We start from the raw sequence: 284,481 nt of genomic DNA on the forward strand, positions 1-284,481 counted from the left end.
AGCTGGGACTACAGGCGCCCGCCACTGCGCCTGGCTAGTTTTTTTGTATTTTTAGTAGAGACAGGGTTTCACCATGTTATTAGCAGGATGGTCTGAATCTCCTGACCACGTGATCCACCTGCCTCGGCCTCCCAAAGTGCTGGGATTACAGGCATGAGCCACCGCGCCCGGCCATTTTTTTGTATTTTTAATAGAGACAGGGTTTCACCATGTTGGCGTGGCTGGTCTTGAGCCCCTGACTCAAGTGATCTGCTCTCCTCAGCCTCCCAAAGTGCTGGGATTACAGGCGTGAGCCACTGCACCCGGCCCATCTGTTGTTTCTTTTTTTTTTTTTTTTGAGACAGAGTCTTGCTCTGTTGCCCAGGCTGGAGTGCATGATGCCATCTTGGATCACTGCAGCCTCTGCCTCCTGGGTTCAAGCGATTCTCCTGCTTCAGTGGGGTCCCGAGTAGCTGGGATTACAGGTGTGCGCCACCACCTGGCTAATTTTTGTGTTTTCAGTAGAGACGGGGTTTCACCATGTTGGCCAGGCTGGTCTCAAACTCCTGACCTCAGGTGATGCATCCGACTCGGCCTCTCAAAGTGCTGGGGTGACAGGCATGAGCCACTGTGCCCAGCCGACAGTGCTGGGGTGACAGGCGTGAGCCACCATGCCTGGCCTGTTTCTTGGCTTTTTAATAATCGCCATTCTGACTGGCATGAGATGGTATCCCACGGTGGTTTTGATTTGTATTTCTTTTTTTTTTTTTTTTTTTTTTTTTTTTTTTTTTGAGACGGAGTCTCGCTCTGTGGCCCAGCCCAGGCTGGAGTGCAGTGGCGCGATCTCGGCTCACTGCAAGCTCCGCCTCCCGGGTTCACGCCATTCTCCTGCCTCAGCCTCCCGAGTAGCTGGGACTACAGGCGCCCACAACCGCGCCCGGCTAATTTTTTTTGTAATTTTTAGTAGAGACGGGGTTTCACCGTGGTCTCGATCTCCTGACCTTGTGATCCGCCCGCCTCGGCCTCCCAAAGTGCTGGGATTACAGGCGTGAGCCACCGCGCCCGGCCGATTTGTATTTCTTTAATGATCAGTGATGTTGAACCTTTTTTCATGTTTGTTGGCTGCATGTATATCTTCTTTTGAGAAGTGTCTGTTCATGTCCTTTGCCCACTTTTTAATTTTTTTTTTGTAAATTCGCTCAAGTTCCTTGTAGATTCTGGATATTAGACCTTTGTCAGATGTATAGACTGCAAAAATTTTCTCCCATTCTGTAGGTCTCTGTTAGCTCTGATGATTATTTTGCTTTGCAAAAGTTTAATTAGATCTTTAGTTTAATTAGATCCCATTGGCCATTTTTTGCTTTTGTTGCAATTGCTTTTTGTGATTTGATCATTGCAGCACTATTCACAATAGCAAAGACAGGGAATCGACCCCAGTGTCCATCAGTGATAGAGTGGATAAAGAAAATGTGGTGCATACACACCATGGAATACTGTGCAGCCATAAAAAAGAAGCGAGATCATGTCCTTTGCAGGGACATGGGTGGAGTTGGAAGCCTTTATCCTCAACAAACTAACGCGGGAACAGGAAACTAAACAGGGCATGTTCTCACTTATAAGTGGGAGCTGAGCCATGTGAACACATGGTCACAGGGAAGGGAACAAGGCACACTGGGGCGGTTGGGGGAGGGCATTAGGAAAAATAGCTAATGCATGTCCCGCTTCATCCCCACCTGATGGGTTGATAGGTGCAGCAAACCACCATGGCACACGTAACAAGCCTGAGCGTCCTGCACGTGTACCCCAGATATTAAAAAAAAAAAAAAAAAAATCCGACATTTCCTGAAAGTTGATGGGGCATTAGTGGATCCTACCACCAAACAGGACAGCAGGTGGGGACGGGGGACAGAGGCGGGTGGAGAGAGAAGCCAGCGGGTTCCAGGGCCCCAGGGCAGTCCCTGGAAGAGATGTGGCAGCCCCTCTGCAGTTTCCACGTTGGTGGTCGTGAAGCAAATTCCAGGCCCTGCTCCCCAGCCGGCGCGTGCCGCCCTCGCCTTCAGCTCCAATCCTGCTGCGCCCCAGGCCGCCCGCGCCTGGCAGCCGCCGGGCTCTGACTAAGCCCCCGCTGGGCCCCTGGGACCAGCCTCTCCGCGGGCCTGGTCCGTGCGCGCGCGTCAGCGACACCGTCGGACCAGGGGCCGCCCCGGAGCGGGGAGCCCAGGAGGACGGCCGGGTGGCCGGGGGCAGAGGGGCCAGGGAGGATGGAGAAGGGACACCCGGGGCCTCGGCGGGCTGGGGGCGGGGAGGGCTGCGGGGCAGCAAGGAAGGGGGCGCACCTGGGTGACCCGGGTGAGCAGGAGCGGGCAGGAGCTCCGGACGCGCCGGCTCCAGGCGCTGGACTGCGGCGTGGAGCTGCGCTGGGGGCACCGCGCGGGGTTCAGCGAGGATTGCTGGGCGGGGCGCGCGCGGAGCGAAGCTGACCGGGGGCGGGGCCTAGGCCGGGGATGGCCGTGGTGGGCGGGGCCTGAGCCGTGAAGGGGCGGGTCTGGCAGGGACGGGGCCTGATCTGCGCCGTAGGGCGGAGCCTCGAGGGGCGGAGCTGGCGGTTGATCCGCGAAGGGGCGGGGCTTAGAGCTACTAAGAGGCGGGGCCCAGTGAGGGAGCACGTGGGAGCCGGGGGGCGTGGCCGGGGCGTGGCCGGGAGCGCTCAGGTGCGCGCGGGGCGCAGGTGCACGCAGGTTGCTCGCGGGCGCGCGGGGTCCGGCGGGCGTCCCGGGGTGGTCCCCGCGTGGGGCCGGGGGCGTCCGCGTGGGCGGGGCGAGGTCGGGGAGGGAAGCCGCCCGCCCTCCTCGGCGCTGGGAGCTTTTGGCTGGTTCTGCGGGAGGAGCTCCCAGGTGACCCGCGGGTCTGAAACCGCCGCTCGGGAGCTCGGGGCCTGCGCGGCGTCTACGGGGCGAGCGAGGGAGAAGTGACGCCTTTCGCCCGGATCCTTCGCCCCTTCCGAGAACCAGGTGGGTCGCGTTTGTTTTCAAGTCCGATGGTTTTCGCGGAAATTGGCGAGAAGCATCGCGGTGGATCCTGTGGGTCGCTCCTGAGCTTTCTGACTCCGGTTTTGCTGTCAGTGGGCTCTGCGCGCGCGTGAACAGTTCGAACGGGCACGTTCCTGCGGTTCAGGGCGCCGTTCGCGTCCTCACACTCTGATCCAGGTGGAACTCACGCCACAGACACCGCGTCGCAGGGCTCAGCTCGGCGCCGCCCCCCGCAGCGCTGCGGGACCTGCACCTTCCCGGGCTCCGGAACAGCCTCTGCCCCTCTCCGCGCCCTCCCGGCCCCGCAGCCCCCGCTCCGCGGCCCCGCCCGTGCTGACCTCCGCTCGGTGCAGCCCTGCGTGCTGTGGCTGTTGTGTTCCGGCGTCTTCCGCTTAGAATCGCGTCTTCAAGGTCCGTCCGCGGCGGAGCGGGGGTCAGGCCCGCGGTGCTTTTCAGGAGGGAATAATATTCCGTGGACGGAGCCCGCGCTGGGGTAGGGCCTGGGCCACCCCATCTGATTATTCCCCGCTCACTGGCGCCGGCCCCGCGGATACCTCGCAGGTGCCGAGAGAAACGAGATGAGCAGAGTCTGGACACGTGCGCGGGGCCGGGAGGAGCCTGCGCCGCCTCCTAACGCGGAAATCGGCCCCCAAGGCGGAGCCTGCCGGTGTCTCCGCGCGCGCCGCGCACCTGTCGGCGTCGTTTCTGCTCCGCCCGCGCAGCGACCACCCGCCGCACCTGCGCTGACGCAGGACCCTCCTGGAAACCGAGCAGCACCCGCCTGCGGGAGCCCGGGAGCCTCCTTCCCCGGCGCCAGTCTCAATAAACGGTGTGTGTGTGAGATGGAGCCTCGCTCTTTTGCCCAGGCTGGAGTGCAGAGGCGCGACCTCGGCTCACTGCAACCTCCGCCTCTCGGGTTCAGGCCTCAGCCTCCCTAGTGGCCGGGACTACAGGTGCCCGCCACCACACCCGGCGAATTATTTTTTATTTTTTACTTTTTATTTTTGGTAGAGACAGGGTTTCGCCATGTTGCCCAGACTGGTCTCCAACTCCTGACCTCAGGTGATCCGCCCACCTCGGCCTCCCAAAGTGCTGGGATTACAGGCGTGAGCACCGCACCGGCCTTAATAGACCTTATCTGGGAGAAGTGTGTCTGGCCTCGTGTCAGTTTCTGTTGCGTGGCAAGGTGAGAACCCGCGGCGGTGACAGCATGGAGACTGAGTTCGCTTGTCCGTTCCTCTCTGGATGGACGCGTGGGCGGTGTCCACTCTGCCCTCTGTAACGGTGCCACGAGGACATTGGGCTCATGTTTTCAGTTGTTTAGGGTATAAATCTAGGAGTCGAATGGGGAGGTCCTATGGTAATTCTGTGTTTAAACCTTTGTACCCTTTACTTTTTCTTTTAGTTTTAAATTTTAATATTTTAAATGATGGCAAAATATGCATAACATAAAACCTACCATTTAACCCATGTTTACTGAACAATTCAGTGGCATGAAACTTATGTAACCATCATGATGGTCTATTTTCAAATTGTTCTTCCCAAAAAGCAAGCATGAGGCCAGGCGTAGTGGCTCATGCCTGTAATCCCAGCACTTTGGGAGGCCCACATGGGCGGATCACGAGGTCAGGAGACTGAGACCATCCCGGCTAATATGGTGAAACCCCGCCTCTACTAAAATACAAAAAACTAGCCGGGCGAGGTGGCGGGCGCCTGTAACCCCGGCTATTTGGGAGGCTGAGGCAGGAGAATGGCGTGAACCCGGGAGGCAGAGCTTGCAGTGAGCCGAGATGGAGCCACCGCACTCCAGCCTGGGCAACGGAGCCAGACTCCATCTGAAAAAAAAAAAAAAAAAGCATTAAGCAGTAACTCCCCACTCCCCCCACGCACCCACTGCTGGTTAACCTCTCATCTCTCTGTCTCTGAACTTGCCTCCTGTAAGGACTTTGTGTAAGTGGAATATTGCAATATTTGTCCTTTGTCTAGCCTCGTGTTCTCAAGGTTCAGTCATCTATGTTGCAGCATCTTTCCATAATCCGTTCCATTTTAGGAATATTGACACTGGCCCAATTGTCCCATAGAACAGATGTTTATGGTTTCTTTTAAAGAAACATAGAAATTGGCCCTCCCTAGGCCGGGCATGGTGGCTCAAGCCTGTAATCCCAGCACTTTGGGAGGCCGAGAGGGGCAGATCACAAGGTCAGGAGATCGAGACCATCCCGGCTAACACGGTGAAATCCCCGCCTCTACTTAAAAAATACAAAAAACCGCCGGGCGCGGTGGCTCAAGCCTGTAATCCCAGCACTTTGGGAGGCCGAGGCGGGTGGATCACGAGGTCAGGAGATCGAGACTATCCTGGCTAACATGGTGAAACCCCGTCTCTACTAAAAATACAAAAAACTAGCCGGGCGTGGTGGCGGCGCCTGTAGTCCCAGCTACTCGGGAGGCTGAGGCAGGAGAATGGCGTGAACCCGTGAGGCGGAGCTTGCAGTGAGCTGAGATCCGGCCACTGCACTCCAGTTTGGGCAACAGAGCGAGACTCCGTCTCAAAAAAAAAAAAAAAAGAAATTGGCCCTCCCAGTCTTAAAACTTGAGAAAGTTACATTTGTCTTATCTGAGTTGCTTTCTCAGGAAACCAGCCATTGGGCCTCCAGATCGCACCAAGAAGCTGAAACCCACCAGACCATCTGGACAGTGAGAGGCCAGACCCCTCACCCCCTCATGCTGGCCTAGCTGGCCGCCTGCTCCCATTGACCAGCTCTTCCTTACCCTCCCTAATTCCTGTTTTCCCACACACAGATGCATTTCTTCCCTGCTATAACCCCCTAATTTTAGGCAGTGGAGGAGACAGATCTGAGGCTGAGTTCCCATCTCCCTGCAGCGGCACTGGAGTTGAGCCTTCTTTCCTGGCAGGACTCGGTCTGTTTGTAGAACAAGCAGCAGGACCCAGCCTGAACCCCGGCGTTTCAGTCACAGATCTGTGTACAAGTATCTGCTCAAGCTCTTGTTTTAATTTCTCTTTGGTGTATACCTGGAAGTGGAGTCGCTGGGTCATGGGGTGACTCTGTAACTGTCAGAGGAACCCCAAATGGGTTTCCGAGGTGGCTGCTCTTCACACTCTGGTGAGCAGTATGGGGACGCAGATTCCCCGTAGCCTTGCCGTCACTTACCTCCCATTTTCAGTGATTATGTGAGAAACACACATTCACCCGTCCAAACCTGAAGAACGGACTTGGAGACTCGAGGAACAGGCAGAGCCTGCAGTGAGCCGAGATCGCACCTCTGCACTCCAGCCTGGGTGACAGAGCGAGACTCCGTCTCAAAAAAAAAAAAAAAAAAAAAAAAAAAGAGAAAAGGACCATTTAAAATGTTTTCTCACATTTTATTGTAGCAAAATACATGTAACATAAAACGTACTGTCTAAGCGATTTTAAGTGTGCAGTTCGGTGGTACTAAATACTTACGTCATCTTGTGCAACTATCAGCCCCATCTCCTTTCTTCTTTTTTTGTTTTTTGAGATGGAGTCTCGCTCTGTCGCCCAGGCTGGAGTGCAGCGGTGCGATCTCGGCTCACTGCAACCTCCGCCTCCCGGGTTCAAGCCAGTCTCCTGCCTCAGCCTCCCGAGTAACTGGGATTACAGGTGCACCACCATGCCCAGCTAATGTTTGTATTTTTAGTAGAGATGGGGTTTCACCATGTTGGCCAGGCTGGTCTCGAACTCTTGACCTCAAGTGATCCTATTATGAACATGAGTATAGAAATAGCTTTGAGACCCTGCTTTGAGTTCTTTTAAGTTTGTATATGAAATTGCTGGATCATGTGGTAGTTCCATTTTTAACTCAGAATCACCATGGGGTTTTGGACAGCGGCTGCAACATTTTACATCCCATCCGCGGTGTCCGTCCATCCTCACAAAGGCTGGTGCTCTCTGCGCTCTCCATGCTATTCCGTGGGTCCATGTGTCTCTATATGTCTGTCTCTTTTTTTTTGAGATGGAGTCTCGCTCTGTCTCCCACGTTGGAGTGCAGTGGCACAATCTCAGCTCACTGCAACCTCCCCCTCCCGGGTTCAAGTGATTCTTCTGCCTCAGCCTCCTGAGTAGCTGGGCTTACAGGTGTGCACCACCACACCCAGCTAATTTTTGTATTTTTAGTAGAGACAGAGTTTCACCATGTTGGCCAAGATGGTCTCGGTCCCTTGACCTTGTGATCTGCCCGCCTCGGCCTCCCAAAGTGCTGGGATTACAGGTGTGAGACACTGTGCCCGGCCACCACCCGATTTTTTTTCTATTGATTTCCTGTTTTCAATTTCATGGATTTCTCTTCTAATTTTTATTTAGTGATTTATCTTTTCTTCTTCCTGCTTTCATTGGGTTAATTTGCTCTTCTTCTTGCTTCCTAAGGTGAAACTTTGGATGACTGATTTTAGATCTCGCCTCTAATATATACATTCAGTGCTATCACTTGGCCACGATACACTGCTTTTGCTGTGTCCCACAAGTTTTGATAAGTTGTGTTTTATTTTCATTTAATATATATATATTTACACACACACACATACACACACACACTTTTTTTTTTTTGAGATGGAGTTTTGCTCTTGTTGCCCAGGCTGGAGTGCAGTGGCGCTATCTTGGCTCACCACAACCTCCACTTCCCAGGTTCAAGTGATTCTCCTGCTTCAGCCTCCCAAGTAGCTGGGACTACAGGCATGCACCACCAAGCCCAGCTAGTTTTTTGTACTTTTAGTAGAGACGGGGTTTCACCATGTTGGTCAGGCTTGTTGCGAACTCCTGACCTTAGGTGATCCACCTGCCTCGGCTGGGATTACAGGCTTGAGCCACCACCCCTGGCCCATTTAAAATATTTTTAAAGTCCTCTTGAGATTTATTCTTTGACCAATGTGTAATTTAGAGGTGTGTTGTTTAATCTCTAAGTATTTTGGCATTCTCCGGCTTCTTTCTTTTCTTGATTTCTAGTGTAATTCCATTGTGGCCTGAGAATGGACATTGCGCGATTTCTATTCTTTTAAATTTGTTAAGGTTTTTACAGCCCAGAATGTGGCCTGTTTTGGTGACTGTTCCAGGTGGGCTTAAGAACAACACATATTCTGTCGTTGGATGGGGTGGTCTGCAGGTGCCATTATATCCAGCTGATGGATGGTCCTGTTGAGTTCAACATGTTCTTACTGAATTTCTGCCTGTTGGATCCACCCGTTTTTGATAGAGGAGTACAGACGCCAACTGTAATAGCGAATTCATCTGTTTCTCCCTGCAGCTCTCTCTTTCTAAACAAGTTCTTCTAACACGTCATGCAGGACAGGCCTACTGGTAACAAACTTCTTCAGTTTTTGTCTGAGAAAGTCTTTGTTTGTCCTTTAGTTTTGACAGATAATTTTGCAGGGTGTAGATCCCCGGGTCAGTGGTTATCTTTGTCTAAGCACTTTAAGTATTTCCCTCATTTCGGCCAGGCGCGGTGGCTCACGCCTGTAATCCCAGCACTTTGGGAGGATGAGGCGGGCGGATCACGAGGTCAGGAGATCGAGACCATCCTGGCTGACACGGTGAAACCCTGTCTCTACTAAAAATACAAAAAATTAGCCGGGCGTGGTGGCGGGCGCCTGTGGTCCCAGCTACTCGGGAGGCTGAGGCAGGAGAATGGCGTGAACCCGGGAGGCAGAGCTTGCAGTGAGCCGAGATCACGCCACTGCACTCCAGCCTGGGCGACAGAGCAAGACTCCGTCTCAAAACAAACAAACAAACAAACAAAAAATATATATATATATTTCCTTCATTTCTTTTCTCACTCGTTTCTGAGAACTTGGGTGTAATTCTTACACTTGTTCCTCTATAGGTCTGACGTCTTTTTCTGTAGCTTCTTTTGGGATTTTTCCTTCATTTTTGAATTTCTGTGGCTTGAGAGTGATTTGCCTCCGTGTGGCTTTTCTGGATTTATTCTGCCTGGTGTTCTTTGAGCTTCCCAGATCTGTGACTGCATATCTGTGACTTGGGGAAATTCTGTCATTATCGCCTCAGCTCTTTCTTCTCCCTCTCACTCTTCCGTTCTGGTTTCCGATGACAGAATCGCCTTCTGAATTTGTCCCACAGTTCTAGGGTGTTCTGTTCTCTTTTCCTCAGTCTTTGCTTTTCAGTTTTGGAGGTTTCTACTGAGGTATCCTCAGGCTCGGGGATTCCTTCCTCAGCCGTGTCCAGAGGTTCCTTCCTCAGCCGCGTCTGGTCTAAAGTCCTCTGAGGCATGTTTTATGTCTTTTTTTTTCTTTCCTTTTTTTTTTTTTTTTTTTTGAGACGGAGTCTCGCTCTGTCACCCAGGCTGGAGTGCAGTGGTGTGATCTCGGCTCACTGCAAGCTCCACCTCCTGGGTTCACGCCATTCTCCTGCCTCAGCCTCCCAAGTAGCTGGGATTGCAGGCGCCCGCCACCAAGCCAGGCTAATTTTTGTATTTTTAGTAGAGACAGGGTTTCTCTAGGTTGGCCAAGCTGGTGTCAAACTCCTGACCTCAGGTGATCCACCTGCCTCTGCCTCCTACAGTGCTGGGATGGCAGGCGTGAGCACTGCCTGGCCGTTTCTGTTACAGTATTTCTGGTCTTTAGCGGTTTTTGTTCTTAGGGTTTCCATCTCTGCTTGCAGAGCCCGTGTGTTCCTGCCGACCTCTGTCTACAGTAGAACCGCAGCACATCTATCATCTCCACGGTTTTAAATTCTTGGCCGGGCCAGGCGCGGGGGCTCACGCCTGTAATCCCAGCACTTTGGGAGGCTGAGGCGGGCGGATCACGAGGTCAGGAGTTTGAGACCAGCCTGACCAACATGGTGAAACCCTGTCTTTACTAAAAAATATAAAAATATGGCCGGGCGCGGTGGCTCAAGCCTGTAATCCCAGCACTTTGGGAGGCCGAGACAGCTGGATCACGAGGTCAGGAGATCGAGACCATCCTGGCTAACACGGTGAAACCCCGTCTCTACTAAAAAATACAAAAAAACTAGCCGGGCGAGGTGGCGGGCGCCTGTAGTCCCCGCTACTCGGGAGGCTGAGGCAGGAGAATGGCGTGAACCCAGGAGGCGGAGCTTGCAGTGAGCCGAGATCACGCCACTGCACTCCAGCCTGGGCGACAGAGTGAGACTCCGTCTCAAAAAAAAAAAAAAAAAAAAAAAAAAAAGCTGTTGTAAACAGGCCTTTATTTTATTTTATTTTATTTTATTTATTTATTTTTTTGAGACGGAGTCTCACGCTGTCGCCCAGGCTGGAGTGCAATGGCGCGATCTCGGCTCACTGCAAGCTCCGCCTCCCGGGTTCCCGCCATTCTCCTGCCTCAGCCTCCCGAGTAGCTGGGACTACAGGCGCCCGCCACCGCGCCCGGCTAATTTTTTTGTATTTTTAGTAGAGACGGGGTTTCACTGTGGTCTCGATCTCCTGACCTTGTGATCCGCCCGCCTCGGCCTCCCAAAGTGCTGGGATTACAGGCTTGAGCCACTGCGCCCGGCCGTAAACAGGCCTTTAATAAGGAGATGGCGAGGCTGGGTGCGGTGGCTCACGCTTGTAATCTCAGCACTTTGGGAGGCCGAGGTGGGAGGATCATTAGAGCCCAGGAGTTTGAGTTTGAGACCAGACTAGGCAACACAGCAAGACCCTGTATCTAGAAAAAATTTAAAAATTGGCTGGACTGGGTGTGATGGCTCACACCTGTAAAATACTAGCAGTTTGGCAGGCTGATTGCTTGAGCCCAGGAGTTCATGACTGGCCCGTCTTGAATAGTGAGACCCTGTCTCTACAAAAAAATAACAAAATTAGCCAGGTGTGGTGGTGTGCACCTCTAGTCCCAGCTGCTCAGGAGGCTGAGGCAGGAGGACTGCTTACACCTAGGAGTTGGAGGTACAATGAGCCATGATTGCAGCACTGTACTCCAGCCTGGGCAACAGAGCGAGTCCCTATCTCACATAATGATAAAGTGAGGAGGTCCGGGCAGGAGGAGCTGTTCTGTAGCCCTGTGATCAGGCCTCAGTCTTTGATGAGCCTTTGCCCTGAGATGTGACCATCACACGCTCTCAGCTGTCCCCTGCCACCAGCCTTAGAGGCACAGGATGGCTACAATGGACTTGGCTGTATTTCCCTCCTCGAGGTTAGTTAGGCCCTTAAGACCTCAATAGCTTAGACTCTGGTTAAACTGTTTCTCCTGAGGGCAGATGTCTGTTTTCTTTTTTCTTTTTAAGTTCTGGGATACGTGTGCAGAACGTGCAGGTTTGTTACATGTGTATACATGTGCCATGGTGGTTTGCTGCACCCATCAGTCTGTCGTCTAGGTTTTAAGCCGCACATGCATTAGGTATTTGTTCTCATGCTCGCCCTCCCCTTTCCGCACCCGCTGACAGGCCCTGGTGTGTGATGTTCCCCTCCCTGTGTCCACGTGTTCTCATCGTACGACTCCCACTGATGAGTGAGAAAATGCAGTGCTTGGTTTTCTGCTCCTGTGTTAGTTTGCTGAGAATGACGGTTTCCAGCTTCATCCATGTCCCTACAAAGGACATGAACCCATTCTTTTTCTAAAGAGAGCAGAGGCTCTGGCGTATTTATTCAGTGGCCATGGACCGAGAAGCAGGAGCTTGGCCCACAATTCAGTTCTCAACAGGTGAGCGGTCCGGGGTTAAATGTAGGGTTTCTGTACTGAAGGGGTGGACGTGAACCGCGAGGGGAAGAATGTTCATGTCTTCTGGAAATGGGCGGTGAAATTCCCGCCGTCTTCCTTTCCTTGGCTGCTTTTGTCAGTTGTCGTGGTGCTGGCTGGAGTGTCACTGAGCGTGGGATTGAGATGATCGTGAAGCCGAAGGTCGTTGGTGATCTTTTGGCCAGCTGTCCTGGCTCTAACCAGTCTCAACTGTTCTGGGTAAAAGAGGAACTTGTTATCTCAGGCATCCTGTTTCGTAAACCGAGTTGGCACAGGGTTGAAGTTCGGCAATGCAGGCATCACACCAGGTCACACACCAGCCCCCAGCACTTCCTCATCTGGTTCAGGTTTTCCAGCCCTGGGTCCTGTGGAGGCGCCAGCCCCACTCTGGTGTGTCTGTCTCCTGATCTGGGGCAGCGGTTTGCTCTGTGGCCTCTCCTCTGACACAGACCTGAGGACGGTCGATAGTTTCCAGCCTGTTTAGCCTTTTACTTGTTGGGATAGAATGGCAAGTTCCAAACTTCCTACGTGCCGGAGACCTGGGGTCCACACATTTCCTTAACACTATTGTCTTTCTCCTTTCCTGAAATTCCAAAAACAGGAATGTCAGGCCTTTTGTTGCCTTTTGTTGTTCCCCAGCTACCTGAGGGTCTAGTCTTGTCTTTTTTTTTTTTCATGACACATCATAACACTTTATTTGAAAATATAAAACTGGCAGGACAAGAGAAATAAAATTTAAAAAACAAAACAAGGCCAGGCGCGGTGGCTCACGCCTGTAATCCCAGCACTTTGGGAGGCTGAGGCAGGCGGATCACCTGAGGTCAAGAGTTCAAGACCAGCCTGGCAACATGGTGAAACCCCGTCTCTACCAAAAATACAAAAATTAGCTGGGCGTGGTGGCGGCGCCTGTAATTCCAGACACTCAGGAGGCTGAGGCAGGGGAATCACGTGAACCCAGGAGGCAGAGGTTGCAGTGAGCCGAGACTGCACCACTGCACTCCAGCCTGGGCAACAGAGCGAGTCTCCATCTCAAAAAACTAACTAAACAGAACAACAAAACAAAACCTGGCATCAGTCCTGGTCCCTGCACTAACACCAGCCTCTCCATCCTGGATCCTCTTCCAACTCTGCTTCCTGCTTCAGTGACTAAGATGTCGCCCTTCGCCCCATGCCCAGGAAACTGGAGGTGGCAGTGGGGGAAGGGAGGGAGGCTTGGAGAAGATACCCTGTCACCATCTCCATCCCCCTCTCCAGGACCACGCAGGTCACCTGGGCCCTGACCAAATGGTTCGTTGTCCACCAAGCGAAGCAGAAGGGACAGGTGCGCTCTGTGCAAAACCAAGTCGTGTGCGGGCCCAGGGTGGTGCTTAGGGCCCTTCTTCCGTACGTCACCTCATCCGTGTTGTCACCACTGTCACCTCCAAAAGCCCATTGCATCGTCAGAATACACCACGAGGTCTCGGGTCCCCCCTCGGGTCCCCCCTCACACCCCTCCCCTTCCTCGCCTTCTTTTTGTTGTTGTTGAGATGGGGTCTCGTCACCCAGGCTGGAGTGAAGTGGTGCAGTCATGACTCACTGCAGCCTCAAACTTCCTTCTCGATCAGGCTCACGAGTCGCTGGGACAACAGGCATGCAGCACTGAGACGGGAAAATTCCCTCGTACCCCTCGCAGGGGGTGTGATGGGGTGTGGCCGCCGCGCAGCCTCCTGGGGGATATGGACGGGCAGGCTGGGGGGCTCCGACCCCACGGCGGTGTCTCGGGGCGAATGCTCACAGCTCCTGAAGCCCCAGTGGGTGTGTGTTCCAGGCTGCGTTTTCAGTTTGCCGTCTGTAGGTGGTTTGTGCTCAGACCCCGCCTCGTCTTGAAGACCCACGCTTTCTGTATCCCGGGTTCTTGCCTTGGTGTACTGGGAGAATCTGATCACACGTGGGCCTGGAGAATGAGCGCAAGGTTTTATTCCGTGGAAGGAGCTCTCAGCAGATGGGGGAGCCAGAAGGGAGGTGGTTCTCCCCTGGAGTTGGGCTGCTTGGCAGCCCAGCACTCCTCCAACTGCCTGGCCAAACTCCACCAGGTCCCGCGACTGGTGGCCGCTGCTCCCTCGCCGTCCTCCTGCCAACCAGCCGCTGGTGTCTTCTTCCACTGACGTGCTCCTCTCCACCTCTGGCTGCCTGTGTCGGCCTGCTAGGGTTCTGGGTTTTTATAGGCCCAGGATGGGGCATGGCGGGCCAGGGTGGTCTTGGAAAATGCAACATTTGGGCAGAAGAGCAGGAGTGCCTGTCCTCGCCCCGCCAGGGACCTCCTTTCTCTACCCAGCACTTCCCTGCCGCGCTCTCGTGTCACCACCACGCCCTGGCTACTTACTGTATTTTCTGTAGAGACAGCGTCTTGCTGTGCTGCCCAGGCTGGTCCTGAACTCCTGGACTAGAGTGATCCTCCTGCCTCGGCCCCGCGGACTGCTGGGATCACAGGGTGCGCCACCGCGCCCGGCCTCGTGATCTCTTTCTTGAGTGATTGGTTATTTAGGAGTGTGGTACTTAATTTTCATGTTTTTGAATTTTCCAAATTCTCTCCTGTTACTGATTTCCAATTTCATTCCACTGTGGTTGGAGAACACGCTTCATATTATTGCCGTCCGTTTTAAGTCCCCAAGGTGTGATCCGTGGCCTAACGAAGGGTCTTTTTGGAGAAGAATCCTGTGCACTTGGGAGGAAAGTCTGTTTTTCCGTCACCAGGTGGAGTGGTCTGGAGGCGTCTCTTAGGCGCACTTAGTGCTATTCAGGTTTTCTGTTTCCCGGCGCGTTTTCTTCCTGTTGTTCGATTCACTGTGGGAAGTAAAGGTCCTGAGTCTGAAGCCTCCAGCCATTATTGTTGAACTGTTCAGTTATCCCCTTTTATTTATAAAAGGATAAATAGTTATCCTTTTATAATCCATTCTGCCAATCTCTGCCTTTTAATTGGAAGGTGTAATCCATTTGTGGTTAATTGCTGTTAAGGACTGCTGCCATTTTGCTGTTTTTTTTTTTGTTGTTGTTGTTGTTTTTATGTTGTATGAGTTTTCTTTGTTGCCTCTTACTGCTTTCTTGTGTTAAATATTTTCTAGTATTCCATTTATTTATTTATTTATTTATTTATTTTTTGAGACGGAGTCTCGCTCTGCCACCCAGGCTGGAGTGCAGTGGCCGGATCTCAGCTCACTGCAAGCTCCGCCTCCCGGGTTCACGCCATTCTCCTGCCTCAGCCTCCCGAGTAGCTGGGACTACAGGCGCCGCCACCTCGCCCGGCTAGTTTTTTTCGTATTTTTCAGTAGAGACGGGGTTTCACCGTGTTAGCCAGGATGGTCTCGATCTCCTGACCTCGTGATCCGCCCGTCTCAGCCTCCCAAAGTGCTGGGATTACAGGCTTGAGCCACCGCGCCCGGCCCTAGTATTCCATTTAAATTCCCTTGTTTCTTTTACTACATTTCTGAGTTTTTTTTTAAAAAAAGGATTGCTGTTGGGATTATAATGAACTAAAATCTAGTTTCAATTGACAGTAGGTGAATTTCTTTCCTTTTTTTTTTTTTTGAGATGGAGTCTTGCTGTGTTGCCCAGGCTGGAGTGCAGTGGTGCAATCTCGGCTCCCTGCAACCTCCGTCTCCCAGGTTCAAGCAATTCTCCTGCTTCAGCCTCCCAAGTCGCTGGGACTACAGGCGCTGCCACCACAACCAGCTAATTTTTGTATTTTCAGTAGAGACGGGGTTTCACCATGTTGGCCAGGCTGGTCTTGAACTCCTGACCTTGTGATCTGCCCACCTCAGCCTCCCAAAGTGCTGGAATTACAGGTGTGAGCCACCGTGCCGGCCCGATAGTAGGTGAATTTCAACAGGATACAAACCATGAACTCCAACACTGTCTTCTCCTCCTCTGTGCTGCAAAGTACATGCAAATTACATCCTCATGCATTAAAAACCCATCAACGGTTTTTTTTTTTTTTTTTAATTGAGACAGGGTGGTCTCACTCTGTCGCCCACACTGGAGTGCAGTGGTGCAGTCACAGCTCACTGCAGCCTCGAACTCCTGGTCTCAAATGAACCTCCCGCCTTCCAAATGGCTGGGACTGTAGGTGTGCGTCACCACACCTGGCCGACTGTTTTCGTAGGTGTGCGCCACCACACCTGGCCGACTGTTTTCGTAGGTGTGCGCCACCACACCTGGCCGACTGTTTTCGTAGGTGTGCGCCACCACACCGGGCCGACTGTTTTCGTAGGTGTGCGCCACCACACCTGGCCGACTGTTTTCGTAGGGGTGCGCCACCACACCGGGCCGACTGTTTTCGTAGGTGTGCGCCACCACACCTGGCCGACTGTTTTCGTAGGGGTGCGCCACCACACCGGGCCGACTGTTTTCGTAGGGGTGCGCCACCACACCTGGCCGACTGTTTTCGTAGGTGTGCGCCACCACACCTGGCCGACTGTTTTCGTAGGTGTGCGCCACCACACCTGGCCGACTGTTTTCGTAGGTGTGCGCCACCACACCTGGCCGACTGTTTTCGTAGGTGTGCGCCACCACACCTGGCCGTTTTCGTAGGTGTGCGCCACCACACCTGGCCGACTGTTTTCGTAGGTGTGCGCCACCACACCTGGCCGACTGTTTTCGTAGGTGTGCGCCACCACACCTGGGCCGACTGTTTTCGTAGGTGTGCGCCACCACACCTGGCCGACTGTTTTCGTAGGTGTGCGCCACCACACCTGGCCGACTGTTTTCGTAGGTGTGCGCCACCACACCTGGCCGACTGTTTTCGTAGGTGTGCGCCACCACACCGGGCCGACTGTTTTCGTAGGTGTGCGCCACCACACCTGGCCGACTGTTTTCGTAGGTGTGCGCCACCACACCGGGCCGACTGTTTTCGTAGGTGTGCGCCACCGCACCGGGCCGACTGTTTTCGTAGGTGTGCGCCACCGCACCGGGCCGACTGTTTTCGTAGGTGTGCGCCACCGCACCGGGCCGACTGTTTTCGTAGGTGTGCGCCACCGCACCGGGCCGACTGTTTTCGTAGGTGTGCGCCACCGCACCGGGCCGACTGTTTTCGTAGGTGTGCGCCACCGCACCTGGCCGACTGTTTTCGTAGGTGTGCGCCACCACACCTGGCCGACTGTTTTCGTAGGTGTGCGCCACCACACCTGGCCGACTGTTTTCGTAGGTGTGCGCCACCACACCTGGCCGACTGTTTTCGTAGGTGTGCGCCACCACACCTGGCCGATTGTTTTCGTAGAGGTGGGGTTTGGCCCTGTTGCCCAGGCTGGTCTCAAACCCCTGGGCTCAAGCGATCTGCCCGCCTCAGCCTCGCACAGTTTTGGGATTACAGGCATGAGCTAAGGCGTCTGGTCAAATTTCATTATCTCAATTGACCTATCTTCAAGTTTGCTGATTCTTGCTTCTACCAACTCAGAGTCAATTACTTTACTTTTCAACTAAATTTCCATTTAATTCTTTTTGAATAATTTATCTCTGTATTGTATTCTCTATTTGGTGACACAATGACAGTTCTCATACTACCATTTTAGTTCTTTTTTTTTTTTTGAGATGGAGTCTCGCTCTGTCACCCAGGCTGGAGTGCGGTGGCACGATCTCAGCTCACTGCAAGCTCCGCCTCCCGTGTTTACGCCATTCTCCTGCCTCAGCCTCCTGAGTAGCTGGGACTACAGGCGCCGCCACCTCGCTCGGCTAGTTTTTTGTATTTTTTAGTAGAGACGGGGTTTCACTGTGTTAGCCAGGATGGTCTCGATCTCCTGACCTCGTGATCCGCCCGTCTTGGCCTCCCAAAGTGCTGAGATTACAGGCTTGAGCCACCGCGCCTGGCCCATTTTAGTTCTTTAAACATAATTTCCTTTAGTGTTTTGAACATAAATTAGTAAAAGCCAACTTTAAGTCTTTATTTAAGCTGAGTGTGGTGGATCATTCCTGTAATCCCAGACTTTGGGAGGCCACGGCGGGCGGATCACGAGGTCAGGAGTTCGAGACCATCCTGGCCGATATGGTGAAACCCCACCTTGACTAAAAATGCAAAAAATAGCCGGGTGTGGTGGCGGGCACCTGAAGTCCCAGCTACTCGGGAGGCTGAGGCAGGAGAATCGTTTGAACCCGGGGGGCAGAGGTTGCAGTGAGCCGAGACTGTGCCATTGCACTCCAGCCTGGGTGACAGAGTGAGACTCCATCTCAAAAAAATAAAAAAAATAAAAAAGAAAAAAAGTCTTTAGTAAGTTCAGCCTCTGGGCTTCCCCAAGGATGGTATCTGTTGACTGCTTTGCCCCCCATGTACGGGTGATACTCTGTTTCTCTGCATATTTTGTTGAAAAGTAGACGTTTAAAGCAACATAATGAGACAACTTGCTCTTATCCTCCAGGTTTTGTCACTTTGTGGTTTGGTTGCTGCTTTGTGTGTTTAGTGACTTTTCTTAACTAATTCTCTGTTCCCTTTGCTGTGTGACCAATGAAGGCTCTGCACTGTACAGGTTTCTTACATGCCTCGATTCAGTACGTCTTTTATCCCTGGCTGGGAGGCTTTTCCGTACTCCTGCAGGTTACAGTTCTGCTGTAACTTTCACTTTCTGTTTGCACAAAGCCTCTGTCAGCCAAGAGAGAGCAGAGAATGTTCTGTCCCTTCCTGGGCACGTGTACAGACCACAAGTGCACAGGGCTTTCCGTGTCCCCAGGAAAACGTCAGTGCTGCCCGGGTCCTCACAGGGTTCTTGCTCCTCACAGCTTCCTTTTTGGGCAGGTGCCGGTTGCCCCGGTGGGTAGTGCCTCGGACAGCTGTGTGGTTAAACGTGCCACTGATTGTTCCTGACAAATGCTGTGGGAAGGGGCTTTTCTCACTGAGTGAACTGCAGGGCAGGTCGGGTTTCACAGGCCTGTGAATGCAGCTTTTCCAGGGGGCTGCCAGAGGTCAGATTGAAGCTGTTTCACCAGACTCGTGACAGGGGTGCCTGGTTTACTCAGCCTGCTGCTCTCCACCCCTCACAGGAGGGAGTGCACAGGTGAGTGGGTGCAGGAGCGGAAGCACGTGCTTTTGGGCGCTGGCAGGAGTGAACTCTGTGCAGGCCCCACAGCAGGGTCCAGGGCCGGGGTGCCTGTCACCCCCAAAGCCCCAGAGGGCACGTTACGGGGCTCCTTTAGCTCTGCCGTCCACAGCTGAAGCATTAACGGCTCAGCGGGCCCTCTGCCTTTCGCGCGAGGCTGCCAGTGAGAGGCAAAGGGCCAGGGTGACCCCCTTTTGTATCCACCTGTGGCTCCCGAGCTCTTGTTTGGCATCCAGGAAAAATGGGGTTGTGCAAACAAACTGAAGGATGGCAAATGTGGGGATTTTACGGCTGATGAAAGTGGCTGTCGACAGTAAGGGGAGCTGAAAAGGGGATGGGGCGGGAAGGTGATCTCCCCTGGAGTCCGGCCACATCTGTGTCCGTGGCTGGATTCTTCTCTGAAGTTACACCATCAAGTTGTCCCTCAACGTCCAGCTGCTTCTCCTCTCTGCCGGCGGATGCTGGGGTCTTTATAGACACAGGATGGCGGGGACAGGGTTGGATCACAGCTGGTTTAGGAACAGGCAGCATTAGGGCAGGAGAGCAGGGATGGAAGTTCTCACGGTGGGCTGTGGTCTCAGGCTTTTCGGCTTGAGGGTGGGGCTTACCAGGGACCTGCCCGTCTGCCTAGAATTTCTCTGCCTCCTGTCCCCATCAAGATGGCAACGGCTGTCTCTGGGGTTGGACTTCTGTGGGGCTCACACTGAGCCTGCCTCTCCACTAGCTGCTGGGCTGCTAGTTTTCAAAGCACCAGGGAGTCGGAGTAAGGAGAATGAAACATGGCAAGTTAAAATGACACAAAGCTCTCTGTACCAAGATTCAATAAAAAGCTGTTTTTTAGTTTTTCTTTCTGGAGACAGAGTCTTGCTCTGTTGCCCAGGCTGGAGTGCAGTGGTGCAATCTTGGCTCACTGCAACCTCCGCCTCCCGGGTTCAAGCAATTCTCCTGCCTCAGCCTCCCAAGTAGTTGGGATTACAGGCACGCGCCACCACGCCCGGATAATTTTTGTATTTGTAGTAGAGACGAGGTTTTACCATGTTGGCCAGGCTGGTCTTGAACTCCTGACCTCGTGATCCACCCACCTTGGCCTCCCAAAGTGCTGGGATTACAGGCGTGAGTCACCATGCCAAGCCTCAGCTGTTTTTCTTTAATAAACATTCATTAAATTATTGCAAGCCTTAGTTAATAATTTCCAGAGTTCTGAAAAAGTTAATGTTGACCATTTTTTTCCCTAGTGTTTTCATTGCTTTTCTGGAGGAGGGATTTTCAGAGGGACTTGCTCTGCTACCCTGGAAGTCCTGTGTCCTTTCTATCACATCAGCTCACCCTCTGCACCCTCTGCTCAGAGGTTCTGACCTGGGACATAGTCTCTACATAGCTGCTTGACATTTATCATTTATTTCCCCTTTTCTTACTTTTGGGGGTCTTGACTGCAGGGTAAATGGCTCTGGCTGCTGCTGCTTTAATTTGGTATCTTTTCTTTTTTTTGAGATGGAGTTTTGCTCTTCTGGCCCAGCCTGGAGTCCAATGGCATGATCTCGGTTTACCGCAACCTCCCTCCACCTCCCAGGTTCAAGCCATTCTCCCGCCTCTGCCTCCTGAGTAGCTGGGATCACAGGCATGTGCCACCACGCCTGGCTAGTTTTGTATTTTTAGTAGAGATGGGGTTTCTCCATGTTGGCCAGGCTGGTCTCGAACTCCTGACTTCAGGTGATCCGCCCACCTCGGCCTCCCGAAGTGCTGGGATTACAGGCCTGAGCCACCACCCCCGGCCGGTATCTTTTTTTTTTTTTTGAAGACAGAGTCTTGCTCTGTCCCCCAGGCTGGAGTGCAGGGCACCATCACAGCTCACTGCAGCCTCAACCTCCCGGGCTCAGGCGATCCTCCTGCCTCAGCCTCCCGAGTAGCTGGGACCACAGATGCCGCCACCTGTATTTTGTTGTTGAGACGGGGTCTTATATTGTCCAGGCTGGACGTGAACTCCTGGGCTCAAGCATCCTCCGGCCTTGGCTTCCTGTTGTGATTGTAGGTGTGAAATACCACACCCAGCCTGATTTTTGGTTTTAAAGACAGGGTCTTGCTGAGCTGCCCAGGCAGGAGGGCAGTGGCTGTCGACAGGCTCACTCATGGCGCGCTATGGCCTTGAGCTCCTGGACTCACGTGACCCTCCTGGGGCAGCCTCCCGAGCAGCTGGGAGTTTCCAGTTTATCTATCACGGGTAATTTCAGATGTGAGTGACATTCTGTGCCCAGTAATGGGGCCGTCGGGTTTATACCACCTCACTCCCCCAGCTCTTGTGTGCAGCTCGCACCCCGTCCCTGAGCTCTCGCCGGTACCACGGCTGCCTTCTCACTGCCTGTGGGTCCTTCTCTCTCGCTTCAGTATTTCATTCTGCTTCCCAGCAGAGGCAAGCTGGGCCCAGTTCTTTCCACTCTCCTGTGGGACTGTCTTTGCTGTCCCCCAACGGGAAGGAGCAAAGCAGCTCCCTGGTGTGGGGGGAGGTGGAGGCTGCGTGCGGCTCTCTCCTTCTCCTCCTGCCAGGCTCAGGCCCAGCTGCCACTTGGAAATGGAGACCCCCGGAGGGAGACGCTGCACGGTCGCCTGGGCAGAGCAGGCGCACTCTATGCAGGGGGCTGACGGCTCATGGGCTTTCCATGGAAACCTCTCCCCTCCTTCCAGGTTTTACAAAAGCCGCCAGCTTCTCTTTTGCAGCGGAAGAAAAAACCGTATTTCTTTCCTTTCTCTGTTGAAGCCTGAGGTCCTACCCCTTGGCAAGGTGTCAGCTTCCCTGAGGGGGACCCTGTACCGGGGAGGGCGTCGGCTTCCCTGAGGGGGACCCTGTGCCGGGGAGGGGCGCCGGCTTCCCTGGAGTGCCCAGGGTCAGACACTCACTTGCTCTGTGCTTTGGTTTTGGTGCTAACGGCGGTCCCGAGGCCTCTGGAAGAGAAGGGATCGGGAAGGCTTGAGTTTCAGGGCGTGGACCCTCTCACCAGCAAGGCAGGCAGAGCCAGCCTGCTCCAGAGCCGGGTTCCAGGCAGGAGCTGGGTAGTGCTGGGGTCCACGGATGCAGGTGAGTGGGTGGGGTTAGGCCATCTTCCTCCAGCTCCAGCCAGAGCCTCCCGAGGGTGGTCTGGTGCCCACATGGGTGGCCCCGGGCAGCAGGGTCTCCAGGCTGGCATGCAGGCTCTGGGTACTCTGACGTTTCTGTGTTGATTCACAAATCTTCTCTCTGAGGGACGGCAGGCTGTCTCTGGCCCCTGTGGCAGGAGGCTGTATGGGCACCGCGCGTGGCATCTCCGGCAGGTACGAGTCGATACTCCAGCAGACCAGGTGGGAGCCGGCAGGGAGCTGCTCGTGCCTGACGCCCCTCGTGGGCACCCGAGACGGAGGCACAGCACGGTGGCCGGGACGTCGTCACCACGGTGGGCTGGAACTGCAGCGTGCTCTGTGTGGCACAGACTGACTCAGGTTTTTCTTTTAAAGCTTAAAGGAAGTTTGTGACCAAAGTTCTGTGATGGGGGTGGGTCGGGGGTGGGGATGGGCGAAGAAAACAAAAAACCTGGCCATGATGGTGAAACCGTCTCTACTAAAAATACAAAAACTAGCCAGGCGTGGTGGCGAGCGCCTGTAATCCCAGCTACGCGGGAGGCTGAGGCAGCAGAACTGCATGAACCCAGGAGGTGGAGGCTGTAGTGAGCCGAGATCGCGCTATGGTACCCCATCCAGCCTGGGGGACAGAGCAAGACTCCATCTCAAAAACAAACAAAACCCCCCCAAAATCCCCACAGCTAATCCACAAAAACCACAGCTAATCCGAACCCAGAAAAATATACTGGAACCTTCTGGCTTCACACCCTCACCCCAAGCCCACACACGAGGTGGACCACCTGCCTTTACCCAGGCTGAGCCCTGAAGGGAACAGGAGGGAACCCACAAGAGCTTTGTGCAGATGGAAGACAGAAGAGAGGCACGACCCACGCCCACCCCCAACCCCATGCAGGGGCCCAGCCGGCGAGCGAGCTCACAGGGACCTTGGGGGGAATGAAGGCACAGCCCCCGCCAGTGGCTCTGCCTGGCAGGGTTCAGGGACCCTCCCAGGTCAGGTTCCTCTGCAGGGGACCCAGTGACCAGGACCCCTATTGATTCTGATGCACGGGTGGTCTCTGCTCTCTGTGGGGGTTGCCTCTGCAGCTGCCACTCCTTTCCCAGCGCCCAGGTACAGGGGAGACAGCTCAGAAGGAAAAGGGCGAGGCGTCTCCCTCAACTCACCCTCCCGTCACGCCGGGGACCAACAGTCTCCTGGAGCCACACTAGCTGGAGGGCCCTGGCAGGCATCCTCTGTGCCAAGACCCAGCAGAGAGCAGCACCCTCTGAGGGGAGGCCTCGCATCTCCATGCTTGCCCGGGCTGCCTTCCAGCCAGGACGGGGCTCTTGAAGCGGGGACCCTCACCAGCTGCAGCTGCCAGGGAACTGTGGGCAGTGGCACAAGCCAGCCCGCCACAAGCTGAAGCTCAGGGGCATCCGCAGCTGGCACAGGGTCTGTCCACAGCTGTACTGCTCAGATCCGTGAGGAGTGATGCTCCCGTTTCTCTCCAACTTCTCACAGGCCCTGTGGGACAGATGGCCCCGGGCCGGCCCCTTCTACTTTCCTGCACCGCCCCGCAGCAAGATAAAGCTCCCCTGAGCCTGTCCACTCGAGTGCAGGAGAAGCACCTGTACTCAGCGGTGAGGAACGGGGTCCTGTCCCCGAGGAGCTGCCTTCACCTAATTTCCCAGCATTCCCAGTCTGTGTAATGGCAGAGGAGGAGGGGAACATGTAATTTGTTTCAAAATTAAAAGCTAACAATTTGGTAGGAATTTTTTTTTTTTTTTTTTCCCCAGACAGAGCCTGCCTATGGAGTACAGTGGCACGATCTCGGCTCACTGCAGCCTCCACCTCCTGGGTTCCAATGATTCTCCTGCCTTAGCCTCTGGAGTAGCCGGGACTATAGGCGCCTGCCACCACACCCAGCTAATTTTTGTATTTTTTAGTAGAGATGGGATTTTGCCATGTTGGCCAGGCTGGTCTCAGACCCCCGCCTCGGCCTCCCACAATGCTGGGATTACAGGCATGACCCACATCTGTCCTGGGAGTAAGAAGGTCATTGAGAGGGAAGGACACTGTCTCAGTCCCACACAGCCCCTCTCCTGAGAGGGAGGCACTATACAAACAGCATTTTAATTAATTTATTTATTTCTTTACACATAACTGAAAGTGATGTTACAGTACATAAGTTATTTACAACTGTGCAGTAATGTGTTGCAAAATAAATTATCTAGAAGGCAGCAAAAGTACATTGTGAATGTATATAAAACTGTACAGCGTTTACGGATACACTTTTTATATGATTATTGGCTCTGTAGTGTTTCAAGTTATGTTCTCAGAAAGAGAAACAAAATGCCCAAGATTAAAGGAAAGAAGATACAAACCACGTGGATTTGACTCCATTAAAAATACGCCTGGGAGTCCTGGCTCTGTGTCCCTCCGCCTGGCTCCGCACCAGGTCTTATGCCCAGTCTGAGGCCGTCGCAGCTCTGTGGCAACAGGACCATAGCTGGGATGGGGCTCCTGCCCCTTTTGTGAGAGGTGGACACCTTAATTTTCTTTAGTTGATCAGAATGGAACAAAAAATTTAAAAAATGCACTCCGCTCTCCAACTCCTGAAATGCCTCTGCAGTTGCTGGAGAAAAGGGCCCGAAGGTCACCGTTTTCAGACAGAAGCTGCCGTGTGTGCGCCCGGCATGATCTCCTCGTCCCGCCGGGGCCAGTGAGGCTCTGGGGGCTTTGCCCCCGCCGCGGCAGCTGGTAGAGAAGAGCCGTGTTTCACCTCCCCGACGTCTGGACCAGTCTGGAAGGGATGGAGACGCTGTGGCCAAGTGCAGTCTCTCTCGGGGTCTCTCCCCGCCCGGGTGGACGTGGCGCTCCCTCCTCTGCCCCTGGGGCTTAGCAGCAGCCCTGGGCAGCCGTGCGGCCCTCGCCTGCGTCCTGCGGCCGTCCCGCGGTGTCACGCCGGCAACAACACAAAGTCGTCGTTGACGTCGACCATGGGCACGTAGAAGGAGGGCACCTCGTTCACGCACAGGGACTTGTGCCCGGCGGGGTCCAGCTCCTGCACCTTCAGCTGCCACTCCATCCTCTGCACAGCGTTCAGGGCCGCGGCCTCGTGCTGCTGCCGCATGAGGAGGCACGTCTGTGGGACACACAGCGGGGGGGGGGGAGGAGGAGGAGGAAGAGGAGGAGTGAAGGGAGAGCCCCAGACTCTGCCGACCTCAGCTGCCAGCAGGGCTGAGGGCGTGACAGGGCTGTGAACCTATCCTGGTATGGGCCAGGCCCCCTGGAACCCTCTGCTTGCTGTGGTGCTGCTGGCAGGGGGCACATACTCAGGACCAGCTGTACCCGCCCCTGGTGTCTAGTTATCACACGGGGCGGCAGCGCCAGCTGTGCTGGATGTCTGTTCCCAAGAGTGCTGTCTGTGGCACCCCCATCTCGGCCTGAGGCCCTGCCCTGCTCTGGGTCGGCCTGGGGCTCACCTCCAGCAGCCACTGCAGCTTATTAGAATCTAACAGCTTTGCTTTCATCATTTTACAATTATTTATGGCCAGTGATAGTCTTACTTGTATTCTAGTAGAAACTATGCCATTTAAAAGTGCACATAATGGGACTGGACTGGGATAGGACATATTTTGGGAACTAATGGAGAAATTTAAACATGGCCCAGGGAGTACTGGTATGTCACAGCAACTGTGTAGAAAATCTTTTTTTAGATAGGGTCTCAAGGCTGGGGAGCAGTGGTGCTCCCCGTCATGACTCACAGCAGCCTTGACCTCCGGATCCTCCCTCCTCAACCTCACGAGTAGTTGGGACTACAAGTGCTACCGTGCCCGGCTAATTTTTGTAGACATGGGGTTTTGCAATGTTGGCCAGCCCCAGTGTGGTAATGTCTGTCTCTAAATTTTTCTCAACATATTTATATATATGCTAAATTGCTTTTGAAGCTCAGGATGGATTCACAATCCTCAGTGGGCCGTAGAGCTTTTATTCGGCAGCTCAGACATCATTGCCAGTGTAAATCATTACATGGAATCACGTAACCCTTTGGAACATCCAAACTCCAGTGAGTCACTGAATTATTGATGGGCCTCCGAGTTTCCGGTGTATTGGACTGTTCCAGTGAATATTTTTATACATATCCCTAAGGTTTTTTTTTTTTGAGACGGAGTCTCGCTCTGTCGCCCAGACTGGAGTGCAGTGGCCGGATCTCGGCTCACTGCGAGCTCCGCCTCCCGGGTTCCCGCCCTTCTCCTGCCTCAGCCTCCCGAGTAGCTGGGACTACAGGCGCCCGCCACCTCGCCCGGCTAGTTTTTTGTATTTTTTAGTAGAGACGGGGTTTCACCATGTTAGCCAGGATGGTCTCCATCTCCTGACCTCATGATCCACCCGTCTCGGCCTCCCAAACTGCTGGGATTACAGGCTTGAGCCACCGTGCCCGGCCATCCCTAAGGTTTTTTTTTTTTTTTTTTTTTGAGACGGAGTCTCACGCTCTTGCCCAGGCTGGAGTGCAGTGGCGCGATCTCGGCTCACTGCAAGCTCCGCCTCCCGGGTTCCCGCCATTCTCCTGCCTCAGCCTCCTGAGTAGCTGGGACTACAGGCGCCCGCCACCGCGCCCGGCTAATTTTTTGTATTTTTAGTAGAGATGGGGTTTCACTGTGGTCTCGATCTCCTGACCTTGTGATCCGCCCGCCTCGGCCTCCCAAAGTGCTGGGATTACAGGCTTGAGCCACCGTGCCCGGCCATCCCTAAGGTTTTTAAATAATTTTGTCACCCAGGCTGGAGTGCGGTGGTACAATCTTGGCTCACTGCAACCTCCGTCTCCAGGGTTCAAATGATTCTCATGCCTCAGTCTCCCAGAATTACAGGCACGCACCACCACGCCTGGCTAACTTTTGTATTTTTAGTATTTAGTAGAGACAAAGTTTCACCATGTTGGCCAGGCTGGTCTCAAACGCCTGACCTCAGGTAATCTGCCCGCCTCGGCCTCCCACAGTGCTGGGATTACAGGTGTGAGCCACTGTGCCTGGCCGTATCCCTAAGTTTTAAATGACTAAAGTGAAATAGCTAGGTGAGGTGGTAAATGCATTTTGAAATTTGATAGATATGGTCAGTTTACTTAATAAAAATCTACTAATTGACGTTTCTCCCAATACTGCAGTGATACCGCCTCCCAACCCTGCAGATGACCTTTAAATGAGATCTTGCTTCATCTGTGGTCCTGATGTTAATGATTATAGTGAGTATCTTTTCATGAAGGTTGGTCATTTTATCTCCTTTGTGGAATGTATCTTTATATAAATTATTTTTCTCTGTACCATTTTCATATTAGTTTGTAAGGGTTCTATCTGCACGGATGGTGCTAACCCTATGTGGCATTTTTAATGTATGTACAAAGTCCCAATTTTTTTTTTTCTTAAAAGACAGAGTTTCACTCTTGTTGCCCAGGCTGGAGTGCAATGATGTGATCTTGGCTCACAGCAACCTCCACCTCCCTGGTTCTAGCGATTCTCCTGCCTCAGCCTCCCAAGTAGCTGGGACTACAGGCATGTGCCACCACGCCCGGCTAATTTTGTATTTTTAGTGGAGATGGGGTTTCACCGTGCTGGCCAGGCTGACCTCAGGTGATCCGCCCGCCTCGGCCTCCCAAAGCGCTGGGATTACAGGTGTGAGCCGCCCGTACCCGGCCCAAAGTCCCATTTTAATGCAGTCAAACATTTATCTTCTTACAGGAAAGTCTTCCCGGTGTCTTTATGAAGCCTTCAGTTTTCTTCTCACGGCTTTGGTGAGGAAGGGCCTAGTGGCCTGGGGAGGGTGTGGCGTGAGTGACTTCCTGCACCACCACCTTGGGGCTGGCCAGAAATGCACACTCAGTTACAGCTCAGACCTGAGTTTCTGCCTCAGCACAAGCCCCCAGGGGCCACGTCCCGCAAATACCCGTGGCTCCCACCAGGTAGGGCTGGTGGTTCTCATCTGCGCCCACAAGCTACAGCGTGACACATGGGTGCTTGGTTCAGGGACCTGGGTGGTGCTGAGCCTGATACTGCAGGTAGTCAGAGCCGCCTGCTCCCGGGCATGGCTGGCAACTGCACAGGGTGACGCTGACTTTAAAGTTCTGTCACTTGGCAAGTTTCCGCTTTCCGTTGCTTCCTGGTGGATCCTCCAGGGTGTCTGGGTGAACAGCCCTAGCGACTGGGACTGAGGGTGTGCTGCCCTTCCTGGCACCTACCCTGCCTCTGCCCACTGCCCCGGCCAGCACTTCCAGAGCAGTGGAGGGTGAATGCTGGGACCTTAGAGGGGGCTCACGGGGCGGTCCCAGGAGTTCTGACCATCAAGCCTAGGGTCCTGTTCAGCTGGCGACAGGAGCTGCTGCCTGCACCCCGGGACAGAAGGGAGGACTGAGGAGGCCACACACAGCGACAGGACCTCACCGCCCTGAAAGCATCAGCCAGGTTAAGAGAATCTGAAATTGTCACCACCCATCACAGAACTAGGCAGCAGCCTCCCGTGGCCCCAGAGGCAGCTGGAGCGCCCAGGCAGAGCTGGGCGGGAAGCGCAACACCAACCTTCATGCGGTCGTACTTGTCGTCCACGTCCTGGAGCCAGGAGATGAACTGGCGGGCGTTGAAACGGTCACGCACTGACTTGTTCTCGTCACCCTGTGGAAACCAAACACGGGGTTTCATCAGGAAACCCAGAGACCGCTATGGGAAGGCGTGCCAGCCTGAGCGATGCTACAGTGAGCTTTCTCAAGGAAAAACCAAAGGGGCAGCCTCATTCCACTGACCACACACTGACTCACGTTCAAGGCATGGCAGGTGCCACCCTGCCCATCTCTCTAAACAGCTTCTCTAAAATGCACGTGGAGGTGGCTGGGCCTTTGTCTCCTGGGCACTGGGTGGCCGCAGGCCCCGCCCGAGCTGGTCCCCAGCCCTGCCCCCATGGGACAGTCAGAGCTCAGCCCGGTGCCAACTCCTGGGAGATACTTTAAGAGACGGAGTTTCGTTCGTTGCCCAGGCTGGAGTGCAGTGGCACGATCTCGGCTCACCGCAACCTCCACCTCCCGGGTTCAAGCGATTCTCCTGCTTCAGCCTCCTCAGTAGCTGGGATTACAGGTGCCCACCACCACGCCCGGCTAATTTTATATTTTTAGTAGAGATGGGGTTTATCCTGGGAGGGACTTTCTAGGCATGTCATCGTCCCTGTGTCCTGGAGGATGGGACACGGATAAAATGTCCAGGCTCCTCCCCTTTTTCATGGGCTCAGGGTGAAGCTGACAATGCCCACAGAAACCCACACACCTGCAGGGAACTCACTTTCCACAAAGGTGCCAAGAACAGAATAACAATCACAGGGAAAGGACAGTCTCCTCCATAAACGGTGCTGGGAAAACTGGCTACGCGTCGCAGAGCAGTGAAACGAGACCCCTAGCTCTCGCCACATGCAAACATCAAACCCACATGGATTAAAGTCTGGAATCCAAGACCTCAAACTATGAAACTACTACAAGAAAACACTGGGGAAAATCTCCAGGACATTGGCCTGGGCAAACATTTCTCGAGTAATACCCCCACGCACAGGCAACCAAAGTAAAAATGGACAAATGGGATCACATCAAGTTAAAAATCTTCTGCACAGCAAAGGACACAGTCACCAAGGTGAAAAGACACCCAACAGAATGGGAGGAAATGCTTGCAAACCGCTCACCCTGACATGGATTCAGAACCAGAACATATAACGCAATTAACTCAATACGAAGAAAATCTAATAATCCCATCAAAAAATGGGTAAAAGATCTGAATAGACATTTCTCAAAAGACGACACACAAATGGCAAACAGGCGTCTGAAAAGGCGACATCAATGCTCATAAGAGAAATGCAAATGAAAACTACAATGAGGTATCACCCCAGTTAAAATGGCTTTTATCCAAAAGACAGGCAATCACAGACGCTGGCGAGGACGTGGGGAAAAGGGGACCCTCGTACCCCGTTGGTGGGAATGTAAATTAATACGGCCACTATGGAGAACAGTTTGGCGGTTCCTCAAAAAACTAAAAATAGAGCTACCATAGGATCCAGCAATCCCACTGCTGGGTACAGACCCAAAAGAAAGGAATCGGGGGCCAGGCATGGTGGCTCACGCCTGTAATCCCAGCTACTCAGGAAGCCGAGGCAGGAGAATCAAACCCGGGAGGCGGTGGCTGCAGTGAGCTGAGAATGTGCCACTGCACTCTAGCCTGGGTGACAGAGGAAGACTCAGAATCAAAAAAAGGAAAGGAATCAGTATATTGAAACGGTATCTGCACTTCCGTATTTAATGCAACTCCGTTTACTATAGCTAAGGCTTGTGTCCATCAACAGATGAATGGGTCAAGAAAACGTGGCACACACACAATGGAGTACTATTCAGCCACAAAGAAGAATGAGATCCTGTCATTTGCAACATGGATGGAACGGGAGGTCATTATGTTAAGTGAAATAAGCATAAAAAGACAAACATCACATGTTCTCACTTACTTGTGGGATCTAAAAATCAGAACAATTGAACTCATGGACACAGAGAATAGAAAGACGGTCACCAGAGGCTGGGAAGGGTTGTGGGGGGCTGGCAGGGAGGTAGAAATGGTTAATGGGTACCAAAAAAAATAAGACCTACTATTTGACAGCACAACAGGGTGACTATGGTCAACAGTTAATTGCATTGTCTATTTTAAAATAGAGTGTTAACTGGATTGTTTGTAACTCAAGGGCTAAATGCTTGAGGGGACGGACACCCCATTCGAGAAACAAAGGGGGAAGAAATGCTTCCTGGGAAGTGAGAGGCACAAGCTGGTCCTCCTCGTGTTTGCTCTGTATGGAGCTGTCCCAACTGCCTGTCCTTCACAGACTCTCAAGTGGGGTTCGAGAACACAAACTTATCAGCATCCAGCCCCCGAAGCATCATTTGGTCCAACTCATGTTTTCTTTAAAGAAAATTCGTCAGCCGGGCGAGGTGCCTCACAACTGTAACTCCCGCACTTTGGGAGGCTGAGGCAGGCGGATCATGAGGTCAAGAGATCGAGACCATCCTGGACATGGTAACACCCTGTCTCTACTAAAAACACAAAAACCAGCCGGGCGTGGTAGCGCATGCCTGTAATCCCAGCCACTCGGGAGGCTGAGGCAGGAAAATCGCTCAAACCCGAGACCCAGAGGTTGCCGTGACTGAGATCGTGCCACTGCACTCCAGCCTGGCGACAGAGCGAGACTGCATCTCACGCACACAAAAAGAAAATAAAATTTGTCACTGTGTGCATGAGGGACATTGATAAATACCTCCCCAAAGAAAGGAAGATCTTGAATGCACTAAGAGATGCTTTCAACTAAACACCTTGGAGCCTCTGGCCGTCAGTACACAGCAAAGCCGAGTGCACAGCTCAGAGTGCCCGGGCCCGGGTGGCGTCACGGGGGCCACATAGGAGGGGTCTTGGTGCACGGCCTGGACATCGAGGCGGGAATGTGTTCCAGGCACGTCCCACTGCGCAGGATATGGGGCCTGGGGCCCAGGGGGCCCATGACCTGAGCACAGTGGGCTCTGAGGAAGAGGGAGGGGCCGATGCAGGGCAGGCAATGGGAGAACCAGGGGTCCACATGGCCCACATGGAAGGTCAGTGGTGGCTGGAGGATGATTTCTGAGACAGGAGTCCCCGGCATGTGGGCCGCTTGAAGGCAGACAGGAAGAGCTACCCTGGGGAGAGCTACAAGGCCCTGGCTGCCCACATCCTATGTCCCAGTGAACAGAACAGGTCAAAGGCAGGGGAGCTGCAGGGGCGGGCGGGAACCCCACAGCAGATGGGCAGGATAGTGACTGCAGTTCTGGGACCCTGAGTCCGGCCCACCCTGGCCCAGATGAGCGGCACACCTGGGTGCGTGTGTCCCCTTAGCCACCCAGTGTCCCTGCTGTCCCTGTACAAGAGCCCCTGGGGCCTGTGCTGTGAAAGCCCTCGATGTGGCAGCCCCGGGGTGCCTGAGAGCTGCAGGTCGAGCCCAGCAGTTTAAACAGAAAATAATGCCAGCCCTGACACCCGTGAGAGGTAGGTAGGGGCAGCTGAGGAACTGCATGGACAAGTGTTGCGGAGGGACTGAGCTGCTGAGGCCCAGCCCAGTGGCCCGAGGGCCTTGCCCATGAGGGGAGCTGTCTGCTCCAGCCTTCTCAGCTCCTTTCTCAGGCTCGCCCAAGGCTAGAGGCATACAAAGGACTCTGCAGCCCCTGCAAGACGCTGAGCACCAGGGAAGTTCCTGGTCAAAGTGCAGAAGAATCTATAAAGGGGAGGGGAAAGGGGTGGGAGTGGGGTGGGGGCGCTTGAACTCGTGGGCCTGGCATGCCGAGGGGGCCTACCTGGCTCTCCAGGGGCATGTTGTAGACCTCGGAGTCCAGCAGCATTGTGCAGGCACTGAATGGCACTGCCTGGTTGGCGATGGTCCTGGCCGCCCGGCAGTGAACCCGCAGAATCTCCTGCTCACAGGACACGATCAGCTTCTCCTGGAGGAGGAGAGGAGTGGAGTGAGCTGGGACACAGTCACGCCCCAGGCCCCACTGTCTCAACACAACAGCCCCCGGGGCCTGCATCGTGAGCGCCCTGGCCATGGCGCCCCTGCCTGTGCCAGCCCACTTACCCGCTCGATGCTGTGCTGCAGACGCAGCTTTCCCCGGACTGCCTCCTGCTGCCTGAACAACTCCTTCAGGGGCTCCGCCAGGGAGGGAGGGGGTGCGATCTGCAGGCAAAAGGTGAGTGGGGGGTCGGCTGGGGCCGTGGAACTGCACGAAGAACAGTCTGGAGTTCATCGGGGTCCGGACTCAGCCTCCCCACTCCTAGGAGCCTGCCCTGGAGACCTCCTCCAGTCCCAGCAACACAGATACACCAGGAAGCTTTCTAGAAACCACCTAAGTGCTGGACACGGGGGAGCGGACACCTCCACAGCGCCCAGCACAGCACCATGTGGTGAAGAAATAAGAGTGCAGGGAGAGGTGCAGGACAGCGTCTGTGGGCCATCGTGTGCCAAGGAAGGCCTAAAACACAGGCATGAGCACCCAACTGTGCAAAGATAGAGAGAGACAGCAGGAGTGGGCTGGGGGTGGGCTGAGCTTCCTGTGTTCACAGGGAGGGCCCATGCATCCCAGATCAGCTTTTCAACCAGGGTGTGACGTGCACAGTGGAATATGAAGGCTGACAACCGAGCCTGTGGTCTTGCAGTGGCTCGGGGGAGGGAAGCGCACTGGCCCAGGTCGCCATGGGGGGGCTGCGGGGCTGTGGGCCGGAAGCGCAGGCACTGCACTCCCACCAGTGGAAGGGTTCTCTCGGGGTGGGCCAGCCGTTCTGAAACGACACGCACACCGGAAGTGAACACGGAAGTAGACAGCAGAGACCCTCAGGACGAGGCCTCCCACTCTTGGAGATACAAGGGCCACACACAAGTGGGGAGCCAGGCTGAGCCCCACGGTGCAGGGGAGACCTCGGGCCCACAGGGAGTCAGGTTTCCAAAGCAGACCCAGAAAGCACGGCCGTGTGCTCAGGTGGCCACAGCAGTTGTGCCAGGGCCACCGCTCCCCACAGGTGGACCCACACGGGAATGGTGGGGCAGAGAGGGGTGGCCAAGACCAGCTGGAACATTGAGGGGCCGGTCAGAAACAGGAGCGCATGGGGCAGATGGGCACGTAGACGCACAAGAGGGAGACAAGGAGGAGCTTCTGACAGCCAAGGCTGGGGCAACACATGGCACGAGACGAATGCTGGCGACGCTGGGCACCTGCAGGCGGAAGGGGCGGCTCCTCCTGACAGCAGAGCTCCAGTTAGCAAACACAGGACAGGGAGACAGGCCCAGTGCCACAGGAGTGACTGCTGCAGACAAGAGCTGTGGACAGCAATGCGCACAATGTGCTGAGAGAAACAGGTTTACACGGTCTCTACGTCTCTTCCAAGACACACACACACCACAGAGGGAGACACCTCGACTCACGGCGGACGGGCCTCATCAGACCTCCAGGTCACGTCACCTAGGACACCAGGAGCAAAAGGCCCCGCCTCACGCCTGTGGGCTCCTGCCTAAGAACCATCATCACAGGCCAGGCCTGGGGCCGCTGACCACACTGCTGACCGACACCGCCCAGAAGCTCTCAGCCAGGAGACAGGGCACAGGAGGGCCGCCACAGCCCGGACGCACGGCAGCGTCTCGTCACCGCCACGGCTGCTGAGGCACATTCGGAGGAGGCTGCACGTGCGGCAGGTGCGTCAACCTGTCTCTGCTGCTTTTGAACTTTTCTGCCCACAATCTACAATCAGTTCAAAATTAATGATTCAGGCCGAGCGCGGGGCTCACACCTGTACTCCCAGCACTTTGGGAGGCTGAGGCGGGCGGATCACAAGGTCAGGACTTTGAGATCAGCCTGACCAACATGGTGAAACCCCGTCTCTACACAAAAGATAAAAATTAGCCGGAAATGGTGACGGGCACCTGTAATCCCAGCTACTCAGGAGGCTGAGGCAGGAGAATTGCTTGAACCCAGGAGGCGGAGCTTTCAGTGAGCCGAGATCGTGCCACTGCACTCCAGCCTGGGCAACAGAGCAGACTTGTCTTTAAAAAAACAAATTTTGATTAAAACATTGAGCTGAGTCTCTCTAGTCCACAGACCTCACTGTTCAGCACCACATCCACCCTCTGCCTCAACAAGCCCAGCCCCCAGTTCGGGTTCTGCATGTGGGGTTTCTGCTGAGATGGGGCCTGTCGGTGGCAGGGATTCTGTGGGCCACCCGCAAGGTGGGACTGATGCGAGCTCAAACTAACGCACAGCCGGGACCGGGCACCGTCCCTTCCTCCGGCTCAGCCCCAGGGCCGGCAGCTATGGCAGGAGCTGTGCCTTGGGCCTCAGGCTGTACCTGGAGCACCTGGCACCTCTGCCTGCCTGGGTCTAAGTCTAGGGGGTACTCAAAAGACCAGGCGGGAGGTGCACAGAACATTCCCAGGATTACTCTGATTGTCAGGATTCTAGTGGCTTTTTTCCCTGTATTTTCCAAATTTTCTACAGCAGTCAGACTACTGTTATCATCAATTAAAACAAGAGGAAACAACAGCCAAAACAACAAAAAGTACAGAAGGTCAGAAGGTCTTACTGAGGAGAGATCCCGGGGCAGGTTTTTCTGAATGTCATGACCCAGCTGCCGTCTGTCTCCTGTGGACGGGCCTCCCCGGGGATGGCTGGGGCCAGGCTCCAGGAGAAGGGAACGACCGCCGGGGTGACCCAGGGTGCAGAGCCCCTTGTGCTCCCTGGGAACAGAGCTCAGAGCTCGGCAGGGTGGGGCCCGCGGGCGCTCGCTCCTGGGTTCTGCACAGTGTCCCCTGACATGTCGGGCAGTAGCACAGACCCAGCCTCACCCTCAGGGCCAGCTCAGCACACCCCGTCATCCTCATCAGAGGGGTGCCGGGTAGCTGAGCCAGGTCAGGGCCAGCATGGCAAGGGGCTCTCAGGTGGCCTGGGCCCACAGAGCCAACGCGTGCTGAGGGCCCCTGGCTGTACCTCGCGCCACCTGTGAGTTTCAGTGCCCAGGAAGCCCCAGAAGGAAATGGCTGTTGGTGACGGAGAGCCCGTTCTAGACATAACACAACACACTCAAGTGACACGGCTGCATCAACCACACAGTCCACCAGGCAGCGTGAGCGGAGTCGCGGGGTCTGGGGGGAGACTCCAGGGAAGAGCCAGAATGCCGCACGCGGGGGCTGGACGGACCCCGGGGGGCCTGAGAACAGGAGGGCAGGGGAGGCCGTGCACGGCTTAGGCCATCACCGAGGGCAGATGGGTGGATTCTGGCTCTACCACGAGGAACCCCTGTGCCTGCTGGGAAAGACCTCGGTGGTAGGAGGAGGTGGGAAGCCAGTCAGGCCCTGCGACCAGGGCAGAGGGTACACAGCGGGGGAAGCCCTCATGGGAATGTGCTCAGAGCGGGGCCCCATTTGGAGGGATCTATTTTGGGCCCAGACGCAGCGCAAGGGACGGGGGGGTGGGGGTGACTCCGAGATGTTGCAGCTGAGCCTGCAGAGGTCGGGATGATGCTTGGGGAACTGGGGTGACAGCGTCGGGTTGAACAAGGTGAGCCTGGGGGCCGAGGACCAACGTGCGCCAAGGGAGCTGCAGCTCTGCTGTCCTAGAAGCCCAAGGGAGGTGGGGGAAGGGATCCATCATGTGGGTATGGGGGCTCAGGGAACCCACATGGGTCCAAGGGAGAAGGGGGCAGGGGCTGGAGACAGAGAGGGTGGCTCTGCTGAGGCTGTCCTGGTGGATGGGGAGTGGAGAAGAGTGAGCGAGCGGCATGAAGGGGGACCCCACACCAGTGGGACTGGGGTGCACCCGGGGTGAGGGGGAGGCCAGGAGACCAAGGCCTGGCACGGACCAGCTGGAGGAAGGACCTTGGGTCTGCAGAACGGCTGGGCAGCTTCTGGCTTTTGCCTTCACAGCAGACATGGGGCTGTGTCTACTCAGGTGGGAGAAGGTCGAGAGAGGTCAAGGGCCGGGAGTGGGACAAGATGGGCTGCAGGAAGCCGTGACTAGGGGGCCCCGGACGCATCCCAGAGAGAGAACGCAGTGGCTCTCCCGGGCCCCACACTCACCACAGGGATGTGGAGCTTGCTGAGCGGCTTGCCGTCCAGGAGGTAGGAGCCCGTGTAGGTGACGTACTCTGCGTAGCACTGGGGCGCCTGCGGCGTGATGCAGCACAGGATCTTGCGTTTCTCCTCGATCTTCTTCCTGATCTGCAGGTATTCGAAGTAGGGGTTGGCCCTGTCGCTGTGGTAGGGCTCGATGGCATCCAGCTTGATGGCGTCCACAATGGCGGCCAGCGTCTGCTGGATCACCTCCCGCGTCTGCTGTGTGGATGTGTTCAGCTGCTGCTGCAGCTGCTGGGTGGAGCGCTGAAAGCGGCGTTTGCGCGGATGCTGGGCCTGGGCGTCGTCCTCCTCGGAGCCACGGGCCTTGGCCCTGGTGGCTGGGGCAGGGGTGGAGGTGCACTCCTTCTCGGAGGGGGGCGTGCCCTGCTTGCTCTGGTTGGCGAGCATCTGCGCCCGGTTCCTGGTCATGCGCTGAGGGATCTCCTCCACTCTGGGGGCCTTCGGGGCTTCGGCGGTGGGTTTTGGTTCTGGTTCTGTGGCTTCTGGCTGGATGCCGCCGGGAGGGCCTTCGGCTGGGGTGGCAGCACGGGAGGCCTCCGTGTTGTCCTGGGGGCCGGCGCTGTCCACAGCCTGGGCTTGTGCCACAGTGTCCATGGGGGGGCCATCAGGGGCACAGAGGGACGTGGCGGGGGAGCCATCAGCCTCAGCCCCCTGGTCTCTGCTCCCCAGTGGGCGCTGTTCCGGGGGGACGGGCGTCAGCTCCACGCCAGAGTCCAGATCCCCAGGGGCCCTCTCTTCCGGCACCGCCTCTGCCTCCACTGTAGCTTCCAGAGCCACGTCCAGCTTTGGCTCCTCTGAGGGCTCAGGCTCGAGCTCTGCAGGGAGCTGGGTGGAGGCCTGGTCGGGAGGCAGCGCCGGCGGCTCCTCAGCCACTAAGGCGGAAACATCCCCACCGTTTACGACCACGGGGGCCCCCGGAGGGATCTTTCCTGAAGGAGCAAGACTTTCTTCTACGGGTTCTGTTTCAACGTCTGGGACATCTTTAGTCTGCAAGGGAAGCTCCGGCAGGGAGAAGGGCCCCAGGTCCAGGTCGTCCTCGGGGCCGGCGAAGGCATCTGCCCAGGGCACCGGCTCCACCTGGCTGAGGTTAGACAGGCTGTGGCCGCTGTCCAGGAAGCTATTTTCCAGGGGCCCCAGAGCCTCCACCTGAGCCACAGTGGCTACACAGGCGGGCTCAGGGGCCACGTCCAGCGGAGCTTCCGGAAGTGACTTGCAGTTGCTGAAGAAGGACTCCAGCCCGGAGGGAGGGGCGTAAGGAGCCGCCTCGGAGGTGGCAATGGTGGCGGGGACGGCCTCCACCCCGTCTTTGACGTCCTCCAGTCCTGGCTCAGCGACGGGCAGAGTATATGGGGCAGGAGAGGCGGGAGGGGCAGGGTACGGCGCCTCTGAGGTGCTGAAGGGCCCTGGGGCGGCAGAGTGGAGGGCGTCCGCGGGGCAGAAATGTTTTGGGGACTCGGGGAACCTCTGTGGAGACTTCAGCAGCAGGTCCGAGCCCACAGGCCAGCTGACAGGGTTTTCGGAGGCGCTCCCGATCAGGCTAGAGGCAAGAGCCTGCTCAGTGGGGTGAGCCCACTCGACAGGCTCCTCGGTGATGACGGCGCTGAACGGACCCTCATCCAGCGTCTCCAGGTAGCTGGGCTCCGGAGGGATGATGGCGGCTGTGGCCTGCTGGTCCTCGGTGGCGTCCAGGTCCGGGGGAAGGGCCCCTTCCAGGGAAGGAACCAGCAGCTCAGCTCTGGGGGAAGGGGAAGGCTTTGCTTGTAAACTTGAGAAGACGCCCTCTGGAGAGGGGGTGACGGTGACAACGGCGGCCGGCGGGCAGTGCAGAGCATCGACTTTGGGCGAGGGGAGGCCATAGTCTGGGGAGTAGTACCCTGGGGACAAGCAGGCAAACTTCTCCGCGGGAACTGGGGGCAGGGGCGCCCTGTCTTCCATCGAGTGTGGCATGGGAGAGTCGTAGCTGGAGGCAGCAGGAACGCTCTGCTGCCTGAAAAGCTTGTCTCCGACGCTGAATTCCTCCTCAGGGGTCCTCCTAATGTCGACAGAGACCGAGCGGTAAAGGTTTGTGGAGAGAGGCCTTGCAGGAGCCTGGCTGGCGTTTTCCGAAAGCCCAGTGGAAGCCACGGAGAACCTGTCGAAAAAGGAAGGGGAGCAGGCGCTGGTGGGAGCGGTGGGCACAGGTGTGGAGTGCTGGGAGTCGGTGCAGTCAAACACGAGGTCCGCGTAGTCATCGGCACTGCAGGACGGGGTCCTGGGCGTGTGCATCACCTCCTCGTAGCTGGGGCAGGACAGCACCGACGTAGGGGTGGGCACGCCAGTTGGCCGGCTCTGGTCAGGCCTGGGAGACGCAGGCAGGACCTCCTTTATGTGAGGGCCTGCGAGCCAGTCTTTGGAGTCTGCACCTGATCCTGGGTGTAGCTTATTTTCGGCAGCAGGTGGAATAGGAGTCGACTCTTTGAGCTTTTTGTCTTTAAACGGAGGGTCCAGGCCCGGCGGTTTCTTAGCAGGAATGTCTAGACCCTTCTTCCGCCCGTCGTCTGCCAGCTTCGCCTTCTCCTTGAGCTTGGGGTCTCCGGACCGGTGCCTAAGCTTCTCCATCTGCTTCATCCTCTCCTTGTGCCGCTTGTGGCGCTCCTCGATCTCCAGGTCCTTCTGGGAGAGCATCCTCTCAAAACTGGTCATCATCAGGTCGCCGTCCCCCAGGAGCTTCTCCCTGGGCCTGGCGTCTTTCTTGCCTGGGTCTCTGGATGGCGTTACCTTATCGTTCCCGTTGCTCATCTTCACTGGCTCGCCCTTTTCCTTCTCTGCACTGTCCCTGAATTTCTCCTTCAGTTTGGCGTCGCCGAGCCTCGGGCCCTCGTCCCTGGACTTCTCTTTGAGTGCGCGGGGCGGGCTGTCCTTGTCCCTGGTGGCGGGCTTCTGCTCATCCCTGTGGTGCCGCAGGAGGCCGTCCACATGCCTGTCTCGGTGCCTCTCCTTCTCGTCTCTCCATTTCTCCCTGTGTTTCTCTCTCTTCTTCTTCTCTTTGAGGATGTTGATGGCACTAGATCCATAAGGCTTTAGTTCCTTTTCTATTTTCTTGGAAGGTTCTCTCTCGGAATCATTTTTATCTTTTTTTTCGGTAGAAAACAGTTCAATGGTTTTATCTAGCTCATCTTCTATGTCAGCTTTCATGTTGTAGGAAACTCCGTAAGCCTCCGCCTCCAAGTCCTTTTCGTACTGGCTGGAGTCCTTCCTGCTACCGCTCTCCTTGTAATCTTCGCCCTTCTCTTTCTTCTCGGCCTTCTCTTTCTTGGCTCTCTCTCGGTCGTGGCTCTTCTTGGACGAGGATGAGGAGTGTCTGTGCCTCTCCTTCTCTTTCAGCTTCTCAGGGAGGCAGGCGCTCTCCCTCGGCTTGTCCTCTCCGGGTGGCTCTGTGAAGGAGACCTCCAGGAAGGCAGTCAGCCCCGGCTCCTGCCCTCGGTCCGTGAAGCTGTCAGAGGAGACCTCACTGATTTTATCATTGGAGTCTTCTCTGTACTCATGGAGAGCCTCTTCTTCCAACTTTTCAAGCAGGCTTTTTTCCGTGTCGGCACTTCTCGAGGACTTCCTCTCCTTGGAATGTTCTTTGTCTGACTTCTCTTTGTGTTTGCTTTTGGCCTTGTCTTCAGCAGTGTGCTTCTTTTCAGCCTTCTCAGGGAGCTTCTGTTTACTTTTCTTGTCTTGTGTGGAGTCCACTGAGGCTCTGTCCTTCCTGTCCTTATACTTTTCTGTGGACTCTTTATCCTTCTTCTCCTTGTGCTTGTCGAAGACTTTCTCTTTTTTGTCTCTCCCCCCGTCGGCAGCTCCTCTGTCCTTTCTCTTGTCTTTGGGTTCCTTGTCCTTCTGCCTCTCGGGGTGCTGCTTGTCAGAAGCCTTCCTGTGTCTGTCGGAGGCACAGGCCTCCCGCCCCTCCTCCTTCTCCTGGAGGCCGTCCATCCTCAGTGAGTCGCTGGCCTCTCCCGTCTTGCACCCGCTCCCTATGTAGCTGTCCCTGTCGTCTTCACTCTCGTCTGTGAAGATGTCTGCGATGTACCAGCTTTTCTCTTTGCCTTTCTTGTCATCTTTTTTTTCAGAGAAGTCTTCGGAGATGATCCCAGGGAAAGCCTTCTCCTTCTTCTCTTTCCCTTGGTCGAGAGACGCTTTCCTTTCTTTGTCTTTGCCATGTGTGTCTTTATGTTTTTCCTTGGTATCTTTTTTCTCTTTAAAACATTTATCAAATTCTTTGTCCTTCTGACACTTGTCAAGGATCGATTTCTCACTTTTGTCCTTGTCACTGGACTTCTCTTTGTATTTTTCTGGTTTTGTTTTCTCCTTCCTTTCCTTATCGGGGCCATCCTTCTTCTCCTTCTCTCGTGCTGGGTGGTGCCGTTCCCATGGCTCCAGGCCCTTCCCAAAGTCACAGTCGGGCTTGTCCTTGAAGCCACTCTCACAGCCACACTCCTTCAGCTCCTCCCGGTATGCTTCCTCCGGCTTGGCCCTGCCATCCCTGCGCTCCTTGCAGCTCTCCAGCGCGTCCTTTCTGTCCCGACCCGCCTCTGCGGACTCTCTCCTCTTCTTGTCCTTTTCCGAAAGGTAGCTGGGGACACTTTTATGCTTTTCAGTCTGGTCTTTCCTCTTCTCAGAGTTTTTATCCAAATAGTCCCTGTCCTTCTTTCGGAAGAAGGGCTCTCTGTAGTCTCGCTTCTCCCGGGCCCGGGTGTCCCGCTTCCTTTCCTTGCTGTCCTCCTTCACCGTCTCCAAGATGAGCTTGGCCACAGAGTCGCTCTTCATGTCCCTGTAGTCTGTCACTGGCGAGTCCCAGCTGTCCTCCCCTTTGAAATCAAAGGATGAATCGGACAAGTCAGAAAACCACCGATCTCGTTGATCGTCAGAAAGGCTAAATTTGGTGTCTTCGTTCTCCAGAAACTGATTTTTGTTACAATATTCGTCAAAAGCAGAATCTTCCCTATAAACCTTTTCTTTTTTGAGTTTTTCTTTATCTTCTTTGAAAGTCTTCTCCTTCTCTTTGGAAATTTTGTCCTCTTTTAAATCATTCTTCTTCTCTAATTTTGAGGGCCGGTCTTTTGACTTCTTCTTCCTCTCCTCTTTGTACAGTCTCGGTTTTTCTTCTTTCGGAGACTTTTCCTTTAGCGATTTCTCCTTTTCTGCCTTACTCGGACGGTCTTTCTCTTCTCGGAAAGACCTGCTGATGTCTTTGTTCATGTCTTTGATTCTCTTCAGTGATTTTTCATCTTTAAAGAGCCATTCTTTTTCTTCTAATTTCATTTTGCTGAGTTTCTCTTCTTTTTTAAAGTGGTCACGATCATGCTTTAACACTTTCAGCTTGTTTTCAGTGGAAAGATCATTCTCTAGAAGTATAGCCTTATCCGACTTCTGCCTGGAGTCCTCGTATTCGTAAGTGAAACTTTTCAGCTTCAGCTCCTGGCTGATGGGGCACTGTCCCTTCTCCTTGTTTTTGTGTTTGTGTTTTGTTTTATGTTTTTTGACAACCTTTCCCTCCTTGTCCAGTTTGGGGACGGCGCCCTCCGTGCTGGAGAGGAAGGGGCTCTTCTTCTCCGACAGCGAGGCTCGCTTCCTGTGCTCCTGCCTCTTCCTCACTGGCTTCAGCGATTCCACACTGGAGCCCTCAGAGGAGCAGTCAGACTCGCTTGTCAGTCTCGTCCTTGTGGAGTCTGATAAAGAACTGACCTCTGACCAAGCTGGGGAAGAAATGGTTTTCCAGTTGTCCGTCCGCCAGTGCTTGCTGTGCTGGTCTGTGTGGCTGGGGTTCTGCTTCTGGGCGGCAGAGCTCCCGTGGGACGAGGTGGAGGAGGCGGACAGGGAGCTGAACAGGGAGGGGTCCTTCAGCACCAGCGGGGACCCCTTGAGGCAGCTGGAGCTCCCCAGGGAGTCCCTGTCATCCTCCCCACTCTCTGAGGACTCACTCTCCGACTCCGAGGAACAGAACTTGTCATTCCGCTTTCCAAAGCGAACCTCTCTGCCTTTTGTTTCTTTCTTTCGCTTCTTTTTAATTTTATTTTTTTCCTTCTGCTGCTTGGCATTAGAAGGCTCTCGTGTCTTACTACCAGGCAATATCGTATGTGCCGAGAGTCTCAGCTTCTCTCCTGTCCCCACGGTGACACTCGCGTCCTCCTCGTCCGACGTGTCTGACAGGATACGATGGGACGCTTTCTTTGGTGCAATCGTGTTATTTTTAGTGTAACTTTTAACCTCCATTTTGGGTATAGAGATAAAACTATTGGATTTCGTTTCTTTTCTGTAGTCCTTTTTCAACAGGTGCTTGTCGTCCACCGGAGGAACCCTGTCCTGCTCATCGTCCTCGTCAAACTCATACTCATCCTTGACGGGGGCTGTGGCCTTCTGCGGCTCTGGGTTCTTGGCCTTGTGCTTGAGGCCTTTTTCGAACTCGGAGTCCGTGTTGTTGCCATCGACGGAACTGGAAGGTGCGAAGGACGGGGCGTCTTCCTCTTCTGAGCTTTCTGCTGGAGGCAGGAAGGAGAGGTCACAGGCAGGCTCAAAACAGCTCTCCCCAGAATGGCAGAGCGGGCAGGCTCTGCGGAGGTGCCCCGTGGCAAGCTCCCACCCTGCCTCTGCAGAGACTTTGCTTGACTCATGGAAACCAGCCGCAGGCAGGAGGAAACCAGACAGGGCTGGCATCTTAGAAGCAAGACTGCAGGCTTCTCGGCAGTGACACACCTGGGCAGGGTCTCCCGCAGTCCAGAAGCTCCTGTAAAGCCCCCAGCATCCGAGGAGGAGCTCATCAGAGGGGCAACACTGCGCAAACACCACAAGGCACTCCTACCATCCCTGCACAGAGAACAAGCAGCTCAGGTGGCCGTGACTTACCCGTCGAGCTCTCCTCGCTGGAAGTGTAAGTGCCTTTGCCTAACAGGAGGTTCACCATCGTGGGGGAGTTGGCCACTTTCAGCGGCGTCTCGCCTTTCCTGTTGCTCTGCTGCGGGTTCCCTCCGTACCGCAGCAGCAGTTTCACCACCTACAAGACAGGAACACCCGCGTCAAGGACTGCTGGAGAAGCACAACTCCTCTACCGTTCCGCGTAACACGGCAGCCCCTTCCAAGAACCCTGGGATTCGACCCGAGAGCGGCCCCTCACAGTCTGAGGGTGTGGGAGCCGAGCGCACAGGGACTGCCTGGCGAGGCTCCGGGCGCGATGGGCGAGGCCGTGGCTCCTCTGTGGGAAGGGCTGCAGCCGCAGGGGCTCCCGCACCCTCCTGTGCTTTCCTTCAGAAGGGCTCTGCCTCCTTTGGATTTTTTTCCACCACTTCTCTGTTGCTGCGAGGAGATGACTTCCCGGGGATGTCCTCACGGAGGCGCTCCCCTCCCGCCAACAGCGAGCTCCTCAGCAGAGTGGTGCGGAGCGGCCGTGGAGGGCTCAGGCAGGAGGTCAGGGAGAAGAGTGTTATGGAAGGGCAGGGGGGACAGAATAGAGGAAACAAAGACCAAGTTTCTGCAAGCTGCTTTATTTTTTATTTTCATTTACATTAGAAAATAAAATAATCTCTCCCTTGCTTGATTTTACAAGGGTAAGGGCGGTCACACGGATGACAGAAACAGCCATGGTGACACTTCCACAGCTCCGTCCACAGCTCTGTCCAGCTGCTCATCACCCGCAACCTGAATTTCCTATGCCCAGAACAGCAACGCACTGAACTCACGTACAAATTAAATATAATCCCAACTTTAGTCCAGTCTGAGAGTAGAGCATTCAAAGAATCTGTAATAACGTTTACTATAGACTCTTGTCGCCCACAGAATCAATTTCCAGTTCGTGTATGACATGTTCTATTGTTTAATCAGCACAGAGTTCTTATGTGAGTTTTCTATGGTGACCACACAAAACCTCAGGCTTACAATTCTGGAGGTCAGAGGTCAAGCTGCTGGCAGGGCGGGGTCCTTCCTTTCCTCCATCATGGGGGCTGCTGGCAGAATTCAGTTTCTTGTAGGGCTGGGACGGAGGTCCCCAGTCCCAGCTGCTAGGGGCCGCCACACTCCTCGGCCCTCCTCTAAGGCCAGCAGCACAGGTGTGGCCCTCCTCGGGTTCTAACCTCTCCTGCTTCTGGGATCTCTCAGACTCAGCAGGAAAGGCTCACAGGCTTTAGGGCCCATGGGACTGCCCAGGACCTGCAAGATGGCCTAGGACGATTTCCCCATGTGAGGCACTCACAAGGTCTGGGGTCACAACACGGGCATCTTGGGGGCCATTATCCTGCCTACCTCACCGTAAATCCTTGACATTTTTCATAACAAAAAAATTTAAAAGTGGTAATTACAGAAGTATGAAGCTGCATCGGATGCCCCAGCCCCAACACCGCCCCCAGCGCCATTCCCCTCACACCGGCCCTCCCCCGCAGTACTGAGCGAATCCCAGACACTGCAGAGCCTTTTCCAGTTCATGTCTCTGGAAGGGCCCATAAAAAAGAAACAGGGTAAACCATAACGCCATTCATCATCTTACCCAAGAGTTTAACGGTCACGTTTTAACATCAAATATGGACTCAGTGTTCTAAGTTCCCTGCTCGTCTCAGAGTCTTCAATCTACCCCCCACCCCACCTGAATGAGCTGTTTCTCAAGTCTGCTCTTTAAGGCCAAGGTGCTGTGGGCTCCGGGACCTCCCGCAATGGCCAGGCGGGGCCTGCTGCAGAGGAGCACGACGGGCACGGGCAGATGTGGCCCCGTGTGACCCCCCAGCCTTGCTGTCCTGCCTGCAACCAGGGGCTCTCCACAGAGCTCTGGTGATGACGTCGGTGAGACCCGCCCCATCTCCAGGCAGCACCCCTGCTTTCCTGCAGGACGAGGCTGTCAGGCACAACCACCTCTCTCGGCTCCCACAGAGGCTGAGACCTCTCAGTGCCCACTGCTCCTGGGCCGGCCACAGTGGCCACTTTCTAAATCTTGAGTCTATGGTTCTGTGCACTGGCCACACCTCTTGGTGTTACCTCATTCCAGACGAGGGTGGGTCTGCCTTGCAGGTCTAAGAGCCCCACAGTGGTGACGGGGACCGGCAGCAACTCCTGCAGGCCTCCTTCCACTTGGTGTAATCCTTCACCTGCTCCAATCCAACCAGACCTACACGGCTGGCGGATACGAGCCTTTTCATAGATGGCAGGTGCTGCGAAACCTGTGAGAGGCCGTCCAGGTGCTGACCCAGGAGGGGAAAGCTGGGGGCAGACAGAGGGCACAGCTCGGCCTTCAGGGTGGGCAAGGCAAAAACTCGCTTTCCGGTGCCCCACACCATGAAACCGGCTAGCTACGGGGACAAAGAGCTACAGAACCACCCAGATGCCAGGACAGGCCGGATGTGTGAAGGACGGGGGATGCCAACCTTGTAGTGCCCGTTGTTGGCAGCGTCGTGCAAAGGCGTGTCGTCATCCAGGCCCTTGGTGTTCACCTCCGCACCTGCGGCCAGCAGCTGCTTCGCAACGTCATAGTAGCCCCGGTTACAGGCCTCGTGCAGCGCCGTCCAGCCTGGAAACAGACACTCAGGACATACGTGATTTAATCCTGGGAACTCCCCTCCTGTCTCTGGAGGCAGCACCCTGAGGATGGGCTAAGGGGCAGGGACAAGCCAGGTGGGGAGCTGCCCTGTTGTGAGGGCTGCAGTTTAGGAAGCAGGTGCCAGCCCAGAGAACCCCTCGCTTCTCTTTACTGTGGCACCCCTAGCACAATCCGTATCTAGCTTGTTAACCTCACAGACTAACAACCCGCAGGGCTGACCTGCAGCAATCGCCCTAAAGGGGTAGGAGACCAGTGAACACAAGTGCCATAAACAGCAGCCTCGTCCTCACCGATCTGGAGGCGTATGTGCCTTTGCAAAACAAGGAAGGGAAGCCTCCAGTGTCGGAAACAGGGAAACTGAGGCTGAGAGCGCCTCCTGAAGGCTGAAGAGCTGCTGCAGCAGGAGCTCCAGAGGCGCCCAGGCTCGGGCTGCATGACGAAGGCCGCCCCGGCTGGCAGCTTCTGCCTGGGGAGCCTGGAGCCCACCATCGGACGGTGTGGCCGCATGCGGCGGTGGAAACGGAGCTCAGCCCCATGGGAAGCACACGGCAGTGCTCTGGAGAAGTTTCTTTTAGAAAAATGCTTTAAAAAGAAAGGTGCTAAATTAGGTTTGGGTCAGACAGCTATAAACCAGGGCAGTGGGAGAAATCTAGAAGACTTCTACCCAGACGATTTCGTTCATCTGTTCTCCTTACACTGGGAACAGACAGTTCTGGGACATGTGGACCACCCATGGTTTGATGGGGCATTTATGGAAAGAAGGGACATTAAACTCTAATCATGGGCCTTTAAGCCCCCGGGCTGTGTCAGGTCTGGGGAGACTCAGTTCTGTCCGGGTCCAAGGCAAGCCCCAGGCCCCAGCCCCGTGAAGGGAGGGAGTCTAGTCCAGGGTGTGGACCCAGCCGCGCTCCCGGCTCGGGGGCACCCTCTGCTGCAGAATGCAGCCACTCGCTAGACACACCAGGGACCGGCCCCTCCAGGGGCCTGGACGTGAGGTTTATGGAACACAGCAGAGCACAATTTAAAATTCCTCAGTTCTCTAAAAATAGGCCAGGCATGGGGGCTCACAGCTGTAATCCCAGCACTTTGGGAAGCCAAGGCGTGAGGATTTCTTGAGGCCATGAGTTCAAAACAGCCTGGGCAACTTAGCAAGACCCTGTCTCTACAAAAAATAAAAAAGTTAGCCAGGCGTGGTGGCGTGCACCTGCACTTGGAAGGCTGAGTTGGGAACATCGCTTGAGCCCAGGAGTTCAACGTTTCAGTGAGCCGTGATCACACCACTGCACTCCAGCCTGAGCAACAGAGCGAGACCTTGTCTAAAAATAAAAATAACAGTAAAACCCAGCAAACAAGTTTACTTTGAAATACTTTCCAAGAAACACTGATTTCTTCTCAGCAACAGCGAACCCCACTGGAGTGAGTGTGGCTGTGAACACCCCGGGCCCTGCAGAGCAGATGCACAGCCCACCAGGGCATAGCCCATCCGACCCAATGGGAGGCTCAGGGCTCCAGTGGGGCCCTCTGGCCCCTGCCAGGCACAGGGCGCCCACCTGCGAAGTCCTTGACGTTGACGTCCGCCCCCTCGCTGATGAGCTCTTTGATGCGCCGGGCGTCCCCGCGGATGGCCGCTCGGTGCAGGCGGGTCTCTCCACGCTCGTTTCTCTTGTTCACTTTATCTTTGGTTTTTGAGGCAGAGTTGGGCGTTCCCTTCTGACACACTGTAGACTGGGAGGGGTGCTTTGGTGTTGTGTCCACTGCAGGCCAAGGAGGGGACAGGTGGGCGTTACTGTGGGTGGCCCTGCTTTCTCAAATCCTCAAGAGCCCAGGCCACCGTCACGAGGTCCCTTTGCACAGGGCTTATCCTCAGCACAGCCACCAGGCTGCAACCAGGCAGAGCCCCTTCCCTGCGCCAGGGACCACCCCCAGGCTGGGCTCACCTGGGCTGTTGGCAGACTCCTCGGCTGTCATCTGCATGAGAAGGGCCACCTGCTGGCGCTCGGAGAGGGGGTAGCCAGCTCGGATTCCAGACAGCCCCATGCCAAAGAGCAGCCCGGCCTTCCGGGTGACAGGCTCCTTCTTAATCCTCTTCCGCTCAGGGCCCTGCTTCTCTGTGAGGCGGGCGAGGGAGAGAGGGAGGAGACATTTCATGCCACGGCGTCCTCCAAACCCAGGTCCTTACCTAATGTTACGGAGCCCCCTGCGTCCACCTGACAGCTGACAGAGCAGAAAGGAAGGTCTGTGAGTGGGGAAAGCACAGCGGTGCTGGGAGCATTGGTGCCACCCACCTCACCTCTCAGCAGTGACTGTGAGACCATTTAAACACCTCGTTACCAGCCCCTCAAGTCCGCTAAGCCTGGACCTCCACCGAGCATTCACTCACTCCAGGCACCTCTCCTGGGCCTCCCCAGACCTCGTACCACACATGAATGCGGTGGGACAGCTTAGCACCGGTGACCTGGCTCACACAGGACAGGTCTCTGTTAAAACACGTGCCTGTAATTAAACTCCACCTTCCCCGTCCCTCCTCCAAACAGTGCAGATATAAAATGGCAGACACAGTTTAAAACACATCAGTAAATCAAGGCCAACTGGTCAGTACTGTACCTTTCTTCTTGCTTCTAGGAACCTCCATCTCATGCCATGGTGCTTCGAGGAGCGTACCAGCCTTGCAGCACCACAACAGGGACTGGGCTGGAGGCATCTAAAGGCATCAACACAGAGCACTAACAAGACACGGTGTGAGAGCTGGGCTGTTCCACCTCAGCCTCCTCGTAACAAGCACACCCTGCACTCGTCTGACCCGTTAGAGAACTCGGCCAGCGTCTAACACAACTCACGCGCTGTGTCTTCTAAAAGAGGCAGGAGGCAGGGGCGGGGAAGAGAAGACCCCAAGCACTAAGAGTCAGGGGCACAGAAGCTGCCTCCTCCTCTGCCTGACCAGTGCCCTCCTGTGGGTGGAAATCAGGGGCCAGACACCTCTGAATCCTCCTCCAGCTGCCCTGTGGGTTCTGGGGTTTTCTAGCTCATGGGGTGCAAACTGCAGAGGTGCAGCACAGAGGCAAGGCTCTGCCAAGGCCTGACTTGGGGAAGAAGTGCCACCAGGGAGATATGGGCCTCTGAAGCTCTCCTCTGAGGCACCTCCTTTCCCTTCCGTTCAGCATATCCAAGCAGCCTCTCTCTTCAGGACTTAACTTCTCCCTCAGCTGGTGTTTGACCCTAGAGAGGTGGGTGACGTCTGTGACAACGGGCTAACTGGGCCCCACACCTGCCCGGTCACTGGAACGCAGAAGGGTCTTAACTGGTCTCTTGGCTCAGCTCCCAGGGCGCAACTCCCTTGCTGTTCACCACCACAGTCCCCATGAATGTGCCCGTCGCTTTCCTCAGAAGACACTGCCCACCCACCCTAGCTCTTTCCAAGGTATCTGAGGCTGACTTCCTAGGAACTAGGTCTGGGGCATGCTGAGAATGCGGATTCGTATGTCCTATGGGACAAGCCTGCAGGAGGGCACACACCTGGCCACATCGACCTGCGTCACATTCACGGGCAAAACCCCAAGTACTGCAGGCTGCCATTGCCACCACCAGCGAGTCTGTGAACAGTCCTCAGTGCATAGATCTGACACAGCCCTTGAGCTCTGGCACCAGCCCCTCATATAACGCGGCAAACACAGTGGTGGGGGAGGTGGCCTTGCCACCAGCCAGTGAGCCCCAGCCCACAGCCATCACTGGCGTAGCCACACCTCAGCAGCGAGCTCGGCCGTGGGTCTCTATGCGCGCACCCCATGCTTTCCCTGCACCCTGCATGCTGCCCGGGGGCCAGCCCTCCCCAGGCCTGCTTCTCATAGCCACCTGTACACAACAGAAGCAGACCCACGGCTGCCTCCCTCTAGGAAAGAGGTGGCGAAGCTGCCGGAGAAACCCCAGCTCCCCAACAGATAGCCCTCAAGTCCTCCTCTCTCCGGGAGGGGGCTCACGCTCAGCAAGCGGCTGCTCTGCCCACAGTTGCCTGGAAAAGCAGCTGAGAACCTCTGCAGGGCCTTGAACCCCAAGACCTAGCCATGCACATTCAGAGGCCTGTTCTCTCCGTCACCCAGAGCAGGGGAGTTAATGTTTTGGAGACATGAAGCCCCCTGAGAACATGAGGAAAGCAGAACCCCTGAGATACAGACTTTGCAAAGCAGCACACAGCACAGGAGACTCCTGGGAGCATAAGGCATCTCCTTATTCCACTGGCCATCAGAAGTCAAAAGCGAGTGGGCCCCACTCTGCTGCATGTGGCCGCTAGGGGTGGACACAGGGAGCTGGGGCGGAGTTGGGGCTGCGGAGGGAGGAGCTGGGGCGGAGTTGGGGCTGCGGAGGGAGGAGCTGGGGCGGAGTTGGGGCTGCGGAGGGAGGAGCTGGGGCGGAGTTGGGGCTGCGGAGGGAGGAGCTGGGGCGGAGTTGGGGGTGCGGAGGGAGGAGCTGGGGCGGAGTTGGGGCTGCGGAGGGAGGAGCTGGGGCGGAGTTGGGGCTGCGGAGGGAGGAGCTGGGGCGGAGTTGGGGGTGCGGAGGGAGGAGCTGGGGCGGAGTTGGGGGTGCGGAGGGAGGAGCTGGGGCGGTGTTGGGGCTGCGGAGGGAGGAGCTGGGGCGGTGTTGGGGCTGCGGGGAGAGGAGCTGGGGCGGAGTTGGGGCTGCTGCGGAGGGAGGAGCTGGGGCGGAGTTGGGGCTGCGGAGGGAGGAGCTGGGGCGGAGTTGGGGCTGCGGAGGGAGGAGCTGGGGCGGAGTTGGGGGTGCGGAGGGAGGAGCTGGGGCGGTGTTGGGGCTGCGGAGGGAGGAGCTGGGGCGGTGTTGGGGCTGCGGGGAGAGGAGCTGGGGCGGAGTTGGGGCTGCGGAGGGAGGAGGTGGGGGGCGGTGTTGGGGCTGTGGAGGGAGGAGCTGGGGCAGAGTTGGGGTGTGGAGGGAGGAGCTGGGGCGGTGTTGGGGCTGCGGGGAGAGGAGCTGGGGCGGAGTTGGGGCTGCGGAGGGAGGAGCTGGGGCGGAGTTGGGGCTGCGGAGGGAGGAGCTGGGGCGGTGTTGGGGGTGCGGAGGGAGGAGCTGGGGCGGAGTTGGGGCTGCGGAGGGAGGAGCTGGGGCGGAGTTGGGGCTGCGGAGGGAGGAGCTGGGGCGGAGTTGGGGGTGCGGAGGGAGGAGCTGGGGCGGTGTTGGGGCTGCGGAGGGAGGAGCTGGGGCGGTGTTGGGGCTGCGGGGAGAGGAGCTGGGGCGGAGTTGGGGCTGCGGAGGGAGGAGCTGGGGAGGTGTTGGGGCTGCGGGGAGAGGAGCTGGGGCGGAGTTGGGGCTGCGGAGGGAGGAGGTGGGGCGGTGTTGGGGCTGTGGAGGGAGGAGCTGGGGCGGTGTTGGGGCTGCGGAGGGAGGAGCTGGGGCGGAGTTGGGGCTACGGAGGGAGGAGCTGGGGCAGAGTTGGGGTGTGGAGGGAGGAGCTGGGGCGGTGTTGGGGCTGCAGGGAGAGGAGCTGGGGCGGTGTTGGGACTCCGGAGGGAGGAGCTGGGGCGGTGTTGGGGCTGTGGTATGTTCAGATCCCAAAATGCAGATGTTACCATGCTCTTAAGTTATCAAAGGATCCTAGGAGGTGTGTGTCAGGGGAACAGGCAGAGGCAAAGGTGTTCCTTAGAAGTCAGGCTTTAGAGTGGCAGGCCAGGAGACCACGCTGCACCCCCTCTGAGGGGCAGTGAAGAGCTGCTTTCTATGGCAAACAGAACGTGTCCCGCTCCTGCAGGGCAGCCATCTCAGGTGCAGCCCACACCCTGTGTGTGCAGACTGGGCAGGACTCAGTGCCCCAGTGACTTCCTGGGTGGGCTCCAGGGCCCGAGCCTAAGGGTCAGGGCCACATCCCTCCCGCTCCTCACCAGGCCCTCCTGCTTCTGCTCTGAGCTTTGGTGAAGAAAGACTGAGTTGGCTTCCCTCACGTGGCCAGGTCAGCTTTACAGGGCTCCCAAAAATTTGCATGGAAGGTGCTGCCAACCTCCTGGTGAATTCTGGTGCCTGGAGCCACCACAGGGACCTCGCTCTGCCCTGACTCAGGAAGAGCTTGCTCCCAGGAAGCAGCAGCTTTTCTCCCAGTCCCGAAACAAGACGCTGTACTTGTCCTGACACAACAAAAGTCCAGTATGAAACCAGATCTCCCAGGATGCCAATTTCTCCACTGTGAAACAAGCACCTGCAGCTACGAGCATCCACGAGGCCCACAACACGTACCAGACACCACCCGAGCTCCAGAGCCCAGCAAACCTGCATGTCTGTCAGGTCCGAGACACTGCCCACTCCAGGGGCTTCTGGGATAGAAGGAAAGCCCCACCCACGGAGAGAGACCCCCGTGTGCCACAGCCTGCGGCTCAACAATGCCTGCTCTCCATTCCAGCCCTGCGACACCACGGTCTGAGAGCAGTTGAGCGGGTCCCTGATGTGCACACACGCCGCGGGCACCTGCACTGTCAGGCGCCACAGAAGTGGGTCCTGCAGGGGGTCATGCACTGCCTGCCTGCCCCTCCTACCCCAGGCCTGGGCTGACCTGGAGCTGTGTGCCCCTGAGAAAGGCCCCTCTGAGAGGAGAGGCTGCAAAACCTGCTCCCTGCCCCTCCACACAGTGCAGAGCACGGCGGGTGTGGGGTGTTGTCTGCAGGGAACAAAAGGCTGAGAGCATCTGGAGAACCCCGAGCAACAACCAGCAAGTTCCTGCAGCATTCTGCAAATTTCCTGTCTCCACTGTCCGAATAGAAGTCAAATACAATTTCTATGAATTCCAAATGGTATTCACCAAGTTGCAAAGTGGAAAACATGCAGGTCTAGGGACTGAGTCCCAGCTACAGGCAGATGTGGCCCCGGGTGGGGGGTGGGAGCAACTCCACAGGACTCAGAAGCCCCCTTCCACTCCTGCTCCGCAGTCGGAAAATGGCCTGCAGGCTCTGAGGGCTTTATGGGCTCAGGCAGCCTGGGGCTGAGGGCAGAAGTCCAGGGAGAGCCATGGAGGGCGCCAGGAAAGGCTGAATCTTCCCAAGTCAAGCGTGTCGGCGGTGGCACCTCTGTCCACTGACCTGAGCCTGGGCGGCCACCCACCTCATCTTTAAGAAACAAGGCCTGTAGGACCTTTCTTCAAACCACATCCACCTTGCCAGCCCTCTGAGGTTGGCAGCACCCCAGTACCCCGCTGGCCAATGGGAGATTCCACAGAACCGTCCCCTCCTCAGCACAGAGCTGAGACCTCCCCCGCCATGAGCCCTTTCCTGCTGCTGGAGCATGGCCTTGGCCTGGGGCAGCAGGGGCTACAGTGGATGACGCTTTTGGGAGCTGGAGCCCACTTCCTGCCCCTGCATCCAGCCAAGGCCTTTCTGAGGCAGCAGAGAGACTGGAGGTGAGCTTCCTGGGCAAATGGCAGCAGCACCTGGCTCTGTGCAGGTGGGATGGGGGGCTGTGACCTTCCTGGGGGTGCTCTGTGCAGGTGGGATGGGGGGGCTGTGACCTTTCTGGGGGTGCTCTGTGCAGGTGCGATGGGGGGCTGTGACCTTCCTGGGAGTGCTCTGTGCAGGTGGGATGGGGGGGCTGTGACCTTTCTGGGGGTGCTCTGTGCAGGTGCGATGGGGGGCTGTGACCTTCCTGGGAGTGCTCTGTGCAGGTGGGATGGGGGGGCTGTGACCTTTTCTGGGGGTGCTCTGTGCAGGTGCGATGCGGGGGCTGTGACCTTCCTGGGGGTGCTCTGTGCAGGTGGGATGTGGGGGCTGTGACCTTCCTGGGGGTGCTCTGTGCAGGTGGGATGGGGGGGCTGTGACCTTCCTGGGGGTGCTCTGTGCAGGTGGGATGGGGGGGCTGTGACCTTCCTGGGGGTGCTCTGTGCAGGTGGGATGGGGGGGCTGTGACCTTCCTGGGGGTGCTCTGTGCAGGTGGGATGGGGGGGCTGTGACCTTCCTGGGGGTGCTCTGTGCAGGTGGGATGGGGGGGCTGTGACCTTCCTGGGGGTGCTCTGTGCAGGTGGGATGGGGGGGCTGTGACCTTCCTGGGGGTGCTCTGTGCAGGTGGGATGGGGGGGCTGTGACCTTCCTGGGGGTGCTCTGTGCAGGTGGGATGGGGGGGCTGTGACCTTCCTGGGGGTGCTCTGTGCAGGTGGGATGGGGGGCTGTGACCTTCCTGGGGGTGCTCTGTGCAGGTGTGATGGGGCGGTTGTGACCTTTCTGGGGGTGCTCCGTGCAGGTGCGATGCGGGGGCTGTGACCTTCCTGGGGGTGCTCTGTGCAGGTGCGATGGGGGGGTTGTGACCTTCCTGGGGGTGCTCTGTGCAGGTGGGATGGGGGGGCTGTGACCTTCCTGGGAGTGCTCTGTGCAGGTGCGATGGGGGGCTGTGACTCACCTGGGAGTGCTCTGTGCAGGTGGGATGGGGGGCTGTGACTCACCTGGGAGTGCTCTGTGCAGGTGCGATGGGGGGGCTGTGACCTTTCTGGGGGTGCTCTGTGCAGGTGCGATGGGGGAGCTGTGACCTTCCTGGGGGTGCTCTGTGCAGGTGGGATGGGGGGGCTGTGACCTTCCTGGGGGTGCTCTGTGCAGGTGGGATGTGGGAGCTGTGACCTTCCTGGGGGTGCTCTGTGCAGGTGGGATGGGGGGGGCTGTGACCTTCCTGGGGGTGCTCTGTGCAGGTGGGATGTGGGAGCTGTGACTCGCCTGGGGGTGCTCTGTGCAGGTGGGATGTGGGAGCTGTGACTCGCCTGGGGGTGCTCTGTGCAGGTGCGATGGGGGGCTGTGACTCGCCTGGGAGTGTTCTGTGCAGGTGGGATGGGGGGGCTGTGACCTTTCTGGGGGTGCTCTGTGCAGGTGGGATGTGGGAGCTGTGACTCGCCTGGCGGTGCTCTGCAGGGAGTGTCTTCTCTATCTGGCTGCCTTTTTTTTTTTTTTTTAAACAAGGTCTCACTCTGTAGCCAAGGATGGAGGCAGTGGCGCAATCTCAGCTCACCACAGCCTCCACCTCCCAGGCTCAAGCGGCCCTCCCACTTCAGCCTCCAGAGTAGCTGGGACCATGGGTGGCTGTGCCACCACATCTGGCTGCTTTTAACATCCTCCCTTTGCTGTTGTGAAAACTTCATGTCAGAGTCATATTGAAATGTCATATTAAATGTGTAATTACTGTTCTTTCTCCTGCTTATAATTCATTATACTTCTTGAATTTGAGGCTTGTGTTTTTATGAACCTTGAAAAGCCACCGTCTCCCTGCCCTGCTCTCTCCTCTGCCGAGATGCCTGTTGAGCTGCATTCTCTCCTCCACAGCTCCCCGCTTCCTGCGGGCTTCCTGTCTCATTTTCATTCTGTGCTCCAGTTTAGGCAATTTCTTTTGTTAGAACTTCCAATTCACCAATACTTTCTTTTTTTTTTTTTTTTTTGAGACGGAGTCTCGCTGTGTCTCCCAGGCTGGAGTGCAGTGGCGTGATCTCGGCTCACTGCAAGCTCCGCCTCCCGGGTTCACGCCATTCTCCCGCCTCAGCCTCCCAAGTGGCTGAGACTACAGGCGCCCACCACCACACCCGGCTAGTTTTTTGTATTTTTAGTAGAGACGGGGTTTCACCATGTTAGCCAGGATAGTCTCGATCTCCTGACCTCGTGATTCACCCGCCTCAGCCTCCCAAAGTGCTGGGATTACAGGCTTGAGCCACCGCGCCCGGCCTCACCAATACTTTCTTAGGTTGTGTCTAATAAGCTACATCATCTGCCCACTGGGTTTTTTATTTCAGTGATTCTAGTTTTCATTTCCAGATATTCCATATGCTTTAGAAACATCTGCATGATACTCGATGGTTTTAAATCCTCCGATGGATACTGTGCACTTAACCATCCCAGCATGTGAGGTCCCTGGGGCTGACCCCTGCTGACTCTCTCAGGACAGCTTTCTTCCTCAACGTCTGTAATTCCAACCGGGCTCTTCGTCTGTCTGCACTCGGAGCCGCGAGGCCTGGATGAGGACGGTGTGTCTCTCCAGGGAGGGTTTGCTTTTGTGGTGGTGGGGGCCTCAGGGAGAGCGGGGCATTTCCAGCAACGATGGAAATACAGATGCCAGCCCCACCGGAGGGCAGGACTGGGTCAGAAGTCTTTGTGGTGACCTCTCAAAGCCCCTCATCAGTACCTGTCCCTCTTAGCTGGGGGAACAGTGTCTGCTGAGATAGCCCAAAGTGTCCAGGAAGTGTGGCCTCCTTGAGAGGACAAGCTTTTCGCGGGGTCTGGGCTCAGAGCCCCTTCCTCTACCTCCCTGGGAGGTCTGAGGTTGGGCTCCAACGCAGAGACCCTGAGGTAGGGCCGCAGGGATGTGGAGCTATGTGGCCTCTGCTACTCATGTGAACAAATGCCTTTTGTATCAATCATTTAGCACCTCTAATTTCTAGGCTTTTCTAGCAAGTCTTTTAGGGGACACAGGCCACGATACTGTCAACATAGGAAAATGTGCGACTCCCGCATCCCACCGTAAAACTCAAAGATGTCAAAATACATTCTTGATTCTGCTACACAAAGGGATGTTTCCATGGTGATATTTTCAAACAAGAGAAAGTTCATGGCCAATGGCAGTTACAGCTCATGGAACGGATGGGCACGGCCGGGTGCAGCTTTGTGGCATGGCTGCTGCTCACAGATTCTGTCCACTTCACTAAAACCAAACATCTGGCCTCATCTGGATGTTCATAGCCATGAAATACAGCACTTCTGGCCAAGAAGTCTAATCACAGCCCATCTACACCAGGCGGATGGTCCAGATCACCAAGTTCCCACCCAAGCACTGAGCTCAACTCACACAAACGAGGGCGCAGCAGTCCTGCCACCGACACCCCCTCGGGGCAGCAAGACAGGAGCTCCCCACAGCCTGTCCTGGGCCAACGAGAGAAGCTGGCAGGGCCCCCACTGAGTCCTGTGAGCCACCGTGTGTGGTGAGAATGGCTTCTCCTTCCAATCTCCAGGTTTCTCTGTTTCTGCCTTCTTTCTGTCAGTTACCATTATTGATCACTTAAAGAAAGACAGGGCCTACCCCGTCTGCTGCGTGACCTCAGCCCTCCTGCCTGCCGATGGGAGCTGGGGTCATCTCTTAGGCCTTTCAGCTTCAGCTTCTTCTGTAGTATATGTGAAGGGGTCATACAGAGATGAGGCTGTGCGTCCAGCCCTTGCCTGCACGACCTCCATGCCTTCCCCATCTCCAGGCCGGGGTGGGGTGGAAGGACCGGTTCCACAGGAAGCTTGCGGAGGCAAACAGGGTAACGTGGCAAGGGTGGGAAGGAGCAGGGTCTAAGCCCCATGGTGGTTTCACCAGCATTCAGCTGTCACCATGGTGAACAGGAAGCCAAGAAGGAAGGAAACAATGTCGGCAAAAGGGCTCAGATGACAACCGAACAGCTTCCCACCCTGGGCCTCCTTTGCACACACACAGCGTCGTGGGTATTTTAAAATAAACAAGATCAACGTCCAAACCTGCACTGAGGCCTGAGTTGTGTCCGTCACTCCTGCAGGGCACAGGCCTGCCTGGTCGAGTGCGTAGGCGGTGAGAGCACAGGGCGGGGGGGGGGCTCCTCTGTCAAGGGGCCACAGCTCCTCACACAGCAGAGCTTTACGGATGAAAGGGCTGAGAGGCACAGAAAGGTTGAGAAATGGGCCCAAAGTCCCACCGCAGGGAGCCACGAGGCAGCAGATGCCCCCGCGCGCCCCCGCCTCAGCTGACGGCTCCCACGGCAGCCACCACCTTTATCCTGAGTCCTGGGGTCCTGTCAAATCGCTGAGCCTGCGATGGTCTGGTGGACCCCAGCTTGTCTGTGTTGTGTTGACAACATGGGCCTGGCTATCGGCCCAAGTGCACTTCTGAGGGGAGTCAGGGAGGCCTCTGCTGCAGCTTGGGGAGTATGGAATTTTAAACAGGAAGAACCTTCCCTACGTGTGAGAAACTGCTTACATCCAGAGAGGAAAAATGGTTGGGAAGTAGTAGGACCAGAGACCAATCACGCGGAGTTCTTCATCATGTGAAAATATTTTATTTTGATGTGCTTTTTCATGAGTGCCTGAATGTGGTGGCTCTTAGGGTGACCCCAGAATCCTCACCATGGCAACAAGACCTGGCCACCACCCTCACCACGACCACCACGGCCTTTGCTGCAGCCCCACTCTGCCTCCCCGCAGGCTGCTTGCATGCCAGCACCCATGGCCACGCACCCTCTGGCAGGACCGAAGTCCTCTGTATTCAGAGGCCGACCTTGCTTTCCTGAGGCTCAGGAGGTAGCAGAGGGTCAGGCTACGGCAGGGGCCCCCGTGTAGCCAGGAAAGGAGGAAGAGTCTGCTGAGGTTTCTCGGGAAGGAGATGGTGTGGAAGTGACTGTGGCTCTGGTCCTGCCTGGTAGGAGTTCTACAGGGGAGGGGCCTGGCCTTGGGCTGGCCCTGCCCTGCGTGGGATCCGTGCCCTGCATGGGGTTCTTGGGGTCTGTGCCCTGCGTGGGGTCTTTGCCCTGCGAGGAGTGTGTGGGATCCGTGCCCTGCGTGGGGTGCTTAGGGTCTGTGCCCTGTGTGGGGTGCGTGGGGTCTGTGCCCTGTGTGGGTGCCTGCCCTGTGTGGGGTGTGTGGGGTCTGTGCCCTGCGTGGGTGCCTGCCCTGTGTAGGGTGCGTGGGGTCTGTGCCCTGTGTGGGGTGCATGGGGTCTGCTACGTGCTCGGTGAGAAACTGCATCAGGGCTGCCCGCCGTGTGTTGCTAACATCCCCACACACGTGAGTGCCTTGGGACCCTCGTCAGGACACTGAGGTGAGGCCACCGGTCCACAGCACACTGCAGTGCACACGCCCTACTTGGCAAGAGGCTCCCGGGGTGCCATGCTCTCCAGGCACCTGCCCTGCCTGCGAGCACAGCCTGGCCCCTGCTGCACTCTGCTCTCTCTGCCTGCTCGGGTCCACTGCGGCTGAGTGGATGGGAGAAGCCTCTTCCACTTCACACACGCGTCGCCTCTAGCACTGGGCAAGGTCTGGCATTCAGAGTTCCAAGATCCCACAGACCCCCGTGGCTAAGTCTGTCTTCCCTCCAGGAACGGGGAAGCAGGAGCCGTCAGGGCAGCCATCTCCTATCTGAGGCACCAGGAACAAACATGACGTCAGGAAAAGACTGAAGGTGCCAAGCACCTAACGCTGAAGGAGCCAGCATGTGCCCGCCAGCACTGCAGAGCACACACCCCAGGCACCAGAGACCAGGGTGTTAGTCACAGGTCAAAACAAAATAAGAAAATCATAATTTTTCCCCTTGTTCCAAAGAAACATCCACGTGCAGAGGGCAGGCAGCATCGGCCCACGGCGCTCCTGACGAGGGCTCCCTCGCAGCTGCCCCAGGACAAGCAGGACCCCGGCGGTCCTAGGCAGGGAGAAGCGAGACTCAGGGTCACAGACGAAGGCGCAGGAGAAACAGCAGGGCAGGAGGCTCCCCAGAACCCCAGGGAGGCCAGGCAATGAGGCTCAGCAACCTCAAAAACATGCGCTGATTGACTGATTATTTATTTATCTATTTTATTTTTTACAGACAGGGTCTCACTCTGTCGCCCAGGCTGGAGTGCAGTGGCGCAATCACGGCTCACTGTGGCCTTGACCTCCTGGCCTCGAGGGACCCTCCCGCCAAAGTGCTAGAAGGGTGTGAGCGCCTGCGCCTGGCTACTTTTAGATTTTTTAAGTGTTGGGAAAACTTACACATATGAAAAAGTAGACAAAGTAGTATAATTTGAAGCAAATCCCAGATATAATTCAATATGAATGCTTTCAGTGACAAGGGTTTTTAAACTGAGACCACCATTGAGGTGGTAGAGGACAGACTTCAAAAGCAGATACAAGAGGCCCCAGGCAACCAGGGCAGGCAGAGCAGGGCAGGCAAGATGGGATCAAAGTCCCAGGGCAAGCTGGTCTGAGAGGGCTCGGTGGGCAGAGCTGTCTTGGGGCCAGGACATGGCAGGTGCCTTCCCACTCCTTGCTGCACCCACAGCCCTTACAGAGGTCTGGTCCTGGGACAGGCTCCTGCGTGGCACTCTGAAACGTGCAAAGGTGATTGTGTCACATGCTCACGTCTGCCTGGACAGCCTCCAGGCCGCTGTGTAGGGACCACGCAGATGCACAGCCTTGGGGACTGCTTTAAACTGCGCTGATTCACGACAGACAACCACGTTGTTCTTGGCAGGCCGCCCCTAGCCCTGACTAAGCACTGCAGAGGCTGCATCTCCATGGGACTGGACCACGGGCAGGGCTGACTCCACCCCGCGTGTGGGAGGCGGGAAGCCATCCCCAAGGCAACACGGAAGTCTCTGAGGGAGGTGTGCCAGCCTCTCCCACTTGGACACAGCCAAGGTACCTGGGACGGTGGTGACCCTGCATCCCTCCCACCATGGCAAGGGGCACTGGCTGCGCCTGCTCAGCAGAGGGCGCTGCAGGGGCACTGCAGGAGGAGAGCCTGGCAGGGATGCCTCGGTGCACCCACACCTCTCCAGAGGGGCCTGACTCCTGGGGACCAGAGAAGAGTCTCTCGTCTGTCACATGTCAGTCAACCCTGCACCAATGTTTCTCTTCTCATCCCTGCTGTGGCCACCAGATGGGTACAGCCAAGGTGTGCACCTCTCCCTCCACCCCACTCATTTCTGAGCAAGAACTGCTCCTCTGGGGGCAGGAGGGGGGTGCAGCGTGTGTGAGAGTCACAGCACCCAGCAGCCTGCCTCCTGGCCCAGGGTGGGGCTGAACGCACTGGAGTTGGACTTGCTACTATTGATTTATTTAGAGAGGGAGTCTTGCTCTGTCGCCAGGCTGGAGTGCAATGGTGCAATCGTGGCTCACTGCAACCTCCACCTACTGGGTTCAAGCAATTCTCCTGCCTCATCCTCCTGAGTAGCTGGGATTACAGGCGCGTGCCATCACGCTTGGCTAATTTTTGTATTTTTAGTAGAGACGGGGGTATAGTTTCTTCATGTTGGCCAGGCTGGTCTCGAACTCCTGACCTTGTGATCCACCCACCTCGGCCTCCCAAAGTACTGGGATTACAGGCGTGAGCCACTGCACCTGGCCGTGGACTCGCTACTTTAAGAGGGTCCTGGTTAAAATGCAAGCTTCTAGGATAAGCAATGCTCCACATTCATACATCAGAACAATCTTCCTAGGAAATCTAGTTTTGCAACATTAAACAAGAAGTTATTAAAATTGGCCCCAAAAGGGTGATAAACACAGGAGGACAGATACTATATTTCTTAGGTCTTTCTGTCACAGTCCTTGCCTGGAAAATTCTATTTTCAAAATGTTCTTTACTGTTTTCCCACCTCACAGGGATTCTCACCTACCCTGTCCTCACCTGGGCCTGCCCCTCACAGAGAAAGGACGTGGTGTTCAACACACAGTTCCAGGAGCGCTCAGGGCTGTGGCAGAAAATATCCCAGGGACCCACAGATAGTGAGAACGGCCTCAGTGGGCCAGCAGGGCTGGCACCAGGCAGGCGCTAACCATCAACAGACAGACCCCGGAAGATTCTGACAACACAGCAGGGCCCTGGGGGAGAGCTTCTCTCCACGATGACGAAACGGCCACCACAAAGAGACCTGACCAGCCAGACGGGGTGGGCACCAGGTAGCCCTGGGAACACCATCTTACCAAGCGGGATCGTTCCCCTAGGAAGCAGAAGCAGATGCTTGTCTCATTAACCCTTTCAGCAACACTTCCAGAGACATCACAGAAACACCTCAAAGGTCTGAGGCCAACTCCACATGGCCACTGTACAAAGAGCGAACAACTACGCATCAATGTGACGGCCTTCTACAACCAAAACCCGCGTGGGACCAAAAAGAGCAAGCACAGGGTTTTCAGGACTGGACTGATTTTCTCTAGGCCTAAAGCCCGAGAGGACACGGCACCGCTGGGAGCTCCCGGGAGTCGCCCAGGCCCTCCCTTCTGGGGGCTGAGGTCCCTCGCAGGACCTGTCCACACATTCTGTCCACTCACTTCCCTGTGCCTCCCAATGTTCTTCCTTGGAGCTGTCCGCTGCGGGGAAGAGGAGTCCTCCCGGGCCTGTGCTGGTGTCCCTGCAGCCTTCCTGTCCCCAGATGTGCTGGCCCAGAGACAGGAGCCATGTGCCTGGCACTGCACCTGCCCCTCACTTCCCACCTGGGAAAACCAGCCCTCTCCGCTGGCCTTTCACTCGGCAGAGTCTCCACCTGGCTACTGCGAGCACATCCCTGGAGCACCCCACATAGGACAGGAGGGGCCACGGGCCTGCGGCAGCCACACAATCATCAAGGCTGAAGCTTCCTGAGCTGTGCTGACAAAAGCCGGGGCCTGGATCCTCTTTACCGGCTGTGCCTGCTGCTGTTCCTCTTCAACAATCTCCTTAGTATCATGAGCCCCCATCACCTGGACCACTTCCCCGTCTGCTCTCAAACCCGCATCCTGGCACAGCCTCTACACCTTGTGCTATGGCTGCACTCAAGGAGTCTTAGGAGGCCAGGGACAGAGCCCAGGGCCTGACACAGCACATCAGTCCGGTTCACTCCAGGCTTTGTGGCCAGCTTAGTGCTCTACTGCCTCCAACTTTCCCCAGCAGGGCTGGAGAGAAGCTGAATGACCAGGAGGACAAGGAGGCCTCTGGACACAAGAATCACCAAAGAACAAGCACGGCCAGCACAGAGGCCTGGGCTCCCCGCTGAGCAGCTCAAGACAGAATCCACTGGAAGGGGCACTGCAGGAGGCGCTGAACCCGCTAGGAGTGTGTGCACATGAACACACACGGGCTTGCACATGGGCACACACGGGCACACAGGTATGAACACGCACACATGGGCACATACAGGCACACAGACATATGCACATGGGCGCACATATACACAGGCACACACAAGCACACATACATGGGCACACACAGGAACACACACATGGGCGCACATATACACAGGCACACACATGGGCACACACAAGCACACATACATAGGCACACACATGGGCATACACAGGCGCACATACAGGCACATACACAGGCACACACGGGTACACACACACATGCACACACACGGGTACACATACAAGCACATGGGCACACACAGGCACATGTACACAGATACATGGGCATGTGCCCATGGGTACACACACACGGGTACACACACAAGCACATACACGGGTACACACACAAGCACATACATGGGCACATACGGGCACATGTACAGATACACGGGCATGTGCCCATGGGCACACACACAGGCGTGCACACACACAGGCACACACGGGCACACATACACACAGGTACACACTCTGGCATAGGCACATGCACACAGCACACGCATTCCTGCTCTGCAGCCTTAGATCCCACCTGCGCTTGGGAAGACTTCCCTGCCTCCTGCTCACTTTTAGGGCTCCCTTTGGTTTTTACTACAAGCAATGGAGCTTCTTCCTGTACCTTTGTGGCCCTGAGGGGAACCACTGTCTCCCTCCTGTGTCCAGCTGTCAGAAGACCCACAGGTCAGAAGCCCTATACCTCGCCCAGGGCTGGACACGCACCGGGTGCATCTCCACACGTGTGGGACCCGAGAGTGAAGCTCTCCAATCAGCCCCGGGGGCCTGAGCCTCGGGTGAAGAGGAGGTGGCACGTGGGGGCCTGTGCCCCGCCCCTGCTGCCCCTTGCCTAGACGGCGTGCAGGGTGCTACCGTGGGTCCCAGTGCAAAGCTGGAGGTGCGGGGACTGGGGACACCCTGCCTGGGCTGCTCCGGGCAGCCTGTGGAGGGCTGAGTGCAGGAGGGGCCGCGGGCTGGTACCTGTGTCCGAGTCCTTCTGCTCCCCATTGGCGCCCGCAGTGAAGGGCAGCTTCCGCTTGCTGGCTCGCTCCCTCACCTCCTTCCCGCCATCGCCACGCTCCAGTTTTGGGGTCTTGGTTAGAGAAACTTTATCTTTATCCTAGAAAAGAAAGGGATACATTCAATCGTGATTCCCAAATTACATTCTTAAGCTCTCAAGATTTGGTTTCATGTGCCAGGAGAAGCAAATCTCTTATCTGGGCAGCGAGCCCCCTCCCTGCGCCCAGGGTGTGGCTGTGTGATGTGTGAGGCGGGTCACGGACCGCAGGACCTTCCCCAGAAGCCTGGGGCCGGGCTGTGGCTCAGCCCTGATTCCGGCCCATTTCTCATCCTGCACACCAGAGGGACGCTCAGGAAATCACTGGTGTGTGTGTGGAGAAAGCAGAGGAGACAGACACGTGCTACCTCCCACTCCACTCCTGCCTTTCTGGGAGGTACTGAACAATGAGGAAAACAAGGGCTTTGCCTTCCCAAAAGAGTGGCGCTGCCACACACAGCCAAGTTCCCATCAGGAGCCTCCTGTGGAGTGAAGGCCAGCAGGGTCTCGGGGGGGGGCATGTCTTCAGGTGAGTGGCCGGGTGTGGCTCCCTGTAGCCTGAGTTCTGAGTTCTGTCAGAGCACGTCTTCCTCTGCCTGTTTCACACTGGCTGTGCTGTAGTTTTGCCTTTTCCATTCCTGAACATGGACTTTTCCACTGTTCCAGAGGCCACTGAGCAGCCCCTAGCCCCATCTCTGCCCTCCCTGGAGCTCCAGGAAGGAGTCCCTGTGGGGTAGCAGAGCCCCTCGCAGGCCTAAATGCAGGGCCCACCCACCAGGCAAGAAGCAGGGCAGGGACTGTGAAGCCCCAACTCCATCCAGCCCTGGCCCCAAGGTTGGCCTTGAGCAAGCACTGCCTCAATGGCATAATCCACTGGCTGGAAGACGTGCCCTGGGGATGGGGAAGGGAGCCTGTGTGACGCACACAGCACTCGGGACGTGGGGAGGCAGACGGTGCGACACACACAGCCCCTCTCCCCATCAGTAAGCCTTCTTTCTGGAACTTTCCCTAGGGAAGCTGCCGGCAAATACCGTGTGCAGTGGTCAGCGGTGCCTTCAGCACACTGGAGGCCTCAGCTGCTCCAGGGCTGAGATGCCCAACTGTCCCTGGGAGAAGCCCAAGCATCCCCAGCCACGGTCCTGCCTCCCGGGACCCAGATGCATCTTCTAGCTTGACTGATCAACACTGCATCCACCAAACCTGGCAGTTAACCAGAGACACCCCTGAGTGACCAGGAGAGCGCTTTCGAGAACATGCTGCAAGCTCACAGGGCAAATGGAGTTACAGAGAAGCTGCCAAGCAGACCAGAGCCATGGCAATGTGCCCACCTCTCCAGTGAGACACGGGGACAGGAGGAGGGTGCCAGACAGGTCTCCGGGGAGATGGGGCCTCAGGAACGCAACACCCACCCCAGCAGTGCAGGTCCTTCCGGCCCTCGGCCTGGGTGCCCAGATGCAGCTCATCTGCTGCCTGGCTGCAGCTCCACTGAGCTTTTCTATGGCCCCCTTGGAGTGCAGTCCCCACCTGGAATGTGAGAGGCATCCTCCTCGGGGCCGGGGAATGACAGGAAAGAATGGCACACACCAGGAAGAAGCCCCAATCTTAAACTCCTTCCTCCGAGAACACCCCTGGCCCAGTGTGTGGGTTCCATCAGACATCTGAAGAGAGGCCACCATAACGCTAATTTCAGAACCTGATGAGGGGTGGGTTCTACTACACATGTGAAGAGGCCACCATAACCTGCATTTCAGAACCTGATGAGGGCATTCTACACTAAGAAAATTATAAACCAACATACTTTATGAACACAGACAGGATATATATAAAAAGATAACACAAATGATAGGAACAAGAACAGATTTGAGAATGCAAGAAATTTAAAAAGCAATGTATTTCACCACACTAAGAAAATAAAGGAAGGAAAACCATGTGCTCATTTCAACAGCTCCAGAAAAGGCCTGTGATGAAATTCCACAGTTTTGTGATGTGGGAGGAAAGCCCCAAACTGATCAAGGCCTCCGGGAGCCTGGACAGAAGGAACACTGTCCTCAGGGCCACGGTCAAGGCAAGACTGCCTACAGGAACCTCCGCCAGGCACTTCACTAAAGGAAATACCCAAATAGACAATGGACACCCGAAACGGTGTTTCTCATCAGGAAAATGCAAATGACAGCCACGAGGAGATGCACACCAGCACCTCCACCAGGACAGCTGGGAGAAGACAGGCTCGGCAGACCCCAGCAAACGCGGCGAGGCTTCGAGGGAGAGCTGCGGGTGCGTTTCCCGTGACGCGTTCACAAACAAGCACAAGGCTGTTCAAAGGCTGTTTTGTTCGTAATACAAAAAATGACACAACTAAACTGCCCGTCCAAAGGCAAATGAACAATTCTAGAATACAAATGGAATACCGCCGGGGATGTGAGCCGTGAACACGGGGGGTGTGTACCATAAACATGGGGTGTGCACCATGAACACGGTGTACGCACCATGGAAAGGGGGGTGCATAGCATAAACTCCAAGGGTGAGCGCCATGAAAACGTGATGTGCACAGTAAACACCAGGGGTGCGCGCAATAAACACAGGAGGTGTGTGCAGCCTCGTGGAGCAGCCCTATGCATACAGTGGCAGATGCATCTGGCAACCAAGCTGGGAATATCTGTACCCCAAAGAGAAGCCCTCCTCTGGAATCAGACTGGGCTCAATCCCTTTCTTCACACATGGAAGCTTCTAGAAGACAGCACAGGAGGACATGTTCACCACCAGAAGAAAACACACACCACACCACCATGTGACGTCACCACATGCCCGTCCACGTGCCCGTCCACACACCTGTCAGCGTTGCTGACGTCAGGCCCACACACTGAGCGCTGGCAGGGATGCGGGTTCCCTGGTGGTTCTTGGGGCACACTGGCTCATTGACAGAAGGGCCCACAAATGCTGGGCATGACCACAGTCACAAAGGGAGAGAATGCCAAATGCCAACAGTAGCAAAATCCTGCAAGTCAGACACTGTGGAGCAACCAGTGTCTCCCACGGAAATCTCAACAGCCAAAACCTACCAGTGGAGACAGAAGTCAGGGCAGAGGTGACTTTTGGAATGGGGAACGTTACTGAAGGCCCCGAGGACTCTGGAATATTGTGTATTCTCACCTGGGTGGTGATTATCCCAGGTTTTACAGATGAAATTACCAGTTATAATAATGCATATCTATAGTTCACTTTAAAAGCTCACAAGTTTCTTTTTCACCTCCCAGCTCCTTACACCTCAACGAGCTGTGGAGGGAAAAGCACGCACGGGCAAGGCACCTGTGTGACACAAGGCTCGCCTCCAGCTGCCCAGAACGGGGAGCGTGGCACAGCCACCAGGAAGGTGGCTGCCATCAACCTGGGCTCAGAGCCTGCCGGGCAGCTGGGGTGGGACAGGCCCTGTTTCGGCCCCTCTGAGCTTTCCTCACCAGCACAAGAGGACTGTTGGCAGGAACCACCTGCACGTGCTACAGAATGTTCTCATTTTCTAAATGCAAATACCTCAAACATTAAATCCAATCCTTATCAGGCACCTCTTATAAAGCCCCACTATGCCCCAAGGACCACCAGATAGTGACAGCCGTGGCACAAGACCCTGCCGGGCCCACCAGCCCGCTGGTCACCTGGCGAGGTAGGCTCTGCACACGTCACATGCAGATTCTCCATCACACCATGACTTCCACTCATGGGAAGCACACACACAGCAAAGAGAAAGTTGGAGTGACTGAAAAATGGCCATGTCCAGTTGATACCCTTCCCCGGAGCTCAATCTTTCTTTTTTTTTTTTTTTTTTTTTTTTTGAGACGGAGTCTCACGCTGTTGCCCAGGCTGGAGTGCAGTGGCGCGATCTCGGCTCACTGCAAGCTCCGCCTCCCGGGTTCCCGCCATTCTCCTGCCTCAGCCTCCTGAGTAGCTGGGACTACAGGCGCCCGCCACCGCGCCCGGCTAATTTTTTGTATTTTTAGTAGAGACGGGGTTTCACTGTGGTCTCGATCTCCTGACCTTGTGATCCGCCTGCCTCGGCCTCCCAAAGTGCTGGGATTACAGGCTTGAGCCACCGCGCCCGGCCTTCAATCTTTCTTATAAGAACGAGAATCGTGTTGTCCACTGACTGCAGCACAGAGATGCCATCCAGCCCCTGCGGTTCCATTCCCGGCTCAGCTGCCGTGGTATCTGAACTGCCTGTGTGTGTGGGGGGTCTGCCTGTGTGTGGGGGGTCTGCCTGTGTGGGGGGGGGTCTGCCTGTGGGGGGGGGGTCTGCCTGTGTGTGGGGGGGGTCTGCCTGTGTGTGGGGGGGGTCTCTGCCTGTGGGGGGGGGGGTCTGCCTGGGGGGTGGGGGGGGGGGGTCTGCCTGTGGGGGGGGGGGGTCTGCCTGTGGGGGGGGGGGTCTGGGTGGGGGGTCTGCCTGTGTGTGGGGGGTCTGCCTGTGTGTGGGGGTCTGCCTGTGTGTGGGTGGTCTGCCTGTGTGTGGGGGTCTGCCTGTGTGTGGGGGGTCTGCCTGTGTGTGGGGGGGGTCTGCCTGTGTGTGGGGGGGTCTGCCTGTGTGTGGGGGGGTCTGCCTGTGTGTGGGGGGGTCTGCCTGTGTGTGGGGGGTCTGCCTGTGTGTGGGGGGGGGGTCTGCCTGTGTGTGGGGGGGTCGGCCTGTGTGTGGGGGGGTCGGCCTGTGTGTGGGGGGGTCGGCCTGTGTGTGGGGGGGTCTGCCTGTGTGTGGGGGGGTCGCCTGTGTGTGGGGGGGGTCGGCCTGTGTGTGGGGGGGGTCGGCCTGTGTGGGGGGGGGGGTCGGCCTGTGTGGGGGGGGGGGGTCGGCCTGTGTGGGGGGGGGTCGGCCTGTGTGTGGGGGGGGGTCTGCCTGTGTGGGGGGGGGTCTGCCTGTGTGTGGGGGGGGGTCTGCCTGTGTGTGGGGGGGGGTGGGGGGGGGGGTCTGCCTGTGTGGGGGGGGTCGGCCTGTGTGGGGGGGGTGGCCTGTGTGGGGGGGGGGGGCCTGTGTGGGGGGGGGTCGGCCTGTGTGTGGGGGGGGTCGGCCTGTGTGTGGGGGGGGTCGGCCTGTGTGTGGGGGGGTCGGCCTGTGTGTGGGGGGGGGCCTGTGTGTGGGGGGGTCGGCCTGTGTGTGGGGGGGGGTCTGCCTGTGTGTGGGGGGGGGGGGGCCTGTGTGTGGGGGGGTCTGCCTGTGTGTGGGGGGGGGGGCCTGTGTGTGGGGGGGTCGCCTGTGTGTGTGGGGGTCTGCCTGTGTGGGGGGGGTCCTGCCTGTGGGGGGGTCTGCCTGTGTGTGGGGGTCTGCCTGGTGGTGGGGTCTGCCTGTGTGTGGGGGGGCCTGTGGTGGCCTGTGGGGGGGGGGGTCTGCCTGTGGGGGGGGGGTCTGCCTGTGTGGGGGGGGGTCTGCCTGTGTGGGGGGGGGGGGGGCCTGTGTGTGGGGGGTCTGCCTGTGTGGGGGGGGGGGGCCTGTGTGTGGGGGTCTGGGGTCTGCCTGTGTGTGGGGGGGTCTGCCTGTGTGGGGGGGGTCTGCCTGTGTGTGGGGGGGGTCTGCCTGTGTGTGGGGGGGGGGGGGGGTCTGGCCTGTGTGGGGGGGGGTCGGCCTGTGTGGGGGGGGGGGGTGGGGGGGGGGTCGGCCTGTGTCGGCCTGTGGGGGGGGGGTCGGCCTGTGTGGGGGGGGGGGGGCCTGTGTGGGGGGGTCGGCCTGTGTGGGGGGGGGGCCTGTGTGGGGGGGGGGGGCCTGTGTGGGGGGGGCCTGGGGGGGTCGGGGGGGGGGGGGGGCCTGTGTGGGGGGGGGGCCTGTGTGGGGGGGGGTCGGCCTGTGGGGGGGGGGGGGCCTGTGTGTGGGGGGGTCGGCCTGTGTGTGGGGGGGTCGGCCTGTGTGGGGGGGTCGGCCTGTGTGGGGGGGGTGGCTGCCTGTGGGGGGGGGGGGGCCTGTGTGTGGGGGGTCTGCCTGTGTGTGGGGGGGTCGGCCTGTGTGTGGGGGGGTCGGCCTGTGTGTGGGGGGGGGGCCTGTGGGGTGGGGGGGTCGGCCTGTGTGTGGGGGGGGGGGCCTGTGGTGTGGGGGGGGCCTGTGTGTGGGGGGGTCGGCCTGTGTGTGGGGGGGGGGGGCCTGTGTGTGGGGGGTCGTGTGGGGGGGGTCTGTGTGTGGGGGGGGGGTCTGCCTGTGTGGGGGGGGTCTGCCTGTGTGGGGGGGGGGGGCCTGTGTGGGGGGGGGGGGTGGGGGGGGGGTCTGCCTGTGTGGGGGGGGGGCCTGTGTGGGGGGGGTCTGGTGTGGGGGGGGGGGGGGGCCTGTGGGGGGGGTCTGGGGGTGTGGGGGGGGGGGGGGCCTGTGTGGGGGGGGGTCGGCCTGTGTGGGGGGGGTCGGCCTGTGTGTGGCCTGGGGGTCGGGGGTCGGCGTGTGTGTGGGGGGGGGCCTGTGTGTGGGGGGGTCGGCCTGTGTGGGGGGGGTCGGCCTGTGTGTGGGGGGGGGCCTGTGTGTGGGGGGGGGGGGGCCTGTGTGTGGGGGGGGGGCCTGTGTGTGGGGGGGGGGGCCTGTGTGTGGGGGGGGGGGGTGTGGGGGGGGGGGGGTCGGCCTGTGTGTGGGGGGGGGGGGGGGCCTGTGTGTGGGGGGGGTCGGCCTGTGTGGGGGGGGGGGGGCCTGTGTGTGGGGGGGTCGGGTGTGTGGGGGGGGGGGGGGGCCTGTGTGTGGGGGGGGTCGGCCTGTGTGTGGGGGGGGTCGGCCTGTGTGGGGGGGGTCGGCCTGTGTGTGGGGGGGTCGGCCTGTGGGGGGGGGGGGTGTGGGGGGGGGCCTGTGTGTGGGGGGTCGGCCTGTGTGTGGGGGGTCTGCCTGTGTGTGGGGGGGGGGGGCCTGTGTGTGGGGGGGTCTGCCTGTGTGTGGGGGGGGGGCCTGTGTGTGGGGGGGGGCCTGTGTGTGGGGGGGGGTCTGCCTGTGTGTGTGGGGGGTGGGGGGGGGGTCGGCCTGTGTGTGGGGGGTCGGCCTGTGTGGGGGGGTCGGCCTGTGTGTGTGGGGTCGGCCTGTGTGTGGGGGGGGGGGCCTGTGTGTGTGGGGGGGGCCTGTGTGGGGGGGGGCCTGGGGGGGGGGGCCTGTGTGGGGGGGGTCTGCCTGTGTGGGGGGGGGTCTGCCTGTGTGTGGGGGGGGGGGGGGGCCTGTGTGGGGGGTCTGCCTGTGTGTGGGGGGGGGGGGGCCTGTGTGGGGGGGTCTGCCTGTGGGGGGGGGGGGGGGCCTGTGTGGGGGGGGGGGCCTGTGTGGGGGGGGTCTGCCTGTGGGGGGGGGGGCCTGTGTGGGGGGGGGTCTGCCTGTGTGGGGGGGGGGCCTGTGTGGGGGGGGGGGGGGCCTGTGTGGGGGGGGTCTGCCTGTGTGGGGGGGGGCCTGTGTGGGGGGGGGGGGCCTGTGTGGGGGGGGGGGCCTGTGGGGGGGGGGGGGGGCCTGTGTGTGGGGGTCGGCCTGTGTGTGGGGGGTCGGCCTGTGTGTGGGGGGTCGGCCTGTGTGGGGGGGGTCGGCCTGTGTGGGGGGGGTCGGCCTGTGTGGGGGGGGGGGCCTGTGTGGGGGGGTCGGCCTGTGTGGGGGGGGGGGCCTGTGTGGGGGGGTCTGCGTGTGTGGGGGGTCTGCGTGTGTGGGGGGGTCGGCCTGTGTGTGGGGGGGGCCTGTGGGGGGGGGGGGGGCCTGTGGGGGGGGGGGGGGCCTGTGTGGGGGGGGGGGGGGGGGGGCCTGGGGGGGGGGGGGGGGGGCCTGTGTGGGGGGGGGGCCTGTGTGGGGGGGGGGCCTGTGTGGGGGGGGGGGCCTGTGTGGGGGGGTCAGCCTGTGTGGGGGGGTCAGCCTGTGTGTGGGGTCAGCCTGTGTGGGGGGGGGGGCCTGTGTGGGGGGTCTGCCTGTGTGGGGGGTCTGCCTGTGTGGGGGGGGTCTGCCTGTGTGTGGGGTCTGCCTGTGTGTGGGGGGGGGCCTGTGTGGGGGATCTGCCTGTGTGTGGGGGGGGGGGCCTGTGTGTGTGGGGGTCGGCCTGTGTGTGGGGTCGGCCTGTGTGGGGGGTCGGCCTGTGTGGGGGGGGGTCGGCCTGTGTGGGGGGGGGGGCCTGTGTGGGGGGGTCTGCCTGTGTGTGGGATCTGCCTCTGTGTGGGGTCAGCCTGTATGGGGGGTCTGCCTGTGTGGGGGGTCTGCCTGTGTGGGGGATGTGCCTGTGTGCGGGGGTCTGCCTGTGTGGGGGGTCGGCCTGTGTGTGGGGGGTCGGCCTGTGTGTGGGATCTGCCTCTGTGTGGGGTTAGCTTGTATGGGGGGTCTGCCTGTGTGGGGGGTCTGCCTGTGGGGGGGGATCTGCCTGTGTGGGGGGTCGGCCTGTGTGGGGTGGGCCTGTGTGGGGTCTGCCTGTGTGTGGGATCTGCCTGTGTGTGGGGGGTCGGCCTGTGTGGGGTCTGCCTGTGTGGGGGGTCTGCCTGTGTGTGGGGGGTCGGCCTGTGTGTGTGGGGTCGGCCTGTGTGTGGGGTCTGCCTGTGTGGGGGGTCTGCCTGTGTGGGGGGGGGTCGGCCTGTGTGTGGGGGGTCGGCCTGTGTGTGGGGGGTCGGCCTGTGTGTGGGGGGTCGGCCTGTGTGCGGGGGGGGGGGGGCCTGTGTGGGGGGGGGGCCTGTGTGTGGGGGGGGGGGCCTGTGTGTGGGGGGTCTGCCTGTGTGGGGGGGTCTGCCTGTGTGGGGGGGTCTGCCTGTGTGGGGGGGGGCCTGTGTGGGGGGTCTGCCTGTGTGGGGGGTCTCTGCCTGTGTGGGGGGTCTGCCTGTGTGGGGGGGGTCTGCCTGTGTGTGGGGGGGTCTGCCTGTGTGTGGGGGGTCTGCCTGTGTGTGGGGGGGTCTGCCTGTGTGTGGGGGGGGGGGCCTGTGTGGGGGGGGGGGTGCCTGTGTGGGGGGGGGGGGGGCCTGTGTGTGGGGGGTCTGCCTGTGTGTGGGGGGTCTGCCTGTGTGGGGGGGTCTGCCTGTGTGGGGGGGGTCTGCCTGTGTGGGGGGGGGGTCTGCCTGTGTGGGGGGGGGGGGGGCCTGTGTGTGGGGTCTGCCTGTGTGTGGGGGGTCTGCCTGTGTGTGGGGGGTCTGCCTGTGTGGGGGGTCTGCCTGTGTGTGGGGTCTGCCTGTGTGTGTGGGGTCTGCCTGTGTGTGGGGGGGTCTGCCTGTGTGGGGGGGGGTGCCTGTGTGGGGGGGGTCTGCCTGTGTGTGGGGGGGGGGGGGCCTGTGTGGGGGGTCTGCCTGTGTGTGGGGGGGGGTCGGCCTGTGTGGGGGGTCTGCCTGTGTGTGGGGGGTCGGCCTGTGTGGGGGGTCTGCCTGTGTGTGTGGGGTCTGCCTGTGTGTGTGGGGTCTGCCTGTGTGTGGGGGTCTGCCTGTGTGGGGGGTCTGCCTGTGTGGGGGGGGGTCTGCCTGTGTGTGGGGGGGGTCGGCCTGTGTGTGTGGGGTCGGCCTGTGTGTGGGGTCTGCCTGTGTGTGGGGGGTCTGCCTGTGTGTGGGGTCTGCCTGTGTGTGGGGTCTGCCTGTGGGGGGGGTCTGCCTGTGTGGGGGGGGGGGGGGCCTGTGTGGGGGGGGGGGGGGTCGGCCTGTGTGTGTGGGGGTCGGCCTGTGTGTGGGGTCTGCCTGTGTGTGGGGTCTGCCTGTGTGTGTGGGGTCTGCCTGTGTGGGGGGTCTGCCTGTGTGGGGGGTCTGCCTGTGTGTGGGGGGTCTGCCTGTGTGGGGGGTCTGCCTGTGTGGGGGGGGGGGGGGTCTGCCTGTGTGGGGGGGGTCTGCCTGTGTGTGGGGGGTCTGCCTGTGTGGGGGGGTCTGCCTGTGTGTGGGGGGGGGGGGGGTGCCTGTGTGGGGGGGGTCTGCCTGTGTGTGGGGTCTGCCTGTGTGTGGGGTCTGCCTGTGTGGGGGGGGTCTGCCTGTGTGGGGGGGGTCTGCCTGTGTGGGGGGGGTCGGCCTGTGGGGGGGGGTCTGCCTGTGTGGGGGGGTCGGCCTGTGTGTGGGGGTCGGCCTGTGTGGGGGGTCGGCCTGTGTGTGGGGGGTCGGCCTGTGTGTGGGGGGTCTGCGTGTGTGGGGGGTCTGCCTGTGTGGGGGGTCTGCCTGTGTGGGGGGGTCTGCCTGTGTGGGGGGTCGGCCTGTGTGTGGGGGGTCGGCCTGTGTGTGGGGGGTCTGCGTGTGTGGGGGGGTCTGCGTGTGTGGGGGGGTCTGCCTGTGTGGGGGGGTCGGCCTGTGTGTGGGGGTCGGCCTGTGTGGGGGGTCGGCCTGTGTGGGGGGGGTCGGCCTGTGTGGGGGGTCGGCCTGTGTGGGGGGTCTGCCTGTGTGTGGGGGATCGGCCTGTGTGGGGGGTCAGCCTGTATGGGGGGGTCAGCCTGTGTGTGGGGTCAGCCTGTGTGTGGGGTCAGCCTGTGTGGGGGGTCTGCCTGTGTGGGGGGTCTGCCTGTGTGTGGGGTCGGCCTGTGTGGGGGGTCTGCCTGTGTGGGGGATCTGCCTGTGTGGGGGGTCAGCCTGTGTGTGGGGGGTAGGCCTGTGTGTGGGGGGGGCGGCCTGTGTGGGGGGTCGGCCTGTGTGGGGGGGGTCGGCCTGTGGTGGGGTCGGCCTGTGTGGGGGGTCGGCCTGTGTGTGGGATCTGCCTCTGTGTGGGGTCAGCCTGTATGGGGGGTCTGCCTGTGTGGGGGGTCTGCCTGTGTGGGGGATGTGCCTGTGTGCGGGGGTCTGCCTGTGTGGGGGGTCGGCCTGTGTGTGGGGGGGGTCGGCCTGTGTGTGGGATCTGCCTCTGTGTGGGGTTAGCTTGTATGGGGGGTCTGCCTGTGTGGGGGGTCTGCCTGTGGGGGGGGATCTGCCTGTGTGGGGGGTTGGCCTGTGTGGGGTGGGCCTGTGTGGGGTCTGCCTGTGTGTGGGATCTGCCTGTGTGTGGGGGGTCGGCCTGTGTGGGGTCTGCCTGTGTGGGGGGTCTGCCTGTGTGTGGGGGGTCGGCCTGTGTGTGTGGGGTCGGCCTGTGTGTGGGGTCTGCCTGTGTGGGGGGTCTGCCTGTGTGGGGGGGGGGTCGGCCTGTGTGTGGGGGGGTCGGCCTGTGTGTGGGGGGTCGGCCTGTGTGTGTGGGGTCGGCCTGTGTGTGGGGGGTCGGCCTGTGTGTGGGGGGTCGGCCTGTGTGCGGGGGTCGGCCTGTGTGGGGGATCGGCCTGTGTGTGGGGGGTCTGCCTGTGTGTGGGGGGTCGGCCTGTGTGGGGGGTCTGCCTGTGTGGGGGGTCGGCCTGTGTGGGGGGTCTGCCTGTGTGCGGGGGTCGGCCTATGTGGGGGGTCTGCCTGTGTGGGGGGTCTGCCTGTGTGGGGGGTCGGCCTGTGTGGGGGGTCGGCCTGTGGGCTCTCTTCTGTTCCACTCGCCCATGGGCCTGTCCCGCTGCCAAGAGGAAGCGATGACACCATATTGCGTCCTCCAATTCTGTTCTTTCTCAAGGCGGCTTTGGTTATTCCACGTCTTTTGAATTTCCCTATTAACTCTGGAATCATCTTATGAATTTCTACCCAAAAAAGCCCATGGGGATTTTGGCTGGCATCACACTGACACTATACATCAATGTGGAGAGAGATCTGAGGGTCTCCTGATAATGAATATTGTATCACTCTCCATTCAGGTGTTGCTTAATTTCTCTCAGGAATACTTTGCAGCTTTCGGGGTACAGGTTTTGCAGCACACCTTTGGTCAAATTTACCCCAAAACTATCTGTATTTCTGATACTGCTGCAAACATATTTTTACAACTTCAGCCCTCTATTATTTATGAGTATTTAGAAATACACTTCCGCACACTGGAACACCACGCTACGCTCACTGATTCTTGCAGCTTTTGGACAGACGTCTTGGGCTTTCCTCACTAGATGTCTCCGAGTAAAGACAGTGTTCCTCTTTCCTCTTCAGTCTGACTTTCGGGTAGTGGACCGTGCTGCCTGGAGCCTGCAGGACGATGCTGACTGTGGTGGAGAAGGCCAGTGTTTGTTCTCAATTTTAGGTGGAAAGAATTCAGTCTTTGACGTTAAATATGAAGTCAGTTGCAGGTTTTCACAGATGCTCTGTATCAGGCTGAGGAAACTCCCCTCTATTCCTAGTTTGCGGAATTTTTTTTAAAATAATGAGTGTGTTGACTTTTGTCAAATGTTTTTGCTGCATTAGTTGGTGTGATCACAGGGTTTTCTTTGTTCCGTCTAATAACAGAACAACTCAAACTGACTGATGCTGGAGGGTCAACCGTCTAATAACAGAACAACTCAAACTGACTGATACTGGAGGGTCAACCGTCTAATAACAGAACAACTCAAACTGACTGATGCTGGAGGGTCAACCGTCTAATAACAGAACAACTCAAACTGACTGATGCTGGAGGGTCAACCGTCTAATAACAGAACAACTCAAACTGACTGATGCTGGAGGGTCAACCGTCTAATAACAGAACAACTCAAACTGACTGATGCTGGAGGGTCAACCGTCTAATAACAGAACAACTCAAACTGACTGATGCTGGAGGGTCAACCGTCTAATAACAGAACAACTCAAACTGACTGATACTGGAGGGTCAACCTTGAATGCTTGGAATCAGCCCTACTTGGCTGGTCATGGTACATGATTCATTTTATTTTATAAACTGATGAATTCAATTTGCTAAAATTCTTTCTGAAATGTTTATGTCTGTGTTCGTGAGGCCGCTGGTCTGTGGTCTTCTTATCCTGCCGTGTCTTTGTCTGGCCTTGGCATCAGGGTAGTCCTGACACAGCAACTACCCATCCAGATACAAAACAGGAACCTCCATGCTCACCTCACACCACACACACAATGTAACTAGAAATGGACCATAGACCTACGTCTAAGAACTAAAACTCTAAAACGTACGGAACACAGGAAGAACTTCTGTGACCTTCATTTGCCAAAGATAGGATTTTAAGAGACAGCATGAGTTCTAGAGGAAAACATTAAATAGAGTGGACTTCTATCTTGGGAACTGGGCAAGAGTGAAGACATGGGGGCTGCTCAGAGCACCCTATGCACCACTGTCTAAGGACCCAGAGCCAAGGGGATTTCCTCGGCTTTTTCTTCTTAAAGTGGGAAGTGTTTGCTTTATTCTAATAATGAGAATCAGGAACACAGGGAAGGACTTCCACTTCTTTCTTCTTCCCCGAAGCAGACTCTCTCTCTGTCAGAGTGAGGCAGTGAGACAGGCTGGAGGGCAGTGACGTGATCTTGGCTCACTGCAGCCTCTGCCTCCCTGGTTCAAGCAGTTCTCCTGCCTCAGCCTCCTGAGTAGCTGGGATTACAGGTGTGCACCACCAAGCCCATATAATTTTGGAATTTTTAGTAGAGATGGGGTTTTGCCATGTTGGCCAGGCTAGTCTCGAACTCCCGACCTTGGGTGATCCTCGTGTCTTGGCCTCCCAAAGTGCTGGGATGACAGGTGTGAGCCACCACACCCGGCCAAGAACTCCCACTTCTTAAAGGTGATGTGAGAACCTGAGGAGCTCGGCGTTCACAGTACCAGGTGAGCCTCAGTGCAGACAGCATGTGGCAGAGCTCAGAACACAGAGAATGCAAATTTGCTGCTTCAGAGCTAAACCTCCGGTGGGAGGAGACGAGGACGGCGTGTTCCACAGAGAGGAGTAACGCAGGGGAGGGTGGGGCGGAGGCAGCGTGCAGGCGTGTGAACCGGGTGGTGGGGGAAGCCCAACTGTCAGGTGAGCAGAAATGGCAGGAGCTGGCCAGCCACAGGCCCTGTGCTCTGAGTCCTAGGACTGGGAAGAGAAGTGGACCCCAGTCCAGCAAGCCTGGCCAGTCCGGCTTTCTCTGTGATGCTGCTCTATGTCCTTTTCTGCCTTAGTGAAACGACGGACAGAAACCACCCTCTCCAGGCTCCCATGCGGGCCCACAGCGGCCTCAGGGCTGCCTGAGCCCAGCTTTACCCTCTTGTGTTCTCGCCGTCAGACACGGCCTCCTGCTGCTCCCAAAGCACGAGGGTGAGTTCTGGGCTCTGCTCTGAGTACAGACCCCAACCCAGACCTGCTCGTGAGGCCACAGCCTGAGGTGGGACGTGCCGAGGCCCGGCCATGCGCTTCCCAGCTTCTCAGCTAAGGTCACTCTGGAATACTTATCTCGGGGGACAGAGCTCACAGCTCCCCACTTGCAGTGCTGACAAAGCTACCTTTGGAAGGGGCCTCAGACCAGATGTGAGTCTGTAACTGGCATAGACTGGGGGTGTTTCTGCTGAGACTCGCTGGAGGGCCCACATGCTCAGTTCTCAACTGCAGCCTCCATGCCCGTGGGCGCCACCTCCAGCTTCTCGGCCTCAACACAGCTTGCCGGGTCTGAGCGGGGCTGCGAATGTGGGTTCCTAACAAGCTCCAGCCGCTCAGGAGACTGTGAGGCTGTCTGTACTCCGAGTGGCGTGCACAGAACTCAGTGAGACAGGGTGACTGTGCCCCGGGGCTGGGGGTGACACTGTTCTCTGTGGCCCTGGACACCTTTGGATCAGAACACACTCAACGATGCAGACACCTGATGGTTCTTCCTGAGGCAGCTTGGTGGTTCTGAGAGTCCATGGTAGGCAGTGGTGAGAAACCGCCTCCAGGAGGGGCCCTTTCTCTGACACACCTGCCACTGCGCTCACTGGTGCAGCCCAAGGGACACGCACAAGCTGTCAGGTCAGCACGGCATCAGGATGTACTGCAGAGTCATGGGCTCCGTTTCCATCTTCCATGTGTATGTCACTGAGATCACGATTCTTTTGGAAAAATCTAAAAATATATTGTTTTTGATAACATAAAACTGTATCTGGAGAAAAGGGAATTTACGGTAGAAAACTGAGCAGAAACCATTCCAGCCTGTACCAGGAGAAGGCAGGTCAGACATGTGCACCTGAGTTCTGGCCCTCTGAGGTCACTTCCTCCCTAAGGAATACAGCCTCTTCTAATAGCAGCTGCAACCAGGAGTGCGTCTTCCCAGGCGTTCTATTTCAAGCTACCGTTCAAGCTAAGAAAGCTCCACTAGGCCTGAGAGCTCCCTACTCCCTGTAATGCATTTAAAATTTGTCTGCCTGCAGGAGGAAAATGCCTGGCTTTACTGTGAGTAGCTGGAAACAAACCAACAAACGAAACAGGACAGGCTGGTAGTTCCTGCCTGTGATGCCGAAGCTGAAGGATCACTTGAGCTCAGAAGTTTGAGACCAGCCTAGGCAACATGGTGAGACCTCATCTCTACAAAAAATATAAAAATTAGCAGGGTGTGCTGGTATGCTCCTGCGGTCCCAGCTACAAGGGAGGCTGAAGTAGGAGGATTGCTTGAGCCTGGGGCGGTGGGGCAGGGTGGAGGGGTGTGGAGGGATGCAGAAGTTGCAGTGAGCTGAGACTGTACCACTGACCCTGTCAACCACCCCTCCCAACACACACACACACACACACACACACACACACTGTACCACTGACCCTGTCAACCACCCCTCCCAACACACACACACACACACACACACACACACACACACACACACACACACACACACACTGTACCACTGACCCTGTCAACCACCCCTCCCAACACACACACACACACACACACACACACACACACACACACACACACACACACACACACACACACACACACACCCGAACCCAGAACACAGCTACCTTACTGGAAAAGCCCAGAGTGAAATCCACGCATCCCTCACAGCACATGTGTGAACAGAGCTCCCATCGACAACATGAGGACCAGTTTATCAAGTCTCTCTTCTCCTTAAGCAAGAGAACAACTCGAAGCAGCTGAGAGCAGGCGTCAGGGCTGAGGCTGTCTGCAAATCACGATACCCTGCCTCGTGCGCCAACACGACCTGCTCTCTGTGGCTCTCCGGGCCTTTCTCGTCTCACGCTACCCTGCCTGGACTGCCTTCCCTGCAAGTCCACTGACGGAGGGCTCCACCACGCCCAGCCTGCTGGTGTGTCAAGCGGCTCAGAGAACCACCTCCTCAATCAGCATTTCTGAGACCTGAGCCAGGAGAGTTCCCTTCTCCCTCCACTGCTTGTTCATCTTCATCAGCCCAGGTACAGAGAAGAACAGGAGTGACAGTCGCCACCTCACCATCAACGCCAGTGCCAGGCTCTCCTTTGCTCACACGCCTTCTGCATCCTACCCAGGCCACCACCACCGCCCTGACCCTAAAGCCTGCCGGCACGGAGCTGGGGTCCTCTAGGAAGCGCGGGCCCGGTTCACTCAGCGGTCCGTTCGCACAGCCACTCCAAACTCCAGCATCAGACTCTCGAGGGCACAACCCAAACATCTCTGTTCGCAGAGCACAACCCAGGTGCAGAGGCCAAGAAATCCTTTCACAGACATTCTGAGGTCCCGGGAACCCCACCCGCATCACCCATGTGCCCACATCACCCATGTGCCCGCATCACCCATGTGCCCGCATCACCCATGTGAACATGACAGGGTTCTGATCCAAATACACAGTTCACGCCTCCACACTCTCGGGGTGAAACCACACCATCCACCACCTCTTTGGGAGACAGTGCTCACTGGAGGCATGGAGCACGCCGAAACCGAAGCTTGGTGGTAGTGGCAGGAGCTCGAGAGGACGGCAGCGAGGCCTGGGCCGTATGCACAGTATTCTGCACCCTTGCAGAGCTGGGCTGCTCCCTGTGAATGCTGAGTCCCAGGACCCAACCCCACAAGATGAGGAAGATGAGGCCAGGGCGGCAACATAAAGCTGTCCCAGCGCTCTGAGCACTTAGCCACAGAAGAGCAGGAACCACCAGGAAGCGTGACCTGCCCTTGCGCCTTTCTGTCTCACCGCTGAAGGTGCACATCGGCACCCTGACACCCACCTCCTCAGGAGCTCAGCAGGACACGCCCACCTCAACTGCCAAACCCAGACTCTCCACAGGCTTCACAGACAGGTGCGTCCCCGCGTGTGAGCTCGGCAGTGTGGTGCTGGCCAAGCACTGGCTTCAGCTCATCCTTCACTGGTGGCCGCAAGCCATGGTACCCACCCGGCCCTGCACACGGCACCAGAGCTCGGGACTGAGCAAGTGGGAGCAGACACCTGGACACTGCCCGGACATCAAGCGTCTCGGAGCTGCTGTCGTTCAGCACCTGCACATGTCCGGGTTCACAACATGCTTCACAATTCACCAAAAAGAAGTGACCTGAATCGCCACCATGTAGTTGCTGAGAGGAAGGCAGTGTTGCTGGTTATGTTCCCATGTGGAATCCCTGCTGAGCTCACACCAAACCCACAACGTGAGCAGAGAGGCCGCAGCGCAGCAGCACAGGCAGCAGCGAGAGGCCTCACAGGTAGTGACCTGGGGACCAGAAGGTGGCCCAGAGCAACCGGCAACCAGGAACACGGTGAGGGGACCCTGCCCACCAGGGACCACTGAGGGTCAGACAGGTTACAGATGAACAGCCTGCCACACAGGCCAAGCAGTCAGGAGGAGCAAGGAGGCACGAGGATCAAAGGACGACGGCGGCAGGATGGCAGGAGTTGACACGCATCCTGCACAGCACGGCCCTGCCTCACCATTCACTCCACCAGACACTCCTGTGCCTGCTGCAGAGACAGGAAGCTGACTCAGGAGACTCCTGACTTGTTGACGGTCACAAAGATAACACATGGCAAAGCCTGAACTTGACCCCGGATCTGTCCAAGTTCACATTCGCTGGGCACATCCTAGAACTCGGCGTCTTCCCCCACACTGCAGGACAGGAAGTACTTCCTAACACCTCAGAACCCAGCAGCACCTGCCAATACTGCAGGACAGGAAGTCTGCACTTCCTAACACCTCAGAACCCAGCAGCACCTGCCAGCACTGCAGGACAGGAAGCTTGTACCCCAGGAAACTGCATCACCCCCCACACTGGAAGGCAGGAAGTCTGCACCCCAGGAATCAGCATTAACCGCACACAAATAAAATGCAGGGGTTTAGATTTACATCCCACTTTCCTGTTCACGTTTGGAATAAACCACAGTTGGAAGTAACATGCCCCAGCAGTGCTTGCAGTCAGGATACCCGAATACCTGACAGGCCTTACGGACGCCAGGACAGAAATCCTGGATTTCTGGGGGTAGAACGTGCAGCCACACTGAGGTGCTGCCTGCAGACAGAGGCGCAAAGAAAGGGCCGGAGGGCGGAGAACAGGCCACGTGCGGGCAGCACCCCGTTCCCACCCCATCCCCATGTGGGTGGGTGAGCACACAGGGGTGGGGGGCACAGGGGTGGGGGGGGGGGCACAGGGGTGACGGGCAGCATTACCTTTTTCCCAGTCTGCTTCTCCACCATGTCGCTGCTGAGGGGAAGCTCTTCCTGCTGTGGTGCTTTAGGGCACCCGCCCTTGGGCATCGTCCTGCTCCTCACCCGATCTTCATTTACACGGCCGGCCCTTCATCATCAACCGTCTGCTTCAAAAGAGAAAACGCACAAGTCACTGAACGCAGAGGCAGCACCAACTCATCCACTCTCACACAGACTCAGCGACTGGTCAAGGCAGGCAGCTGTTCTGATCAGGGCTGGGGCCAGGCCCAGGCCCAGGCCCAGGAAGGGACTCCTCAGGATGCGCATCCCATGAAGGGGTCGCCAGCAACAGGAATGGCAGCTTTGAGCAGGAAGGAGAACAGAGAAGGGTCAAGCACTTCATGGTGGCAGAAAGGGACACATGGTCTAGGGTGTGGCTGTGCTCTGGGTGGCAGCCAGCAGCACCTGGATCCTGGGTCCCGCCTGGTACAGAATGCACCCAGAACGGTCAGGCGCCACAAGGCAGTCCCTTCCCCGCAGCACAGGCAAGGTCACGACACGCAGTGCAGTACCCAGCCCTCAGGTCTGGCAGGTCACGTCCACAGCCTCAGCCTCACAGTCCACTCACCACCTGGGAAGGAGCTCCTGTCCCCACCAGGCCTATGCTTTCTGCACACCCAGTTCCTAACTTGGTGGGCCAGGGGTGTCTCTGAGGGAGTCCCGGCAGCTCCGAGGTCCCAACTCCTCGCCCATGGAAGCAGACGCCCCCCTGGGCCTCAGGTTCCAGCTCCTGGGTTTCCCAGGAAATCTGAGGACACATACTGTATAAATCATGTTTTATTTGTATCTATTAATCATGTTTTATTTTAGGAAATTTTAGCATCTTAAGAAGTTTCTGGCCAGGGAGAGACTGCCCCTCTCAGGGCTGGCAAATTCGTAGACAGTCAAGGGCTCCCATGCAACCCAATCACATTCTTACCCAACTCCACACCCAGGCCAGGCCCAGCCTGAAACCCTGAAACCAGTGCAAAGCCAGGTAAAGGAAACTAGAAAGCACGCCTACAGCACAAAGCCTGCAAGAACTTTCCAAAGTAGCCACTCCCAAACTACTCGCTCTGCCCCGTCACACTCTTCCTGCAGAAAACCCAACAGGCAGTTGGGGGAGGCCTTCCCCGAGCCCCTGCTTCCGACTCCCGGCCCCCGTGGTTGAGGCGGCCCCTCTAGGACACGCAGTGCCAGCGCACTTCCTCCTTCCCAGCCTCATCCTGGTCTCTTCTGTGGCGGCACCAACTTCACCACGCCACACCTGGCACGGACCCTTTTAGAGCACGGGCCTCCTCCCGGCCTGCAGGCCTTCCAGGTTTGTTCACCATCACAGTCAGGCCTCCCAGGTGCACTCACAAGAGGAATGGGGGACACACCTACGCCCCCATGCCCAAAGCCACTGTCCTCCCGTCACGTCCTCACCACATCGTCAGTTAGAAAACATCTCATACAAACTGAACTGTGTACGCGTCTCCGCTCTTTTCGCCACATCAGCACCTCTGTGCATGACCATGCTGGGAAAAGCGGCTTCTGCAACTTGCTCCCCCTGTATTTACCCATCTCACTCAGGCAAAGTGTGGCTTTTGAAACACGACGTGCAGACCCATCTGTGAGCCGCAGCTCCACTCCGAGCCTCTGCCACCTCCACCCTGTCAGCTAAAGGTTAGGCCGTGTGCCACCTGCCCCTGGATGCAGGCTTCGGCGAGACCACAAGATGCTTCTCCTCCAACACCATCTCACGACCTGCTTTGTCTTTCCAAAATAAATGATAAAATCCCACAAAGTGCTGTCTTGGTATTTACCTGGCACAAGAACACATCTAAAGTTATTCTGGAGAGAGGGACAGGTCGGGTCAACGTATTCACTGCCTGTCGCCTCCACCCGCAGTGCAGGTGAGCAGGTGTTTCCATCTATCATCCCTGATGGCTGAGGCCAGAGATTTTTTTCTCCCTCTACCTGAGCCTATGATTTTACATTCTCTTCCAGTTTCCCACCACAAAGCTGGAACGTCTCAGCCTGGAGAACTGGCGTCTCAGCACCTGGCTCAGGGAAGGCTGTTCAAACGTATGGCTGTCTAGAAGCTCCGTGGTCATGTTTAGAAGTTTAAGGGTTATCACGAAGTAACGTTTTAAAAAATCCAGACTGCCTGTGCTCAGGATGGAAAAATGGGGTCTCCACCATGGTACAGTCCACTGTCCTGATCCCAAATGTGAGTCTGTGGCCCATGGACACGCTCAACAGCTCCGGTGTGGTCAGGAATGGACGGCGTCTGGGCCCCACACTGTGGGGGCTTATCACTTCACTCCTGAAACACCCGATTCTCTCCATGTCCCCAGCTTGGTGCTATGCCCAGGCACCTTCCCCGACGGACCAGGGATCTGCGAGTCCACTCAGGAGGTAGAGGAAGTGGGCGGCGCCCACCAGGCAGAATACTTTTCACGGCCTGCAACACCGTGAGCACTCCAGGGGCTCGGAGTGTGGTCCCAGGTGGACGCTGTGTTTTCTGGAGGTTTCTCCAGCCACCTGCATGACGACAGCTAAGACCATCCAGGTTGCTGCCCTTCCAGGACCCTCATGCCCGCCTGGCCTTGGCTACATGTTACCGATGGCAACGATGTGCTTGAGGCCCTGAAACCCCAGCCCCCACCCTCCATGAACCACCACCCTCATCACAGTCATCGGCATGGTGACAGCTGAGATGTGCTGCTGAAGCATCTGGGTGGATGTGGATGAAGCTGGTTTGGATGTAGCTGCCATCTAGCCCATCCTACACCTCCCAGGACCCGTCTGCAGGCACCAGGCGTGCAGCTCGCGGCCCACTCTAGAGTCTTTTCCAATGAGAGACCAGATGAAGACAGAGGCTCCAGTTGCTTTTGTTCTCTTCCAAAACTGGCCATCCCAGTCCTCCCAGAAGTTGCCCTGGTGATGCCTCTGGCACCTCTGGCCCCCACACTGCCCTGTGTTCCCTCCACCGGGCTCAGGGCTGGTCAGCCTCGCCCCTTGCCAAGAAATGGCAGAGCCAGTCGAGGGCCGAGGCACCGTACTCAGCCGTGCCAGTGACTTCTCCCAGGGGCTGCACGGCACTCAGGAGTCAGGACAACAGGCTCTGCTGACTCGTGGGCGTTGTCTGAGGGTGGGGGCTGTGGCGACGCCCCCGGGCCTCCCTGGCAGAGCTGTCACATAAAGCAGTCCGAGAAGCTGAGAGTCCCCTCTTTAGACAGTTCCGCTGCTGCCCGGGCCTGGCCCCTGTGCCTTCTCATCACGATGCCGCACAGCTGACCACACAGCAGGTCTCCCTCCCGGGAGAGATTCTTCCCTGGAAGGTGACTTGGCTGTCCCTGCCTAGACTCATTCTAAGTGCAGCCCAAATCTCCCTCATTTCCAAGTTATCAGGCAAAGTCTATTTTAAACTCATGACCCTTGAGTCAGCAGGAGACTGAAACACGCCTCGGGGCACTGGGGCTGACTCACGCCCTGTGGCGAGCAGCATGGGGGGCCGGGCCCACTCCCTCGCAGGAAGGGAAACGCAGAGCCAGCACCCAGCCCTGACCAGCCCCAGTCCACGCATTCCTTGTTACTTCACCTCTTGACAGCAACAGTCCCGGCTTCGTGGACTGCCAGGGTCACCGAGAGTCCAGGGTGGCAGGAGTCCCCCACACAAGCCACCGGCACACTCCCTGAGGCAGAAGCCACAGCACCAACGCTGTGGGCTCAGGGAACTTGCCGATTACCTGGCAGCCCCGCGTCTGTGCCAAAATAAAGACACAACTCAGCCCGGCGGAGTGGACGGTGTCTGCGGCCAGCTCTGGGACCCAGGGGCAGCGATGCTGGGCACAGCCGTCCTTGCCCTGTCCTCTCCAAGCTGCGGGAGGCCCTGCGGCCCAGAGGGGCTCCGCCTCCCCTGCAGTGGGGCTCGAAAGACAATCCTTCCACAGACATGACAGGAACAACGATGCCCTGCTCCTCCCTGAAGGTGGCTTCGAGAGCACTCAGGGGTGAGAGATGCTGTCAAGACCGGCCCAGGGAAAGCACAGGGCAGGTTTCCCAGCACCCACCACGCGCCAGCAAGCACAGAGTCTTCGCCTAAACCATCCAGGCACCGCGCCCTCCCCCTCCGCACCCACAGGAACCCGACTGCCATTCCCTCCACTCCACAGGAGACGCAGCGAGCACCAAAGGGCCTTCCTCCGGGACCAAGCCTGACACAGAAGGGGCTGCTCCAGGACCAAGCCTGACACAGAAGGGGTTACACTGACTACTGCAAGGTCAGTTTAGCAAAACCCCAGGAATTTCAGCCTATCTGGTCTCTTCAGCTGACAAGTGAAGAGCAGCCACTTGTGGGGAACGCGGAGCTGCCTCTCCCAGGCTTCTAAGATTGGAGCTGGGCCAGGACGACCCTGAGACACCTGTGCGGCGAGCAGGACTCCTGCAGGGCCGGGGGAGGAGGCTGTGGGGCGGGGTGGGGAGCGGGGAGCTATGGAGCTCCTACCCAGGAGCACTCCTTGCCAGAGGCCTTGGCATCACCAGGGAGTCCGTGGACCATGGAGATTCACAGGTCCTCGCAGGCCTTCTGAACCCAAACCTGCACTTTAATCATGTTCTGTTCTGCACACTAACATCTGAGAAGGACTGCACCAGAAAAAACTTGTAATGACACAATTCATTCTGAAAACTCACAGAAAAAAAAAGACTTCTTTGGGTTTGCACTTCCCCTTCAATAAAGGGATGGAATGTGGGTAGAGCTGCCCTTGCACAACCGGGCTCTGGGTCTGCGCTGCGTGGGTTCACTTACACCAGATTTTCTTCCACCCCTGCCTCTCCTGAGACCGCAAGACCCATCTCTACTCTTCCTCTTCAGCCTCCTCAATGTGAAAACGAGGATGACGAAAGCCATTCGCGCGCTGCTGCTGCGCGAGGCTTAAGTCTATTTTCTCCTCGTGATCTTAGTCTTTTTGCGTCTCTAGCTTGCTTTACCCTAACGGTAAGAGTAGAACACACGTAACATACAAAATGTGCGTGACTGGCTTTATGTGGTCAGGAAGGCTCTGGTCAACAGAAGGCTGTGAGTTGAGTTTGGGGAAAGTTAAAAGTTATACACAAGTTTTCAACTGCACGGGAGGCTGGCGCCCTCAACCCCTGTGTTGTTCAAGGGTTCGCTGTAATTTGTATTAAAACACCAAGCCCCCTTCCACCTGGGTAAGTCTCTCTCCCTGAACAGATGTGACATTACCCTCCAAAGACTCCCAGAGAGAAAGAGAACACTACAAATTCAGATTTGTCTTCCACAGTATATTGATAGAACAGGGCTTACGTACGTCCTGGGCAAATGCTCCTCTCCTTATGTAAGTGAACAGCTCCACCAACCACTAGCTTGTGTAATGAATGACCAAACGTTTCCATATCAAATGGTGCCCAAAGCCCCTGAGAAGGGATGTGATTCAGCTCCTCCCCTCGCGCAGGCGCGTGGCCTCAGAGGCCCAGGAGGAGGAAGACGGGGAAGTCAGCAGCCAGGTGAAAAAGGCGAGGGAAGCCCTTCAAAGGAAGCTCTCCAAGAACCTTCAATCCCAGCTCCCATTCCAAAGACAGGAACACACTCGTGATTGACAGGATCAAACACCAAAGGCCTGTTTGCCTTGAGGGGGATACTGGGGAGGGTGGGAAAAGGGGAGGGAGGAATAGCCGGAAGCAGCCGTCCTATGTGGCACCAGGGGCTTGCTCCCACCTTGGCCCTGGGCACAACCCCGCATGGTGATCAGGCCTGGCCCGCCTGCAGCACACGGCCATGCTCCAGATACCTTATCTTTATCTGAAGAGTTCTTTTGTTTGTTTGTTTGAGACAAGGTCTGGCTGTGTTGCCCAGCCTGGAGTACAACGGTGTGATCACAGCTCACTGCAGCCTCCTCCTCCTGGGCACAAGCTATCCTCCCACTTGAGTCTCCCAAGTAGCTGGGAGTACAGGCCCGTAGCACCATGCCTGGCTAATTTTTGTATTTTCTGTGCAGCTGGCTTTCGCCATGATTCCCAGGCTGGTGTCTGAAGGATGCTTTACAGCAACCCCTGCCTTTTCCAGCTGAGCCCTGCGGGCTGTCATGCACTCTATGGAAAGGGCGGAGCGCGTTCTCCAGGGGCTGCATCAGGAGCGGTGCCCTGTGCACACCTCAGAGGGAGAGAAGACGCCAACCGACTGAGCAGAGAAAAGAACAAAATGAGAAAAGGAAAAAGAGCTGCATACCTTGCAGGCCTACTGTGTGCAAAGCCCTTGAGTGACGTACCCCATGACCCACAGCACTGTGGCCACCCCGGGTGTGGAAGAGAAGCACCACTGGCCTCTCACCTCTCACCATCTCAGTGGGCAAGGGGAGAGCAGCCGAGGGCAGGGGCTGAGCCGAGGGCAGGGGGCAGAGCCGAGGGCAGGGGGCAGAGCCGAGGGCAGGGGGCAGAGCCGAGGGCGGGGGCAGAGCCGAGGGCAGGGGGCAGAGCCGAGGGCGGGGGCAGAGCCGAGGACGGGGGGCAGAGCCGAGGGCAGGGAGGCTGAGCCCAGGGCAGGGGGGCTGAGCCGAGGGCAGGGGTCAGAGCCGAGGGCAGGGCGTCAGAGCCGAGGGCAGAGGGGCAGAGCCGAGGGCAGAGGGGCAGAGCCCAGGGCAGGGGCAGAACTGTGGGCAGGGGCTGAGCCAAGGGACAGAGGCCCTCCCAGGCACCGCCTGACAGTCTACATCAGCGTCTCTGTCTCTGTCCAGCCTCCACACACCCCTGCACGTTCTGAAGAGCCCTCCCCAAGAGTCCAACTCTCTCCTTCCTCCTCAGGGCCACACCAACTCTCCTCCTCCTCCTGCTTCTCCTCCTCAGGGCCACATCAACTGTGGGGTTCCAGCTATCACTTTGGGGAAAGGGCTCCTAACATGGGTGTCCTCCCTCTCACCCCATAAGCCACACTGGCCAAGGCCAGGCGGGTACCACAAACCAAGGGGTAGAATCTCTTTGCTATGGTCTGAATGTTTGTGTCAGCCCCCCCCAAACCCCAAAACTCACAGGTTCAAACCAAATCCCCAGTGTGCCCGGCTAATTTTTATATTTTTGGTAGAGATGGGTTTCACCATGTTGGCCAGGATGGTCTCCGTCTCTTGACCTCATGATCTGCACACCTCGGCCTCCCGAAGTGCTCCCCACCCTCTGTGCTCCAAGGCACACAGGCTTTCTACTGCAGCCCCGTTTTCCACTTACATTTTCTGTTATCACAGGGTGGGCAGAAGCACCAAGAGGGCGTTCATCATCTCTGGCCTCTGCTTTGGCCCCTCACACACATGCTTGGTCACTAGGCTGTGGAACATAACAGAGGCCCCTTGCTCCAGAAACACGGACCACCCGACAGGAGCGTGGACACAGGAGGTGGGGCGACGTGGTGCCTCACAGAAGAGAGAAAAAGCCAGGAGCGCAGCAAGTGGGCGCAAAGTTCTCAGCTTTGTTAAGTCATCAAGAAAACGCAAACTAAAACCAACGTAAGTGTAAGGGTTACTACTGAGTGTCAACTTGACTGGACTAAAGGATGTGAAGTACTGTTCCTGGGAGCGTCTTGAGGGAGCTGCCAAAGGAGATTCACATTTGACAGGGAGAGGCGGACCCTCCCCTCCATCTGGGTGGGCACCATCTCATCAGCTGCCAGCACGGCTAGAGTAAAGCAGGCAGAGGAACATGGAAGGACCGGATTGGCTGAGTCTTCCAGCCTCCATCTTTCTCCCATGCTGGATACTTCCTGCCCTCAAACATCAGACTCCAGGTGCTTCAGCTTTTGGGCTCTGGGGCCTACACCAGTGGTTTCCCAGGGGCTCTCAGGTCTTCAGCCACAGACTGAAGGCTGTGGCTGTTGCTTCCCTACTTTTGAGGTTTTGGGACTCAGACTAGCTTCCAGGCTCCTCAGCTTGCAGATGGCCTATTGTGGGACTTCACCTCGTGATCGGTGATTCAATACTCCCAATAAACTCCCCTCCATGTATACATCTATCCTATTAGTGCTGTCCCTCTAGAGAACCCTGACTCATACATTCAAGTACTGGTGAAGAGGTGGAGCAAAACAAACTGGTCCATTCTCATCAGGGCCAACTCACGCATCTGGAAATCTCTACTCACAATGAACACAAGTGTGCCCTATAGCCCAGCAATGCCATTCTGGACACACACGCCCAAAAGAAAGGCAGGCGCACACACACGAGAGACACGTGCAAAATGCTTCACAGCAGTGGGGTTTGCAGCGTGTCACTACGATGCGAGGATGGAACACTACACAGCAGAGGAAGCGAAAACATCACAACGTAAGTCAGTCTCACAAATAATGTTGAAGAACCCTGTCTCTACGAAAAATTTAAAAATTAGCTGGGTGCTGTGGTGCACGCTGGCAGTCTCAGCTACCAGGAAGGCTGAGGCAGGAGGATCACTTGAGCCCAGGAGGTCGAGGCTGCTGTGAGCCAAGATCATGCCACTGTACTCTAGCCTGGGCATCGGAGCCAGACCCTCTCCCCTCTCCCCTATCCCTCTCCCCTCTCCCCATCCCTCTCCTCTCTCTCTCTCTCTCTCTCTCACACACACACACACACACACACACAAATGATGTTGGGGACAAAATACATGATACATTTACATAAATTTCTGAACATAGCAACTACAGTACTTAGGAATTCATACTTAGTAGACAAGACATCATCGAAGCATGGAAAATGGCTGCTTGGTGGATGGAACTGGAAGTGAGGGTGAAACAGGGGTTCTAAGTGAAGGCTGCAGAGGCATTTGCTTTGTCGTCTGCTGAGTTGTACATTTTTACTGTGCGGACGTTTGGGTGTTGTGCTGCATTTCAGCTGAAGCAGTGTTTCAGAAGGTGACAGACATAAAGGCCACACTATGTCCTTGCAAGGCCTCAGAGTTGTCACTGACCTTTTGCTGCAGGACCTGTTCTCAGGGGTCCTGGCCTCCTAGAGGAAGGAGGGCCCCATCGCCCTGCTAGGCCCTACTGGGACCCTCAGGGGCACGAGCATGATGAGGGGGCAGCTTGAGGCTTCCTGCCACGTCGGGCAGGCCTAGTCATGCCTGACACATGCTGCAGGGCACCCACTGCAGAATGCAACAGGGAGCCTGGAGCCTACCAAGGAGACACACACAGCTCTGTGAAGATGGAGGGGAAGAGGAGCAAGGAAAATGCTCCTTTTACACAGAAGGCACCAAGATACAAACTAAACGTGATGAAAACAAAGAAATGTAGGCGTGTGTGTTAAAGGTACAATTGCACAGCTAAAAAGAATCATGGCCATAAGGCAGGGACGGCAGATGGAGGGTGACTCAGCAGATATCCTCTCAGGCTTGCGAGTGTGGAAATAAACACACGGAAGTGACCAGCAGAGAGAAACACGCAGGGAAGAGGAAGGTTAGAAAGGTCAGGGGTGTCACGCCCCGCTGCTGGGAACGCAGAGGAGGATGGCCAGCAGAAGGGGACGCAGCCACCCCACCGCCGACCCTGCAGCACGAGGTGCACCCCACCCAGCAACCAGCTCCCAAATTACACCAAAAGGGCCAGGCATGGTGGCTCATCCCTGCGGTTCCAGCTACTTAGGAGGCCAAGGCAGGGGGTTCATTTGGGCCCACGAGTTTGAGACTCGGGCAATGTAGGGAAACCTCATCTTTACAAAAATATTAAAAAAATTAGCCATTCGAGGTGGCACACACCTGTAATCCCAGCTCCTTGGGAGCCTGAGGCGGGAAGACCCCTTGTGCCCAGGAGGTCGAGGCTGCAGTGAGCTGAGATCGCACCACTGCACTCCAACCTGGGTGACAGAGCGAAACCCTGTGTGAAAAAAACCCAAACCCCAAACCAAAAAAACACAACCAGGGCATGAAAAGGTACTTGGCCCAGAGCAGTGCCCTGCAGCATCTCCTAAGAAAGGGGCTGAACACAGTGCCACTCACCAGGGGCTGCTGGTGGCATCCGGGCACATCTGCCCGTGGGGTTCACAGGACGAACAAGGTTCCGCAGACACAGGGCCAGGTGGAGACGCAGAGAAAAGCGGGTGCAGCAAGAAGTCTACTTGGAAATGCAGAGGAATACCTACGCTTCTGTTAACAGTAAAATACGTAAGGCTAGCTCGACCAGCAATCAGTGTCACCCACCATGCCAGCAAGCTAAAGAAGAAACATCATCACAACTGGTGCAGAAAATCACTTGATAAAATTCAGAACTCATGATAAAAATTCCTAGCAAACAGGAGTGTGGAGAAACATCCAACACGGGCCGGGCGCGGTGGCTCACGCCTGTAATCCCAGCACTTTGGGAGGCCGAGACAGGCGGATCATGAGGTCAGGAGATCAAGACCATCCTGGCTAACACGGTGAAACCCCGTCTCTACTAAAAAATACAAAAAATTAGCCGGGCGAGGTGGCGGGCGCCTGTAGTCCCAGCTACTCGGGAGGCTGAGGCAGGAGAATGGCGTGAACCCGGGAGGCGGAGCTTGCAGTGAGCTGAGATCCGGCCACTGCACTCCAGCCTGGGCTACAGAGCGAAACTCCGTCTCAAAAAAAAAAAAAAAAAAAAAAAAAAAAAAAGAAGAAACATCCAACACGATAAAGGCCATCTACCAAGAGCTCAAGGCGGACATGATCAAGAGTGACGTGCTGAGGGCTGCAGACGGAATAACATACAGGGTGGAAAGGAAGAAATGGAATAAAACTGTCTCTCTCTGAAGACGGCGTAAGTGTCCATGTCGAAAATCACAAGGAATCTATCAAAAATTCCAAGAAACTTTATTTAATAGAGTTCAGCAAGGACACAGAATCAAGATCAACACACAAACACCCATCTTATTTCTGCAATAATCATGAAAACAAGAAATAAAGACATGGTACCATCCTATTTCTGCATGCTAGCAACGATCATATGAAAACAAGAAATAAAGACAGTACCATTCTATTTCTGCATGCTAGCAATAATCATATGAAAACAAGAAATAAAGACACAGCACCATTTACGGGTGCTCCAAATAAAAATAAAATGCTTAGGTTCAAATGGAACAAAACTAGAAAAACCTATACAGATTTTAGGAAAAAACAGGAGAAAATCTTTAGGACCTAGGGCCAAGAGTTGTTAGACATGGCACCAAAAGCACAATCCATAAAAGAAAAGAACTGATAAACTACCTCGACAAAATTAAAAACTTTTGCTCTTCGAAAGATCGAGTTTAAAAAGTGAAAAGACCAACTGCAGACAGGGGAAAATATCTGCAAATCACAAGTCAAATACTAGGCTTGTATGTAGAAGAAATAAATATCAAACAACAAACACGAATTAGAAAATAAGAGAAAAGACACAGACATTCAGAGGAGGACAAGCCACGAAGACGCTCGACATCCTAAGCTGTTAGGGAAATGCACCTTAGAACCGCAGTGAGATATTACTGCACACCTGTCCGAATGGCTAAAATACAAACTACTCGAGGATGCCGGAGAGGATGCAGAAACGCTGGAACCCTCTCGCTTGCTGTGGGAAGGGGAAGTGGCGCTGCTGCTCTGGAGAACAGCAAGTCCGCCTTCCGAACCTAAGTGTGCGCTTGCTACCCCCTCAACAACTGCACCCCAGGACATTTACCTGAGAAAACGGAACCTCATGTACACACGAAGACCTGTGGACAATGTTCATAGAACTTTTATTGACAACAGCCAACAGGGAAAACCCTTCAACAGTGTCCTCCAAACTGGGTTTCGTTCACACCACGGCGTCCCCTCAGCAGCAGAAGCGAGGGCTATGGATACACCCAGGAGCACAGGCCCCTGCTGACTGAGTACACAAAGCCCATCGCGCAGGTCACTCCCTGTGGACTCCACTCCCACAGCTTCCTCCAGGAACCAGGGGACAACAGGTGAGGACTCCATGAGGAGGGCTCATGTCTGCCGTGGCTGTCAAGGAGGCTCTAGGACCCGGCATCCAGGACAAGACAGGAGGATCTGGATCAAGTGTGCAGGGCAGTCACCCTGTCTTCCAGGGTCATGTTCCCAGCCACTGGGGGAAGGTGGGGAAGGGCACAAGGGATGCTGCTATTTTCGCAACTTCCTGTGAGTCTATAACGATTTCACAGAAAAAAGGAAAAAAGGCGGGAAAAAACACAAACAAGGGGTATAAGGAAACTCCCATGGGTGATGGAAATACTCTATACTTTTATGTGGTGGTGTTTCCCCACCAGTATACATTTCCCAAAACCCGCTGAACTGTACATTTAAAATGGGTGAAGTTTACAATTGTAATTCAATAAAGCTGTTAAAAAATTAACTAGTAACAGAAAAGAAATTTAATTCCCATAGAAAGACAGAAGGAATAAAGTAAAAAACAGGAGGTGAAAGCTCCCTTCAGAAGGAATAAAGTAGAAAACAGCATGAGGCAGGAGGTAAAATCTCCCTTTCATTTCCTTCATGAACCTTGTTTTGTGTATTTGGGCTTTGGAATCATGCATTTTACATCATTTTAAACCCTAAAAATAAAATGAGGCTGGGTGCAGTGAATCCCAGCAGTCTGGGAGGCTGAGGCAGGCAGATCACTTGAGGTCAGGAGTTCGAAACCAGCCTGGCCAACATGGTGAAATCCCATCTCTACTAAAAATACAAAAAATTAGCCGGGCTTGGTGCTGCGTGCCTGTAATCCCAGCTACTCAGGAGGCTGAGGCACTGGGAGGCAGAGGCTGCAGTAAGCCGAGATCACACCACTGCACTCCAGTCTGGGTGACAGACAAGAGTGAGACCTTGTCTCAAAAATAAAATAATAAGCCGGGCGCGGTGGCTCACGCCTGTAATCCCAGCACTTTGGGAGGCCGAGGTGGGCGGATCACAAGGTCAGGAGATCGAGACCACGGTGAAACCCCGTCTCTACTAAAAATACAAAAAATTTGCCGGGCGCGGTTGTGGGCGCCTGTAGTCCCAGCTACTCGGGAGGCTGAGGCAGGAGAATGGCGTGAACCTGGAGGCGGAGCTTGCAGTGAGCCGAGATCGCGCCACTGCACTCCAGCCTGGGCGACAGAGCGAGACTCCGTCTCAAAAAAAAAATAAATAAATAAAATAATAAAATAAAATAAAATGTAAAAACATAAAAGCTTAAGTATTCACATTAAATATAAACATTTTAATAATGTTTAAAATGATTTAAATATATTTCACTGACATTAAACATTTTAAGAATTTAAAGCATTCAATATAAAAATACAAAAAGCCATCTCTAAAACTTCAAAAAGGAAGAGGAAGCAATACACTGAGCCGTGTGTCCGGTCAGGGGCAGGACACAGAAAGCATTTGTCAACAATGACATGTAGCCAACACCACAGCAGATGCATTCCTGACACCACAGCTTCTGGGTGGGCGGAAGGCTGGGGGACCCGGCTCCGGATGGGAGTCAGGTGCTAGTGGAGACGGAGGGGCTGCTTCCCAGGCCGCCGCGCGCACACCACACACCGGGAGGGCTGCTGCTGGCTCTGGCAGAAGGTCCAAAGGCCTTGGTGCACAGACACGGCTGCAGATGCGTGGACATGTCCGTGGGGCTGCGTGAGGGTCCTCATGACACGGCAGCGGGCTTCCGCAGTGCAGTGACTGATGGGGTGGCACGGAGGAAGCCGCGGCACCTCTCGTATCAGAAGTTCCACGGCTTCACTTCCACCTCATCCTGTTCGTCCTGGGTGAGTTACAATGTCCAGCCCACACTCGAGAGCAGAGAATGGCGCTCCACTTCTGAAGGGAGGAAGACCAAAGATTCTGTGGACATTCTTTAAACTGTTCCACCAGTGGCTTCTGATTAAAACCTGGTAATTTGACTGTACAGTTCTAGTTAGTGCCATATGCCCTAAGGACAAAAATTAAAATTTTGAAAAATATTATAAGCAAAAAAACCTTCCTTTTTTTTTGAGACGGAGTCTCACTCTGTCGCCCAGATTGGAGTGCAGTGGTGCCACTCACTGCAATGTCTGCCTGCCGGGTTCAAGCGATTCTCCTGTCTCAGCCTCCAGAGTAGCTGGGATTATAGGCGCGTGTCACCACGTCCGGCTAATTTTTGTATTTTTAGTAGAGATGGGGTTTCACCATGTTGGCCAGGCTGGTCTCGAACTCCTGACCTCAGGTGATCTGCCTGCCTTGGCTTCCCAAAGTGCTAGGATTACAGGCGTGAGCCACTGTGCCCAGCCTGATGAAATACATTCTTAATATTGACTTCATTTGTTTCTTTTTACTCTATAATGAGGCTAATAGAAAATGTAAAATTAGATGCACAATTCACATCACATACCTCATGGACAGAACAACTCTATGGGACAAAGACCCCGATCTCTGACAAACAGCGAAAAATCCCAGAAAAAAGGACAAAGGGAGAATTTACAGATTAAAGACTTAAAAGACATCAAAGAATCTTAGTGTGTAGACCCTGTTTGGAAACCAGTTCTGCAAATGGCACATTTAGGACACAGCCTTTTGGTACCGCTGGGTGTGTGGTGCCGCTGAGGAAGTTCAAGGCACCCACCGATTCAGCGAGACAGAGATTTTATAGGTATATATTTAGATACTGCTGGAGCGTAATAAAACAATCAAACTCTGGGTTCAAGGGATCCTCCTGCCTCAGCCTCCCAAAATATTGGGGCTATAGGCGTAAGCCACCACGCCTAGCCTTACTGTAAGATATGGCGATGGTTTTGAATGTTTTCGACGGACGTGATGGTGTGGTCTCGGGTTTGGTTCTGGTAACGGGCTGGGATGGCTCCTGCATGTGGGCCCCACATGCTGGGAACCGTCATCACCACTGTGTTCACCACACTCTCTCTCAAGACGGGCATACAAAACATCCCATAAAAATTTAAAAACTCAGTAGGGTGCGGTGACTCATGCCTGTAATCCCAGAACTCTGGGAGGTTGAGGTGGAAGGGATCATTTGAGCCCAGGAGTTTGAGACCAGACTGGGTAACACGGCAAGATCCCATCTCTAGATACATATAAAAAAAGATAATAATCTTAAAAGACAAAATGCCAGAAGCTGCAGAATGTGTCAAAGAAATGACTTCCTTATGTCTTAAAGAATCCTCATAATAAAGGACCATTTTACAAGCAGACTATAAACACTGCAACAGACAAAAAACTCAAAACCCAACTCATGAGAAACACCTGGTGAGTGCTCTTCAGTTCCGTGAAGTCCTGGGATGGCCCAAACATCTCCGGCGGGCTGCACCTATTCAGAAGGAAACACCGAGCCCCCCACGTCCCGGAGGGCAGAGATGCCTTTCAGCTCCACACATCCTTCCACACTGGCACCACCTGCACCTGCAGCTGGGGAGGAACGAGCAGCCTGGGGGAAAAACGACACCCGCAGGCCAAGACAAATGCAAGAAAACTGAGCCTCATTCGCTGACTGATTCTCACCAACTTCCTCTACCAAATGAGGAGAACACATTCTCTTAAAGGATTTTGTGGGGATTAAATGAAAAAGTACTTGGTAAACAGTAAAGCACTATCTAAATCCAGGTTATCATCACTGTAATGGCTTCAGAAAAAAGCAGAGGACAAACACAAGGAGAGAGGCGCTGATAGACCAGGCAGGACTCTCCCTGGAGCCTGGTCTGCACTGCCCTCTTTGAGCAAAGTGCCTCGCTGCCCTGATCTCCCTAGTTTCACCCTCCACACCTCTAAGGAGGTTATCCTGGTACAACTGAGAAGGAAAGCAATTCACTTAGAAACATCCACTTCTTTCCTTTATGCTCATATTTTTTTATTACTCCTCAGGGCTGCTTTGTTTTTTAATGCAAGGGTCCACAGTTGAGAGCGTAATCACAAACTCAAGAAACAAGAGCTGCAACAGAACAGAGGGGCTGCCCCAGGCTTCTCAGCCACTTTCCCATCCCGCGCACACAGGGGATTTGACATGTGGTGCCCCAGAGCGACAGGGAACCCCCAGGGAACAAGGGTCCCCTGTGGGGCATGCAGAGGCACCTGCCCCTGGTCTGAGGTCACTGGATTCAGTGCCCAAGCTCAGCAATGCTCTGGGAACTCTAGCACAAGGATGCAACACTGCATCCCAACTTTTGGGTCATGCCTAAGGTCAATTCCAGAATCATTTTAGCATGTTATACAGCCATTGAAAATAAAAAATATTTTATTTTTTAAAGCAGCTTTAGGTTCACAGTAAAATTGAGCAGAAAGTACAGAGGGTTCCCCTGCACCCCGGGGCTCAGCATCCCCACGAGAGCGGCCGTTTGTTACAGCCGCGACCCCCCGGACACAGCGTCATCACCCACAGGCCACACGACCTCAGGGTCCACCTGATGCTGTGCAGTCTATGGTTGGATGAACGTATCCTGACGTGGACCCACCGTTGTGGTATCATACAGAGCAGTTTCACTGCCCCAGGTCCCTCGTGCTGCTGCTCCACATCCCTCCGTCCCTCCCTCTCCCCAGCCCCTGGCATTGCTGATCTTTGTGCTGTCTGCACAGTTCTGCCCTTTCCTGGATGTCAGAGTCGGACCCCTACAGCGTGTAGTCCTTAGAGACAGGCTGCTTTCACTCAGGCCTGTCTTCTCAGGCCTGGCAACTCATTTGTTTCTATGGCCTTGTAATATTCCGTTGTCTGGATGGACCTTGGTTGACTGATCCATTCACCCGCTACAGGACATCTTGGCTGCTTCCAAGTTTTGGCAATTATGAATAAAGCCATTTTGCGGAAGGGAAACAACACAGAACAGAAGATATCAGGGGCACTGCACACACCATTGTGGAAAGAGCCAGCAGTATTCTGTGAGCACGTTCTCGTATGTGAGCGTGTGCTGTGAACAGAGAGCTATGTTCCCGTATGTGAGCGTGTGCTGTGAACAGAGAGCTATGTTCCCGTATGTGAGTGTGTGTTGTGAACAGAGAGCTAAACCACTTTTCTCGCCACTAGCAGCAGTCAGGACAATTCAAGTGCTGGCCTAACTCGTTAAGAGCCCTCAACTGGTGGTCAGATATATCTAAGTTTCTCGATCTATAAAATACAGAAATAAGGCCAGGTGCAGTGGCTCACGCCTGTAAAACAAGCACTTTGGGAGGCTGAGGTGGGTGGATCACTTGAGCCCAGGAATTCAAGACCAGCCTGGATGAAACCCTGTCTCTTAAAAAAAAAAAAAAAAAGCCAGGCTTGCAGCCTGGGCAACAGAGTGAGACATTGTCTTTAAAAAACAAAAAAACAAACAAACAAAAAAAAACAAAAAAAGAAAGAAAAGAAAAGAAGAAAAAGAAAAGAGAAAAGAGAAAAGAAAAAACACCGTTTCCAGGCTGCGGGCGCTGGACAATGTCTGACGCCCGGCCCAGCCTCATCAACGGCCTGCACGATCCCTGCTGACGGGGAGTGTACTCCGCACGCTGCCAACACGGCCAAGTTTCTGAAGCTGGTGACACGTGAGGGAACCCAAGACTGAATGGAAACAACCTCCTCTCAGGTTCTCAGTGGGGCCGCCTCTTTTTTTTTTTTTTTGAGACGGAGTCTGGCTCTGTTGCCCAGGCTGGAGTGAGCGGCGCCATCTCAGCTCACTGCAAGCTCTGTCCCCCTGGGTTCATGCCATTCTCCTGCCTCAGCCTCCCAAGTAGCTGGGACTACAGGCGCCGCCACCACGCCCGGCTAATTTTTTTTGTATTTTTAGTAGAGACAGGGTTTCACCATGTTAGCCAGGATGGTCTCGATCTCCTGACCTCGTGATCTGCCCGCCTCAGCCTCCCAAAGTGCTGGGATGACAGGCGTGAGCCACCGCACCCGGCCCAGGTCCACCTCTTCTTGCCCCTCCGAGCCTGCCATTCTCTGAGGAGTCCTCTCTTCCTCCACTGCTTTGCTTCCTCTCACAAAGGGGAAATGTCCCACCACTTCCAACCACAGGCTGGCAAAGTGACGAGAAAACACCCCACCCATGTGGGCAGCCGGCACGCAGCATGCCGTGGGGCCGTGAGAAGCAGCCAGGCGGGTAGGCCAGACCCTGACCCAGAAAAAGCAGAGCCCAGCACAGGCTCAGCCACGCTCCATGAGGGGCCACAGCCCAGGAGCAACATCCCAGGCACGCCCCAGGGACGAGCAGCACAGGCCGCCAACTACGTCATCCCATACTCACTTGTGCAAAACACCCTCGAACTGCACAAAGCCCAAATGTCCAGAGCAGAAGAGCAAATGAGTCCAGGCGGCCCCCGACACACGGGGCCCAGGTGTCCAGACAGCACACTGGATTCAAAGAGCAGACACGAGTGTGTTTGCCGCGGGCTTCTGCATGCATGAGGGCCCCGTGGTGCTAGGGGCCAGGCAGACACTCAAGAAGTGGGGTGGAGGGAGGTCCAGGAGTCCTGTCCTTTCACTGGGAGATCCCACAGGCACACGTGACATGAGCTCTATCATATGTGCACCTAAGATGTGTGCCATTTCCTGCACGGACGTTGTACCTCAAAGAACAATAAAAAATGACTAAAATTGATTGCTGACCACTTCCCCAGATAACTAACCAGGACACACCCTGATGCCCCGTGTCCGGCCTGTGGGGGCACTGTGGAAAGCACAGGAAGTGAGCTCAGTGCGTGCCTTCCCCGTCGTCCTGGCTCAGAGATGCGGGGCCGGACCTGGGTGACAGCCTTACACCACCCGGAAGAGGCCAGTGCACCCCGAGGCAGGGGATGCCGCACAGAGGGCTCCGGTTCCTTCCAGCACAGGAACAAATCCACACCAGGGCATCCGTGCGTCCCACAGTCCCGGAAGCACGGGAGCAGCTCGAGGCCTCTGCATTCAGGGGTCTCTGCCGTCCTGGGCTGCAGGTGAGTGGGCTCCCCCCGCACGCAGTGCGCAGTGGGTGAGGACAGGTACTCTCGCTATGAACGCCGCACCACTCCGATAAAAGCCTGTGCGTGCCGCCTCAGGACCCTGTAGCAGAACGGAGAGTGGTGTCGTGTTGGCAGGGAACCTTTGGTTTGCAAAGCCCCGTCACACACACAAGCTGATGTAAGATGACAAGTCTGTCTCTGCACCTCAGCTGAGCCCCCAGGACATAGCACACGGGCGCCCAGGGCCTGCAAACAGCAAGGACCAACAAGGACCAAGGCATCACTGACCGTGAGAGGCCCCAGTGTGTGACCATGAGAGGCCCCAGTGTGGGTTCTCACAAGCTTGTTTTACGGTTTGACCCCGAGAGTACCTGTGAGTTTCCCCTACAGCCGGTGCTTCTAAAGGGCTAGGAGAAACGCAGGGCAGGATCCCCGTAGGCCGGTAGCTGGCTGGCCAGACCCTGCCTGTGCTGAGGCATCTGCCACAAACACGACCATGCAACATGCTTCAATATGCCCTGTGACTCTCTGAGATAGGTCTTTTATTAGAGTTTCTAAATTAAGAAGTGATGGCCAACATCACAGGAAACCTTAGATACTATTCCTGCCAGTTGGTTTGAAAAAGCTTTAACTGTTAATTTGCTGATCCAGTTTTCAGCCACACAGTTTTCTGCCATGTAATCCACAGAACCCAGGCCTCCGGCCACTTGTCCGGGATACCTCTGGAGCTCAGAGCCACTGTCTTTGTGGGCTACTCAAGACTTGAGGGGTTGATGCAAGAGCCACATCAACAGAGCCAGACCGAGTGCCTGGCTGGGAGCAGGTACTGGGGAGCAGCCACAAAATGCACACACAAACACGACTGCCCACACCTCCAAGATCATCATCAGACCTAGAGGGGGGTGTGCGTCCACAGACAGCACACTGGATTCCAAGACCCAGAAGGAAGGAGTGTGTTTGCTGTGTGCTTCTGTGGTGCTAGGGGCCAGGTAAACTCTGAAGGAGGGGCCAGAGGGGGTCCAGGAGGAGTCCTGTAGCAGGACATTGCCCAGATTTCCCACAATTTCCTCTCAAGTTAAGATCACAACCACCGTTTCTTCTGCACTGGTGGGAACCCAGCACTTTAATGAGACACGAGGTTACAGCGACACTTGGTTAGGAAGGAAAGCCACATGCGGGTGCCACTCCTCCGGGCTGGGTTACAACAGGGAGCACAGGCACTAGTAGATCCGGCCCGTCCTAAAAGCATGGCCTACAAGGAGTCCCCACTCTCTACCTATCTGCTTCTAATGTTCTGACTACATGAAAGATGATAAAAGGATTTCAATACAAGTGTAACATTTTCAATATAAAGGAATGTCTTTCCATTAGAAAACAACTACAGGCCTGCCGCGGTGGCCCACGCCTGTAATCCCAGCACTCTGGGAGGACGGGCACGGTGGCCCAGGGCTGTGATCCCAGCACTCTGGGAGGCTCAGACAGTTGAGCTCAGACAGTTGAGGCTCAGACAGCTTGAGCTCAGGAGTTGGAGGCTAGCCTGGGCAAGATGGTGAAACCCTGTCTCTATAAACAAACAAACAAACAACAACAACAACAAAAATTAGCCAGGTGTGGTGGTGCACACCTGTAGTCCCAGCTATTTGGGAGGCTGAGGTGGGAGGATTGCTTGAATCTGGCAGGCAGAGGCTGCAGAAAGTTGAGATCGCACCATTCTACTCCAGCCTGGGCAACAGAGTGAGACCCTGTCTCAAAAACAAACAAACATAAAAACAAAAAAATAAAAACCAAGTGCAAAGTAAATGCTAAGCATACAGATTAATGGATGAAGCCCCATGTGCCCAAATGCTCCCAAGGAAACGCCAGAAAGGAGAGGACTTCAGGAGGCTGAGTCCTCAGTGCCACGTGACCAAGCACAGCTGAGCACTGGGTCTTACTGGATTTGTCATCAGACACTCACAGTTTTCATCACTGTTAACCCTACTGCACAATATACAAACATGGTCTAAGCAATTTTATTTTACTGTATTTTATTTTTTGAGACGGAGTCTTGCCCTGTCGCCCCAGGCTGGAGTGCAGTGGTGCGATCTCGGCTCACTGCAAACTCTGCCTCCCAGGTTCACGCCATTCTCCTGCCTCAGCCTCCCGAGTAGCTGGGACTACAGGCGCCCGCCAACACACCCGGCTAAGTTTTTACCTTTTTAGTAGAGACGGGGCTTCATCGTGTTAGCCAGGATGGTCTCCATCTCCTGACCTCATGATCCGTCTGCCTCGCCTCCCAAAGTGCTGGGATTACAGGCGTGAGCCACCGCGCCCGGCCTGGTCTAGACAATTCTAACCATGCAGACCATGTGCACATCTTTCCTTGGTGGAAAGCAAGCTTGCCCAAGTCACACGAGCGGGGCTAGTGTCAGCAATGCCTGTTCCTCTCCCTCTGTTCTCTAATGGTGTGGCCTTCACTCTACTATGTGTGGAATCCCCCTCTATTGGGACCACAGCTCCTGGGCTGCAAGCACCTGCTGAGCATGAGGGTCCAGCTTCCAAGCTCACTATCCCATGGGTGACAAGCAACACTGTGACCCGCCTCCCACGTCAGCGGGTGCCAGTATCACGGTGGCTCCCTGTACCCCAGGACCACTGTGTTGCTCTGCCACTTAGGAGCCCCAGGAGCCCCCACTGTGGCCATCCAAGGACACTGCCCGTCAGGCTCCCAGGACGCTGCCCCAAGCACCCAGCTTCGGTGAGTGTGCCGCCCCCAGACCCACCCTCACTGTGCCAGGGGTGGGACCTCTGCAGCCCGTCTGCTGAGTGTCCATGTGCTGCTGTGAGCCACACTGTGTCCTCCAGGATGTGGGTCTCTGTTAGTCCCACCCCTACCAAGCCAGGACAGCCACCTATTTACAGGGGTGTTGACAAATACTGACTACCTGCAAAATTAAAACATGGGTTTGAAAAGGGCCTGAGTGGAAATCCTATACTTAACACATATTCTGTTTTTTCTTTTTTTAAAAAAAAAAAAAAAAAAAAAAAGGCTGGGCACAGTGGCTCACGCCTGTAATCCCAGCACATTGGGAGGCCAAGATGGGAGATCACCTGAGGTCAGGAGTTCAAGACCAGCCTGGCCAACATGGTGAAACTCTGTCTCTACTAAAAATACAAAAATTAGCCGGGCGTGGCGGCGGGCACCTGTAATCCCAGCTACTTGGGAGGCTGAGACAGGAGAATCGCTTGAACCTGGGAGGCGGAGGTTGCAGTGAACCGAGATTGTGCCACTGCACTCTAGCCTGGGCAGCAAAGAGTGAAACTCCGTCTCAAAAAAAAAAAAAAAAAAAAAAAAAGAGTGAGCTTTTGCAGAAACAGGTTTAAAAGAAAAAATCATCTCTGCTCTTTTCAGCATTTAGAAAATCAGCCAGGCAAAACAATAATTTCCCTTTCTTAACTGAAAGGTTTGCCAAGTGAATACTTGGAGCAAAATAAGCCTAATTAGTAACAACTAAATCACCCAGATATAAACCCATAACGAAAGCACATAATGAAAGCACATGGGGACCTCCTTTTCCTCAAAGTCACCACCCAGGGCCTCAGTGGACTGAGAACCCCGGAAGGAACAATGTGTCCATCGCTCCTGACCTGAGTCTCTGAACCAGGCGCACAGACCTCCTGGGTAACCGCTGATGGGTGATCGCTGCACCCCCAGGATCCCTGTAATTGCAGGTTCTCAAGAACACCAAGACCAGGACCATATCCCATCTAGAAACTTCTTCCTGTGATGCCCGTCAAAAGGTCCACTTTTCAGGCAATTATCACAATGAAGGTGAATTTTTGCTATTTAGGTCAAAATCACGCATTAGGCAATAAAAGGACCTAGAGATTTGTGAATTCCCCGAGTACAACCGAAGGAGTAAGAGGGGCCCAGGTTTGCTTGAAGGACTACACTAGCAAAAAAACAAAAAAAAACAAAAAACAAAACCGAGAACTGGGAGACCCGGTCTGCAGCGCCACACCGGTCAGATCTGAAAGCCCCATGGTCCGAGGAGCCCATCCTGCCCTGAGCGCACACAGCGTCTGTGAAGAGTCAAAGTGGCTCTTTTTCAAACCATTTCAGAAATTTAAATGAACCCTGAATTTATTTAGAATGGGTTATTATATTTTATGATTTCTACATAGAAAATATTTTCTAACCATATCATTTTATAACAAATTAGCAATAGCTAATGTTTCCTTTAAAATTTTTCAAGCACACAGAAAAGCATGAAGGAGAATACACACACATCCACCATCTGTTCATTTTGCCATATTTGCTTTAGAATTTTAACATTTAAAAATTACATAATGGTTGAAGCCCCTTATATAAGCCCCACCCTGCTCTGGTTCCTCCTCAGCTTCGATCTGATTTTGGGGCTCTTCATTCCTCTCGGTGCTTTGACGCTCACATTACACATAAGCCTACACCGAGGCCGGCTGCTGCTTTTGCAGGGAACGCACTGGACGGTTCCTGCCGCACCTTTTCCCTCCAAGTTGTGCTCTGGGGTTTATCTGTGTGGATACAGGCAGTTCTACTGTTCTTATGATAACTGCAGTGTGCTCCTCCTTGTCTGAAAAATCCATCCTCCTGCTGACATTTGTTTTTTCCAACTTTTTGCGAATACAAACAACACTAAAATGAGTATTTGTCTGTTTCTTTACATATCTAAGGTTTATAACTAGAAATGGAATTTCTAGCAAGAAACTGTAAAATGCTTTGTAAAATGTCTGATGAAGTGTCACATTGTACAGTCATTCACAAACATGTCGTCTTTCACTTCTGATTAGGGCAGATGTCTTCTGTTGTAATTTTTGTTGTTGTTGTTTTTGAGACGGAGTCTGGCTCTGTCACCCAGGCTGGAGTGCGGTGGCGCCATCTCAGCTCACTGCAAGCTCCGCCTCCCAGGTTCACGCCATTCTCCTGACTCAGCTTCCCGAGTTGCTGAGATTACAGGCGTGCGGCACCTCGCCCGGCTAGTTTTTGTATTTTTAGTAGAGATGGGGTTTCACAATGTTGTCCAGGCTGGTCCTGAATTCCTGACCTCAGGCAATCCACCCGCCTCCGCCTCACTTTGGGAGGTGACGGGATTACAGGCGTGAGCCACAGCACCCAGCTCTGTTGTAAATTTTTTATCAAGCGATCTTGGTAGGAAAAGGGGAAAGTACTTTGCATGTCATCTTTTTTTCTAACAAGATTACATTCTACAAAAAGAGACAACATAATTAACAAATTTCATTTGAATAAAAACTATAAACTCAAGTGCTAACAGGAGGCTGTTCATTGGCAAAAAAAGAGCTCGGAAGAGGTGCAAGGACCCAGAGAGCTCTGAAACCCCAGAAATCACACAGAAAATGCACAGGTATGTAGACAGTCCTGGGGAGAGGAGCCACAGCTTTTGTCCAACTCTCAGAGAGTCCAGACCCAAAAAAACACTTAGGAAGGCACCTTTTCAACATCCAAACATGGGCAGTGATGTGGGAGTGAACATCAGTCAACAGAATCCTGGACTCTACCTTCCAAAGCAGACCAAAGACTCACCAATACACCCAGAAAGAACATTTTAAAAATATAAATGACTTCAGAATCCTTTAACATATGCCCAGAAAAAAATTAGTAAGTCATAACCCAAGTCAAGTGGACTATTTATATGCAATATTAGAAAAGAAATGTCCTAAAGTCCACTGCGAAAAGCCTGAAGCCCACAGCTCTGTTTCTGAGGTGAATGAGAAGTGAGACCGGTGGAGAAGACTGGAGTTCTGCTGCCATCATGGTAAGGAGAGCCGGTTTGGAAACAATGCTGTGGCTCCATTTCTCTCTGTATTAAATACACCACAGGGTTTTTCGTTTTAAATTATTAGTCAATCAGGCAATCAAACCAAAAGGAAGCAGACAATTTAAGTTGGAACACTGCAATCTGCAGATCCCCACAGGTTGGAGGGATGAGGCCCCAACGTGAACAGACCCCACCAGGCAGCTTCCCTGCCTTCCAGAAGGCCTGTGTGGGCTGCTGGGCTCGTCACCTTAGCAACAGCTCTAAACATATGTGCAGTGACACCAGCTGATTTCTGAAAGCTGTAAATAGAGGATAATGGCATAAAAAAAATTCCAGATTAAAGTAAGGGCCACCCACTGCCTCCTCTCCCACCGCATCCAGCCCTTACATCCCACTGTTAACACTGGGAGCAAGGCCACGTATGCAAACGTGGCTTTAGTTCCCTCACACACCTATTCATCTGCATAATCACATACCTACAAAAGCCAAGTAAGGTCCCTGGGTTAATAACTCTCTGCACAAAAATGTGCACAAACAAAAAGTGGCCAAGAGATGGCAGAGTCTGGCAAAGACGGACCAGCCCACAGCAGCCACGGCCCACTGCGGGAGCGCTGCATCTCCACTGCCCACAGCTCTGCTTCCCACCCTCTGCCTCACACCACCATAAGCACTTGGTCCCTTCTCTCAGGGCCCTTCCAGATCTTCGCATCTGGGCCTCAAAGCGCAATACAGGTAATGACAGGTAGGTCTCCAACAGGAGACAGAAAAAGATGAGGTCAACTGCCTGGGCGAGGGTTCCAGGTGGAACATCGAGAGTTGCTGGTGAAGGAGAGCGATGACCCAAGTTCAGACCTCAGAATCAGTTTCTATCTTTGAAGAACGCAGTCCATTTCACCTGAGAGTCGGAAAACATGGAATTCCCCAGAGATGTTGAGGCCTTGGGAAGACGGCATTTAGTCCAGGATAAACCAGCAATACTCTGGACCAGGTTTGCACAGAGCTGGCCCAACAGGAACAACGCAAAGGGTGAAGAGGAACAGGCAGGGAGAGGCCAGTGTGAACTCCCTGCAGCTGCGTGGCTCTCCCAGCATCCCACGTGCCTGCGCAGGATATGCCTTTTCCTTAATTCCCCTCTATTATCTTTCTGAAGCATTATATGGAAAACTGGGTGAATAAATCCCCAAGTATGAGCTGACATTCTTAATAGAAAAAACAAACTTGATATTTCATGGTGTATTTTTCATGGTGTATATTTCAAATAGATTTTCTATTTATGGGCCCTACAGAATTACTTCTCATTGTAGTCCTCATTAAAATTAAATACTAAATACTTTAAGGAAACACACAATTGCATGTTAAAACATGAAAAACGTTATTACAGAATAACCAAACTTTTGTTCCCTCAGAATGCCTTTCTGTGATAATTTATGCCCAACTGGTAAAAGAGTGGGTAAGGGACGGAGGTGAATGAAAAGGCGGCTCAGATCCCAGAGCTCAAAACAGGCATCATTTACACACTTCCTAATTCCGAATTCGGGATGTACAAACCAATAAAAACTAGGCACTCATGTCTGTTTGCAAATATAAACGCTTTTTAAATTTTTATTTGAGACAGTCTTGCTCTTGTCACCCAGGCTAGAGTGCAGTGCTGCGATCTCAGCTCACTGCAGTCTCAGTCTCCTGAGTAGCTGGGATTACAGGTGTGTGCCACCACGCCTGGCTCATTTTTTTTTTTTTTTTTTTTTTTTAGTAGAGATGGGGTTTCACCATGTTGGCCAGGCTGGTCTTGAACTCCTGACCTCGAGAGTGATCTGCCCACCTCGGCCTCCCAAAGTGCTGGATTACAGGTGTAAGCCACCGCGCTGGGTCTGAGCGCATTTTTAAAAAGCAATACCTGTTTCCAAAAAGAGAAAAATTAACATTTAGTTATAAGCTCCAACACTTTAATTGCTTAAACTGAATTTGTGGTAAATTATTCCAAAGTAAAAATCAGCTCAGATTTGTGTTTTTTGTGTAATCTCTTAAAAGCCAGGGTGCACAGGTATTCCTAACACATAATGTACGTGTGAGCGAGTGAGCAAATCAGACAGAGCCTGAGGCGGGCTGGAGGGGTGGTGAGGGTGTGCGCAAAACACAGCGCCTCCTCTTGGATTTGCCGGAGAATTAACCTCGTTCAGAACCTCACCCCAGTCGGAAAACACGAGGCAGCAATGGGCCGGAACTTGGTCAGTCACATCCACAAACCACCAATTACCTTCACAGATCACGACTAACAGGTTTATTACAGATGAGTCACAGCTCATGTTTTCAAGGAAGGGCCTCCAACTGAGCAGTCGCCAGTGCAGCCTGCGTCAGGGCGCGCCTCCCTCCACCTGTCCCCCGTCGCCCATGTCTGACAGTTTACGCTTCGCAGGCTCTGAGGTTCCACCCCTCACTCCTATAGACGAACAGAGTAGGGAAAACGAAGGCACCTTGGAAACTACGGATCACGGGCTGCTTTGGGTGTAGGACATCCACCCCCTCACACTCATGGCCAGCTCTGACCATCTGACCCCAGGTGCACACGACAGACACAAACGCCACTCCTCAAGTCCGGCGCCGCACCTCCAGCTCCCAAAGGAGGCTTTCGGTGCAGGACTTCCTGGGCCTCAGTCTCCTCAGCTACAGGCTGGGCACAATCCCTGGAGTCTGTGCTCTGGGAGGAGCACATGCGGGCAACCCTGGCTCAGGACAGCTTCCCAGCCTGTAAGTCATGACTAGGGCTTAACGATCCATTTCAAATTACATCTGCACGGTGCTGTACTTTCATATGTTATTTTATTTGGCGCCTCTAACGAGTCTAAGCTAACAGATGGTATTATTTCCACATTGCAAACAAAGAGGCGGGAGCTGCAACCATCCAAAGACACCCCCTTGCTGTGAATGCCTGGCCAGGCCTCCAGGCAGGACCACCAACTCCAGACCCCGTCAGGGCCAACCCAGGTCACTGCTGTCCGCACACTCCTGGAAAATATCCGTCTGTCTGAACTGAGTGACACAGATTTTACCCTCTTGAAGATACAATAATCCCATCTGCCAAGATGACCCACAAATAAAGTCTCCTCCTTGTCTGAACGCTGCCTCAGCGTCTGGGGGATAAGCCCACAATGCAAGCGTCCGGGAGGACACTCCAGGCCGAGGGGCCCAGGAATAAAGAGGGACAGAAATGAGGGCGCCCTCACGCATGCTGGGAGCTGCCCACACCTTCAGACTGGGAAGAACAAAGAGCTCCCAAGCACAAGGGCCCGGGAGCACAGTGGAGGGCCAGACGTGAGGCCAGAGGCGGCTAGAGCAGCAGCTCCCACCAACGGCAGACGAGGTGTGAGACTCTCAACCACCTTCAAAGTTTTCTCTTCATCTTCAAGAGAATCTCAAACTAAATTTTCCTTAGTTTTATCACCAGGCTCCTTGTAGAAAACACCAGTGAAAAAGAATAGTTGCCAGAACTGAAAACCACAGGAAAAAGCACAAACACACCACACAACAGAAGCACATGAGGCAGGAGGAAAGGCAAGGCCAAGACGTGCTCCAGGGAAGCCCAGCCCAGATGATTTCTCAACCACTTCATGCTTAAAAACTGCTTCACGGCCTAAAAGGGTACTAAAATCTGGGAGCATCCACCAGGAAATGGAAAAGGCAAACTCCCAACATAACCACAAAAGACACTATACAATCTCCAAACTGTAAAGATGAAAAAAAAAAATGGAGCAGAAAAAAACATATATATCAGCTCCCTCCACCCCACCCCTCAGCAAAAGGAGAGAGAGAGAAAAGACAGGACAAATGGAAAGCACTCGACACCACAAAACTCAGTGCCGTCCCTCCACCCACCCCACCTACCCGCCCCGGCACCGGGTGCCCCGTTCGGGAAGGCTCTGCCCTCGTGGGCAGACGAACGCTGGCTGCTATGAAGGGCCGGGACTGGGAGGCAGTCCTGTCCACTCCTCTGTCCCTGAAGCCACAGAAGGACAGCACCAAGCACGGAGGCAGAGACCAGTGGCTCCAGGCTCTCCGACTTTCAGCTTCCAGAACTGTGAGAAATAAATTTCTGTTCTTTATAAATGAACCAGTCTCAGGCATTCTGTTACAGCAGCATAAACAGGCTAAGGGAAAAAAGTAAATGGACTAAGAAATCCAGTTAAAAGACCAAGTTTGTCAGAATGGAATGGAAAAAGTAATCCAGCTGGCTCAGCACGAGCTGAGTGACGTCTAATCCTTGAACAAACATTTCAGAAAAGACACACCAGGTACCTACTGCGCACGCCAGGTACATAACCGCGCACACTAGGTACATAACTGCTCACACTAGGTACATACTGTGCACACCAGGTACATACAGCTCACACTAGGTACATACTGCGCACACTAGGTACATAACCGCGCACGCCAGGTACATAACCGCGCACGCCAGGTACATAACCGCGCACGCCAGGTACATAACCGCGCACACTAGGTACATACTGTGCACACCAGGTACATACAGCTCACACTAGGTACATACTGCGCACACTAGGTACATAACCGCGCACGCCAGGTACATAACCGCGCACACTAGGTACATACTGTGCACACCAGGTACATACTGCGCACACTAGGTACATACTGCGCACACTAGGTACATACTGCGCACGCCAGGTACATAACCGCGCACGCCAGGTACATAACCGCGCACGCCAGGTACATAACCGCGCACGCCAGGTACATAACCGCGCACGCCAGGTACATACTGCGCACGCCAGGTACATAACCGCGCACGCCAGGTACATACTGCGCACACCAGGCTGGGCTTCCTCTATCAATGCTGGGTACAGACTTGAGACCAGAATGCATGCCAGGAGATAAGGTGAGCCACTATAATATGGCAAAATGTTTCTTTCACAAGAGAGCTAAGATGGTCCAACATTTATACAAATAAAAGTCTCCGAGTAAAGAACAAGAATCAATAGAACAGGCCAGACACAGGCTCACTCCTATAATCCCAGCACTTTGGGAGGCCAAGGCACGCGGATCACTTGAGGTCAGGAGCTCGAGACCAGCCTGGCCAACATGGTGTGACCCCATCTCTACTAACAATACAAAAAAAAAAAAAAAAATCAGCCAGGCGTGGTGGTGGGTGCTTGTAATCCCAGCTACTCGGGAGACTGAGGCAGGGAAAGTCCCTTGAACCCAGGAGGCGAGGCTGTAGTGAGCCTAGATCACACCGCGGCCTCCAGCCTGGGCGACAGAGGGAGACCCCGTCTCGGAACACAGAAAATGAGCCTCGACCATGCAGCAGACATTAAAGGGCCTTTCAGTAGAGAACAGACGAGGAGGTAACCCCAACCCGAACTACAAGACAGAAGATCTGAAAGCAAGACCAAGCTGGAGCTAACAAGCACATATAAAATAATCCAATAATTACATATATAACAATCCAATAATCACGCAATCCCCATTTTTCAAGCTCCCAGAGAACAACAGTCATCCAAGCCCAATCACATATACAACTACACTGTAAGCCTAAAAACTGCGACAATGCAATTCAGATGGGAGGACGGTGACTAGAAAACAAGACCTTGAATCCGGGAGTTAAGAAATGCATTTCTAAGTACCAGGGAGGAGGACCAGAGTAGGAGTTTAAAATACTCAAAATTGGAAATGACAGAGATGCTATATAGCAAATTGGGAGATCCAGGTAAAGTAGATGTTAGAGGGAATTGTATTTATATTTATGGCTAGAAGGCATCCCAATAAAGAGACTCTAAAAGCTAGAATACAACTAAAAGAAGAGAAGAAAACCATGAGAAATGTAGGAACATAAATGAAACAAAAAGCAAACATGTAACAGAGGTTAAAGTCAAAGGTGAGTTTTATTTTAAATGAACAATAAAACAGAGAACAAGCTAAATGACACAACAGGAAGGCAACAAGACCAAATAGGAAGGTGCGAACTTTCTGCAAAGCAAATGGCCCAATCCCCACAGCTGGTCAGTAGCAGGAAGGGAAGGCTCTGCTGGGCAAAAGGCCAGCTACAAGGGGTGACTGAGCACGTGGGCTGGGCTCAGGCTGGAGTGAGGCACTAGGCCCGTGGGGGTGCCTCTCCTTCGTCTGGGCTTCGGAGGAAACAGCAAGCAGCTCGCTGAAATGGAAATGTGAATGAAAAACACTGCCACAGCAGCACCTGGGCAGGGCTTCTTTACATCTCTGGCAGTGTAGCCTCGACAAGCTGACACATAAGCCTGACTGTCGCACACGTGTGTACGTGTGTGTGTGAACATGCACACATTAAAAAAAGTGCTCTTCTCCAGGTCATGAAAATGTGATTATTTTACATTCCATTTCTTTATCAGTTTTTCCTAATTTTCTAAAATGTTGAATATTGCTTCAGTAATAAAGGTTACTTTTTTAAAAAGAGAACTCAAAGAGGTGACCGCAAACATCTCCAACATTAGGAAAAACGAATTCAGTTTTTCATCAGTGAGAACGGTGTCAGTCAGCTGTAGGTGTTTCTCAGAATGTCCTCCATCAGGCTGAGGAAACTCCCTTCTGTTCTTACTTTGCAGAGCACTTTCCTTATGAATGGGTATGGAATTTTGTCAGTTTTCTTTCTCTCTTTCTTTTCTTTCCTTTTTTTTTTTGAGACAGCATCTCACTCCGTCACCCAGGCTGCAGTGAAATGGCGTGGTCTCGGCTCACTGCAGCCTCTACCTCCTGGGCTCGATGGATCCTCCCACCTCAGCCTCCTGAGTAGCTGGGACCACCAGCACACCACCATGCCCAGCTCATTTTTGTGTTTTTTTGTAGAGACAGGGTTTCACCATGTTGCCCAAGCTGCCCTGCAACCCCTGGACTCGAGCTGTCCTCCCATCTCAGCCTCCTAAAATGTTGGGGTTACAGGCATGAGCCACCATATCTGGCCTCAAATACCATTTTTAAAAAAATCTTCTCAGATGATCTTATGGCATTTCGTTTTTCTTATGTCAATATGGTACATGACATTGATTTTTAAATGCTAAACGAAATATGAACTTCTGAGAGAAATCCCACTTGTTCTTGAGGTATCATCATTCTTTCTTCTCCTATAACTTAATTTACGTCTGTATTATCATTATTCTTTCCATCTCCCATAACTTAATTTACGTCTGTATTAATGTGGGTGTTTCTCTAATTTTGGCATCAAGGTGTCCCTGACTCATAGAAAGACTGGGAGGTGCACCCTCCTCTGTTGTGGAAGGGCTTCTACGTAACTGACTTTAGTTAGTCTTTTAGCGTATGGTACAAACGACCAAGTAAGTCATCTGGGACTGAAGGTTTCTTTGTGGGAAGGGTGTTAACTAAAATTTCAATTTCTTTAATAGACATAGGGCTATTTAAGCTATCTATTTCTTCTTTAGTAAGCTGAAGTAGTTTGAGTATTTTAAAGAATTTCTCTATTTCATCTAAGTTGTATAATTTATTGGCATAACGTTAACAAAATTTCCTTATTGTCCTTTGAATGGCTATAGAATCACAGCAATGTCCCTTTTCTCATGTCCACACTAAAAATTTGTTGCTTCTTTTTCTCCTGATCCATTTGGCTAAGGGGCTACCAGTTTTATTGTCTTAAAACAAAACAAAACAAAAAACCCAGCCGGGCGTATCACCTGAAATCAGGAGTTCAAGACTAGCCTGGTCAACATGGTGAAACCCCGTCTCTACTAAAAATACAAAACTAGCCAGGCGTGGTGGCAGGCACCTGTAATCCCAGCTACTCAGGGGGCTGAGGCAGAAGAATCACTTGAACCTGGGAAGCGGAGTTTACAGTGAGTCTAGATGCACTCCAGCCTGGGGGACAGAGTAAAACACCATCTCAAAAAGTAAAAAAACAAAAAAAAAAGAATAATAATTATAGTAATCAAGACACTGTGGTATTATTAGCAAAAGAATCGATAAATAGAATGATGGAACAGAAAAGACCAAAAATAGACCCACACAAATATAGTCAACTAATTTCTTAACAAATGTAAAGCAACTGAATGGGAAAATAATCTTTTCAACAAATGATGCTGGAAATAATTGAAGATCCTCATGCAAAAAACAAAAACCTCTAATCTTACCTTATGCCATACACAAAAATGAAGTAAACGAGTGAAAACTATGTATCTCCTTGAAGAACACATGCTCTACGATGCTGGGTTAGGAGATTTCTTAAAGATACAAGCACAAAGTACCCAAGACAAAACTATGAAGTTGGGCTTCATCGAACGAAAAACTTCAGCTGCTCAAAAGACACTATTAAGAAAATAAAAATACATGCCAAATACTGGTTAAAAAAAAAAAAATTTCAAACAACAAATAGCTGGTAAAGGACCTGTGTCTAGAATCTATAAAAAACTCTCAAAAGTTAGCAGACAACCCGAGTTTTAGAAATGAGCAACTGGCAGATATGAAGATGAAGACAGATGCTTCACCAAAGCAAATACATGGATAGTCCCTTCCCCCACCAAACAGCCACATGACAAGACAAGCAACATCATTTGCCATTGGGGCACTGGAAAATAAAACCACAATCCACTAAAATGGCTAAAACGGAAAAGACGGACTGTACCACATAACGGCAAGGACAGCAAACAGAATTCCCATTCACTGCTGGTGGGGACACAAAACTGCATGGTCCCTTTGGAAAAAAGTCTGTCAGGTTCTTAAAAAGTTAAACAATCACAGAACTTATGACCTGGAAACTTATGACCTGGATGTGAAGAAGTACCACATCCAGCCATCTGATGCTTTGCATGCAACTACTCATATTAGCTGGACTCCCAACAGCTAAAACTAGGAAACAATGGACATGTCTGTAACTGCTTATTGGATGAACATGTGACATACTTAACCCCCAAAAAAGCAACTTAGCAACCTACTGACATACACCACAGAACCCAGATCACTCTCAAAAGGAGGATGAAACATACCAGACACAAGACTCTACACTCAAGGTTTCCATTCATATTAAATTCTAGAAAAGCAAAACCTACAGTGACAGAAAGCACATCAGCACCCTGGGTCCAGGAAACAGGAGGATGTGCTGCCGCAAAGGGGAAAAGGGGACCTTTCCTGGGGTCATGGAAATGCTCTGTTTCATGACTGTCATGGTGGGAACAAGACGGTTCCAACTGATTTGTTAAAACTCTCACATCTGTAGTCATGAGGGACGTGATGCTTCGGTCAACAGGCCACACTCACGATGGTGGTATGAGGTACCATAAGATGCTATCGGAGCAGAACGGGTCCCATGGCATAAACACCTACCACTGTGTAACGATTTCTTTACACGATTCAGCACGGTGACTCAGCAACAGGCTCTACCATGCAGCTCAGGGGTGTGGGAGGCTCTGCCTTCTAGATCTGTGTACACGCACTCCACGACGCTCACAGGACAAGATCACCTAACGATGCATTTCTCTGGATGCACCCCCCAACCCCTATTAAAATCGGTGCATTCCACAGTATTTAAACCGTACCTCAAAGAAGCTCTAAGAGAGAATGCAGGGCAGCAGACGATGGCAGGCACCGGAGCTCGTCAAGAGCACTGCTGCGAAGGAGAGCAGAGAGGTGGCGGCAGCTGGAGGTGGGCGTGGGTGAGGGGTTCCCCGGCAAAGAATGAAATCAAATACTGATCACCCCACACCCACAGGCCACCAAACACATCTGGAAAAGCAGAACACGTTCCTGGCGGGGATGGCATCCAGGGCCCTAGGGAAGGACGACCAGATCCCGACAGGAGCAGGAAGAGGCTGTCCTTGATCCTGAGCAGGCAGCACTTCCAAGACGGTCTCCAGGGCCTGGGGGATGGAGGTGCACAGGTGGCTGACTTTACCACACACCCTCCACTACCTCTTCAAATCACTCCAGGCATTCATTACCCACTACACAAAATAACTGATTCTCATTTCATAAATATATGTATTCAAAGAGGATCCTAGCAAACTTTTTCAAGAAAACACTGGATACAGGCTCTCCGGCATGTCTGTAAGTTAAGGCACGGAGATGAGGCTTCTCTCTGTGTTTGGCATTGAGGCAATGCTGCTGTGTGCACTGCAGACACAGGTCCTGTGACCTGGGCACAGGTTTCTGTCATGCCACACAGCATGCAATTCCATGGACACAAAATGACCAGAAAGGCAGACCCAGAGAGAAAGCGGAGGCTGGAAAGGGGGCGGACAGACAGTGACGATTAAAGGTCCAAGTTTTTCTGAGGTGACAGGAATGTTCTAGAACTGACAGTCCTGGTGGTTGAACAGACCTGTGAATACACTAACAACCTTTGAACTGTATGCTTTAACTGGGTAGGCCTACGGTCTATCAATCCTCTCACTCAAGCTAATATTATCTCTCTTTTGGAGACAGAGTCTCACTCTGTCACCAGGATAGAGTGCAGTGGTGCCATCGCGGCTTACTGCAATCTCTGCCTCCTGGATTCAAGCGATTCTCATGCCTCAGCCTCCTGAGTAGCTGAAATGACAGGCACAAGCCACCACGTCCAGCTAATTGTTGCAGAGGCAGGGGTTTCAACATGTTGGTCAGACTGGTCTCGAACTCCTGACCTCAAGTGATCCGCCTGCCTCAGCCTCCCAAATGCTGGGATCACAGGTGTGAGCCACTGCACCTGGCCAATTGTCTTCTTTGAAAAGCACGAGATACATTTCCCTAGGGATGGAATGCTGGACACGAGACAAGACTTGTCCTAAGGACTGGATCTCACGGTGGCCAGGTATGCATCATGCCGCGCGGGAGGTGCGGAGCCCTGGGGACGGCAAGTCAAGAAGCCAGGGGTCTAGGCCCCGCAATGTCTCAGGGCAGCGCCCCCAAGAAAGCCAACCAGAAAGCCACAGTGACGCCCTCCTGCTCTCAGGTCAGCGGCAGGAGGGCACTCGATGCTGGGCACAGAGGAATGTCCGGGCAGATCTTCAGGGCTCACACTCACGACTTCACACCAGAACTTCTGGCAAATTCAGCACAGTAAGAGAGCCCTGCCCCCAAGAGTGAGGCCCTGGTCAGGGCCACCTCCTCTCCCCCGGCCCATCCAGACCTCACACACACTGTGGCTGATCTTTGAAAGGTAAAAGCTCTGTCCGCGCCACTCATCAGCACCAGAGTGTTCTGTGCCTGGCCTTTGTCCAACCAATTCACCAGTTTATTGAAGCCTCGGCTGGGTGGGTCCCACTTGCTTCTGAAAACGTGTGTGCTCGGCCAGGCGGATTCCTGAGTGGGTCTCCTATATGCTGCTGTCCTCCTTCAAGGTGACCACATGGGCCCCCAAGCCGGGCCCACGCCTGCTTTATCAGCAACCTGTCCTTTCCCTCTTTGCTCTCACTGCTTCTTCTACTACTTCACGGCATGTTTAAGCAAAGGCAGTCACTACAACAAAATTATTTTAAAACAAACATATTTCAGAAAAGTTTATGGAGAACATTAAACATTGAATATTTATATATTAACTTTATAGGATCCATTTACTTCACCCTAACACTGAGTTAAAATTTTAACAAGAGAAAGTAGGCTGGGCACGGTGACTCACGCCTGTAATCTCAGCACTTTGGGAGGCTGAGGCAGGCGGATCATGAGGTCAGGAGTTCAAGACCAGCCTGGTCAATATGGTGAAACCCCGTCTCTACTAAAAATACAAAAATTAGCCGTGCGTGGTGGCAGACACCTGTAATCCCAGCTACTCAGAAGGTTGAGGCAGGAGAATTGCTTGAACCCAGGAGGCGGAGGTTGCAGTGAGCCAAGATGGTGCCACAGGACTCCAGCCTGGGTGACAGAGCAAGACTCCGACTCCAAAAAAAAAAAAGAGAGAGAGCGAGAGAAAGAGAGAGAGAGAGAGAGAGAAAGTAAACAAAGTTTCTATTTATTTCTCTAGAAGATCTCAAAGGTAGAGCTGGAAATGCCAGCAGTAAGATGAACACCAGGTCCAAGGCAACTAGAAGGAACTGGTCACTTTTTTATTTTTGCGAGACAGAGTGTCGCTGTGTCACCCAGGCTGGAGTGCAATGGTGTGATCTCGGCTCACTGCAACCTCCGCCTCCCGGGTTCAAGCAATTCTCCTGCCTCGGTCTCCCTAGTTGTTGGGATTACAGGCATGTGCCACCAAGCTTGCCTACATTTTTTGCATTTTTAGTAGAGACGGGGTTTCACCATGTTGGCCAGGCTGGTTTTTCAAACTCCTGACCTCAGGTGATCTGCCCACCTAGGCCTCCCAAAGTGCTGGGATTACAGGCATGAACCACTATGCCCAACCTGGTCACATATTTTATGTGACATAATGTTTTTCATGATCAACAGCCACCACAGGAACACAACACACATCAGCCCTGAGACACCTGAAACAAGACACAGCAGGCTCTGCAGCCAGCCTCTCATGCAGGGAGAGTGGGCTATGTCTGCCACAGGGTGACAGGCGGCGGGCACAGCTGGAGACATAAAGGTGGAGCTGGCTTCCAGCCCTGTGAACCAGCCCAGCCGAGTGCCCCAAGTCTGTAAATAATTGATGGGAGCCAGAGTCGCACCCAGCCCTGCAGGGTTCTCGGGAGCTGCCTGCCCAACAGCCCCATGCCTGGCACCCCCTCAGGTGCCGCCCGCAAGGTCACTCCACTGCTTCTGAATAATGCACTGCACAGACGGCGGAAAGTATGCCTTTACCCATTCAAATCTTCCAAGGCATTTTCACAAATCTCACATAGAACAAACTAAATTTTGTATTCAACAAAACAAAAAAAATTCATGTTGAAACACAGTATCTCACCCTAGAATCAGAAAAGTCTCCTTTTCCTTCTCACTGTCAATCTTTTTTGAAGTCTCAAAAATGATTTTACCAATATTAGACAAATCTCCAAATATAAAAAGTGCTTGACACAGTCAACACCGCAGCAGTGAGGTCCACACTACGGCAGTGCAGTGCAGAGCCAGCCCACCTCCCTGCACAGCGGAAATGCCACACGGGGCAGGGGGCAGTGTGCCCAGCACCTGCTCTTGATAGGGAGGCCACTTCTAGGCTGGAACACTCAAGAGATCTGTTTGTGTGTCATCAAAGCATGCTTTAAATACAAAAGCTGGCCAGGCACAGTGGCTCACTCTTGTAATCCCAGCACTTTGGGAGGCTGAGGCAGGTGGATCACCTGAGGTCAGGAGTTCGAGACCAGCCTGGCCAACATGGTGAAACCCCGTATCTACTAAAAATACAGAAATTAGCTGGGCATGGTGGCAGGCACCTGTAATCCCAGCTACTCAGGAGGGAGGCTGAGGCCTCTGCACTCCAGCCCGGGAGACAGAGTGAGACACCGTCTCAAACAAACAAACAAAGGCTGTGAGTGAGTCTGTCAGCTCGTTCTTCTAGTTCCTTCGGCAAAGAAAACGCCCCCAAAGGAGCGGGGGCAACAGACTTCCAAACTCCCAGGAAATGCAGATCGACGCGCTGAAGACTTACCAGATGTAAGAAGGAAACACCAAAACAACACGTTTGCTTTTACCTAAAACCATGAGAAAAAGTCTAAATGTTGCTGACATTTCCTGGGCAGATGCTCTGTGGTCTTCAGTTGCTCCCAACATATTCCCAGTCCAGGCGAACCTATGCTGGTGAGGCTCAGAAGAGGGGCGGAGGGCTCACGCCGTGAGGTGAGGCTCGGGAGGTGGGCGGAGGGCTCACACAGACCCACAAGGACCGAAGAGGAACGTGCACGACTACAACACAAGCGGAAGACGATAGCAAAATACAAGAGCTGACGAAGTTTTTGCTGCTTGTACCATAAACTTTTCACAGGCCAGACTGTTTACCTGAAAGACCTAATCAAGGCTGACAAGAACTCAAAAGTCACTGCAATGTCCTCCTCAGGGGTGAACGTGGCATTGTGTGGGCCACATGCTCCGCTCTGAACGCTCTCTCTTCCAGCAGGGACTGCCCCCGACACCGAGTATCACAACCAACTCAAAAGCAGACTGAAATGTCACAGTATCGCTAGTATCAAAAGAAGGTCTCTTACAAATAAAGCGTTGCTTCCATTAATAAGTAAAACAAGAAAAACCCAAAGACGTCACTTGAACTTCATCTTGTCATGAGCATCCGTCTGACGAGGGCAGGTCTCTTGTTACTGAGCGCAGCCTGACAATCGCATCTGCACAAAGGCCCGGCCGTGGCAGTTCACAGCAAGCGTCTGTCTGTGTGCTCTCTTGGGCGCAGAGTGACTGACGAGATAAACACCACAGGAGCACGGTGCTCCTCCCTGCACAGGTGGGGAGACCACGGCTCAGGAACACTAAGGGACTCACCCAAGACCACAAGAAATGTGTTGAGAGGCCAAGCGGGGAGGATCACTTGAGCCTAGGAGTTCAAGACCAGCCTGGACAACAAAGTGAGACCCTGTCTCCAAAAAATAAAAAAACTAGCCAGGTGTGGTTGTGCACACCTGGGGTTCCAGCTTCTTGGGAGGCTGAGGCAGGAGGCTCACATGAGCCCCGCCCTGGAGGCTGAGGCTGCAGTGAGTCGAGATAGCGCCACTGCACTCCAGCCTGGGCATTGGAGTGAGACCTGTCTCAAAACAAGAACAAGAATGAATCTGGAAAACCTTAGTTACTATGAACCAGTGCTTTTCACTAACAAAACACAAGTATTTTTAATTCTCACATTTCTGATCCCTATCTTTAAGTATAACATTTATAGGTTACAAACAATGAACTCTTGTGGGTTTTTAAAACTTGATTACAGAGTCTCAACAAGTCCAAAGGAGACATCCTTGTCAAGGGAGTAAAGTGGAGAGTTCCAGAGACAAGCGCGGTTCTCGGGGGCAAGCCATCCACTGAGGTGAGAAGGACGTGATCCTCAGGGAGCCCTGCTTAGACGACACAGGCCCTGGGAGCCAGACGGAGCAACCGGACACATTCACAACAGTGCTTTCAACCAGACACAGCTGGTTCCAGCGTGAGCTCTAGAAAGAATGTAACGGGGCCGGGCGTGGTGGCTCACGCCTGTAATCCCAGCTCTTTGGGAGGCCGAGGAAGGTGGATCACGAGGTCAGGAAATTGAGATCATCCTGGCTAACGCAGTGAAACCCCTTCTCTACTAAAAATACCAAAAAAAAAAAAGAAAAAAAAGAAATTAGCCGGGTGTGGTGCAGGCGCCTGTAGTCCCAGCTACTTGTGAGGCTGAGGCAGGAGAACGGCGTGAACCTGGGAGACCGAGCTTGCAGTGAGCTGAGATCGCGCCACTGCACTCCAGCTTGGGCGACAGAGCAAGACTCTGTCTCAAAAAAAAAAAAAAGAATGTAATGGTACAATTTTGGGGACCCCAAAAAGATAATGCACGTAATAAACACCAAAAGCCTGAGGCTTCTCCCAGGCCCTGTGGCTGTCGTCTCCTGGAGTCCCAGGCGTCCTGCTGCTGGCAAGGGCCAGCTCCCAGGTGACCTGTGACCATCTTGGAGGGGTTGGTGGCTGCCTTGTCTGCAGGGCAGGTCCCTTTGCTAAGCGTTCAACAGCCAGGCTTGATATCTTTTATTCTAAAAATCTGCCACAGAAGAACGAAAGGGCAGTGCTTGGGATGAGGATGAGTCTCCAGGAGAGATGGTGGAAGGAAAGTGGAGCCATCTAGGGGCACTGCTCCGAGGTGGGCGCGGCCAGAGCTACAACAACACCTCCAAAGACCAGTGGGGCCGGGGCGGGGTGAGTCCGCTTCCTTTCAACACACCCAGGGTTTCACCTCTCATCTGTCAAATCTGCTGGTCACACCATGAAGGAAGGGCAGTCAGGGACTGTGCTCACCACGTGTCCCGGGGACAGGACACTTGCTGCCAGTCTCCAGCACCTCACAGAGAACCAGGGGGCAGGTGAGGTTGTGGGGAAACAGGAATCCTTGTGCACTGCTCGTGGGAACGTCTAATGGTGCAACTGCCAGAGAAACAGCGTGATGATTCCTCAACGAACTACAAATGGACTAAGCCCAGGATCCAGCAGTTCCACTTCTGGGCAGACACACAAAAGAACTAAAAGCAGGGCCCCCAAAAGACAGCTGTACGTGGACACTCACAGTTCACACAGCAAGGTTCCCAACAGCGAACCCGTGTCCACTGGCGGATGACAGAGCAAGCGGAATGCATCTACACACAGCATGATGCAACTCAGCCGTAAGGAGCAAGGCCACGTGCTGCAACCTGGCGCAGCCAGCGCTGTGGACTCCACTCACGTGGTCCAGGGACAAACAGCAGCTGCCCAAGAGGAAGGGCCCTGAGGGAGGAACCACCGCTCCTCGGCAAGCCCAACCCAGGGCCACAGGACAATGCTGCTGAAGGTACGGAAGCCAGGGTGCTGGCTGCCCCTTTCTGGGGACATCTTTCTTTTCCTATTTTTATTGAACACTGGGATGAAAGTAATTAAAAGTATAAATCCTTTCAAAACAATCAGATTTCATTACGATGCTCAATTTCTGAAATCAGTCTTTTCAAATGGCCGGTAAATGTTTCCTTTCCAAAGACTGAACCCTCTCACTGCTTTGAAAAGGCACCAGATGCAACTTTTGACCCAAGGACACAGGTCAAGCTGTGATAGTTAATAATGACCAGAGCTGCTGGAGACGCCGCACCCACCCACGTGGCTTTGCCAGAACGCCACCACGTGCGGGCAGACACAGGCCACAGCCCCCACACCTCACTCTGACATCAGCACTGGTCCTGCACGGAGCTGCGCCGGCTTGCAGGAGACTCAGAGCACACAGGCGTGCTCCTTCCCTACTGTCGGCCACATCATAACCGCACGTTCACAGGAGTGAACATCCACACAACAGGTTCCACGTCTGTAAACACGCACAGCTTAGCGACCACGTTTCAAAGAGCCACGTGGATAAATGCCTCTATCACTGGTACCCAATTTTCAGTTGGGTTAGTAACTGGATTGTTTCTGACACAAAGGGTAACTAGTTGAGAACACGGACACCCATTTTCCATGGTGTCATCGCTGTGCATTGCACGCCTGTATCAAAACGTCTCACGGACCCATGAACATTCACCCACGTACTCACAAACACTCTAAAATAACAAAATACATAAAATGACTCGGATTTCACCTGCTGACCCAGGGTGCTGCCTGCAGCTAATGTCAGTGTCAACCCAAAAGCTGCCCTGGCTAGCCCTGCGTGCGGAGGACGGCACAGCTGCACCCAGCCCGAGATAACCTTGCATGCAAACCACTTCCCCTGTGCCACTGAAACCCACGTCTCACTTACATTTTAGTTATAGTTTGGTTTTTGCCTGATTAAAAAAAAAATTTTTTTTTTTTTTTTGAGAATAGGGTCTCCCCCTGCTGCTCAGGCTGGAGTCCAGTGGTGCGATCATGGCTCACTGCAGCCTTGACCTCCTGGGCTCAAGTGATCCTCCCACTGCAGCCTCCAGAGTAGCTGGGACCACAGGCATGTACCACCACACCTGGCTAATTTTCTATTTTTTGTAAAGACAAGGCTATAAATGTCTTACGTGTGTCTAAATCGTCAGTATTAAACATTGACAGAGCAAATTATTTCTCTACTTCAAATTTTAATATTCCAAAATACGTAAAACATCATTTTCACTGTCCTCATCTAAAAGACTGATTCTGAAAAAAACAAAAAACAATCTGAAACAAGATCACGGAAGTGCGATCTGTCCCACACACACCATCTTCACCATGAATGGTGCCTCCACAGAACAAATGCTAGATGCAAACTGCTTGAGTATGCTTCTTTATTTTTAGTAAAGACTCCAGAAAATCCCAGAGCAGCCATTTCCCATACAACTCAACCGCACGTACAGCCCTTTAAAAGCAGACTGGCGGGGAATTGCGGGCCAGCTCCCCGGAGCCAGCCTGAGCGGAGGAGCAGGAAGACCTTCCAGCCCACGCCAAGGAGCAGCACAGGCGTCTGCTGCGGTCCCTCGGCCCCCACTGCTCCGGGACACAGGTGGCAGCACTGTGACCTCACCGTGCCCACCTCCTGGTTCTGGCCCTGCAGTCTTGATTGTTCAGGCTAATCCCACTCTGAGCCTTGGCTGCTGGCCAAAACTGTTATTAATGGCACAGAGCTTCTCATCTCAGCCTCTTTTACCATGAAGGTAGCCGGCTGTCCAGCTCTCTGCCTCTCCACACCAAAGCAGGAACTGGGCAATTGTACAAAAGGCACTTTTAAAGGACTTCATATCCCAGTCTCAACAGCCAGCAGTAGAACATGTTTGCATTTTAGTCTACACTACATTCTGTGCGATGCAGAAAGATAAGATAATTTTTATTCAATTCTTGTGTAAAAGCTACAAAACCCTAAGAACAAAGAGTGCCATGGATACCAAATGAGCATCACATATTTCACATATTTTTTAACTTTTAGGTTTGGGGGCACACGTAACGGTTTGCTACATAAACAAATACATGTCACGGGAGCGGAGGGGGGTTGTACGTGTTATTTTATCACCCAGGTACTAAGCCCAGTACCCAATAGTTATCTTTTCTGCTCCTCTCCCTCCTCCGCCCTCTCCCCTCAAGTGGACCCCCGCGTCTGCTGTTTCCTTCCCTGTGTTTTCAAGTTCTTATCATTTAGACCCTCTTGTAAGTCGGAACACATGGTATCTGGTTTTCTGTTCCTGAGTTAGTTTGCTGAGGCTAATAGCCTCCAGCTCCATCCATGTTCCCGCAAAAGACATGATCTCATTCATTTTTATGGCTACATTCTCTTACCTTTTTTTTTTTTTAGACATGGGGCTTCACTATGTTGCCCAGGCTGGCCTCAAACTCCCAGGTTCAGGCCATCCTCTCGAATTGGTCTCCCAAGCAGCTGGGACTACAGGTGAACATCACCATGCCCAACTTACCCATCTTAATCACTCAATAAACATTTATGACGAATGACATTAAATTACACACAGCAAAATTCTGAGAAACTATATACCATAAATCCTACAAAATTTAAAAGACTGAAAAACCATGGATCTATTATTGTTCTGTGCATTAGCCAATGTCAGTGGTTTCAATATTCAATTTCCCCACTAAAAGGGCACCAAAGCATGAAGTCAGGAATGACAGCATTCTAGAAGCAGGTGCACCTAAGATGAAATTAATGGTGTGGAACCTAGAACATCTATGGCCAACAGTAAGCAGCTTCACCTGTCATAAGGGGACCCCCTATCAGAACTCCAGGTGTGTGTGTGTCTGTCAAGGGGCTACAGAGAGGAGGAGGAGGAGAAGAAAAGATTTCAATTCACTAAAAACTCCTGTTAAGCCTCCAAGAAAGATCCGAGCAGTAAAATACCTGGTCAGTCACAGCCTCTCTGCCTGGGGTTAAGACCTGCAAACCTCAACAGAATCCATGGTCTCCTGCCCTGCACCAGGCCTGTGTCGGGACTTGGCTGCTGCTCACATCGGGTGAGAGGCTCCTCGTGTCTCACATCCAGATGGATCCAATTAACTCCCGCAGTGGATGACTCCAAACCTGGGCAGCCTGGGCTCGAGGATCAGCCCACCCCAGCCCCTGCTGCCATGGCACCTCCTGCTCTCATTGTGGAAACCTGTTAACCCAATCACAGATGAGGCTCCGGCACCCTGGCTAGGCCCCCACTTCTTCCTGTAAGTCTGAAACCCTGCTCAGTTACCCTAAACCACCACCTCTGCGCTCCCCCTAGGAAACCCCAGCAACACCTCCCCTTCTTCCTCCTGCAGAGGGCCTGCCCCAAGCAGCAGGAAACAGGGTGACACAGGCCTTGGCCTCGGCACACACAGAACCATCCCAGTGCCAGGCGGGGGTGCTGCAGCGAGACACCCCAGCTGCACTTCTCTGGGGGCCAGCACAGACCACTGAGGGTGAGCTGCCTCATTCAGGCCAGGTGACTGTCTTCATCATCATTCCACTTGGAAACTTAGGGTTTGCACCAGCTCACCTGTTTATGTTCCATACTTACATATCTCAAGCCATTAACAAGTGTTTTCTCCTGTTGTGATGCTACAGAATCAGCTGAGAAACATCCGCATCACCAGAAGGCTCTGCCCAGGCAGCACCGAGGCCCACCCTGCTGGGAGAATGCTGCTCTGAGGGCAGCGGGACTGCGGGCAGCGGGACTGCGGGCAGCGGGACTGAGGGCAGCGGGACTGAGGGCAGCGGGACTGAGGGCAGCGGGACTGAGGGCAGCGGGACTGCGGGCAGCGGGACTGAGGGCAGCGGGACTGAGGGCAGCGGGACTGAGGGCAGCGGGACTGAGGGCAGCGGGACTGCGGGCAGCGGGACTGAGGGCAGCGGGACTGAGGGCAGCGGGACTGCGGGCAGCGGGACTGAGGGCAGCGGGACTGAGGGCAGCGGGACTGAGGGCAGCGGGACTGAGGGCAGCGGGACTGAGGGCAGCGGGACTGAGGGCAGCGGGACTGAGGGCAGCGGGACTGAGGGCAGCGGGACTGAGGGCAGCGGGACTGAGGGCAGCGGGACTGAGGGCAGCGGGACTGAGGGCAGCGGGACTGAGGGCAGCGGGACGGCCGGCAAAGGACACAGGCCCAGGCAGACCTTCCACTCCTACTGAAGCACCAATCAGTAGAAGATCCCCACCCAGAAATATCACTTTCAAGCTCAAGGATCACAAGTTACGAAGATAAGTGTCTCTAAGGACTCAGGGAGAAGTACAAAGTAAAAAGATTTAAGCTTGGGAAAATTAACCCTAAACATTAAAAACAAAAAACAAAAACAAAAAACCTCACTCTAGATAAGACCTTCAAAACTGCACGCCTCTCAGAGGGACAGTAAAGGTCAGACGGGGCAGCAATGGGGTGTGAGCTGGCGCAGCCTTGCAACACCCTGGATGGGCGGCCAGGGGCTTGTGAGAGTGGCTCCAGGCAGGAGGACCCTGAATTTATGGGAAGGGGCAAGCCAGACTAACCCTCAAGTGCTCCTCAGGTATGTTCCATTAAACGCACTAAAAGTTTTGTAAAAGATGCGAGTTTCAACACGAGATACGATTATTTGGCCAATCTGACATGTGGGTTAACAAATGTGAGCGGATTAGGGAATTTCTATTTTACTCTTGGGAAATACCAACTCCCTTATTCTTCCCCTTCTGAAACAACCACTGGACAAACGGAACGGCACATACGCTTTTCAGGAGCCCAGTGTAAGCAGCTCCCACTGCTGGGGGTGGAGAGTCTCTTCTGTCTGCGGAGTGAAACCTAACCACACCCTGCACAGCCAGCAGTCCTTGCTGACTGGAAGCAGAACCAAAACCTGAGCTGGAGAGACTGTCTGAAAGCTCCATTTCGACTCAAACCTACACTGCACAGCTACAGAATGAAGAGAACAGCAATGAAGCCGGAAGGGACGGTACTCAATCCCACGTGACTGGACCCATGTGTCCAGCACCAGAGACACTGGACGGAGCACACATCTCAGCTGTGTAAAAACTAGAGGTTCCTCTTCAAAGACTTTCCTCTGCATCTAACTAAAAATAAATAGTAACTTCTCTTAAAAGCAAAATTTATTCAAAGACCTATACTAACATTCTTAAATATCTGCTAGCCATAATAAAGAAATCACTGTACTTTATATTCTTAACTCCCACAATTTAGCCTAAATATTTGCCCTGGCGTGCTTATACTGGTCCAAGGAAACATTAGGTCATAGCCTGTTACTCTTCCTTATTTGAAGGTGTTTTTACCCTTCTCAGCATTCCACAAGTTACTTCCTCCTTCCTTTGTTCTCCTCTGCCTTTGCCTCTTTTAAAAGGTTGTAAGTTGCAGTCAATCCGGACAAATACAGAACGTGAGGGCCCGTTCCAGCCAATGGAAACCGGACACAACAGTAGGGTGGACGCCTCAGGTTGTAAATAACCCTCCTTTGTTTGGTGTACTCTCGTGGCAAAGCTGCTGACGAGCGTACCCTTTCTGCAGAAAGTATAAAACTGGCTTTGCTGAGGAAATTAAATTTATGTTCAAGTGCTGTTTCTTTATGGCACTGGGGAACAAGCATTTCACACAGCTGGGAACATGCCTCTCCCTGTTTATAAAAAATACATCATGTTTCCAGATAAAAGAACTCTGGGCCGGGCGCGGTGGCTCGAGCCTGTAATCCCAGCACTTTGGGAGGCTGAGATGGGCGGATCACGAGGTCAGGAGATCAAGACCATCCTGGCTAACACGGTGAAACCTCCGTCTCTACTAAAAAATACAAAAAAACTAGCCGGGCGTGGTGGCGGGCACCTGCAGTCCCAGCTACTCGGGAGGCTGAGGCGGGAGAATGGCGTGAACCCGGGAGGCGGAGCTTGCAGTGAGCCGAGATCCGGCCACTGCACTCCAGCCTGGGCGACAGAGCGAGACGCCATCTCAAAAAAAAAAAAAAAAAAGAATTCTGATCAGAAATAGGTTTTCATTTAAAGTTTTTTCTTTCACTCTACCTTCCGAAGTAGTCCCTGAACTCACCTTGTATTTGACAATGCATGCGAATGTGTTATTTATGCTTAAATGCCAGCCAAAGATTAAGATTCAGTCTTGCAAAGTTTTGAAATCTCTGCAGGGAAAAAAAAAATTAGTTCACAATTCTGAGTCCAGAATCTAGGAAAAACCACCAAAACTTTCTTCGCATTCTGTCAAATTCAAAGGCACTCTGTGTGCCAAGCCTCGCTCACTTTATGTCCACAAGCACCACACACTGCTTTCTGTGTATGTGGCCCAGGCCCCTGTGAAACACACACACTCTCTGTGTGCACTGGAACACCGGCTTGCGGGTCCCAGCCAGGAAGTGGAGTGCCAGCCCTACGCGGTGGCTCATGCCTGTGAGCCCAGCACTTTAGGAGGCTGCGGCAAGGAGGATTGACTGAGGCAAAAAGTTCAAGACCAGCCTGGCCATCATGGCAAAATCCTGTCTCTCCAAAAAAAAATCAAAACATTACCCAGGTACGATGGCATACGTGCCTGTAGTCCCAGCAACTCAGGAGCCTGAGGCAGGAGGACAGCTTGAGCCCAGGAGCTGGAGGGTGTGGTGAGCTATCATTGTGCCACTGCATTCCCGCCCAGCTGACCAAGTGACACAATGATTTAAAACACACACACACACACTCACTCACTCACTCACTGGAAGGCCGCGCAAAAGAAAAGGAAGGAAACAAAGGCCCCTGCCACTTCCACCTGTGCCCTCAGGCAGCGCGGGAGGACCCACACAGACTGAAGTACGACATGGATTCAGCCCCCGCGAGCCTCCTGCAGCCTCATGAGTGATCCAGGCATGACCAGCAGAAAACCATCAAGCAACACAAGAATTACAAGGACGTGCAAATCATGATTTTCTTAAGACACCACAGATCGGGACAGTTGTGTCACGCCGCAGTCGGTAACTGAAACATCCTACTCACAGAAAGAACAACGTGGAATGCGGTAAGTTGTATGAGATGCTGCTTAAACACACATTTAACTCCAAACAGAGTGGAGCCTTTCCATGTATTTTTCTTAACCTAATCACCCTCAAAACAGCACTGCGCAGTCAGACCCAAACGCAGGGTGTCCAACCTTTTCACCTCCCTGGACCACACTGGAAGAAGAACTGGCTTGGGCCACACACAAAATACACCAATGCTAACAACAGCTGATACGCTTAGAAAAAATCTCGTAACGTTTACAAATTCGTGTTGGGCCACATTCAAAGCCGCCGTGGGCCGCGGGCTGGACAAGCTTGCCCTATCGCACACTGTTCCCTGTCAGACCGAAAACACTACTCAGAATCACACAACCTCATCTTGGCTCCAAGTGGAAGCTCGGTCAGCACCACGGCCAACCTGGTCCCACTGCAGCCGTTTCGACAGCCTGGCAAGTAGAAGGCCCAGGGAAAAGCCTCATCGAATGCTGAATATCTGTGAGATCATTTCTTATGAAGCCAAACGAACAACACTACGTTAATTTTCAAATGTTGGCATGGAAATCGCATTCTAAGATGCCTCCCAAGCTTTCTGGAGGGTGCTATGAAATCTGTTTTATAGGTAACAAGTCTGGAAGCCAAAATAATCAAGATTTAATAAAATGGCCTCAAAAGTGACAAGACTCTCCTTCCCTTATGGCAGACCCTGTTTGCTCTCCTTTTTACTAGATGGTTAACTCAGTTCTTTCAACAACCCTGTCCAGCGATGACTATTTTGTTGGCTGGTCAGAGAACTGAATTCTTAAAGTGGCTGAAAAGCCTGGAGAAAGGGGAAGTTCCAGAGCTGGTTTTTGTAGAAAAGATACATATGGAATTTCAGAAACCTCAGACTGTTTGACAAGACACATGCTTTCAATCCCAGGCCATCTTATCATGCAGTCTAAACCCTTGTGTAATCACCTCCTAACGTTTCCATCAGCAGAGGCAGAGCTCTCACGTTAAACAGCACGAGGCCGAATCACTGGCTGCAGAGCACAGAACACAGACACCCTTGCACACAAGAGTGAGAGCTACAGAGCCCAACCAGGGTGCAGGGGAGCTGCCCAGATGAGAGGCCTGCACGTGGTCCCACAGGGCGTAGCCTTACCACGCTACTAAGACACTCTGCACGAGAAATGGCTCCAGATTTTCTGAAACTCGCTTTCAAAATATTTCCAAGCTCGTATGTCTTGTGTACGCCCTAGTAATTGAAAAGCAGGTATGTTCACTCAAGAGAGGGAAGAGCAGTAAGCCAAGTAGGGGGCTTTCACCACAATTCTTCCTGGGCAGTGTCCATGGAAATAAGACACAGGTGCAGGCGGTCTCTCCACAGAAACCCACCTTTGTTTTTTTAACTTTGTTTCAGGTTCGGGGTCCAGGTTTATTATATGGTAAACTATGTCACGGGCATTCGTTGAACAGATTATTTCATCATCCAGGGTTAAGCCCAGTGCCCGACAGTTAATTTTTCTGCTCCTCTCCCTCCTCCCACCCCCGCCCTCAAGCAGACCCCAGCGTCTGCTGCTCCCTTTCTGTGTCCGTGTTCTCGGCATTTAGCTCCCACTCATAAGCGACAACCTGCAGCATGTGGTTTTCTGTCCCTGTGTTAGTCTGTTAAGGATGACGGCCTCCAGGATCTATCCATGTTTCACAAAATACATGATCTCACCCCTTTTTATGGCCGCATAGTATTCCATGGTGTACGTGTACCACATTTTCTTTATCCAATCTGTCACTGACGGACACTCAGGTGGATTCCATGTCTCTCTCTGTGAATGGTGCTGCAATGGACATTCGCCCGCATGTGTCTTTGTGGTAGAATGATTTCTATTCCTCTGGGTATATACCCAGCAACGGGATTGCTGGGGTCAAATGGAAGTTCTGGTTTTAGCTTTTTGAGGAATCACCATACTGCTTTCCACAGGGTTGAACTAATTTACACTCCAGCCCACAGTGTATAAGTGCTCCCTTTAATCCACAGACTCGCCAGCATCTGTTATTTTTTGACTTTCTAATAACAGCCATGCTGACTGGTGTGAGGTGGTATCTCGCTGCGAGAAACCCAGTTTTCATGATCGGCTGGTTTCCACTTGCTGCCATCAGCAGACTCTTGTTGAAAAGGCTGCCATCTTGCCTTGGCTAACCCGGGCCGTTTCCTGGACCTGTCATGAGGGTCCTGAGACACGTCTAGACAGCGCTGTGGCGCAGTCAACTGGACCGGTCCTAACATCCATGACTCGGCCCCAACAAAGCAGCTCTCTTGAATGTGGGCTATGGGTACACCAAGTCCCACTTGCAGGGGCACCCAGGGCAGAGGTCAGTGAAGGCTTTCTGGAAGGGTCCAGATGACAGACTTTGGGCTTTGCAAGCCACTTACAGCCTCTGTCACATCATCCTGTTGCTGCTGTGAACAACCCTTTAAGAAAGTGAAGACCCTCCTTCGCAATCTGGTTGTACAAATACAGACCACAGGCTGGATTAGGTCCACTGACTGTGGTTTGCCAGCCCCTGGCCTGCAGCTTTGCCAGTGTGCAGGCTGGATGCCCAGCCATGGCTCCTTCTGCTAGGACGCCCTCTCCTCTATGACAGACTCCAAGATGCCGCCCCGAGACCCACCAGATACTCATTGCCTCAACTCTGCACCCCACACCCATCGGTGAGGAGGAGCAGGCACCTCAGTGAAGGGGGACAGTCTACATCCCCCTTGGTGTCTCACATCGAAACCCAAGTGTCCGTTCCACATGGGAGTTCAGTATTCTCTCAGGGGTGGGTGGAGCGCTGCTCCGATTCCTGCCGCAGGGGCCAGCGCTGGCCCAGCAGTACCGGGAGCCCCTCCTCCTGGGCACAGGGGTGGTGCCCAGAGCAGCAGACCTCACACCACTGCTTCCACTGGTGTGCAACGCAGCCTTAGCCAGCAGCTCAGGGGAGTGACGCTTTCAAACAACCTGGAGTGTGCAGCTGCCATGGTCACCCACACTCCCTCTCAGGCCACAGCACACATCAGTCTCTGCTGCCTGCTCCCCCCTACCCTGTTCCTGACTCATCCCTCCTCACCTGACAAGTCCATATTGCCTGGGGGCCTCTACAAATCCTCCATGGCACAAAACCTCCCTGGACCCACCGACCTGGAAAGCTTCCAAAGGCTCCAAGGAGCAACAGCTGCAGGTTCTTTGCAAATTGGTGAGCACAGCTCCACGCATCCCATCCTGACTACACCCAGTGGATGCATGTCCACCTGCTGCTGCCTCTTGCAAACTACAACTTGTTCAAAGGCAAGTGGGGAGCTTGGGCAACACGGCGAAACCCTCTCTCTACAAAAAACAAAAATCAGCCAGGCACAGTGGTGTGCCTGTGGTACCGGCTACTCCAGAGGCTGAGGTGGGAGGATCACTTGAGCCCCGGAGGTCAGGTCTGCAGTGAGCCATGATCGCACCACTGCACTCTAGTGTGGGCGACAGAACAAGACTCTCTCTCTCAAAACAAACAAAAAAAAGAAATTGTCCTTACAACCAACTGCTGTGCTCTCCTTATCTGAAAACGCTGTGTTTATCTGGTTTCCAGTTTTGTTCACAGTGCTCACTACACTACTCATTGGTTTAAAAAAATAAGTCCTACATCAGACCAGATACCAACAATTCCAACATACTCTGTCCACACTTAACATGTTTTCGAGCTTTTTTTTGTTTTTCTGGATACGGATTATCGCTCTGTCACCCAGGCTAGAGTGCAGTGGCACGATCTCAGCTCACTGCAACCTCCGCCTCTCAGGTTACAAGCGATTCTCCTGCCTCAGCCTCCTGAGTAGCTAGGATTACAGGTGCCTGCTGCGCTGCCTGGCTAATTTTTGTATTTTTTTTTTTTTTTTTAGTAGAGACGGAGTTTCACCATCTTGGCCAAGCTGGTCTTGAACTCCTGACCTCGTGATCCACCTGCCTCGGTCTCCAAAGTGCTGGGATTATAGGCGTGAGCCACCATGCCCGGCCCAGAGCTTCTTTTGTGCAGCATTTTCTCTTGCTCTCAATTTAATTTTTTGCTCTAAGGGAAAAGACGGCAATAAAAACACACAGCTGAAAACAACAACAATAACAAAAGCTGGGTGCCATGGCTCACATCTGTAATCCCAACATTTTGGAAGGCTGAAGGGGTACAATTGCTTCGGCCCAGGAGCTCAAGACCAGCCTAGGTAACACAGTGAGACCCCATTTCTATAAAAAATACACAAATTAGTCAGGTGTGGTAGTACACGCCTGTGGTTTCAGCTACTCTGGAGACAGGTGGGATCGCCTGAGCCCAGGAGGTTGAGGCCGCAGTGAGTCCTGACCAAGCCACTGCACTCGAGCCTGAGGCACAGCAAGACCCTGTTCCCAAAAAATTTAAAAAAAGGGCGCACAGAACAAAGAGGCGGTGGGACTGTAAGAGCAGGTCTTCACGCTCACCTGGAGGGAACAAGGGTTGCATAGGGACTTGGCAGTCAATCAAGATGTGAGCAGCAGATTGGGGGAACCTCCACTGGCAGCCCTTCCTCCCCAGCAAGCCCACGGCCGCTCCCAGAATTACCACATCGCTACCTAGCTCTGGCCTGACAATCTACCCTAGAAAGGACAAACCACACCATAAGCGCCCAACCCCAAGAAGTTTTCCCAAAGGAGAATATGAAACAAGATCTTCAAAGGACTTGTCTCCAAACAAAAGGCAGCACGGCGATCTCCACCTAGGTACGCCCGAGAAATGCCCACAAGTCTCCACAACACTCACATGCCCGTGTTCACAGCAGCACTACCAAGGGCCAAACAGAGGAGACCATTCAGGTGTCCATTAGATGATGGGTGCATGATCCGCATGACCCTGCCACAGGGAGGGCTGTGCTCTGACACCCGCCGCAGCTTGGGTACGCCTCGACAGCACCAAGCTCAGCCATATCAGACACAAAGGCCCACGGACTGTCCTTCACATGAATGTCTGGAATAGGCAGATAAATCCACAAGAAAACAAGACTAGTGGTTGCCAGGGTGGAAAGAGGATCCTGGGAGGGGAGGGGGTGTGGTCACAGAAGGACAACCAGGGGATCCTTGTGGTGATGCAGGGTTTTAAGGTCCTGACAGTCGGACACAGGAATCTGCATCTGTGATCAACTGCACAGAACTCAATACCCCTTCCAAGTAAGGGTGAAACAGGTGTCTGAATAAGACCAGAGGGTTTCATCAATGCCGACACACACCCTGAGGGTGATACCGTTCAGTGTGCAAAATGCCACCATTGGGGAAGCTCGGCAAAGTGTACAAGGGACTGCTCCCTGTTATTTCTTTCATCTCGTGTGATCTACGATTATCTCAGAAGAAAACAAACAAAAACCGAACACGGGGAGCCCAGCCCACCTGAAACCCCAGCTGCAGGATGGAAGCTCAGAGAGGCTGGGGCCTGGCCTCTTCAGGAAGGGCCGGTAAGGAGGATGCAAACCGTCCAGCTTCGGAGCTCTCACTGTGGAAGAATACCAGGGATGGCAGGAAGAAGACACTGCTGTTCAACTGGAAAAAGACTGGACTCAGTAAAACGCTCTTTTCATTCTTCCCCACACCCCTCCATCCCCTGGAGCTGGGGTGGAGCTTTTTCTTCTCAGGACTCAGGCAGGGGAAGCCCGTGTCCAGGGGTGGCCAGCGTGTACTTTAGTGTGGGCCTGTGTCCAACTATATGGCGACTCTGAGGATGAGGAGATGTTTCTGGAAGGAGATGTGAGCCATAGTGCAGCCCAGAGGGGAGAGAGGTACGCCTGGTACCTGCCCCAGCGTCATGAAGCCCCAGCCACACCCTGGGCCCAGTTAGGATCCTACAGGATCCTGAGCCCTCCTGCCATTATCCAGGACAAAGATAGCAAAAGGCTCCTGCAAGATGACACCCGGGGCCTTGAGGCAAATTCCCCCAACCCAGCAAAGAGAAGGCCAGAGGCCTGGCGCACACTCCACACTCCTGCAAGATGACACCCGGGGCCTGAGGCAAATCCCCCAACCCAGCAAAGAGAAGGCCAGAGGCCTGGCGCACACTCCACACTCCTGCTGGTGGAAACAGCCCAGCAGCGACCACAGGGCCTTCCAGGCAGCTCAGATCTCCGCACACATTTGACAAATGCCGGACTGAAGCCGAGGACCCCCAGGTGAGTGCAGCATCCTCCCCTGACCTGCACCCACCTGGCCTTGCTCCTCCACGGCAGGACCTGAGAGCAGAAGGGAGCTTTCATCACGGTGACTGCTGTGCTGGGAAAGGTTTCCATGATGTTGGTCAGAGGCAGCCAAAGGTGGCAGCAACCTCCCTGCCAACGTCAGCCCCAGACGACCCCCAGGCCGGTACCTGAGTGCTCAGTACAGAAGCCTCTCAAAAGGCCAAGCCTCCCCTCCATTCACTCCACAGCACTCAACACACGCAAGAAAAGAACCCTGCAGGCGCCATGAGACACCCAAGAACCGAGCCCTGCAGACACCACGAGACAACCGCAGGGCTCCGTCCCTTGTTTGAGATCTCCTGGTGGAGAAAAATGTGTTTAGCAATGATGTTATCAGCTGCTCCATCTCACGACCAATGAGACTCATTCAGGTGAGCAATGTCCGACTACGTGCTCGCTTTACCGAAAACCGCCGAGGCGGAAGACAGGACGAGAGCCTTCACTTTCAGGGTGCACGTAAGTGGCTGGTCCCACCAAGGAAATGCCACAAAAATACGCAGTGACTCTCACTACCTCCCAACATTCTTTCACAAATACTCACTGAAGAAAAGCCATCTGTACACAGAGGGGCAGGTTCAGCATGACACCACTGGGCGCTTCTCACGGAACAGAGACAAATAAAGAATAAGAAACAGATGACAGATGAGCACTGCCAGTGTCCATTCTACCATTTGGTGTAGTTTTATGTTGTTTAAATCAAGTCGTTCCCTGCAGAGACAGGTGTCCAGGTGCTCGGCGCATGGAGGCCGGAGCCACAGAAGGGGCCACTGACACCAGCAACTTCTCCCTGGTGTCCGGGCTCTGTGGTCCGTAGTCTGTATACCACCCACGGACGAGTTCTCTCAAGGACCAGGCCAACTCAGATTCCACCACGCTGCAGGAAGGTCCAGGCAGGCGCTGCTCCCCACTTTCAAGGATGCTGTGTACTCCCTGCTCATGTGATGGCACCCGAGGAGGGGTGTGGAGGGTGATGCGGACCCCCTGCACCCCTCAGGATGACTAGACGGAGAGGAGAGGTGGTCTCGGGTGTGGAGGGCGATGGAGAGGTGGTCTCGGGTGTGGAGGGCGATGGAGAGGTGGTCTCGGGTGTGGAGGGCGATAGGAGAGGTGGTCTGGGGTCTGGAGACTGCCCTGTTACAGAACAGGAGGATGCTCCACAGAAATCAGCTGGAAGAAAGAACCCACAGAGGTGCTGAAGATGGGACCAGTTTGTCGCAGGCCAAGAACATGGTGAAGTCAGGACTGAGCCCTCACACTGAAACCAGGGGTCCCCAGGTGGACTGAGGAACCACAAGGATCACCATGGCGGACACCCAGCCCTCACATGCACACATGGGCAACTTTACAAACTGGCCTGGGAAGAAGGACCAGAGCCCACCCCCAGGAGGAAAAGCAGTGGCAGCGCACGGCGAGACTGACCGTGATACTCAGAGCTGGGGAAAGAGCCACGCGTCCTCCTGCAGCCTGAGCCTCTCACTGAGATTAAGAGGGGCTTTGGGGCAGGCGTGGGCGGCAGCAGCACCCCGTGGTGGATGCGGCCACCACTGCAGGGCCTGCCACCGGTGTGGAGAGCCCGAGCCACAGAGCTGCCCCTCACGGCACGGACGGGGTCAGAAAGGCTGTGGCCGGCAGAGTCAGACAGCGTGGGGCACCAGCTGCCCACTGAGCCGCTGTGGAGAGAGCGAAGGCCACGGCTTGTGAAGGTTTCCAGCTACAGAGACGCCACGGAAACGTGCTGGTAAAACAAGACGATGTCTGAGATTCACTAAAATACTAACATTAAAATATTAATACTAAAAATTAAAATACTCAAATTAAAAAATGTTTAAAGAAAGAAAAAACATTTTCGAAAACATGAACAAGTGCAAGGAGGAGATGGATCAGCCTAAGCTGGCCAAATGCCAGTCAACGCTGAGCCTGGGGCCCGGGACTCTGTTCTCTCCGATTCTGTGACTGAAAATATTCCCCCACGGAAAGTTAAACACATGGTTAGAGTGAGAAGGTCACCCTGAGGCAGGACTCACTGAAAGCCACTCCTACAGCTCCTGCACCGCCCTTCATCAGCGTCCCCGTTCATGGACCCCGGAAGCTCCCAGGTGACCCAGTCCACCTCGGAGAGTCACACACAGAACGCAAGCTGACTGGCGTGCGCTGTGCCTTCCTCGGGGTGTGTACGTAGGTGTGCACGCTGTGCCTTCCTCGGGGTGTGTGTACCGAGGTGTGTGTGCCTTCTTCGGGGGGTGTGTACGTAGGCAGGCACACACACCTCAGTACACACACCCCGAGGAAGGCACAGCGCGCACACCTACGTACACACACCCCAAGGAAAGCAAGGCACACACACCTACGTACACACACCCCGAAGAAGGCACAGTGCACACACCTATGTGCACACACCCCGAGGAAGGCACAGCACACACAGTACATGTGAGAGTGTCACGCCCAGAACACAAGCTGACTGGTGTGTGCCTGCCTAGGTACACACAGCCCGAGGAAGGCACGGCACACACAGTACATGTGTTCACTGCAAGGAAAGAATCTTCAAGTCATTGTTCCTCTGTCCCCATTATCCCTGTCACAAAGAACTCTCCTACCACTGCAGATCACCAGGGCTCAAATAAAGCCCTTCTGAGGGGAGGCCCTGTGGGAAAGACAGAAGCAATAGAAAAGGCCTTCACAGATTGTCCAATGCAACTGGAAAGTGAAGACATTTATCCAAGACTGTGAAGCAATTTAATCGTCGAACTAAACAAAAACAGCTATTTCCACAATTATCCCCAAATAAGCGGTAAGGCTGTGGTAAGAGGCAGCGTCCATCACAGCAACAATGGACCCCGGGCAGTGTCACGGATGCGCAGGAAGCTCAGTTCCAAACACACACCTTCAACCGGGGAGCGACCCGACAGGGAGCCAGGCCACCCTCTCCAGCTACACCAGCACCACAGTCCACTCCCAGCTGCTCCTTCCAGCCGTGCACTGCCTGAGTCCCAGGAAAAGCCCAGTTCTGCAGAGTGGACGCCTGCAAGGGGAGACTAAATATGGCTCATAGCAGTACCAGACACCAACAATTTGAGAGAAAACACGAGCATGTGACTGAGGCCGACGTCGGAAGTTCACGTTCCCACGAGCTGCTTTACTTTACAAAATCAAAACGTTATGTAACTCTCGCTGACGCAGAGGGACGGCCTGCAGGAACGCTGTGCAAACACAACCCCACAACACCCCTCCCATACCGACCCGGGGCCCCCCAGGAACCCAGCCCCTAGGGACACCTGAGAAACGCCCGTGTATGGTTATGAAACTGGTAGAACCTTATCCTCACTTTTGATTAAAGCTGCTATTAATTACACTCGACACAGAAGTGGGGCCTGGGTCTTGGCGGGTGGTCCACACGGGACAGGGTCATCAAGAGTGAGGGCCAAGCGGGCTGGGGCCCTGGCCCACTCGACATCTCCAGAAGGGCCTGACGACCACAACACCTGCAGGACAGGAGCTCACACTCCTGCAAAGCCAGAGTGGAGAAAACACTCAAACGTGAGGGCCCGCAGAGAGCGGGTGTTACCAGAGACAAAAATGGCAAATAATTTTACTGGTGATTTTCTTCACCTTCTCCTCTACCTATGACGTCCCTTAAAGAGATCCTTCATTCATGGCAATTCTTTTTAAGAACACTAATATCAGACTTTAAAGATTTACAGTATTTAAAATAAATCAATGAGATTTTATGCTTATTGATCCTAGTAATTCTCTTCACTTAAAAAACAGTTCCTAGAGAGCCAAGGTCAGCGAGTTATGGCCCACCATGTGTTTTTGTAAAAAAAAAAAAAAAAGAAACATAAGTACACTCACTTGTTTCATATATGTAACTATATATAGTTATAGGTATATACTATGTACATACATAAAACATATATATACACATATATAAAACATAGTTTACATCTATGACTACTCTCATTCTACATGGACAGAGCTGAATAATACAACAGGAACCGTACATCCAGGAAAGCCTAAAATATGACTAATCGGCCCGGTACAGAAGCAGCCTGTCAAGCCCTGCCCTGTGAGAGAACTCAGAACCCTTGGCCTCTGCGGGCCGCTGTGTGTGAGCTACACTCTGTCACTCTGTCCTGTGCTTCCAGGCTGCAGAGAACTCAGAGCCGATGGCCTCTGCGGGCCGCTGTGTGTGAGCTACACTCTGTCACTCTGTCCTGTGCTTCCGGGCTGCAGAGAACTCAGAGCCGATGGCCTCTGCGGGCCGCTGTGTGTGAGCTACACTCTGTCACTCTGTCCTGTGCTTCCGGGCTGCAGAGAACTCAGAGCCCTTGTTCTCTGCGGGCTGCTGTGTGTGAGCTACACTCTGTCACTCTGTCCTGTGCTTCCGGGCTGCAGAGAACTCAGAGCCGATGGCCTCTGCGGGCCGCTGTGTGTGAGCTACACTCTGTCACTCTGTCCTCTGCTTCCGGGCTGCACCACTGACAAAGCAACCTCCAGACCGCTGTGGGAACAGCTGCTTGGGCCGTCTCCCCTGTGCTACGATCAGAGGAGAAAAGCTCCTCCAGAGAGCATTAGGAAAAGCACTTCAACTCTGTTCAGGTAAGGACCAGAAAAAAACAGGAACTAAAACATGCCAGCTGAAGAACTCCATGATGAACATGGACACACACGTGTGCACAGAGCTGACCCCGAACACCACGGGCTTGGCTGCACACAGCCAATCACCCATCCATTTGTTTTCAACAAATACACTGAAAAACATTAGAGATGTGTGACAATTTGAAAAAAAATTACAGGCAAACCATCCAGCCCAGGAATACCGAAAAAAGTCAGAAAAAGTTAAGTATGTCATGAATGTACAAAATATATGTAGATAATAGTCTATCATTTACTACCATAAATTATACACAAATTATAAAAAATTAAAAATTTATAAAAACTTACACACAGAGACTGTACATGGCATCGTTCAGTAGAGGGAAATGTAAACAAACATAAAGACGCAAGCTCGAGCGGAACTGTATAAAACGAAGTGCGGTACATACCACAGTGCACGCTGTAATGATCTCATAGCCACGGCCTGTGCTGCCGCGGTGAGCTCAAGTGTTCCGGGATCCGCTTAAAACACCGTGTGACACTAATCATCTCCGCGTGAGCAGCTGGTCTCCCAGAACTTGTGTATCGCAGGAAACAAATTATCTCAAGTCCTAAGCTAGTTGCAGTAGCATCGGCCTGGAGTCCCAGCTACTCAGAAGGTTGAAAAAAATGGATCATCTGAGCTCGGGAGTCCCAGACTGCAGTGCACTATGGTCACGCCTGTGAAGAGCCGCTGCACTCCCGCCCAGGCAACACAGCAAGACTCCATCTCCTTTTTCTTTTGGACACGGAGTTTCGCTCTTGTCGCCCAGGCTGGAGTACAGAGGCACGATCCTGGCTCACTGCAACCTCTGCGTCCCAGGCCCAAGCAATTCTCTTGTCTCAGCCTCCTGCCAGAATAGCTGGGATTACAGATGCCCGCCACCAAGCCCAGTTAATTTTTGAATTTTTAGTAGAGATGGGTTTCACCATGCTGGCTAGGCTGGTCTCAAACTCCCGACCTCAGGTGATCCACCCAGCCTCAGCTTCCCAAAGTGCTGGGATTAGAGGCGTGAGCCGCCGCACCCAGCCGACTCCGTCTCTATTAAAAAAACAAAAACAACAAAAAACAAAACAACAACAAAAAAAACCTCTTGCAGTTCTCAAAAATTTTTCATTGTGTTTACTCAATACCATAAACCCTAAATGACACCACAGACCCACACGAAGTGCCACTAGTGATGCTGGCAGTGCTCCCAAGAAGCAGAGCTCCCAAGAGCTGTGACTAGGAAAAAGCTATACTTGTGCGACATGCGCTGGCAGCCTGTGCTCTGCAGCTGTGGATGCTGTCTTCTCGAAATGGATGAATCCAGCAGAAGGGCCATCACAAAAAAGAACAGGAATCTGTGAAGCCACCACCGCAGCCACAGCAACAGGCATGAAAGCTTTTTGTGAAACACCTTTTTATTTCACTGAAAATGCAGCTTTAAAATTAATTCACAAACAGCACGGATATATGAAAATGCAACTTTTATGTGGGTGCAGGATTGCTAGAAGAAAGGCACATACCAATAGACTCTAGTCTGATTCCAGAAAAGTGAAGCCATTATACAACAACTGAAAGTAAAAGGAAGAGGAAGGAACTGGAGAAGTGGATGCCAGCAAAGGATGGTTTGATAGTTTTAGAAAAGGTTTGCCTTTAACAATGTCAAGATTAACAGGAGAAGTGGCTTCTGCCAATCAAGAGGTAGCAGATGAGATCCCAGACACCATGAGGAATATCATCGAGGAAAAAGACATGAACAGGGTTTTGGTTTTGTTTTTTTGAGTCAGACTCTCACTCTGTCACCCAGGCTGGAGTGCAGTGGCATGATCTCAGCTCACTGCAACTTTCACCTCCCAGGTTCAAACAATTCTCCTGCCTCAGCCTCCCAAGTAGCTGGGACCACAGGCGCCCACCACCATGCCCAGCTAATTTTTGTATTTTTAGCAGACGGGGGTTTCACCATGTTGGCTAGGCTGGTCTCAAACTTCTGGCCTCAAGTGATCCACCCACCTTGGCCTCCCTAAGTGCTGGGATTACAGGCGTGCGCCACCATGCCTGGCCCTGAACAGGTTTTGAATGCAGGTCAAATTGCCCTATTCTGGTGAAAAAAATGCTGTAAGAACATTTGTTAGTAAGAAAGAGAAGCAAGCACTGGGATACAAGGCAAGAATGGTTGCCTTATTTTTTGTGCAAATGCAATAGGGTTTATGATCAGGACTGCCCTTATCTATAAAGCTATAAAGCTGCCTACCCCAGAGCCTTGAAGGGAAAAGATAAACCCCAGCCGCCAGGTATTTGGTTATGCAACAAGAAGGCTGGAAATAACCCTTTTCCCTGACTGCTTCCACTGATGCCTTGTCCGCGCAGTCAGGAAGTACCTTGCCTTGCCAGTAAGGAATGGCCTTTAACGTTCTTTTGACAATGAACAATGCCCTTGGTCCCCAGAACCCCATCAGTTCAACAGCAGAGGCGTCAACGTGGTCTTCCTGTCCCCAAACACAACGTCCCTAATTCAGCCTCTAGATCTGGGGTCATAAGGACCTGTAAGGCTCATTACACAACAGCACACTATGAAAGGATTGTCAACATGGGACAGACAGCATCAGGAGTGTCTGGAAGATGACACCATGGAAGACGCCATCATTGTTATAGAAAAAGCCATGAACACTCTCAAACCCAAAACAATGAACTCCTGCTGGAGAAAACCGTGTCAGGAGGCTGTGTCTGACTCCACAGGGTTTACAGCAGCCAATCAAGGAAACAGATCATGAAGAGACTGCAGACGTTGGGGGGTGGGGAGAGGGAGGTAGGGATGAAGGGTTTCATTTCAAAATTCAAGAGCTAAGAGATACCACACCAGAGAAATTAGAAGACAACCTGGTGGTGATAAGTGCTTCTGACCCACACCAGGTGACGAGGAGGAGGTAGCAGCAGTGCCAGAAAACAAAGTGACACCAGACACTCCTGCAGAGGGGAGGGGTTCCCATCACTCCCACCTGCTTTTGGCTTCTTGTACAACACGGACCTGTCTGTGACATGGGCGCTGAAACTAAAGCCAACAGTGAGGGAGGACTGTCACCAGACAGGAACATTTCTAGAGAAACGACGAAGCACTTCTGTAAGGGACACCAAATGCACCTGCCCCTCCTGCCTCCCCTTCTACCTCCTCTACCCCCTCCTCTACCCCCCTCCTCTACCCCCTCCTCTACCCCCCTCCTCTACCCCCCTACCCCCCTCCTCTACCCCCCCTACCCCCCTCCTCTACCCCCTCCTCTACCCCCCCTACCCCCCTCCTCTACCCCCGCACCTGAGACAGCACGACCACCCCTCCTCCTTCTACTCAATGAAATGATGAGGATGAAGACCTTCATGACGACCCACTTCCACTTATGAACAGTAAACATATTTTCTCTTCCTTATGATTTTCTGAATAACATCTTTTCTCTAGCTTACTTTACTGTAAGAATACAGTATACAATACATGTGACATATAAAATATGAGAGGCATGGTGGCTCACACTTATAATCCCAGTGCACTGGGAGGACGAGGCGGAAGGATCACTTGAGCCCAGGAGTTTGAGACCAGCCTGGGCAACATGACAAGCGAGACTCTCTCTCTTTAAGGGGGGCGGGGGAAGTGCTTTGTATATGTCAGTGTTGTGTTAAAATGTGTGTTGACTGTTTATGTGATCAGGAAGGCTCTGGCCAACAGAATCAAATACTCGGGGTATCAAAGGTTGTATGTGGACGTGACTGTACCAGGGGTCAGTGCCACTGATCCCCAAGTTGTTCAAGGGTCAAACGTATATAATGATTTCATCAACATGTATGTCTATCATATTGATTAGGTCAATATTGATTTGTAAATTCTTGATACTAATTTCAAATCATGGCATTGAAGCCCAACCACAAAAACCTCCCTGGAAAATAGCAAAAATGTACAGCTTTAAAGACATTAAGCTAAATGTATGTGCTGTGAGGCTGCAGACACAGCAGGTGGAAACAGTCTGGCTGAGAACACACAACTGGCCAGCATGACTCGCAAGTGCTCAGGTAGCTTCTCTTGTTTGAAGACACTGGTGTATACAAAGATCTCCGCCTCCTGGGTGCAAGCAATTCTCTGTCAGCCTCCCGAGCGGCTGGGATTACAGGTGTGCGCCACCACGCCTGGCTAGTTTTGTGTGTATTTTTAGTAGAGACGGGTTTTCAGCATGTTGGCCAGGCTGGTCCCAAACTTCAGGCACTGTTGTTTAAAACTCTCGTATGCATGTTTTAAGGGGTTGGTGGGTGGGGGTGAGGTGGGGAAGGGCTTTCCAAGCCTGAAGACCTTTTAGGGTCAAGGTTCTAACGGCACACTGGGGAGCATCAAGATGTCTCCTGCAGTCGCAGACAAGCCCAGCTGAGGCATTCACTGTCACTTAGAACCGAAAACTTAGGGTCATCCATCCCAAAACGTCACCAGTGTGGACGAGCCCCGGGGAGGCCTTTCTCATTGGCTTCTAGAAGGTGGGGCTGGCCCCCCTGCCTGCCCCAGCACACGGCCGTTCTGGGAGCTGCGGGCAGCCGGCGGGCTGTAGAAGGGGTGCGCACCGTCTGTATGTGTGCGCCAGGAAACAACACAGGCTCACGCTTTTTCATTGTGTCTTGAAAACCTAGAGCTTTCTGACAAAGACCTTGTGCCATTCCTAAGTGGAATAAAAATTTTATAAAATAATTTTAAATGGCTCAAATCAAGTGTTACCAGTGATCGGGGCTTTCACTATACATGGAAAGCTGACCATGGGGAACAGGGGCCTCCTGCTCCACACCCTGTCAGGGCATCCAAAACCAGCTCATGTAACTCTGGTTTCCAGAGTCCAACTTGAGCATTTTTTTAAGAGACAGAGTCTTGTTCTGTCACCCAGATAGAGCTCAATCACGGCTCCCTGCAGCCTCAACCTCCTGGGCTCGGGCGACACTCCTGCCTCAGCCTCCTCCCGCCTCGGCCTCCTGGGCTCGGGTGACACTCCCGCCTCGGCCTCCTGGGCTCGGGTGACACTCCCGCCTCGGCCTCCTGGGCTCGGGTGACACTCCCGCCTCGGCCTCCTGGCTCCAGCTGGAGCGTACAGTTTTCTGCTCCACCACTGCTCTCTCCCTCCCGCCCCCAGGTGACTGGATGCGAGCGCCCCAAGCAGCACGGAAGAGCTCAGTGCAGTGCGTGGATTTGCGAAGAACATGTCGGTTCTTGCGATTCACAAAGAACCTGGATTGAGCACAATGGGCAAAGATGTCAGCTGTCTTTTTAACATTCTGTTCAGCAAGAAGAATGTATATAGTAATTTCCCAAAACATATAATACAAAATTTTTGAAAATGCGGAAAAATAAACAATTTAGAAAGAAACACTCTGCTGCAGACACTGACCTTTTCCGTTTCCCAACCATCGCTTCTCAAAACTCACACTTTCATCTCCATCGACCCAAACACTGTTTTCTGCGTCTCCAGACCCCTCAAGCTTCAGTCCAGGTCAGTGTCAATGGTGTACATGAAGCTCCTCTGCCGCCAGAAATTCACTATGGAAAAATGTTCTTTCCGGTGCCCCAGTTGCAAAACAATAATGCCTTTTTCTTTTCTTTTTTCTTTTTTTGAGACGAAGTCTCGCTCTGTCGCCCAGGCTGGAGTGCAGTGGCGTGATCTTGGCTCACTGCAACCTCCACCTCCCAGGTTCAAGCAATTCTCCTGTCTCTGCCTCCTGAATAGTTGGGATCACAGGCATGTGCCACGATGCTGGCTAATTTTGTACTTTTAGTAGAGACGCGGTTTCTCCATGTTGGCCAGGCTGGTCTCAAACTCCTGACCTCAGGTGATCCGCCCACCTCAGCCTCCCAAAGTGCTGGGATTAGAGGCGTGAGCCACTGCACCAGCCCAATGATGCCATTTTAACTCCTTTTCTCCTAAGTGCAGTAGAGCTCCCTGAGCCTTCAGACAGCTTCCTTGGGGCTACTCCAGAGAACGCCCAGCAGTCTCTACCTGCATAAGAAACGGGACACAGGGCAGGAAGAGCAGCCCCAGGAGCCTGACCACTGCCTTGAGACTTGTGAAAGTACTTTTTGTCTAATGCCAAACAGGTCTTTGTTGAAAGACAATAACCAATAGGAGACAGGTTTCTAGATTTGCAGAAACTCTAGAAATAAAGGAAGGAAAGCCTGACGCGTGCCTGCCTGCTTCCAAGAGAAGAGAAGTGAGCAAAGGCAGAGGAGAAGGTGGAGGCCTCGCGGAGTGTCTCCTGCACAGGCAGCAGGCCTGCATAACCACCACTAGCACTGGGGCTTACAGGAGGAAGGAGTGCATGCAGTTCTGGCCCCAAAGGTGACCAGGCCTACACAAGGCACTGCATCTCAGAGGCCGTGGGCACAGGGCAGCCGAGGCAGGTAGATGGAGCATGCTTCCCAGTGTGGGCCCGCTCTGCTGGGCAAGGTTTCTAAGGGGCTCCAAGTGAAGCCCCTGAGCACATGGTAAACAATAGATCCAAAGTGGGGGAGAAGCGCAGCTGGATGCGGTGGCTCACGCCTGTAATCCCAGCACTTTGGGAGGCAGAGGCGGGTGGATCATGAGGTCAGGAGATCGAGACCATCCTGGCTAACATGGTGAAACCCCATCTCTACTAACAATACAAAAAAATTAGCCAGGCGTGTTGGCGGGCGCCTGTAGTCTCAGCTACTTGGGAGGCTGAGGCAGGAGAATAGTGTGAACCCAGGAGGCGGAGCTTGCAGTGAGCCGAGATCACGCCACTGCACTCCAGCCTGGGCAACACAGCGAGACTCTGCCTCAAAAAAAAAAAAAAAAAAAAGGGTGAGCAAGAGTTCAGACTGTGAGAAGCAAGACACCAAGAAACTCCCCGACATCAGCACCTACCAGTCTAGAGTGACTGTATAAGGAGCAAGAACCTTTCACATTGAAACAGTCCCCACATTAAATCACCAATAAAAAGCCAAATTAGCGTGAGCATTCCAGTTTACAAAACACACAGTATGATTTTCTAATTATCCAAACAAGTAACTTACATGGGATGATACACTTTCCAACAAGAGGAGAGCGATGAAAGGTGTCAACATCCCCCAACACGCCTGTCAGTCAGACAACACGTGTCACAGAAAACCGCCTTCAGAGCTCTCCTCAGGAAACAGACGCCCTCCGCTACTCACATTCAGACGGGAGAACGCCTGTCGGCATGTACACCCCTCCTTACTGAATTTACACACTTTGTGAACAAGTGTTCACTGAGCACATTCAGCCCCATACGAATGGGGGGTAGAGGTAGCGGTCAGATGAGACCCATGAGGGCATAACTTACAGCCTCTGCCACAGGCCAGTCACTTGGTGACCACAGTCCAGCAGACTGCACTCTCAGGCTGTGACCTCTTCACGGGGCTCAGACCCTATCTAGTTCTATCTTCAATGTAGTGTGTCTAAGATTGTTTAAGTAAAAGTGCTTTACAAACTGTGCAACCAGCCAGCACGACTGTCCAGGCCCAGGGAAGGTGATGGGAAGGAGCCGGTGAGCGGGGCCCAGGCAGGTGCCACCAGGATAGGTGAGAAGGACGCGGCCTCCCAGCAGCAGGGCGCACCCAGGTGATGGGCGGTCTGCTCCCACCCATCTCCTCTTTCCCCTGGAGCCCTTGAACCCATAAAATGTATTTAAGGATAATGACCAGGGCAGGGGGTGGCCCGAGCAAAGTTAAAAGATATCTAGAAATTCCTTGAGCCTCTAACTGCATCTTAAACTAGACAGCCGGGCACCCAAAGTCTAGAAATAATTTTTTTTTTTTTTAATTTGAGACAGAGTCTCGTTTTGTTGCCCAGGCTGGAGTGCAATGGTGCAATCTCGGCTCACTGCAACCTCCGCCTCCCAGGTTCAAGCAATTCTCCTCCCTCAGCCTTCTGAATAGCTGGGTTCACAGGTGCATGTCACCAGGCCTGGCTAATTTTTTGTATTTTTAATAGAGACAGGGTTTTGCCATGTTGGTCAGGCTGGTCTCGAACTCCTGACCTCGTGATCTGCCCACCTCGGCCGCCCAAAGTGCTGGGATTACAGGTGTGAGCCACTGCACCCACCCTGAAAAGTATAATTTTTAATAAAGGTAGCTATTCAATTATGCCATGTCATACACCTCTTTCTTGTCTGGATTCAACTTTCACACCACTGTAATATATGTTTTAAAACAGTGACCTGGCCGGGCGCGGTGGCTCAAGCCTGTAATCCCAGCACTTTGGGAGGCCGAGACGGGCGGATCACGAGGTCAGGAGATCGAGACCGTCCTGGCTAACACGGTGAAACCCCGTCTCTACTAAAAATACAAAAAACTAGCCGGGCGAGGTGGCAGCGCCTGTAGTCCCAGCTACTCGGGAGGCTGAGGCCGGAGAATGGCGGGAACCCGGGAGGCGGAGCTTGCAGTGAGCTGAGATCCGGCCACTGCACTCCAGCCTGGGCGACAGAGCAAGACAGCGACCTTCAGCTGGGCGTGGCGGCTCCCGCGGACCCACAGCCTAAGGCCAAGCGACGCCTGCGCTGCTGAGTAAAGGTGAGGTGTGGACAAGGGTCATCCCAGGAGGAAGAGGGAGGAGCCACAAGAGGAAAGTGTTCAGCTGGGTGACAGCTCAAGGTAACAGAGCTCCCCCAGAAGCACTGCTAGTTAAGATTTCCAGGGAACCCCCTCCTAGCCGTGCCTGCCTGGCCGCTCTGGAGGGACAGCAGCAGCCCCACACCAACACTGACCTCCGCGGAGAACAAGACGAGGAGATCTCGGCCATGGCTGTCCCCACACTCTGGGAGAATGTGAGTTCAGAAAGGCGCTATGTCTACCCTCACTGATGGGCTGATTTCTGTTTGATTCAAAACCTCGGGGCCATGTCCAGTGGACGCTGCCGCTTCCTGTGCCAGCAAGAAGAGCCATGAAGTCCCCATGGAACAAAGCACGGCCAGGAATGGCCAAAGCCCAAGAGCCTCCCATGGCGTCACGTCGAGCCCCTCCCCTCAGACCAGCAATGCAGCAGGTCGAAAGCCAGCAAGGCCCAACGCCAAGAGCCCAATCGTGATGGCACCCAGAGGGCAAAGGTGCAGACTCCTCCCTCACCCCCACTTTCCCGAACACCACCTCCAAGCTCAGGTCAGACCTCTGTCTCACGAACACCCGCTAGGGCCCTGTCAAACTCAGCTCCCACTGACATAGGCACTTCACAAAAGCATCCAGCAAGATAAAGAATCTGAAACTGGGAGGCCGAGGCAGGCAGATCACCTGAGCTCAGGAGTTTGAGACCCGCCTGGCCAACATGGCAAAACCCCATCTCTATTAAAAATTAGCCGGGCGTGGTGGCGGGCGCCTGTAATCCCAGCTACTCGGGAGGCTGAGGCAGGGAGAATTGCTTGAACCCAGGAGGTGGAGGTTGCAGTGAGCTGAGATGTGCTCCTGCATGCCAGCCTGGGCGACAGAGCAAGACCCCATCTCAAAAACAAACAAACAAACATTTCTCAAGGCCAGGCGCGGTGGCTCACGCCTGTAATCCCAGCACTTTGGGAGGCCAAGGTGGGTGGATCACCTGAGGTCAGGAGTTCGAGACCAGCCTGGCCAACATGGCAAAACCCCATCTCTATTAAAAATATAAAAATTAGCTGGGCGTGGTGGTGCATGCCTGTAATCCCAGCTACTTGGGGCTGAGGTGGGGCAGAACGGGATGGGACGAGATGGGACAGGACGGGATGGGACGGGATGGGACGGGATGGGATGGGATGGGATGGGATGGGATGGGAATGAGACGGGATGGGATGGGATGGGATGGGACGAGATGCGACAGGACGGGATGGGAATGGAATGGCATGGGATGGGATGGGATGGGATGGGGCAGGATGGGGCAGGGCAGCTTCTGCAGGAAGGAGCCTCTGCACTGGCAGTGGCACTGACAGCTTCAAAAGAGCTGCGAAGACACAAACTACAGAAAGAATATAACTCAATTCTTCTCTCTTTTTACCTCAATCGGGTGGCCTTCTGGTCTTACTGCATTTTTGGCAACCTATATTTAACACCTACAGAAAAAGCAGGTCCACTAGACAGCCCAACGATAGAACCGCTGGAGACGAGAACACGCATGTGTAAGAACATGTGTGTGTGTGCACACCATGAGAGACAGTTTTTTTTCTTTTTTTTCTTTTTTTTGAAACTGTGTTTCTGTCACCCAGGCTGGAGTGTAGTGGAACAATCTCAGCTCACTGTAACCTCTGACTCCTGGGTTCAAGTGATTCTCCTGCCTCAGCCTCCAGAGTAGCTGCAACTACAGGCACACGCCACCAGGCCAGGCTAACTTTTGTATTTTTAGTAGAGACGATGTTTCACCATGTTGGCCAGGCTGGTCTCGAACTCCTGACCTCAGGTGATCCGTCCGCCTTGGCCTCCCAAAGTGCTGGGATTACAGGCGTGAGCCGCCGCGCCCGGCGGAGAGAAATGGTTTTCTATGGCAGAGTATGTAAGAGACAAGGGAGAACTCAAAGGGAGCCTGAAGTGCCACCAGAACCTCGTGCCAGGGCCACCTGCTAATGGAGCACACCTCCGCCCACCCCACCCTGCAGAGCAGACTGAGCCCATCCACAAGCCAGCACCCGACAGAGAGAAGGGCACCAGAGACACTGAGACCCTGTGGGTGTCCCTGCGTCCGAGCCTCAAGCTGCTCCCTGCCAATTCCCCAACTCTACTGAGTGAGCAAGAAGACAGTCACCATATTCCCAACATGACACACTCACAATGCTGCATGTTCACATTTCACTCAAATGCTTTCGAAGACTTCAAAACCACGAATTCGTTTTAGGTAGAATCCATCACGTACAGTCTGTAAAGAAAACCCCATTCAGCACCGCTTTCGTGTTTGACGACAGAAAGCCAATGTGAGCAGTCGTGAGACCGTGCGAGAGCAGGCCTGCCTCACCCCTGCCGTCGCGCAGCCAGAGGTGGGGAGGCCGGGGATCAGGCCAGACACAAGCAGCTCGCCAAGAGCTCCATTTCTGACCATTCCCTCCTTAGGCAACCCGGTGGTCCCCACTCCCAGGAGGTCACATGGATGCCAAACTTAGTGCACAGGGGACAGCAGTCCAGAACTCCCCAGCTCAAGCCAGCCTCCCGCTCGGCCTCCCAGGTAGCTGGGACCACAGTGTGTGCTGCCATGCCCGCAAACTGGGTCAAACTTGTCTGTGAGAGAAGCAAAGGGGATGCCAGGGTTTCTCCTATTCCTCAGATTTTTGTTTTTAAGTCAAGTCATTACAGATTAAGAAAATATAATACTGGCTTCCAATGAACAATTTATCTTTTAATGTAGGTTTACAACAAAATGGAAATCCACACTGCAAGTTTTCCATTAACATAATGACTGAATAAAAAATGACTCCATGTTAAAAATCAGTCACTTTTTTTTTAAAAAAAAGCTTGATTATTAAGACAGACAATGCACTAATCCTACCTTCTGAGGGCAGCACGACCAATTCCCAATGTTATTCGTATCCAGGGATCGTCCACACTGCCCAGCTGCCCCACCCTTTACTCAAGGAGACGCTGGAAACCCAGCCACTCGCTCCCCAGCAAGGGGCCCTCTTTTCTCACCAGGGGCAGAGGAGGAGAGTGAGCCCGGCACACAGCATGAGGGTGTGGCGGGGGACAAGGGGCTTTTCCTTGGAAGGATGGCAGCGGCCCGCAGTGACCTTGCATCCTGAAAGATGCCCTCGGGGAGAAGTGTTTCCAAAAGCAGCCTACAGGGCACGAGTCAAGACAGAATCACAAATCTGGTCTCATCCAGGAAACTGACTCCCTTACCTTCTGCTAAGTGGAAAAGCAGACAGGTTATAAGCTACTGAAGCTTTTTATTAAAGAAACCCACTGACTGTTAGATTCCATCAATCCCAAAGAGCACTGTAGAATCCCTGGAGACGACACAATGACCGCTAAACAGCACCTCCAGAAAGCAGAAGCCTGAAGACTCAGTCCCATCGGCCAGAACTGCGTGCGAACGGACAGTCCCCGTCAAGTGTGCCAGCAACACACCCTGCCCCAGCTCCCCAACACCTTGACCACTGGGTCAAGGGCATGAAGGGCTTGGCAGTGAGGGCAGGAGGGTGGCCCCACCCTGGGCGCCCTGTGTCCACTGGGTGCCCTGGAGGCCGCCCGTGGTGACAGGCCAGGGCTGCTTTCAGACATCCTGGAAGGTGCAGGAGCCATAGAAGGCCCCAGTAACATGGAGGAGGTGTCTGCCCTGCCAAGGGCAGGGAGGATGGGAAAGGTAGGTCATGCGGCCACCACCAAACAATGGTGAAGACGGCCCACTAAGGACACTGCTCGGCAAGGAAGCACACAGGAAGATCTGGAGTGCCAAGTTTAAAAAATAAATAAATGAAAAAAATAAAAATAAAAAGCCTCTCTCAAGTGTGAGGCTCGGATGGTGGGAGCGCCCCTCGAACAGAAAGAAGGGGCTGCGTCTGCGGCGAGGGGAGAGCCGAGGGACAGTCAGGCCTCCCGGTCTGCACCACGGGTCTGTGAAGTTTCTAGTAAGGCTGTGCTTGGCCGGGCGCGGTGGCTCGCGCCTGTAATCCCAGCACTTTGGGAGGCCGAGGCAGGTGAATCATTTGAGGTCAGGGGTTCAAGATCAGCCTGGCCAACACGGTGAAACCCCATCTCTACTAAAAATTCAAAAAAATTAGCCGGACGTGGTGGCGGCGCCTGTGGTCCCAGCTACTCAGGAGGCTGAGGCAGGAGAATGGCGGGAACCCGGGAGGCGGAGCTGGAGGTGAGCTGAGATGGCGCCGCTCACTCCAGCCTGGGCAACTGAGGAAGACTCCGTCTCAAAAAAAAAAAAAAGACTGTGCTCATCTGTTAGGTTCCTTTTTTAAACTTCAGACTTACAAAAAGGTTGCAAAAATAGTTTAGAGTCCCTGCATGGCCTTACCCAGCTTCCCTAATGCTAACATCATACATAACCATGGTAAATTTATCTAATTCCAAAATCAGCACTAACACCAGACTATTCACCACCACAAAGACCTGCCTCCAACGCAGTCACCTGCTCCAGGCCCGCGCGGGCGGTGCGGGCTGCTATCTTCTCTCGTTCTCTCCATGAGGTCGATTTTTTTTTTTTTTTTTGAGATGGAGTCTTGCTCTGTTGGTCAGGCTGGTCTTGAACTTCTGACCTCGTGATCCGCCCGCCTTGGCCTCCCAAAGTGCTGAGATTACAGGCGTGAGACATGGCGCCCGGCCTCCATAAGGTTGATTTTCAATGTCTTGAAAATCAACGTGGAACAGAATGGAAGCCAGATCTGTGTTTCCCTGTGGTGCTGTTGAACACACACAGGTCACAGAATAGCCCCCGAGATGATGAAAAAGCCTGAATGCTGCATGTGTGTCTCTGACTAGAAAATATCTGCTCCTGAGAAGATGGGGCTGAAGGAGGCTGCACAGAGCAGGAACGCTGCAGTGAGCAGGGGACCCCCTTGGAGGTTTAGCGGACGGGACGTTATCCACACAAAGAAGAGCCGGCGGGTCCCGGGCTCGCACAGGACTGGAATGGTGCCACTCCCCAGCCAGATCCCTGTCCACAGCCCTGGGAAGCAGGTTCTGGAAGGCCCTGCCACAGCCAGGGGAACGATGAAGACAAAACTGAGCCAAGCTTCAGCCTGTCTCATAAATCCTAAAAGCAACAGCTGAAAGGGGCAAAAAGGTTCCAAGGAACTATCTGGATCCCAGAGCAAAGCCCAAGAAGATTTATAGGAATACACAATTATCCAGCACATAATGAGGTAAAATTCAATGTCCAGCATCCAATCAAATATCCTCAGGCTTGGAAGGTAGGACAATTTGAGCAAAAAATAAATAGGACAGCAGCGGATTACAGTGCTGGAGTGCAGTGGTACGACGGCCTCCAGGGCTCCGGTGATCCTCACACCTCAGCCTTCTGAGTGCCTGGGATGACAGACATGCGTCTCTACATCTGGCTAATTTTTTTTTACTTTTAGTAGAGATGAGGTCTCGTTACGTTGCCCAGTCTGGTCTCAAACTCCTGGGCTCAAGCAGTCTTCCCACCTTGCCTTCCCACACTGCTGGGATTACAGGCGTGAGCCACCACACCCGACCTACAACTTTGCTGTAAACCTAAAATTTTTCAAAAATAAAAAGTATATTAAAAAAATTCCTGGGCAAGTAAATAAGAAAATACAATCACATAGGAGAAAAAAAAATCAATCAAAAGCAACCCAGAACTGACATAGAAGGCAAAATTAATAGATGCAGACATGAAATCGTGTAACTCAGTTCCTCCCCACAGTCAAAAATTAAAAACATGGAAGCTAGGAAAACACACCGGAATGAACCTCTAGAGATGAAGACGATGCTGTGTGAGATGAAACCCACACTGGGTGGGATTCACAGAAGAACAGGCACTCAGAAGATCTGTGAACTCAGAGATACGGCATATCAACAACTCAAATATGAGCAACCACCACCGAGAGTGGCGTGGGAGAGGTGCAGGAGCCTAACCTACAGTAAGGGGAGCTCCCAAAGGAGGTGGAGGGCAGAAAATAATACGTGAAGGAATCAAGCCTGAACGTTTCCAAATTTTGATGAAAACTGTAAACTCTAGTGATCCAAGAAGCTCAACAAATCCCAATCACAAAGCATGGAGAACCAGACCAAGGTACATCACAGAGGTGAAAAGAAGATCTTAAAGGCAGTCAAAGGTGAGAAACCAGGTAAAGAATAACAGACAATGGGGACCACAGGTTCTCGGGGGAACAGTGAGCACACGGCCAGGGGCCAGCACCCGTAAGTCCTGCAGAAAAACACCTGTGAAAATCTTTCAAAAACAATGCTGCTGGTAATGGTTGTCTAACTCCGGGGAGGAGGTTCCTGGAGCTCTGCCCTGCTCCCCACGCGCCCTGCCCTCCGCATCTGACTGTGCATATTCTTTGCAAAATCCTTTCCATGACATCAGTGAACGTGTAAGCATCACCCTGACTTGTGTGAGCCACTCTCGGAAAATTACTGAACCCAAGGAGGGGTCATGGAAACCCAGATCCACGGCAGGTCGGCGGGAAGCACAGCCACAGTAACCCAGGGCTTGCGGAGGGCACTGGAAGTGCTGGCAGTCTTGTGGCACTCAGCCCTCGCCCTGGGGGATTCCTGTGCTGTCTTCAGGTGGACAGTGTCTGGGCTGCACTGGACTGGGGGACACCCAGCTGGTGTCCGCTCCAGAACGGCCGCCTCCCTGCTGCTGGGGAGAAGCCACACAACGGGTCAGGCGTCTTCTACGTGTTCTGTGGGGACTGCTGCTGTGGCACGAGAGCAGAGGAAAAATGTCCGTTTTCCCCTCAGAACCCCTAACTGAGCTTAGAAATACATGAAGTAAAGCTGCACAGACAGGTACACAAGACCACAAACTTGGCAATGATTTTAACACCCTGTTCTCAGTCACCGAGAGGACAAGTTGACAGGAAATCAGTAAGGACACCTGTAAAAATTAAAGTAGAGGTTCCTCTTCAAAGACTTTTCTCCTCATCTAATTAGGAATAAATAGTAATTTCTTTCAAAAGCAAAATTTATTCAAAGACGTGTGCTTACATTCTTAAATAACTGCCATAATAAGAAATCAATGTACTTTATGTTCTCAGCTCCCACAACTTAGCCTAGATATTTGCCCTGGCACGCTTACACTGGTCCACGCAAACGTTAGGTCACAGCCTGTTCCTCTTCCTTACGTGAAGGTGTTTTTACCCTTCTCAGCATTCCACAGTGATTTCCTCCTTCCTTTGTTCTCCTCTGCCTTTGCCTCTTTTAAGAAGGTCTAAGTTGCAGCCAATCCGGACAAATACAGAACGTGAGGGCCCGTTCCTGCCGCTGGAAACCGGACACAACAGTAGGGTGGACGCCTCAGGTTATAAAAGACCCTGTCTCCTTTGTTTGTTGTGCTCTTGTGGCAAAACTGCTGGCGAGTGTACCCTTTCTGCAGAAAGTATAAAAATGGCCTTGCTGAGAAAATTAAATTTACGTTCAAGTGCTATTTCTTTACGGCACCAGGGAACAAACATTTCAAACACACTGATGGCCCGTTCCTGAAGGATCAAAAGAAGCTAAAATTCATTACCTGGATAAGGGAGTTTGAGGTAGATTCTCACCCTTTTCATGTTTTCTTACATTGTCTACAATGGGTAAACAATGGAAAGAAGAAAAACAAGGTTTATGTTTTGAAAATGTCTCCATGGGTCTGCCAGTCCATGTTCTCCATGAGCAGCACCATGATGCCACGCTGAGACGCGGCCACGCTGAGATGCGGCCACGCTGAGATGCGGCCACGCTGAGACGCACTAGGGTCCAGCCAGTTTGAGAACACGGTCCTGATGTGCTGAAGCAGACTTTATCCCTCAGCCCAGCTACAGAAGTTAATGCTCAGCTCAGCATCTGCAATGCACTTTGGATGTCAGCCTGCAAGAGCACACCCAATCAACGTGGTTGAGCTCAGAGCACACCCAATCAACGTGGTTGAGCTCACAGAAAACCATGTCGAGGGCGTCTGGCACAGCCGGAACCTGTACGTAATCAAGTTCCTGGACAGGAAGTCCCCCAAGGCTGCTTTTCTCTAAACACTAGGCTAGGAAAAAAGAAAACTGGGAATACATTTAACCAACTCCATCAACTACATAGGAAAACACCTTTGAGAGTGAACTTGTATCTAATCACCACCTTGGGACCTGCCTGCATTTGAAATAAGTGAGTGATCACGGTCACTTTCTGTTTGTTTCCCCAAAAACTCCTTTTCTAAACTCCAGGCCATTTCTTCCCATTCTACTTATTATTCAAAGTCTACGCAAATGCTAACCTTAGTGGAGCCTCTGGCAAGCCCAGCTCCCAGGGAAACACGGTCTCTCTCCCTCCCTCTTCTTCACCCGCACACCTTCTCTCACAGGAGCCTCTGGCAGTCTCTCCCTCAGGACCTGGCACCTTCTTGCTACATCATAAGTACCTTGAGGGCACGATGCCAGCCTCATTCACCTGTTCTCACAGGTGACATGGCTCACACCCTGGGACCAAAAGAGTCCACCATACACATTAAACTTTAGTTTACTTCTTTTTTTTTTTTAAGACCGAGTCTCACTCTGTCACTAAGGCTAGTGGAGTAGAGTGGCGCGATCCTGGCTCACTGCAACCTCCGCCTCCTGGGTTCAAGCAATTCTCCCACCTCAGTCTCCTGAGTAACTGGGATTACCGGCACGTGCCACCATACCCAGCTGATTTTTTTTTTTTAAATAGAGACGGGGTTTCGCCATGTTGCCCAGGCTGGTCTCGAACTCCCGACCTCAGAGTGATCTGCCCACCTTGGCCTCTCAAAGTGCTGGGATTACAGGAGGGAGCCACCGTGCCCGGCCTAGTTTCCTCTTAGGTGGAGTAATAATGTCCACCTCAGAAGACCTTTAAGGATTAAAAGGGGAAGCAGCCGGCCTGATGCAAACACACAGGAACTATTCCAGCTGGGCCTACTGCCCTTCACTCTGGAACCTGGCAGAGCTCTGCACGGCATCTTGCATGAGACAGGCTCTCAGTATTTAATGGACAGGAGGAGACACGTCACACAATGGGGATAATCATGCTGATCTGCGTGAGGAAAACGTATCAAAAACGAAAGCCAAACAGTCACAAAGAAAGTACTTGTAATAGAAACTAACTTAATTGTGAGGGCTACGAGTAAGTGAAGCTCAAACGACTATGTGTCAAAAATGAAGTGGGTTCCTAGACCTCAGTGTTTGCTGACTGGAACACAGCAGCGTCTGCAGCTCACAGGTGCTCCTCCCCACCTCCCTAACCCTCCTGGAGACTCCACCCATCACAGTCCCAGGTTCTAGGCAGGCTTCCCAGGCCACTCGGCTGCTGTGAGCACAATGTCCTCCTGAGGTCAACGGGCAGGTAGCAGGAGCCTCTGACCTGTTTCTCTCCACGACACCGTCACGTTCTGGGACTGCAGTTCCACAGTGGTCTCCACGTCCCTGGAAAGCAGACGTCCTCCTCTCCTCCACGCCTGCCACACTGTTCTCAGTCATCAGGAAACTTCCCATTAGAAAAACAGCTTGTGGGCCAGGCACAGTGGCTCCCACCCGTAATCCCAGCACTTTAGGAGGCCAATATGGGCAGATCACCTGAGGTCGGGAGCTCAAGACCAGCCTGGCCAACACGGTGAAACCTCGTCTCTATTAAAATACAAAAATTAGCTGTGCATGGTGGCGGATACCTGTAATCCCAGCTACTAGGGAGGCTGAGGCAGGAGAATCACTTGAACCCGAGAGGCGGAGGTTGCAGTGAGCCAGTATCCCACCACTGCACTCCAGCCTGGGCGACAAGAGCGAAACTCCGTCTCAAAAACAAACAAACAAAAAAACAAACAAAAAAAACTCTTGTGGAAAAATGAGTGTATTTTCTACTCCTCATCTCAATAAAACCTGAAAAAACTACTTTCATATACAGGAGTCATGTTTTATGATAAAGTGCTTCATTAAGGATGCTGTAAAATTATACATAGTCATTTCCATAATAAATGGCCTGACGAGTTAAACACAAGAGGTTACTGAGTTATTTTTCAAACGTCCAGAGTCCTCATTTCCAATTACGGCAGGCTGGCTGTAGCACTGTTGGAAAGCCTCCTTTGTTTGCAGCCAATTCAGAGGTGACAATTTATCCAAGGCTACTTACAGCTGAAGAGAGAACTCCCCAGCTGTTAAAAAGATCTCCAAACCAGCAAATACATAACGCTATGTTTTTAAGTCACTGCAATCCAGATCATCTTAAAAGTTCTGCATGACTTGGAAAAACAAAGACAAATTATTAAACCAAGTGACCAGGCTGAACCACAGGACAAGATTAAAGAGGGCCAAGAATAGGCAACATCACCACTCAAATGATCCAAGAGACTCCTGGTCTAAAAAGTGAGATGCTTGGTCAATTTTAAGGCAGCGTCTTAACAGGAAGAATTATGCAAGCAAAGTAAACTGGCTGAGTCCCAGGCAAGGGCTGCGTACTGCCAGAGGAATGGGCTGGACTCTTTCCAGCTCCGTAATCCTGGGAGCAGCGTTGGTGTGGAAAGAACCCTGACAGCAAGCTGTTACATAAGAACCCGGTCCTGCACTGCGGGGATGCGGTCCGCCTGCTACTGGCATGCAAAGATCAAAGGAAGGAGACAGCACTGTGATGCCAGCCCACAGCTGGGACACGTGCTGCATCTGTGAGCATGCACCCAGGAACAGACACACAGACCCACCCGAATGGGGGACCAAATCTTCCATGTCCATGAGAATCCCAGGAGGGGCCTCAGGGTCACCACACTGGAACCCTCTGAAACTGCACACACATTTGCAAGCACAGGTATTGGGGGAGGTAACCGATACAGACTCTCCTAAGGGTGTGAAATGTTTGAAAAGTTGTCAATAAGCACACAGGCTGACCTCATTGATTCAACGACATTTTCTCACCCAGCACACAGACTGAATAGCTTGGTGCAGCTGCTTCCCAGGTATAAAACCACCTGCTTAGTAACAACGCCTTCTCGGCTGGGTGACCCTGCACCGATGAGCCAGTTCACTGGAGAACTGCTGGGGTGGCAGGGAAGTCTGTCTCAACGCACTACGTCCCGAGCCCACAGCGTTCGTCTTGTGCATATCCTTCACGACAAAACACTGCTGCCGCACACCAGACACAGTGGCCTCTGGACAGGAAGCACTATCTTCAGTCAAGCAATGACCAACCAACATGCAAACTCTGGTTGTTCGGCCATGAGTACTGGCAGATCATTTCTGAAAAATGAACGAAAGACGGCTGCAAGTTCAGCTAGAACACCTCAACAACTTGTTGTCATTGTGAAAATTCAAGCTTCCAAAGATAATTCTGGAAAACTCCAAGAGCAGACAGCTTCTGAAGAACTAAAAGTCTCCCTTGATGAGACAGGTGGTACTTCTGATGTAGTAAAATCAAGTGGATCCACACTGGGAGATGCACACAAGTCCAGGGCCCCCAATCGGCCCTCGGGTGCACACTGTGTGCTGACTTTGGTCACCTCCAGATGTGGATACACACAGGCACACTCCCACACACAGGCGAGGGAGCCGCACCTGCCGCAAGAGGGGCCGAAGGGAAGCCCTGAGACTACCCCGCTGTTGCGAACGCTCACAACACAAACACCTGCTGGGTTTTGGTGTCATATCAATGAAAATCTCCAAAATTACATCAAAAAGCTATTTATTAAAAATACACTTCCATTTTCCCACTAGGTTCTTTTTTTGTTTTTGTATACTTCAACCAAAATAACATATTTACAACAGACTGATGCAGAATCAGCTAGGAGAACCCTGCTGTCTTCTATTAAGCCACTCACTAAGGGGGTTTGTAAAATTTTAAGAAAATGCTCCTGTAATTGCTATTTGTTGTTGCTGCTTTTGAGACGGAGTCTCGCCCTGTTGCCCAGGCTGGAGTGCGGTGGCGCAATCTCAGCTCACTGCAAGCTCCACGGCATTCTCCTGCCTCAGCCTCCCGAGTAGCTGGGACTACAGGCGCCCGCCACCATGCCCGGCTAATTTTTGTATTTTTAGTAAAGACGGGGTTTCACCACGTTGGTCAGGCTGGTCTCGAACTCCTGACCTCAGGTGATCCAGCTGCCTCGGTCTCCCAGAGTGCTGGTGGGATTATAGGCATGAGCCAGTGGACTTAACCAGATCACTTATTTTTTATCCTGGAAAATACAGGACTTTTTTTTTTTTTTTAAAGAATGTACTACTTATATGCAATGGGTTTATTATTCCTATTTTTAATTGGAATTGGTATACAGACATTTATTTTTATTTATTTATTTTTTTTTTTGAGACAGAGTCTCGCTCTGTCACCCAGGCTGGAGTGCGGTGGCCGGATCTCTGCTCACTGCAAGCTCCGCCTCCCGGGTTTACGCCATTCTCCTGCCTCAGCCTCCCGAGTAGCTGGGACCACAGGCGCCCGCCACCTCGCCCGGCTAGTTTTTGTATTTTTTAGTAGAGACGGGGTTTCACCGTGTTAGCCAGGATGGTCTCGATCTCCTGACCTCGTGATCCGCCCGTCTCGGCCTCCCAAAGTGCTGGGATTACAGGCTTGAGCCACCGCGCCCGGCCGGTATACAGACATTTTACAATCCTTCAGGTTTAACTTGGCAAATGTCAGACAGATACACCCACAGAGCCAGAGCTCTTTAGGCTCCTCCACATCCAAGGGCATTTCACAGTCCTGAGGATGAGGACCTGCGCAAGGGGAGCGCTGGAGACACAGCCATCAAGGCATCCACCTCCAGGACAGACACCAGCCAAGAACCCCCTCACGGCAACGCCTCTCACGAGTCCAACTCCACGGATTCCACCGTAAGTGCCGTCAACTGGATGTCCGCTTACAACATCTGAGTTTTCTCAAAGAAGCTGAAGCTTTCTGTGTCCTCAGAATGATTCTGGACTCCCAGCGCGGTACCGCTCCCTGCCAGCCACACAGGGGATCCACGAGAAGCAGGCCTTCCCTGTGGCAGGCCTTGCTGCTCCTTTCTGTGCGGTCGCCCCCCATGGGGAAGGATGGAGCCCAGCAGAGTGGATCCCTGGCTGCAGGACAAAGGTGTGGACGGCAAGCGGCCCACCTGCCTCAGGCTGAGGCATAAACTTTCCCTTTTCACTCAGGAAGAATAAGACACAGTTCCCAGTTTCACAGAGAGCTTTTGTGGATGCTGACCCAGTACTGCTCTTGCAATGTCACAATGAAGAGGATCCAGAAGCCTCTCCTGTAAGCACCTTCTGATCAACAGGCAAGGGACTGGAGTGGAGCCCTCAGCAGCAGGCGGTGGCCAGGGACAAGCGGCCCGTGCCACGTCTCCCAGCTAGCTCAGCACCAGCACACGAGCCTTCGTCCTGGGCATGGGACTCCGCGTCCCTGGTCAGAGCAGCTGCCCCAGTAGCAACACAGGACCCGGAGGCACTGGCTGCCTGTTGCTGAATCGGTGTGACTTTCACCCACCAAAAACAACCACAAAACGTCACCAAGCACTATGTTAATAAAATTAAATTGTGTTTGGTAAGTTGTGTTTGGAGAATCTGGTAACACCGTGAAACAGCTGAAGATTACCTGTAATCTCAGCACTCTGGGAGCTGACATGAGGACTGCTTGAGCCCAGGAGTGAGACAGCAGCCTGGGCAACATAGGGAGACCCCATCTCTAAAACAAAAACAAACAAACAAAAATTTTAACAAAACAAACAATAAAAAAACAAAATTAGCCAGGTATGTTGGCATGTGCCTGTAGTTTCAGATACTCAAGGGGCTGAGGCAGGAGGATGGCTTGAGTCCGGGAGATTGAGGCTACAGTGAGCTATATGACTGTGCCACTGCACTCTGGCCTGAGTGACAGAGACTGTGTGTCCAAAAAAAAAAAAAAAATCCCAATACACTGTTAGTGTCTCAAGCCCAGGTTAGAAATTACTAGTCTAGTCTCTGACAGAAAAATCAGGTGGGCTAAGCAAAGGTACTTTCTAGCCCAAGAGTGCCAATGCAGTGGCAAACACATGGTTCAGCTGGCTGTGCACCGCCACCCAGGACCCTGGGGCAGTCTCTGGACAAGGCCCCAAAGACCCCAAAGAGACTCCCAACATCCCTCTCTCCCCTCAGCATCATCAGTGCTTAAAAATTGTTAACAAACTCCATGCTTTGTGAGATGCAGTTTCCAAGGCGTTTTCAGTGTTGACTCAACAGAAGCTGCATCATCCCTGAACACTGTTCTCCTGTCACAGCCCCGGTGGCTCTGAACACGGAGCAGGAGCATGATGACACAGCAAGAATCCAGGCAGGGACACCTCCTCATCACGGCAGGTTAGAGGCAGAACTGAGCTCAGGGGCCAGTGGCTGGCTTTGTTTACTGTTCATTTCTCCGTAAGAGAAGCCCAGAGAGACAACTACAAGTGACCTAAGACACCCTCATAGGTGAGTGGATCAACCATCCAGCATCCATCCAGACAACAGAATATTACCAGGCCCTGAAAAGACACGAAAGGACCATAAATACATGCTGCTGAGAGAAAGCAGCCTGTCTCCAAGGACTACAGGTTGTAGGGTTCTGACCCTGTGACCTCCAGCAAAGGGCAGAACTGTGCAGACAGCACAAAGATCAGCGATGCCAGGGGCTTGGGGGAGGGAAGTGTAGCAGGAACACGGGGGACCTGGGGCAGTGAAACTACTCTGTATGATACCACAACGGTGGGCCCACATCAGGATACATCCGTCCAACCATAGACTGCACAGCATCGGGTGGACCCCGAGGTCGTGTGGCCTGTGGGTGATGACGCCGTGTCCAGGGGGGTCGTGGCCGTAACAAACGGCCGCTCTCGTGGGGATGCTGAGCCAGGGGTGCAGGGGAACCCTCTGTAATTTATGCTCTATGTTGCTGTGAACCTAAAGCTAATACAAAAAATAAAGTCTACTTTTTAAAAGTGACCATCCTGTCAGAAAGACAAAATGTCCCAGAGCACAGGGAAGTCCAGTGCACCAGGACCAAGAAGCAGAGTAAGCCGAGTGACACAAGAGGGGGCAGCCTCTGCTTCCTAGGCTTCCCTGTGCTGGAGGCTGGTCATCTGACAGGAACCTCTGCCAAGCCACCTGGACCAGCTGCACATACCTTTGACGCCTGACGCCCTCCAACCTCTACAGACGCCCTCTCACAGGCTCCGCCCTCCTCAGGTTCACAAACACATCCCCCGTCCACCCCGGTGCTGCCTGGCATGGCACCTAAGACCAAGATGGAAAGGGAGGCACCATATGCGGGTGGACAAATCCACAACACGCTGGCCCTCAAGTTTTCTCAGTAACATTATTATTATTATTTTTTGAGACAGAGTCTGGCTCTGTCACCCAGGCTGGAGTGCGGTGGCGCAATCTCAGCTCACTGCAACCTCTGCCTCCCGGGTTCAGGTCATTCTCCTGCCTCAGCCTCCCGAGTAGCTGGGACTACAGGCGCCCGTCACCACGCCCATCTAATTTTTTGTATTTTTTAGTAGAAACGGGGTTTCACCACGTTAGCCAGGATGGTCTCGATCTCCTGACCTCGTGATCCGCCCGCCTCGGCCTCCCAAAGTGCCGGGATTACAGGCGTTAGCCACCGCGCCCGGCCTCTCAGTAACATTATACATTTCTCTCTTTCCCCCACGCCCTCCCCCTCCCCAGACCAAATCTTGCTCTGTCGCTCAGGCTGGAGTGCAATGGCTCGATCTTGACTCACTGCACCCTCCGCCTCCCGAGTTCAATCAATTCTCCTGCCTCAGCCTCCCAAGACGGCCGCCAGCACACCTGGCTAACATTTGTATTTTCAGTAGAGACGGGGGTTCAGCATGTTAGCCAGGCTGGTCTCGAACTCCTGACCTCGTGATTCGCCCTCCTTGGCCTCCCAAAGTGCTGGGATTACAGCACGAGCCGCTGCGTCTGACATTAAACTTGTCTCTTGATTATGCAGCGACTAAATATGATGTTGGGATAATGGGAAATTAATGCCAAGCTTTAAAATGCAGAATATGAAATTTTATATACAGAGTAATCCTTTTTTTGTAAAAAGTATGTAATATATTCAACATCGTAGATTTAGATGTTTTATCTTGGGTGGTAGGATTACACGTGATTTTTACTTTCTTCTCTATACTTTATTTACTGGTGTTATGAATTGAAATGTGTCCCTCAAAAATGATATGTTGAAGTTCTAGCCCCCCAACAACACAGACGATAGCCTTCCTGGGAAACAGGGTCTTTGCCGATGATCAAGGTGAGATCACCAGGGTGGACCCTCACCCCACAGGACTAGTTTCCTTCTAGAAAGGGCGGGTGCGGACACCGGGATGTGCACGCAGGGAGAACGCTGTGTGAAGATGGAGGCAGAGATCGTGGCGATGCGCCCACAAGCCCAGGCACACCAGAGACTGCCCCCATTCCCCAGAACCTGGAGAGGGGCCTGGAGCAGATGCTCCCCACCCCCACCAACAGCACCCCAGAAGGAACCAGCCCTGCAGGCAGCTGGTCTCAGAGCCGTGGGAGAACAAATCCTTGCTGCTGGAGCTGCTGGTCTGTGGGGATCTCTCGCGGCGGCCCCAGGAGACTCCACCGAGTTGTGCTCTCTGTCCACGGACCTCTTGAATGGAAACCTGATTTTCCCATAAGGCAACGAATCCGTGTGACTTTCAGAGAAAAGATGAGGACCTACAGTTCACTGCATCAAAGGACAGCCCTTCCAACAAAGGCAGGCGAAATGTGGAGCCAATTATATCTGGGTGCCTACACTTTACTTACACTAGTTCTTTCTAGAAAGAATGAGACTTGTCTCAGTGATATTAATGTACAGTTAACAGGAACTCCTAACCTTAGCAAGCCACAATAAGGTATCTGGGACTGAGCGCTTATTTAAATTAGCAGGTACATCAATTTAAATTTAGGCAGTGGCTCAGCCTGTACTGAACACATGAGGAAACCAGGGCGGGAAGATCGCTTGACTCCAAGAGTTCAAGAGCATCCTGGGAATGATAGGGAGACCCAGCCTCTAGAAAAACATTTAAAAATTGGCTGGGTATGGTGGTGCACGCCAGTGGAGTCCCAGCTACTCGGGAGGCTGAGGTGGGAGGATTGGTTAAGTCTGGGAGTTCAAGCCTTGAGTGAACTGTGAGGGGGAGCACTGCGGGGTCAGGTAAAGGGGGTGGCTGCGCGGGAGGAGGTGAGGAGATGGCTCTGTGAGGTTAGGAGAGGGGACGGGGGCTCTGCCGGGTGAGACAGGGGGTCTCTGTGGTGTGAGGTGAGGTGGGAGCTCTGCGGAATGAGGTGGGGGGGCAGCACCGCGGGATGAGATGGGCGAGGTGGGGCCTGCAGACCCTCCAGGCTCTCCCCGGGGAAGGAGCCCAATTAGGGCCAGCACTGCGCTGCTCCCGACAAAGCAGGGCACCCTAGCCCTTCAGTGGAGACCTCCTTTCCGCCTGGGCTCCAGCTCTAGAGGACGGCCAGTCCCCTCAGCCCCACCATCGAACACCAGGCTCCATGTAGGCACTGCCCCAGGAGGTGCCCAACACCACCAACGTCGCTCAGCTGCGTGGTGGCAGGTGACCTGGAATGCTGCTGTCATCACCGCGCACGGACACGTCATCAACCACTCAGCGTGGCGTGCCCTCGCGCTTTCAGGTAAAACACCATGGAGAGACTTCCTGTCGGCAGGTGGACTCCGCACTCTCTAGGGCCTCATCCCCTCCCTCTCTTCTGCTTGACAGGCACAGACAGGAAGCATCTGATGAGCACTCACTGACACCAGCCACGCCGATGCTGTGAGCAATCCTGTGCGGCCTGCTCCCCTCCTGACCGGCCCCTCCTGACCGGCCCCAGCACCACGTGGAAGATCATGGAGAAGCTCATCCGTCCGGATCTCGTCTGAGGACAGGGAGCAGCAGAGCACACGCAGGTGAGGGCAGAGCAGGGAACCCAAGTCCCGAGGAAGCTGATGGTAAGCGAGGCCCCATCCTCTGGGAGGGCACCCCTGGGAAGCCCACAGATAAAGCAACTGGACACATGCTCAACTACGACAGGGCAACAGCAGCGGCTTAAAAAAAAAAAAAAGGACACCCCCAAACAGACAGAGACTGGAGCCCTGCTGGCTCCCGGAGAAGGGGTTTCAAAACGCTTCTTGAGGTGAGCACGACAGCACGTGCCTTTAATCACAGCTACTCAAGAGGCTGAGGCAGGAAGACGACTTGAGCCCAAAAGTTGGAGGCCAATCTGGGCAACGGAGCAAGCTCACCTCTAAAAAAATAAAAATAAAAAAATTAGGCAGGTGTGGGGACATGCGTCTGGAGTCCCAGCTACGTGGAAGGCTGAGGAAGGGGCATTGTTTCAGCCCAAGAGTTGAGGCTGCAGTGAGCCATGACTGCACTCCAGCCTGGTCAACAGAGCAAGACTTGTCTCAAAAAAGCAAAACAAAAACACATCTTTATGTTATAGGGCACAAAAAGTAGCAAGATTATAAAACTAAAATAGGGTGAAAGAATGCAAGAGACTCAGAACATGGCAAACTTCCATGTTCCACAATTCCAAACTACAAGAAGCTCTCCGAGCCAACGCCGCACCACGTGAGCTGCTAGCCAGGCACATGTTGGTGAAGAACCAGGAGTCCTCTCAGCACCAACAGATAGTCATGGGCACAGCCCACAGGTGGCTCGACCCACCAGCCTCAGGCAGCATGGGGCTGAGAGGGGAAGCCCAGTTTGGGCTACTGTGGAGCCCCATTCTAGTCTCTTACCCACCCTCACCAAGGCACTACATCACCAGCAAAGACTCTGAGAACATCAACATCTGTGTAACTAAGGAAAATGGAAGTGCAGGAAGGAACACATTTTTGGAATCAGAAGGCATGAAAAAAATGGCCTTCACTGAAAACACTGAAAAGGCACAACCCTATTATGCCTCCTGCTAGTAAAAAATGTCCTCTGCTTTTAAAGGATTAATACCACAAAACACTATCTTGTTATTCTAGTGTCCTCCAGAAAATGAGCCATCAGTTGGAAGGGTATGGGGTAAAGGGAAGAGAAGGAAAAGCTGCCTCTGAAAACACTGCTGACTGGCAAAGTTACCAGCACTCTATCAGGCTAACACCTGGGTCACGAGAAGACAGACGCGGTCACAACTATGGATCCTGACGGCGAGAAACTCTGGACGTTCAACCTTCCTAAGAGTGCACAGAGGTGAAGCCTGGAGAACAGGGAGGGACAGGCACAGGCGACCATGTGCTCTGGCGACCACGTGCTCAGCCACGCCGACCTCGAGAAGACATTCTGACGACCACGTGCTCAGCCACGCCGACCTCGAGAAGACATTCTGGCGACCACGTGCTCAGCCACGCCTGCCTCGAGAAGACATTCTGGCGACCACGTGCTCAGCCACGCCTGCCTCGAGAAGACATTCTGGCGACCACGTGCTCAGCCACGCCTGCCTCGAGAAGACATTCTGGCGACCACGTGCTCAGCCACGCCTGCCTCAAGAAGACACCTGAGGACGAAGGCATCATGGATCCAAACGCCACTTGGAGGCTGAATGTACCACACAATAAAAGAATCATCGTAAATCACACTGTTGACTTGCGGTTGACGATCCTTCCTTTACAGTATAGTGAACCCGTGGACAAACATCATGTCCACAGACCACCATAAATGTAGTGTGTAGTTTTAAATAAAACTGAAATCAGACTTCCAAAAAGAAACATCTAACAACTTCTCCTCTCCCATTCCGCCAGGGCCATGGCCCACACCACAGCCCGACACCCTGTCACGCTCTCTCACAGGACAATGGCCCGCACCAGTTAAGCTGGTGTCACGGTGGGGTCAAGGCTGCAGTGAGTGGAGATCACGCCACTGCACTCCAGCCTGGGCGACAGAGCAAGACTCTGTCTCAAAATAAACAAATAAATAAATAATCTTATGGAAGGAGGTACCACGTATGCAGTCTGTTGTGGAACAAAACGCCGTTACCTGGGGCACGACTGTATTCTGTAGGGCATATTTGCAAAACAGCTCCTCCAGTCATACAGGCTTGTTTTCGAGACAAGTTCTGGCTCTGTCACACAGGCAGGAGTGCAGTGGTGCGATCTTCGCTCACTGTAGCCTCGACCTCCTGGGCTCAGGCGATCCTCCCACCTCAGCTTCCCCAATTAGCTGTGACTACAGGCACGTGCCACCACACCTGGTTCATTTATTTTTTTTGGTAGAGACAGGGTTCTCACTATGTTGTCCAGGCTGGTCTCGAACTCCTGGGTTGCAGCAATCCTCTCGCCTCAGACTCACAAAGTGCTGGGATTATAGGCCTGGGCCACCGTGCCACCTTCACAGGTAACTTTCCTATCGGCCTTCCTGACTGCTGCAGGTAAGGCATGTTCTCACAGGGACAATTCACAAAATGCACCAAAGTGTCCTCAAGGCCTGTCCACGAAGCTCTTCCTTCCAGCCAGACCCTGGTGCTCAGGGCTCAAATCCCTCACATCTTCCCCCAGCACTCCTCACAAAGGACGCACTGCAGTCAATCCCAACTCACCTCCAGCAAAGCTCCAGCAAGAACAATCCCAGCACTTTGGGAGGCCAACGGGGGCAGATCACCTGAGGTCAGGAGTTCGAGAACAGTCTGGCCAACACAGTAAAGCCCCGTCCCTACTAAAAATATAAAAACTTACTGGGCATGGTGGCACATGCCTGCAATCTTGGCTACTCGGGAGGCTGAGGCAGAAGAATTGCTTGAACCCTGAAGGCAGAGGCTGCAGTGAGCCAAGATCACGTAACTGCACTCCAGCCTGGGCGACAGAGTGAGACTCCGTCTCAAAAAAAAAAAAAAAAAAAAAAAAAAAAAAAAAAAAAAAAAAAAAAAAAAAACAACTTCAGCCAGAAAAATCACCAAAGTCCTAAGTCTGGTTATGCCCTTTGTTTTCTACTTCTTAATAATAAAAATACAGCAAGGGGTTTGGTACTGTGAGCAAGGGACTCTCTGAGAGCTGGCGCCCACACATGCTGGTCTCCAGGACAGACATGTCTCAGGCCAACAACACTGGCAGAAACACAGACCCTCACCGCCAGGTCACAAAGGGCATGGGAAACCCACAGCACGGCCTCAGCCACGCTCCTGAGGGCGACAAAACACCAGCCAGCGCGCTCTGAGAGCTGCAGTCAGTCCTAGAGGAGAAGCAGCAGCTGCAGAGGAGGACACATGGGCAAAGGAGCCACCATGCACCGTGACAAGACATGTTCGCTGGCCATGCCTGGTGTCAGCATGCAGACAGGCTGCAGCGAGGAAGACAGATGTGCTCTCCCAGTGCTTATGGTCTGGGTGGGGACAGAAAAGAGACAAGGAAAGCACAGGGCAGCAGATCAGACACAGGGTTTTAGTTAACGAGGACTCCGATGCCAGTGTCTGCCTGGAGGAAGGAAGGAGGACAGACTTCTGAAGAAGATGGACTCCCTCGCGCTAGTAAGTGATCCCACCACGCATGACCCACAGCACAGGACAAAGCCTTGTGTCCAGGACAGGGTCCCCTCCCGGAGGCAGCAGAAAGGACAGCTGTGGAATACGGAAGAGGAAAAGGAAAAGGGAACAGGAGACAAATGAGCAACATTAAGAACATCAGGCCGGGCCCGGTGGCTCACGCCCATAACCCCAGCACTCTGGGAGGCCAAGGGAGGGGGGCGCAGATCACCTGAGGTCAGGAGTTCGAGACCAGCCTGGCCAACATGGTGAAACCCTGTCTCTATTAAAAACACAAAAAATTAGCCGGGCATGGTGGCAGACGCCTATAATCCCACGGACTCGGAAGGCTGAGGCTGGAGAATCCCTTGAACCCAGGAGGTGGACGATGCAGTGAACTGAAATGTACCACTGCACTCCAGCCTAGGCAACAAGAGTGAAACTCCATCTCAAAAAGAAAAAGAAAAGAACACGCAGACAGAAAAGAACGACCTAAGAAGGCACACAAGGAACATCAGCATCTTAAGGAAACGACTGAAGAGGACTGACAGAAAAAGACTCGTATTTTCATATAAGGAACATGGGGGAAAAAAGAAAAAAAATTAAAAGGCAAAGACTAATAGATGATATGGCCAGAGCTTTAAAGAAAGAGACAATGAGATAAAACCTGGAAGGCTCAGTGACACCGAGCTGCCTTCCCAGGCCCTTCCCAGCGTTTCCTGCCAGCAGGGCCCCTGCCCCCAGCCAAAAAGGAACCACGTCCACCTCATCAGGACTGTTGCACGACAGCCGCACACACCTAAGAAACTAACTCCTTCTGGGCCGGGCAAAGTGGCTCACACCTGCAATCCAAGCACTTTGGGAGGCCAAGGCAGGAGGATTGCTTGAGTCCAAGAGTTCAAGACCAGCCTGAGTCTTGTCTTGAACTCAAGACTGGCGATACGCTGTCTCTATCAAACACATACACACACACACACACACAGAATTAACCAGGCGTGGTGGTGTGCTCCTGTAATCCCAGCTACTTGAAAGGCTGAGAGGCTGAAGCAGGAGGATGGCTTGAGCCCAGGAGGTAGAGGCTGCAATGAGCCGTGATCGTGCCACTGCACTCCCACCTGGGTGAAGAGTCAGATCCCATCTCCCAAAAAAAAAAAAGAAGAAGAAGAAGAAAAATTAACTCCTTTGTCCACATAGTAAAATTCAGTCTTCCATTAACTTCAAAAAGCCAAACTGATTAATTTTTAAGTAAAGAACAAACACACCTATAGCGAAGTGTGGAAAATCACTACGGTCACTCCCCAGCCACAGCTACCATGCAGTGGCACTGCCCCTGCCCTCAAGCTGGTCCCAGACTCAAACAGGAAGCCACTGCACATGTGTGACCACTGGCCAGGGAAAGAGAGGCCAAGACAGCCCGAAGGACTTGCGCATAGCCCCAGAAGGCTACACTGTTTGGCAAGCACTGGATGCACATAGATACTTGGCCAACAAACTCCAAGAGGGCTCACACCAGCGCTGTTCCCTCCGACGCCCAGTTCTCCACTCTAGAGAAGTGGTAGCCTTGAGCTACCACAGACATGGTGACCAGGACAAAGAGGCATGAAGCTGGCAAAACCACCAGGTTTGATGCACAGAAAGGCCAGCAGCAGCACCCAGTTGCCTGGGCAGAGGAGGAAGAGGATGACAGGTACACAGGCCGTTAGAAACGGCCTCACCTTGACCCCGAGCACGGTGGCAAATGGGGCCCAGATTCCCTCACCCTGCTCGGGCACGCCGCAGGCCCGCTACATCTGGAAGGAGCGTAACAGCCGGTGCCCAGGCTGATGAGCGTGCGCACTGCCCCACGTACAGTCAGACCCTCGGTATGAGCATTAAAGACGCCCCAGCCGTGCCCACGGCTACAGTAGCCCCTACTCGCACCCCCCGCCACCCTCCCTAGAGTCCAGCACCGATACATTCGCCTCTGGCCTCAGCATGGTGGAGCAGGACCCCTGCACTCACTCACTCACTTCACTGATCAGCCGTGGAATCCTGAATTCAAACCCTACTTCCTAAACATCTTTTGAGACCTAGATGCCGCTTGTAATAAAAATAAGGAAAATGCAATTTTCTGGGATTCTGTAGGAAAAGAAGAGGACATAAGTGAAGGTATCTAGCACAGCACGTGCCTCCCACAGACCTTAGGAGTTACCGGGAAATACAAGTGAACAGGCCGCTGTGGAGTGCAATTTCTAAAAGCAGGACGAATACAGGGAAGGCGGCCCCAACCCTGCCTCTGGGAGCAAAACCGAAAGAGCACAGCCACAGCACAGCATTCAGAACAGCCACCTGCACAAAGGCCAGAGCAGCCAAGGGAAGCTGGGGGCCCAGGCCAGCAAGCCCCTTCAAGAGCAGAAAACAGATTTTTTAGGTGAAGCCGACCACTTGAGGAAATGAGACGAGCTCACACCCTGAAGACAGCTTCCCGCAGCAATTCCGCCCGTCTCCACAGGACTCAGTCCAAGTCCTGGTGTTAGAATAAATCACGAGGGCTACAACAAAGCTCAAACACCCCAGGCTCCAGCACCCCCAGCCACCAACACAACTCTATTCAAGATCCACCTATCAACAGGGGTGGGGTGAGAAGGCGTTCCCCTTCCTTAGTCCACTCTTTCTCCATGGGTTGCAGCCAGGGTTCCCCGTGGGTCGTCTTGTGCACGTCACGGCCCTGCCCACAGCATAAAAACATACAGGGGTGAGGGAGATAAGACAGCCAGCTTCTCAGAAGAGCAGGAAAGGCTGGGCGCCATGGCTCATGCCTGCAATCACACAGCTTTGGGAGGCACTGGAGGGAGGACTGCTTAAGGCCAGGAGTTCTAGGCCAGTGTGAGCAACATAGCAAGATCCTGTCTGTACCAGAAGACACACACACACACACACACACACACACACACACACGAATACTGGTTGTTGTGTTACTAAAAGTTTCCATTATAACACTGAAGTTTAGAATACAGTACTACTAGGCCAAAATATCCTGGCATTTTATAGAATTTCTTTAACAAAATCTGATCACATCTAAACTGGCATCTTTCAGCTCACTTCTTAATTTCAATCTAAATTTAAAACACGGTTTGCTGTAGCTACAGGGCAGAATTTAACACGGAACAGATACCTCACAGATGCCAACCCAGTGGGTACAGCCCTTTGAGCGTCACCTAAAGCCTCATAAAATCATCGCCAAGCCCATCCCCAAAAGCTGTAGTTAGTAAGCCACCAGGATTCGATATTTAGAAACTTTGTTCCCACTAACAAAAAACAAGCAATAATAAATTTTAAACAAAGGCTGACTGTACCCAGGAAATGCAGAGAATAAACAGAAAAAGACTCCGACACCGGTGGTGGGAGTGACAGTCTCGGCCCTCAGACCAGACTAAGACACCCTGCAGAGCTGAAGCCGTCAGGAACCCCGCAGAGCCACGGAGGGAAACACCTGCCCCGGGCTACAAAGGCTACCCTCTGCCCTCTGCTTACTGCTCTGGTTCTGCCCTCCAGACACATGCAGGTCCCTAAAGCAGCTGCTATCCTGCTGATGTGCTGACACCATCAGATATGAACGAGAATCCCAGTTTTATTTTTCCTAATAAACAAATCATCCATTTAGCAGCAAAATGTCAACAAACACCAAAAGCTATAAAAGTATCCTTGGATTTACAAAGAACCCTCGCTTCTCATTTCCCTCTTTCCCATGCCCAGGCAGAGAGCCCTCTGAGAACACGGGAAGCTTCACGGAAGGGGGTGGGGAGTGGCCAACCATGGCCAGGGCAAGACGGAAACCACATGTGTGTGAGCACGTGTTCTACACAGAGCCTTATGTACTGGGCCACAGAGTAAGCAGAATCGGGCAGCTCCTGCTGCCAAAGTCAACACGTTCAGGCTGCCCGGCCTCCACCCACACTTTCATGAAAGCTGCCTGCAGACAGAGGGGCGGCCAGGGCAGGAGGCAGGACCCTGAAGCCGCCTGCAGAGAGAGGGGCGGCCAGGGCAGGAGGCAGGACCTTCCGCAGCAGCACAGGGGCGTGGGTCCCACGCTGGCTGTCCACACCCAGGGCCACGCCTCAACAACAGTGCCCTCCACCACGTCCCTTCTCGTGCATGCTGGTGCCACCACGGAGGCCCAGGGACCTTTTTGCTCTACTTCTTTTTCCAACTTGCAGCCCTGTGCCAGCAGTCAGCACTGCCTTCAAAATCCCTGCACACAAGCGGCGGGAAATCTCACTGCACCTGAAGAGGAGCAGGCTGCCCTGGCTGGGCCAGGCACTACACATCTTGCTGTTGAGAGGGTCTACATTTCTTCCTTTTTTCTTTTTCTTCTAATCCTCCTGTTACCTAGAGCTGGAGTGCAGTGGTGTGATCATAGCTCACTACAACCTCTGCCTCCCGAGCTCAAGCGATCCTCCCACCTCAGCCCCCTGAGTAGCTAGGACGACAGGCGTGCACACCATGCCTGGCTAATTTTTGTATTTTTTGGACCTCCTGAGTAGCTAGGACGACAGGCATGCACACCATGCCTGGCTAATTTTTGTATTTTTTGGAGAGACAGGGTCTTGCCACGTTGCCCAGGCTGGTCTTGAACTCCCGATCTCAGGTGCTCCTCCCACCTCAGCCTCCCAGAGTGCTGGGATTACAGACACAGTCTCATGGTGCCCAGCCAGTTTACAATTGGAACCCACCACTATCCCCTTGTTGACAGTAAGCATATCCCAAATCATTTTTCCCAATGGACAACACAAATAAATAATTAAGATCCTTATTCTGGAGTGGGGAAAAAGAGACTAGAATTCTCAGCAGAACTTGAGGAATCCAATGGCCAGTAACGAAGATGCCTCCCAGAGTCTCCTTGTCGGGTCCCATGCCTCCCCCTCAGCCAGGCACTGGGGGGCTCAGGCCACACTGGACCCTCCATCTCCTTCCTCCTACCTTCATCTTCTTCCCACCAAAATCTAAGCAGTTGTAAATGGGCCTTCTGGTGACAATGACATGTGTGAAGACACGCAGAGTCCGTACTCCATTTGCTACAGGAACCCAGTTACATTCGGGAAGAAACAAGCGGGACAGGAAAAAGGTACGTTGGTGGTTTTGCATCCATAAAGTTCACTTCAATTTAAACAGAACTTACTGAGTACTCTTATGCTAGATACAAGCAAAATGTTTTTCACCCTCAGATATAAAAACATAGAGGAAAAAACTCCCTTAAGCCAGCTGTAAAAATTGATGGTATTAAAAAATAAAACACTGGCCCCATGAGAATCACCGTAGTTAACAAAAGAAATAAAATAACCGCAATATTATAACCAACAAACGAAAAGCCATTCTCAATTCCCCAGCAGGACCTCTCCACGCCTCCCAGGTCAGCAGAGGTCAGAGGACAGCAGAGGTCACAGGTCAGCAGAGGTCCCAGCACCCAGAGACACATTCCAGCTAAAAGCACACACGTGGGAAAACAGCGTGCTGACAACCAGAGCTCCCAACACCCTCTGCATGATGACAGGGGTGGGGGAAGCTCCAACGTTCCAAACCCTCCCCCGGGCCCTGGGACTCTCCGTCCATTAACCAGAGCCTGGCGGGGAGGGAGTGGGGGGGGAAGGGGGAGGGAGTGGGGGGAGCACTCAGCCACAAGTGCCCATTTTCACATGAACAAGTCTAACTTAAATGACACTGCATCTTCTGTAAGTTATTGCAGTTTAAAGAAGCCTAGCCACAGATAATTCCTCAGAACTCTAAAATAAAGACTCATTCTACTAAACAATGCAGTTATTTATCTTGGCATAATTATCACGCATATGTCTTTGATAATAATGGAAGTATGGTGTTATCTGTTTCTAAATCCTAGCAAAACCTGAGTTGAAAATGGAAATGAACTCACATCCGCACCTACACATCTCTCACAGGTCTGCAAGTCAAGTCCTGTGGCCGTCCGCAGCCCCAAGAACGCCTGGAGCATTCCGCGGCAGGAACAACCCCGAGAGCGCACCAGGAATGGCATCTCACAGCCAACGAGCACCCCAGGGGGTGAGGGTGCCAGGGAGACTCTGCACCCCCACCATGCCCTAGGGTGCAGAGGGGCCTGCCCAGGAAGAGCCTCTCTCTGCTTTCAAGGCCAGATCGGGGGAAGGCAGGAGGGCGGCACCAAAGACAGCAGCCCTGCCCCTCCCCACCTCCAACCCGGCCACCCAGACAGGGACCCCAGCACACCAACAGCAAGCAGAGGGGGCTCGGCTCTGGCTGAGCAGACTTCCAGCCCAGCCACCACCATGGACCTGCACACCCTCAAGGACACGGGCCGTAGACACAGCTGCTCAGACTGCGCACTTGGGGACACTGAGGCACACGATCGTACCTGCCTTACAAGTTCAACATTTCAGCAAGACAGAACTTGATTACTTTTCTATCTTAAATAGATATGTCAATTAAAAATGTAAAACATTAAGTTCAAGCCTCCTTTCATATGAACAACACTGCCTCTGCTATCATTAACAAACCACTTTCAAACCCCCAACGTTTTGGAAACATAATTCGAAAGTCCCATTTCACCGCAACCATAAATGGAGCATCCACATGTTGTTAGGGTCAGCAGCCTGCTGTCGCTCGAGGCCACACTCACTGGACACCGCATGCTGGGGTCATCGGGGGCCACGCAGCCTCACCGCCTGAGAGGACTAACCATTCTGTTTTGCCAAGAAAGATGTCAGCTTCAATGACTTTTATACTGGAGAAACAATTTACAAACTCAAATGTTTTAAAGCCTCTATTTTCATGTAGTTTTATTTCTGTAAAGTGTTATTTAATCTCTAAGGAAGTCTTTACAGTAGGTATGACCGTGACCACTGTCCTGGGTAGGAGACTGAGGCTTGGAGAGTGGAAGGGAGGGGCCAGGGCCACAGAGCCAGCACCAGTCAGACCAGCACACACAGGCTGTCCGGGACCCTGTGTCACTGCGGCCACATCTGGCCCCATCTCAGGGCAGGACCAGCCCAGAATCCATCCAAGCTGGGCCCCTAAGTCATGCCCAGACAGGAGAAAAGAGCACAGCACCGTATACTGAAGAAGCGACTGTGGATCTCATCTAAACTGCTCACATTCCACCTCAAGTAATCAACGTGAAATACAAGAATGACACAAACACCAATGAAAAATGTTAGAGAACCTGGAAATTTCTTCTTCTTTCTTTATTTGAGACACAGTCTCACCCTGTGGCCCAGGCTGGAGTGCAGTGGTGCGATCATAGCTCACTGCAGCCTCAACCTCCTGGGCTCTAGTGATCCTTCCTCCCCGCTCAGCCTCTCCAAGTAGCTGGGACCACAGGCACATGCCACCATGCCTGGCTAATTTTTGTATTTTTTGTAGAGACGGGGGGTCTCGTCATGTTACTCAGGCTGGTCTTGCACTCCTGAGCTCAAGTGATCTACCCACCCCATCCTCCCAAAGTGCTGGGATTACAGGCGGGAGCCACTGCACCTGGCCAGCTATTCTCTTTTTTAAACCCTGCATTTTAATGCCAGATAAAACAATGGCAAACAGGCATTCAAGACCAGTCTGGCCAACAGTGAAACCCTATCTCTACTAAAAATACAGAAATTAGCTGGTCATGGTGGCAAGCACCTGTAATCCCAGCTACTCAGGAGGCTGAGGCAAAAGAATCTCTTGAATCTGGAAGGTGGAGTTGCAGTGAGCCGAGATGGCACCACTACACTCCAGGCCCTGGGCAACAGACCTAGACTCCGTCTCAAGAAAAAAAAAAAAAAAAAAAAACAATGGAGAACAAGTCTCAGCGTGGTCCTCAGGAGGTCCTCCCATGCCCATGTGGGTCACGGCGCCAATGGTCACACTGCGCCCAACCTCTGCTCAGGAGGGCCTCTCTGTAGCAACACTGCAGTCTCCCTGGTGGCCAAAACAGACCTCATGCTAAGGGCCTTCATCTTATTCAATCTAATTACCACAGACAAAAAAAGACAAAATTCAATACTGAGTATTTATAGTTCACAAAAGTGACAAATGGCATGAAACACCTTAGATTATTACTGTGGCATGGTCAAAAATGCCAACATTTCCTACGTCACCAAACCTAAGCAGCAGTACATCTATTCTTCTCAATCCACTACAGTGCCACACATTTAGGCCAATTCCAGGTCCTGTCAGCAGAGTTGCTGACAGCTTGTTCCTCTTTAATCAGAGAAGCATGTATTCTGAATCCATCGATAATTTTTTTTTCCCCCCAGAGACAGAGTCTTGCTCTGTCGCCCAGGCTGGAGTGCAGTGCTGTGATCTTGGCTCAATGAAACCTCCACCTCCCAGTTCAAGCAATGCTCCTGCCTCAGCTACCCAACTAGCTGGGATTACAGGCATTCACCACCACATCCGGCTAATATCTACATTTTTAACAGAAATGGGGTTTCACCATATTGGCCAGGCTGGTCTTGAACTCTTGGCCTCAAGTGATTCACCCACCTTCACATCTCAAAGAGCTGGGATTACAGGCGTGAGCCACTGTGCCTCGCCACTAATTGTTTATTAATAATTTTATTTTTCACACTAGTAAGCAGCATTTTGGCCAGGTGTGGTGGCTCATACCTGTAATCCCAGCACTTTGGGAGGCTAAGGCAGGAAGACTGCTTGAGGGCAGGGGTTCAAGACAGGCGTGGACAACATAACGAGACTCTGTCTCTACAAAAAAAAAAAAAAAAATTAAAAAAAGAAAGAAAATGCAGCATTTTGCTTTTCCTTGTCATCCATTAAGGTCAGCAGTATCCTTTTCATGAGGAAGCACAGCTCAGACCCTGGGGTGTGGGGTGCTCCCTCATCGCTGCCCCCCTTTTCCTGTGTACTTGGCCCCTCCATGGCACCCCTTTGATCACAGCCGGGCTCAGTCCACCTCCAGATCTTCAAAAACATCTCACTGGACCCACAAACACGCCCACTACCCAGGCTGGCTTCCTTCTAACTGCGAACCATCCCGCAGATTAAGAGAAGACAATTCTAGATCTATTTTCAGGGATATCTCAGATGATTCCCTTTCCTTCAAACCTCACCTCCATTTCCAAGGAAAGAATTCAGTCACATGAAAGAAAGCAGTCAGGTGTATCTTAAAGTGGCCTGACTCTAGGTGACGGAGATAAAGGACGGATACACCGAACTGCGAAGCTCTCGAAACAAGCTGCAGGAAAGGTTCTTTCATGTCTGCTAGGAGTAACAACACAGAACAGATCATGTATTTTTGGACTGTTCACTTTAAAACCCTGACTCACACCTGGTCAAAATATGAAAATTTAAATTAGCCAAGTTTTCTCTTCAACTGCTGACAATCCACGTATCAGAGGAAATAGCCTGCCAGTCATCACACGTCTCCGGAAGGAGGGAGGACTCTGCTCTACAGCACCACGTGCTTGGTCAGAGCCAAGGCCAAAGTCTTTATGGAGACTGCTGCCCCTCCTCTCAAAAAACATGCCTGTCACACCCAGGAGGAGGCAAGGAGTCAGGGCAGGCGAGCCAGGCTCCCACTCCGTACCTCCCACCACACACACTGGTCTCCAGCTCCGAGGAAAAGTCAGAATCGCATCTAGAGGGCTCCGCAGCAACACCGTGCCCAGAAGCACAGGACAACCTGGGAGACCACCAGGATCCAACAAGAGCAGAACAGCTCCCAGGACACAGAATCCTCATCCAAGGACAACCCGGGAGACCACCAGGATCCCAGCAAGAGCAGAACACTTCCCAGGACACAGAGTCCTCATCCAAGGACAACCTGGGAGACCACCAGGATCCAACAAGAGCAGAACAGCTCCCAGGACACAGAATCCTCATCCAAGGACAACCCGGGAGACCACCAGGATCCCAGCAAGAGCAGAACAGCTCCCAGGACACAGAATCCTCATCCAAGGACAACGCAAGAGACCACCAGGATCCCAGCAAGAGCAGAACAGCTCCCAGGACACAGAATCCTCATCCAAGGACAACGCAAGAGACCACCAGGATCCCAGCAAGAGCAGAACAGCTCCCAGGACACAGAATCCTCATGCAAACTGTTAGTTAACACGACATGCGCAGAGCACACAACACACAGCACGGGGCGGGGGTGGTCTCGGTCATCTCCAGCCCATCTGAGGATGAAGAAAATTAAAGGAAGACGAGAGGAAATAAACTTTTACAGGCTATTAACAACCTATTTAATTTTTCAGCAGATTTACTCTCACTGTGACACCAAGGATCCCATTCATTAATCCAAAAAAGCTCACCGGTTACCACTCTGAAAACACTCTAAGTGAAATCCAGAACAAAATTCAAAACATTTCGACAAAACTCGATCAAGTCCAAGAAAACCAGCCTGGATACTCATGCATTATTTTGATACTTATTTTTCCAAACCAATGACAATAATATAAACTGATAGAGAGTGCAGTGAATATTTACCGATTCCATAGCTGAAAGTCAGTGCTGATGAGGACTGTCTTTTAAATCCAATGGAGGTGTGCCCCAGAGCAGGGTTGAGTATATTCTGAAACAAGAGAGTGAAATTAGCTCATGTCAATAATTTCAGCCTCAGTTCTTTCATAGCTCTCGTCTCCCTCCATTTGGTTCACACGGTTTATTCCATCTCCCTTCCTCTCCCATAACCCACTGCTCAGCTCCTAGTCAGTGTGCCAAGGCCAAAACTTACCGTCATTCATCAAATACTTGCACATCAAAATGCAGCAATTGCAACAACTTAAAGGTAAATCCAAAGTCCAATACAAAAAAAGAGCAAATGACACTGATACAATCTTGTGAAATCACCATAAAACCAGATTTTAGAGACTCTGGAGCTTTCTATACATAAGAAACCAAATAAACCCAGTGGGTAGTCTTGCCATATAAACAAAACATTACCAATAAGGTAAGTTTTTTAAAAGGCTTTTTCTTTTTTGAGACAGTTTCACTCTTGTCCTCCAGGCTGAAGTGCAGTGGTGCAATCTCAGCTCACTGCAGCCTCCACCTCCCCTCCAGGGTTCAAGCGATTCTCTTGCTTCAGCTACTCCCCGAGTAGCTGGGATTATAGGCACCCACCGCCACGCCCGGCTGGTCTTGAACTCCTGACCTCAGGTGATCCGCCCACCTCGGCCTCCCAAAGTGTTGGGATTACAGGCGTGAGCCGCCGTGCCCTGCCTTAAAAGGCTAATTTTAAGTTTAAGAAGCATATTAAGTTTAAGAAGCATATTAAGTTGTAAACTATACAAAAGGTGCAAAAAAAGATAAGGTGGTTTTCGTTTCCACTGAGTATTTTAAGAGGAAAGAGTATACTGCAGTAGCATTTTTTAAAAAGCTGAATAAGGCTGTGGACGGTGGCTCACGCCTGTAATCCCAGCACTTTGGGAGGCTGAGGTGGGTGGATCACTTGAGGTCATGAGTTCAAGACCAGCCTGGCCAACAGGGCAAAACCCCTCTCTACTGAAAATACAAAAATTAGCCAGATGTGGTGGTGTGTGCCTGTAACCCCAACTACTTGGGAGGCTAGGGCAGGTGAATCACTTGAAACCGGGAGGCGAAGGTTGCAGTGAGCCGAGATCGCACCATTGCACTCCAGCCTGGGCGACAGAGCAAGACTCGTCTTTAAAAAAAAAAAAAAAAAAAGGCCGAGACGGGTGGATCACGAGGTCAGGAGATCGAGACCATCCCTGGCTACCCCGGTGAAACCCCGTCTCTACTAAAAACTACAAAAAACTAGCCGGGCGTGGTGGCGGGCGCCTGTAGTCCCAGCTACTCGGGAGGCTGAGGCAGGAGAATGGCGCAAACCCGGGAGGCGGAGCTTGCAGTGAGCTGAGATCCGGCCACTGCACTCCAGCCTGGGTGACAGAGCGAGACTCCATCTCAAAGAAAAAAAAAAAAGGAGCTGAATAAAACTATATAATCTCCCTGAAGAGCTCTGGGGGCTCCAAGAATAAAACAAACCAGTCTAAATGGGGGAAGAAAAAAAAAATCCACACCCATGTTACTTCAGTAACATCCAAGCATCAGGCTCTCCTCCAACTCCACACACTTCCGTGTGCAGAACAAGGGAGGGAAGCACAGACAGGATTGAAGGCAGCTCCCAGGACAGGGCTTGCTGGTGCAGGTTCCCCAGCTCTGCACTTAGCATCCAAGAGAATCGCGTGTTTCCTGAGCAACACTCATGACATGTGTGTTTTGCAAAGATGGAGTGAGGTTTTTCCCTCCTTACTCTCCTGGACAGGATTGTTCAAAGCTACCATTAACCTCAAGGACCATTAAAAATAAATGTGTGCTGGGTGTGCGGACTTACGCCTGTAATCCCAGCACTTCAGGAGGCTGAGGCAGGTGGACTGCTCGAGCCCAGAAGTTGGAGACCAGTCCAGGCAATACAGTGAGTCCCCATCTCTACAAAAAATCCAAAAAATTAGCTGGGCATGGTGGCGTGTTCCTGTGACCAGAGCTACTCACACCACTGCACTCCAGCCTCAATCAATCCATCAATAAAAATAAATGTGAATAAGCAGCCTGGTTTCAGTGAAAGCAGCAAGTGTGCCACGAAGCTGTCCGTAAAACGGCTCAGAGAGGGGAAGAGTATCGGCAGCAGGAAGCCAGCAAGGAACCCCAGCATCGACCCCCCGAGTCCTGAGGGTACTCAAAGCGCCGTGAGTCAAACAATTCGCACGCTCAGTGCCACTGGCATCTGGGTTCAGTGCGCAACGGGGTTGAGCAGCGTCGGTCTCCTAGGTGCCAGAAGGGCCACCCAGCAAATTCTGGCAACCAAAAATGTCTCCAGACGATATCGGCAAAAGGGGAAAACACGCCAGTGAGAACTACTGCTTTAATCCAACTGCTGTTTCACATATATGAAAAAACTGGGCCCAAATCAGGTAAAGTAAAACAAAACTAAGTTTTTTGTTGTCTTAGGGTCCTGCAGGGTATTAAAAGCAAGTTGGGAAAAGAAAATTCTGGTCTAAAGGTCTTTTCTTTCTGACTAAGAGAAAATCTCAGTAACTGATCCCATTATTTCTGGAAGAAAATACCAATCCAGAGCCTCTAAAATATTTGGAATAAACATCACAGTTTGTTTTTTTTTTAAGAGACAGGGTCTCCCTGTGTTGCCAGGCTGGGATGGAGTGGTACAAACACAGCTCACTGCAGCCTCGACCTCCTGGGCCCAAGGGGTCCTCCCACCTCAGCCTCCCGAGTAAAGAAATGTTCTAAGGTATGAAAAAAAACTTCATTTAGAATACATGTTCACATCAAAACACCACCACAACTATAAACAAGCTATGCTGTCAAACAGAAAAGCACCAGGCGACACTTCTTACTGTCAGCTCATGTCTACAGCAACTCAGAATTCAACAGGTCTGTGGAGGCCGAGTGCAGACAGAGACCATGGAGATAGGAAGAGTCAGTGTGTGGTGATGGGACCAGGGAGTCAGGGATGGGACCATCACCCGTCCATGTCTGGAGGTGGGGGTGAGGGTCGGCACACAGGCACAACCAAAACCACAATCCAGGTGAAACAACGGGAGATGCTTCTACCTAGAGAAATGGCAACAGGACAAGATGACAATCCCAGGCGCTGAGGACGTCTGCCATGCGCATTCTGTGTTAGAAAAACCAGGAGATATTTTTAATACTAATGGCAGTTCTCTCTAAATGGTGGAGCAATGCAAGGCTTTAAATTTCTCTTACTACTCTAGATCCTTACTCTCACCAACTCCTTTAATGGGCTAGCTGCCACATTAGGGATAGGGAAAGAAAATTATTTAATACAATCAATGGGTAAAAAGTTACACTTACATAAGAAGAAAGAGTTCCAGGGCAAACCTATAATCCTAGAACTTTAAGAGGCCGAGGGGGGAGGATCACATCCGCGCAGAAGCCCAAGGCTGCAGTGAGTTAGGGTGGCACCACTGCACTCCACCTGGGCAAGGCACTGAGACCCTAAGAATAAATATCCAAACCACTGTCAAGTAACACCACGACATTCGCGCGGACCCAATCGCACCCCACTTCTTCCAACGTCATCAGCTCTCCCCTCGCTTTGCTGCATGACAACTGCTTTATGCAGGCTCTCAACAAACAGTCACGGCCACAAGCACTGTCCGAAACAGAATGACAACCTCCCTGGGAAGGAAGCTGGGCAGACCTGACGCTTATTTTTGGAAAGGAACGGAAGTTCAAGATTGCTAACTTTTTTTACAGAGTCTCCCTTTTCTCTCCTAAGAGAACCACAAGTTTCAGGAGACTGTGACCTACACAACTCTATGAATGTTTAATTCACTCGCACTTGAATCACTTTTTCTTTTTTTCTTTCTTTATATCAAGGCACATCAATTATCACTTTTTTCAATCAGGAGATCTACAATTGCTAACCATAGTCTTCAGTCCACTAAGATGAGCAATTCTTTTTATCCACACTGACTAATTCCAACTGATAGCAAAGAAAAACCATGAGGCCTGTGGCTGCCCCACACCGCCTGCTCCTTCAGACAACCAAGGGCCACTCTGGTTTCACAGCTGTGAGCTCAGGCCCCTCAGCTCCCTCCCGTGAGCCACTTTCCCAACACCCGCAGAGCCCAGGAGTCCATGTTAGCAAACACTGGTCCCTACACTGGCCTTGGTCTCAAAACGCTGTTAGCCAGAGCACTTTTTCAATCATGACCGTATGCAAACGATGATTTTCACTCGTGTTAGGCTGAGTGGGAGGGTCCACAGGGGAGCCACTGACGATGGGCGTCTGCCCCCGACACTGGCTGACTAACCAGCACCATCAGCCTGGGCTCCAAACGGCAGTCACACCAGCCTGTCTCAGGGTCAGGTCTGTCTTTTCCCTACTTCCCACACAACGGCGGCTGTACATTCCTTTCACGAAACCCAGTGAGTACAGGAGCACACGGATGGGTTTTAAGAGACTAGTGCAGAGCTGCGGCTTTCCTGATACACACCTTTTCAGTAACTTCAAATACATGCACAGAGAAGGTATGAGATGTGTGGTCAGAGTGAACCTGAAAGGACAAGATGGTGCCTGCTGCTTTCAGGCAGAAACACCTAACGTGCAGCAGCAGGCACTGAGCACCTGACCTAACTCGACTCAGCCATGTGAGCCCACCATTACTACAGGTCAAAAATGGTCCCATAACCCCCACTCAGTTGTTCATAGCTGTTTTATTCATAAGCACCAGAAACTGGAATCAGCCCAGATGTGCTTCGATGGTGTAAGAAAACATTTTAAATGGTCCATTTTCCAGGCGTGATCTATCTGCGCACTGGCGGCCAGCCTGCGGAGGGAACAAACCACACGGCTCACGCACCGGGAAGGCCACAATAATGAACAAAATGCAGAGGAGGGTCAACCCACAAATGGCAAGAAAGTTTCGGTACTGGGAAATAAAAACGTACGCAGGTAAGGGGACGGGGTACAACCTTATAAGGGGGATAATGAAACTCAGGCGACCTCCGGGAAGATTGCAACTCCACAGTACTCAACCAAAGAGGAACTGGGGGAGTGACTTGCGTGCTGGGAGATAAGCTACTTGCTGTGACTGCTGTGGGTGTGCCTGCCTACCAGGCACCCGATCTTGCAAGACTGCCATTAAAAATCTTGTTTCCTGGCCGGGCACAGTGGCTCACGCCTGTAATCCCAGCACTCTGGGAGGCTGAGGCAGGCGGATCACGAGGTTGGGAGTTCGAGACCAGCCTGACCAACATGGAGAAACCCCGTCTCTACTAAAAATACAAAATTAGCCAGGCATGGTGGTGCATGCCTGTAATCCCAGCTACTAGGGAGGCTGAGGCAGGAGAATCGTTTGAACCCAGGAGGTGGAGGTTGCGGTGAGCCGAGATTACGCCATTGCACTCCAGTCTACGTGACAAGAGCAAAACTCTGTCTTTAAAAAAAAAAAAAAAAAAAGAAAAGAAAAAGAAAGTCTTGCTTCCGCTGTTCTGTGTGTCTCCAAGTCCATTCTTTGGGTTTGGACGGGTGAATGTGTGTTTCTCACAATGGGTAGACAGATACTAAGCTGCCATCCACCCACACCACGCAGACCACTCAGCAGCAAACAGAGCAAACATTACACTGAGCAAAAGGCCAGTCGAAAAGGTCACAATTCTACGATTCCATGTATATGACATTCTTATGACAAATTCTTTAAATGGAGGACAAATTAGAGGTTCCCAGGGGTTAGGGACCAGGGTGGGGAGATGGGCTGGAAGGGCAAATGTGGCTAGAAAAGGGCAAAGGGCAGATCCTCGCGGTTGTGGAACTGTTCAGTACAGCAACACGGCAGGGACGGGAGCCCTCGGGGCAAACCTGCACAGAACTCCGATCAATCAATCCGTCTCTCTCACACACGTGTACAGGTAAACCTCAGGCAACCTGAGTTAAGACTGGTCAGCGATACCGTGTCCACATCCTGGCTGTGACATTCTATTAAGGGCACAGTTCTCCAATGTGTTACCACTGGAAGAGAGGAGGAGACTGGCCAAAGTGTACAAGGGGCTCTCAAGGATTTCTTACAACTGTAAGTGAAGACACAAATTATTTTTTAAAAAGCTCAAATTATTTAAAAAAAAAAAAAAGTCCAAAAAGGAAAGAGTCCAATATTGATAATTTCATATGGCTTTATCTACTATCAACTCACTTTATCCTCACAATGATCCCACGGAGTAGGTATCATTATTATCTCCCCTTTGCAGATGAGAAAATTGAGGCCCCAGGGGTGTGAGAAATTTAGTCAAGGTCACATTGACTAAATGTGGGGCCAAGACTTGAAACCAGGCTGGCTCCAGAGCCCACACTCTTCACCACGATCAGTCTTGAAACTGGAAATGTAAAAACCATGAATATGCACCTGCTATTATTATGGCTTAAAAATCTCCATACAATGTAACTCTAGAGGACTTAAAATGGAACACTAAAGACCTACGATCCAGCCGCATCTCATTTTAGTTCTCAGTCAAAAAAACGACACAACCAATTGGATTCCACTCCCACAATGGTGCCAGGAGCCCCCAATGCCAAGGCCGGCTGGTGCGGACAGGCCACCTATCACTCTGATCAGGCGAGTCTCCTAACCTTGGCCTCCTTCCAGTGAACACACCCGCCCCGTTCGTGTTTTTGGGCTAAGGGCGGAGAAGGTGCAGTTATTTGTTTCCTGTTTTTGGTGTTTCTTAAGGGTGGGGTGCTACTTGTTTGTTTTCTCTGATCTAAAGTGAAAGAGAAGGCTCGAGGGAGTAAAGGCAACTAAGCAAACTTCAGAACTGAGGTGAGCATGGGGAGGAGCTGGAAGGAAAACCAGGCTTCCTTCTTCAATGCAAATGTTTCTTTTTACTACAGGAAAAAATGAAACAGGAAACAAAATCAATGTTCCTAAACAGTTCTCTTTATACCATTTAGCAGAAGAAGGTGCAAAGTGGATGAATGCAGAATGAGAACGAGAAGAAATGATTTCACACAACCGTTCTTCCCTTTCCACAACGCCTGCCCTGATAGGAATCAAACTCCTTTGCTGAAGAACAAAAGCCAACTATGGAAGGCAGGAGAACCTTCAGTCCTCAGAGAAGGCATCCAACTCCTGCCAGAACCTTCCCTTCCTCACCAGATCCAGCGGAATGGCAAAAACAATTTGTGTTTGAAAGTAAACAGGCCGGGCGCGGTGGCTCAACCCTGTAATCCCAGCACTTTGGGAGGCCGAGATGGGCGGATCACGAGGTCAGGAGATCGAGACCATCCTGGCTAACATGGTGAAACCCCGTCTCTACTAAAAAAATACAAAAAACTAGCCGGGCGCGGTGGCAGGCGCCTGTAGTCCCAACTACTCGGGAGGCTGAGACAGGAGAATGGCGTGAACCCGAGAGGCGGAGCTTGCAGTGAGCTGAGATCCGGCCACTGCACTCCAGCCTGGGCGGCAGAGCGAGACTCCGTCTCAAAAAAAAAAAAAAAAAAAAAAAAAAAAAAAAAAGAAAGAAAGTAAACAGACACACAGCTATAATGAAAAAAAAAAAAAGGAATCTGTAGATCAGAAACTGGGAAATACCTGAAAATTAGGAGGACAAAGGCATGAAATCAAACTAGAGAAAGTGACGCAAAAGCCAACAGGGAGAAGAGTCCCAATAACACAGCAGGAGAAGCTGCAGGAAGGACAGACAACACAGGACTGTGCAATACCTGCCTCCCTCCCACAGGAGGCTCCACAGGCCCCCAGCCAGCGCCGGCGGAGTTCACAAGCTCCCTGAGCAACAAACGCCAACTCCCTGCTTGGCTTCACTAAAACAAGCCTTGAAAGGGAACGAGAAGCTCTGATGGTCACTTAAACATCACACACACACACAAATCTGAAATCCTGACCAACAAAGACATAAGACCAACCTTTCAGAAAGCGTAAATCAGGCACACAGATGACCAATTTACTTCTAGCTCTTAGTAAACCCACAGAATTCCAATCAGCACCACACTCTGACAAAACTCAAAAGAAACCATGAATATATTGTGATCTACTTGTCTCTGGAGCTCACTGCTGGCCTCACCATTTTATGATCAGTGTCATGGACACTGCGAAACAGAGAAGATGGAGAAATCTGGGAAGCGGCCGTTTCATTCAGTGTGAAGCTCCTACTCAACAATCACTTAGTTATGTGGGACCTCTCCCAACACTCACTGTCTGTTTCACAAAATGAATAATCCAAGTGGCAGCGGACGTCAGGACACCTGTCACCAGCCTGTCTTTTGCTAAGCAGGAACCTCAGAATCAGATACAACTCCATGAAGAACCATCTCTTGGTACGCAACCAGGTCTTCAATCAGTCAATCAACTCAGCAGAGGTGCATGATACAAGATCAATATACAAAAGTCAGCCGTATCATCATCATACACAAGCAATGAACAATCTGAAAAAATGAAGGAAACATTTCCATTTAAAACAGCATCAAAAAGAATATTTAGCAACAAATTTAACCAAAGATGTGTAAAACTTGCACCCTGTAACCACAAAACACTGTTGAAAGAAACTGAAGACCTACATAAGTGGGGGAAAATCCCACATTCATGGATCAAAAGACATAGTATCTTTACAACAGCAACACTCCCAAGGTGGCCTAAGGATTCGGTGCAGGGACTATCAGATTTCCAACTCCGTTTTCAAAATTGATCCAAAAATCTATATGGAACTGTAAACCTCTTACATGCTACAACTTACAGAACCATACAAGTTTTTCTTAAAACTTTTCTGAGAGTAGAAAAGACATAATTGAAATGTCTAGGGGCTGGGGTGGTGGCTCACGCCTATAGGCACAGCACTTTAGGAGGCCAAGGCGGGAGGATCACTTGAGGTCAGGAGTTTGAGACCAGCCTGGCCAACGTGGCGAAACCCCATCTCTACAATAAATACAAAAAAATTAGCTCGTTGTGTTGGCGCACACCTGTAATCCCAGCTACTCGGGAGGCTGAGGCAGAAGAACTGCTTGAACCCAGGAGGCAGAGGTTACCGTAAGCTGAGATCATGCCACTGCACTCCAGCCTGGGAGACAGAGTGTGCCTCCAAAAAAAAAAAAGTATAGTAATCATATGATACCAGATTTTTCTAAAATGATTATTTTTACTTTGAAGTATTAAGGGGGGGGGAATAAACCAAGGGCACTGATTTGACTTTTTTTTAAAACCTCTTTAGTTTGAAAGGTCTAAAATTCTTCAGTATCGGCCACGTGCAGTGGCTCATGCCTCTAATCCCAGCACTTTGGGAGGCCAAAGCAGATGTATCACCTGAGGTCAGGAGTCTGAGACCAGCCTGGCCAACATGGTGAAATCCCATTTCTAATAAAAATACAAAAATTAGCCGAGTGTGGTGGTGGGCGCCTGTAATCCCAGCTACTCGGGAGGCTGAGATGGGAGAATCACTTGAACCCAGGAGGCAGAGGTTGCAGTGAGCCAAGACCGTGCCACTGCACTACAGCCTGGGCAGCAGAGCAAGACTCCATCTCAAAAAAATAGATTAATTAATTAAAATAAAATTCTTTGGCCAGGCACAGTGGCTCACGACTGTAATCCTAGCACTTCGGGAAGCCGAAGCGGGCGGATCACAAGGTCAGGAGAGCAAGACCATCCTGGCTAACACAGTGAAACCCCGTCTCTACTAAAAATACAAAAAATTTAGCCAGGCGTGGCGGTGTGCGCCTGTAATCCCAGTTGCTGGGGAGGCTGAGGCAGGAGAATGGTGTGAACCCGGGAGGCGGAGCTTGCAGTGAGCAGAGACTGTACCACTGCACTCCAGCCTGGGTGACAGAGCAAGACCCCATCTCTAAATAAATAAATAAATAAACTTCTTCAATAACAAACACAACATTCTTCCCTTTAAAAATACACCACTGTCATAGGCCGGTCATGGTGGCTCTCACACCTGTAATCCCAGCACTTTGGGAGGCCGAGGTGGGTGGATCACAAAGTCAGGAGTTCGAGACCAGCCTGGCCAACATAGTGAAACCCCGTCTCTACTAAAAATACAAAAATTAGCCAGGTGTGGTGGCGGGCACCTGTAATCCCAGCTACTCTGGAGGCTGAGGCAGGAGAATCACTTGAACCCAGGAGGCAGAGGTTGCAGTGAGCCAAGATCATGCCACTGCACTACAGCCTGGGCGACAGAGCAAGACTCCACCTCAAAAAAATAAAATAAAATAAAAATACACCACTGTCCCTGGATGTAGTGTTTTTTTGATTTAGAATATGAGCCCACAATGATTTGTACAGCTCAACGTCTGAGATGCAACGAACAGAATGTAAATGGGGGTTGGGGGAGGGAAGGGACTACACAGCTCCCGAGAGAACAGCGACATCCCTGAAGCGTGGGATTCTCACTCTCATGCTCAGACATTCTAGTACACAGCAGGTGCGCTGTCCTTTAATAAGGACAAAAGTCAACAAATGCCCCTTGGATGAAATGGCGGACTGGCACGCATTCCACACTGCAGGCTCTGTCCCTGCCCAGCTAGACTTGTCCACCATCTTGAAACACTACTTTTCCATTTTATTAACGCAACCTGATGGCCGGCCACTGTAACAAAAGAAACATCACCAAAATGATTCTATTTCTTCCTTAAGACAGAACGGAGTCTGCTCCTTACATATGACCTTACACAGTTTCTTTCTGAGAGTCATCATGTTCATCAGCCCTGCCTGTGCTCTCCTCTTGCCACTGTGCTTCCTCCTACGTCACAAAGGAAGCCCCTGTAAGCCTTGGAAGTGGGTGTGCAGGTGGAGAAACAGAAATGGCCACTCCGGGCTCAACCTATCCATCCCAGCCTCCTCCTAAGACCAAGGCGCCGCTGACTCAACCCTGCTTCCGGACGCCAGGGTTTACATCTGCTCCTTCCTCCTGTTTGCATTCAGTGAAATCCTCTCCTCTCCCAGAAGTTTCCACATAAAACCTGCCTCTTTGTTTATTAAGAATTGTTTACAGAACTCTCAAGCAGCAAAGGCAAAGTACAGAAGATAAATACGAGCCAGCTGGCCAGTGCGTGCGACTGGACGAACATCTTTACCCACGTCTGCACCAGCTCCGCGCTGTTCGGCGACACGGCCCGTGTCTGGAAGAGTCCTGGCAGGCCGCACGGGCTGAAGAGACAGCCAGCTGCTGAGGGGCTGCCCCTACCATCACCACCACTGGCCACACCACGGTGATCACACACCCACGCACGCCCACTCTGTGCTCTCCACACATCGCCTCATTCAACCCCCACGACAGCCCTGAAGAGATGCCACCTCCATGTTTCTTGCGAGAAACACAGAACATAACTGGCACTCATCTAACATGGTCTGGCAGTGGCGCTGAACCTACAAATCACTCTCTCTTCCCAGGCTTCCGCTCCACCATTCCCAGTTTCTCTTGTAAACTTTGTTTCCATTTTGTTTCACTTGCTAGATCTCCTTCCTCCACCTCCTCCCTCAATGTCTTCAGCCACTGCCTGGGCACTCTCACCTGCCTCTGGCTTTAACAACCTGCTGCTGAATCCCAGCTCTGCCAATGAGAGCTGAACCCACTGAATCCACTGCACCAATGTCCAACCAGAGACGCTGTCAATCAGAGACAATGTTCCCACAGAGCTCAGCTCTCCTCACACAGGCTGTGCACATACAGAGCCCTCACCCCACTCCTTCCTGTATCCCCCGCCCTGCTGCCGGGCACCGCTCTCTAACTAGCCTCCAAGCCAGAAACCAGCTGCCGCCTCCTCCCCATGAAAAGCCCACTTACAAATCCTGTCCATTCCAGCTCCTGCCCATCACTGTCACCCCTCCCTACGGCCACCGCCCTGATTTCTAGTTCAAGAGTGTCTCAGTATTTCTTTACCTACATCATCATAACAACTCACTTATCTCCACCTCCAGCCACACACACCATCAACTTATTCCCCACAGTGCTAAGGCGAGAATCTGCCACATCTGATTCACTTCTTACTGACACCTCAGGCTGGTGTGCACAAGTCACTGGGCTAACAGGCAATATATTCATGTTGTACATCGTGACGCAGTACACACACACATGCGCACACACACACGCACGCACACACACGCACACGCACACACACGCACAGACACACACACGCGCACACGCATCACGCACACGCACGCACACACACAGAGACACACACACACACACGCGCACACACACACACGCACCCCTGCAAAATAAAAGCTTCACAGGACAAAAGCTCCCAGCCCTACATGGGACACACTCCAGTGTTTCTCCAGGCTGGCAGCCGCTATTTGCAACCTCAGGACCCATCGCCGTAGCAGCCGCCTCCCAGAGTCCGTGGCATGAACTGTGTTGCGTGCCACCATCTGGCTGCCTCCCCAGCCTCTGAGCAACAGCAAACGCCTTCCAGTTTAGGAGGGTCCCTCTCCGTCTTCCTAGAAAGCCCTTTTCCACTGTGTCCACCTGGCAAACGCCTATTCATTCTTCAAAGCCAAGCTCAGGTCTTGACTTTCTTCCTGATACTTCTCAATATTCTTCAAATTCTCTAGAGTGACACGTATGGTTTTTATATTTTTATACTATGTCACCACCATACCCGAAACCTCACCAATCACACACTCACCCCCATTCACACTCTATCACAGTATGGTCTGAGCCCAGGAGTTCAAGACCAGCCTGGGCAACACGATGGGACCCATCCCTACAAAAAACAAAAAAATCAGGCATGGTGGTACATGGCCGTGTGTTCAGCTACTCAGGAGGGTCACTTGAGCCTGTGGGGTCCAGGCAAGGAGCTTGATCACGGTCCCACACTCCAGCCGTGGGTGATGGAGTGAGACCCCATGTCACACACACACAAAATATATGGACACACATTATAATGTGACACAAAACATGACACACACAATTCATTATGTAGAAGCATTGCCATAAGAAAACAGCTGTCCTTGGCCTCTGAGCATTCTACCCTTTTGATCCATTCAGCTTAATTCTTTGGAACAGATGGACGTTCACCATAAGATCGAGCTTATGGACAAGAGTAATTTAGAAATGAAAAAGGAAGACAGCAAGGAGACCTCCCCTTCAAGAGAGTTTCATGACAAGGCCCAGCTGAGCGGCCATGACTGGCTGGATCCTTCGGCCCTAACATATGGAATGCTCCAGGCTCTTTCAGTCTGCTAACCTACAAGTCAATTAGTCCATTTCTAGAAGAAAGTGTCCATTTTCTCCTCTGCAGACTTTCCACTTCCTGACAGCACAGGAACCCAACAGTATGCCCAGTTCAGACTCCTTTTTCTTTCCACTTCGCTGCCACCGACAGGTTTTCAAACGTACCATTCAGAACAGAAACACGGCGTTGGCCACCAGTCCCAGCTCCAGCAACACTAAAAGGCCTCTCCTGAAAGGAGCCGCATGAGTGCAAGAAAGAAGGAACGGGCTTGGACGCGAGGGCTGGGCACGCCACCTTCTCCAGCTCCAGAGTTCCAGTGTGGAGAGAAGAGGGCTGCTCTCTGCTTCAGAATCCAAGAACTCCTGAGAAAACAGCTACGTCAACATCTGACATTAGTAACATTTGATGGTTTGACCACAGTATGAAGGGGAGGGGCACACGGACAGGACACTGGCCTCTAAATACAGAAGTTTCCAGCTCCCAGCTGGTTACTCTGAGAAGATGCGCCCAGTGTGTCACTACGGAGAAGCGAGGATGCCCAACTACCCTGCCTGGCCCGCACCACCCACTAGAAATAAACAACAGGCCCCAAATGCAAACAGGACCAAGAGAAGGGCCACATGGCAGCTGCACCCCAGTGCCTCCAAGACGCCACTCACCCACGGTGTGCCCTACACATACTCACCTCAAGACACTATGGATTCTATGTGTCTGGGGGTGAAGGCTGCAATTTTTTAAATGTTTTCCAAGTAAATCTAATTTTAAAAATCACTGATCTAGCCCTTCCTCACCCAAACTCCCAATCATACAGTTGTAGAAATAATGACCATAAAGCAATTCTTCTCTAACTTGAGAATTCTTATACCCTTCTTCTCCACCTAAGTCGGAAAGACCCAGTCTGATAAAGAAAGCCATAAAAATAGTCCAGAAAAGCTGCTGCAGCCAGGAGGAGCAACACCACGCAGTCCTGTGTCTCACCGCTGCCCAGGCCACCTGAGCCCCACCAGTCCCGGTGAGGCTGCAGAAGCACACGACTGGCTTCTCATCAGCAGAAGGAAAGCGGGCCTGACAGTCCGCGCCTATAAATTCCACAACAGATGTCTTCTGGGATCCAAAATCTGCTCTTATTAAACAGTGGCATGTGGGGTGGGCACAGACTCTCACAGGCACACCACACACAGGAGGTCTCAGGACTCTAGCCAAGGTCTTCTAGATTCTAGTGGCCTCATGTTTGATGAGCATCTAATAACTAAGACAGGAAAGCACGGGATGGAGACGCCGGGAGCACCCTGGGCGTCTGGGGCAGCCTTGCCCTGAGGAAGTTATGCTCTAACTGGTGAGACTGCACCAAGGCACAAGAATACCTGCGACAACCTAAAGTGCCCATGCGGACGGCTGGGAGAAGCAGGGTACAGGCCCAGGTGCAAACACTCACCTGCCAGAAACCCAAGACCAACCAATATACCCACAGCCACCAGCTCTTCACACACACATGTGCTTTTGGTCTGTCCTCCCGGGAGCCCAAGACCAACTGACACCCCCACAGCCACCAGCTCTTCATGAGGTGAAGGCAGCTGGGCTTCTGGGTCGGGGGGGACTTGGAGAACTTTTCTGTCTAGCTAAAGGTTTGTAAACACACCAACCAGCACTCTCTATCTAGCTAAAAGTTTATAAACATACCAATCAGCACTCTGTAAAACGGACCAATCAGCAGGACGTGGGCGGGGCCAAATGAGGGAATAAAAGCTGGCCACTTGAGCCATCGGTGGCAACCAGCTCGGGTCCCCTTCCACGCTGTGGAAGCTTTGTTCCTTCGCTCTTCACAATAAATCTTGCTGCTGCTCACTCTTCGGGTCCACACTACCTTTATGAGCTGTAACACTCACTGTGAAGGTCTGCAGCTTCACTCCTGAAGTTAGCAAGACCACGAACCCGCGAGAAGGAAGAAACTCCAGACACATCTGAACATCTGAAGGAACAAACTCCAGACACACCATCTTTAAGAACTTTAACACTCACTGCGAGGGTCCACGGCTTCATTCTTGAAGTCAACGAGACCAAGAACCCAGCGGAAGGAACCAATTCCGGACACATTCACACACAGATGTGCTTTCATTCTGTCCTGCCAGGAGCCCAAGACCAACTGACTGTCCACTCAAGGAAGAGACCAACTGACACACCCACAGTCACCAGCTCTTCACACACATGTGCTTTCGGTCTGTCCACTCAAGGAATAGGAAGCCTTTTTCACTTCAACTTCCGCATTCAGTTCAACGTGCTGGTGCCGCCCATCACCTCTGAATCACTGCACGTTTCCAGGACAGCCAGTTGTGTCCCAGAGCTGTGCTGAGCGCACCCACCAGCCCGGCAGGTGCTGCTGAGGGCAGAGGGTTCTGAGCTGAGCGGGACACGCGCGGTGCCGCTGAGGGCAGAGGGTTCTGAGCTGTGCGGGACACGCGCGGTGCCGCTGAGGGCAGAGGGTTCTGAGCTGTGCGGGACACGCGCGGTGCCGCTGAGGGCAGAGGGTTCTGAGCTGTGCGGGACACGCGCGGTGCCGCTGAGGGCAGAGGGTTCTGAGCTGTGCGGGACACGCGCGGTGCCGCTGAGGGCAGAGGGTTCTGAGCTGTGCGGGACACGCGCGGTGCCGCTGAGGGCAGAGGGTTCTGAGCTGTGCGGGACACGCGCGGTGCCGCTGAGGGCAGAGGGTTCTGAGCTGTGCGGGACACGCGCGGTGCCGCTGAGGGCAGAGGGTTCTGAGCTGTGCGGGACACGCGTGGTGCCGCTGAGGGCAGAGGGTTCTGAGCTGTGCGGGACACGCGTGGTGCCGCTGAGGGCAGAGGGTTCTGAGCTGTGCGGGACACGCGCGGTGCCGCTGAGGGCAGAGGGTTCTGAGCTGTGCGGGACACGCGTGGTGCCGCTGAGGGCAGAGGGTTCTGAGCTGTGCGGGACACGCGTGGTGCCGCTGAGGGCAGAGGGTTCTGAGCTGTGCGGGACACGCGTGGTGCCGCTGAGGGCAGAGGGTTCTGAGCTGTGCGGGACACGCGTGGTGCCGCTGAGGGCAGAGGGTTCTGAGCTGTGCGGGACACGCGTGGTGCCGCTGAGGGCAGAGGGTTCTGAGCTGTGCGGGACACGCGTGGTGCCGCTGAGAGCAGAGGGTTCTGCAGGGTCACACATTCTTCCAACAATCTGACTGCAGGCCCCCCAGCAAAAGGAAAGATTCCCCATTTGGGAAAGTGGACTAAAATTTTCTTCTATTAAAACATGGTAATTCAGCCGGGCACAGTGGCTCATGCCTGTAATCCCAGCACTTTAGGGGGCCAAGGCAGGTGGATCACCTGAGGTCAGGAGTTTGAGACTGGCCTGGCCAACTCGGTGAAACCTGTCTGTACTAACAATACAAACATGAGCTGGGGATGATGGTTCACTCCTGTAGTCCCAGCTACTCGGGAGGCTGAGGCACGAGAATTGCTTGAACCCAGGAGGTGGAGGTTACAGTGAGCCGAGATCGTGTCACTGCACTCCAGCCTGAGCAACAGAGTGAGACTCAGTCTCAAAAAAAAAAAAAAAAAGATAATCCAAGTTTCTCCTGACAGATGACACTCATCAACAAGAAATTCAAGCAGAAAAGACCACTGTCTCTAACAGCAAGAATTATACAAGAGCCTCAAGCGACGTCTGCCTTGGGTGTTGGGACAGAGCAAACAGGACGGCTGTTCGCAGGAGCAGGACTGAAGCAGGCAGAAAGGGAAGATGCAGGGGCATCGGCCGTCAGAGCTCTTCTTCCCAGAATAACTATTCCTCTGAGCTGCTCCTTCAGATACAAAATAAAAAGTAACTCTTAACACTGACAAGTCAATGGAGGATACTTGCAAAAACCAAAAAAGTTTTACTATATTTCTGTTTTAATAAAATTATTATAATCACCTGAGGTAAATGTGAGGGAATTAATAACTAGACAATTGTCAGAGGTCATTTAAGGTTAAATGTTTTGTGTTTTGCTCTTAAATAAACTTACCTACTTTCTTAAGCTAATTGAATAAAATTTAATATACATTTATCAACCATATCTTTTAAAAACAGAGAACACTAGGAAACTCGAAGCAGTTTCCTTTAAACAAAAGATGGTCACAGTTGATGAATTTAGAGCACTTGTCCCCAATCTCCTAAAAAGCGACATACGAGGAAGGAGTTGTCACAGAAGAAAACGACGACACACACCCGAACGGCCTCAGCCTGTGTGCGACCATTTTCACACCAGGGAGAGGAGTGGAGCCAGACTCCTCGAGAACAGACCCATCGCTGAAAATGCAGCACACATCTTCTAACCTAAAACAGAGAAGAAAGGAATGTCCACTTACGAAGAGGGGCAACAGTGGACTCTCAATCCAGGAACCAAGCACGATGCTATGTAGCCCGTGACAGAGAATTTTTTTTTGAGACGGAGTCTCGCTCTGTCGCCCAGGCTGGAGTGCTGTGGCCGGATCTCAGCTCACTGCAAGCTCCGCCTCCCGGGTTCACGCCATTCTCCTGCCTCAGCCTCCCGAGTAGCTGGGACTACAGGCGCCCGCCACCACGCCCGGCTAGTTTTTTGTATTTTTTAGTAGAGACGGGGTTTCACCGTGTTAGCCAGGATGGTCTCGATCTCCTGACCTCGTGATCCGCCCGTCTCGGCCTCCCAAAGTGCTGGGATTACAGGCTTGAGCCACCGCGCCCGGCCGAGAATTTTTTTTAAAGCCACCAAAAAATACCAAGAAGTGAAAGACTGTATTGTTTGCCTCAACATCGATTTTCTTCACTCTCATGTTCCCAAACCAGTGCGGCAAACAGGCTGGTTCCTCCCGCCTCCCACTGACTCCTCCACTCCCCTGTTTCCTCTCCTCTCTCCTCATTCACCTCTTCTCCTGTCTGCTCTTCGGTGCCTCCCACTCTCTCACCGAGCAACCCCTCCCTCCCCAGCACGCCACCATCTCCCCTGAGCAAACAGTCCTCCAGAGACAGTCCTCCAGAGCTCTCTCCAACCTGACACCTCTCCCAAGAGCCCACTCCCCAGATGTCCAGGGGGTTTATGAAAGCTGTGGACTCAAGACTAGAGACGCTGTCCCTCAGACCAGCTCTCTCTGGCTCTTCCTGTACAGTAGGGAGGCTGTGCTGCCCTGGCCACTCTCATTTCTCTCTGGCCTCTGCACCTCCCATGCATCCACTCCGCCGTGCCTCTCCACTGCTCCTAATGCCACTCCCAGCTCCAGCAACCCACCCTCCAGTGCGCCTCGACGCCGTGCCCAGTTCAGTCTCCTATGGGTCAGTGCAGGGGAATGCATGATGCAAACTAGGCCCAGGGGCTGTGGAGTCAGGCAGCCATGGTTAAAATCATTCCTAGTTTCCTCATCTGTAGAAAAATTCCGGGATACAAAATACGAGATGAATATACACAAATCCATTATATTTCTAGAAACCAACACCAGGCAGAGTCCACCATGAAGGCAGGTGGCAGTGTCCCAAGGAAAGCCCACTGGCCAGCAAGGCAACACAAGCTCGGACACAGCATGGGCACTGGAGATGGGTCCACGAACCGCGTGCACAGCCCAGGAGGCTGGGACAACTGGTGTCTACATGAAGACTAGGAACAGCCGGCTTCTTATCTCACACCATACACAAAAATCAATTTAGGATACATTAAAGGTGTAAATGCAAAGGGCAAAAGTACAAAATGTGCAGAAGGCATAGGAAGCTATCTTTATGGCCTTGGGATAGGAAATATTTTTTTCTTTTTCTTTTTTTTTTTTGGAGACAGAGTCTCACTCTGTCACCCAGCTGGAGTGCAGTGGTGTGATCTCAGCTCACTGTAGCCTCCGCCTCCTGGGTTCAAGCAGTTCTCCTGTCTCACCCTCCCGAGTAGCTGGGACTACTGGCATGTGCTACCATGTCCAGCTAATTTGTGTGTGTGTGTGTGTGTGTGTGTGTGTATTTTTAGTAGATACAGCGTTTCACTATGTTGGCCAGGCTGGTCTTGAACCCCTGACTTCAGGTGATCCACCCACCTGGGCCTCCCAAAGTGCTGGGATTACAGGCATGAGCCACCATGTCCATCCGAGAAAATTTTCTAAAATAAGACATAATGAGTCATGATCCACAGTTTGGAAGGCATTGTCCCCAAGAACCAAGCACAGTCCCTTCGAAGCTAAAGTATTCAAATCTCAAGTCATCAAATGTTACTGCATGTAGGAGGCCGAGGTGGGAAGATTGCTTGATCCCAGGAGTTCAAGGCCAATCTGGGCAACATAGTGAGATCTCATCTCTATAAAAAATTTTAAAATAAACCAGCCAGGTGCGGGGGTGCATCCCTGTGATCCCAGCTACTAGAGAGGCTGAGATGGGAGACGGCTTGAGTCAAGGAGTTCATGATCACACCACTGCATTCCAGCCTGAAGGACAGAGCAAGACCCTGAATCAAACAAACAAACAAATTTAACCTTTCTCTTAAGAAAAACAAAACCAAACAAAAAAGAACTGTATTCTTCCATTGATACTGAAGGCAGAGGTCACAACGGGAAACACTCCATGCAGCACACTGTTCAAACGCACGCGCAGGCACAGTCCCAGTGAGCGTCCTCTTTCCCACCTGCAGCACAGGTTCAAGTAAGTCCCACTGTTTCCAGTAAACTTTTTTGGAAAATGCTGTTTTCCAGTATAGACAACTAAATCCTAAGCACAAATATATAGGACCTCTGAATATATAAAAATTTAAAAGCAGACAACACTAAATTAATGATTTTACTTCTATGGAGATAAAATCAAATGTTCCTTGACTTGCCATGGGGTTACCTCCCAATAAACCCAGGGTAAAGTGAAAAATCCTAAGTCGAACCATCGTTACATCAGGGACTATCTGTATACACATTTAGTCAAAGTTCTCCATGTCAAACAGTGATCCAGGGACAAGGGTGAGAAATCCACCTAAAATGCAATGTGATGTTTAGGATGAAGCTGAAACACCACAGCGCCTCAGCAATCGAGGTTGCGAACACAACCACACAATCAGCAAAGAAAAGCTTGTTCTATTCTTCATCTACACCACTCACACACAACGCCAAAGGGCTTCTCAACACAGCTCTGCACACCTCAGAACTCTGTAGAATGTTTTCATTCCCAATGATCACCAACAGAGCCAGTTGTAAGCTCAACTCTAACACTACCCACAGTGCAGCTGACCTAGACTGACAGGCAGCCTCCAGAGAAGTAAAGGACTCCAGCTCTATTGCACACACCCACAGCAGGAGGCCTGTGTCTCTCACAGGTGTGGGGGCCGAGCCACAGCCCACTACCTTAACTCCCTGAACTGTGACCTGGCTCTCATGAGGAATCTGACAAAGAATCAGAGACTCAGAGGAAATCACAGCCTTTCAGGACTGAGGTCTAAAACACAGAACCTCCAACCCAGTGCTCACCATCTCACGCAACCATCTCCCTGCCTCCTCCTACTTCTCTAGTCTTCAAGGGGACAATGGCAGTTCACATCAGGAGGCTTCCTCTTAAAGAATTCAGTGTGCTGTGATTAAAAATGAACATTTTATCAATATATTCATGTAAAATGTACATAATCCCTGGGGAGGAGGGATAAATAACAGTGGAACTAGGAAAAGCACACCAGCAGAAAATGTCTAGGGCCAGTGTGGTGGCTCACACCTGTAATCCCTGTAATCCCAGAACTCTGGAAGGCTGAGGTGGGAGGATCACTTGAGGCCAGAAGTTCCAGACCAGCCTGAGCAACATAGTGAAACCTCATCTTTGTAACAATAAAAACAGAATAAAAATATAGCTGCGCATGGTGGTATGCACTTATAGTCCCAGCTACTCAGGAGGCTGAGGTGGGAGAACTGCTTGAGACCAGGAGGTCAACACTGCAGTGAGCTGTGAGCACCAGGCTGTGAGTACCACTGCACTCCAGCCTGGATGACATGGCAAAACCCTGTCTCAAAAGCAGGGGGAGGAGAAGGGAAGAGGGAAAGGAAGAAAGCAAAAGAAAACATCAAGCACAAACTAAGGGCCCCAAAAAATCCAGCTCACAGCAACGTGGGCAGAGCCCTGGAGAAGCCAGAGGACACCCAGGCACTACCCGGCAAGGGGCTACAGAAAGGGGGCCACCTGCCTCCAAGCCTGCCAGGACACAAAATAAATCCATGTGGCATCAACAGGCACATCTGTGGCTCTGTGGCAATGCTTGAGTGTGCACGAAACCTGGTGTGGTTGTGTGTGTCACAGTCAAAACAGAAAGAGAGTGGGCATTGTGGTTTACAAAAAATAAGCTTCCTTGCGGCCAGGCACAGTGGCTCACACCTATAATCCCAGCACTTTGGGAGGCCGACGCGGGTGGATCACGAGGTCAGGAATCAATACCATCCTGGCTAATACAGTGAAACCCTGTCTCTACTAAAAATACAAAAATTAGCCAGGCATGGTGGCGGGCGCCTGTTGTCCCGGCTACTCGGGAGGCTGAGGCAGGAGAATGGCATGAACCCGGGAGGCGGAGCTTGCAGTGAGCCGAGATCGTGCCACTGCACTCCAGCCCGGGGAACAGAGTGAGACTCCGTCTCAAAAAAAAAAAAAAAAAAAAGTTTCCTCGCTATGCATGTGCTAAAAGCCTCTGGAGTAAAGTTCTAAAATATTTACATGAATTTTCATTCTGAAGAGGCTACAGAACTTCTCAACACAGGCTCTCTTACACAGACTCTATTACATAGATGTTTTTAAGATTTTGCACATCCAGTGTCAGAATCTATTCCATCACCCAGCAACAAATGCAGTCAGGAAAAAACCTTCAGAAAAAGAATTATTAAAAAATATGCAAACCTGGCCAGGCGCAGTGGCTCACGCCTGTAATCCCAGCACTTTGGGAGGTCGAGGCAGTCGGATCATGAGGTTAGGAGATCGAGACCATCCTGACTAAGATGGTGAAATCCTGCCTCTACTAAAAATACAAAAAATTACCCGGTCATGGTGGCGGCGCCTGTAGTCCCAGCTACTCGGGAAGCTAAGGCAGGAGAATGGCATGAACCTGGAAGGCGGAGTTTGCAGTGAGCCGAGATCGCACCATTGCACTCCAGTCTGGGCAACAGAGCGAGACTCTGCCTAAAAAAAAAAAAAAAATCCGCAAACCTGATTCTTAAAAAATTAAACATACCCTGCATAACTGAACCATGGCCACAAGCAGGTATCTCTCTGTGATGACAAGGTGACAAGTCAACTACGGCACTCACCAAAAAGGTGACTTCCCCCATCATCCATGCAAAGACCTTTCCCAAAGTCACCAGACCTCAGTTCAAACTCAAATCTGATCTAGAAATTAAAACTCCTTGCACTAAAAAGCAAAATCAAGATTAGCTGTGACTAAGATCCAAGAAATAAACTTTTTAAAAAGTAATGCACATGAATTCATCAGCACAAAGAAGGTCTGTGCACAGTGAGCATATGGCACACAGATGCAGTTCACTGAGGGCCAAGGCAAAGGCCGCAGGGCTCAGAAGGAGGCTCAGCAGAGGGAGGACACCCCGGCTGCCGACGCAGCGTGCACCGGTGCCAGTGCTTTGGCGAACATGCCGGGTCATGTCAACGCTTTCCTCACTAAGGATTTCATTTCCATATTCTACACTCTAACTCTACACTCTCAAAACATAATCAGAAATAATGTTTTGAATATGATGGAGGGACGCAGTAGAGCTTCCCTAGAAAATGCTTTGGAATCTGTCTCAGAAATTACCTGTTTGTAGAGATCAAGACTCTTCCTCCATTTCGGCTTGAACTGGACCCTGAGTAAAGGCAATCCCACAAACACTCCTTTATGCACAGCTTCCCCCACACGCTGTTTGCCTCTGTTTCTCTCTCAATACCTCTAGATTTTAGGTCAAAACAACTCTATGTTTCCACCAGCTGGACGGTATCATTCAGGAATGGTTTTACGCATCGAAGACTCATTTTCAGATGAAGCTGAAACTCCAGGGAGGAGGCCTGCATCCCACAAAGGCCAGGTGCTGACGCGGTTAGTCCTTTCCTCCCCATCACCCACCAGGAATGTTGCTGGACCCCAGACACTCACAGCAAGGTTCTGCTGTTTCCCCTGCTCCCCAGTGGCAGGAAGGTGTGTGCCCCATTCTCACTCCAACCCCATCATGGCCTGGCGAGCTTCCAGTGCTGCTGCCCCTTACAGCACAAGCCAGCCACCACTTCCCACAGGCCCTGACACTATCACTGAACACCTCACCACAGCACCCGGGCTCTGCCTCTTTCATTACAGACATAAGCAAGGATTTTTCCTCTAGCCAGGAAATTTTTCAAATGAAGTATTTCATTTTTTTTCTTCTTATTTTTTTGAGATAGAATCTCGCTCTGTCATCCAGACTGGGCTGCAGTGGTGCAATCCTGGCTCAGTGCGACCTCTGCCTCCCAAGCCCAAGCAATTCTCCTGCCTCAGCCCCCCGAGTAGCTTGGATTACAGGCATGTGTCACCACGCCCAGCTGATTTTTATATTTTCAGTAGAGACTGGGTTTCACCCTTACCTCAAGTGATCTGCACGCCTTAGCCTCCAAAGTGCTGGGATTACAGGTGCAAGCCACCGCACCCGGCCTCGAACGTGAAGCATTTCAAATCGAACTTGTTCACAGTCAAGGCAAGCACAGCATGCTCGTTTTGGCCAGCACACGTACTAAACATTCCAACAACACAGAGAAGATTAGCATAGCCCCTGTGCAATGATGACATGCAAATCTGTGAAGCATTCGGTACTTTAAAAACACACACACAAATTGGGACCTGCACTGCAAGGCATCAGACGCCTTCCAGTCAGTAAGAGACAAGAGATACAAAGGGTGCTCCCATTCCCACAGCAAGCACCACCCTGCACCCCAAGTGTCAGCACCACCCATGGGGAAGGATGCCAGACACACACCCACCAGCTGCCTGCCACGCATGGAAAATTCTTTAGACAATACCCTCCGCACCCAGAAGGCGTGCCACCAGACCTGTTAAGCCTTTTCGACCAGTTTTGGCAAGCAAGACAAACGCAATTCTTAGGAGCAAGAACACCCCTTTTTCACATGTAAAGATACACAAGCTGGATGAATCGAATAGGGGTGAAAAGTGATGACCTATGACCAAGACGCATTAAGAAACAGATCTGTGGCCGGGTGCTCACGCCTGTAATCCCAGCACTTTGGGAGGCCGAGGCGGGCGGATCATGAGGTCAGGAGATCGAGACCATCCTGGCTAACACGGTGAAACCCCGTCTCTACTAAAAATACAAAAAATTAGTCGGGCGTGGTGGTGGGCGCCTGTAGTCCCAGCTACTCGGGAGGCTGAGGCAGGAGAATGGCGTGAACCTGGGAAGTGGAGTTTGTAGTGAGCCGAGGTCACGCTACTGCACTCCAGTCTGGGCGACAGAGCGAGACTCCATCTCAGAAAAAAAAGAAAGAAAGAAAAAAAAAGAAACAGATCTGCACAGGAAGGTGGAGCACGGCCCGCGAGTGCAGAGCAGGCCTGCTGGGAGGGCAGAGGCTTGTCTTGGAGGACAGTGCCAACAAAGCCTGTGCCAACCACAGCTGCCGGGCTGGGCCGGCGTCAACACCGAAGGGGAGGTGTGCGGAGACAAAGCGGCCTGTCAGGCTGGACAGGGAGGCAAAGACTCTGCAGACCAAGAACACAGTTTCCGTAGTATGTTGAAACTCACCAAGGCTGGGACAAAGTTAATGAAAAGTTCAAATCTGAAATAAGTAACAACTCACTTCGGTATTTTACAAAAAAGGTAGTTAAAATTTGTCTGTTCCTGCATAAAATACTAGTAAGACTCAAAACAGGTAGATAATGACATGCAAGTTTTAAAATTACAAGCAGAAGAAACAACACTCTGTATGCCCTTCCAGCTGGAAATGCAGCGAGCAGAAGACTGTCTCCGCGAGATCAAAGCTCCTGCCCAAAGCCCGCGGTAGCAGCGCGTCCTCCCTGAACTATAGCTCTGAACAGGCTGCCACTCACTGCAACTCCTTGCGCATGACAGACTTGCTGGGAAGAGCAAGTGAGTGCTAAACATTTTCTCTGGGCTCCAGAAAGTGCCAATGGTCTACTTTTGCGGGGGACGAGGGGTGTTGGGGAGGGGCGGTTGTGCGGGGTAGGGTTCACCATCGGCGTTACCCTGGAGCTAGTCCAGCCCTGGACTTTGATTTCACCTGAAATCTAATCATCAAACTTTCCCCACTGTTTCTTCTCCAAAAGCAAGAAAAGAAAAGCTATCATGAGCGCCTTCAGGGTCTATCAGCATGCGAGACAATTTTTAGAAATCCTACTCCAGGCGTGGTGGCCGATGCCTGTAATCCCAGCACTTTGGGAAACAGGAAGGAGGATGGCTTGGGCCCATGAGTTCAAGGCCAGGCTGGGTAACATAGCCAGATCCCGTCTCTGTTATAAATAAATAAAATGTAAAACAAAGAGGAATTCTACCAAATAAAGATCAACTACGATGCCACAACCAAGTAACCCTGCAGTGTGAGAAATGCATGAGGGGCTGAAGCTCAGGGAACCACCACCTAAAGAAAGAAGCAGAGACCTCAGAGGACATCACCACAGCAGCAGGCACGCTCCCACCCGGACAGTGGCACACTGCCACCCCCGCAGACCTACCACGCAGACCCATTCAGCATCTGCCCTGCACCACCCACCTGGAGGCTCACCACCAGGTCTGCTGGCCCCTTAGGTGAGGGTGCCCAGGCACTCACCAACTGAACTCCCCATCTCTCCACAGCAGGCCCAGCTCAGAGGAGGCAAATGTTAACGGCTGATTTCTTCCCAGAAAGCTAAGCCCTTATCCATGTGGCTGGTTTACAAAAGTAAAACACGCTGTTTGGATATGGCATTAACCAATGTATTAGTAAGTGAAGGGAAGTGAGCTGTTTTCTTTAACTAATATATATAGGTCCAACCCTAGTTCAACCACTGCTCAGCCGGTTCAAACCACTGGCTGAGCAAATTCAGCCTCTCTGAGGTTCACGTAAACTAAGAGGTCATCTCCTTGGGGCATAAGATGCTGCCCCTGAAGCAACATCACACCTCTCATGGACGTCACTATCATCCTCCACCCCAACCTGCAAACATACCTGGGACCAATGCCCCAGCCCCAACGACCCACAGAGGCTGGGGATGACCTGTCCTCCTCCAAATGCTCAGGCTACTCCAAAGCTGGAAACAAAGACAGCAATCATCACAAGCACAGGGACAATGCCCTACCTGACATCTGAATTCTTACTCTGATACCTCAACATTCCCTTCAATAAAATCAGGAAATAACTATTTAAAAAAAAAAAAAAAAAAAAGTTTTGAGGCTGGGCACTGTGGCTCACGTCTATAGTACCAGCACTTTGGGAGGCCCCTAAGGCGGGCGGATCACCTGAGGTCAGGAATTCGAGACCAGCCTGACCCACAGAGAGAAACCCCATCTCTACTAAAAATACAAAATTAGCCAGGTATGGTGGTGCATGCCTGTAATCCCAGCTACTCGAGAGGCTGAGCCAGGAGAATCACTTGAACCCAAGAGGCAGACATTGTGGTGAGTGGAGATCGTGCCACTGCACTCCGGCCTGGGCAACAAGAGCGAAACTCCGTCTCAAAAAAAAAAGTTTAAAAAAAAAAAAGGACAGATTTGGTTTAAAAAAAAAAAAAAAAAAAGCTTAGTATATGTTCCTGCCTAACAGAATATGATGCTTTGTTTTGTTCTTCAGATGGATCCACACTTAGAACCACTGTCTTTTGAAAAGAAAACCTGTTTAAAAAGGACTTCTAATTGCATTTCATGAAGGCAGTGGGTAGAAAATCCTTCATCAGTCCCTAACTGGGTGTGTTTTCAATGAATGAGCTACTGAGATGCAGAGTGTCGAGAACAAGAAAAAAAGCTTCTAATATGAAAACAGGTGAGGTTCTTCTAAAGCTTCTGTGGTATCTGCATCTAAACGGAGTTTCACACTAAGATGGCCAGGTGCAGTGGCTCACACCCATAATCCCAGCACTTTGGGAGGCCCAGACAGGCAGATTGCTTGAGCCCTGGAGTTCGAGACCAGCCTGGGCAACATGGCAAAAACTCATCTCTACAAAAAAATACAACAATCATCCGGGTGAGGTGGCACGCATCTGTACTCCCAGCTAACAGGGAGGCTAAGGAGGAAAGATCATTTGAGCTCAGCAGGCAGAGCTGTGATCATGCGACTGCACTCCACGCCTGGGTGACAGAGCGAGACCTTGTCTCAAAAAAACACAAAAACAAAAATAAAAAACAACCCCACAGACTCAATTTTGGATGCCAGGCCATCGAGGGCTGTGAGGTAAAGCCCTGAGATCCTTGTGGCAGGACCCTGGGCACACAATAACAGTGGCACTGGCCACAGCCACGACCAGCAAGCAGCTCCCTGACCAGTGAGCACCCAGCGGCCCTTCTCACACACAGCCTCCCACTCACCTCGAGCATCCGCTTCTCTCCTCCTCCACTCTGCACCACGTACCTCACGGGCCAGGGCCTGCTTAAAGCCTGAATGAAGCAAAGCTTGGAAAGGACCCATCACAACCTGCCACCCACCGAATGCCTGCCACCCTCCCCACCCTACAAAGACACTACATGAGAGCCACCGAGCACGTGCCTGCGTGACCCCCACACAAAGGGCACACTCATCGTTCCAACCACAAAGCTCATCGTCCAACACCAGTGGCCTCCTCATCTCCAGTGCATATTTGCAATCCGCCACTGCCGAAAGCTTAATCACTACTGCTGCCCTGTCTCCTACTACCCACTTCCTTGCCCTCATTAAACTCCTAAAGACAGTGGTCCCTAGATGCCTCCCTGTCTTCCCTATCCAGCGCCTTATCACAAACACCCCAACACCCTTGTCTCTGCATCAGATATTGCTGAACCTCAACAAGGGGGCCTGAGGTGCCAAAGAAACATCACATAGCATGATCTAGACTGTGGTAACCACAAAGCTGACACCCAAGTCAGAGGGTCCTCATGATCCCCATCCATGCAGCCACATCCCTGCTGTGGTCCACAATCCTACGAGTAAGAGAGTCCTCGTGATCCCCGTCCGTGCAGCCACATCCCTGCTGTGGTCCACAATCCTACGAGTAAGAGAGTCCTCGTGATCCCCGTCCGTGCAGCCACATCCCTGCTGTGGTCCACAATCCTACGAGTAAGAGAGTCCTCGTGATCCCCGTCCGTGCAGCCACATCCCTGCTGTGGTCCACAATCCTACGAGTAAGAGAGTCCTCGTGATCCCCATCCATGCAGCCACATCCCTGCTGTGGTCCACAATCCTACGAGTAAGAGAGTCCTCGTGATCCCCGTCCGTGCAGCCACATCCCTGCTGTGGTCCACAATCCTACGAGTAAGAGAGTCCTCGTGATTCCCGTCCGTGCACCCACATCCCTGCTGTGGTCCACAATCCTACGACAATGCTCCACACTTGGCCTAGTGCTTTAAGTGTCCACACTCTACCTGTTCTCACTCCTCCTAAACAGCCACCTTTGGCCCTAAGAACACTGCATCCAGGCATGCAGGCCCTCAGCTTCCACAATTGCCAACTCAATACCTGCACCTTTTCTCTGGAGGAACCAGGATTCTTTCCGCCCGTGGCCAATCCTTCCAAAAATCCCATCCTTTCCTGTCTACCATGGGAGCCTTGCCACTCATCTCTACTAAGCTTTACTTTCCACAACATTTGCTACAAAATAACTTCTGTATTTTTTAAACACAGAATATCCTAATAGAGGCTGGATGCTGTGACTCATGCCTCTAATTCCAACACTTAGGGAGACCCAGGCAGGCGGATCACCTGAGGTCAGGAGTTCAAGACCAGCCTAGACAACATGGCAAAACCCCGTCTCTACTAAAAATACAAAAATTAGCCAGGCATGGTGGCAAGCAACTGTAGTCTCAGCTACTGGGGAGGCTGAGGCAGGAGAATTGCTTGAACCTGGGAGTTGGAGGTTGCAGTGAGCCGAGATCATGCCATTGCACGCCAGCCTAGACGACAGAGCAAGACTCCATCTCAAAAAAAAAAAAAAAAAAAATCCTAATACATACCAACTAACACATACTACAAAAATTCCTCTGGAATTCACCTTCAGTTCCTTTCTATAATCCTCAGGGCCCCACAGATCTTTGTGCACCCCACCCTCCCTCCAACGGGTCCCAGCCACACTGCCTCCATCCTGGCCACACCAACCAGCATTTGATTCTTTCCAGAACCAACCACTCTTCTGTGCATCTGGTCAACTCCTACCTCATCCTGCAGAACCCAAGTCAAGAGCCCTTTCCTCGGAAGGCAGGAGGAAGGCCACCGGGCTAAGGTGTCACATGTTCCTAGGGCCGCCACTATGCACTTACATGGCATTTCCCCCCAATGTATCAAGTCATCTATCCGATGATTCCATCCGTTTTGCTGCTTTAAAAAAAAAAAAAGCTGCCTGTGGTCCCAGCTACTTGGGAGGCTGAGGCAGGAGAATGACTTGAACCCAGGAGACGGAGCTTGCAGTGAGCCGAAATGGCACCACTGCACTCCAGCCTGGGCAACAGAGCGAGACTCCGTCTCAAAAAAACAAACAAAACTACCAAACGCTGCCTCGCCCTCCAGACAGCTGCCTCCTGCGTGAGCCTCTGCTTTGCTTGTCTGAGGGCAGGTGTGGAGTGCGTGGAGCAGGACAGGCACTCCTCAGCTCGCAGGTGAGCAGAGCCACATCTGTTCATCACCCCTCCTTGGTCCATGGAGTGCTTAGTTACTGCTCGGTAAGAAATGATGAATTGGAGTCATCTGACCAGTGGTGACCTCGCACCTCACTGACATACTGACATGAGCCAGCCTTCTGCTCTGCGGCTACTGCTTGCTTTCTGCACACAAAAGAACTTTCCATTTCTAAGGCTGAATCTAAAGACATTCTAACATCAACTACACTTAACATTTTTAGTATCATATATAGTAACAACATATATAACTCAAGTGAGTTGATGACAGTCTGAACAGCAATGACTAGGTCCACCCACTTGCAAGAAATTACGACATTACAAATACCGTCTATCTTGAGCTCAGTAGTTCGAGACCAGCCTAGGCAACGTGGCCAGACCCCATCGTTACAAAAAATTTAAAAATTAGCCAGGTGTGGTGGTGCCTACCTGAAGCCCCAGCTACTCAGAAGGCTGAGGCACAAGGATCGCTTGAGCCCAGGAGCTGGAGACTGCAGTGAGCAGTGACTGTACCATTGCACTCCGGCCTGGGCAACAGAGTGAGATTCTGTCTCAAAAAAAAAAAAAAAAGTTGCCTGTCCACAGACATCCTCACTTCAGAACTGTAAAAAAAAACTGTGCACCTTGGAATCAATGAAAAAGATCATAATAACTGTTTTATAGAAATGGTTTTCTCATATCAGGCAAAGAGTTCCTCGAGTTCCTCAAGGCTTGAGTACCTCATTTGTTTCTCTACCCCAGTATCCTAGGCTAGGGCCTTGGCATGCAGTAACTGTTCAACAGATATTTGTTACAAAAATAAAACAAACCATACTCTCAAGGGGTAAACAGTGCCTTCAAGCTGATTCAGACCAGAAGCTCTCCCACATTTCTGAGTATAATCCATGATTAAAAACAAAACCTGGGCCAGACACGGTGGCTCACGTCTGTAATCCTACAACTTTGGGAGGCCAAGGCGGGCAGATCACGAGGTCAGGAGATCAAGATCATCCTGGCTAACAAGGTTAAACCCTATCTCTACTAAAAAAAAAAATACAAAAAATTAGCCGGGCGTGGTGGTGGGCGCCTGTAGTCCCAGCTACTCAGGAGGCTGAGGCAGGAGAATGGCATGAACTGGGAGGCGGACCTTGCAGTGAGCCGAGATCGCACCACTGCACCTCCAGCCTGAGCGGCAGAGCGAGACTCCGTCTCAAAAAAAAAAAAAACCCATGCCTTGGCCAAGGCCATGCCACACCCAAGCAAAATGAAACTTTACAGAAATAATATTACCTTATACTACATGGACACACTGGTTTTTCTTTTCTTACAGACAGGGTCTTGCTCTGTCATCCAGGCTGGAGTGTAGTGGCATGATCATAGCTCACTGCAGCCTCAACTTCCTGGGCTCAGTGATCCTCCTGCCTCAGCCTCCCGAGTAACTGGGACTACAGGCCCGCACCACCATGGTCAGCTAGTTTTTCTAAATTTTTCGGAGAGATGGGCATTTCACTATGTTGCCCGGGCTGGCCTAGATAGAACTCCTGGGCTCAAGCCTCCTGCCTCGGCCTCTCAAAGTGCTGGAATTACATGCATGAGCTACCTCACCCTGCCTGATGTTCTCTATTCTATTCCCTTAGGTTTCAAAAAAAACAAAAAAACAAAAAACCAAAAAAAAAAAAACCTGGCAAGATCCATTCTGCTGTTGTCCCTCTGCCCCACCCAGAAGTTCCTCCAGCCAATGTTTGCTAGACTCACTCGTTTAAGTACCATATTCCCCAGTTTTTGCCATCCTCATGTGTTCATTACGTGTACCAGCATTTATCTAATATTTTCCTAAAATACAGTAACTTTCTTTCTCTCTCTTTTTTTTTTTAATGGAGACAAAGTCTTGCTCTGTCACCCAGGCTGGAGTGCACTGGCACAATCTCAGCTCACTGCAACCACCACCTCCCAGGTTCAAGCAGTTCTCCTGTCTCAGCCTCCCAAGCAGCTGGGACTACAGGCGCCCGCCACCACGCCTGGCTCATGTTTGTATTTTTAGTAGAGATGGGGTTTCACCATATTGGTCAGGCTGATCTCCAACTCCTGACCTCAGATGATCCCGCCCACCTTGGCCTCCCAAAGTGCTGGGATTACAGGCGTGAGCCACGGCGCCTGGCTAAGGAGCTCTCTTCTAGCCTGCACTTGCCTTGCTCTAGTCCTTCCCAAGCTCTTCTAACAGGGACCTGTCCAATCCATCTCCACAGGAACGCAGCCAGTTCCTCCCTAAGGCCCCAACACGGGGCAGGGTGCATACCTGCTGAGGAAGTCCTTGGAGAGTTGGGCCATCTATTCTCTGACTGAGCCTGGGGCTCACTGAAGCAGGGATGACTTTGTCACATGCACCCTTGCTGACAGTGGGTACCCTGCCGACAGTGGATACCCTGCCGACAGTGGGTACCTTGCAGACAGTGGGTACCTTGCCGACAGTGGGCACAGGAATTCAATAAGCCAGACAGGTGATAATTTTAGTTAGGGAGAATATATGTGCAAATTATTCCCATATCATATACAAAGAAAAAGTCTCAACTGTAAAACGAGCAAAAACAGTCCAATGATGAAACCTTTTCTTGAAAATCTGAATTGAAAGGACAAGTTATATTACTGCTCAAGAAAAACTTCTCCCTGATCTGTTAGAATTCACACCATGAGTTCCAAATCACACCAAAGTACTCAAAGCCTTGGCCAAAGCAAACCTACTACAGCATCTCAACACAAATCTCCATTTTCTTTTTTCTTAAATTAGCCTTACTACTGTTATTATTAAAACTCTCAAACCAAAAGTTGAAACTAAAAATTGAAGTATTTTATAAATGACATAAGCACAATAATACCTTCCAAATAATCTTCAAATATGCCGAATTAAAAGTAGGCATTTAATTGCACAAATTTAATGAATTTAACATTTAAAAGTAAAGTTAAACTACTTCTGAGTCCTTACAGTACCCTAAAATCATTCTCAAAGTCCAAGACGAGACTGTGCTGGACTCACAGTCCTAGAAAAAACGTTCACCAGCACCGCCCCACCCACCAGAGCACACGTGAGTCCCAGCGTGCGGCAGGGCCGGAGCGCTCTTTCCATCCCCACCCACCTCTGGCTCACTCTGAGTACAAGCAAAACTCCACACCCCAGACCTAACACGCCATCTGTCCATGTTTGACTTGCCCATATCACCATCTTATTTAGTTCTTGGTAGCAGCTATCAACCATCACAAAGCAGCTTCTTTTATTCTTTGCTACTTCAAATCACAAATGAAAAAGAAAATGCAAGAATAGAAACACAGAGACGGGCCAGGTGTGGTGGCTCACACCTGTAATCCCAGCATGTTGGGAGGCTGATGCTGGAGGACTGCTTGAGCCCAGGAATTTAAGACCTGCCAAACCAACACGGTGAAACCCAGTCTCTACAAAAACAAAAACAAAAAAATTTGCAGGCATGAGGAACGGTGGTGCACGCCTGTAGTCCCAGCTACTTGGAGGCTGAGGTGGGAGGATCACTCGAGCTGGGGAGGTCGAGGCTACAGTGAGCCATGATCCCACCACTGTATCCCATCCTGAGTGACAGAATGAGACCCTGTCTCAGAAAAAAAGAAACACAGACATGGAGAGAGAAGACAGCTATAATGGGGCAAATTTAAACAAGGATCTTTGAAAATGCGTGTGTGTTTTTTTTTTAAATTATACCCACACACACACCTTCCACATTCTTCTATAATTAGAAAGGGAGTGTGCAGGCCAGGCTTGGTGGCTCACGCCTATAATCCGAGTACTTTGGGAGACCAAGGCAGGCAGATCACCTGAGGTCGAGAGTTCGAGACCAGCCTGACCAACATGAAGAAACCCCATCTCTAATAAAAATACAAATTTACCCAGGTGTGGTGACGCATGCCTGTAATCCCAGCTACTCAGGAGGCTGAGGCAGGAGAATCACTTGAACCTGGAAGGTGGAGGTTGTAGTGAGCCGAGATCGCGTCATTGCACTCCAGTCTGGGCAACAAGATCCAAACTCCATCTCAAAAAAAAGAAAAGAAGTGTGCATACCAACCTGGTGAGCTAGGTAAGGTGCTCACATCTTGGCAACAGAAAGCAGGCGACATGATCAAAGTCACAGACAGGCAGAGCCACACTAAAGAATGAAGTACTGGCTACAAGTCCCAGCTCCTCCCGCTTCACTGAGCAGCCCGAGAGAGACTTGCCTCAGCACTGGGGAGCCCTGCCTGAGCATTGGGGAGCCCTGCCTAAGCAAGGGGAGCCCCGCCTGAGCATTGGGGAGCCCTGCCTGAGCATTGGGGAGCCCTGCCTAAGCAAGGGGAGCCCCGCCTAAGCATTGGGGAGCCCCGCCTGAGCATTGGGGAGCCCTGCCTGAGCACTGGGGAGCCCTGCCTGAGAACCAGGGAGCCCTGCCTGAGCATTGGGGAGCCCTGCCTGAGAACCGGGGAGCCCTGCCTGAGAACTGGGGAGCCCTGCCTGAGAACGGGGAGCCCTGCCTGAGCATTGGGGAGCCCTGCCTGAGCATTGGGGAGCCCTGCCTCAGAACGGGAAGCCTTGCCTGAGCATTGGGGAGCCCTGCCTGAGCACTGGGGAGCCCTGCCTGAGCACTGGGGAGCCCTGCCTGAGAACGGGAAGCCTTGCCTGAGAACCGGGGAGCCCTGCCTGAGCATTGGGGAGCCCTGCCTGAGAACCGGGGAGCCCTGCCTGAGCATTGGGGAGCCCTGCCTGAGAACCGGGGAGCCCTGCCTGAGCATTGGGGAGCCCTGCCTAAGCACCGGGGAGTGCTTTATCTCACAACAGGAAAAGGCATTCTTTCCCCTCAGTTTCTCAAGAGACCCAGTGACTTCAGGATCTGCAAACAATTGTGTTACTGAATGTGTCACACTCCCCTCCATGCTGCAGGAAAGAACCTGAGTGATGAGAGTGCGTGATTCTGACTCTGACCCGGACTTCCTCTTAACCTCCACACCCAAATCAAGACCTGAGCGTGGAGCTGGCTCAGACCGGGGAGCCGACTGCTACCTGAAGATAGTCATCAATTCTTTCTACTCCCTTAAAATTCAAGTACCTGAGACATTCACTCCCATTTTGTAAAAAAGCAAACAAAAACATAAGACTCAGGGACAGAATGCAAGAATACAACTAAGTATACCTGGCTGGAAGAACAGCTTTTACCGTGACACCCACCCTAATGGGCCCTAAGGACAAAACTTGTGCCTCACCTCCGATGGTGTACAAGTAGTTAGGACTTTCCTGTGACCCTGAACAAATAGCTGCAAGTGTAAAGTTCGTTTTAACTCCTAGACCCGCTCTGTTTTAGTACTGATTGCAGACAAGGGCTGACAATCCCACTAAGCTCTAAGCCTTTCTTGTGATTATCATTCCCAAACTCTCTTTCGCTATGCATACATTCCTAAACTCCTCTTTTCTCCAAATTCTCAAAACATTCCATTTTACAGAGACTCACTATGGTCTCACTATGGTGCCCAGACTGGTCTCTAACTCCTGGCCTCAAGCAATCCTCCTACCCCAGCCTCCAAAAGTGGCGGGATTACAGGCATGAGGCACCACGCCCAGCGTGTCAAGATATTCTAAATTCTCTTTTGCTCAATTTAATGTCACACAGAAACTAAATGTGCCGTCCATCAGCCACAAAAATGACTAATGAAAATGTAAATGACCATGTGGCCCCATCCTGCTTTCCATTGGGGAATGGGAAGACCAGCTGGCTCATCACCCAGATAAGAGTTATGGCCTGGATAGAGGTGTCGGGGTGAGCCAAGCACTTCTTCTGTAAAGTCTTAGTTTTACTGGAACACAGCCATACACAGGCGTACTCATGCTTCAGTGGCCAAGTTAAGTAGTTTCAACAGAGAGACCTATGGCTGGCAAAGTTCTTGACCACTTGGTCCTCTGTAGAAAAAGTTTGCCAACGCCTAGCCTACGTCAGAACCCAAACTACACCTCTGCAGACCAGCCTAACGAGCGGGTCAAGTGCTGATAGTCTGAAGGGCATTTCAGGTTTTTGTTTTAAAAGTTAATTATCTGTAAAGGCGAATCAATAGAGACAGATAGTAGATTAGTGGTTGCCTGGGGTGTGAACAGATTAACTGTAAATTGACAGGAGGGATCTTACTGAAGTGACAACATTTTTCTAAAATTGTATTACGGTGATGGTTTCACAAATAACTTTTTTTTTGAGACGAAGTCTCACTCTGTCGCCCAGGGAGAAGTGCAGTTGTGTGATAGCTCACTGCAGACTCCGCCTCCCAAGTTTTCAAGCAATCCTCACACGCCAGTCTCCCAAGTAGCTAAGATTACTAAAGGCACACGCCATCAAGCCTGGTTAACTTTTGTATTTTTAGTAAAGACAGAGTTTCGCAACGTTGGCCAGGCTGGTCTCAAACTCCTGACCTCAGGTGATCTGCACACCTCAGCCTCCCAAAGCGCTGGGAGGGCCACTGCACCCGGCCCATCTCACAAATCACTTTTAGTAAGCAAACTTAACTAAACTTAACTAAAAGTCACTGAACTGCATACTTAAAATGCATCAATTTGTGATGGAAAAAGTATTTCAATGAATCTTAAAAACTGGAAAGAAAAGTCAACTATCTGTATAATTGTACTTTTGTAAATCTAAGACCTAAAGTTTAGTGCGCAATCCGCAAAAAAATCCTAAAAAATCTTTAAAACATGTCCAGACGTTCAAAATTTAACCTCTGGTATCAAATAGCTCATTTGCGCTGGGCGTGGTAGCTCACACCTATAATCCCAGCACTTTGGGAGGCCGAGGCAGGTGGATCACCTGACGTTAGGAGTTCAAGACCAGCCTGGCCAACATGGTGAAACCCTATCTCTACTAAAATAAAAAATTAGCCAGGCGTGGCGGCGTGTACCTATAATCCCAGCTACTCGGGAGGCTGAGGCAGAAGAATCGCTTGAACCTGGGACGCAGAGGTTGCAGTGAGCCAAGATCACACCACTGCACTCCAGCCTGGGCAACAGAGCGAGACTCTGTATCAAAAAAAAAAAAAAAAAAAAAAAAAACTCATTTGCAAGTTAGAGACAGGAATTACAGCAGAGTACACCCATTACCCCGCATCCCAGGAGCCACAAGCCGAGAGGGCAAGGTAGGGAGGACCAACCACACCTGGTGTCCTGCCACCAATGGCTCCAGGAACCCAAAATTCTCTCCCACACCCTGGGTATGATTAAAACCAGCAACACAAAGCTTTCTGTTAGAAACCACAGAGGGTGAGGACACAGCCGTTTACTTTTTTTTAATCAAGAAAGCTAATCTCAGCACTTTGGGAGGCTGAGGCGGGTGGATCACCTGAGGTCAGGAGTTTGAGACCAGCCTGGCCAACATGGTGAAACCTCATCTCTACTAAAAATACAAAAATTAGCCAGGTGTGGTGGCAGGAGCCTGTAATCTCAGCTCAGGAGGCTGAGGCAGGAGGCAGGAAAATCTCCAGAACCCGGGAGGTGGAGGTTGCAGTGAGCCGAGATCGCGCCACTGCACTCCAGCCTAGGCAACAGAAAGAGAGGATATCTCAAAAAATAAATAAATAAAATTTAAAAAAGAATACTTTGATGGTATCTTTGAAAATTAAGAGGTCCTATTCCCCTCACTACTTTTAGGTTCTTGTTTTCACATGGTCTTCTCGAAAGAAACTGCACACACCCGCTTTTCCACACAACCACACATGCGCGGAGAAACAGGTATCACCTTTCATTTTATTTTCTAAATAGAGACAGGGTCTCCTTATGTTGAGACCCAGGCTGGTCTCAAACTCCTGGGCTCAAACAATCCTCCCGCCTCAGCCTCCCAAAGTGCTGGGATTACAGATGTGAGCCACCACGCCCGGCTGGCTACACATAACATCTTAAGCACATTTCTTTTTCGTTTTTTGTTTGTTTTAATAATAGCATTTAACAAGACAAATATCTTGGCTCCTTTTTGTTTTTATTGCCCTGCCCTTCAGGGATTAAGTGCATTTCTTAGATACTCTCAAAAACTATTTCTCTGCCATTAAATTTTGTTTCAGCTTGCTTACATCAATGTTTCAAAACCCAGAAATAAGAAAACTATTGCTCGAGGTAAATAACCACGTTTATACCAACTTCCAACTCAAAATGGAAGAGGAATCCCTTAGAGAACACCTATTTCCTTATGAACGTTTCCTCAAAAATTCTAATAGGAATTTCAACTAAGTTAAAGTACTAATGTAAGTGGCACAAGACAGAATTCTCTCCCTTCCCAGACACTATTACAAGCCAAACCACCTTTCACAGGAACATGTCCTGCCTGCCAAGGTGTCCCCCAGGACAAAGCTGCTTGCCAGCTGACCATCACTTGTATTGCGTACTTCCAAAAGTGTGGCTAACAGAAAGGAGGCAAGAGAGATGTTATTTAAATAAAAGCACAAAACATCTTCTCAAGAACGAGAACATACATGGGAAAAAACAAGCATAGCACACTCAGGACAACGTGATGTGCTGAAGACACAGTGACAAACAAAGAGACCGTATGCCATTGACCTGTCCAAGGAGAACAGGAAGTATTACAAAACATGACTGGAGATAGAACTTGTGATTCTGAGGCAGGACTCTGGAGCCAGCCCGCCCAGGGTCCACCGCTGGCGTCCACTTCCAACTTGTGTGGCCCTGGGCAAGCGGCCCAACTTCTCTGCGCCTCAACTGACTTCTCTCTGCCGCAAGGGGCAGAGGAGCACCCACATCTCAGGAGTCCCCAGGACTGTCCGAGTGGATCTCCACGGAGCACACAGAAGAGCACCCAGCAGGTAGTGCGTGTTTCACAACCACCTTCCACAATGCAGACGGCACGCACGCTCAACTCATCACAGGGCAGTGCTTCACAACACCCCCTGGCACACCACAGCCAACGCAACCACAGCCATGCCACAAGCAAGAGAGCCTGAAGAGCTGCTCTCAGTCACTGCCCAGCAAGTGTGGGCGGCTGTAGCTTACAGACCAAGGGCCACAGACCACAACTTCTGCAGGCTTGCCTGGGACACACGGGCAGATAAGGAGAGCACCTGAGGCCTGCGCTGAGTCCCACAGCAAGGATCTGACCCACATGGGCACAGAAGGCTTCTATTGCAGGTTGCAGATCTTACATCTTTAACCTAGTGGGTAAAAACACCCGAAGAAAAGGCAAGTTTCTAAAACAATCATACTACACTCAGATAAGCAATTAATTTTTAATAAGCACTGCTCATAAAATAATGCCAATTTTCTCCTTCACAAATTATAAATCTGTCTTAAATCAAGCCATGATGAAAGCGGCTCTAGGTGAGACTCTCAGCGGCTACCACTGCTCTGGTTCCTCAAGCTGCTTCCCCAGGTGCTGTTAGGGTTCCTCATGCTATCTCCCCTTAAGTGCTGTAGCAGCAGTGCAGAGCCAACAAAGATGTATAACCTACTCAGTAAGAAAAACCACAAAGGAGTTACACGTGCCACATCATGGACAAACCTCAAAACACACCAGGTGGGGATGTAACTGAAAATAGCACAAACAAGAACTCCAAAACTCATTCCTTCCAACAGTGCAATGAGTAACCTGGCAAAAACTGTCAGAATCAACATCTTCAGAACTGTGGAATTTAATCAAAAACTTCTAACAAGCAGAGAACGCCTAATGAAAAAGCTGCTCAATTCGGGCAGGAGAGAGCTGTGGTGATGAACTTACCTGCTCACACACCCCATCCTTGGAGACAGCAGCCCCATTGCTGGTACAAAAGAGAGTGCTGCAGATTCGATTCTCACAGAATTGGGGCTGTGCGTTTTGACCTATCTGGTAGGCAGGTAAAATGGTGTAGCTGTTGCTGAAATACTCTGGCAATTCCTCAAAAAGCAACCACAGAACTAAGATATGACACGGCAATTCCACTCCGAGGTGTACACCCAAAAAGTATTCAAATGAAAACCTGTGCACACATGCTCACAGCATTATTCAAAACAGTCAAAAAGGTAGAAACAGGTTGGGCGTGGTGGCTCACACCTCTAATCCCAGCACTTTGAGAGGCTGATGCTAGCCAATCACCTGAGGTCAGGAGTTCAAGACCACCCTGGCTAACATGCTGAAATCCCGTCTCAACTAAAAAATAGAAAAATAGAAAAATTAGCCTGGTGTGGTGGTAGGCACCTATAATCCCAGCCACCCAGGAGGCTGAGGCAGGAGAATCACTTGAACCCAGGAGGCAGATGTTGCAGTGAACCAAGATTGCACCACTACACTCCAGACTGGGCAACAGAGCAAGACTCGGTCTCAAAAAAAAAAAAAAAAAAAAAAAAAAAAGGTGGAAACGGGGCCCAGGTAAGGTGGCTCACACCTGTAATCCCAGTACTTTGGGAGGGCAAGGCAGGTGGATCACCTGAGGTCGGGAGTTCGAGACCAGCCTGATCAACAAGGAGAAACCCTGTCTCTACCAAAAATACAAAATTAGCCGAGCGTGGTGGTGCACTCCTGTAATGCCAGCTACTCAGGAGGCCGAGGCAGGAGAATCACTTAAACCTGGGAGGCAGAGGTTGCAGCGAGCCGAGATTGCGCCACTCCAACCTGGATGACAGACCAAGACTCCACCTCAAAAAAAATACAGTGGAAACAAGCCAAGCGTCAATCAAGACATGAATGGGTAAACATAATGCCTCCACCCAGACAACGCAGCATTATTCACAAGTAAACAGGAATAAAATTCCAAGACATACAACATAGATGGACTCCAAAGACATGTTACGTGAAAGAAGCCGACACTAAAGGCCACATATTACATGAAATCACTCCTAGGAAGTCTCCAGGATAGACAGATCCACGGTGACAGAGTCAACAAGTGGCTGTAAGAGCTGGGGAGAAGTGGAGCACTTCCTTCTGGGGAAACGGAAATATCCTGGAATAGAGATAATGGTGCTAGTTGCACAAAGTTGTAAATGTGCTAAAGGCCAGGGAATTGTACACATTCAAGTGGTCAGAGTGGTAGGATGTTCGTGATGTGAATCCTACCTCTAGAAAATTAGAGTAGTATGTCAGACTCAAAAGATTACAAACTCCAGGCCAGGCACAGTGGCTCACGCCTGTAATCCCAGCACTTTGGGAGGATGGGGTGGGCGGATCACAAGGTCAGGAGTTCAAGACCAGCCTGGTCAATATGGTAAAACCCTGTCTCTACTAAAAATACAAAAATTAACCAGGCGTGGTGGCAGGCACCTGTAGTCCCAGCTACTTGGGAGGCTAGGACAGAAGAATCACTTGAACTCAGGAGGCAGAGGCTGCAGTGAGCTGAGATCACGCCACTGCACTCCAGCCTGGGTGACAGAGCAAGGCTCCATCTCAAAAAAAAAAAGACTACAAACTCCATTAATATGAAATTCTAAAATGAGCAAAACTAATCCATAATAACAGAAAGTGGGCTAGCAGTGCTTGGGGCCGTAGAAGGTTCTGGTTACAAACGGGCATTCTGCAGTAATGGAAACGTCTATGTCAATCTGGTGCTTAAGACGTGGGGTAAGAAAACTACCAAACTCATCCTACAGTACCTTCTCGAACGGGTGCTTTTATTACACAAAGTATACCGGTATAAACATCACTGAAGAAATCCAGGGACATGTGAAACGCACAAGTGTGGAGCTGAATGGACCCACGCGAACCAATACACAATCGTCAGATTCAGACCAAGCACCTGGCTGAGACTGCACCTCGCAACGAGTTGCTCCCAAAGAAAGATATCCTGGCCAGAGCCCTGGAGACCCTGCTCCTGGGAACTGGAGACGGCAGCCATCCGCCTGCAGCTCTGTTCTCAGACACCACTGCTGTGGGGTGGCGCTAGAAAAGCAGTGACACAAAAAGAAAAAAAAAGTTTCTGAAATGGTTTTTTAGCGGTTTAATCAAAATAAAACTCAACCAATTTTCTTCAAAACATAAACTCCTATTCTTGTTGTACGTGAGCACTTGCTTTACGTAACTGAGATACCTGGATTTCATTTCTTAGGAATAACATTGTACATTAAAGAAAATTCTTTGCCAGGCTTTCACTCATGATTGTGCAGTTCCACTGAAAGGCTGAGCATCACTCTGACACGTTCAGACATGTTCCATTCATCATCTCCAAGGCTGCTTGCTACAAAGAAGCTGTTTCATTCCACAACATCTCCTTAAACAAAATCCAAGCTTGCTTTGCCTTAGGTAACCAAAACTTGATTTAAACTCCCAAATAGGGAGCCAGCCTGCTGCTGGCCACTGCGTGCCCTGGGCCTCAGTTTCCTGCTACTGACTGGCTGCCTGCACCTCCTCTGCGGTCCCGGCCTCATGAAGCTGCCCACTGGTCCTGTGGTTCCTCAGGGGTCCTGGCACTGGCAAGGGGATACAGCAAACCCACACCGTCGTGACACTGATCACAGACACCTGTCTTCAGGAAAACTTCTCTGTGATGAAAGACCCCAGATTCACAGTGGTGAACTCTTTGAAAACTATATTAAAGAAGGGAAGACTGTGCTAGAGGAAATAACCACACATGCATTTATTCACATGGGAAATGGATCAGACAATGGCTGCCAATGCTACGAATAAATTCTTGATTGATGAATTTCTTTATTTATTTATTTTTTTTTTTTTGAGACGGAGTCTCGCGCTGTCACCCAGGCTGGAGTGCAGTGGCCGGATCTCAGCTCACTGCAAGCTCCGCCTCCCGGGTTCACGCCATTCTCCTGCCTCCGCCTCCCGAGTAGCTGGGACTACAGGCGTCCGCCACCTCGGCCGGCTAGTTTTTTGTTTTTTTTGTTTTTTTTGTATTTTTTTGGTAGAGACGGGGTTTCACCGTGTTAGCCAGGATGGTCTCGATCTCCTGATGAATTTCTAAGAAATCAAGACAACCTTCAAGGTTGGGCCAAGAGCATGGATGAGAAAGGCAGATGTGCATCTGGTTCTGTTTTCTGACCATAATATTGAGATCTGCATCAAAGCATGTCTTCAGAGGAGGGAACAGTGGTAAGAGTGAAGACAGCAGAGAGAGCTTGGGAAAGAGAATTCAGACCCATCTTCAAGTTAACAAAAACAATTACTGACTCATACGAAGAAATCGGGAAAGTCAATAAAACAGATGCTTCTAAACCTGTCCATGAAGTTTTTCTGAAGTTGTGAAAATTTTAAAAAAAAAAGACTAACTCTAAGCCTGAAAGCATCCTTTTTTTTCTTTTTCTTTTTTTTTAGCTACCACACCCGGCCTCTTACAAGTTTTAAATTTCCAACCTTAAGTAAATTTGTGGACCAAATTTCAAAAGAACTTTTTGTGAATTTAGTTCCTGCATAATATGTTTGGTAAACAACTAAAAAAACTGATTCCTAGTACTGTTTCAGTATTTATCAAACAACTGATCATGTTCTATTAAAAGGCTTAAAAAAGGCCGGGCGTGGTGGCTCAAGCCTGTAATCCCAGCACTTCAGGAGGCCGAGACGGGCGGATCACGAGGTCAGGAGATCGAGACCATCCTGGCTAACACGGTGAAACCCCATCTCTACTAAAAAATACAAAAAACTAGCCGGGCGAAGTGGCGGGCGCCTGTGGTCCCAGCTACTCGGGGGGCTGAGGCAGGAGAATGGCGTAAACCCGGGAGGTGGAGCTTGCAGTGAGCTGAGATCCGGCCACTGCACTCCAGCCTGGGCGACAGAGCCAGACTCAGTCTCAAAAAAAAAAAAAAAAAAAAAAAAGGGCTTAAAAAAATAAAAGCCAGGAACAGTGGCTCATGCTTGTAATCCCAGCACACTGGGAAGCCTAGGCAAGGGGATTTCTTGAGGCATCTGAGACCAGCTTGGGCAACACAGCAAGGCCCCATATCTACAAACAAAAAAAAGTAGCTGAGCATGGTAGTGCCTGAAGTCCCAGCTACTCAGGAGGCTGAGCCTGGAGGATCGCTTGAGCCCAGGAAGTCAAGATTGCAGTGAGCCAAGATCGTATCACTGCACTCCACCCTGGGCGACCTAGCAAGACCCTGTATCCAAAAAACAAAAAAGGCCTGGTGCAGTGGCTCACACCTGTAATCCCAGCATTTTGGGAGGCCGAGGTGGGCAGCGCACGAGGTCAGGAAATCTAGACCATCCTGGCTAACACAGTGAAACCCCATCTCTACTAAAAATACCAACAATTAGCTGGGCGTGGTGGCGCGCGCCTGTAGTCCCAGCTACTCAGGAGGCTGAAGCAGGAGAATGGCGTGAACCCGGGAAGCGGAGGCTGCAGTAAGCCGAGATCACGCCACTGCACTCCAGCCCAGGCGACAGAGCGAGACTTCGTCTCAAAATAAAAAAAGCAGGTCTTGTCTTACTACACCTTGTACAACATGGTATGAAAGGGAGTGTTCTTTGCCTCCAAGGTGTTGGGTGGCTGAGGGCAGCGTGGGTTCAGGGCCAGGCAGACTATCAGCTCTGCCCTGATGTAATCTGAGGGTATGGCAAGGGTCACATCTAGAGGCCTGTGTTCCTTAGACTCCATTATTAATCATGATTCAGCTGGTCTCAGCACAGCTCCTTGCAGTGGAGCCCTGAAATGCATGTGCTAGACACATTATGATGTTCAGTTAGCTTTGTAGTAACCCCTCAAAGATTTGTTTTCTAGATTAAATGTAGAGTTAGGATAAACTAAAAGAAGCAAGCCCACCAGGCGCAGTGGCTCACATCTGTAATCCTAGGACTTTGAGAGATCCTGGTGTGGATCATTTGAGGTCAGGAGTTTGAGACCAGCCTACTCAACATGGTGAAACTCTGTCTCTACTAAAAATACAAAAGAATTAGCTGGGCGTGGTGGTGTGAGCCTGTAATTCCAGCTACTAGGGAGGCTGAGCCAGGAGAATTGTTTGAACCTGGGAGGCCGAGATTTCAGTGAGCTGAGATTGCGCACCACTGCAGTCCAGCCTGGGAAACAGAGTAAGACAGTCTCAAAAACAAAAAAAAAAAAATTAAAAAATAAAATTTAAATTTAAAAAAATCACATGCTTTGGTCATAAAAATAATAAATGTATTCTATAAATGTCCTGAGGTCAGGAGTTCAAGACCAGCCTGGCCAATATGGAAAACTGGTTGAACTTGGGAGGTGGAGGATGCAGTGAGCCAAGATAGCACCACTGCACTCCAGCCCGGGTGACAGAACGAGACTCTTGTCTCAAAAAAAAAAAAAAAAAAATTAAATTTGACACTGGGCACAGCAGCTCACGCATGTCATCCTATCACTATGGGAGCCGAAGCAGGCGGGTTGTTTGAACCCAGGAGGTCGAGGCCACAGTGAGCCACGATCACACCACTGCACTCCAGCCCAGGCAAGACAGCAAGACTCTGCCTCAAAATAAGTCAGTAAACAAAAATTGAATTTGACCTGCAGAGGGTGGTCACAACTGAGGACTCTGAGCTGTGGGGGCAAATTGTTCAAATGAAGACTCTGACCCACAGTAACAAACTGATCCAAAAGGGAAATGTGCCAGTCACAAAAGGACAAACATCGTATGATCCCCTTATAGGAGAGGTGCCTTGAGCACTGACATTCACAAGAGAAGCAAGGACAAATATCCTATGACCTCCCCCTTATAGGAGAGGTGCCTTGAGTAGTGACATTCATAAGAGAAGCATATTGGTGGTTGGGGTTACGGGGAGAGGGACGCAGAAACAGTGTTAAGGGTAGCCGGTGTCGTCTGGGAAGACCAAGAAGTTCTGGAGAGGGATGGTGGTGATGGCTTAACACAATGTGAATCGAATACCAGAGAACTGCACACTCAGAAATGGTACAGATGGTCAATTTTACACCACTGGGCTCAGGCAATCCTTCCCCTCAGCCTCCTGAGGAGCTAGGACCACAGGCACGTGCCACCACGCCTGGCTAATATTTGTATTTTTTGTAGAAATGGGGTATCACCATGTTGCCCAGGCTGGTCTCAAACTCCTGTGCTCAAGTTATCTGCCTCCCTTGTCCTCCCAAAGTACTGAGATTACAGGCATGAGCCACCCCACCCCACGTAATAATTCCATTTTAATACTAAATTTACTAAACAAGGAAAAGTTCATAGAATTATTAACTATGCCATCTTATTTAGGCTACCTAAATTCTCTGAACTTCATCTTCTAATCTAAATAAATAAAATGTATCTTTTGTTTTTTTTTTTTTTTTTTTTTGAGACAGAGTCTTGCTCTGTCGCCCAGGCTGGGGTGCAGTGGCCGGATCTCAGCTCACTGCAAGCTCGGTCTCCCAGGTTCACGCCATTCTCCTGCCTCAGCCTCCCGAGTAGCTGAGACTACAGGCGCCACCAGCGCGCCTGGTTAATTTTTTGCATTTTTAGTAGAGACGGGGTTTCACCATTCACAGGATGGTCTCGATCTCCTGACCTTGTGATCCACCTGCCTAGGCTTCCCAAAGTGCTGGGATAACAGGCGTGAGCCACCGCGCCCGGCCAAAATTTATCTTTCTACACTAATAATTATGGTCATTTCCATTAAAACATTAAGTTTTAAAAACTAGGGTTCTCATTTAAGCCTGTCTCCTAGCAGCTCAGCTCTCAGAACGTTCCGAAGACTCTGTCACTGCCCTCTCCCCACATCTGGTGCTCATTTTGGAGACCTGCAGAGCATCTATTGCAAAAGCCCATCCCAGCATCTTCTTAATCACTGGTATACTTCCCTCTGTCACAAGCTTCATTTAAGAAAAGCCTCACACTCAGTGTTTTTCAATAATTTCAACGTAGTATTCCATGGCAAATTGTCTAGTTCACATTTAATTCAAAATTAATTCCCTAAGTTACAAGCAATAGACTGTTATTAGGTTTCATGTTCCCATAGTTTCTACTTATGGAAAAAATTAACTTCTTCAAAACACCAATGGTGGAAGTTCTTCCTGTCACACTGCAATTCTATTTACAAGAAATAATAGTACTGTAGTACTATTAGATCACAACGGTAATGCCAGGTGCAGTGGCTCACACCTGTAATCCCAACATTTTGGGAGGGTGAGGTGGGAGGATCACTTAAGGTCAGGAGTTAAAAACCAGCCTGGCCAACATGGTAAAACCCCGTGTCTACTAAAAATACATAAATTAACCAGGCGTGGTGGTGGGCACCTGTAGTCCCAGCTACTCGGGAGGCTGAGGCAGGAGAATGGCATAAACCCGGGAGGCGGAGCTTGCAGTGAGCTGAGATCCGGCCACTGCACTCCAGCCTGGGCGGCAGAGCGAGACTCCGTCTCAAAAAAAAAAAAAAAACATAAATTAGCCAGGCATGGTGGTGGGCGCCTATAGTCCCAGCTACTAGGGAGGCTGAGGCACAAGAATCACTTGCACCTGGGAGGTGGAGGCTGCAGTGAGCCAAGATCCCACTACCGCACTCCAGCCTGGGTGACAGAACAAGACCCCGCCTCAAAAGAAAAAAAAAGATCACAATGGTGGAATCTATCCCTCTCAACTAAAATTTCTTAAAGTAACAAACATTTTGAAAAGAATAAATCTGGTCAGGCGCAGTGGCTCACGCCTGTAATCCCAGCACTTTGGGAGGCTGAGGTGGGCAGATTACGAAGTCACGAGTTCAAGACCAGCCTGGCCAACATGGTGAAACTCCGTCTCTACTAAAAATAGGCCGGGCGTGGTGGCTCAAGCCTGTAATCCCAGCACTTTGGGAGGCCGAGACGGGCGGATCACGAGGTCAGGAGATCGAGACCATCCTGGCTAACACGGTGAAACCCCGTCTCTACTAAAAATATAAGAAAGTTAGCCGGGCGAGGTGGCGGGCGCCTGTAGTCCCATCTACTCGGGAGGCTGAGGCAGGAGAATGGCGTGAACCCGGGGGGGGGGGGCGGAGCTTGCAGTGAGCCGAGATCGCGCCACTGCACTCCAGCCTGGGGCACAGAGCAAGACTCCGTCTCAAAAGAAAAAAATATATATATATATAAAAAATTAGCTGGGCATGGTGGCAGGCACCTGTAATCCCAGCTACTCGGGAGGCTGAGGCACGAGAATCGCTTGAACCTGGGAGGTGGAGGCTGTAGTGAGCCAAGATCGCACCACTGCACTCCAGCCTGGGCGACAGAGTGAGATTCCATCTAAAAAAAAGAAAAGAAAAGAAAAGAATAAATTCGTAACGGCACTGGAAAACAGAAGAATGATATGCCAACAGATGACCAGAATTAAGCACCTAAATTAACAGAAAGTAAATGAGATCAGACAAATAACTTCAGTCTAGAGAAACCAGAGATCAAACTCTACAGAAGGAAGAAGCTGCAGAGATCAAACTCTACAGAAAGTCAGGACCGCTGCACAGGAAAAGCTTCAAGGACAAAAATCAATAAAGCCACATAGTTCCAAGTTCACCTACTACGATGGGGAAACCACCTGAGGTTCAGGGACCAAATCTGGCCCAATGTCTTTTTTAGACAGTCCACAGGCTAAGAATGAGGTTTATATTTATACCTGGTTGAGAAAGAAAATAACATTTTGTGGTAGGTGAAAATTATATGAAATTCTAATTTCAGTGTTAATACTAGTTTTAACTGGAAAACAGTCAGGCTCGTTTTAAGTGTGGCCCCGGTTCCTTCCATGATACCACAGCAGAGCTGAAGAGCTGTCAGAGAACACACGGCCACAAGGTCTAACGTATCTACTACCTGGCCCTTGACAGAAATACTGAGATGGAATGAAAAAGACAAGTCTGCATATTAAAAGAGCTTCAAGATGCTAACCAATATAAAAAAGTAACAATCTAAACCCTAAAATAGCAAAATGTCAGACTCCCACATATAAACAGAAAATCCTACAAGTTTCCATAAAATCCTAAAAAGCTTACCTAAAAAAGAATCATGAATTAGACTGGCGTTGGACTTCTCTCATCTTTCCAGCAGAGGCCACGACAGAGAACAGGGGCAGCACGCTCTTGCCGTGAAGAGCAGACAGTCCGTCGAGGCCTTTCTGTGCCACACCGCCCGCCCGCACACATCCGCGGAAAGCCTGCTCTCAGCTGCTCAGCAGGTGGGAACACTTGCTTCTCCAGCATTCCACCATGAGACAAAGGAAAAGTCTCTTCTGTGTGTCCACTGGCACACGACTCCCATGTACTCCTGGCACGTCACGTGTACCAGCAAAGAGATGACTCCTCTGCTCCACAGCCACCGTCACACTTTCTTTTTTTGTTTTTGCTTTTTTGTTGTTGTTTTTTTTTGAGCCGGAGTCTCGCTCTGTCGCCCAGGCTGGACTGCAGTGGCGGGATCTCGGCTCACTGCAAGCTCCGCCTCCCGGGTTCACGCCATTCTCCTGCCTCAGCCTCCCGAGTAGCTGGGACTACAGGCGCCGCCACCGCACCCGGCTAATTTTTTGTAATTTTAGTAGAGATGGGGTTTCACGGTGTTAGCCAGGATGGTCTTGATCTCCTGACCTCATGATCTGCCCACCTCAGCCTCCCAAAGTGCTGGGATTACAGGCGTGAGCCACCGCACCCGGCCACCATCACACTTTCTAAAAGCTTAGGGTGCTGATCACAACAGGGACCAGGAAAAGGAGGTTGCGTCATAAACTCAACAAGTTGCCCAGAAAAAGACGCTGGCAGAACCTGCTGCACTGAAAGTGGGCTCAGGCACACCCGGTGAACACCAGAGTGCATGCAGCCCCCTCAGTAACGAGCCCCATCTGCTGACAGTTCCATTCTCTGAAGAGGAAATGATTATCTTACTTATCTAAAACCCAAAAGACTTAATTCCCATTTATGTGAAACGTTCACAACAGGCAAATCCAGATAGAAAGTAGAGTATCGGTTGTCAGGGAAAGAGGGAAGGGTAACAGGGACTGACGAGACAGGGGACCTCGTGAGGACAGAAACGTGCTGGAATGTGACAGTGGGGGTGATGGGTGCACAATATAATGAATATACTAAAAATCACTGAACTGTGAGCTTTAAATGGTAAATTTTGTATTCTGTGAACTACATCTTATTTTATAATTTCAGAAAGAAAGTCATCACCCAACAGGGTAAAATTCCTAATGCATGGCATCCAACAAAAATCACTAGGCATGCAAAGAAGCAAAAAAATACAAGCCTCAGAGAATTATGATTAGTGCTCAAAAAACACAAATACAAACCATAATGAGGGAAAAGAAATAAATCAACTTAGAACTGAAACAGGTGTTAAAATTAGTAGACAAAGGTATTAAAAGCTGTCGAACTGTATTCCACGTGTTCGACATGGAAAACATAAAAAAGACAACTCGGTAGCAGCAAACACAAAAGATGCAAAAAGCAAGGTGTGGGCGGCAGGGGCCCTCCCACGACTCGGGCGTGTCCAAGAGTTTTTAGAGCTTCATCTTCAGCTCCTGCTCCCCTCCTTGGAGGTCAGTGGCTGCAGATGAAAGCTCTAGCCTTCTAATAATCACCTGGTCTTCCTGGTGACCAGCCCTACCCTGTCAGTTCATTAGCCTAAACTCTGGTGTGATCTGAAAGGAGCTAGTTATGAATAACAAACGACATCCTATCACACAAGAAATTCCAAAGGTTGCAGGAACTCTGTGCCAGGAGTGAGAAGGTGGGGGTAGAAAAAGACCACATAAACTTTTATTGACCAAAGTTGCCAAACCAACAAGCTGAAATCGGGCCAGGAGCCTTGGCTCACGTCTATAATCCCACAACTTGGGGAGGCCACAGCAGGTGGATCGCTTGAGCCCAGGAGTACAACATGAGCCACGGCAATATGGCTAAACCCCATCTCCACCAAAAAACATAGAAAGATTAGCTAGCTGGGTATGGTGGCACGCACCTGTAGTCTCAGCTACTTGGAAGGCTGAGGTGGGAGAACTGCCTGAGCCCAGGAAGTTGAGGCTGCAGTGAGCTGTGATGGCAACACTGCATTCCAGCCTGGACCACAGAGTAAAACCTTGTCTCTAAAAAGAAACCCTGGGCTCAAGTGGCCATCCAGCCTCAGTCTCCAAAGTAGCTGGGACTACAGGCACACGCTATCACACCCAGCTAAGTTTTATTTTTATTTTTGTAGAGACAGGGTCTTGCTATGCTGCCCAGGCTGGTCTTGAGCTCTTGGTCTCAAGTGATCCCCCTGCCTTAGCCTCTCAAAGTGCTGAGACTACAGGCACTGTATCTGGCCTCGTATCACTCTTCAACATGCAGGATGCACTGCACAGCTGATCCCAAATGCTGCTGTGAATCCAATCAAGACACCATAAGACGTACTGCATATGTTTTTAAAAATCAGATAAGACAACTGGGTGACTTGCTACCCACAGCGTTTTGTTTTGTTTTTTGAGACAATGTCTCGCTCTGTTGCCCGGCTGAAGTGCAGGGGCATGATCTCGGCTCACCGCAACCTCTGCCTCCTGGGTTCAACTGTTTCTCTTGCCTCAGCCTCCCGAGTAGCTGGGACTACAGCTGTGCGCCACCATACCCAGCTAAGTTTCTTTTGTATTTTCAGTAGAGACGGGATTTCGTTATGTTGGCCAGGCTGGTCTTGAACTCCTGGCCTCAAATGATCTGCCCACCTCGGCCTCCCAAAGTGCTGGGATCACAGGTGTGAGCCATGGCGCACAGACTGCAGTCTTTATCACTTGGTGACACTGTAATCATGAACTTGGAAAGAAGGGTCTATTAACTTAGTGTTAATTTGATAAGGAAACCAAAGCGGAAATCTCAGCAATTATGAGGATGACTACAGCAAAACTAAGAGGATTTGGGTTGAAGTTGTTGTGGTAGCTATGCCACATGGCACAGACTCTCGCAGCTTCTCACCCACACCTGCAATGTGAGTGTCCCTCCTCCCATCATGAGGTTGGGGGGAAAGTTTATTTTGCACCCCTAGAATCTGGTCTCCCTCACTGATTTGCTATTACCAACAGAATGAAGCAAAAGTTGGCCAGGCACGGTGGCTCACACCTGTAATCCCAGGACTTTGGGAGCCCGAGGCCCGTGAATCACTTGAGGCCAGAAGTTCAAGACCAGCCTGGCCAACATGTCGAAATCCTGTCTCTACTAAAAATACAAAAATTAGCCGGGCATGGTGGCACAGGCCTGTAACGTCAGCTACACAGGAGGCTGAGGCTGGAGAACTGCTTGGGAACTCGGGAGGCGGAGGCTGCAGTGAGCCGAGATGGCGCCACTGTACTCCAGCCTGGGCAACAGAGTGAGACTCCAGCTCAAAAAGAAGAAGGATGCAGCAGAAGTGAAGCTGTGTGGCCCCTGCTTCAGCTTCTGCTGCCCTGCTGTTCCTGGCAGCCCCAGCGGCCGCCTGCTGGATGGTGAAACGTGCAGGGCTCAGCTGATGCCTACCTGCCAATGTATCATACAGGAAGAATGACACACTGTCACCATGTGGGTTTAACCCAGGAATACATGATTGGTTAAACATTCAAAAAACAAAACCTAAACATTTGAAAAACAAAACCAAATGATAAATCAATGTAAAAGAAAATTATAAAATTCAACGTCCATTCCTGATAAATACTTAGCAAACCTGTAAAAGAAGGGAACTTCCTTAACCTCACAAAGTGCCTTTAGGAACCCGTAGCAAACTTAATGGTGAAAAAGTGGACACTTTTCAATTACCATCAGAAATAAGCCTGTGTCAGAGCTTGCAGTGAGCCACCACTGCACTTCAGCCTGGGCCACAGAGTAAGGCTCTGTTCCCAAAAAACAAAAAAAAAAAAACAAAAAAACAAGAGAAAAAAAGAAATAAGCCTGTGATATCCTCTCTCTTTTTTCTTTTGAGATTGAGTCTCACTCTGTCACCCAGGCTGGAATGCAGTAGCGCAATCTAGGCTCACTGCAACCTCTGCCTCCCAGGTTCAAGCAATTCTCCAGCCTCTGCCTCCTGAGTAGCTGGGAATAGAGGCACACACTGCCACATCCGGCTAATTTTTTTGCATTTTAGTAAAAACAGGGTTTCACTGTGTTGCCCAGGGTGGTCTCAAACTCCTAACCTCAGGTGATCCACCCTCCTTGGCCTCCCACAGTGCTAGGATTACAGGCGTGAGCCACCGCATCTGGCTCATCTCCACTCATCACTTCTTTGGAACACTGCACTAGAGGTTCTAGCCCAAGAGAAAGGAGATAAAAGGTATAAAAGGTATGCAAATGAGGAAGGAAAAAGTAGGCCGGGCGCAGTGGCTCACACCTGTAATCCCAGCACTTTGGGAGGCCACACAGGGCGGGCAGATCACGAGGTCAGGACACGGAGACCATCCTGGCTAACACGGTGAAACCCCGTCTCTACTAAAAATACAAAAAAAAACTTTTTTTTTTTTGATGGAGTCTCATTCTTTTTTTTTTTTTTTTTTTTGAGACGGAGTCTGGCTCTATCGCCCAGGCTGGAGTGCGGTGGCCAGATCTCAGCTCACTGCAAGCTCCGCCTCCAGGGTTTACGCCATTCTCCTGCCTCAGCCTCCCGAGTAGCTGGGACTATAGGCGCCCGCCACCTTGCCCGGCTAGTTTTTTGTATTTTTTAGTAGAGACGGGGTTTCACCGTGTCAGCCAGGATGGTCTCGATCTCCTGACCTCGTGATCCGCCCGTCTCGGCCTCCCAAAGTGCTGGGATTACAGGCTTGAGCCACCGCGCCCGGCCTTGATGGAGTCTCATTCTGTCACCCAGGTTGGAGTGCAGTGGCGTGATCTCGGCTCACTGCAACCTCCGCCTGCCGGGTTCACATCACTCTCCTGCCTCAGCCTCCTGAGTAGCTAGGACTACAGACGCCCGCCACCATGCCCAGCTAATTTTTTTGTATTTTTAGTAGAGACAGGTTTCAGTGTGTTAGCCAGTATGGTCTTCGTGTCTTCAACCCATGATCCGCCCGCACCGGCCTCCCAAAGTGCTGGGATTACAGGCCTGAGTCAGCATGCCTGGCCTATAATCCCAATTCTTACAAGAAAACCAAAAGCAAGGAAAAATGAAGTAACTTACTCATGGTCATAGCTTATCATTAAGATTCAAACCCTTTCTACAAATCCTGCCCTGTAGAAGAAGCGTTGAAATGTGATGCACTATTATGACAGGCACACAAGGAGAAACACACCCCAGATGACAGTGAGGCTTATCCAAGTCCAGGTGAACACGGGTCAGTCTGAGGAGAGGCAGCCATGGGTGTTTTGCGTACAGACTAAACGTAGGTAAGGAATACTGGTTAGGCCGGGCGCGGTGGCTCACGCCTGTAATCCCAGCACTTTGGGAGGCCGAGGCGGGCGGATCACAAGGTCAGGAGATCGAGACCACGGTGAAACCCCGTCTCTACTAAAAATACAAAAAATTAGCCGGGCGCGGTGGCTGGCGCCTGTAGTCCCAGCAACTCAGGACGCTGAGGCAGGAGAATGGCGTAAACCCGGGAGGCGGAGCTTGCAGTGAGCCGAGATCGCGCCACTGCACTCCAGCCTGGGCGACAGAGCGAGACTCCGTCTCAAAAAACAAAAACAAAAAAAAAAAAAAAAAAAAAAAAAAAACCAGGAATACTGGTTAACGTGATAGACGCAGAAAGGAGGGGAAAAAAGTATTAGCGGCTGGACGCGGTGGCTCACACCTGTAATCCCAGCACTTTGGGAGGCCAAGGCGGGCGGATCACAAGGTCAGGAGATCGAGACAATCCTGGCTAATGTGGTAAAACCCCGTCTCTACTAAAAATACAAAAAATTAGCTGGGCATGGTGGTGGGCACCTGTAGTCCCAGCTACTCGGGAGGCTGAGGCAGGAGAATGGTGTGAACCTGAGAGGCGAAGGGTGCAGTGAGCCGAGATCGATCGCACCACTGCACTCCAGCCTGGGGGACAGAGTGAGGTTCCGTCTCAAAGAAAAAAAAAAAGAAATCTCATGAAAGCATAGCAGCCAAAGCCTTCCTTCCTATATCCTCAATTTAAAAGCACGACTGCGGCTGGGCGCAGTGGCTCACTCCTGTAACCCCAGCACTCTGGGAGGCCACGGCAGGAGGATCATTTGAGCTCAGAAGCTGGAGACCAGCCTGACAGCAGAGTGAGACTCCACCTCTATTTTAAAAGTAAAAATAAATAAATAAATAAAGCACTATTGACCCTCCAAACTAGATACTATCTAGAAATTCTAACAATTTCCAAATCACAGCTTTCGAGGAACTGTGTGCAAAACCTAAAAGCCTGCTGCCCTGAAGTCCTGTGTGGAGTGGTGCTCTCACCACTCAGGAATTCACAAGATGCAAGCATTCACCAAGTTACCCTGCAGTCCTGAAGGAGTCGACAGGAAGTGATTCTCCTTGCTAGAGGCTGCTCTGAGAAAAAGCTTCAGGTAACAAATTAGGCCACCATGGAGACACTTAAGATATGATTTCATGGCCGGGTGCGGTGCCTCATGCCTGTAATCCCCACTTTGAGAGGCAGAGGTGGGCAGATCACCCGAGGTCAGGACCAGCTTGGCCCACATGGTGAAACCCAGTCTCTATTAAAAATACAAAAATTAGCCGGGTGTGGTGGCGGGCACCTGTAATCCCAGCTACTTGGGAAGATGAGGCAGGAGAGTTGCTTGAACTCAGGAGGTGGAGCTTGCAGTGAGCTGAGATCATGCCACTATACTCCAGCCTGGGCGACAGAGTGAGACTGTCTCAAAAAATAAAGATACGATTTCATTTACCACCCGAATCAACTCACATGCAACAACACCTCACAGCAAAGAGGAAACAGTAAAACATGTACCTTAAGTCCTTACTCCCCCAGTTACCAGCTCCTGAACATCAGGTGCATGGCTATGACCCCCGACGCATGCAGCCCTGCCATTTTATCTCCAGACACATCTCCTTGAACAAAATGGGAAGCTGTGGTGCCCAGCCCTAACCCTCACTTGCAAAGGTGCAAAGGTGCTCTCCACCGGGCAGAGAGAGGTGCCAGGATCAGGGCAGAAACCTGATGCGGGCCACGTTTAGGGCTCTGAGTCTGAGAGCCATTTCCCATCCTTTCTCTGAGGCTGAACCTGCTGCCGACACTGCCCAAAACACACTCACGGGACACAGCTAAGAAAGACAGAAAAGTGAGAGGCAAATGGGGATGCTGAGTTTGCATCGTCACGTTCCAACCTGAGTATCACCTGTGCTTTTGTGTTTGTGTGGATCTGTGGGTACGGTACCAAGATCTCTAAGTCAGGTGCATTATTAGGAGATCTGCATATTTACTAAGAAGGGGAAGAGAGAAGAAAAACCGTCTCAGACTCAACAATAAACCTAGGAATGAAAAGATCCAAAGCAAAGGAGCAGTAAGGCTGGAGAAGCTTCAACGGCAGAGCAGGGACTCGAGTCACGAGCACATCACCTCTTCTGATCCACTGATTGATTTGTTTGTTTGTTTGCTTGAGATGAAGTCTTGTTCTGTCCCCCAGGCTGGAGGGCAGTGGCATATTCACGGGTCACTGCAACATCAACCTCCCATTCCGCTGTGCCCAGCTTATTCCATTCTGAGGGCTGTGCACACCATTTAAATACTGGCCACAGAGTGTTACTGTTTTATTCGGTATCTGCCGTAAGTGTGCCAAGCCTTGTGTCTGAGGATCCAACAAGTATCACTCAGCAGAAAGGAAGTAAAAGGTAACTAAAACACAACATAAATTATTACCAGAGAGGGGAGCAGAGGACACCGCAAGACCAAGGGTGAAATCTAACCAATGGCAAAGTCACAAGTGAAGTCGAACAGCTCAGCCATGAGACCAGGAGGCTCACTGGGGGCCAGGCATGGTGGCTCATGTCTGTGATCCCTGCACCGTGGGAGGCTGAGGCAGGAGGATCGCTTGAGCCCAGAAGTCGGGAGACCAGCCTGGGCAACACAGTGAGACCCCGTCTCTACAAAAAATACAAACATTAGCCAGGTGGGGTGGCACACACCTGTGGTCCCAGCTACCCAGGAAGCTGAGGCAGGAGGATGGCTTGGCTTGAGCCCAAGAGGTCAAGGCTGCAGTAAGTCAAGATCACACCACTGCACTCCAGCCGAGGCAAGAAAGCAAGACCCTGTCTCAAAAAAAAAAAAAAGATCACTGGGAAGGTGGAGGCCTGAAGGATGAGTAGGCATCAGTCAGGGAAAGGACAGAAGGGAATTTCAGACAGAAAGCAAAGACCTCAAGAACTCTGATGATCCCACACTTACTCCTGAAAATAACCAATCTCTGCCTAGAGGACAGAGGTGGAGAAAGAGGCAGACGGGACTAGAGTGGAATTCCAACAGGCCCTGACCAGCTGCTTCACTGACCACATCCATCGTCTCATCTCATCCTCACCATAAGCCTGAGAGGCAGGCAGGACAGCAGGAAATACAAGATATAGGGCAAAAAGCCTGACAGTACCAGGGCAAGCCCAAGTGTCCTGTCCACCCAATCTGTGGCCACGAGTCTTGATTCTACTTCCATTCTACAAGTGGATCTGGGAGTGCGTGCAAATGCAGGAGACAGAAGAGATGCACCCCTCTCCCAAAGACTGACTGACACGTCATGGAGGAGAGAGAGATGCAAACAATTCCCAGAGACTGACATGTCAGTATCCAGGGAATGAAGAACACCCCAGGCCAGCAGACAGACCCTAGGTAAGCCTGGCAATCTCCCCACCCAATCTCCCCACAGTGCCTCCTTGTAGTCACTTTGCCTGGAGTGCAGGGCGGGCGGGACCTGTGACGTGCTTCTAACCCACAGAATATGGTGAACACAATGGAACAGCTTTCCACTGACTGCGCTGCATTAGGTGGCAAAGTTGATGCGATGTCACTCCCATGACCACGTGATGTTACGTAAGACTTAGTCTACTGAGGCAGAAGGCTCTTCGCTGTTCTGAAGGGAGCTGCCACGCTGCAAGGGGATACCTGCCAAGCAAGTACAGGGGGCCTGGGCCTCTAAGGGTCAAGAGGAGACCTCAGGGGACAGTCAACAAGAAAACAAAGACTTCCGTCCCACAATCAGAAAGAGACAACTTCTGTCACAACCTGAAAGAGCCCAAAAGCACACCATTCCCCATTTGACCCTCTGATGAGATCGAAGTCCCACCCAACACCAAGGCTGCAACCTGATGAAACGCTGAGCAGAGGATCCCACTAAGCTGTGCACAGACTTCCAACCCACAGAAACCGTGAGATCATGAATGCGTCATGTGTCAATCTGTTACACAGCAGTAGCAAAGAAACACACTGGCCTGGCATGGCGACTCATGCCTACAATCTCATGCCTACGGGAGGCCAAGGTGGAAGGAACGACTGAGCCCAGGAGCTTGAGACCAGCCTGGGCAACATGGTGAGTCCCTGTCTCTACCTTATTAAAAAAAAAAAAAAAAAATTTTAAGACCAGAAATACAGCCCCACCCATCATCCCATTTGAAAGAAAAACTTTCGTCCATGCTACTTCCTTCCACGCACAAATAATGACTAGTTGCCAGAAAGGGAGCACAGGTCACTCTTCAGAATGCCAAACGCTCTTTCCAACCTCCCACCAACACACACGATGCCAGCCTCACTGAGAGCAAGGCAGCCTCCCAAGCCAGAGTAGGCTCGGAGAGACTCCCAAGACCAAGTTCCTTATAACGGACCTCACAGCTTCAATTACTTCATACTCAATTACTATATTCCAAGTTTTTTCTAATGAACAAAATGCTGCTTTCAAGGTTAACGTATGCCACCAACGTCAATCCTCAGAATACTGCATAACAACCCAAAACTTACGGATATATAATCCAAATAAAAAAGAAAATGTAAGTTAAACCTTCAAACGCAAATTTGTGCTGATGATCTAGCAAGGAAGGCCGTGCCCTGCCTGGCCAGGAGCTGCCTCCTTTCTTCCCCAGCAGTGTGCAGGGCCACCCTGCCCTCTCCTCACCCCTGCCCTCTCCTCACCCCTGCCCTCTCCTCACCCCTGCCCTCTCCTCACCCCTGTTGGTGCAGTGAGATGAGGACCTCAAGTAAGGGGGTGGCAGCCGGGACTTCCACAATTCAGGGCAATTTCTGGCATTTGTTGTTCAGTCAGTAATTTTCCAACAGACCCTCTTGACCATGACAGGCAGAGAAAGGGTGGAGAGCTCTTGGATCGCCAGTGGGTTGGAGAGATGGACTAGCTCACAGGTAGGAAAAAAGGCGATGGCCACTCCACTGGAGAACAAAGCCAACAGCATTTAAGCTGGAGGGACAAGAAAATCCCATCATTCTGGCGAGGCAGCTCCTGAGGCTCCACGGCCAAGCTGGGATGTGAAAGACGACAATTCCGTGCCCCTCCCTCATCACCAGGCGGCTGCTGCCTCCCAGAGAGCTCCCTCATGAAAGCCCCGTAACCCACCACACTGCACTGTTTCTATAGCAACCAGAAAGAAAATATAAAGCAACCAGTTTTACATGAAAATTATTCTCTATTAAAATGAAATATTGCAGCCAGGAAAAGAATTCTGATAAAGAACTAGGTAGAAGACATCAGTAACATTAATGCTAATTATTTATTCACTACCCACACGAAAGATAGTTTTTCCTAAAATTTTAAAACAATTTTTTATCGTTCACACTGGAAGTCTGAAAACTAGAGCAAGTCAACAACAAACAGAACAATTACAATCAAAATTCTGATCTTTGCTGTAATATCTCCATGAAACACGCAATGCCCTCCCAAGTTTAAAGAGGGATAAGGAACGTGAAAACAACTGATCCAGGCCAGGCGCAGTGGTTCACACCTGTAATTCCAGCACTTTGGGAAGCCGAGGCGGGTGGATCAATTGAGGTCAGGAGTCCAAGATGACCTTGGCCAACATGGTGAAACCCTGTCTGTACTAAAAAAATTCAAAAATTAGCCAGGCGTGGTGGAGGGCACCTGGAGTCCCAGCTACTCAGGAGGCTGAGGCAGAAGAACTGCTTGAAACTGGGAGGCGGAGGTTGCAGGGAGCAGAGATCACGCCACTCCAGCCTGAGCGACAGACAGGGTGAAACTCTGTTTCAAAAAAAAAACAAAGAAAAACAACTGAGCCAAACAATGGGAAAAACACAGAAAACATGCAAATTATGAGAACAAAAATTTTAGCCAATGCCTTCTCACATCAAAATACCAAACTACAAACCCAATTTCAAGTACAGCAGCCCATTCTCAAAAGACGAAATCAGGCCGGGCGCAGTGGCTCACGCCTGTAATCCCAGAACTTTGGGAGGCTGAGTTGGGAGGATCACGAGGTCAGGAGATCAAGACCATCCTGGCTAACACAGTAAAACCCCGTCTCTACTAAAAATACAAAAATAAAATTAGCCGGGCTCGGGAAGCTGAGGCAGGAGAATGGCATGAACCCAGGAGGCAGAGGTTGCAGTGAGCCGAGATTGCACCACTGCACTCCAGCCTGGGCTACAGAGCGAGACTCTGTCTCAAAAAAAAAAAAAAAAAAAAAAAAAAAGATGAAATCAAATTCAAAGAACCTATCTTTGACATCCCTAAAGCTACCTGTGACTTGTCACAGCCTTAATAACCCGCCACAGTCAGGATGGTCATATGTCCTCTGAAGTCACAGAATCAGAACTCTTAACTAGAAGAATGTTAATGTGTCCTATTACCCTCAGGTTCTTGGGTTGTTCGTAGAACAGCAAAGCAAACTACCTGTTTTGTAACAGTATTATTTACATGTCAACATGAGGAATAAATACAAACCAAAACCTGGCCAAACCAGGAGAGGTGCCTGGACCAGGACAGGCAGACCCAATGCCTACGCTTGCTTCTAACCAGCCTGGGCAGGTGGGCAGGTTACAACACACTCCTGACTCAGCCAGGTGGGGCTCTGCAGCCTGGCGGTTACAGACGCCGAGACCTCAAGCCGAGGGACTAGCGGGCCGAAACAGACTTCTCCTCCGTGGTCTTACAACCAACTATTTGGAACATATCCTAGAGGTACACTACACTTCCAGCAGAGATGGGGACCCACCGCCCACCCGAAACCACCTCATCCTCCCCTCACCACACTCTGAATCTGGTTCTCCCTGAGCCACGATGAGGGCTGGGGTGGAGAGGTGTGGAAAAGACACAGTCCTGACTTCAGAGTCCCTCTGGGCAGACTCATCTCACAGTATCACGTTAAGACACAACACACGTTTTATACGTGAGCACAGACTGGAACACATGCCGTGGTAACAATCTAGAATGCGAGGAGCTCGCACCTCAGAGGTGAAAGGGAAAGTGAGTGGAAGACTGTAGCATGAGCATCTATTGATAAAAGCAGACAGAGTAAGAAACACGGAGAATAAGGTTCTCCTTCAGTCTTGTCTTTGTCTAGTATTTATCATGTGAGAGAATTAGCTAGTTCAATTTGTATCTCAGAAAACAGACACAATAGAAGTGTAGTATAAAAGCGGCACCTTTAAGTCATTTCTCCTTCTTTTTTTTTTTTTTTCTTTTAGAGACCGAGTCTCGCTCTGTCGCCCAGGCTGGAGTGCAGTGGCGCCGTCTTGGCTCACTGAAACCTCCACCTCCCATGTTCAATCGTTTCTCCTGCCTCAGCCTCCTGAGTAGCTGGGATGAAAGGCATGGGCCATCACGCCTAATTTTTTTTTTCTTTCCGAGATGGAGTCTCACTCTATCATCCAGGCTGGAACGCAGTGGCGCGATCTCGGCTCACTGCAACTTCCGCCTCCTGGGTTCAACCAATTCTCCTGCCTCAGCCTCCTCAGTAGTTGAGATTACAGCACCTGCCACCACACCCAGCTAATTTTTTGTATTTTTAGAAAAGCCAGAGTTTCACCATGTGGCCCAGGTTGGTCTCGAACTCCTGACCTCAGGTGATCCGCCCGCCTCAGCCTCCCCAAGTGCTGGGATTACAGGCATGAGCCACTGCACCCAGCAGTATTTAACATTTTAATAACAAAAATACTGGAGAGGCCAGGTGCAGTGGCTCACGCCTATAATCCCAGCACTTGGGGAGGCTGAGGCGGTTGGATTACCTGAGGTCAGGAGTTCGAGACCAGCCTGGCCAACATGGTTAAACCCCGTCTCTACCAAAAATACAAAAATCAGCTGGGTATGGTGCTGGGCACCTGTAATCCCAGCTACTCAGGAGGCTAAGGCAGAAGAACTGCTTGAATGCAGGAGGCGGAGGCTGCAGTGAGCCGAGATCACGCCACTGCACTCCAGCCTGGGAACAGAGCAAGACTCCATCTGAAAAAAATAATAAAAAATAAAAAAATCAAACCTAATATTTGTTTCTGGGTATGTATTCTTTCTATCCCAATTTATTGTGGCTTCAAAAGAAGCTCAAAAAATCAAAAAAGAAAAAGAAAACAATGGCGTAATGAGAGGAGCGCTTAATAAACTGAAATCTTATTTCACACTTTCAGGAACAGTTCCCACCACTGTTGTCAGGGCACAGCGACAGTGGCGCAGCTGCCTCGCCAGCAGCACACACAGGCCTCTGGGGCCAGCATGGCAACACTCCCAGTGCCTCCAATGACCCACTTTTCACATCCAGGGGCCAGGAAACAGAAATGCACATAGGACTATCACCCTAACAAAAAAGAAGGAAAGCCAAATTGGGGTTGGTTTTTTTTGTTTTTGTTTTTGTTTTTTCAATGTCCTTCAAATCTATGTAAGACATCTTCTTCTACACAACTCATAGGAAAAAAAGATCCTTCTGAGGTTAAGCAACCCAACGCCTCCATACTACAACTGAACATTCTCCCGCAGCCCACCTGGTAACTCATTACGTTCCAAAGAGAATGGGTCTCAGGTCTCAAGGACCCACTGCCCCCCAAAAACGCAACCTGGACATCCTGCTGACATAAGCAACTGAGCAGCATACGAACGTGTCCCTTTCATCCCTGCTGCCCCCAACAGTCACCCCCTAGTGTGAAGCTGCCTGTGGAGGCCATGTCCTCTCCTCAAGCAGCTGGCTATGCACAGTTCTCCGGCACAATCATCACCTGCACCACTGAAGCGAGCAGCAGCTTCTGCCCGTGATATTTCTCATTAGGACTTTCCACAACTCTTGAGGCTAAATTCAAATTCCTTATTCCCATGACTAACATCAAAGAACCACACCACAAAAGACTGAAACTGGGATTATTCCTAAATTTCTCAAGGACGAGGTAATCTGGAGGTTAAACATGCCCGAACTGAGCTGTCCTCACTTGGGTCCTCCAGACCTTTCACTTGTTGGGTGCGTAAATAATGACCTAACGTTTTTTCTTTCCCGAGATGGTCTCACTCTGTCACCGGGGCTAGAGTGCAGTGGCATGATTTCAGCTCACTGCAACCTCAACCTTCAGGCCTCAAGAGCCACAACTGTGGTACCTGTGTGAGTAGTGGGTCCTCCTGTCCCATCAGCAGCAAGTCATGCCACCACCCACCCCACAACCCAACCCAGTCCCTGAAGATTCAGGTGACAGTTAACTGACTTCAAGAGAGTGCAGCATCACTAGAAAAACATTAATCACGGCCGGACGCAGTAGGGAGACTCCGACTCAAACAAAAACAAAAAAAAGAAAAAAGAAACACTAATTACAAGGAAAGTTTGCCTCCTAGATAAAACACGTGACCTGATATAAAAAATATCTAGGCCTGGCATGGTGGCTCACGCCTGCAATCCCAGCACTTTGGGAGGCCAAGGCAGGCAGATCATCTGAGGTCAGGAGTTCGAGACCAGCCTGGCCAACACAGAGAAACCCCATCTCTGCTAAAAATACAAAAAAATTAGCTGGGTGTGGTGGCGCATGCCTATAATCCCAGCTACTCGGGAGGCTGAGGCAGAAGAATCACTTGAACCCAGGAGGTGGAGGTTGCAGTGAGCTGAGATCATGCCACTGCACTCCAGCCTGGGCAACGAGAATGAAACTCCGTCTCAAAAAAAATAATAATAAATTAAATTAAATTTTAAAAAGGCCAGGCGCGGTGGCTCACACCTGTAACCCCAGCACTTTGGGAGGACGAGGGGGCAGATCACGAGGTCAGGAGATTGAGATCATCTTGGCTAACCCAGTGAAACCCCATCTCTACTAAAAATACAAAAAATTAGCAGGCCGTGGTGGCGGGCACCTGTAGTCCCAGCTCCTCGGGAGGCTGAGGCAGGAGAATGGCATGAATCCAGGAGGCAGAGCTTGCAATGAGCCAAGATCATGCCACTGCACTCCAACGTGGGTGACAGAGCAAGACTCCGTCTCAAAAAAAAAAAAACATTAATCCGGGCATGGTGCCAGGCACCTGTAGTCCCAGTTACTCAGGAGGCTGAGGCAGGAGAATGACTTTAACCCAGGAGGCAGAGGTTGCAGTGACCCGAGATCGCACCACTGCACTCCAGCCTGGGTGACAGAGCGAGACTCCGTCTCAAAAAAAAAAAAAAAAAAAGTAAGGTGGCAGGCCAGGCTCACGCCTGTAATCCCAGCACTTTGGGAGGCTGAGGTGGGCGGATCACCAGCCTATCCAACATAGCAAAACCCTGTCTCTATTAAAAAATACAAAAAATTAGCCGGGCGTGGTGGCGCACTCCTCTGATTCCAGCTACTCCGGAGGCTGAGGCAAGAGAATTCTTGAACCCAGGAGGCAGAGGTTGCAGGGAGCCGAGATCGTGTCATTGCACTCCAGCCTGGGCAATAGAGCAAGACTCCATCTCAAAAAAAAAAAGTAGAAGGAAAAAAAAAGGAAGGAGGGGCCAAGCTGTGCTGTCTGATCTCAGGCCCTGAGAGCTGTTTTGTGCCCACTGGCACAGTAGTCAGTGCACTAGTGAAACCCCAGAGTGAAGGTCACCCAGGCCCTTATGGATCTCAATGGCAAATCCAGTGCAGTCTAACAATCAAGAAGGAAACTGATTGTCTACAATCTTGACACTGCATTGTGGCAGTGTCAAATTGTAAAACAATCTCCCTCAAGGTAACCCTGGAAAAAAGTAAAATGTTGGCTGGGCACGGTGGCTCATGTATGTAATCCCAGCACCTTGGGAGGCCGAGAGGAGTGGATCACGAGGTCAGGAGTTCAAAACCAGCCTGGCCAACATGGTGAAACCCCATCTATACTAAAAATAAAAAATTAGCCGGGGGTGGTGGCGGGCGCCCATAATCTCAACGACTCGAGAGGCTGAGGCAAAAGAATCACTTGAACCCCAGGGGGCGGAGGTTGCAGTGAACTGAGATAGTGACACTGCACTCCAGCCTGGGCGACAGAAACAGACTACATCTTAAAAAAAAAAAAAAAGACAGTAAAATGTTCTCATGTGAGGGAAGGGCTGGTTAAGAAAAGGACTCAGCCAGACTCTGGAGGGCTTATGTAAAAATAAGCACAAAGAAAGAAAGTGTGCCACACAGGGCCTCCCCTACCCGGAAGCAACTTCCTTTAAGAGCCCTGGACCTGGCCGGGCGCGGTGGCTCAAGCCTGTAATCCCAGCACTTTGGGAGGCCGAGACGGGCGGATCATGAGGTCAGGAGATCGAGACCATCCTGGCTAACACGGTGAAACCCCGTCTCTACTAAAAATACAAGAAAATTAGCCGGGCGAGGTGGCGGGTGCCTGTAGTCCCAGCTACTTGGGAGGCTGAGGCAGGAGAATGGCGTGAACCCGGGGGAGCGGAGCTTGCAGTGAGCCGAGATCGCGCCACTGCACTCCAGCCTGGGGCACAGAGCAAGACTCTGCGTCAAAAAAAAAAAAAAAAAAAAAAAGAGCCCTGGACCTGAGTACATGCAGGGCAATGAGGCGTGTCCAGAACACCGACTTCTGCTCCCCATTCATCTCTGCATCTGCAATTACGCTGAAATGTAATTTAGGGCGCTGACAGAAACACTGCGGCCGGAGACAGCCACCCAACAAACCAAAGGGCCCGGTGCTGCTGCCCCACACACAGACAGACCACAGAGGCTCATACCCAGAGGGAGGCTGCACACCACTCACTTGAGGCAACTCTCCAACATTCACATGAGCTCATAAGCCTGGCACAGGTTTAACACATTAAATGTTTCTTGCATAAAATATTAAGCATCAGCCGGGCGCGGTGGTTCACGCCTGTAATCCCAGCACTTTGAGAGGCTGAGGCAGGTGGATCACAAGGTCAGGAGATCGAGACCATCCTGGCTAACACGGTGAAACCTCGCCCCTACTAAAAATACAAAAAATTAGCCGGGCGTGGTGGTGGGCGCCTGTAGTCCCAGCTACTTGAGAGGCTGAGGCAGGAGAATCACCTGAACCCAGGAGGCGGAGGTTGCAATGAGCCGAGATCAAGTCACAGCACTCCAGCCTGGGTGACAGAGGCAAGACTCCGTCTCAAAAAAGAGAAAAAAATTCTAACTTTTAAGATTTCCAACCAAATATTAATTAGGTATCTATTAATGTGTGCATAGAAGTAGTAGAAGATATAAAACAAGTCCAAGATGAGCCTAACCGTGTACCTGGGCAAACAGAATCCCTCTTCTTCTATGCTGCTTCTAGCAGCAGGCTTCAACCTCCAAAATCTCTACTCCCCTTCTATGTGGACCCAAAACTACTATCTTGGTCCACACTTTACACTGTCCTGACAAAATATCTGAGGGCAAATACCAGAGCTGCTGAGCTGAGCAGAGCCAGCAGGTACCCATCTAACACAAGGCTCTGCCCCTCAAGACTTCCCCAAATAGCCATTTCCTTTCCTCAACTGAGATGCCCACATCTCCCTCCAGAATGTGGGCAAATGACACCAGCAACATCCACATCTGTCAAATGTCTCCAGGGCAGAGAATGGAGTATGACATACAGTAGGCACAAAGTAAACAGCACCCAGCTTCTGTTCCACCGCCCCATTCCCCATTCCTGCTTTCTTTTCTGTCTCCTTTGCTCTATGCTTTCACGACGCCACTCTCCTAACTAATGTTTGCCCCATTCCCCTCACTAGGAATCAATTCGTCTTCTCTTTTTCCAAGTCTTTTTAATGAATACCTGCTAACAAACACCATTAAGTCTTCACAATTTGCCTACACAGTCTGCTTTCCAAGTCCCCTCCCTGTTTCAAGATTCTCCAGGTTCTCTTGTAAGGATCTTCTTAAGACTGCACATGATGTCTTGTGCCTGTAATCCCAGCACTTTGGGAGGCTGAGACAGGAGGAGGACAACTTGAGGCCAGGAGTTCGAGATCAGCCTAAGTAACATAGTGAAACTCCATTTCTACAAAGAATTTTTAAAAATTAGCCTGGTGTAGTGGCGCATGCCTGTAGTTCTAGCCACTCATGAAGCTGAGGTAGGAGGATCACTTGAGCCCAGGAGCTCAAGGCTGCAGTGAGCTATGGTCACGCCACTGTATCCACCCTGAGTGACACAGCAAGACCTTATCTCAAAAAAAGAACAGTTTAGGCACCACAGTGCTGCCAAGTCAGTGCTTTCATCTAGCCCATCCACCACCTGAAAACTCTGACACATCATCTTCCGCCTCAAAAAAAGTCAGCAGACGAAATTCAGGTCTATCATTGCAAACTCTATACAATCCAACTCTAATCATGCTTCCAGTTTCATCTGCTACCATCTTCTTTGACGGGCTTCATGTTCAGACAGGTTTGGCTGACATTCTCACGTTACATGCAGCCTTCCCAGCCTTTGTCCACAGCCTTCCCGCAGTCTAAGATGCCCTTACTCTGATTTCTGCAGTTACATTCCACTGATTCTTTTTTTAAAACAGAAACATAACTTACAGTTAAAAAAAAAAAAAAATAGCACTTCTTCCGTTAAATCTCCCAGGTCACAGAGCCTTTCTCTCCTCCGATCTGTTATCTCTCTTTTCATAAAAACCAATACTTAATGCAAGCTTTAGTCAACTGAATGCATCTTTCTCCCAGATCTTAGAGCAGGAGGCCACAGCACTGCACACAGTGAACAACCAATGAACATCTGTGGAGGAAATCAGTGAAACGTCAGAAAAAGCAGAGTTTGTCTGGTTTTAGAAGTCCCTTCCATAAAACATGGCGCTCCTTCCGGCTAAATGAAGACACAGAGCTGTTCTCCCACCATACAGCGCACCGCACTCCATCTGGAAAAGCAGTCAGGTGAGCCACAAGTCAGCCACACAGTGCTTTGCAAACATGCCAAATGTGCGAATGGTCACAAAGACATAAAAAAAAAAAAAACACACACACACTGCCCTCATGAAAACTGCCAAGGTCATGAAAAACGGGAAACACTGAGAAACGGTTACAGACGAGATTAAGGAGACATGATAACTAAACACAGTGTGGAATCCTGGATGGCATCGGGGGACAGCAGGGAACATTATTGGAAAAACCTCCAGCTTGCTCATCCCTGCAACCTGTGAATACCTTAGGTTACATGGAAAAGGGAATTAAGGTTACTAATCAGCAGAGAGGGAGATGACCCTGCAGTGTTCGGGCGGGCCCAATGTAAACACGAGGATCCAAAAGTGGGAGAGGGGCCAGGCACAGCAGCTCCAGCACTGTGGGGGGCTGAGGCGGGAGGACTGATTGAGCCCAGGAGGTTGAGGCTGCAGTGAGCCTTGATTGTGCTACTGCACTCCAGCCTGGGCAACAGAGCTGAGACTCGCTCTCCAAAAAAGGGGGGTGGGCAGCAGAGGAGCCAGAGAGATGCCACGAAGCTGGCTTTGAAGACTGAGGAAAGCACTGCAGGCCGAATGCCAAATGCAGGCAGCCTCTGGAACACGGAAAAGCCAAGAACACAGATTCCCCCCTGGAGCCTCCAGAAGGAACCAGCCCGACCTACCTAGATTTTAGCCCAGGCAGATCACATTAGGTTTCTAATCAACAGAACTATAAAACAATAAATCTAAGGGTACGGTGGTTAGTTACAGCAGCACTAGAAAAGCAACACAGGCAACACTGACACAAGTCCCAGCACTTCTCCAACGTCTGAGAGCTGTTGTCCTTCTCTCTTCCTCACCCTCCATCTGCCTTCGCTCACCCCCTGAACCCATGTATTTACGGGCTTAGAAGAAAGCTATTAAGGAAAAGGTATAGGTTAAGTTCTAAGACAGATTTTCTCCTCAACTCTCTAAAACTTCACTGTACCATTAGTTTCTACTAAATGTCCTTTTTAACAAGAGTCAGTTTCAATATCATCTTCTTTTAAAGGCCAGTCATCCAATGAGAACCCAAGTTTAGCAGAATCAGATCTAATCACTTTGCCAAAGAAAAATAAAGTATGAATGTAAATCTCATTAAGGCTACATATGCTTAACATTACCTAAACTGTAAGTGCAAGCGCATACCACTTTTCTGAGTTTCATACTAAAAGATACAGGATACAATTCAAAGATACCTCTTGTGTCAGGGGAAAAATTCCTATGAGAAAATGTTTTGGCCGGGTGCAGTGGCTCACGCCTGTAATCCCAGCACTTTGGGAGGCTGAGGCAGGTGGATCACCTGAGGTTGGGAGTTCGAGACCAGCCTGACCAACATGGAGAAACCCCGTCTCTACTAAAGATACAAAATTAGCCGGGAGTGATGACTTATGCCTGTAATCCCAGCTACTCGGGAGGCTGAAGCAGGAGAATCGCCTGAACCCAGGAGGTGGAGGTTGCGGTGAGTCGAGATCACGCCTGGGTAACAAGAGGGAAACTCCGTCTCAATAAAAAAACAAGAAAAGAAAAGAAAAAGAAAATGTTTTGAGTGTTAGCATATTTAATATATTAAGCTCTAAAGAACTTCAAATTTCATATAGACTATTCTCAAAGTAACAAAAATATCTATGTATGTAATTTAAATAAATTAGGAGCCAAACATACAATTCTAGAGAAGAAAAAATTCGCAAAGTCTAAAAATTCCTTGAAATCCGAATCAACTGTGGGGTTGTGGAATACTAACACGGCAAGTTCTCAAAAATCCAAATCAACTGTGGGGTGGTGGAATACTAACACTGCAAGTTCTCAAGGCGCTCTTTGGCCTCCTGAAAGCTGGATTTCTTCTTTGTCACCATCGGAAAAGGCAAAGGTTATTTATGCTCTGCACACCCTTTAATCAGCCAGACATCTTAGTCAAAATCATTTTTAAAAACTTAATTCTTTCAAGAGTGGTGCTCTGGGGTTTTTTTGGTTTTCTACTTTTATTTCCTGTTTTGCAAGATGTAAAACCACATCTAGAAACATGGTGGATACTAACAAAGCTTGATTTCTTAAGAGAAAAATAAGGTCCTTCACTGCTTCTTACCTTCTCTATTTTAGATACGTTTAAACAGTATAGCCATAATGATTTCAAGTTTACATCATCATCCAGAATTAAATCAAAGTCTTCTTTGATTGTGCCAGATATAAATGCAGTGGTAAGCTAATCCTAACTCTAGTAAAACCTCAGGAACCAAGCAGCCTACGCAATCTTCCCTTTACTTGGAAATACTGCATTCTTTATCCTAAGACGTTAACATCCTAAGTCTAAAAAGTGCCATAGGGAGGAGAAGAAGGGCAACTTACTATCAATGTACCACAAAAAGAGGTTTATTTGCTAATTTTACATGAAAAATAACCTCTGATATCAGAAAGTTATTAAGCATTTACAAATAACATTTCAATTTCAGCCATTCTTAAAAATCACACTTCTTAGAGTTAAGTAACGAGGGGGAAAGTTTTATGAATTTTACCATGACAGAAGAAATTTTCATATAAGTTACAAAAATGTTTTGTTGAGAAAAAGCCAACATTTGCCGGGCGCGGTGGCTCACACCTGTAATCCCAGCACTTTGGGAGGCCGAGGCGGGCAGATCACAAGGTCAGGAGATCGAGACCACGGTGAAACCCCGTCTCTACTAAAAATACAAAAAATTAGCCGGGCGCGGTTGTGGGCGCCTGTAGTCCCAGCTACTCGGGAGGCTGAGGCAGGAGAATGGCGTGAACCCGGGAGGCGGAGCTTGCAGTGAGCCGAGATCTGGCCACTGCACTCCAGCCTGGGCGACAGAGCGAGACTCCGTCTCAAAAAAAAAAAAAAAAGAAAAGAAAAAGCCAACATTTTCAAATAATGAGCAGGTACACACTGGTTGTTTTACAAACGGAAAAAAGAGCCCCTACAGATTTCCAGTATAATAAATAATTCACTGCACAGATGCGAAGGACAGGCCTGGAAACAGGTCTCACCCTCCACCAGCCACGAGGACACTGTAACTGAGACAGCAGCACCCAGACACCTGCCTCAACCTTGAACTCCAAGAGAAAGAGAGAAAGCAGGTGTGGGGAAGCCCAGAAGACTGGGTTTTTGGTCAACAGGATTCAGTCCTTTAGGACCCTGAAAAACCTTAGCCATACAAACAGGATAGGTTCCTTTTATTTCCACACCGAAAACTCTCTTAACCCTTTCTTCACAGAGCCAGCTTTAGAACTGTGGGGTTTCTGGCCGGGCGCAGTGCTCACGCCTGTAATCCCAGTACTTTGGAAGGTCGACACAGGTGGATCACCTGAGATCAGGAGTTCGAGACCAGCCTGACCAATATGGTGAAACCCCGTCCCTACTAAACAAACAAACAAAAAAATACAAAAATTAACTGGGCTTGGTGATATGTGCCTGTAGTCTCAGCTACTTGAGAGGCTGAGGCAGGAAAATCGCTTGAATCCAGGAGGCAGAGGTTGCAGTGAGCCAAGATCGCACCACTGCACTCCAGCCTGGGTGACAGAGACTCTGTCTCAAAACAAAACAAAACTAAACCGTGGGATTTCTTAGACCTAGAATAGTGTCTGAATGTTTTCAACCACAACCAACCAGTTCCCCTCCACCAAATACCCTTGCCCCTTACTGTAAACCCAAAAAGCTAAAACAAGTCTCAAGCTCCCAAATATACCCATAGTCTTTAAAAAGCAAAGTTTTGCCAATTACCTAACAGTTTCATTTAAAACGAAACTTTGAAAACCTAAACATATGGGAAAGTCAATAAGGCACACTTCCATTTCGTTGTATTTCCCTCCAAAGGGATTACTTTTTCTTCATTAAAATGCTAAAACTTTCACATGACTGCACCTGTTCAGTTACATGTGACCAGAGGGTACTCAAAGCCACAAATGAAACACCTAATTCTCATAAGCAGCAGCAGCAAACGACACTCAGTCCAGACTGATTTCAACCCATCCTTTATAACAACTGAAACCTTGATGGAAACGATGAGGAAATCCGAATAAAAACTGCCTCTGGCCTTCTACTTTGGCCTAAAAACAGCAGTCCTACCAAAAGTGCTTTCACAGAAATGCACTTTCACAGAAAGCACTTTCTTCCCACAAAGACAACCCTCCGTTTAATTATGCTTCTTTATCTCTTGTTCTGTCTCCATTTTGAAAACTGTGTTCCCACCTTTATCTAAGTTACAAAAGCAAACTTATAATGAAAACAAATGGGGACCGAGCACAGTGGCTCATGCCTATAATCCCAACACTTTAGGAGACTGAGGTAAGCCCAGAAGGCCGAGGCCTACGCCACATAGGAAGACCCCATTTCCACAAAAAGTAAAAATAAACTAGCTGGGCATGGTGGCACATCCTGTGGCCCCAGCTACTCAGGAGTCTGAGGTGGGAGGATTGCTTCAGCCCAGGGAGTCAAGACTGCAGGGAGTCAAGGCTGAAGGGAGCTGTGTTCACGCAACTGGCCACTGCACTCCAGCCTGAGCAACACAGTGAGATCCTGCCTCAAAAAAAAAAAGAGGACTTACTAAAGGAAGTGATATTAAACTAAGACACAAAGGCTGAGTGGGAGTTATCTTGGAGTTTGCAGGGGATCTGCATGGGAGGCAACGAGAGGTATGTCAAGGTCATGCCACAAACTATGGCACGTGGCCCAGCTGAGGAAGAGAAAGGCCAATGTAGCCAGAAGGACTGGAAGCTTGGGTCAGGGGTCAAGAATGGGGCATGGAATCAGAGTTAGGCCACAATCACCACTGTTATCATAAAAATAACATTTGAGGCCAGGCATGGTGGCTCACGCCTATAATCCAAGCACTCTGGGAGGCCGAGGCAGGTGGATCACTTGAGGTCAGGAGTTTGAAACCACCATGACCAACATGGTGAAACTCCAGTCTCTACTAAAAATACAAAACAATTAGCCATGCATGGTGGGAGGCACCTGTAATCCCAGCTACTTGGGAGGCTGAGGCAAGAGAATTGCTTAAACCCAGGAGGTGGAGGTTGCAGTGAGCCAAGATGACGCCACTGCACTCCAGCCCAGGCAATGGGCGACAAAGCAAGACTCCATCTCAAAAAAAAAAAAAGAAAAAAAAATTCCAAATTAAGAGAACACATACTGAAAACATTTCAAGATTTCAAGACAATAACTTTTAATTCTTTGAATTCATTCCATTTTGCTATAAAGTTTATCCAATGAGCCACACTGAATTCCCACAGAGCACTGACTACACAGCAGTCATAAACTGACACAGCATGCCGTCAGACAAGGAATGCACCATCATTTTCACCTCTTAACTACAACTACCTTGCTATTAAGAGACACTCATCCATTACACTTACCATTTGAGGATGAAGGGACTTACACAGGGTAATGGACACATCAAAACACTTATTTTGGCAACAAAATGCAGATTATTTTCTGAACCAGCATTTACTGATACTCTCTAATTATGTTATTTAATTGATGATGGGCTCACTGCCCATATGCAAAATAACTCTCCTCTTATATTTGATGAAGCATAACCTTTCTATGTCAAACCTACCTTAAAAGGCACAAAAAGAGGCTAGGCACGGTGGCTCATGGCTGTAATCACAGCACTTTGGAAGGCCAAGGTGGATGGATCACAAGGTCAGGAGTTCAGGACCAGCCTGGCCAACATGGTGAAACCCCGTCTCTACTAAAAATACAAAAATTAGCCAGGTGTGGCGGTGGGCGCCTGTAATCTCAGCTACTCAGGAGGCTGAGGCAGACAATTGCTTGAACCCGGGAGGTGGAGGTTGCAATGAGCCAAGATAGCGCCACCACACTCCAGCCTGGGCAACAGAGCAAAACTCCAAAAAAATAAAAATAAAATAAAATAAAAAGGGGCACAAAAACTTCTTGGAAAAATATTCTCCAATACAAACAGCATAGTTTCGTTAACTCTATTTATAGGGACTTCTACTTGTCACGGTATCAACACTGTAATTACAGCTAACATGGCGGTCACTTAGCAGCAGCAGCCCATCTGGGTGGGTGTGATGAAAGGCATTGCTGGTATGGGGTGACCAGCATGGCCGGTCGAGAGAAAAGCATCTGACAGTGGCAATGCAAGTTAGAAGGCTGACACAAATTAGAGCTGCAAAAGAGGAACTCAGGTTTTAAAGGTGACACCTTTAAAAACGAACTTCTGGTAAATTGTGTTATGTATATTTTACCACAGTAAAAATAAAACAGAAGAAAAAGCTGCTGAAAGTTTCAAGTTTGGGTCAAATTTAGCAATATCTTGTAGGGAGGGAACTTTTCAACAAACTCAAGAGGCATCACAAAGAACAGAGAAAACGTCATAGCAACTTGGTCTTTGTTCCCTCCCATCCCATTCCATTCAGATGGCCAGCCTATCAAATGAGATCCTGCTCTTCGAGGAGAAACTACAGAAAGAGGAGAACAACAGCTGAATGGAGGGTGGGGGAGGCCACGCCAACTATACGAGGTCACAATGAAGGCTGAGCAAGACATCCGCCCCCCACCTTTTTTTTTCTAGTTTAACTACTGTTGCAGAGTAAAATCAGAGGACTTCTGTAATCATTCCCTAACAGAACTCGAAGTCTTCCAGGGCAGCCAATACTCACCAAGAGAAATCAAGGTCTCAGAAAAATCAAAAAAACAGTCTCAGGGTCTCTGATTTTGAACTATCCACGTTATGACATAGACTAGGTCTGCACACAACAAAAACAGTAACTGTTTCGATGGCACTTTTTCCACAAGTAATATCATCTTGTATGTTTGGCTGAGTAAGTGTCAACATCCCAAAAACGATCAAAAGATTCTCTAAGTTTGGCAGTTCAACCACTGCGCACACTTTTATTTCTCATTTCAAGCGTTAAGGATATTGCTCAAATGACTGCATAAAACTCTCTCCTCGTATAAGAAAGCCTGAAATCTAATTTCTCTACCAAAAAACCCTGTTCTTGCAAATGGATACAAAACTACTTATAACCTACAAAAATCATGAATCCCAAGCATGTTACATCTTAACTGTGTAGAAGGAAAACACTTTTAAAGCATAGGGAACTGTGAGACCAGCTTCATCTTCCCAAGCCTCTTCCAAAACTTCTTGGAAGCTGGTATACAAGACTAACCTTCCAAAAACACAACAGAAGCAGAAAATCTTAACGGGGCACTGCGAAAAGAGCAGGCATCGAGAAACATCAAGACTACCCCCTCCAACCTTCCCAAACGACACAAATACAAGAGTTAACAGTACAATCCCTCTTTGAGAGGGGACTGAATCAATGTGGCAGGGCCAAGCCTACACACACACACACACACACACACACACACACACACACACACGCACGCGCGCGCGCACACACATACACCACACACACAGCTACCGCCCTGCCAGGGGATGATGAAATGAGGAACGGAAATTAACATTTCAGGCAACGTCTCACATTGTTCCTTGAGGCCAAGGGCTGCTGTTGCAGCCGCCACCGCCACCGCTTTCCTCCCAGCCACCCCCCTCCACCGGCCCGCCTACCCTCCCCCTAACACCCCCCACACGGCTGCCCGCATTCCTGCCCCTCCTCGGCCTACGCGCGCCTCCTGCAACCCCGACGCCCCCAGGTTCCCAGTTCGCCCGCCCCCTCCGGCTCGGAGCCCGAGAGCCGCCTGCTCTCATTTCAAAACAGCGATAATAATAGGGACGCTGAGAATAACAACTACGACCAGCACCGGGAAGGCGCCCCTCTCGCGGGTCAGAGGTCGGCGCCTCCGCTCCGCAGCACCCGGCGCCCCCTGGCAGCCCCCTCCCGGCAGCCTCAGGTCCCAAGACCTCCAGGCCCGCCCCGGAGCCCCCAGTCCGCCTCTCACCGCCGCCTCGGGCCCCCGAGGCCCGCCCCGGAGTCCCCCGGCCGCCTCTCACGGCCGTCCCGGGCCCCCGGGCCCCCCAGGCCCGCTCCGGAGCCCCCAGTCGCCCCCTCACCGCCGCCGCGGGCCCCCGGCCACCCAGGCCCGCCCGGAGCCCCCGTCCGCGCCTTACGGCCGCCTCGGGCCGCCGGACCCCTCTCACGGCCGCCCCGACCTCCCAGGCCCGCCCCGGAGCCCCCTATTGGCCCCTCACGGCCACCCCGGGCCCCCAAAGACCCCCGGCCGTCCCGAACCCGGACACGCAGGTCCGCCCCGGGTCCCATTATTGGCCCCTCAGGACGGCCCCGGGCCCCGAAAGACCCCCGCCCACCCGGCTCCGGCCCCCAGGCCTGCCCCGAGGCCCGCGGCGCAGCTCCGCCACCGGGGAAGGCCTGCAGGCCGCAAGGCCGCGCAAGTACCCCGTGCCCGCCCCGACCACCGCCCCCAGGCCAGCGGCGCCTCTCACCGGGCTCCGAGGGCTGCGCGGCTCCGCGGCGGCTCAGCGGCGGGGCGCGGGCGCTGCCCATGCAGCCCGCGGCCGCGTTTCCCGGGCCGCGCGGCCCGAGCGGGAAGGCGGCGGCGGCGGCGGCGCGGGCTTGGGCCCGGCAGACCTGCGAGGGCCGGCGGGAAGCGAGCCCGCCCCTCGGGCGCGCCCACGGCTAGGGCGAGCGCCGCGGCTCCCGGTGCGGACGCTACTGAAGGGGCGTCTGGCCGCGGGCTCGGCGGCGGCGCCTCCCCGGCTGAGGCCCTCGGTCCATCGCGCACCGTCTCAGGGCGGCCTCTGGCTCCAGGACCCAGCGGCGGCTGCGGCGGGCGCCGGCCGCATGAGACGCTCCCGCCCATTGGCCCGCCGTATCCGCCACCGCCATTGGCCCGCCCCGGCCGGCCGCAGGGGCTGCGCACGTCACAGCATCGGGAGTTAGTGCGCTAATGGAGTGAAGGGGAGAGGCGGGATTGACAGCCTCTGTGGCGGCCCGGAGGCGGGACTAGGAGGGCGTCACGGTAACGATTGGGCAGGGTCCTGCGTGAGGGCGCACGCGACACTGGAAGTAGCGAGCAACTGGATTGGCTTCCTCCGTCGCAAAGGAGGGTGGGTCTTGCATTCTCGGGCCTGACGATTGGTCTTTCCAAGTGCCGGAAGCAACGGGGATGTGCTCTGGGAACAAAATCTGGTATTGAACTGCTGCGAGACAAAACGTCCGCCTCCAGGGGCCGGAGCGGCGGTTGCCTGTCGAGTACCCGTGGTCTTTTGCCGGCACCCGGGCATCTCGGGCCACGTCCGGCTCGGCCCCCGGAAGGCCCGGCCTTCGGCCGCGTTGTCCTGGAGGGCGTCACGGGGCATGAAGAGCCCTGGGCGGCGGCCAGGGGAGGGGACCGGGACATCGGGGCGGTCGCTCGGGGCTCCCGCGCGGTGACTCTTGCTCTGCCATCGAAGAGAACGGCCCTCGGGCGCGCCGCATCCCCTGCCTTGGTAGTTAATCCTCCAACACGCGAAAAAGGTAGATGAGAACTGGTTTCCTTTGCAGCTAAAATTAAGCTTCTGGTAAGTGTGGATCCTGTTCTAAGTGCACCTGTGTTTTCCTCCAGAACTAAACCAAAAAAGTAAGGTGAACAAAATCGGTGCCCCTTTCAGTTTCTTTTTCAATTCTGCATGTTACTGGGGGCTAAGACAACTGGTTAGCACGCTATTTACAAGCCTCAATTTACGAAATAACGGAATTGCAAAGTCCAGAGTAAATAGGACGTGAGGACGGCCTTTTTAGTTGGGCAACACGCAGTGTGGTTGAAAGATCAGTTGTTGGCCGGGCGCGGTGGCTCAAGCCTGTAATCCCAGCACTTTGGGAGGCCGAGGCGGGCGGATCACAAGGTCAGGAGATCGAGACCACAGTGAAACCCCGTCTCTTTAAAAATACAAAAAATTAGCCGGGCGCGGTGGCGGGCGGGCAACAACCCGGGAGGCGGAGTGTGAGCCGAGATTGAAAGATCAGTTCCGTCTAAAAAAAAAAAAAAAAAAAAAAAAAAAAAAAAAAGAAAGATCAGGATCAGTTGTTAAACCGCCCCTATTCAAATCCCAGCCCTACCAGTGACTAGCGGTCACCCTGCAGGCTTTGTCTCTCAGATCTTCAGTTTCTTGATGGGTAAAATGGGAACTACAAGTAGCACCTTTTTCTTTTTCTTTTTTTTTTTTTTTTTTTTTTTTTGAGTCAAGGTCTCACTCTGTCGCCCATGCTGGAGTGCAGTGCTAACTGCAGCCTCCGCTTCCCGGACTCAGAGGATCCTCCCACCTCAGCCTACTAAGTAGCTAGGACCACAGCCAGGCATCACCATGCCCGCCTAATTATTAAAGTTTTCGTAGAGACAGGATCTCTCTGTGTTGCCCAGGCTGGTCTTGAAATCCTGGACTCAAGCGACCCTCCCTCCTCGGCTTCTCAAAGTGCTGGGATTAGAGGCATGAGCCACGGTGCCGGCCAGGAGCACCTATTTCATAGGCCCATAGGGAAGATTAAATGAAGGGGCTGTGTGTTCCACGGTGCTTGGCACGTATGGGAGCTCTGTGGAAACATTAGTTATGCTGTAACTGGACCTTCAGCCTTCTCTAGGCAGCCAGATTTCCGGCTCCACCCACAGCTAGTCACGTCATTGGACGAGGGGTGAGCGCCTGACAAAAACAGCCAATGTATGGGCTGATCTGCGTTCGTGAAAAGGTGATCCAAGGGTTTCCATATTTGCCTCACTGGAAGAAGTATCTGCTAAAATGGACGAAATTCAGAGTCCTGGACCCCATCATCACCTATTGAACTATTCTAGATGAGAGGGAACTAGGCATTGGTATTTTTTTATTTTGGGCCCTTACAATACTCATCATTGGGAAAATTTGAAAAACGTCAACCTAAGCAGTCAAGCTCGCACTCGGCAATGTTTCCCCTAGGCTGAGGGGCAGTGGCGCTCACAGGTGCGGTCAGCGCAGTCCAGCTTCAAACTCCTGGGCTCAAGTGGTCCTCCCGCCTGAGGAGCTGAGATTACAGGCATGCACCACCATGCTCAGCTATCAAGCGAATTTAAAGTACAAAATATTAATATGAATAAGCAGGCAGTTGGCCTCGGAAACAGAATCTGAAAATACACTAAGGTAAAAGCAAACTGCATTTCGACAGAAGTAGAACCTATATGATAGAGAAAAGAAATGCAGAGTAAAGGGAAAGAAGCCAGGAAATGCATTAATTAGAAAATCTTGGCCGGACGTGGTGGCTCATGCCTGTAATCCCAGCACTTTGGGAGGACAAGGCGGGCGAATCATGAGATCAAGAGTTCGAGACCTGTCTGGCCAATATGGTGAAGCCCCATCTCTACTAAAAAAAATGCAAAATTAGCCGGGCGTGGTGGCGCACGCCTGTAGTCCCAGCTGCTCGGGAGGCTGAGTCAGGAGAATCTCTTGAACTCAGGAGGCGGAGGTTGGAGTGAGCCAAGATCACGCCACTGCACTCCAGCCTGGGCAACAGAATGAGACCTCATCTGAAAAAAAAAAAAGAAAATCTTTGAGGCGGGGAGCGGTGGCTCACGCCTGTAATCCCAGGACTTTGGGAGACCGAGGTGGGTTGTGGGAAGGTAGGGGATGGTCAGACTTGCATGAAAGGATGGCTCTGAGATGAGGAACGCACAGGAACAGGGGTGTGGATGGAGTAGAGCCACGGTTGGACCGAAGACAGTCGGTAAGGTATTGTGGGCTGTAAAAGAAGGGTTCAGGGTGAGGTTAGCATTGCCTGGAAGACAGCTTTAAGGAAGGGGCGGTTTGGGTGAAAAAAGAGTTGAGTTTTGTGCACTTAAAGTCTGAGATGTTCTTTGGGCCTCCTGCGTGGGTAATGGGTACAGGGCACGAGGGGAGCAGCACCAGAAACCAGAGCCACAGCCAGACGGAAGCAGGAGCAGGGAGGCCATTGGGGTGCAGCTGTGCCCCTGGCCTAATAGCAGCAGGGCACCAGTGAAGGTTTCAACACAAGGCCTAAAGATCAGATTCCTATTTTACAACGTCACCCTGGAAACAGCGTGAAGGGAGAAAGGCCAGGTGGGAAGCTGTCATAGTAGTTTGAGTAGAAACAGAGCAACGGGAGGATGCAGAGAGGCCGGGGAGGGCCAGGCGGCCAGCACAACCCCAGGGGCCGTGGGGACAGCTGCTGGAGAGCCAGCACTGCCACAGCCTCCAAACTGGAAATTAAATTTTGATGGGACATTTCATTAAGGGCAATTAATTTTTAAAACATTCTGTGGGCCAGAGAAAACCCCAGATCTACAAAACCCTGATCTGGAGCCCCAATGGGGCATCCTCAAATAGTTGGCCTGGGATGCTTGTGTTCTTTAAGGCGGTCCCCTGGGCCCACCCTGGAGACTCTGATTCAGTAGATCTGCAGTGAGATTCAGAAGTGTGCACCCAACCGGGCACAATGGCTCACGCCTGTAATCCCAGCACTTTGGGAGGCTGAGGCGAGTGGATGACCTTAGGTCAGCAGTTCGAGGCCAGCCTGGCTGACATGGTGAAACTCTGTCTCTACTAAAAATATAAAAATTAGCTGGGCATGGTGGCGGGTGCCTGTAATCCCAGCTATTCGGGAGGCTGAGGCAGGAGAATCGCTTGAACCCGGGAGGCTGAGGCCTGGGCAACAAGAGCAAAACTCGGTCTCAACAAAAAAGGGTGCACCTGGCCAGGCGTGGTGGCTCAAGCCTGTAATCCCAGCACTTTGGGAGGCCGAGTCGGGCAGATCACGAAGTCAGGAGATCGAGACCATCCTGGTTAACATGGTGAAACCCTGTCTCTACTAAAAATACAAAAAAATTAGCCGGGCGTGGTGGTGGCGCCTGTAGTCCCAGCTACTCGGGAGGCTGAGGCAGGTGAATGGCGTGAACCCGGGAGGCGGAGCTTACAGTGAGCCAAGATCGTGCCACCGCACTCCAGCCTGGGCAACAGAGCGAGACTCCGTCTCAAAAAAAAAAAAAAAAAAAGGCCGGGTGCGGTGGCTCACGCCTGTAATCCCAGCACTTTGGGAGGCCGAGATGGGTGGATCACGAGGTCAGGAGATCGAGACCATCCTGGCTAACATGGTGAAACCCCGTCTCTACCAAAAAAATACAAAAAAATACAAAAAAAACAAAACTAGCCGGGTGTGGTGGCGGGCGCCTGTGGTCCCAGCTACTCGGGAAGCTGAGGCAGGAGAATGGCGGGAACCCGGGAGGCGGAGCTTGCAGTGAACCAAGATGGCGCCACTCACTCCAGCCTGGGCGACAGAGCCAGACTCCGTCTCAAAAAAAAAAGTGTGCACCAAGGTGGTCCAGGTGCTGTCTAGGAAAAACACTCCTGGCGTCACCTTCCGTCTCCAGAGCATCCCAGCCTCCCCGGTAAGGCCTGGTCCTTACAGTACCCACCCCGGGATGCCTCCATTGCTGCTCTGCAACTGTGTTTACTATAACCCAGCCCGCCCCACCCTGAGCTCTTGAATTCATTCAGCAGACACTGATTCGGAGCCTGCCACTTACCACTTACTGACCTAAGCGCTGTGGATTGAGCTGTGAACCCAACTAAGTCCCTGACAAAGGTTCTTACATTCTCGGGTGTCTCTCTTCCCTGAAACAAAGAAGCTAATTGTTCATTGAACCTCAGCCACATGTGGCTCCAGGAAAGACCCAGTTTGGGTAGCCAAACACTCAGGCACTGCCTCTGACGATGCTCTCCCAGATGTGGTGGCCCATGGGGAAGAGCCCAGTGCCAGGCTCTCCCAGATGTGGGACAGCCGCCCTTCTGGGAAGGGATGTGCAGACTTCATTTTGCGCCTAAGGAAAGGCTTGCAAGGCTCCTCCACAGTCCTGCTCCTGCATGACACCCCACTCTCTGCTGTGGACCACCAGCAACTGCGTGCACAGTGGGACCCTCTGCCTCTTCCTTACAGATGGGCCAGAGGTCACTGTGAAGGGAGGCTGCCCAGCCACCTGCATTCTTTCTGCTTCCTCTTATCCATAAGTGGCAGAAATAGGCGGAGCAGGCCTACCTCTGGCCTTTCCCCTCTGCCTCCTCCCCCAGGACCTGTGGTGAGAACTGACAGCTCAGTTTGAGTCCGGCAGGCCTGGCCTCAGCCCTGTGGTCAGCCCCAGCTTCCAGCATTCCTAGCATTAGGATTTGGAACCCAGGCTCATTTCAAAGTACATTTTGATGTGTCTTGCTTCCCAGTTACCATAACTGTGCGGTATCACCTTCCAGAACTCAAAAGCAGGGGGAGCTGAGGGATGAAACAATATCAGATATTCTGGGAGCCCCTGACCTCAGCGTCACTAAAGCTACACCCCAGTTTTTTGTTTTGTTTTGTTCTGAGACAGAGTCTCGCTCTGTGGCCTGGGCTGGAGTGAAGTGGCATGATCTCGGCTCACTGCAACCTCCACCTCCTGGGTTCAAACAATCCTACCTCAGCTGCCCAAGTAGCTGGGATTACAGGCGTGCGCCAGCACACCCAGCTCATTTTTGTATTTTGAGTAGTGATGGGGTTTCACCATATTGGCCAGGCTGGTCTCCAACTCCTGACCTCAGGTGATCCACCCACCTCTGCCTCCCAAAGTGCTGGGATTATAGGCGTTAACCACCGCACCTGGCCAATTTTTAAAACTCTAAATCCCATATTTCGTCAGCAGCCCTATCAATTGCAGTGTCTATTGCCAAATACTATTTTCTGTTCTATTTTATCCCCAATTTTTATTGTGGTAAAATACACATAATATGAAATATACCATCTTTTCTTGTTTGTTTTTCCTTTTTTTTTTCTTTTTTTCTTTTAGAGATGGGGTCTCGCTCTGTCCCCCCACTCTGGAGTGCAATAGTGTGACCAAGACTCACTATAACCTTAAATTCCTGAGCTCAAGGGATCCTCCCAGCTCAGCCTCCTGAGTAGCTGGGACCACAGGTGTGAGTCACCACACCCAGCTAATTAAAATTTTTTTTTTTTAGAGACTGGGGTCTCACTATGTTTTAAGGCTTCTCTCGAACTCCTGGTCTCAAGCAGTCCCCCATCCTCAGCCTCCCAAAGTGCTGGGCTTATAGGTGTGAGTCACTGTGCCCAGCATCATAACATCATGTTATAAACCTCAAATGTATATAAAAGTATTGAAAAAAGGTAAAAAGCTAGACTTTTTTTTTTTGAGATGGAGTCTCGCTCTGTCGCCAGGCTGCAGTGCAGTGGTTCAAGCAATTCTCTTGCCTCAGCCTCCCAAATAGCTGGCACTACAGGCATGCACCACCACACCCAGCTAATTTTTTGTGTTTTAGTAGAGACAGGGTTTCACCATGTTGGCCAGGATGGTCTTGATCTCCTGACCTCGTGATCCGCCCGCCTCAGCCTCCCAAAGTGCTGGGATTACAAGGCATGAGCCACCACGCCTGGCCTTTTGTTTGTTTGTTTGTTTTGTTTTGTTTTGTTTAATTTGAGACAGAGTCTCGCTCTGTCACCCAGGCTGGAGTGCAGTGGCTTGATCTCGGCTTGCCGCAACCTCTGCCTCCCGGGGTCAAGTGATTCTCCCGCCTCAGCTGCCTCAGTAGCTGGGATTACAGGTGCCCATCACCATGCCCGGCTAATTTTTGTATTTTGAGTAGAGACTGGGTTTCTCCATGTTAATCAGGTTAGCCTCGAACTCCCAACCTCAGGTGAGCTACTGGCCTCGGCCTCCCAAAGTGCTGGGATTACAAGCATGAGCCACCGCAGCCGACCTACTTTTAAAAAGTCATATTTAGACCGGGTGCAGTGACGTATGCCCGTAATCCCAGCACTTTGGGAGGGCGAGGTGGGCAGATGACCTGAGGTCGGGAGTTCGAGGCCAGCCTGGCCAACATGGTGAAACCGTTTCTCTACTCAAAATACAAAAATTAGCTGGACATGGTGGCACATGCCTGTAATCCCAGCTACTCAGGAGGCTGAGGTGGGAGAATTGTTTGAACCTGGGAGGTGAAGGTTGCAGTGAGCTGAGATCGCGCCACTGCACTCGTCTGGGTGACAATAGCAAAACTCCATCTCAAAAAAATAAAGGCCGGGCACGGCGGCTCACACCTGTAATCCCAGCATTTTGGTACGCTGAGGCGGGTGGATCACCTGAGGTCAGGAGTTCTAGACCAGCCTGGCCAACATGGTAAAACCATCTCTACTAAAAATACAAAAATTAGCCGGGCGTGGTGGCAGGCGCCTGTAATCCCATCTGCTTGGGGGGCTGAGGCAGGAGAATTGCTTGAACCTGGGAGGCAGAGGTTTCAGTGAGCCAAAATCTCACCACTGCACTCCAGCCTGGGTGACAGAGCAAGACTCTGTCTCAAAAAGAAAAAAAAAAAGTAAACAGCTAGACTTTTAAAAAGTCATATTATCTGGAGAGAGAATTTTCATTCTTCCTTTCCAATTTACATGTCTTTTGTTGCTTTTCTTCTCTTTTTGTTTTCCAGAGATTAGTTCTCACTATGTTGCCCAGGCTGGTCTTAAACTCCTAGGCTCGAAGGAGCCTCCTACCTTAGCCTCCCGAGTAGCCGAGACCACAGGCGAGCACCCCACAGCCTGCACGTTTTATTTCCCTTAGTTTTCATTTTTACTTTTTTAGAGACAGGGTCTTGCTCTGTCACCCAGGCTGGAGCTCACTGCAGCCTCAAACTCCTGGGCTCACTCAACCCTCCCGCCTCAGCCTCTGAAAGTATTAAGATCACAGGCATAAGCTGCCACGTGCAGCCTGTACCTTTCACTTCTTGTTATTGCCTAATTATGGCCCTATCCGTTTTGGTGTCATTTTAAAGTCTAAGTATATGATATGTTTTTTTCTCATTATATCACAAATTACATACTTATAATCCAACCGGGAAGGTTGGGAGTACAAAAAAAAAAAAAAGAAAAAGTCGCTGGGTGCGGTGGCTCACGCCTGTAATCTTAGGACTTTGGGAGGCCGAGGTGGGGGGATCACCTCAGGTCAGGAGTTCAAAAGCAGCCTGGTCAACATGGAGAAACCCAGGAGACGGTGGTTGCAGTGAGCCTAGCTCGCGCCACTGCTGAGCGAGACTCCATCTCAAAAAAAAAAGAAAACTTCTCAGGACCTTTCCTAGTAAGGCTGTCATAACACTGCCTGATGTGTTTTATGTAATGAATTGCAGACTGCAGAAAGCAGGGACTTAGTTGGGAAAATTAGTCGTGCACTCATTCAGCAAAGGTTCCAGTGCCTGCTGGGTGGAGACACGGTGCCAAGCACTGCCGCAATAGCAGGGAGGAAACCGAACGCATCTCAAACGCCATCCCAGCAAGGACTCCAGTCCCTGCTCCTGTGTGTGGATGTATCCAGTGCATGACACAATACTCTTTCCAGCTGCTCCTTGGATTTGGGAAGCAGCCGAAGATTTATGGGCCATGGAGGCTCCGTCCATCCCTGGAAATCAGCCCTTGGGAATTCAGCTGAGTTATGTGGTTAAAGCCGTCATGACAGCCATCCCCTGGCTGGGCCAGTTCTGGGAATAATAGAATGCTTATACTACAGGATAGCCAATTCAAAACTTCTTACTAGTGCTGAATTCAGTAAAGGTTTAATAACACATTCCTCAAATCCTCAACAGTACTTTAGGATTTCTCAGCTAGAGAGGGCTTGCAAGGGATGATTATCATTATTATTATTATTATTATTATTATTATTGAGACAGAGTCTCGCTCTGTCGCCCAAGGCTGGAGTGCAGTGGCACGATACCGGCTCTCTACAACCTCCACTTCCCGTGTTCAACTGATTCTCCTGCCTCAGCCTCCTGAGTAGCTGTGATTACAGGCATGTGCCACCACGCTGGGCTAATTTTCCTATTTTTAGTAGAGATGAGGTTTCACCATGTTGGCCAGGTTGGTCTTGAACTCCTGACCTTGGGTGATCCACCTGCCTCAGCCTCCCAAAGTGCTGGGATTACAGGCGTGAGCCATGAGTCTCATATGATAAGTTCCCTTTTAAAATGTGTAAAACTCACAGATACCTTTGTCTGGAAAAATTGTTTCTTTGGTTTTTTGTTTTTTGAAACAGGGTTTCTATCACCTAGGCTGGGGTACAGTGGCAAAATCAAGGCTCACTACAGCCTTGACCTCCCAGGCTCAAGCAATCCTCCCACCTCAGCCTCCGGAGTAGCTGGGACTAGATCTACATGCCACCACCCCCAGCGATTTTTTTTTTCTTTTTTTTGTAGAGACAGGGTCTCACCATGTTGCCCAGGCTGGTCTCGAACTCCTGGGCTCAAGCAATCCTGCCTTTGCCTCCCACATTGCTGGGTTAACAGGCATGAGCCACTGCACCCAGCCAGAAGATGTTATTAATAACATTTCCAGGAAATTTAACAGGTAATGTTTAATATGTTAAGAAGGAGGAATCACTTTGGGAGGCTGAGGTGGGAGGATTGTTTGAGGTGAGGAGGGCAACACTGCAAGTGCCCAGGCAACATAGCAAGACCTCAACGCTACCAAAAGTAAAAACCCAGCTGGATGTGAGGCTTATTTGAGCCCAGGAGGGTAACACTGCAGTGAACCATGATCATGCCACGGTCCTCCAACCTGGGAACAGAGCAAGACTCCGTCTTAGAAAAACAAAACAAAACAACACAGAGGCTGGGCACGGTGGCTCACGCCTGTAATCCTAGCACTTTGGGAGGCCAAGGCGGGCAGATCACGAGGTCAGGAGATCGAGACCATCCTGGCTAACACGGTGAAACCCCCTCTCTACTAAAAATACAAAAAATTAGCCAGGCGTGGTGGTGGGCACCTGTAGTCCCAGCTACTCGGGAGGCTGAGGCAGGAGAATGGCGTGAACCTGGGAGGCGGAGCTTGCAGTGAGCCGAGATCGCGCCACTGCACTCCAGCCTGGACGACAGAGCGAGACTTCGTCTCAAAAAAAAAAAACACACAGAGAGGGCATAGGTGCTCAGTATCATATAAATTAATACATTTTATTACTGAAACCCGGTTTTACTCTGCCAAGTTTAAATTTTTTTCAGAAACATTAAAGAATATATTTTGTATGAGTTAAATATAGAAATGCTACTGGCTGTTCCAGTTTTAGTTTTAAACTACTGTCAGTCATTCCTCAGTGGTCCTGTGCACCGTCTCCACGCTGCAGGGAGGCCGGCTCCTCTGGGCCCCATGGAGTAATGGTGTTGTCTTAGGCCAGATCCTCCTGGACAAGTGCTTCGGTTCTTCCATTTACTAGTAAAGTGTTGCAAACATAGTCTATGGAGTTTGTTCTATTTTGTCTGTTCTGTTTACGAAAGTGTAACTTCATATAGGACTGCCTTAAGGCCAGAGTAAACTGTCAAGCTAAATAAAACATAAAACAGCAGGGACAGGCCGGGCGTGGTGGCTTCCAGCACTCTGGGAGGCTGAGGTGGGCGGATCATGAGGTCAGGAGATCGAGACCATTCTCACTAACACGGTGAAAACCCATCTCTACTAAAAATACAGAAAATTAGCCGGGCGTGGTGGCAGGCGCCTATAGTCCCAGCTACTTGGGAGGCTGAGGTTGGAGAATCACTTGAACCCGCAAGGCAGAGGTTGCCGTGAGCCAAGATCGTGCCACTGCACTCCAGCCTGGGCAACAGAGCGAGACTCTGTCTCAAAATAAAAAAATAAAAAAACACACATAAGGGACAGGGATGGTAAAACCCAAACTGCATGCTTTGGTTCAAGGTGTATGTAAAGCCAAAGTACCCTTCCATCTCCGGATAATCTCAAACTTCACCTGATCAGCCCTTGTACTCCCCAGCCAGAGCTTGCGGAGCGTTCCAGAAACCAGAAACGCATGCTGGTCTCCGGAGGGCTGCTGAGAGCACCCCAGGAAAATCCCAACAGCAGCCTGAGTTCACTCGTGGTTCTGTTTGTCCACAGGTCCGCCAGGTGAGGAGGTCTGAAGTGGGCCAGCCAGGGTGGATATTCTATATGGAAATGACCACCTGTTCCTTGTCAGACCAGCCCTTTAAGTTACAGCGAAAAGAAAGCCCTCCTCCTGCTCCACGTCCACACTGAGCCTGGCATCTGTGGCCCTGTCCTGGCATTTCAGAGGCTGGTCTGGGGACTCACCCTCATCCCCCTCAGCAGCTGGGCCACCAGCAGCCACATGCTGGCCTCTGCTGGCTTCTCTCTTCCTGGGGCTGCAGATCAGAGAAAGCAGCCCAGAGTGGGCACCAAGACACCCCAGGCTTTACTGGAGCCTCTTGGAGAGCCAGCCCCGTGCCTCAGTCCTGCCAGGATTCCTCCCTTCTGGCACTGCTGCAGAAGCCGCCGCCCTCCTCCCTGGCCTCACACTCCCACCTCTGGCCTCTCTAGAGTCCATTCTCCTCCCGGCAGCCAGTAATGCTTTTACCACAGACTTTATTCGTCCTCAGCAACACTCGTCCTCAGACTCTCCAGCACTCCCTGCCCCCTCCCAACTGGCCACACCGATGGGGCTGGCCAGGCCTCTGTCTGGGCAGCCTCTTCTGTCCTGGGATGATGCGCTTCCCTTTGCTCCCGCACCACATCTCAGTGAAGGCTTTAAAGTCCCTTTCTAAACTAGTCATTTGGCCGGGTGCAGTGCCTCACGCCTGTGATCCCAGCACTTTGGGAAGCGGAGGTGGGAGGATCGCTTGAGCCCAGGAGTTGGAAACCAGCCTTGGCAACATTGCTCCAAAAAATTTTTAAATGTTTGGGTCAAATCCTCTTTTCTATGAAGTTTGCCCTGCCTATGGCACCTCAGACTCTGTCTCCAAGGCCTCTCGTTGTCTTGCTCACCATGTGCCTTGTTTGCTGGGCTTGTTTTCGTTCTCTCCCTCAATAGAATGGAAGCTCACTGAGGACAGGCATTGTTGTTTTCTAGGACACTGCCTAGCGCAGTATGGTCCCTCGGCAAGTATCTGTTACAGGCCACTCCCTGTTATCCTACAGAAAATATCCTTCGTCTCCAGTCCCTTCATCCTCTGCAACCACACTGGCTTCTCATCAATCCCCTCAAAACTTCTCATCCAGAAACCCCGACAGATCCTGGCTCTGTTGCCCGGGCTGGGTGCAGTGGTGCAGTCTTGGTTCACCGCAACCTCTGTCTCCCACGTTCAAGCGATTCTCCTGCCTCAGCCTCCGGAGTAGCTGGAATTTCAGGTGCGTGCCACCATTCCCGGCTTTTTTTTTTTTTTGCATTTTTTTAGTAGCAATGGGGTTTCACCATGTTGGCAAGGCTGGTGTCGAACTCCTGACCTCAAGTGATCGACCTCCCTCAGCCTCTCAAAGTGCTGGGATTACAGGCGTGAGCCACCGCACCCAGCCAAGTAGAGTTTCTTTTAGGTGTTGGCAGAAAAGGCCGGGATGTGTCACTGGTCACCGAGCCTCTTCCCTGTTAGCTGTGGCTGTCAAAATTCCAATGTGGTTCATGGGAAACTCCCGAGCAGCAGATCCACTGCTGATGTGCTGAGAACCTCCAACGGCCACAAGCCAGTGATAACCTGTCACCTAATGATAAGGCCTGATGGCATGAGACCGCCATCCTCAAGGGAGACTCCAGGTTCTGTCCAGCGGGCATCAGGGAGCAGTTTAGCTGACAGTGGCTGGCTGGGAATGAAACGGTGAAGACACAACCATCTGATGACTAGCTGTATCCCAGAGACAAGCAAACACAGCATCCTGTTGGCTACATGGCACATTCAAAACTGGGAGACCAGGCCAGGTGCAGTGGCTCACATCTACAATCCCAGCACTTTGGCAGGCCGAGGCAGGCAGATCACCTGAGGTCAGGGGTTCGAGACCAGCCTGGCCAACATGGTGAAACCCCATCTCTACTAAAAACTATAAAAATTACCCAGTCTTGGTGGCAGGCGCCAGTAATCCCAGCTACTTGGGAGACTAGGCAGGAGAATCACTTGAACCCCAGAGATGGAGGTTGCAGTGGTGAGCCAAGAATGCACCATTGCACTCCAGCCTGGGCAACGAGTGAAACTCTGTCTCAAAAAATAAAGAAATAAAAATAAAACTGGGAGACCAGCCACAGACTAGCAAACCTTTTCTCGCTTCAAATAGCGTATCATTCCCCTAAGGAATTCTCCCTGGGACCCGAGACACCTCAAACTAGTTACTTTTAGGAATAGGCTATAAATTGATGCCCGGAGATGATCCTTCTTTCCTAGTAGCTGAACCCATATGAGGCTTCTGAAGCCTTGCCAGGGATGTTCAGGAAGGTCCCCAGGCCTCTGGCCAGTGTGAGCAGCCCAGTAGCTAATGGACTTAGACAGGCAACATAGTAAAAAGGGGATTGGCTCATGACGAGGAAATGAAAGGGAGCCCCTTCAAGGGACTGGATCTAGGGACACAGGCCTGGCTCTGGGACGCTCATCTCCTGCCTTCTTTTCCACTCTGTGGGCCTGGTCCTCTTCAGCCATGGCTGGCTTCCTCGCCAGGTGGAAAGATGCTAACAGCTCTCTTCACAGTTCACCCTTCTAGCTCTGGGACCCGAAAGGCAAAGTCTCTTCTCCAAATACAAATCGAGAGGACGGACTTAACAGGTTTGACTTTCTGTTCCTGAGTTGATCAGTGTGGCTGTGAAGGCTGGGCCTGGGCCTGGTCCACATGGTCAGGAGCCATGAGGAGCTGCCTGGATACGTCTTGCTGAGCAGATCTCAATACAATCATCAATATGCTCAGCAGCCCAGCTGGCCCTCCATGACCCCGTCACCGGATACTCACACCCCAGCCAGTCCCTCCCACATTGTCCAAGGGTGGGTTTTGGTGACCAATTTGGCAGAGGTGACGGTCAATTCTGAGTTGAGGATAGAAAAGGCTGCGGCTCCTGCCCTCTGGTCACTGGCTCTGGGGAAGGGCCCACGTGACGAGGAGCTGAGGCCTCCTGGCAGCAGCTGCATGAGTTCTCCACCCTGGACGCGATGCAGGTCCTCCAGCACCAGTCAAGCTTCAGACGACCACAGCCCTGGCCATCAATCAGCTGGACTGCAAGCTCGTCCAGTCCAAGAGACTAAACGGTCCAGTCGAGCCGCTCCCAGATTCCTGACCCTCAGAAACAGAGTGAGATAAGTATTTGTTGTTTTAAGTTGCCACGTTGGCGAACTTGGAATGCACTGCCCAGGGCCGTGGGGATTCCCGTCACGTGGAGAGGACATAGGCTGTCCCTTCCAGGTCCTTGAACACCTGTCCAAAGTCCAACACCCAACAGTCTAAAGAAACACTGAGGAATACATGATTATTTAGTCACGCTCAAATTCCTGTACAGGTTTCTTGCTAGCAGAAATGGACTTTCCGCCGGGTGTGGTGGCTCATGCCTGTAATCCCAGCACTCTGGGAGGCCGAGGCAGGCGGATCACCTGAGGTCCGGATTTCGAGACCAGCCTGACCAACATGGAGAAACCACGTCTCTACTGAAAATACAAAATTAGCCGGGTGTGGTGGCACGCGCCTCTATAATCTCAGCTACTCGGGGCTGAGGCAGGAGAATGGCTTGAACCCAGGAGGCAGAGGTGGTGGTGAGCCGAGATCGTGCCATTGCACTCCAGCCCGGGCAACGAGCGAAACTCCATCTCAAAGAAAAAGAAAAAAAGATGGAAAGTTCATTTTTTTTTCTTTTTTTTTGAGAGAGTTTCGCTCATTGCCCGGGCTGGAGTGCAATGGCGCGATCTCGGCTCACCACCTCCACCTCCCGGGTTCAAGCCATTCTCCTGCCTCAGCTCCGAGTAGCTGAGATTATAGAGGCGCATGCCACCACACCCGGCTAATTTTGTATTTTTAGTAGAGACGGGGCTTCTCCATGTTGGTCAGGGTGGTCTGGAACTCCTGACCTGAGGTGATCCACCCGCCCCAGCCTCCCAAAGTGCTGGGATTACAGGCGTGAGCCACCGCGCCCAGCGTTTTTTGTTTTGTTTTGTTTTGTTTTTTTGAGATGGAATCTCGCTCTGTCGCCCAGGCTGGAGTGCAGTGGTGCGATCTTGGCTCACTGCAAGCTCTGCCTCCCAGGTTCAAGCAATTCTCCTGCCTCAGCTTCCCAAGTAGCTGGGATTACAGGCGCCTGCCACCACACCCAGCTAATTTTCGTATTTTTAGTAGAGACGAGGTTTCACTATGTTGGCCAGGCTGGTCTCCAACTCCTGACCTCAGGTGATCCACCCACCTTGGCCTCCCAAAATGTTGGGATTACAGGCATGAGCCACCACGCCCGGCCCCATCCTTTAAAGAAAAATAAAATCTGGTTGTACATGGGGTGAGTAAAGCCCAGTTAACAAGTGATATGAGAAGTAATTTTCCCCAAGAAAGAGCTTCAGGAAGAAAATTTACTAAAATTTACAGAGATGAACTTGTTTGTTTTCAAGCATTCCACAAGGTAACATGTTTTATGTAAGACATCCTCATACTCAACACATACCTTATTGTCCTGTGGGGCTTTGCTTCAGCAGGAAGAGTCACCATGGGTGCAGCTTTGGCGGCCATCATGGGCACAGCAGTACAGGAACTCTGGAGACCAACAGGCTAACTGCAGAAGCAAATGTGCTTCAAAAGATTTTTGTTGGCCAGGTGCGGTGGCTCATTCCTGTAATCCCAGCACTCTGGGAGGCCGAGATGGGCGGATCGTGAGGTTAGGAGATCAAGACCATCCTGGCTAACACAGTGAAACCCTGTCTCTACTAAAAAATACAAAAAATTACCGGGTGAGGTGGCCGGCGCCTGTAGTCCCAGCTACTCAGGAGGCTGTGGCAGGCGAATGGCGGGAACCCGGGAAGCAGAGCTTGCAGTGAGGTGAGATCCAGCCACTGCACTCCAGCCTGGGCGACAGAGCAAGACTCTGTCTCAAAAAAAAAAAAAATTTTTAAGTTAAATTACTGCCAAATTTGGAAAGAAGCAAACACGTAATTATTTCTTCAGATAGTAATAAGGAAGCCTAGATCCTTTTTTTTTTTTTTTTTTTTTGAGACAAGTCGGTCTGGTGCAATGGCTCATGCCTGTCATCCCAGCTACTCGAGAGGCTGAAGCAGGAGAATCGTTTGAACCTGGGAGGCAAAGCTGCAGTGAGCTGTGAGCTGAGATTGCGCTCCAGCCTGGGCTACAGAGTGAGACCTTGTCTCAAAAAAAAAAAAAAAGACAGGGTCTCACTCATCACTTAGACTGGAGTACAGTGGCACGATCTTAACTCACTGCAGCCTCCACCTCCCAGGTTCAAGCGATTCTCATGCCTCAGCCTCCCGAGTAGCTGGTACTACAGGTGGGTTGCTACCACGCTTGGCTAATCTTTTTGTATTTTTAGTAGAGACAGTTTCACCATGTTGGCCAGCCTGGTCTTGAACTCCTGACCTCAAGTGATCCGCCTGCCGTGCCCTCCCAAAGTGCTGGGATTACAGGCATGGGCCTTAGCACCCAGCCAGAAGCCTAGATTTTTTTTTTTTTTGAGATGGAGTCTCTGCCTCTCGGGTTCAAGTGATTCTCCTACCTCAGCCTCCCGAGTAGCTGGGACTACAGGTGCCTGCCACCACGCCCAGCTAATTTTTTCTATTTTTAGTAGAGACGGGGTTCCACCATGTTAGCCAGGATGGCCTCAATCTCTTGACCTCATGATCCGCCCGCCTCAGCCCCTGAAAGTGCTGGGATTACAGGCGTGAGCCACCGCCCCAGCCAGCCTAGATCTTAAAACCAAAAAAAAGTCCCAAAGATCAACTTCTGTCTCCAGAATGTTAAATATTACTATTTGAGGCTGGGCACGGTGGCTCACGCCTGTAATCCCAGCACTTTGGGATGCCGAGGCAGGCGGATCACGAGGTCAGGAGATCGAGACCACGGTGAAACCCCATCTCTACTAAAAATACAAAAAATTAGCCGGGCGCGGTGGGGGGTGCCTGTAGTCCCAGCTACTCAGGAGGCTGAGGCAGGAGAATGGCGTGAACCCGGGAGGCGGAGCTTGCAGTGAGCCGAGATCGCGCCACTGCACTCCAGCCTGGGCGACAGCGCAAGACTCCGTCTCAAAAAAAAAAAAAAAAAAAAAATACTATTTGATAGGTGAAGCAACTGAGTTTGTAGAGCAGCTTGCCTGAAGTCCTTCAGCCGACAGCAGGAATAAGGGACAGAGCACAGGACGCTGCTGCATTAACAGGGAACAAAGGAATGGGGCCTCCTCGCTGCCCACCTGCCCTTCCCACAGCCCAGGGCTGCCCTAGGCGCTCCTGAGGCCTCCTCTCTGATGGGGCTAGAGCTGAGGGAACCTGGGGTTGGTAGCCATCCAGAGACCTAAGGCGTGCTCTGACCCAAACCAGGAGTCACCAAGAGACTGCCTCTCTAGAGAGCAGGCAGGGAAGGGAAGTCCGAGAGCAGAGTTCAGAGGGCTGAGGAGGGGTGACGCGGAGGTACAAATGAGCAAGCAGCAGTTAGAAGCACAGAAAGAACACACAGGGTGGAGAAGGGAAGGCGAACGTCCTGCTCTGCTGCAGGCTCTGAGGGCAAAAGCAGACCCGGGAGGCCGCTCTCCTACAGATCCTTCTTCTTGAATCCAAATCATGGACCCAAACAAAAACAAAACCCCCAAACCATGGGGCACCCGGATCCTTAAACAAAACCCCTATTGCTTGAGGCCACATGAGCCTCTGCTGCCTGCCACTACAGCCGGGGCTGAAAGTGAGAGTCACGGTTCACCTGTAGGGCCTGGGACGCAGCCAGCCTTCAAAGCACGGTTGCTAAACAGATGAGTTTGAATAAATGCATCAATACTCTGTTCCCATACCCTCATTTCCCATGACATCCTAGTCATAACTCTGGATGCCAAGGCTTCCTGGCTCATCAATTGCCCTCACACACATTTATTGCATTTTATCTTTATAACCACCCTGTGGGAAACCCAAGGCTGATACTAGCCTTGCTTTGCAAATAATTATCATCCCCATTTTACTGCTGAGAAGATTGAGGCTTGGGGAAGTTAATAACTTGCTTAAGGTCATAGGCCGAGGAGGACAGAACCCAGTGTTCTTTTCCCAGAGGAGGCCTCTTGCCAACACCCCACACTGCTTCTGATGAATTGCCAGGAAACAATTTTAAATTATCTCAGACAATATTAATAGGACTACATCTTAAAACTCTTCCCAAACACATCCAAATGTGTGGACTTTGAGTCACAAATCCTCGGCTGGGCGCAGTGGCTCACACCTGTCATCCCAGCACTTTGGGAGGCCGAGGCGGGCAGATCACGGGGTCAGGAGATCGAGAACATCCTGGTTAACACTGTGAAACCCCGTTTGTACTAAGAAAAAATTAGCCGGGCTTGGTGGTGGGCGCCTGTAGACCCAGCTACTCAAGAGGCTGAGGCAGGAGAATGGTGCGAACCCAGGAGGCGGAGCTTGCAGTGAGCCGAGATCACACCACTGCACTCCAGCCTGGGCGATAGAGCGAGACTCCACCTCAAAAAAAAAGTCACAAATCCTCTGAACGCACAGGCATAAGGGGTTGTGGAGCTCGGTCACTTCTTGGACACAAAAAACTCTTTTGGAAGTTTGGTTAGGTTGGTCATGGGACAAGGCTGGAGAGAGGGTGACAGCAGGACGATGTTATAGCCCTCTGACCAAGTCCACCTGATGTATTTTTTTTTTTTTTTTTTTTTGAGACGGAGTCTTTTTTTTTTTTTTTGAGACGGAGTCTGGAACCGCGCCCGGCCCACCTGGTGTCTTTAAATCGGGGAAAGAAAAAAATAGTGGAAGAGGAAATGGCAAGGTTGGATTCATTGCGAAGGCAGACTGTACAATAAGAAGCAAAAGGAAAAGCGGTTCAGTTGTGAAAATCAGTGTTAGCCCTGGGTTGGGGGGAGGCCCTCCCCAGCCACGAGCACCTCTGCAGAGGCACCCGGCCCACTGGAGGGCTGAGGGCGGATAACCACGACACTGAACACACTTTCCTGAGCGTTTCGGGGCTGCGGAAGAGGGAGGATTACACGCAGCCTACAGGCTTTGCAATCTCGTCTGTAGTGGTGGAGTGAGGGCAGGTCCAGAAACCGACCAGACCGGCCCCGAAATTCTGCCTTAACTTCAGAGCTGTGATCCTGGGCAGGTTACTTCCAATGCTTCTGAATCCGTTTCCCTCCGTGTAAAATAGAGGTATTTGCTGCATAGGGTTGCATGACATGGGTGTTCGACACGGAGCTAGGCACTCGGTGATGCTGGCTGTCGTTCTCAGCATTCATTGTTATGAATTTGGGGAACACAGAAAAGCATAAAAATAAATCGGTCACCCTCACGCTACCTCTGTGACAGACCGTCTAGTCTTTGCTTTTCCTACTCAACGAGCTTTCCAGTTCTTGGCGTCAGCTCTAGACCTAAGGCGGACGGAGGAAGGGGTGGGGGTGGTGGAGGAGCCCACGAGGGACCCTGCCCGGGCCCGGAGTGCAGACCCCGAGGAGAACAGCGCCTCTTCCCGGCTTCCCACGATGGGCTCGCGCAGCTCCCGGGGCAGGACCGAGGCCCGAAGCGCCTCCGCGGTGAGTCAGTCCGAGGGGACAGGACGGCGCGCTGCGAAGTCAGAGCTCTGCAGACGCCTGCCAGGCCGCGCCGCGCGCTCCCCGCCTCCCGACCTTCCTCCTCCGGGGCTGCCCTTCCTGCGGCGGCTGCAACTCCAGTCCTCGTCCTCGGGAGGCTCAAGACGCAGGAAAACCGCCCCCTTCCTGTGCTCCTCAGCCCCGCAGGGGCCCTCCCGACCCCAGGCCTCCCGCGCCGCCCTCCTCAGCGCGGGCCTCTCCTCGCAGGTGGGATTCCGGCCCGCGCCGTCCGCCCTCGCCTGTAACCGAGCCCTGCGGGTGACGGAGGCTGCCCGGGCGGGAGGCCCCTCGGCGCGGGCGGAGCGCGACCACGCAGCCACGACCCGGCCGGTTATTCACCCGCCAGGCCCCGGAAATACAAGGCCGGCGTCCAAAAAAAAAAGCCAGGGGACCCGCGGCCTCCTCGCAGACGCGCGCCCCCGTACCGGGGCCTCAGGCAGCCGCAAGGGAGGCGGGCTCGGGCCCGGGGGTGCGGCGGGGCGGAACCGTGAGGACCGCGCAGGCGCCTAGTCAGGCCCCGCCCACCCCCGCCGCGCAGGCGCCCCGTGGCGTCCCGCGGACCGCGCAGGCGTGGCTTTGAGGCCAACATGGCCGTGCTGCTGCTGCTCCGCGCCCTCCGCCGGGGTCCAGGCCCGGGTCCTGGGCGGCTGTGGGGCCCAGGCGCGGGCTGGAGTCCAGGGTTCCCCGCCGGGTCCTGGAGGGGGCGGCCGTACTTGGCCAGCAGGCCTCCGGGGGACCTCGCCGAGGCTGGAGGCCGAGCCCTGCAGGTAAATCCCCGCGGCGTCCGGGCCCCACCTCTCGCCCCGCTCTGCTCTGTACGGCCGCGCCCGGCGGGGCGGGTCGGAGGCCGCGCTGGCCCCTGCGGTGTGGGAGCCTACGCCTGTGGGCCCGCGGATCCTCCAGCTGCGGACCTCGGCGCGGAGCGACTGTTGGGGCCCGGGAGCGTGGGCGCTGGGCGGGCCGGGAAGAGGCGGGTCTGGGATCCGCGCAGTCCTCGGCGTGCGGTTTCCTAACCCTTTCGTTATGTGTGGATGTTCTCTACCTGTCTCCCTGTGGCGTTTTTTTTTGTTTGTTTTTGGTTTTTTTTTTCAGACGAAGTCTCGCTCTGTCGCCCAGGCTGGAGTGCAGTGGCCGGATCTCAGCTCACTGCAAGCTCCGCCTCCCGGGTTCACGCCTTTCTCCTGCCTCAGCCTCCCGAGTAGCTGGGACTACAGGCGCCGCCACCTCGCCCGGCTAGTTTTTTGTATTTTTTTTTTTTTTTTTGAGACGGAGTCTGGCTCTGTCACCCAGGCTGGAGTGCAGTGGCCGGATCTCAGCTCACTGCAAGCTCCGCCTCCCGGGTTTACGCCATTCTCCTGCCTCAGCCTCCCGAAGTTTTTTGTATTTTTTAGTAGACACGGGGTTTCACCGTGTTAGCCAGGATGGTCTCGATCTCCTGACCTCCGGATCCGCCCGTCTCGGCCTCCCAAAGTGCTGGGATTACAGGCTTGAGCCACCGCGCCCGGCCCCCTGTGGCGTTTTAAAGTGGAATCCTGTAACGGTTTCCGGCGGAGCGGAGCGATAATTTACAGTCCGCGTCTGTGGATCGATTCCATCACCAGGAATTCCAGCGCCTTCCAGTTAGGGTGGTCACTGCCGAGTTGGGGGCCCAGAACGTTTCTGTGTGCGCAAAATGCCCTGTGGCTGCATGTTGCTGTTGTAATGTAGCTTGGCACGTTATTGATAGAAAGTCATTGAGCACCGCCTGTGGAGAGGTCTTGTTTCAGGTTCTGCTGAGGATAGGATAGCATCTCCTCCCGAAAACCAGACCCTGTGTCCTTGAGCTTTTGGGTCGATGTTTTCTTCTCTTAGCCCTCACCTAGGAGCTTAGCCCATACCTTTTCGGTTGTTGTTTATTAGGTTATTTTTGAGACAGAGATCTCGATCTGTCTCCAGGCTGGAGTGCAGTGGTGCGATCTTGACTCACTGCAGCCTCTGCCTGCTGCATTCAAGCAGTTCTCCTGCCTTAGCCTCCCGAGTAGCTGGGATTACAGGTGCGCGCCAGCACACCCAGCTAATTTTTGTATTTTTAGTAGAGACGGGGTTTCTTTCTTTTTTTTTTTTTTTTTTTTTTTTTTTTTTTTTTTGAGACGGAGTCTCGCTCTGTCGCCCAGGCTGGAGTGCAGTGGCCGGATCTCAGCTCACTGCAAGCTCCGCCTCCCGGGTTCACGCCATTCTCCTGCCTCAGCCTCCCGAGTAGCTGGGACTACAGGCGCCCACAACCGCGCCCGGCTAATTTTTTGTATTTTTAGTAGAGACGGGGTTTCACCGTGGTCTCGATCTCCTGACCTTGTGATCCGCCCGCCTCGGCCTCCCAAAGTGCTGGGATTACAGGCGTGAGCCACCGCGCCCGGCTGTGACTGGGTTTCACCATGCTGACCAGGATGGTCTCGATCTCTTGACCTTGTGATCCGCCCGCCTCGGCCTCACAAAGTGCTGAGATTACAGGGCGTGAGCCACCGTGCCTGGCCATAAAACACATCTAAATGCGAAAATGTTTATCTTGAAAGGAGAACGCTGAAAGTATATACTTGTTAACTGGTTTAGTACCTGGAAACGTCCTACAAAGAGCCACTTTCTGGTGACAGCAGGAGCCCTGGGTCTGGGCAGCCACTGTGGGCCTTTGGAGAGCTGTGCCGCTCCCTTTCCCCTGCAGAAGCTTCAGGCCATGGGATAGCAGCCAGTGCACTTGTGTGTTTCGTTTTCTTTCTTCCGTGTTTTTTTTTTTTTTTTGAAGACAGAGTCTTGCTGTGTCGCCCAGGCTGGAGTGCAGTGGCCTGGTCATGGCTCACTGAAGCCTCTGCCTCCTGGGCCCAAGTGATCCTCCCACCTCAGCCTCCCAAAGTGCTGGGATTACAGACATGAGCCACCGAGCCTGGCCATTATCGTGATTTTTTGTTTGTTCATTTGTTTGTATTTTGAGACAGTCTCCCTTTGTCGCCCAGGCTGAAGTGCGCTATCTCGGCTCACTGCAGCCTCCACCTCCCGGGCTCAAGTGATTCTCCTGCCTCAGCTTCCCGAGTAGCTGAGATTACAGGCGTGCACCACCACGCCCGGCTAATTTTTGTGTGTTTACTAGAGATGGGGATTCACTATGTTGGCCAGGCTGGTCTCGAACTCCTGACCTCAGGTGATCCACCTACCTCGGCCTTCCACAGTGCTGGGATTACAGACGTGAGCCACCACACCTGGCCAATTACTGTGTTTTAACCTCTTTACTTGCTTTTGACATTTTGATGTTACCTAAAGCTTTGAAATATTGCTCAGACTATTATTTCATATTTCAGGGCAATGTAGATACTACAAATATCTATTTGAACTTTTAAAACCGATGTTTAGTCTGCATTGCTTTGCTAATCTCTAATGTTAGTGTGACATCCAGTGTTGGGTTTTTTTCAGAGCTTACAGTTGAGACTGCTCACCTCTACCTTTGAAGGGATCAACGGATTGTTGTTGAAACAACATTTAGTTCAGAATCCGGTCAGACTCGGGCAACTTTTAGGTAAGTATCTGTTGAAAGAAGCAGCTGAGCATGACAGTGCACGCCTATAGCCTCAGCTGCTTGGGAGGCTGAGGCCAGAGTTTTGCTTGAGCCCAGGAGTTCAAGGCTGAGGCTGCCGCTGCACTCCAGCCTGGGTGACAGAGTGAGATGAACCGAGATCGCGCTACTGCACTCCAGCCTGGGTGACGGAGTGAGACTCTGTTTCTAAACAAAAAAATACAGAAGCGACAAGCAGAGATTGTTTTCTTTTTTTTAATTATTTTATTTTAGAGACGGAATCTCACCTTGTTGCACAGGTTGGAGTGCAGTGGTGTGATCAGAGCTCACTACAGCCTAGAACTCCTGGGCGCGAATGATCTTCCCTGCTTTGCTTCTTCAGTAGCTAGCACTACAGGCGTGTACCGTCACACTCGGCTAATTATCTTTTGTAGAGATGAGGTCTCACTCTGTTGTCCAGGCCCAAAGGGGCCTCTTTACTTCCTTAACCCGCAGTTGTAGAGCCTTGACCTCTAGGGTTCAAGTGATCCCCCACCTCAGCCTTCCCTAGAGCCAGGACTCCAGGCACACACCACAGCGCCTAGCTAATTTTTGGGGGGTATTTTTTTTGTAGAGATGGGAGTTTGCCACGTTTCCCAGGCTGGTCTTGAACTCCTGGACTCAAGCGGTCAGCCTTCCTTGGCCTCCCAAAGTGTTGCGATTACAGGCGTGAGCCACCGCACCTGCCCAAGTTGTCCTTGTTTTAAAAAAATTCTGCTGTATTCCAGTAACTGGGCTGCTTGGGAAAGGTTTTTCATGTTATCTAGTCAGCTGCAAGAATGTTTACTAAGGATTTACAAAGTGGCTTCAGATGTTTTATATCCACACAATCACTAAAAATACCCTGCAAATAATTTGCTCTTCAATAAATCTTCAATGAAAGCTCGTGACATTCTTTGGTCTCCCTTGACTTTAGGTTAAAGAACCTGAAGGATCAACACCTCTCACCTTTATTTCTCGCTCCCCTTAATGGGGTTGGAGCAGGGAAAAAGTAAAATATTTCTACTCCTGACATTAAACAGCCTTGTGCCAACACATGGGTAGGGAGAGTGCTGTGCCCATTGACTGGCTGTGCGTCAGCAACCTGCCCATCTGCTGTCAGTGTTTAATGTCAGCCCATGGGTGCCCGTGGCTGTAAACAGGAAGCACACGCTTCAGCCCTCTCAACACCTGAGGTTACGTGCAAGTGGCAACCAGGGTCGTTTCATTGGTGAACCCGTTCATGTCTTTGTGAAGAAAGTTACATTTCAGGTCATGGTTGTGAAACTCTCCCTGTTTTTATTATTCTTTGAGACAGGGTCTTGCCCTGTTGCCCAGGCACAGTCTCTACTCACTGCAGCCTCAACCTCCTGGGCGAAGGTGCTCCTCCCACCTCAGCCTCCTGAGGAGCTGGGAGGTCAGGCACGTGTCACTGTGTACAGCTACATTTGTTATCGTTGTTTTTTCAGAGATGAGATTTTGCCCATGTTGCCCTGGCTGGTCTTGAATTCCTGGGCTCAAGCCATCCTCCTCCATTGGCCTCCCAAAGTGCTGGGATTACAGGCGTGAGCCACTGCGCCTGGCCTCCTCCATTTGTAAACGCTGATTGTTCAGATTTTGGGCCAGGAGTGTCGTACCAACCCCTCTTGGTGGTGGCTGGGCTGTTGCTGTTGCCACCTCTCTGGAAGCCACTTGTGAGTCAGAGTCTTGCTCTGTAACCCAGGCTGGAGTGCAGTGGTGCGATCTCGGCTCACTGCAAGCTCCGCCTCCCGGGTTCACGCCATTCTCCCACCTCAGCCTCCCAAGTAGCTGAGACTACAGGCGCCCGCCACCACGCCTGGCTAGTTTTTTGTATTTTTAGTAGAGACGGGGTTTCACCATGTTAGCCAGGATAGTCTCGATCTCCTGACCTCGTGATCCACCCGCCTCGGCCTCCCAAAGTGCTGGGATTACAGGCTTCAGCCACCGCGCCCGGCCATAACTACTTTTTGTTCCCTCCCATTAGCAATTTAAAAGCAAAGATATTCAACTTCATAAGTTAAAATAGTTTATTATTCTGTGATTATTAAATACTGGACTAAGTGATATGGGAAATACGTTATTTCAAATTTATAAATCTTATGGATATAAGTAGGTTTTTCAGATGGTTTCTGGTTTGCTTTGTTTATTTAGGAGTACACTGTTCTCCTGTACGCCTCCCCTGTGCTTGCAAACCTCAATTGTTAAATCCTTTCTCTGTTTCTTATAGGTGGTACTTTCTATTTTAACACCTCAAGGATGAAGCAGAAGAATAAGGAGAAGGATAAGTCGAAGGGGAAGGCTCCTGAAGAGGACGAAGGTACATTCATCTAATATTCTTCAGTCAGTGACTCCCTCTGGCTGTCTTCACGTCTCTGTTCTCCTCTGAGCAAGGTGAAACCAGTCTGGAAAGTGAGGAGATGGGCCGGGTACAGCGGCTCACACCTGTAATCGAAACGCTTTGGGAGGCCCAGGTGGAAGGATCACTTGAGTCCTATGCCACATAGCGAGACCCTATCTCACTAAAAATTAAAATAAAAGGTCGGGTGCAGTGACTCATACCTGTAATCCCAGCACTTTGGGAGGCTGAGGCGGGCAGATCACCTGCAGCGTGGCCGACATGGCGAAACCCCATTTCTACTAAAAATACAAAATTAGCCGGGCATGATAGCGCACGCCTGTAATCCCAGCTACTCGGGAAGCTGAGGCAGGAGAATTGCTTGAACCCAGGAGGTGGAGGTTGCTGTGAGCCGAGATCACACCACTGCACTCCAGCCTGAGCAACAAGAGCAAAACTCTGTTTCAAAAAAAAAAAAAAAAAAGAAAATTTAAATTTAAAAAGACCCTATCTACACAAAAAGGAAAAAAAAAATAATTGGCCAGGCATGGTGGTGTGTGCACTTGTAGTCGTAGCTACTCAGGAGGTAGGAGGATCGCTTGAGCCCAGGAGTTGGAGGCCCAGCTTCAGATTC

General features: G+C 52.2%; 4 protein-coding genes, 4 long non-coding RNA genes and 1 other non-coding gene across 77 annotated transcripts in view; 5 read left to right on the forward strand and 4 right to left on the reverse strand.

Moving 5' to 3' along the window:
• Nucleotides 1-15,675: 15,675 nt before the first annotated feature.
• Nucleotides 15,676-16,548, forward strand: LOC126943805 (uncharacterized). 4 transcript variants are annotated; one of them, XR_007721866.1, is made up of 5 exons: nt 15,676-15,787; nt 15,824-15,895; nt 16,252-16,323; nt 16,361-16,468; nt 16,505-16,548. It is a non-coding gene; the product is annotated as an uncharacterized LOC126943805 (long non-coding RNA). The 4 variants fall into 4 exon arrangements; XR_007721863.1 differs by lacking the exon at nt 15,824-15,895 and adding an exon at nt 16,112-16,219; XR_007721865.1 differs by lacking the exon at nt 15,824-15,895 and adding an exon at nt 16,148-16,219.
• Nucleotides 15,815-17,605, reverse strand: LOC126943806 (uncharacterized). The gene is made up of 3 exons (XR_007721867.1): nt 16,773-17,605; nt 16,092-16,235; nt 15,815-15,875 (listed from the first exon to the last, which is right to left on the reverse strand). It is a non-coding gene; the product is annotated as an uncharacterized LOC126943806 (long non-coding RNA).
• Nucleotides 17,606-23,958: 6,353 nt separating this feature from the next.
• ANKRD11 (ankyrin repeat domain containing 11) lies at nt 23,959-137,602 on the reverse strand. Of its 4 annotated transcripts, XM_050772856.1 has the most exons (13): nt 136,968-137,602; nt 82,168-82,310; nt 63,844-63,982; nt 58,258-58,260; nt 48,004-48,174; nt 47,617-47,820; nt 45,894-46,036; nt 43,396-43,543; nt 36,472-43,028; nt 32,488-32,586; nt 32,210-32,353; nt 28,398-28,490; nt 23,959-24,973 (listed from the first exon to the last, which is right to left on the reverse strand). In XM_050772856.1, exons 2-13 carry the CDS (start codon nt 82,252-82,254, stop codon nt 24,788-24,790), a joined length of 7,974 nt encoding a protein of 2,657 aa, XP_050628813.1. In that variant the 5' UTR covers nt 82,255-82,310; nt 136,968-137,602; the 3' UTR covers nt 23,959-24,787. The 4 variants fall into 4 exon arrangements, with proteins under 4 accessions (XP_050628813.1, XP_050628811.1, XP_050628810.1 ...); XM_050772854.1 differs by lacking the exons at nt 58,258-58,260; nt 63,844-63,982; nt 82,168-82,310; nt 136,968-137,602 and adding an exon at nt 48,671-50,733; XM_050772853.1 differs by lacking the exons at nt 58,258-58,260; nt 63,844-63,982; nt 82,168-82,310; nt 136,968-137,602 and adding an exon at nt 48,671-50,733 and having other exon boundaries at nt 36,472-43,031.
• Nucleotides 51,525-59,234, reverse strand: LOC126943841 (uncharacterized). Of its 50 annotated transcripts, none has more exons than XM_050772990.1 (7): nt 54,854-59,234; nt 54,523-54,633; nt 54,349-54,392; nt 54,217-54,260; nt 53,845-53,909; nt 53,625-53,668; nt 51,525-53,581 (listed from the first exon to the last, which is right to left on the reverse strand). In XM_050772990.1, exons 1-7 carry the CDS (start codon nt 55,188-55,190, stop codon nt 53,192-53,194), a joined length of 1,035 nt encoding a protein of 344 aa, XP_050628947.1. In that variant the 5' UTR covers nt 55,191-59,234; the 3' UTR covers nt 51,525-53,191. The 50 variants fall into 50 exon arrangements, with proteins under 50 accessions (XP_050628947.1, XP_050628934.1, XP_050628914.1 ...); XM_050772977.1 differs by having other exon boundaries at nt 53,845-54,041; XM_050772957.1 differs by having other exon boundaries at nt 53,845-54,173.
• On the forward strand, nt 111,019-111,711 carry LOC126943939 (uncharacterized). 9 transcript variants are annotated; one of them, XR_007721894.1, is made up of 5 exons: nt 111,019-111,105; nt 111,168-111,207; nt 111,271-111,372; nt 111,414-111,494; nt 111,619-111,711. It is a non-coding gene; the product is annotated as an uncharacterized LOC126943939 (long non-coding RNA). The 9 variants fall into 9 exon arrangements; XR_007721900.1 differs by having other exon boundaries at nt 111,271-111,331; nt 111,373-111,494; XR_007721895.1 differs by having other exon boundaries at nt 111,414-111,473; nt 111,537-111,643.
• Nucleotides 137,603-156,263: 18,661 nt separating the features above from the next.
• Nucleotides 156,264-284,481, forward strand: part of RPL13 (ribosomal protein L13) — a 192,983-nt gene continuing 64,765 nt past the window's right edge. The window contains exon 1 of one of the 3 annotated variants that reach the window (XM_050773109.1): nt 156,264-156,273. The gene's annotated coding sequence lies outside the window, so the exon portion shown is untranslated. Of the gene's footprint in view, nt 156,274-190,705; nt 190,716-196,447; nt 196,458-284,481 lie in introns of those variants that run through there. The other 2 variants (XM_050773110.1, XM_050773111.1) reach the window with 2 other exon arrangements.
• Nucleotides 165,500-173,010, reverse strand: LOC126943944 (uncharacterized). Its single transcript, XR_007721906.1, has 2 exons — nt 168,949-173,010; nt 165,500-168,905 (listed from the first exon to the last, which is right to left on the reverse strand). It is a non-coding gene; the product is annotated as an uncharacterized LOC126943944 (long non-coding RNA).
• On the forward strand, nt 205,405-205,511 carry LOC126945192 (U6 spliceosomal RNA). The gene has a single exon (XR_007722356.1). It is a non-coding gene; the product is annotated as a U6 spliceosomal RNA (small nuclear RNA).
• The window catches only part of SPG7 (SPG7 matrix AAA peptidase subunit, paraplegin), a 65,286-nt gene continuing 59,252 nt past the window's right edge, over nt 278,448-284,481 (forward strand). For all 4 annotated transcript variants that reach the window (XM_050772901.1, XM_050772902.1, XM_050772903.1 and 1 more), the window contains exons 1-3: nt 278,448-278,702; nt 281,374-281,476; nt 283,740-283,829. In XM_050772901.1, the coding sequence (XP_050628858.1) occupies nt 278,523-278,702; nt 281,374-281,476; nt 283,740-283,829 (373 nt within the window). In that variant the 5' untranslated portion in view covers nt 278,448-278,522. The remainder of the gene's footprint in view (nt 278,703-281,373; nt 281,477-283,739; nt 283,830-284,481) is intronic.

Source organism: Macaca thibetana, chromosome 20 (assembly GCF_024542745.1).
Source record: "Macaca thibetana thibetana isolate TM-01 chromosome 20, ASM2454274v1, whole genome shotgun sequence".
Classification (NCBI taxonomy): Eukaryota; Metazoa; Chordata; class Mammalia; order Primates; family Cercopithecidae; genus Macaca; species Macaca thibetana.

Bases quoted from the DNA above. Each gene is read 5' to 3' on its own strand.
- LOC126943841 (XM_050772942.1), bottom strand. From the start codon at position 55,190: ATGACATTTCAATATGACTCTGACATGAAGTTTTCACAACAGCAAAGG. The intron at 54,174-54,216 runs GTCACAGCCCCC...ACCCCCAGGAAG, and splicing joins CACAGAGCACCCCCAGGAAG to GTCACAGCCCCCCCATCCCA. The intron at 53,582-53,624 runs CTGCACAGAGCA...CCCCCATCGCAC, and splicing joins TCACAGCCCCCCCATCCCAC to CTGCACAGAGCACCCCCAGA.
- ANKRD11 (XM_050772856.1), bottom strand. From the start codon at position 82,254: ATGCCCAAGGGCGGGTGCCCTAAAGCACCACAGCAGGAAGAGCTTCCC. The intron at 43,029-43,395 runs GTAAGTCACGGC...TGCCTCCAGCAG, and splicing joins CAGCGAGGAGAGCTCGACGG to AAAGCTCAGAAGAGGAAGAC. The intron at 28,491-32,209 runs GTAGGCCCCCTC...TGGTTTCCACAG, and splicing joins ACATGCCCCTGGAGAGCCAG to GGTGACGAGAACAAGTCAGT.